This window comes from Trachurus trachurus (genome assembly GCF_905171665.1).
Source record: "Trachurus trachurus genome assembly, chromosome: 12".
Classification (NCBI taxonomy): domain Eukaryota; kingdom Metazoa; phylum Chordata; class Actinopteri; order Carangiformes; family Carangidae; genus Trachurus; species Trachurus trachurus.
In genome coordinates this window covers 10,629,240-10,914,764 of record NC_139908.1, presented here as the reverse complement: position 1 = coordinate 10,914,764, position 285,525 = coordinate 10,629,240, and the positions used below count along the sequence as shown (strand labels likewise).

The 285,525-nt window shown below is 41.9% G+C and overlaps 8 protein-coding genes across 11 annotated transcripts in view; 5 read left to right on the top strand and 3 right to left on the bottom strand.

Annotated features, from left to right (window-relative positions):
- Positions 1 to 16,663: 16,663 nt before the first annotated feature.
- Positions 16,664 to 38,167, bottom strand: LOC310994707 (uncharacterized protein). Its single transcript, XM_083983491.1, has 11 exons — positions 37,819 to 38,167; positions 33,962 to 34,140; positions 25,898 to 26,010; positions 25,689 to 25,778; positions 25,446 to 25,566; positions 24,534 to 24,673; positions 24,177 to 24,379; positions 23,589 to 23,698; positions 23,340 to 23,481; positions 20,962 to 22,522; positions 16,664 to 19,441 (listed from the first exon to the last, which is right to left on the bottom strand). The coding sequence occupies exons 1-11, from the start codon at positions 37,875 to 37,877 to the stop codon at positions 19,346 to 19,348; spliced, it is 2,814 nt and encodes a 937-aa protein (XP_083839617.1). The 5' UTR covers positions 37,878 to 38,167; the 3' UTR covers positions 16,664 to 19,345.
- A 1,942-nt stretch (positions 38,168 to 40,109) lies between these two features.
- On the bottom strand, positions 40,110 to 43,480 carry bhmt (betaine-homocysteine methyltransferase). Its single transcript, XM_083983716.1, has 8 exons — positions 43,295 to 43,480; positions 42,959 to 43,091; positions 42,744 to 42,856; positions 42,346 to 42,537; positions 41,386 to 41,533; positions 40,816 to 40,998; positions 40,496 to 40,724; positions 40,110 to 40,413 (listed from the first exon to the last, which is right to left on the bottom strand). The coding sequence occupies exons 1-8, from the start codon at positions 43,394 to 43,396 to the stop codon at positions 40,233 to 40,235; spliced, it is 1,281 nt and encodes a 426-aa protein (XP_083839842.1). The 5' UTR covers positions 43,397 to 43,480; the 3' UTR covers positions 40,110 to 40,232.
- A 4,043-nt stretch (positions 43,481 to 47,523) lies between these two features.
- On the top strand, positions 47,524 to 65,053 carry dmgdh (dimethylglycine dehydrogenase). The gene is made up of 16 exons (XM_083982909.1): positions 47,524 to 47,753; positions 48,314 to 48,482; positions 49,780 to 49,878; positions 49,978 to 50,142; positions 50,244 to 50,448; positions 55,904 to 56,152; positions 56,239 to 56,437; positions 57,503 to 57,672; positions 57,784 to 57,937; positions 59,850 to 60,015; positions 60,708 to 60,838; positions 61,914 to 62,131; positions 62,574 to 62,731; positions 62,827 to 62,886; positions 63,333 to 63,467; positions 64,203 to 65,053. The coding sequence occupies exons 1-16, from the start codon at positions 47,632 to 47,634 to the stop codon at positions 64,413 to 64,415; spliced, it is 2,613 nt and encodes an 870-aa protein (XP_083839035.1). The 5' UTR covers positions 47,524 to 47,631; the 3' UTR covers positions 64,416 to 65,053.
- A 13,057-nt stretch (positions 65,054 to 78,110) lies between these two features.
- On the top strand, positions 78,111 to 97,092 carry arsb (arylsulfatase B; the record flags this gene model as incomplete). Of its 2 annotated transcripts, XM_083984238.1 has the most annotated exons (9): positions 78,111 to 78,578; positions 79,322 to 79,508; positions 80,142 to 80,332; positions 81,458 to 81,665; positions 85,993 to 86,242; positions 87,487 to 87,557; positions 94,439 to 94,570; positions 95,418 to 95,563; positions 96,970 to 97,092. In XM_083984238.1, exons 1-9 carry the CDS (start codon positions 78,309 to 78,311, stop codon positions 97,090 to 97,092), a joined length of 1,578 nt encoding a protein of 525 aa, XP_083840364.1. In that variant the 5' UTR covers positions 78,111 to 78,308. The 2 variants fall into 2 exon arrangements, with proteins under 2 accessions (XP_083840364.1, XP_083840363.1); XM_083984237.1 differs by lacking the exon at positions 96,970 to 97,092 and having other exon boundaries at positions 95,418 to 96,514.
- Positions 97,093 to 97,157: 65 nt separating this feature from the next.
- On the top strand, positions 97,158 to 148,467 carry lhfpl2a (LHFPL tetraspan subfamily member 2a). 3 transcript variants are annotated; one of them, XM_083983436.1, is made up of 4 exons: positions 97,158 to 97,184; positions 123,409 to 123,514; positions 139,088 to 139,915; positions 147,393 to 148,467. In XM_083983436.1, exons 3-4 carry the CDS (start codon positions 139,495 to 139,497, stop codon positions 147,647 to 147,649), a joined length of 678 nt encoding a protein of 225 aa, XP_083839562.1. In that variant the 5' UTR covers positions 97,158 to 97,184; positions 123,409 to 123,514; positions 139,088 to 139,494; the 3' UTR covers positions 147,650 to 148,467. The 3 variants fall into 3 exon arrangements, with proteins under 3 accessions (XP_083839562.1, XP_083839563.1, XP_083839561.1); XM_083983437.1 differs by lacking the exon at positions 97,158 to 97,184 and adding an exon at positions 103,839 to 104,039; XM_083983435.1 differs by lacking the exons at positions 97,158 to 97,184; positions 123,409 to 123,514 and adding an exon at positions 133,787 to 133,860.
- A 7,072-nt stretch (positions 148,468 to 155,539) lies between these two features.
- LOC310994662 (secretory carrier-associated membrane protein 1-like) lies at positions 155,540 to 170,767 on the bottom strand. Its single transcript, XM_083983434.1, has 9 exons — positions 170,537 to 170,767; positions 166,161 to 166,238; positions 164,985 to 165,092; positions 164,402 to 164,513; positions 163,176 to 163,304; positions 161,059 to 161,218; positions 160,820 to 160,921; positions 160,557 to 160,674; positions 155,540 to 158,730 (listed from the first exon to the last, which is right to left on the bottom strand). The coding sequence occupies exons 1-9, from the start codon at positions 170,591 to 170,593 to the stop codon at positions 158,581 to 158,583; spliced, it is 1,014 nt and encodes a 337-aa protein (XP_083839560.1). The 5' UTR covers positions 170,594 to 170,767; the 3' UTR covers positions 155,540 to 158,580.
- Positions 170,768 to 171,882: 1,115 nt separating this feature from the next.
- ap3b1a (adaptor related protein complex 3 subunit beta 1a) lies at positions 171,883 to 229,086 on the top strand. The gene is made up of 27 exons (XM_083983433.1): positions 171,883 to 172,148; positions 179,294 to 179,369; positions 179,493 to 179,567; positions 182,998 to 183,093; positions 183,248 to 183,408; positions 184,108 to 184,174; positions 189,043 to 189,225; positions 189,998 to 190,153; positions 191,754 to 191,851; positions 192,454 to 192,508; positions 192,603 to 192,674; positions 193,177 to 193,239; positions 193,332 to 193,464; positions 194,224 to 194,333; positions 194,436 to 194,612; positions 195,325 to 195,511; positions 196,303 to 196,433; positions 199,093 to 199,231; positions 199,708 to 199,897; positions 202,252 to 202,405; positions 204,156 to 204,204; positions 205,271 to 205,374; positions 213,266 to 213,494; positions 217,304 to 217,388; positions 219,286 to 219,383; positions 220,925 to 221,063; positions 228,159 to 229,086. Exons 1-27 carry the CDS (start codon positions 172,021 to 172,023, stop codon positions 228,310 to 228,312), a joined length of 3,309 nt encoding a protein of 1,102 aa, XP_083839559.1. The 5' UTR covers positions 171,883 to 172,020; the 3' UTR covers positions 228,313 to 229,086.
- Positions 229,087 to 271,951: 42,865 nt separating this feature from the next.
- The window catches only part of tbca (tubulin cofactor a), a 14,610-nt gene continuing 1,036 nt past the window's right edge, over positions 271,952 to 285,525 (top strand). Inside the window, exons 1-3 of the mRNA XM_083983462.1 lie at positions 271,952 to 272,109; positions 278,614 to 278,719; positions 282,493 to 282,579. Coding sequence (XP_083839588.1) covers positions 272,057 to 272,109; positions 278,614 to 278,719; positions 282,493 to 282,579 — 246 coding nt within the window. The 5' untranslated portion in view covers positions 271,952 to 272,056. The remainder of the gene's footprint in view (positions 272,110 to 278,613; positions 278,720 to 282,492; positions 282,580 to 285,525) is intronic.

Below are 285,525 nucleotides of genomic sequence, written 5' to 3'. Positions count from 1 at the left end.
CAGCCGTATATAATGTATATTTTTTGGAAAGGGAACATATTTCATTATTAGTCTTTTTACTTTAGGTACCCAAGGAGCTGGATGTTGATTACATGGGGCTGGTTCAATCAGAGCCAATCTAAGAAATTATTGATTTCTGGGGGCTTTAAAAAAAAAGTGGTGCTAATCTGGTCTCACCTGTGCTCAGTAACCTGAAAGTGAAGTGCTGTGTGTGTGTTGTTTGGGCAGTGAATCAGTTTGGTCTTGGGGGCATTATGCAGGGGCCCTTGAATGATTCAGGAGGCCCCTGAAGACCTGAGACTTGCCTACATATTTATTATGTCAAAGTTGTTGTTGAGCTAGAGGTCTGGAATCTTCTTGCCATATAGCTGCAGGGTTTGAGAAACTTGAGAGACTGCAGCATTAGATGTTTCAGAAAAGCCCCCTTAAAAACAACATTGACGTTCAAGTGACCATAAGCTGTGGGAAATATGATTCTCATCTATTCAGAGTGAAGGAGTCAGCAGTGCCCCAAAACCTATAGCAAAGTTGGATTCAAACTCTTAACACAAAAGTTTTACTGGATAAACCATAACACCTTAAAATGACCCAACACAACCAGCCTGTCGTTATGTTGAATGAAGACTCATCTTCTTGTCTCATTTATTAAAAGTGGCTGGATCCAACCAGACGTCAGCAACGGCTGTGTCAGATCAGAAAACACTTTTATATTTGCCAGATTAATTTGGAAGCCACAGACAAATGTCACTTACATGCATTTTGCGAGATGTGCAGACAGATTATTACAGCTAGAAACACAAACTATGAGCATGATCACTTTTTCCCATACAGAGCCAAAGAATGTGGTCTGATATCAGCTTTTGATCAGCACCGGGGGAACATTTCAGACCTGATTTTAAACAGTCTTATTCGTGCATAAACACGCTGTTTGTCAATGTAATGAGCTTATCTGTCTCTTTTTCTTCCCATTATTTTCCAGTTACAGTACCACCTGCTGCTCCTGCAGGCCAGCGTTATCAGCAGCCTCATTTCAGCACACTCGCTCCATGCTGTGTAAATGATTTAAGCCCCCGGTTGAAAATCTTTACTATTGTCTCATTTTACCCTGCAGACAGCGCAGCAGAAGCAAAGTAATGACTGAGCCTATTCTCTCAGTATGGTGGTAACAGTAGGTGGGCTGGGAGAGGAAGACATTGACACACTCGACACACACATACACACGGCACACACTCGCAACAACATACTGTCTTCTATAAGATAGAGCCATCTTCCAACAACAGAGCTTGTGTTCATTGTTTAGGCATTTCACCTTCACTTTTCACTGTATTGAATTTAAATCTAAAACGCTTATTATGGTAATAAGGTTCTCATCCTCTTTTCCACTGGGAGCATGAAGAGTACATTTCGTTAAAACTGCCCATTTACAGTAATACACCAGGATGCCGTCTTTAGGCCGGCTTCATGATGGCAACATCAGTCTTTGACACAAACATCTGCAGCAACTATTTGATGGATTGTTACCAGATTTTGTGCTGATATTCGTGATGCCCAGAGGATGAACCACATCCACAGTTACTCTAAAGATGCTCTGAGCTCATATGATTTTATATAAAGGTCCTTTGAAAGGATTGCTATGATGTGCAGACATGCACTTTGGTCATCTACTGACTTTTCATAGAGCTCCATCATCAAGTGAAAATCCCTAACCCCTATTGACCAAATACCTGCAAAATTAATGATTAGCCTACCGGTATGTCCCTGTCTGTTATGCTCTAGCATTTTTAAAACACTGTGAATAGTATAAACAGTGCAATACTTGGACACTGAAGCTACATCCAAACTGAAGTTTTCATTTTAAAACAAAATGAAAATGTCTGATCTGGCGACCATTGGCTTTGCATAAGAAACAACCTCCACCAATCAGTACAACACACCTGAAAATGCATAAAGACATACATAGATGACCATTCATCTGCGCTGGGTATGTGCGAAACTGTGAAAATGGAAAGCATTGTCTAGTCCGCATAAATGATTAGTTGCAGTTCCTACAAACGACGGAGAGCAAAAGCAGTTTTAGGACAACATGGTCACTTGGAAAGCTTCATCCATGTTTCTTTTCGAGCAGTGAGTGTTGGCACCAGGTAAAGGGCACTATGTTATTGAAAAATTCATAATGTGATGTTTATGTACAAGCTGCAGTTTCACAGCAGGCCACAGTCGACCTTTAGACCTATTGGCAACAAACATGGATAAACTGGATTTTCTCTTCGCACATCAAACAGCTAAAGAATGCAAATTGACCTGCGGAGAGTGATTCATTTACATTTGATATCAATTGATATTACAATGAATTTTAAAGCCGTTTTACACTGTTCTTTGCATTAAGCTTCAAATATTTTAGTTGGTGATGAAATCCCTGCACAGCTAATTACATTTCCATCTGCTTCTGATATTTAATGCTAATTCGATCATGTTAGCATGCTAACAAATCTTCATGCACACACGGAGCTCAAACAGGAATTAATATTGTGCTAACTGCATATTCAGCTTATCGCTGAATATTTAAAGCTCATTAACATACTATTTCTGTCTTTTGTCCACAACACACGGTGTGACTGCAAATCTCACAGCACTCACGCTAAAGCGAGCTAATTTCAACTTTTGCAGTTTGTATTTATTGTTTTTTGTTGTGCTGAATAAAGCCCATGTAGCATCCCTTGCAGCACAGTGCATCATATGTTATATACAATTCAGTTATCAGGGCATAAAGAATGCTTTAGGACTCCCATTAACATGATTTCTATGGATGGACTCTCTCCGCTCTGCTAAGATGGCTACTGCTGCTGATAATGACACTCGAGGCTCACTCCTGGGGATAATCAGACGCACACATGCACACACACACACACACACACACACACATGCACAACACAAACCATAGTATCCTTTCACACTGGGCTCATTTACATTCTCATCAGTATGCATGAAATTTGTCACTGAACTTTAATACCCTAACTGCTGCATAATACACTTTAATGAGCATAAAAGTGAGCATGACAATTAAAACTCGCATTAATCACTAAACGCTGAGGGGTGGGGACGTTGGGATGAGATGAGAGAAGGAGGGAGGGAGAGAAGGAGGGAGGGAGGGAGGATACTGAGGACTGGGGGATAAAGAGCACTCCAGAGAGGAGGGCGGAGGGGGGAAGAGAAAAGAAATTGAAGTGAAGAGCGAAGAAAGGATGGTGCAAGTGGATGGCAAAGAAAGAAAGAAAGAAAGAAACAAGCCCACTTTTTCCTTTATTTCTCACTTTCTCCCTTTGTTCCACTTTGAAAACTGACACGATGGATTGTTCACCAGAGATTCACTACATTTTCTTTTACACCTTCCTTCCCCCCTTCACACTCTTCCTGACACACATGATGATTTTGTGAGGTTATGAATATTCAGATGAAAGAAACAGAACTCCTTTGGATTTCTCATTTCTCTGAGAAAAGGCAAACAAACAAAAAAACAACAGTGACAGGCTCAGCTGTAAATTTTATTCCCCCTCTTTTTTTTTTTCAAAATTTTGGGTTGTGTTGCATGTGATTCCAGATTTTCGGTGCCAAGATAAGCAGTGCCGGCGGGCGTGCATGAAATCTTACTATCACAACCGAGTCGTGCAGATGTCTGCTTGTGCAAACACAAATATGGAAGATCACAAACAAGTGCTCACACACAGAAACCAGGGTTGAAAAACCTACATTTACTTTAGCATTTCAGTTTCTATTTGATTGATTGAATAAACTTTATTAAAGCTGGTCGCAGCACATAAGAGGGAGGAAGAGGTTCACACAGAGGACATTCACCCCAGAACGAGTGCTTTTACTTTGACACAGTAAGAAGAGATCTGAACACCACTGCAGGAAACACATGAATACAAACACTGGTATTACACAACACAAAATAACCAACCACATTCAGACGACACACTGACCTGAGCATGAATTATATGCTGCCTACTAAAATGTTGTATAATTCATTGTGTCCTTAAAACATGTTAATTACACCAACTAGATACCAAGCTGTCCTAGAATTATGCCAGGACCTGACACATTCACATTCACACGCACACAAACTGTATCTCGGCTTCACACACGCACACACATTTACACTACTGGATTATGTTAAAGGAAGGACAAAGAGGGTCAAACACTGTAAGAAATGTGTCAACGCTGCACCAGAAATGATGATTAGATTAGTGCGCGTGTGTGTGTGTGTGTGTGTGTGAGGAGGAGGAGGAGGCATAATAAAATCTCCATCTGCATTTACATAAATCAGAGAGGCAGGTTTGTTGTCACCCAACTGAGGGGCCTGAGAGCAAGGCCCCGGGGCCCGTAGGGATTAGAAGACATGCAATTCAGGCATGTGTGTGTGTGTGTGTGTGTTTTTGCATGTGTGTATGTGTGTACACAAAAAACACATTTTTTGGTCACGGTACCCACAACTCATCATCTGTGCTGCAGACAGTCAATGTTTAAAACATATATTTTCTGGTCTCTGTTTATGTCTGTGTCTCCGTCCACCTGCTGTTATGCAGATTCCTCTCTCTCTCTCCCTCTCTCTCTTCCTCTTCTTCTTCGTCTTCTTTCTTCTCTGAAAAGAGGTTGAGAAAACATGCAAATCCAAGCCATAGCCTATGTGAAAACTAAATAAAGTATTTCAGGTTCATATCTCAGTTTATCCAACTCTATTCAACAAAGAAATACAAAAAATCATCTGGTGTTTTGAGAGTATCACACATGTCAAGTTTTCACTGGTTTATTCTGCCTGACACTGTCAAACACTGACAAAAGCTTTCCCCTTTTCCTTCTTATTTCACTTTAATATGCTGCCAAACTGATAATCGCACACACAAATTAAGTAATTACAATGTTTCACGGTGTTAAATCCTCACCTGAGTGCTGTTTGACAAAGTTTAGCTTGAAGCAGCGCAGGTGGTGATTGAAGCAGGTTTACCCTGCAGTGCAATAAACCTGTACAAACTTGTACGCTCGACTCAACTCGACTCGACACGATGCGGATACAGACACAGATACAGATACCAGCTTCTCCTACACAGTCTCGCTGCCATCAGACCCGACGTTTCAGGATTTGCTGCATTCATTCATGTGAAGTCACAGCAGCTTGTTAGCCTGTGGACACTGTGATGTTATTCTTGCCGGCTGCCAAGTTATACCTCCTGCTGGACAAACCTTCAGGAGATCCAGATGTTTGAAGAGGACCCCAGCACCTGTCCACATGTGTGATGATTGGATGCAAAAAAAAACACACAAAATAAACCACATTCATCTAAATCATGCTGCTGTAGTTCATGCAGCGAGTGCTCTTAACATCTGCTGCTCCACATGCTTTATTATAAGCACGAGGTTAACCTTATTTAACTCAAATTCTCCCCCAGTTGGTTACATTGAGATAAGGATCTGAATATTTCCTCCACATCTGGGTAAAACAGGGGCAGATGAGGAGATGGAGGTGGGGGAAGAAAAACTGACCCAGAACCTCTGGGCATGTCACAGAGCAATTTAAATTAATTTGAGACTCAAATGTGTCTCTGAGCCCATCATTTAACTCTCATCATCATTTATGTTCTTTTCAATTACACAGAAGAGTTTAAACTGTTATTAAACCGCAACCTCCTCTCTAGAAAAGTTCATTGGAAAGTTTCAAAAAGAGTTTTTCCTGATAATTTTTTTTTCTTTTAGAAAATCGTCTCGTCTCAGTGTGAAGAAAGCCCCTCCTCCCCCTGAAGATTTCACCCCGGTCCTCAGAGGCCCCTCTACACCCACCACAGCCAAAGAACAGCGTGGGCGTTTAAATGCCCCGTCTGATCTGATCCAGTGGGTTTGCAGTTGGTGAAATTGATCCCTGTGGTGGATACACTGACAGGCCTGAGGAGCCGGTGTTCAAATGAATTAGGAAGAGGAGAAGAAGACGGCGGCGAGGGCTTTCTGTTTGTTCTGCCTCTAAATAATACAGCACAATGACAGCCAGCAAACAAAAGCATTTGTGTAGTGAAGAGAGATACCAGGGATAGGATATAACACAGAGGAATGCTTAAATTACAGATGAGAATAGACGCATCCTTTTTTTTTTTTCTTGTTATGTTGTGCGTTAGACGTTGATGGGTGGGGGAAACCAGCAGGGGCGGAGACAGCGACGACTGTGACCAGTTAAAGCACTTGAAACCTGGAGCACGGGGCTGAACGTGCTCCCACATGGACACAACTTATTTTATTATTAACTTTTTTTTCTTTTTTTTGTGTTGCACTTGATTGCATTGCTTCAGGGTGAAACAAAGAAACAAAAAAACAAATGGCACGCCACGTGACTGTATCTAAATTCCCTGAATGTGATTAAACATAAATGTGTAAAGTGTCGGCGGGGAGATTTGGCCCTGAATAATTGACAACGCTGTATTATATTGCTGTAGGAATTATTCTGCCTTAAAATGCTCATTTCATGATGCATGTGTTTTTTAACATTCATGCATCTGAGGAGTAATTGAAGGGCCTGCGCGCTGCTGAATATTTCATCTCCCTCCACCTCCTTTTCCCAAATTTTCACAGGCTGAACGATGGCTTTTGCACCCAAAAAAAGAAGGGTATGAATTTTTCAGGCATTTTAAATAATTAAGACCAAAGTGTTTGGGGCGGCAAAGCCCTGATAAACTAATCTGAGACGGAGGAGAGAGGCAGAAAAGGTCTGAGAGGGACATTAGAAATTTATTATTTTATCAGCAGCTATTTATTATTAACATAGAGAGATCCCATTAGCATTCATAGACAAAGGGACTCCAGGGAGGATGCCCTGTGGATTTCAAGGTGATACATTAAAACAGAGAAGTTAAAGGAGGGGTAGGTATCCGCTCCGGCCCCTGATCCGCACGTTGGTTAGCCAACATCTTTCAGTCGGCGCCGTCACAGGGATTTCTCGGGGTGGATTTTGTGAGCGGGTTTGGCAGATTTAGGACGTGAAAATTAATCATTCTGACTTCACAAAGTCACGTACCGAATGAATGCTTGATGTAAGAGTCTCACAAGAAATGCCGTTTCAGGGACATGGATAACAACTGAGGACGCTGAGGTCAATGTTCTTTAAGGGGGTTTAGGTTTGGCAGCACCCTGCAAGAGGTTCACATTTGAATTCCAGTATGAACTGTAATTTAAAGCTGCTTTGATCCATATTTTTAAACATCATATAGCATCACGGCTCTGCGTCTGTCAGTCCACCACTTTGGTCCAGACTGAAATATCTCAGCAACTGCTGGATGATGGATTAGGGTGAAAATTTGCGCAGACGTTCGTGCTCCTCGGAGGATAACTCCAACTCCAACCAGACGTTTTCTTTAGGCTGACTTCTGTGGTTTTGGATGGATTCATGTACAATTTAGTCAACATTTATATGCCTTTTAATCATTATTGCACTATAGGAATTCTGGGCCCATTAATACTCAGGAAACTTTTGGTTTTCTATAATGTCATATGTGAAAATATAGTGTAACAGTATTGATTGAGTAAGGGACAGTGCATTTTATTCTTCAGTATAGGACAATCTTGTATATATACGGGATGATCCAGTGTAATTATCACTTTATTCATCATGTTTTTGGCAATTTCTTTGTAATGACTGTGTTATGTCTATCGGCCACACGGCCTCAGTGCTCTCTGAGGGAGACTGGGGCCAGTGTGAGGCCCATGCGTGTGGCCGAGCCCAAGGCTATGTATTGTTTTGATGTTTTGTGGCTCTGTTTTGATGCTGATATGAGTATTAGTTGGTTATATGGAGAATCATTTAGTTACAGAAAGATTCTGGGGGCTGGGGTTTTTTGGGGGGCCCTACTGGGCTGTGGACCCCTTTCTCCCCTGTGCAACGGCCCTGTCTTCAGGACCATCAACAAACAGACTGTTTATTACTACAACAATGATCACACAGCCCCACCTGATCCTCACAAACTAATATTTTGAACCCAAACCCACTTTCCAAAACTCTTGCAACGTCATTTATGCCAAACCCTAACCAGAGTTTGAGCATAGAGCTTTCAAATCATTAATTTTGTTAATTTTTCCAGCAGGGATTTTTAGTGATTCTGGTGTTCACATACACATAGCCTATGTCACATGACTCCAAATAAATGACTTGTGGATGTGTACGCATCCAACTATGGACACAAATTCACCTTGATAATCTAATAAGGTGATTAAAAACATATTACATAGTTGGATATTTGGTTAATTCCAGTTATAAACTCAAGATATAGCAATCATTTGAGCACTATTACATGACTGTTTCCCAATCAAACTTTCTAGGTTTTATATCAAGCTGAATCTAAACGCTGAAAAATGGCTAAATAACTTGTGAATCATAAACTTTTCTTGTCACATTTTGCTGCAGTGGTGAAGGTGGTGGGCTGTGTAGTATTGGATGATGTTTCAGGGCGGGGGGTGGGGGTTGTACTCATGACCTCAGTAGTTTAAAGCTGCAGCCCTGAACACTAAATGAAGCACATTCACACACCTGAAGAAGACACCTGTCAAAATGTACAAAGACAGAGTAAAGTCAAGCGTGACCAGACAGAGAGATGTGTAAGACAAAAAAAAAAATCCAATATCTGTCTGTCTGCTTGATGTAAGAGAGCACCTGCATTGATGGGTGAAGGAGCCGACCCCCCCTCCTTTGTCAAATCGCACACGAGATGAAGAGAACGGCTGAGAGAAAAAGAAAGAGAGGAAGGAAGAGTGAAACCCCCGCCCCCCCACCACCTCAACCCCCGCATGGCCTTTATGAAAATCTCCTAAATTCAATCAGGATCTGCAAGTTTCATGAGCCGGCCGTCCTCCTCCTGAATTTCTTAACATGGTGTCAAAACAATCTCGGCGGTGACATGTGACACTCTGAGCGCTGAATCAGAAAATCAGCTATTCCAGACTGAAACCGTCTTCACTCTGTTATTAATCTGTTCTTATCTCACACCCTCACAGCCTCATGCGGTAACCTCTCCCTCTCACTCCCGTGTCCAGCTCCAAAATCTCATTATACTTCATATTTGAGGGGGAAAATGTGACACCGTAGGATTGACTACTGCCGTGTGAGACTTGGAGAGAAATCCAGCAGAGAGAAAAAAAAAAAACAAGTCTAGGATGATGCCAGCAGCAGCTCTCAGAGTATGACTAACGCAGCGTGTTGCTTTGAGGTGAAAGCTAACAGTAGCATGATATAGGTGCTCACAAAGACAAATGGTGATTTCCATTATAACTCCCAAGTTGGATTTTCAGAGTTTGCAGTTGGCTACGTCATTGTAAAAAGTCACAAAACAACTTGAATGAACTTCAGTTTGCAATCCAAGATGGCTGCTTTCACACGTAAACTATCACGTAGAATGTTATTAGGTTTAGGTAAAGGTCCAGTGTGTGATGTGGCAAGGTTTATTGGCAATCTCATGAATAGGCTATATTTGTGCAAACGTATAATCATTATGAAATAAAATTTGTAGCCTTATAATTATTCTTAGCAAGGGTCTTGTTTTAGAGAGTGTCGCCATCTTGCGCCGCCATGTTTGTACGGCAGCCCGAATGGAAAATCCAAGAGGGGGGAAGGAAAGAAGAAGGAGGAGGAAAAAGCAAAGAGAGTGAGTTAGTAGTTAGTCGGTAGTGAGAGGTTTTTGAGTTATAAACCTGAAAGTTTCCAAATGTATTGTCCTTGGAGGCCACCGTCACTTTGCCGACAGGAAGGGTGAGCCTGAGCGAGCGACTGAGCATTGCAATCTAGAATCTGAATGCTCGATGTGGGGTCATCCCTATGTTCCCACAGCCCTATGTTCCCTCATTTCTAACTTTTGTCGTCACTGAAAATTAGGCCCTATGTTCCCTCAGCCCTATGTTCCCTCATTTCTAACTTTTGTTGTCACTGAAAATTAGGCCCTATTCCCACAGCCCTTTGGTCCCACCATTGGTTGGGTTTAGGCAATGAAGAAAGGAGTTGGTTAAGTTTAGTAAAAAAACCAGGTAGAGGCTAGACAGGCCAGATAGACAGAGTCCAGATAGGTAGAGAGAGTCCAGAGGGAACATAGGGCTGAGGGAACATAGGGCTGAGGGAACATAGGCACGCTCCCCTAGATGTCACGGTTTTCCCCTCCATTTTACACACTGGACCTTTAACAACGCTTTCAACAACAATATCTAGCAAAAGGGCTGCTTTTCTGACTCGTTACCAACGTGTAATGGTAACTTGGACGTGATCAACATTCTGTCAAACACACTATAGCTAACATGCTAATGAACAGAGGAATTGGCAAACTGTTAAAATCCATCCAGATCGGGATGTTAATTTTAACGGTGGTGCTAGAGAATAAGTCAAGCTTGATCACAAAAAGCTTTAAAAGGGTTCATCCTCTGGGAACCTTGAATATTTTTACATTATTTTGTTAAACCAGAGGTAAGCGATCCGGTCGTTTTTCTGACTTGTTGTCAGCCGATGGAGTTAGCAGCCCCCGCCCTCGTCATGGATCTATTGGTCCTCGTCCCTACGTCACCACATTCACGCGCATCCCTTGGCTGCACACACAGCCCTTCATGCCGTTCTCTCTCCTCATTGGATAAAGGTTGTAGGATACAAGGAAATAAAATAAAAGTTTTCTCCTTGGCTTGCAGCAGAGCAGAGTGACTGACAGACCCGTGTTTAGGACCAAACACTCTAGATAAGTGATTGCCGTCGGAAGATATAACTATATTTTTATATTAACACAAATATTCTGCTTACTTCTGCTTTAACATCCATCATACAAATACTGTAAGTGAAAATATTGACCTGCATGTTGTGTGAGCTAGAGTTAAAGAAATGGGATCAATTAAATCTTTAAATCTCTGGTGTGGTGTGAATCCTCTGGAAACCATGAGTGTTGAACTAAAAGGTCCGGTCCATCCAACAGATGCTAAAGTAGGCTATTTCAGTCTTTGTACAATTTGAATCTGAAAACACACGAGCCAGTCGAGCCGAAAACAGGATGAGGAATACTAAATCTGAATTTGGACAAAAGTAGAAGAAACTCAATTTGATAGGCAAATGTTCCTGTTACCGTGACAACGTATATATGTTCTTCACTGGATGGGATATGGACAAGATTAACTGAGGACATTGGATTTCATGAAAATCACGATTTGCAATTATAATTTTGAGGAAACACGTTCACGACACATTAAAGGATTTACTTAAGCTCTTCTCTGCATGTTCAAAGAATCCATTTTCTTGTCTTTCAAAAAAAAAAAAAAAAAAAGGTCTGAAGACTCCTTCCTTTGACCTGTGCAGAGGATGCTGGGATATACGCCTGGAGTGGTGGAGCTCCTCTGTGACCAAATGCTCATCTCCTCTCTCATCCAAAAGAACCCATTAATATTTCAAATTAATGCAAATAACCTTAAATGATGAATAATTGCCCCATATCAAAATTCAATTACTGTTAAACACTGACGAATCACTGATTGAAAATTATGAATAATTTCTTTGACAGAATAAGTCCCACAAAAAAAAAAAATGTGGCTCTTATCAAGAAGGGCTGAGCAGTAAAATGTGAGAACAAAAGGAGGATTTCACAATAAAAGCACACTGTCCTACAGACCCGTACCTTTGCATGTTAAATGTGTTTCATAGGAAGTATATTGTAGCTGGAATATTATTTGATTAAAGTTGGGAAATCTCAGTGTTGTATGTGTGTGCACCAGATATGTGACTGTATAAAAGAAACCACATGTGTTCACAAATCTGCAGATGCCAATAAGATTTGTACACGTGTAAAAATCTAAAGTATGGACCCAATAATCTGAATGTAAATGCACTTTTATGATGAGTGAAAACTGTAATAATATTGCTGCAATAATACCCCTCCAGTATGAACATTTCATCGTGGTAAATCTAATGTCTCTCGTAAGACAGAAGATCTTTTCATCGTTTTAATAGACAATTAAAACTTTTTAATGTTTTTCTCAGAAAAAAAGGGATGACTTTAAATCTAACTCAATGAAAAAAACTGTGGAACAGGTCTGTGTTGTACGGCACATTTATACATAAAGTGAGATTAATAAAATAGTCTTTCATTGTACAGACAATAGAATTAAAGAAGAATTACTTTTCCAATTTTCACAGAAAATCTGACAAAAAATATTCATTAACTAATTTTACCGTTTCCAAGTTATTCCATCTTTATCTTCCAGGATTTTTTGATTCAGAATAATATGCCTTTATGTTTGGCTCTCAAACTTCAATCATGTTATTTTTTCCTCTTCATTTTCTTATCTCATCTCGTCCATATCGTCTTGTTTGCATTCTGCATTTATGGACCAATATCAATATTTCATATTCATGGCACATTTCTTTTTCCTTATTTTTTGTACGTTTCCACATACATATTTATTTTTCATTCAAATGTGTTGCATGAATTTTTTATATTTTTTCCACGAGTGTGCATATAGAGAATGTGTGTGGGTGTGTATGAGTGTGTGTGTGGGTGGGTCAACACACCACCGGGCCACTGGAGCATATTGAATTATATTGATCCAACTCAGAAACTTTATATAAGGAAATTTGAGGAGGATATTCACAACATTGAGTTTTATATCTTCCCACTCTTTTTTTTTTTTTTTTTTTTTTTTACCATAATGTCTTCAGTCGTCTCTCTGTCACTGTGACCACAGTCAGTCGTGCAAAGAGTTGGTTACACAATGCAACTCTGTTCTCCGGTAACATAATGAACTTCCCAGCACCAGTCTGTTCTTTCCATTTGACACATGCTTGATAAATAATGCTGCACTGTGGATTACTGTGGCTTATATACAGTGTGTTGTGTGTGTTGGTAGTGTGCCTGTTGGGTTCCTGTTGATGTGCAAACTTGAAACCACGTGTGCTTTCACACCTCAGCTCACCTGGCCTCTTCATCTTCTTCTTCCTCTACTCAGAGAATAAACAGCTATAAACGATGAAAAAGGAAACAGGAAGTTCATTTACCGTCTTGATTTTATTGGACCAAACCTAAAACTGCTTAATGTTAGAAACTAGCTGCATGGTAGAATATCAAAATTGCTGTGGGGTTTTTTGAATTGTATTCAAGGCCAGGGTCCACACAGAGTTTCATCAGATTGCCCCCTCTGGATCGAAACATGAGGACATGCTGATATTATTCATCGTCCTCCACGCTGCAGTTTCTTGGAAACAGCTGATGTAACTGCTCAGTCAGTAGGTGCGTGTCATGTTTTTTTTGCCCTGTCTGTGAAAAAAGAATTCCCTCTCGGGGATATTACTCACTCAGCACAGTTAACCACAAGGCTGGACCTGCGGTGCAGGAGCACACGTGATGCGACAGCGCCATCTTCAGGTGGAGTCTGTGCAAAAGAAAAAAGGTTCATGATTTGGGTTTTTATCACAATGATAGGAGCTGCTCAGCAAGAATCAGAAGTTATTGTTATGTGGTGATGACAAAGAAAGTGAAGATTTTGTTATTGTTTAAGATTTATATACTGAATTAAAGGGAGACAGAAATAGAGAGGTATATGAAAAAATATGTTTATTTTTCATATTTGGGCTGATAAACAGAGCGATATCACATAGTTTGATTTCACTTTTATACCAAGAAACACCTGGGCAAAAGGTACCAATGCTATATTGATAATTTTCATAGTTTAAAGCAGCAGGTCATTATTTATGAGGGGAATACAATTAATACATTCACATACAAGATGACATTTAATGATAGTTAAATGTCTGTTGTGTGGATTGTCTGAATTGATCTATAATGTGATGGACCTACCTTAGTCCTCACTCTTATGTCACACTGGCTGCAGGTGAGAATTAATATTTTGACTTTATTACCTGCAGGACTGTTTATGACCACATGGTGGCGTCAAAGTGGCAATGTGGTGTTGAGTTGCATAGTGGTCACACTTTTTTTTGGCAGCGCCAGGTCACGTAATGTGGTGGAAGTTGTATTTAAAACTTTACTCAAGTAAAAGCACAGTAAATAGTAAAGTTAAAGTAGCAGCAGAACAATGTATTGGCTGCCCATGTACTTGGTTGCAAGTAAACGTTGCTGCACATAAGTTAGGGTGCAGATGTTTTATGAATGAAATGCACTCAATTCTATTCTATGAGACTATTTGAATGTTAATACAGATGTTACTGCATATCATGAGTGGCATCCTATCAATATGTCTGCTTTTACTCAATATACAGTTTGTTTGATTGGTTTTCAACCCAGGGGTCGGGACCCCAGCAAAGGGTCGCATGACAAAGGTCATGAGATGATAGATGGAGAAAGGAAACAAGAAAATCTGCTAAAAAGTTTTAATTTAAATTTAACCTATTCATCTGAAACACAGGCGACTTCTGGTAAATATTAACATAGTAATTACAGGAAGTTCAAAGGTTCGTTTAAGTCGCTGCCATTTCTATCCCCCTCTGATTTTTTACCTTCAGTCGTGTCCAATCTCTGTTGTTGGCTGAAGCTGAACTCTTCTGTCTGTAGCTTTTATGAACCAACTCCCAGAGCAGTCATTTGTTTTTAGAGCCGCTTCCTCCCTCCCCCCTCCATCTCTCCTTTTCTCACAAGCCGTCTTCCTCTCTTTCTCTTTCTTAATGCAGCATCAGATTCCTCGCGTGAGAACGTCGTATTGGGTCCGGTTGATTGTGATATTGGGTTACTTTATTTTTCCTGGTGTTTAATCCCTCATTCAGACGGACCAGTCAGCCTTTTCTTCAGGGACAGATAGGATTTCAGAGCTGGACTGAAGCGCTCTGTTTAAGAAAACAGCCAAAAAAATACAGGTCTTAAGAATTATTTTCCAAAAGCAAAATAATAGTTTAGCATTGCATTAGGTGATTGCTCACTTGGACAGGATGGTTTTGTTGAGGGAAAAACCTGCTAAGCGCAACACAATCTGAGGACTCAAACAGGATGCATTAACCTCTGTGTTGACAAGGACCGGGTTTGTTGAGGCTTCAGGCCACAAGAGAACAAGGGAGGGAAGGAAATTCCCTCTATTATTAATCAACTTTGATTTGGAAAGTAATCAATAGTCAACATCCTCAATAAGCACGGTGCTGTCATATAAAAGAAATGCTAAAGAATCAGCCATCAGGGCCACCAAAGAAGTTAGGAGCAACACTGATGAATAGCAGTGGTACCGGACTCAGGCCCCTAGGAGCCCAATGCGTCGTCAGGGGCCCCACATGCAAAATGACCACAAAGGGACACAAAATAATTATGATAAGGTGCAAAATTATCTAAAAAAGATGACAAAAAAAGAGAGCACTGTTGCAAAATGACCACAGAGAGATGCAAAATAATCACAAGCAGACCCGACATGCACAAAGAGAGCCACAAAATGATCATGAAGAGATGCAAAATAATCAGAGACACAAAACACGACCACATGCATCGCGACCACGGAGCCGTGGAGCGATCGCAGATGACACAAAATGTCCTGGGAGACTCAGAACAACCACAGAGAGACATAAGATGTCCTTAAAAAAGAGAGACACACACAAAATGAGCAAGGAGGAGACACAAAACAACCACAGACACACAAAACAATACAAACCACAACAAAGACGCACTCATTCTCATCATAATCCTCATTTCTCATAACTCCTAGTATCAAAATATTAAACTATTGCGATATTTTTTTTGAATAACTCAAACTTAGAAAAAGTATAGCAGAACATCCATCACAATTACTTGCGCTGAAAACTCCCAGAGTATAAAAGTAGCTCTTGTTAAAGTTGCACTCCATCAAGTTTAGACACAAAAATCATGTAGAGGCGAGCCAGAGAAAACAGCTGTGTAAGCACTGCTCTCCTATGACACTGTTGGACTCAAAACGGACAGTTGTTAGTGTTACTTTAAAAAGGGCCCCTGAGCCCCTTGGGACCCCGGGCCTGTGCAGAACAAGAACAACAGGAAAAACACCTGTTAATCCAAAACCCTGGGAGTGTTTGTTCATTATTCCAATGAGGTTAGGTTAGCCCGAGCGCTAACACACGTAAACACTTTCCATTCTAATTCAAAAGCCTCTGTTTTTCTTTTTGTTTTTTCTTGGATAGACTTTACGTCCAATTAAAGACTCGAGTCCTGCACAGACTCAGAGACTCTGAGGAGGGCCGAGGGGGAATATGCTGTGTAAGGCCAGACAGAGGAGGAGGGAGGAGGAGGAGGAGGGGGAGGAGGAGGAGGTTACGTAACGGCTTGTGGGAACACATATCTCAGAGGAGCGTTGATGTGGGAGCAGGAAGGCTGGAACAAAAACATTAAATGTGCCATCATGCCCGCAGATAACAATACAAGTCGGCACCGGAGCCGCTCGGTCCTTATTGGCTTTAACCTGATACCTGTTCACGTCTGAGGTCGGCAGATGACCCAGTTTGAAAACAAGCACACACTGTCCTCACACAAACCCCTCCAGGGGCAACAACAACTCATGTGGGAAATAATGCATAAGACCAACTGACGGGGATACAACTCTTTAATGGCAAAAAAAAAAAAAAAAAAAAATTAAATAAATTAGACTTGTCCCCAGTGGTTATATTTTTGCACAGGGGGGGGGATACAAAGCAGCTACAGAGGCAGAATAACATGGCAGTAAGTAAGTAATGTCCTACAGGTACAAATGCATAAATGTGCATGTTCTTACTTAATCAATGTGATGAACAAGAAACAAACAAAGCTCTTCTTTGATACAGCTGAGATGTATATGTGACAGTATACAGTAGGTTTTACAGGTCTCTCCCACATTAGGAATATAATGCTGCCATTACTCTTTCCAACATTATCATGCCACGAGTCCAACATATTGTGCAAAATCTAAGAGCTTTGCAAGGATAATAGTTTGCTCTTATATTTAACTATGATTTAGCATTTGGAAGCAGTGAACTAACAATTAATAAATGGTTTATAGGACACTATGATGTAGTTGTGAGCAGATATTAGGACACAGAAATAATAGCTCTACTGTGAAGCATCTGTAACAGTTTGTGTTACATTCAAACACAGATGTAATTATTTATTTTTTAACATTAAATAAGTTATTTTTTGTTTAGCATGCCTTTTCAAGGTCAATAATGAACAGTAAAACTTAACATGTACAAAATATATATAGATATATAACTATTATATTATTATATTTATCATATAGGTACATATATAACATATTGCTTTATCAATCATTCAGTAAAACACAGAAACAACACGTACAAATGATTCACTGGAAACATTATTGTTGCTGACAAATGCATTGAAAATTAATGCTTACATCTGTATACCTGCCTCCAACTAAGTCCCAATTACTTAAAAGAATGTTTAAGTAATAAATTGTTATTGGCTGATATACCCTGATGAGATTTTTTCAAACTCTCCAATATTGATTTTTGAGCAGCCCCAAGAATCTGGTATCAGTTTGCCAATGAAATACACGTTGTAGTTTTGTTCATGTGCATATTGTAATATTGTTAAAGGTCCCATTATTGTCTTTTTTTCAATATAAATCAGGGCTAGGTTTTATAGTAATACTGTGAAAATATCAAAGCTTCAGTCCACAGAGAAATGCACATAGGAAACTGGGCCTTAAAACAAGCCGTCAGGACTTCCTGTAACTTTGTGATGTCACAAAGCAGTCCCTCATCCAAAAATATATCTTCATATATATCAAAACGCAGGCTAAGAGCCAAATGTGGGACCTTTAAATACAATTACAGCCATTTTATACTGTATAAAAGTATACAACAAAACCTTCATGGCAAGACTTACAGTTGGAGATCCGCTTACAACCACATCATAGTGTGTTAAAAACCTTTTATTTAATATTTATATACTTCTAGCAAACGCCAAATGGGTGGAAAAAGTTAAGTGTTACCGTTGGGATTTAAGTGTTTTGAAGTGAAATGTATTTTACAGTATTTTAACACTGCATTGTGTGCGTTTATATAATACAAAAAAAAGGAAAAAATAATTGTAGTTCATTTAAAGTAATTGGACACCTGCCAGATAATTGGCAGGTGTGAATGGTAACTGTGACTTTAAAAATGGTCACAATATGTCTCCAACAAAGCTGCGTCAGTGTCGGGAAACGATGTCATCGTTTGAGTAAAATCTAAATAAGCTGCTTTTACTATATAATCAAACGTTAGAGGGATCTTTGATTTTAAAGCCAAAGAAGCAACGAGTGATTTTTACACAAATACATAGAGAGACATCTTAAGTCGTTGGCTCGCTTCATAATGTTTTCATAAAGATGGTAGCTTTTGAAAAGTTATCTAATATATACCATTCAGTATAAAAGCTCCTTAGCTGCCTTTAATGAACACCATTTCCCATAAGCCCTGGACCTTTGTGAGCTAAACATCACGAGACGTTTAGAAGAGTCAGTTCAGACACATCTGTAACACGGCGCTCCTGCCCCCCGGAGATTACGATCATATAAAACTTATCAGCGAACAACAGCACTGATGTTTGGAAACAAACACAAAGCTGAAAAGGTGATTCACAGTGACTTTAAGTGTTTTTGTTGACTGGACCTCAGAATGGGGCTTCACAGTTAGAGCGAGAAAATACAACGTGACTGGGGAAATAATTTAGTATAGCCTACGTCTGGAACCTCAAGGAAACGGGGCTGATTTAAGTAAAGGCAACGGCTGTAGTATTCTTTGTTTAAAGTTTGTTTCAGTCTCTTGAAACCAACTGTTTTGTGGAGCTGATTCATCTTGAAACTCCAGGAACATGATTCATTTCCTCGGGAAGGACAAATGAAAGAAACTCTGAATGATGGGCACGATGATACGACTTCAACTCTTCAACCACACTCATAAAAAAAAGACTGCATATAAACTGGATATACATGGATATTCACAGGAAGCAGATGTTAAGATATGATCTGCGATGTTACAGTAGGCTCCGGTCCAGATTTCTTCTGTTCTCTACAGAAACATCCACTTTGTGTTAAACCCCGTTGTTTCCTGCTTCCTCTCCGCTGACAGGACACTTCAGCTGTCGGTTACTTTCCATATACTGAATATATGTAAAAAGATCATTAAATAAAGTCGTTTGATAAATATTTCATGAGTCAAAACCTCAATAAAAAAGAAAAGAAGTTTGAAATGTGAAGGTCCAAGGTTTCACTACATTGGTGAAATAATAATCACCTCTTATTTTGTCTGTAGGAATGAGCTCACAAGTGCTTTCTGAGTCACGGATGACCTCACACACACACACACACACACACACACACTGATCAGTCCAGTCAATGTGTGTGTGCGGTGCTGAAGCAATTATGGTGCCGTGTTCCGGGAAAGGTTGATGCTCCCAGTAGGACGGGCCGGGAAGGCGAACGGGTCGATGGCGCCGTTCAGGGGAATTTTAGGAATCTGTGGAATAAGAAGTCGGAGGAGAGGCTGTGATTAGTTAATTAAAACCTTGAGCTGCTCCAGACCAGCCCCGTTTATCACTGTGGTCAAGTTAAAGCCACAACCACACAGACATTAAATAAAAATGATGAATCAGCTTTATTTTTTCCTATCATCTAGTGTTTCAATCAATCAGACACAGTAAATTGGTGTCTGAAAATGTGCTGAGTTATTGAAATTTTGCAGAAACTCCCAATAAAAATATGCAAAGAACATCATATTGCAATTGTGACTTCAGTCATGTGCTCATGTTAGTTTGTTATTCAAAAAATGCTAAAAATGCTAAAAAAAAAAAACCTTTATCAAAAGAAAAAAATTGCAGCCCCTATTTCACTTTTTACCCTCTAACAGACCGATTTAAAATGCTTCAGGTGCTATTTGAAAGTTTTTGCTATGCTATAGCTAACATTAGCATTAGCAGCTGTTCTAGAGAAGATGTTGCAAGTTCATCATCAAACTTCATTCCTTCATTCCAAGGACAAAGAAGAAAGTAGAAAGCGCCAATGTTTACTTTTGGTTCACTTCTACTTCTATCACTTCTAATTTTAGCGCTAACTAGCTCGCCACAAGTCCAGCTAGAATCATTCAGTGCATTTGACTTGAGTATCCCGGTTATGATCATATTTGGGATACTGCAGTGCGTTTACATGAACAAAGAGAAACCTGGTTATTCATATCCCTGTTTACACGATAAATGCCACTCTCCCGGTTTCTGACACTTGCTGCGCCTGTGCAGATAGTTGCAGCTGTCAGAGACTGGGATAAGGCGTTTACATGCCACAGTATCCCGTTTTCTTTAAGAGTTCTCCTGGTAGCAAAACCGGGTTTCTCAAAACTGGAATACTGTCATATCCTGGTTTCTGAAATCGGGATATGATGTTCACATGCACAAACACAAAAACGGGATACTCAAAAATCCGCTGACTGTCTCCATACTGATCTTTTGTCTCGTAAATGCAACATGTCTGATCTTCTCCTCCTTGGGAGTTAAACTAATTAATCTCTCTTCGTCATTTTCCTTGTACAGTCTTTCTTTCGATCAAAGGACCAGATGTTTTCTAACAGCTGCTCATCTTTTGCACTCATGATTACATCCAGGGAGTTTCGTTCTCATCCCAACTATCAGTCCTTCAACAGTGTCGCCGCTGAAAATGAAGGAGTTGTGAAGTTAAGACAAGTCATTTTAGGACTGTTGAAGTAAAAAGTGTCTGTGTGTGTTTGCTGGATATACTGAGGTGGAGGAGAAGCTCTTCAAAACACGACAGGAACCACCCGGGGCCTTCACGATGTGTTTTCCAAGAGGAATCATAACCATCTGGACAAATAGCTGGGAAACACTCAGACCAGTGATCTTGAAATCTGAGCCAGACCCCCAGTTAATGAATACATTTTCAATTGTTTTTCTTCCCTCCCCCCCTCTCTCTTTTCCTTCCCTCACAATAAACCTGATTGTTTCTCACAGCAAAGCTCGATCATCTCACCTGAGCGTTGCCGTTCCAGCAGAAGAACGAAGACTGCAACGACGTCGAGTTTTCTGCGGGAAACTCCGACGGTCGAAACGTTCCCACGTCGGCGCCTGCATCTGTGCACGCGGCCATGTGTGTGTTGGAGCTGGACATCGGCCCCTGGTTGATGACGCCCGGATGGGACAGGGTGAAGGTCGGAGCGTTTCTGGAGGCCCCGGCGCCATGTGCGCTGGGTCCCGTGGAGCACGCGGGCCCCAGGAGAGGCCCGTTGTGTCTGGTCGGAACGGGAGGAACGGCGTTCGGCATGTGACCTTCTCTGTTTTCATACATGCAGCTGCCAGATAATCGCTGTGTTTGCGGGTGGAACGGCTGAGCTGCTGAGTTCACGCTGCCTGGCGTGTGTGAGGAATGTGAAAGTGTGTGATGGTGAAAACTTTGTGGCAGCTGCTGTTGCTGTCGTTGTCGTCGTTGTTGTTGTTGTTGCCGTTGCCACACTGGAGGGCCTCGAGGCTGTGGCCCCACGAAAGTCTGCTGTGAACCAGCGTGGTTTTGAGAATATTGCGCACTTTGGTTCATTAGCTCCAACCCAGATTGATGGCGGGTGTGAATATTGTCGCCGTTGTGTGTCGATGGAAGCCAAGGCTGATGTGTCACGCAGGATTGTGTTGAAAGCTCGTTACCACAGTGGTGACTGCCCTGGAGAGTCTTACGACACTGCGTGGGTGTTAGCGTGCTCGTCAACCTGTGAGAAACAACTTCAGCGGCACCTTTCAGCCCGGTCGGATTACCAACATCAACAAGAATATTTCCCAACTGAGCCTCGTCTCCAAATCCACTCTGGCTTGTTGTCGTTTCTGCTACTGGCTGCCACCGTGGCTCGCTAGTATTTGAAAACCCTGGATGCCCGCCTTGAGCGGATAAACTCCCAGAAACATGTCGTCCAGTCTGATCTGAAGTCTGGACCACAAACGCCCCGGTCTCTCTCCTCAGAGCCTCCTCCACATACGAGAACACATCATTAGCCAGGCTGCTATTCAGCTCCCTCTCTACATCCTCCCTCTCTTTATTCATCCTGACCAGGGTGTGTTCCCAGTCCCTCAGCTCCGTCTCCTCCACCTCCAGACCCTCTATCCCTCCGTCACTGAAATCCCCCAAAATCTGCTCCAAGGACTCGATCATGGCGTCTGATGTGAAGTCCGTTGTGACCGGGCTCTTCTGTGAAGTCTGCATCTGACCCGGCACACTGAGCAGAGCGTGGCTGTCCAGAAAAGCTTGCTCCAAGGCCGGCTGGAGTTGTTCACAATCGCCGGCGTCCTCCGTCTCGGAGAAGATGGGGAGCTGCGGGCTGGGCTTCTCCGACTGGGTGTAAATGGAGTGGTCCAGCCGGCTAAGGCATCCCAGGAGCGAGGCGGGGTCCAGGGGTTTCTCCGTTGTGGGCTCGGCGGGGCCCGGTGGGCCGGCGCCAGGGGGCCCAGGGAAGGAGAGAGAGACGTCGTACAGGACGCCTTCACCGGTGGCGAGGTTGAAGGGCAGCTGCTGCCTCCTCTGCCGCAAGTGTTCCCCGCCTTCTTCATTTCTACCAAACAACAGCAGAAATGTTTACAATTAAAAACAATTACTCCAAAAGTAACTCTTAAAAAAATCAGCACAATGTCTTGTAATAGAAAAAAACTTGGCAAATTTAAGAAATCAAAGTTCATGGCTGCATTTTCTCAGCAACAGTAAGATTTGCACTGCTTTAGCTAACAAGCTAATTAAGCTAACATTGGGTTGCTCACCTAGCATTGATTAAAAACATTTTGTCTGCCTAAAATGAGTCTTTAATGATGACTACATACATGCTGATGTGTCAAAACACACTGAGGCTAAAGCTACAAAAATTAGCTGACACAGATCCACTGTAAATATCCCAAAGAGATGCTAAAACTCCGATAGCATCCAGGAAGGTTTTCACTAGATAATGGATGTGCTGGTTATAAACTACAACACATTATGCCTGTTCACACACAAAGGTGGTTTTATGTGACTTATTTTTTACTGAATTGTTGTTTTTTTACAGCTGGGCAGAGCGTACTGTTAATGCTAACACTGGGTTAGTTTATTTATGTTTTTACCTCTACTGTCTGCTTCACAATAAAAGTGTTCGCCTGGCAAAATATGGGCTGGCTTTTATTGTGAAGCAGCTCTCTAGGGGCATACAGTTTGTCTGGCTATACTGTAAACACACACACACACACACAACGGTTGCTCATCATCTGCTGTGTCTCTGACAAAGCAGTGTGTTTGCTGTTGCTGCTGTGAATATGGCATTGCCGTGGTAACCCCAGGGTGTTGACAAAACAACCCGGCCTGAGATGTTAAATGAAGATAAAGACGGCCCGTCGGACGCTTACGTGAGGGCTTTCTGGCGGGCGATGATGAAGTCCGGCCTCCCTCCCTTGAAGACGATCCTGGCCGAGGCCTGGACCCACAGCCAGTGTCCGGTCTTAGTCAACAGCCTGAAGAAGGAGAAGCCGCTGTCTCCGGTTTTAATCACTGAGGAGCGAGAGAGAGAGCAGGAGAAGATGAGACTGATGATAATAATACACCAGAGGCAAAAAAAAAAAAAAAAAACTGAAGAAGATGCTGAGAGAGTAACTCACTCCTCAGGTGGTTGTCGGCGCAGTACATCATGTCGGCAGCGTGGATGAACTGATAACCAGACCCTGTTGTGACCAGCTCCACCTCGGTATAACCCAAAACCAGCTTCCCTCTGAAAAGACAAAAATACACAAAGGACAGATTGTTAGAGGAAGAAAAAGTGGACTGGAGGGGGATAATATCAGTTTTTGAGGGAAACTTTGAAGAAAAAATTATGACATTACAAAAATACATTTCTGTTATATTAGGACTTTTCCCCCCACATAATTTTATTATCTATTCATATTACTTTTTTCCTTAAAATATTATATATATTTTTTTTGAAATACTACACTTTTCTTGAAATAATATGACTTTATTCTCATAATATTAAAAAAATCTTTTCTTGAAATATTATGACTTTATTCCTATAATATGACTATTCTTGTAATATTCTTTTTTTTTCCTCTTGGAATATTATGACTTTATTCTCATTTTTTTCCCCATAATTTGGTTCCATCATACATTTGATCTAATAAAATATAAATATTAAAACCAAAATGTTGGAAGTTGCATTTTTCCTTTTTTTATATTGGAAATAAAAGTCCTACCTGGTGTCTATGCCCACAGGAGCAAAGTCCAATCTGTGTTTGGTCTGGAAGATGAGGGTCTTGGTGCGGATCTCCATGACCGAAGGAGCCTGCACGGGCGTGGCGATGGCGAACAGAGCGAGCTGAGGAGGAGCCGCAGCCCCATCAGCCCCGGTGTTTCCCTGTAAATGCAGGTACTTCAGACGCCCATTGAAGTTCAGAGCCTGGAGTGGAGCAGAGACAGTAAAGTTACAGGTTAGGTTTTTGGTTTTTTTGGTATGTATAATTACCACAAATACTAAAAAGTCTGCCTAAAGTGCAGTCGTCTCTCAGTCGCTGCTAACACTGCTGTGGACATAAGTGCATCAAACATGTTACCAGGAATCCAGATGTGTTGTCCTGGAGGCAGCGCAGGCGACAGCAGAAGCTTCTTTCCAGGAAGGACGAGTTTTCTGGAGGGATGTACTGAGGCAGGAGGCTCTGAGAGCTGCTCAGAGATTTACCGCCAGACTGCCCATCTGCAGACAGACAGCGTCCAATTTAAACCAAATCTAACACTGTCTGCAAGATTTCCTACACAGACACACGACTACATCATATAAAAAGGTCTAATCAAAGAGTAAAACCACCAGCTACTGACATTTTTAACTGATTTCTGATTATTTTCTCAATAATAAAAATCATAATAATCAATCATTTATTTATATAGCATCTTTAATAGCACCAACCAGTTGCAAATATACTGTATGCTACTAAACAATATACACAGAACACCAGTATAAATAAAAACAATTGAAAAAAGAAGAAACATACAATAAAATAATACAATAACAGCTAAAAAAACTCATAACAGTCACTACGCATTTTATTTTCTACACACAGTTACACATATCGCACATTCTTTACTTTGCACTAAAATCAACACTGCCAATTAGTTGTATATACTTTTGTACATTACATTTTATTTTATTTGCTATTGTTATTTTGCTATTTTATTATGTATAGTTTGTTCTTTATAGTCTTATACTATATGTTATCGCCACCGTGTGTAATGCTGCTGCTGCACTGTAATTTCCCAGCTTGGAATCATTATAGTCTATCTATCTATCTATCATCTATCTATCTATCTATCTATCTATCTATCTATCTATCTATCTATCTATCTATCTATCTATCTATCTATCTATCTATCTATCTATCTATCTATCTATCTATCTATCTATCTAAAAGGACGATTAAAAAACAACATTTGAAGGTAGAGATTGATCAGTTTTATTGATGAGTGTTTACCCTCTGCTCTGACGTGTGTGTTGGTCTCACTGTGGTCGAAGGCGAAGTGGAGCTGACACTTGAACATCTCTCTGTCGTCCATGTGAACCAGATCAAACACGCTCTGGTGGACGACGTCCGACTGGAGACACAGAGAGAGGAGGAAGAAGAAGAGGAGAAGGAGGAGGAGTTTGTTGAACTTTTTCTAATAAACACAGTGAACACAGAAACGTCTTAACGCTGTGTTTAGTGTCAGAGTTTCACCTGATGGAAGCCCAGGAAGTCCTGGATGGTCGGGGACGTGTAGAAGACGGTGCCGTCTGTTGTAACGACCAGCACGAAGCCATTAAGAGCCTGCAGACACACAGGAGGGCATAGGGAACACATGCACATGATGACTCCTACCAACACTGCTGCACACACACACACACACACACTAACACACACTCCTCCTGTTTGTCCAGTTACTGCACCTGTAGCAGGAGATCTCCCTCTGAGAAGCTGACTCCGTCCAGAGACGCCGACTGTCCGTTTCTGCCGTTTGCAGGGACGACGGGAGCGGTCCTCGCATTTTTCTGGAGCGCCGCTGCAGCAAACAAGAAGAAGAAGAAGAAGCAAACAATTCAATCAAGAGCCACTCATACACACAACACTGAGGTTCTGCACGGATTAACTAAGCATCAGTTCATCCAAATGACTAATAACATGTTTTTCTTTTTGCAAAAACCGAGCTAAAAAACAAAAAAACACTGGATTTTTCCAGTCAACACGTTACAAAAAGTGCCAATTTAAAGCCTACCAACATCATACCAGCCATAAAAAAACCTACCCTGTGGCTACGTCTGGCATGTTAACAGTCATGTTTATTAATGTGGATCGTGCCTGAGAAATAAACAGATATAAAATGAGAGACCTGTCTGTACACGCTGCTGCGCTCCGGGAAACAAGAAACTCTTCTATTCATAGTGAACAAAGGCTCCGTCAGGTATCCAACACATGCATGTGCCCTTGCTCCGTCGCCGCTAATGTTTCACTGGTTTATTTGTGGAACAGACTAAACACTGTGAGCGACGTCCTAATCGCACACAGAACATGAGAGCATGTGTTTCTTTACGCACAAACATCTGCACGGTGGAAAAAGCATTTGTGCAGGAGAAAAAAAACGTCCAGATTCAGAATCAGGTGCAAAGTGAAGCGTTTAATGTTGTATCTGCAGAAACACCGCAACTGGGAGCTGTGCAGACAATCTCAGTTTGTTCTAAAAAAGAAGTGATTTTTTTTTTAAGCTTTAGCAAAATGTGGTGTAATCTAATCTGTGATCGTTGGCGTTCAGTCAGCAAAGCAATACCTCCTTTCCTTTCCCCTACAGTAATGACTCTGTGGCACGCCAACAAACTTCCCTCACCTCCCACCTCCTCCCTCACCCTTTTTTAAAACAAACCCACTGGATCTGCCTCTCGTCTCCACCCCACAAACCCGAGGAATTTGCCCTGACGTCTCAGTCAAGAGCAGCTTTCGACAAACTCCGGCGACCGACTGAAATCCCAGAGTTTGTTATTATTTCATGCAACTGTGGCCAAACTCCGGGGGGGATCAGCGTGCTCTGATCGGTGTAAATACATCAGTGTGTCGTCGAGCGTTCAGCTCAGCACACACACACAAACCGGACACGATGTGCAACATGCGAAGAAGACATGACAGACTAAACAGATGAGACATTTCTACCGAGGTCGACTTGTCTGTTTGATGAATGGTTGAACCTGAAGACGACCTCAGTCACAGTGAACGACACTCAAACAGCTAAATTTACTTTTACAGCTGACTGTTAACTGTATGCTGATGCTGTGTAGGTACAATGTTAACAATGTCCAATATCTTCCTGAGGCTGCATCAATTCATTATTTTCATCATTAATTTACTGTTTGTTTTTCTATATCATGTCAGAAAATTTAAAGATAACATCCTCAAACAAGAATTTAATCTTTATATTTGATAGGCTGGAAGCTGATTATCTTTCTATTAGTAGATCAATTGAGTAACTCTAATAATGTTTAGTTTTCTTGTGGTTAAAGAACATTTGTCTCTCTTGTTGAGAGGAAGCATCAGTTCCCTAAAAACCCGTTACACAAAGATAAGATCGCATGACACTCAATCCATCTTCAGCACGCCGACACTAATTTGCAGAAAGCTCCAGAGAGGAGAAGATGGATGTTTTTTTTTCTGCTTGTTTGAGATGGATGTTGAGTGTAAGAGGCGACGTGGCATCGACCATCTGTTGTTGGCTCCGAGGTGTGTGGTCTCTGCGAGGGGCCCCACGGGGTAGTCACAGTGCAAATACACTCAGAGTGCACTACAACACACATATACACATTCTGTACATATACACATTATTATATACACTTTAAGCTGACCTCAGTACAGTGCTGCAAAAAGAGTGATGCATACTAGTTTAAGTGCGCAAATATAATCTGGAAATAGTACATTAAGTGTGTCCAATCAACATCTAAATTATTAAAAGATGCATTTTCATTATTATTTCTTGTACGATTAAGTGGAGGCTGCTGGATTTACAATCATCTACTTTCTTCCAGACTGATGTAAACAGCTGTTAATTGTAACATTTATGACCTGAGGACATGGACACTATCAAATTTGAAAGTCAGGAACTAAAATATAAAATCAAGACAAACTCCGTTCATGTGTCTGCTTTTGATTTTCAGCCTCTTAAAGAGACTTAAATGTGCGGAGATGAAGCAGCAGACGATGTGCTGCTGCTTCCAGGCCTCGGTATCTCTGCTGTGTTTATGACTCAGCGGCGCGCGCACAGATTTATCTCGCAGGAAAATGCAGCTGGAGGCCGGGAGTTAATGACGGCCCTGACCTCGCCGCGACCTCCCTCACCCCTCGATGCAAACACAGGAAGCAGACGTGAACAATCAGCTCCACTGCCAAAACAAGACAAACCTGCCTCTGCCTCTGCCCCCGCCACCTGCCCCTCCCCTCCCTTACTCTACCCCTCGGTGGCAGGCCAGGCGTCCTGAGATGCACAGACTCAGTTGCCGTGGTGACAAAAGTTCACCATGGTAACCCCCCACACCTGGTGATGGCGACAGCAGCAGCAGCATCACCTGGGACTCATTCAGAGCAGGAAGCAACACACAGGTTGTGCTGCTGGGTGCTGACGGGTTTGTTGACACTGCTGCAGTTTGTGTGTGCACACATAAAGCCATTATTTAGAATAAACTATGTGAAGTGATTGATGCATTCATATAAACATCACTTTAATGTTGTGGTTGGTGAACACAGGGGTCATTTCAATCACTTTGTGTAAATGAATGACATTTTTTATGCCATGAGCTCATAGCACAACATTAAGTCATACAGGTGTTGCCTGTGGATTTGCAGGCAGCAGATGAGAGGAAGTCCGTGTGGCACATCTTCATTTTACAGAGTGCTTTATGCTTCTTTCTTTTTTTATGTCTTTTTATTTATTTAGTTCACTGATTGTGTCACCTTTTTTATGAGGGGTATGAGATTAAGTTTTGAGGGTTTTTTTTTAAATGAATGAATTCTGAGTTGAATAAGATATTCCCTGCCTTCAACTTTTTTTTGTCATTTTTTTTCTTCGAAACTAAATGTATATCCCTCATCGGCAAAACCTTCAATAAAAAGAGTTTAAAAAACAAAACAATTTTATGCTTTATGCTATTTTATTATTTCACTTCTTCAGCTAGTTGTTGGAAAATGGGTGTCATAAGAGGTTTGGCCCAGTTGGGTGTTAGGGTTCTCATGCAGGTAGACAACCATCACTGATGACTTTGAAACTAAAGAAAACGTATAGATAATTGGCATGTTTTTGAAGCTAAGTTGTTGTTTTTTTTAATTTAGGTATTTACTTTGTCACGGACATCAGTGATTGTGTGTTTACTAGAAAGTGTGAGTTCAACTGAGTCTGTGTGTTCAGATTCATCCAGTCCTCTGAATACATCCTTGTACCCAGATGTTCACCAGTTTAAAGGGATAGTTCAACATTTTGGCAAATTGGTCCATTGCCATAATCCCTATAGTCATAGCAGTAGGTTCGTTACTTTTATTTGTTGGTGCAAGCTATTTTTAGAACGGCAGAGCAGAGCCGCGAGCTGCAGAGCTATGCTACGGACACAAGACAGAGTTGTTTTCGAGGCAAATGCAGAGACTGGGAATGGGCCAATTTGCCAAAATGTTGAACTATCCCTTTAACTACTCAGCACATTCATGCTCCACAGAGGATGAACTGGACGACGTCTCCCTGAACTTTTCTCCCCATGTCTGTTACAGGAATTAAAAACAGTGTTTGCAAAAGCCTTGTGGAAAAAGGAAGTAAAAGGAAGCGTCACATTTCAAAGCTATGATATCATTTGTCTGAATAAGAAATAAAGTCTTTGATATTCTTTTGTTTATCGCTCTCTCCAGGTGACACATACTGGCCGCCGCTGAAACTGTGTCATGTTTCGGAGTCAAACAAGAGATTTGTTTTCATCCCACACAACTTGAACCCAAACAAGGAACATCCCACAGCGCCAGCTCTTCCCTGTTTTTTGTTCCTGCTTCGTCACGTAAAATCTGAAATCAAAGCATCTGAACACGCTTCAATGATCAATAAGAAAAGAAAAGAAAAAAAGACATCAATGATCGCGTGAGGACCGTATCAAAGTCTGGTGTTATTCTTAAGGCTTTTGTCGGACATAAGGCCTCAACATCACTTCCACGATTCGGCCCTGAACAAACATCCTCCACAATCAGAGGAAGCTGCTGTGGGAGATTAGATGGAGAAGTCGCAGAGATTCAGGAGGCCACAGAGAGGTCTGTTCTCTAGAAACCACTCTCATCCTCTTATTGGTTTGTCCGTTAATGACTTCTATAATGGTCAAAGATCAATAAATACAAGAAAACATGGATAAAGTCAATTGTAGGTCATTGTAAGATGAGTGACGACGCAGGAATTTCAGAGCATTTCTCATTTTTAAAGTTTTGTGCTGATACAAGAGCTTGTTGCTCCACTGAGGACGGACTGGAGGAGCTCAAAGACAACAAGTGAAGATGCTTCGTTCGGTTCACGGCTGCAGGCTCGGGTTATGTAACATTAAATAAGACAACGGCGGTGTCGGTCTGGACGCACATCAAAGTGGAGAGGAGATAACGTGTTTGCGGCACGATGTGCGACAGCAGGTCTTCATCTGATTGGCCCTCAACCAGCTCGACTTCAACATTTTCACTCTCCTCGTTATCACGGACTCATCCTCCCCTCATCACCTCAGAGATCAGCTCGCTCTCTCGTTTTACGTTTCTTACACGTCTATTTTTTTATTTTTTATTGTTGGACAGTCTCGGCTCAGTCGTTGCCCGGTGAACCGAGCTGTGTGGGAAAATAAACAGCGGCAGAGTGTGAAGCTGCAGCGAGACGCTGTTCAAACGTCTCCATTCACAAACGCTCCTATCTCTCTGCACGGCCTCGTCAGGAGCCCTCATGTCGTGCGACTGTGCTTCAGAGCCTCTCTCCCTCCGCCCTCTGCAGCCCCCTTCTTCTCCATCAGCAGCAGCGATCGCAGAGATAGCAGAGCCACAAAGAGAGAGGGAAAGGGAGAGAGAGAGAAAGGAAAGGCTTCGAGAAGTCTGGTGTAAAATCTGTAACCACAGCAGCAGCAGCAGCATCAGTTTGTTAAAAATGAACCAATATGTTGGTTTATTTCAGTAAAAGTGATTTGACTTAAGTCGACATATCTTTGTGAGTGATGTCACAGCGATGGCTTATCTCAGTTTGGGCTGCTGCCATGTTCACATCATATGGGATGGATGGTAGAGATGGGACAGACGCCCAGGTCAACGACCTGCAGTAACTTTTCTTTTTTTTTAGGTGGAAAAAAAAATAGTGCAGCAGCAGAAGAAAGAGGAGTAGCTGTGTTTGCTCTGCAGATCCCAGGTCTGCGTTCTGCTTTTAAATGTTACATGTCTGATAATCGACATGTCTGCAGAAAGAAATCATGAAGGAAGCTCCTTGGTAACTTAGGTCACCCCCATGTAGAGGCCTGATAATCAATCAATTAATTAATTTCCTAGTGTATTTCCACAGTGTATAAATGCAGAGTTTGTCACATGAGGATTAAAACTGTGGTTGGTCAATAGAACAGGCTCCAGGTTTCAGGGTCACAAAGACATTGGACTTTTAACGACTCTCTTGGATTTAGATGTCAATATAAATTTCAATTAACATCTGTCCCAGCATAGCTCGATTAAGCTCTGCATGTAAACGTACTGAGTGTTGCTGACTGACATTGAGATGTTTAACCGCCGTTATAATTAGAAAATCTGTATCTAATGCGTCACGACGCAGCTGGAAGGAGACGTTCAGAAGATGTTGGATACTCAACTTATTGCAAAAACAAATGTGAGTGACTGAGCCTTTTGCGGTGGCGTCTCCCAGGCTCTGGAACAATCTTCCCTTATTTATAAAGGCCGCTGAAAACATCCAGTAATTGAAGTCATTGCGAAAGAAAGACACACCTCTTCTCCTTGGCCTTTAACTCTTCAGTTGTGTGTTTGTGTATGGAACTGGAGCATGAATGTGTATTTGTGTATATCTGAACTGTTTTAATTTGTTTGTTCAACAGAACTATGGTGTTTTTAAATATACAAATAAATTTGACTTACCGACCTAAAATTGATCAAATGTCAACATCAGCCGTCGCTGGTGGTTGGTTAATTTCAGTCTCCTGACATCACAAACTAGTTTCAGTATCAATATTAATGGCAAGGCAACACAACTTCATAACATCATCCTCTGCTCTTAGACCCTCAGGGTGAGCAACAGAGGAGGGATGATGTCATTGACCAGCTGTACACCTACAGGAGACATTTAGGTTTATTTACATTGACTGTCAAGACTTTCTGATCTTTGCTTATCTAACAAAGTAAAGAGAGAAAGTTTCCCTTGTGGGCGTTCAGGGGACAAATTGTTCATATGTTCCACTGGTTGTTGTCTGAGGCTCAGTGTGTGTTTTTCCTCCTTCATCGACTGTGTTAAACGTCTACAAACATCACTACTGATATGGATCAACAGCCACAATGACAACAAACAATACATCCTCAGTCATACCATCACCGACAATTACATAACAGTATTGCACATACGTACAGTATCCCATAACATAACACATACATATACACTTTTCATAACACATGCTAAAAGATCACCATAATAAAAGCACTATAAAAATGATTGCACAAACTTTGGCTTCAAGCAGCATTGTTAAAGGGATACTTCAACATTTTGGCAAATTGGCCCATTGCCATAATCCCTAAAGTTTTAGGAGTAGGTTCGTTACCTTTAATTGTCGGTGCAAGCTATTTTTAGAACGGCGGAGCAGAGCGGCAAGCTGCTCAGAGCTACGCTATGGAGGCTCATGGGATTTCTTGGTTTCCCTCATCAATCTCATCAAATACACAATCCAACAACTCCAAAACGCTTTCGTGGACAAGTTGTGACCTGCACATTCACCACGCTATGAGATAATAACGGAACGTTACGAGACAGAGTTGTTTTCAAGATAAATTCATGCAAAACCGCTGATGCACATTCCCATCGGAAACAGTTTTTCAGCAAGCAGTCTCTGAAGTTGCCTCTAAAACAACTCTGTTTCGTAACGTTCCGTTATTATCTCATAGCGTGGTGAATGTGCAGGTCACAACTTGTCCACCAGAGCGTTTTGGAGTTGTTGGACTATTCAATGAGTTTGATAAGGGAAACCAAGAAATCCCATTAGCCTCCGTAACGTAGCTCTGAGCAGCTCGCGGCTCTGCTCCACTGTTCTAAAAATAGCTTGCACCGACAATTACAGGTAGGAGGTCATATGCTAAATGAAGAGTATGGGAAGGGTCATTCTCTATCCTCTGGGCTTGCCTAAGAACACTTTGTTCATAAATAAACTTCAAGGTCTGACAGTAACTTTTTCCCATCACCTTCATGGCCGTGTGCACCAGACGAACAAGTTTAGTTTTTAGTGTGTTTGCTTCTTTCCTCTCAAAGAAAATCAACACAACTGTTTTCCCAGAGGTGCTCGGACTTTCAGCAAACAACGGCGGCTGCTCAGAGGAAGCGAGCGGCCCGAGCTCCACCGATCAACTGTGTGTGTGTGTGTGTGTGTGTTTGATCAGCGTCAGAATAAGGACCTACTGTTCTCCAGGCTGCCTTGTCTCATGTTGCTCTGCCCTCAGCCTCCATCTGCCCCGGGGGCTCAGCTCTCCTGTTTCCCTCCCAGCAGGGACACGATTCATTACTCACAGTGTCGAGTTCCCGCTCCGACACTCAGAGCCACAGAAATGTCTGGAGCAGAGCTGCATGTTTGCACACTTGACTCACACTGTCCCACACACACACACACATGCTGCATATACACTATCGCACACTTTCAAATTTTCCCACACATGTGACCTTTTAGTTACCACAGCTACGAGTGTGTAGGTGTGTAGGTGTGTGTGTGTTTTCATGAGACGTCACTGACCGTGGAAGTAACTCTGAACCTTGAGGTATCCCACACTGAGCCGCAGCACCGACAGCTTGTCCAGGCGACCTCGGACGTCCTCGGAGAACGGCAGCAGGCCGGTCAGGCGGTCCAGCTCCATGTTGAGACGGTCCCGGTGCCGTTTGGACGGGTTGGTCTTCGGCGGTGGAGGCTTCGCACTAAAAAAAAACACACACACAAACAAGACATGGGAGTCAGGAAGAGGATTTATTAAAAAAACACAACACACTCACTGTGCTTGACATCCTACAGAACACAGTGGAATTTCCATCTACAAGTTCAAGTGGGTGTTTTGGGTTCAAGGTGCATTTTTCACATCCTGTAAAGAGCTCGTGTGGCAGATCTGAACATCAGCGTGTGTGTGTGTGTGTGTGTGTGTGTGTGTGTGTGTGTGTGTGTGTGTGTGTGTGTGTGTGTGTGTGTGTGTGTTTGTTTGTTTGTTTGTTTGTTTGTTTGTGTGTGTGTGTGTGTGTGTGTGTGTGTGTGTGTGTGTGTGTGTGTGTGTGTGTGTGTGTGTATGTGTATTGTGTATTGTGTGTGTGTGTGTGTGTGGGGGGGGGGGGGGGGGGGGGGGTTGGCTCAGGAGACACGGGTGTCTTACTGACACACTGACTGTTACTGTTCCTGCATACGTAAGAGAAAGAAGAAAACAATCCTGTGTTGAATTTCTAAGACACAATGTCCCCAATAAACCACATCAAACGAGGAGCTGAGACTCTGGCTCATACTTTTGTTATTACACGACTGGAAGAGTCAGTGGCGTAGCAGCACAAACACACAGGATGCAGCCTCGGCCGGGCCCCCTTCCTCTTTCTGATACATCCATCCTCACACTGCTCATGGTGGTGAACTTCAGAGGAAACACACAACCAACCTGGAAATGTCATGGTGAAGCCATCATGGGAAGCTTTCACTACTTAATAAGGATTTCACAGCATCATATTTCTGGGCGGCCACTCCTATGGATGGATGTTCACGTCAAAACCTTTTTCATGATGACCACACTAGAAATGACAACTTTCCAAGAACACATTGGATGTACAGTACCAGCAATCGACAAACATTTTTTGTCACATTCAGTCTTGTGTCTTTATATCACAACCCTGTTCTTCACGGAAAAGTTTTTCAAAATAAAATGACTTCTAGTACAATAGTCCTGCTGGATTTTTATATATTTCCATTTCCGATGCAGCATATGATCTGAGATTTAACTGAAGCCCATCAGTAGCTGCAAATTGGTTTCACTTTTTTACTGCTGATCTGATATTGATGCATTTTGTTGCAGATGATAACAGTAAAGTAGTCATGTCTTATTGCATATGGGAAATGGAAATGGAAAAGTTTTCAAAATAAAACAATGACTAGTATAATAGTCTTGCTGTATTCTCATATATATTAATTTCTGATGCAGCAGATGATCTGAAATGTAACTTAAGTCCTTTCTACTGCTTGTCTGAAATCAATGCATTTTACAGCAAAGTAGCCATGCCTTATTTCATAGGGGAATATTTCTACCTCTAACCTTTGCCACTCTATTCTAAGCAGTAGGAGTATGAATGTCAAATGTAATCAGGCCTCCATGCTAACAGCAGCGACCCCTGACCCGTTGCCCTTTGCTGTGTGTCATCCTCCCTCAGCTAACCTTCATCTTTCACTGTCTCTCCACAATAAAAGTCCTAAAAAGTAAAAGAAAATAGGTGCATAGGTGTCATCTTCTTATGCTCAAACGGTTTTCCACACGCGCTGGTCCAGTCTGTAGCAACAACAATGAAAAAACTTTCAGCCTGAAGTTTAAAACACAAATCACAAGATTAGAAACGACAATAACTATTGAACATATTATAACATAACTGTGAGGACTGTGTGTCATGGCTTTCCATCAAACAATTGTGAAATCTCTCTCAAAACCACTGCTGTCAACATCATTGTGTTACTGAAGGAAACTTCAGAGGATCAGCAGAGTTATTAGGATTCATCCTCTGGGGGATTATAAACGTCTGTGTGTCATTTCATGTCAAAACCATCTGAGCGGCTGTTGAGATGTTGATGTTTCAGTCTGGACCAACGAGGAGATAGAAGATATCCGAAGTGGAACAAAACAAATCAGTCCAAATAAAGACCGAGTTACATCATTACGCTTGAGACGGCATGTGTGTCTGTTGATCTTCCACTGGTACTACAAATTACCACAACAGTAATTCCTCTCCCCAACGTGTCGGGACTTGTAAAGAAGGAGCCGAGAGCCGGCCCTCGCTGACAAAACACACAGATCCAAGACAAGAGAGGCATGGAGGGAGCGACACAGGCAGGAATGAAGGAGATTAAAGACGAGCAGAGAAGAAACAAAAGGATAAAAACTCGCAGCACCGGACCCACAAAAGTCAGCGGTTTCATTTTCAAAATGTAAAAAGTCGACTCTGGTTGGAACAAACACAGTTAAAGCAGTGTGTTTGGGAAACAGTGACAGCAAAGATGCCTGAAGGTAGTAAACAGTTAAAGTCGGCGTATCCATGACAAATCCTGGAGATAAACTGTGTTTTACAAAGCTGCAGGAAACTGATCTGCAAAGTGCAAACTATGTTGCTTACTGATCAATCAGTTTTAGCTTTTCAAGTGTGAATATCGTCTGCTTTTCTCCTTCAATCAGGAAATAATGGATGAATAGAGCAAAAGAGAGAATCAATTAAAGATTTTAGAAGTCGTTTAAAGCTGAAAAGTCCCTAAAACATCATAATTTGATGCTATTCTTCACCTTACATGACATTATACAACTGAATATTTTTGGACTGTTGTGTGGGGATGCCACTGTGGGAAAATTTTAGGCAAAATAATTCAGATTTATTCATATACTGGGGCAGCTGTGGGCCAGGATGTACTGTAGTGTGGGTGGGTGCACTAATCTGAAGGTTGGTGGTTCCTTCAGCTTTCACTCATCAAACATTTGGACAAAGTCATGCTGGGAAACCTTTGCCACATCTCTGGAGCTGAGTCAAACCTCCCCCTTATTGATCGTCACCTTCACTGTGGTATACAAGCAAAGTTTGACTTGGCTCTGGAGCCAGAAGTGTCTCAGCTGAGTCAGGTTACCTGTGCAGATTCATTGTGTGAAGTGGAAACGTGGCAACGCTGCTCTTTCACACAGTGCCAAGAGGGTGACATGTGGTGGTGGGAGACACGAAGAGCGAGACTTGATGAGTTTATGTGTGAAAGTGTGGCCTAAAGCAGCTTATTGTTGTGGTGCTGAACACTAACTGATGCAGTCAGGGGCCCAGCCTCCTCAGCACAGTGGATCTGCAGCATCAGTCACATTCACTGACTAAACTAGACAACATGGGGAGGCTGCAGAGGCTGCTGCACCATCCTCGTGACTCCCTTCAGCCATTTGATCTATGGACCAGGTGATGAGTCTGGAAAAGTGCATGTGAAAAAGTTTAATCTGCAGCTAATTTGTTTAAAATGCAAAAACTAACCCTAAAGTAAAAGGCTAATAATTGCATCTTAGTCTAACATTGAATTCCTGAACTGTTTTATCTGGTTGAGCTAAAATGATTTTCCTTTTCGGACCATTTTCTCACTATATTCAACAACACTTTTAAAATAGATATTTCATTAATAATCTGAATCTGTAAAATAAACCTTACAATTAAAGTAATGTGACGCACTTTATTAAATGCATTTAAACTGACTCTCCACAGCCACCAGTCGCCTTAACCCCGCCCCCGCAGCTCCGGCCTGTTGTTGGGCTACAATGTACACCATGTCTTTGTCCTGCAGAAGGAAAAATATTAATTACAATAATAAAAACAAAACAAACTCTTTAAAACATTTCCACTCACTTTTTCTGAACGGGCTTCCTCCTCCTCCTCACCGCGTACACTCCACCGTTTCCCTGCATGATGGCGCTGAGGTTTTAGGACAAACTTTCCTCTCACTTCTCAACAAAAACAAAAAACTTTAAAAACCAAAGAGTTTGGGATTTCTTTCTTTAAAAAACCTCCAGACAAGACACGCCCCGAGTTTTCTCCCTCTTCTTCTCCCTGTCTCTTCCAGGTTTCCTTCAGAGTTGTACTAGTTGTTTCAGCAGTTCCCTGTGGATCCAGGCGACAGGTAATAATCCAGGTGTGTGAGCTGCAGGTGAAGGTGAAGCAGCATTTTGCAGCTCGTGAGTCGCGTTGTCCTGAAGTGAAGGAAACTTTTTTCCGCGAGGGAAGTCGTGCAGCTCTCACACACACACACCGCAGCCAGTCAGTCCCCTCCCTCTGTCCGCTCCTTCAGCCAATCAGTGCCTCCGTGACATCACCGCTTCTGTCTCACGCTCTGTGATTGGTCCAGAAACCTTTGCCTTTGTTTATCTTCCTCGTTCTCTTCTATAAAACTAGTGACACGCGCACTGCAGGTGAGGATCTCTCGCATGGTTTTAATTTAGAGGAAAAACGGCATGTTAGTGTTGCGTCTTTTTTTTTTTTTTTTCTCTCGTTGTGTCTGTAAACTTTGACATGAAGCAGCCATGTCTTCAACCTTCACCCACCGGGAAAAAAAAGAAAAGAAAAATGTTACACAACCCCGCACCGCCATCTAGTGGCGGCAGTAGTTATCGCAGGTTGTTCCTCCATCACGAATAAACAGTGATGGAGGAAGCAAGTATGGATTTCACAGAATAATTGTTAAATAGCCTACGTAAACTACTAGTCAAAAGGTTTAACCCTTTTCTTTATCCTTATGCATTTATACATTGTAAATTCAAACACATCAAAACTATGAAGGAACATGTAGAAAACACGTGAAATATATGATATGTTTTAGATTTTAGATTTTTCTAAGTAGCGACCTTTTGATTTGATGACAGCTTTGCACACTCTTAATTCTGTCCTCGGCTTCATGAGGTCGTCAGATAGATAGATAGATAGATAGATAGATAGATAGATAGATAGATAGATAGATAGATATTGATTGATTGTCTTTTGTTGTCATTCAATTCAAAATAACCAGAATAAATAGGCCTAGATAAATCTAAAAGTAGAGATACTGAAAGGAAAGTGCTAAGTGCAGAATAAAAACATAGGTTGAAATAATTGGTACAAATAAAATAGAAAATATTGCACAGGAGACAAAACCAGGACAGGATCAAAGGCCGGGAATAAAGGAGGGACCAGGAGTTCAGCAGTCCGATCTTGTTGGAAAAGTATTGCAGAATCTGGTGGTTGTACACCTTGATGCTGCGGTAGCTACTTCCTGCCGGAGCTGTTGGCTTTTTTGCCTTCAATCTGCGATCCAACTCATCCCAAACCATAATTCCATGTGTTCCTTCATAGTTTTGATGTCTTCAGTATGAATCTACAATGTAGAAAGTTATTAAAACCATTGAATGGGAAGGTGTGTCCAAACTCTTGACTGGTAGCCTATGTGTGTGTGTGTGTTTTTTTTTTTTTTGTAATACTAGTGTGTTAAAAGAGAAGTCCTGCAACTTGGCGTGCCATAAATTTTAAATGTAAAGTTGACACAAAACAAACTTTAAGACAAATTTGTACATTACCTAACACACATGACAGATAGGCAGAAATAATGCATCGTCATCACTGGACCAAAAATGGACAGAGGGATGTCAACCGAGATGTTGCAAACAGGCTCCTACAACATTCCTGCACATATTGTGAAAATATTGCACAACATTCTGAAAATATGTGTGCTGTGGCTAGTTTTGCTTAGAATTTGTTCAAGACAAAACACCAAAGGTGAGTTTAAGACAATTTTTACACAATAAAAAATAGCCTCAAGTGTTTACCCAAAATAGACAAGCCCACATGTGACTGACCAATAGATGTTGCTCATGTGAAGCATTAAGAACATTTTCTTGAACATCTTTGGTTGGAAGGTAAGGAGAGGAAATAAATCCCATTGACACAGACTGGTTTTGTTCAACTGGAACTTTATTGCCACACATTATTTTCTAAGACAAGCACTATTGGAGTGTTAAAGGCATCAGGCGTGTTCACAGCTGCTCTTTTTTGAGCTTTGTAGTCACAGTAATTTCACAGGGCTCAATGGTACTGAAAGGCAATCATTGCTAGCTAAGGCTGGAAAAGCTTATTTGAAATGTGAGTAAAAATGGTCCTTAAAGAGACAGAGATAACTTCAGCATTTCGATTTTATTTTGGTATGTAAAACTGAAGGGAATGTGTGAGTTGGCCTCTCACGCCACCCCCCTCGGCTTCTTCCTTCCAGGCAGATGCATCGGAGGAGGAGGAGGAGCTCAGTTGCCTTTGTTGGCCTTGTCAAAGAGAGCCTTCAGCTGCTCCTGGGAGGTGGCCTCCTTCTGCTGCATCAGGTCAGCGTGGCCTTTGGTGATGCCCCAGGCGTCAGGTGTGGCCATGGAGGGGCAGAGAGGACGACCGGACGCTGGCTTCAGTGTCTCCCAGTAGTCACGACGGGCCCTGTGGAGGGGAAGAAGTGACATTTAGATCCAAACTGGAGACACCATGAGAGAAGTAGGTGCAGAAAAGAAAATCAATCTACCTTGCTCTGACCCAAGGCTTTGTGTGCATCTCCAGGCCACTGCCCCAGGTGCCATGCTTCTCCGAACCAGTTGGCAAGGTGCCCCTCTCGGGTGCCAGCTCCTCAGCCAGGGCACGGACGTGATAGGGTTCAAATCCACAGCAGCCTCCGATGTAACGGATCCCGACGTTGTACGCTTCACGGGCATATTTCTGCATGTCCCATCTGGTCAGGATCCTCGGCTCCAGACCTGTTGGAAGAATTTATAGATTATGACGACAACCAATTAGAGACTAAATGGTGAGAAACATTAGTTTTTCAGTGTGGGGTTGATTTCGTACCGAAGGGGAACTCTGGCAGGTCGATGAAACCCTGGCGGTTGCAGTCCGGGGTGTGGTAGGCCAAAGGCTGGCACATGTAGTGAGCCTTAAGCCCGGCCTTGTCCACTCCCTCCTTCATCATCTTGACAGTCTTCACACAGGTCTCTGGGTCAAAATGGCAGTTAATGCCCACAATATGAGCTCCTACAGGGAGAAAGGACACACAAAAAAAAGTGATTAGTTCATATTAGACCAGTAGTGCATTTCTTCACACAACCACTAGATGGCACCAAATACAAAAAAGGTACATGAAGCGCTAGGAGAAAACTATAGCACATACTTTTGATCAAATATGCAACCAGAGACGGTTTAATGAAATTGCATTATGTGAAGCGTAGGAACCAGCTTTTCCTTTGACCTCCACCTCTGAGCCTTTTTTGGGTGATGTATATGATGTTTAAACAGGGTCAGAGGTTCATGGGAACTCTGAGGAGGCCGTTTGACACATACTGACAGGCCTGGATATTATCTTTGTCTTCGATCCCTCTCATTGACATGTATACACACACACGACATCCAGATCTGCCATACCAGCTTTGACCAGTCTGACAGCACAGTCTCCAGGGCTGACGCCGTTCAGGTCTCCGTCAGGTCCAATGCACATAGTCGCAGCCACTGGCTTGCCGGTGGCCTTCAAAGCCTGGACTGCCCACTCAGCCTCTTCCACGTGCTCGAAGTACTGCAAACAAGCAGAAAAGCCCAGGTTAGAGGCAAACAGATCAACTCATTTCAACTACTTAATACTGATTTTCATTCATTGTTTTCTGGTAAAAAGGATCAGAACATTAAGACTGATGCCACCTTTTCCTGAAGCTGTTCGAAAGAATCATAACAAAAGGGTAAAATGACACATTCGAGAGCCATTATGGTACAAAGACGTTTCCAACATCTTCAGTTCGTATTGTCATTTTGCATCATCTCACTGTTTCAAAGAAATAGCCGCAGGTGCTGCCCAAATGCTGCCACGGTTGCCATGTGTGGAAACACCCTGTTCTTGCATGTTGGTTGTAATCACCTTCTGGTAGTAACCAGGAACATGCATTTGATTCTGGCAGGAGCCACTACACAGATTGTGTGCCAGATACCTGTGGTGCACTGAACAAGACAAGATGGCATCTGGCCAATGAATTTGCACCATACTAAAAAGAAACAGTGGCATCTTGCTGGGTGTGTATACTTAATGTTAATGTGCGTTACAGGAGATTTACTTTAAGACTTTGCCAATGGGTTTTAATGAAGGTACACATGTTGCCTTGGGAGGAGGCTAAAGCCAGGGAACTACTGAAATGCAGTCAACACCACGGATTAAAAGGAAAAGTAACCTGATTGCATGCAGCCACTCAGGAAGACATGGACTGATATGCATCAACAGCTATTTTTAGGTGGGTATAAAGTGACTCCACCAGCCCAGAGGTGCAGTTCCACACTGCTACAGTCAGGACCTGGTTCACGTTTGGACTTCTCAGAACATCTCGGGTGTCGATTACATACCTCTGCGATCAAGAAGTCTACGTTTTTCTGGACGAAGACCTCAAGCTGCTTCTTGAAGATGGCCTTAACGTCATCCTCACTCTTGCAGCTGAGGTAAGAGGGGGTCTGAGAGACTCCTCCGGCCACCAGAGCATCACCCTCGTTGGCCACCTCGCGGGCCAGGTCACAAGCCGCTTCGTTTATCTGCTGCCCCTGCAAGTTCACAGGAAAAACAAAAGAATTAACACACATTTTAAATGCAACAAACTCCACAAGGTGTAAGGTTGCCATGTTGAGGGCACTTGGGTTCTGTGCCAACCCTGCAACTACTACTACTAGGCTACTGCCAAGCTGCCATCCCCTCTCCATGACTGGAGCTGAGAGCTGCCAGCAGCTGCAGTCACTCAGCCTGAACTCACGGTGAAGCGCTGAGTGTTGCCTCGGTTCACCAGTTTGTCGTCACTGGCGTAGAAAGTGAACGTTTGCATGACATTGGAGCCTGCTCTCAGGAACTCCCTGTGCAGCTGCCGCACTGAAAGAAGAAAGGAGATACAAAAACCAGTCCGTTAGTTCACTTCACAGAGCTGGATTCACAGGTTCGGAGGTCATTTAAGGAGAAGAGTTGCATAACGACCTGCTTCAGGGTGCTCGGCAGCAGCTTCAGGTGTCCACGGCCCAGCCTTCACGTAGCCTCTCTTCTCCAGGGCGAAGACAAAGCCTCCGTCCCCGATCACGACCTCTCCTGCATCCAGACGCTCCAAAATCCCCTGCGTTAAGAGTTAAAGCGCGCATCAAGCAGGACAAAGACATCATGCACATAAGTCTGTTACATATATATTTCTCAGTGCTGGTAGTTGGCAGTATGCAAAACCACTTCCTTCTGCGAAAAGACAAAAAAAAAAAAAAAAGTGCGCACACGCAGCTGAAGTGTAAAAAGCTGCAGCTTCTTCTACTTGCAGCTTCTTCTTACCTTCTTTGCTCCAGCTGGTGCCATGATTGTTGCAGCAGTGACCGGCCCACTCTTCTTAGCTACAGAGTTCTTCTGAGGTCGGAAAGGGGTTTGTTCAGGCATCCATGCCGAATTTATAATCCAGGAGGGTGCGGTGGTCCTGATGTCACTCGGAGGAACCGCCTGCCTCTCACACAGCAAGTTTTTTTTTTTTTTTTTACCCCTCCTCTTCTATCACTGCACACTGCACAAGTTTGCACAAGGCTGCCTATTGTTCTTGTTAACAGCAGCAATGAAACACTCCCAGCTCCAATAATAGCTTGGACATTGGGACATTTTATTTTGGTGTTTACTTTGGATGAAACATGATGAATTTTAAATAGGTGAGAACAGAATATAATTTATCAGTGATTCATGCAGATAGGAATGTGGTTCATCAGCCATTTTGTGATATGAGCACAGGCTGCAGAGGAGAAGTTACAGATACGATAACATGGAGATTATTTTATATAAAGCTTAGAGAACCACTGTGCAGAAAATCTATCATAGAGAAGCCATTATGTTGATGGTAAAAAATAAAAGTTTCTGGGGTGAACCAGAGACACACAGACCATATAGGCAGGTTTACTCTGCAGCAGTGATGTGATATTTGTGTGTTTCATGTGATGTTCATCCAGAAACATAAAGTCACACATGCTTATTCACTTGGGAGCTTGACATTTACGGGCTGTTTATCACCAAGCATCTGCTAAAGGAGGGAAGTGGGTGTAATACTTCAACTTAGAGCCAGTTTGGAAACAAACCTGATCCAACGTGCAATTAACAGAAGTGTAAAGTTGCAACTTGTAGCCTCCTGTGAGAAAGGCCTTCATAATATTCACACATTCAGAGGTGTAGTTGAATCAATTTGAGTAATTTTAATGAGTTCAATTAATGTTTTGTTATCAGACAAACACAAACATGCTGAGTTTGCTGAGTCTTCAAACATGTTCGTTGTTCATTTAAAATACCAAAAATCAATGAAATTTACCATCACATCACAAAATGACAATAATTCATAATAATGACAGGTACTGTATCTCCTACTGCCCAGAAGACATGGCAAACAGGCTACGGGAGGAGCATTTTAATCAGATTAGTTTATGTTTGCATGGAGCTAAACTACACTAAATAGTCTTCTTGACCTCTTGACCTCCAGATTGGGAACCGATGCAGGAGAGATACTTTTTGCCATGACCACACATACGTATCACTGATTAACCTGTCCTCTCCTCACACCTTGTCATTCCAGGCCTGTCCAGCAGCTGTCCTCATAGAGTCTCCTCTCTGCCTCTACTCACCTGAACCTGCTCCTCCCTGCACACCTGACTCTCGTTGGCCCTCGTCAGCACGGTCGAACACAAATGTCCAAATGTCTTGTTGGAGAGAAAATGATGCTTGGGAAAAAGTGTTTGAGGTCATTTAGTCCTCTAAAAGTCTTGTAGATACATAACGTAATATTTTATCCCTCATCCTTTTTTCATACAAGATACTAAATGAATCATTAGAGGTCAAATCTTAAAGTTTACGCCACAGAACCGCCTGTTTTCTCTCAGTCTGGTTACCATGGTAACCCCCACCCCACCCCCAGGGTAATCAAGCCAAGATTAACACAGCACACATAGTCCAGGCAACCAGTGGTATGTTGGACTGAGACGGGACAAGAGATGGATGTTGTCCATGAAATGAAGATAACACAGTTTCTTTTTTTTTTTTTTTTTTTTTTTTTATAAATTCCTCCTTTTTTTAATTAATTTTTTTATAAATTATAGATTCCTCACGCTGTTCGGTACAAATGAAAAAGCAGAAGATGAAACACACTGATGTCTTGGATCTTTTCTCCACAGCTCTATACGTTGTGCCACTGTGACAGGACATAACGCATAGATGCCACATTTGTTGCGGATATCTCACATCAAGAGGGCTCAAATAATAATATTAACTTAGTTTATTCTCATCCAGCTCACTTGTACGGTGGTCCCAGAGTGAATAACACGCTGCACATGGAAAAAATACATCAACAAATAGATAAAACACAAACATATGAAGAAAACATCTTTATTAACTTAAAAACATATGCAAAACATTCACAAAAAAGAGAAAATAAAGCCAAATACAGAGAAGAGTTTGACTTGGTTCTCACAGAAGCTGCAGATTTTACCTTAAGTATTAGTTCCAGATAAATATTTCCAAACTGAAGAAATCCAGTCTAGAAAAATAAAACAATCAGTCACATATGTACAAAGACCATGGACCCAAATCTGTCAGTAATTCTTTGTAATTTAATAGTGATGTCACTTATCATCATATATATCGGCCATAGGGTTTCCCCTTTTTATTGATGCTATGATATATTTCATAAACCAAACTCTGTGTGGAGGAATCAGTCCTCATCTCTTTGGGCTGAACAAAACTCTTTGCAGAATGCAGTCCTCATAATAAACACATATGTAACACCTTCTCACCTTTAACCTTTGGCTCTAAAGTCTTTGCTGCAGTCGTCTGATGCAGTTCTGCACCGTCACAGTACAAACACTGCTACATAACTCACTATCAACTACGACACTGATTGGCATTGACATATGGGATATTTCATATTTGACACAAAATGACCACAGAGATGCAAAAAATGATCACAATGCACAATGTTACATGTCTACATTACCTTATTTTGATGTGAAGATGGTGCTGGGAGAGGTTTAAAGGTTAATGTGCCCCATCCTCTGGAGAATATATGTTTAGCTTAATTTCAATCAAAAACATCCAGTAATTTTTATTTAAAAAAAAAGTAAAAACATGAACCTTATGAATGGATACAGTCAGTCTCTGGGATTCATCCTCTGGGGAACATGAATATCTGTACAAAAATTCATGATCAAACATCCAATAGTGAAATTTCAAAAGAACAAACAACTATTATTGGTCTGTTACGTTGTATAGTTACTGAACTCATGTGGGCTATTTTTAAGGCACTGCATCTCTGGTCATCTGATCATCCCAAAAATCATGTGATTAATTCTGCAGATCAAATAGAAATCATATGGTCTCAGTTTCAACACAGATCTCTGTTTCCCTGCATTTCTCTGTGTTTATATAAACGTCCTATCAGGATAAATGTCCGGTTCAAACCTGTTGCAGCTGTTCCAGGTGGTCAGAGGCTCAAGGACCAATCAGAGATAAATGTTTCTGTATGGATTGGTCAAACTTCCAGGTCAATTCTCTTGATGTTTTTTTTCTTTCCTCACCTAACATGAAGCAGACACAGAAAAGAAAATTGAAATCACTCATTAGTTTATGTGTTAACTTATCAAAACTGTAAATACTACATTGAATTACATGTTATGTGTATTTTGGGTGGTATTTATTTTCATAGCCATGCAGCCATGGTTCAGTTAGGATGACAAATCAAACACTGTATGGACTGAAATTTGCAAATTTATATGTATGTTCCCCAGAAACACCTTCATTTCGACCTCTGCCATTTACAGTGAAACATTTCAACGTATTGAATGAATTACTATCAGATTTGGCTCTAATGTTCATGGTCCCTTGAGGATAAACTATAGTAACTTAGTGATCCTGTAACTTTTCATCTCAGGTCAAAATCTCAATCTCAGTTGATTTGGTTTGTAAAAAAATACCTGAAAACCTAAACACAATGCAATGCAAAATATTGCAAAGCAGAAAGCAAAATTATGCTGTGAATAATAATGTTAGTATTCAGCTCAATGTATACTGTAATGTTATGTTCAGGATGGTTTCGAATAAAAATAAAGAAAAATATACTGAAATCAATCACTGATATTTGTATTGAGGTTATGTAACCTACATTTAAAGACACTAAAATACTCAGAATAAATGTAAATAAATGTAAATGTACTTTATTTATACAGCCCTTTAAAACAAACCTTTCGGTGTACCAAAGTGCTTTACAGTGGGTCATAAAAGAGAAGAACAAAATAAAAAAACAATTAAAAAAAAACAGTGAAGGCAATAAAATGCAGCAAAAATAATAAACATCAGTCTAATCGATAAATTAATGCAACTTGATGTTCAGGGGCTGTGTGACCTACATTTGGAGCCTCTGGCACACAAAGCGTTAACTTGGCGGAGGTGGCTCTGGGTAAAGTTTCGAAGTGAGTCTGACTTGGTTGTCGACCTGTGGGCATGCCAATACGGCTGTCAGTGCAAAAGCAGGATATTTGTAACTTACACACGGCAGTGTAGGGGTCCACTGTGAGGGGGGCCGGTTATGCTTTGAGCTGCAGAATATAGTTGTTGTTATTTTAATTTTTTTGTATTTAGATATTTCCTCGACCATGTCTCGGATATTAAACCTAATCAAGGTCCAGTTGCGGAGAGATGTAGCCGCGTGTGGAGGAGCTGCGCGGCTGCCACTGAGGACCATCTGCTGCACTGCAAGAAAACAGGCTGAGGAGAGGTTGGAGAGTTCACATTTATGCAGAAAACCATTCACGTGTGACATGCAATTTTCCATTAAACACGTATTAGTGAACGTATTAATCACATACAAGGGTATAAAATAGCCACAAAAGCCCTTCAGTGCTGTATTTGTGCGCGTGAAGTTGCGCAACTGGTCGATTCATGCAGCCAAGCTCTGACAACTGTTGCACTGTTAACAGTCGGTGTGCACCACAGTTAAAATATCATGGTGACTTCTCTGGTTGCACATCAAGTTTTGACCCAATGTTAAGTGACCACTTGTTCCTTGGTTCAGACTGCAGCTGTAATTATCCACCTGCAGAGCTGCAGCCATTAGTCGATTAATTGATAAGTCACTTAACAGAAAGTGAAGTGGAAACTATTTTTTAGAGTCAAATTAACTTTACTGGTAATTTTTTATTAATAAAAATGAAAAACTATTTGCTGGTGTTACGTTTTTAAATGTTTTTCTTGCCTTTTTATTTTTGAAACATGGTGGAAAATTGAGCATAAAGTTAAAATATTCCAGTAAACTCTTTCTGTATTTCCTTTCTTCAGTGATGCATCCACAGTTTTGGGGAAGCGGTGGAAGGACACAGCCGAAACCGTCATCATCGGCGGTGGGTGTGTGGGGACCAGCTTGACCTACCACCTGGCCAAAGCTGGCATGAAGGATGTGGTGCTGCTGGAGAAGTCTGAGCTGACGGCTGGATCCACCTGGCACGCTGTACGTCCTCTAACGTCTGCATGATTCCTCAGGTTCATGAACATGGTGAACGTGAAGTTTGTAAAACAGCGAAATTAGCTTTTTCATGGAAAATCTGGTTGTCTGTGTATATTCACGTCACTGACTCAACATATCACTGCAACTAATGATAATTTCACCATCAGTTAAACTCCTGATTATTTTCTTGATCAATTGTTTGGATGCAAAATTGTCAGAACATTGTGAAAAATGTCCATCACACCCAAATTTATGGCATTAAATAGCCTTTTTGTCAGAGCAGCAATTGATTAGTCTATTGGTTATTCCCTTTATTGAATAGTTTGTTGATAAAATGTCTAAAAGAAGTTTCCAAAACAATGGACCGAATGGATGAGAATAGGATATTCATTCATACTGTATTAATTAATTATTGCCTCTTGTGTTTTTGTCGTTCAGTAGTAGCGTCATATCGATAACCAGCAGCTGTCATCTTCTAGGTTTTCAAAGCTTGCGAGGTCGTGACCCACTTTTCACTGTCCCTCATTCATTTACAGACACTTCACTGTAATTCTATAAATACATGTTTGACGTGTCAGAGGGGGAACTCACTCTTATTCAGTTACTCTCTTCTTAAGGAGAGTCTATCCCAGCATGCATTGGACGGAGGAGCAGAGTAAACACTGGGCATGTTGCCAGGTTGTCCCTATGGACATAAAATGCAAGAAGGGGTGGAAAAGAAGATAAAGTGACGAATCCATTAGAAATAATTGTACCTTTAGGTTTAATTAATGTTGTTTATAGCAGTGGATCACAACATTTTTGGAAAATCTCAAAAATACTAGACCCCATTGCACCAACAACTCAAACGTAACTGTTTTAGCTCAATGTTTTGGTTTGTGGTTCGCAATCTAAATGTTTGTTTTTTTCACTCTTGCTGTTTTTGGCTGCAGCAGCAGCTTGACCACCATTAAACTACAGACAGACACAGTTTGAGGTTACTTGGTGAACTTAGTGGAACATTTAGCTAAAAAACAATTGGGGTTTCCTTCAGGAGTTGGTAGAGACCAAAAATGGAGCTAAAAAAGAACGTTGATATTGGACTTAAATTCATCCACTGGACACAAACGTTGTCATAATATTGCACTAGATTTGCTTAAATAAGTAATTTTCTAACATGTTCAATGTATGAAAAAGGTAAATAATATGTTAGTATGTCTGCTGCCCCCAAGTGGCCAGAAATCTGTTAATGCAGCTTTAAGTTGGAGAACACCTAATTTCTCATCATCCATCATGGTTAATCGTGTGTTTTCTATTTCAGGCTGGTTTGACAACATATTACCATCCAGGCATCAACGTCAAGAAAGTCCACTATGACAGTATTAAATTATACGAGCAGCTGGAGGCTGAGACGGGACAGGTGAGGGAAGCTCGCTCGTCTTCTATCGTGCTGATGTGAAGCAGCCAGGTGTGTTTGTCGTACAGTAGGTCGCTCATGTCATGTCTTCTTCCTCTGCAGGCCGTGGGCTTTCACCAGCCGGGCAGTGTCCGTATCGCTTCGACGGCGGCTCGAGTGGACGAGATGAGGTACCAGATGACCCGCACGCACTGGCACGTGACCGAACAGTACTTCATCGGACCGGAGAAAGTCCACGAACTTTTCCCTTTGCTCAACATCGACAAGGTCTGTAAGAGCCACAGATGGGACGCTGATCAGTTGATGATGGATTATCGTGATGAGGAAGGTCATGTGCTGTTATCTGAAGGTGTTTGCATATTCTCTAGGTGTTGGCAGGTCTGTATACGCCAGGCGACGGCCACATCGACCCCTACTCCCTGACGATGGCCCTGGCCGCCGGGGCTCGTATGTACGGCGCCCAGATCTACAACCCTGCCCCGGTCACCGCCCTCACCCCAACCGCCGACGGCAAGTGGGACGTCCAGACTCCTCACGGAACGATCCGTGCCAATCGCATCGTCAACGCTTCAGGTTTGTGTTTTGTACTCGTATCCGGGCTCAAACCAGAGACAACATTCATGTTTTTTTTTTTTTGAGAAACATGGAGATGGATCATCTGAGTGTCCGCCACACTTTGGTTTTTATCTCAACAGCTGCTCAGATATCAGGAACCTCACTTCCTGCTGTTTGAAATCAGCAAACAGATTAAGCAGTGTCACAATAATGAAAAAATGAGCAGATGTTGATCATGTTGTTAATAATGATGATAAGTTACAATAGATCTGCCACAATATTTAAATACTTTCTGCCACAGAAATACTCAACAATAAGACACCACATCAAAACAGAGATGGAACTTACTAACCTAATACAGAAATTGGGGAAGGGAGAGAAAATAATAATAGTAGGCCTACTGGGATATACAGTAGCCTATATACTTTTTTTTTTCTTTCTTTTTTAGAAAAGTTAACATGGGAAATCCAATACTTTCACCAAGGCCATTGTCAAACAAAATACACCAGACTTCAGAGGTAAATAACTCAAATTCACAGTAAATCAATAGATCGACCCTTGATCTAACTGAAAATAAATGTATGAGGAAATTGGTTAATGCCAAAAAAACACCACTTTGCACACATGCATCCCATAGTCACTGCTCTCTAAACTGTGTTATCTGCGGCCGCCAGGCCATGTGCAGCAGGAGACCTTTGCCCACGCAGCCCCACCGTTTGCAGGGTTCAGGGGGAAAAAGGAGCTTTTGGCTCGAACTGGGTCATACCAGTTCTGGGGGGATTTTGTCGGCAGTGACTCCCCCTCATCCCTGCTGCTGCTGTTGCTGCTGCTGTTGCTTGTTTATCTGGTGAAGGTCAGGAATTCACTTCAGTCTCTTTGCCCAGTTTGTCCTGCTTTGTGTTGTGTAACATGTAGCAATATATAGGTCATATTTCTCCTCATTTGTTGCCCCTCTTTTTTTGCAGCAGCAGCGCATTCATTTAGAAATGAACTGGAGGGTAAAGAGAGACAAAGTTGGATTTTAATTTCTTTTTTCAGCATGCTTTTCTGTGTGTGATTTTACCTAAAACAAGCTGGAAAGTCCCAAGTTTGAGGCGTTTAAAGTTGTTTCAGTTGCTTATTCAGTTGAGTTATTGTTGGGGAAATACTGATATAAATATCAGTTTAATCAGTTTAATTATGTGTTTTAATAAAAAGTCTTGCAGAAATCCAGATGCACAGTTAAAATAGTGCACAAACAGTCTCTACACCGCAAAAACTTCATCCCTGAGTGTGTCCTAGTTCACATAGAAACATCGTCCTGCAGGTCACATCAGGTTTGCAGAACAAATCGTCTGCAGCTCTTTCACATCCGCCAACTCTGTATTTTCTCCCTAAATTTGCACATACTGTTCTCTGGTTGGAGCCAGTTACTGTATCTCGTAGGACTCGACTGGCCCTTTGCCCTCACACTGTCTGTCTGTCTGACAGCCAATCCAAGTAGGCCAGCAGTTCACATTTCATCCAATCTTGAGGCAGCAGCTCCTGCACAACTCCTCCTGACAGACGGTCTTTCAGCTTTCTCTCCTTTTTTTAAACATCAAACTAACGTTCATGAGTTTGCAGATTAGCTGGACCTGGTGGAGTTGTAATTTCAGTATAATCACACCCGTGTGTCTGCTTGTTTGCATGCATTCTTGTCCCACAGTGAGCTAAATTCACACATAAGTGGTCAAATATACCAATTTCCAGTCTTGGCATTATGTGTTTTTAAATGTAGAAGTAACTCGGAGTCACTGCGATTCTCCTTTCTGATATGCAACAACAGATGCTTTATGGGCTGCACACGTAACCCCAAGGGTGAAGCAGCTAGTTTAAGATTTCATTCTTAAACGCACCACATAGCGACGCGACACAGACAACTCCCAATAAACAACGGCAACCTCAGTCTTTTTTCAATGCATTGTGCTCCCATATCGCTGCAAACCCAGAACCACAGGCAGCTGTTTTCTCCAGCTTACATAACACCATCAATCTTTTTTCTTTCTGTCTTACGTTCGTTGCATATTTTTTCTTCTGCTGCAGCCGCCCCCATGGAGCCTCGTCCAGAACCACCTCTTTTCCTTTTTCTTTTTTGATAGCCAACAAGTTTCCCTCCCCCACATCTTATTTACACGACTTCTGCTTCACAGTTTCAACTCAAACTCTGGGGTCATCTGGATGCGCCCCCGTCCTCCCGACCAGAGAGCCTAGATAAAGGTCAAAGGTCACGTTCCTTAGAATGTGACCTCCCCTCCAAAGGATCAGTTTCAATGTCTCATCTGTGTAATTCAAGGAGGAAGGTCGTAATTTAACCATTGTATAAACAGTAGCCCGCCCTTTATTCTGCAAAAAACAGATCTATTTTATTGATAATATACCTCAGCCCAGTGGTTCCCACTGTTTCTGTCTGATGCACCCGACAGTTTTAGGTCACAAAACATTGTAACACCACAAGAAAGAGCAGAAACTTTATCTTTCAACCATTTTATCCATCATTTATCCATTCATTTTGACTGTTTAATCAATTAATTCTGATAGTTTACCCATCACTTATTGCTTTTTAAATCCTTATCCAGTTTAGTTACCTATTTGAGCTCTTTATTTATTACTATCAGTGATTTTAAGTTAAGTTTTGGACCTTTACTTTTAACTATTTTAATTGTCAATTCATTACTTTTTAACAATTCAGACTATTTGCGCATCATATTCAGCTGACTATTTCAACTTCTGCTTTCTTTCTAACAAGTTTTAACTATATCTGTAACTATATATTTTTTAAATGGAGCTTTTTTAACATCTCTCCATGCACCCTGATGACCTGCAGAACTACCCTCCCCCCTCTTCCCCCCAGGGTACAGTTATAATAAATGCTGGGAATCTGCTGTTTCAGCCTGTGAGCATCTGAACACATTTTGAACTGATTATTCTAAGTTTAGATCCGTAAACATCGGGGCGGCTGACATGGACATGGCAGAGCTTCACAGGTTGTTTTTATTTTGTCGGGGCATGTTGACTCCATCCATCACTGCACTATTCCTGTGTGACCCCGTGAATCGGCCCAGTGTGCAGCCACCTGGTAAACAGGCTCCTGCCTAAACTGCCTGGGACCTTTATCAAGATGTTGCTTTAATGCAAACCCCCCCACCCTTCACCATGGGATAAGGCTCATGTGCAGAACATGAATAGATGCTGCGTTTTAATGAGCAGCAGACCTGGCAAGCAATTACAAAGTGACATAATTTAATTATAATTAAACTCTGAAAATGAAGATGAATTTGTAGAGAGTTTGTTAATGAGACTAAGTGTTGCGACACAGAGCTGAAGATAGCAGCAGAGGTGAACAGGTCTCAGAGCTCCAGCTGGCTCTGGTCTCAGCAGTTGAGTCTGCACAAGGTCCACATTGATTTTTTTTTTTTTTTTTTTTTTTGTTAAGTTCACATGTCCCGCTTAGACACTCAAAACACAGGATATTTGTTTTGTGGCTGTTACTTTATGAACCAGGTCGTGTTTTAAGTCAGGGGACAAACTTTTCTAAACGCTTCTCTTAAGACTCCAAAATAAATTGAATCTAAATAAAACAGACTAAAGATAAAAACATAAATTACATTACTCCGACCAGGACGTTCAGTCTGAGGATTCATTTAAAACAAACAAACAAAATATTGGTGCATATTTCAGTCAGCTGACTTTTATTCCAGCCTGATATAAGATAGTCTGATCTTTGATGTATTTCACTAAAGCTCTATGCTGCAACAACATGAGGGAAATTCCAGTAAGTGCACAATTGTCGTCGTTGCATAATGATGGCTACACAACTGAACAATCCTGAGGGCAACAACTGTGAAACTGTATGACACACACACGGACAGCTGTGCATCTTTTTGGACACAACTTTGGCACAATGTTTTGAAACTGCCGAAGATGCTGTGACGGTAAAATCCAGATCCACTTGTTCATCTAGTTAAATAACTGAACATTTACCCGCACTTATTCTCTTGTGCTGTCTAAAAACGAAGGTGTTGTTGGTACTGGTTGGCACCCTGAAGGTATTTGTTCTTTTTCTGACATGATGCTGCATGTGCCCCGCCCTGCACGATTGTTGGTGATCCAATAAAACCCTGCACATTTAATTGTTTTCAAGAACCTCCTCAATAACCCCTGATCGCATCAGGCCTCGCACATAATTTTAATTCAGTTTGCTCTTGTTTTGAATCTCAGAGATTTCATGCCTCCATCCCAGGGCAATGGAGGGGAATTAAATCTTGATTCCTTGATGAAATTAACAACACACTCTTCAGCTAAGTGTCTTTCCATAAACAGACTTCCTATTACTCTGGATAATCCCCAAACCTTTTTTTCCCTCTGTAATTTAGGTGAAATTGCCTTTTTAATCACTTTAAAGTAGATAATTCAGGCTTATTTGGACCCAGTTGAAAGTGTAGCTAATAAACTAAAAGCTATTGCTGGACATTAAAGTCTTACATTCAAATGAATGCATAAATCAGCAGCACTAGTACTACAAAGTACTTGCACACTTGAAAATCTTATTTACAGGTGCATCAGAGTTCAAGTGCAGGATTTTTCTGGGCGGTGTCACACGTCTAGTTACCTGTGTTTCAGTCCTTGTGTGTTTGCAATGATAGGCTATGTCTATTGTCTATGAGTGTAGTCGAGGTTGAGAGAGTGTGTGATCATGGCCTGTGAAGGAAGCAGCTGTAGCTCAAGCCTTGCAGCTGGTTGTCCATTAATCATCCACATGCGATGTGAGGACACTGACTGAAGTCCAGACCTTTCCAGATGAGTGTGGGTGTGTGTTTGTTTGTATGTGAACGATTGAGGCACTGTAAAGCTTTTTGTCCCTTTTCTATATTAAGTGGAAACAGTGGATTCACTTTACCTAACAAATGGTAGAAGAGGGGCGTAGCAGGAGGTGACTCCTCACTCAACAATCGATTTCATTCATCGAACATTCATGTGTCCACAAGGAGAAATAAACAGTGTGTTTTTCACCCAATAAAACACAGAGATCGTGATGTAACAGTCCTGCAACGTTTCCAAAAAGCTGTGACCAATGGAGGCAAAGCAGCTGTAAAGGATTGACACTTTGTGAACCCTGCTTAAGTGTACTTTCTTGATGAAAAAATCAATACCACTAGAGCCACAGCTGGAGGTTACTATCTTAGCTTAGCTTGACTGGAAACAGTGGAAAACAGCTAGCTTGGCTTTGTCTAAAGATAAAGGTCTACCTATATCTTGTTTATTTAATTTTGCATTTTGGTTTTTGATGGAAAAATAAAGCAATAGAGCTGTCGAGGTGTCTGTTCCCTTTGCAGCAGGGCCAGGCTAGCTGTTTCCCTCTGGTTCCAGTATTTATGCTAAGCGAAGCTAAATAATTGCCTCCTATAGCTCCAGCTGGAACCACATTTTTAACGCCATCTGTGTTCGTTTCCAGGTTTCTGGGCCAGGGAAGTGGGCCAGATGATCGGGTTCGATCACCCGACCATCCCGGTGCATCACCAGTACGTTGTCACAGCGACAGTCCCAGAGGTGAAGGCCCTGAAGAAGGAGCTGGCCGTCATCAGGGACCTGGAGGGCTCTTACTACCTGCGTCAGGAGAGAGACGGTCTGCTGTTTGGCCCGTACGAAAAGATGGAGAAGATGGTGCTGCAGGACTCCTGGGTCAGAGACGGAGTCCCTCCAGGTCTGTCCGCCGCAGCCGGTGAAGCTTTGTTGACACGTTAAAAACATCTCCTGTTTGGTGACACTTTGTGGTTTTTTTTGCTGCAGGTTTCGGGAAGGAGCTGTTTGAGTCGGACCTGGACAGGATAATGGAGCACGTTGAGATGGCCATGGAGATGGTGCCGGTGCTGAAGAAGGCCGACATCATCAACATCGTGTCAGGACCAATCACATACACCCCCGACCTGCTGCCCATGGTGGGACCACACCACGGAGTTCGCAACTACTGGGCTGCCATCGGCTTTGGGTATGTGTGGAGGAGGAACAGTGGTTGGATAGTTCAGTCCTCTAACCAAGAAGGTTTAATATAATTTCTAGTCATTTGATTTGAGACATTTAAGACTTTTATCCGTTTAAACACACTTTTCCCCCGTCACTCTCTTCATCCCGCTCCACAGCTGCAACTAATTATCCGGGAGCTAATTCAGCATCTTGTTCACTAAAACACTGTTCACAGTCTGGGTTATGTTTGAGGAGAGAGAGAGAGTAAAACTTCACATTGTGCAGGACAATTTAATTAGCCATCATCAACCCTGTAATAACGGCGCTGCATTAGCTGACCTTTTTATAAAGGAGTGCATGTCTTTGAAGTTTCACTCGTGCCTCTTGTCAAATTTCTACTTGAGATGTTTGGGCAAAGGTTTAAACTGTTTTGTCAGGAGATGCAGTGTGTGTGTGTTTCTGCAGATGCATGGTAAGATATATCATTTAAAGGGATAGTTTAACATTTTTGCACCATTGCCATAATCCTTATAGTTTTAGGAGTAGGTTTATTACCTTTAATTGTCAGTGCAAGCTATTTTTAGAACGGCGGAGCAGAGCCGCAAGCTGCTCAGAGCTACACTACGGGGGCTCATGGGATTTCTTGGTTTCCCTCATCAAACTCAATGAGGGAAACCAACTGCCTTGAAAACAACTCTGTCTCGTAACGTTCTGTTATTATCTCATAGTGTGGTGAATGTGCAGGTCACAACTTGTCCACCAGAGCGTTTTGGAGTTGTTGGATTGTGTATTTGATAAGTTTGATGAGGGAAACCAAGAAATCCCATTAGCCTCCGTAACGTAGCTCTGAGCAGCTCGTGGCTCTGCTCTGCCGTTCTAAAAATAGCTTGCACCGACAATTAAAGGTAAAACCTATTCCTAAAACTAGGGATTATGGCAATGGGCCAATTTGCCAAAATTGTGAACTATCCCTTTAAACAATGCAAAAATGTTGCATTTTAGTTTTTGTCTCACTTTGATCAATAAAACTTGACATTAGCAATAGTTATTTGATTGTCTAATATTCACAGCCTGGACTTTCTGTGTTCAGGTACGGAGTGATCCACGCCGGTGGTATCGGTAAGTTCCTGAGTGACTGGATTGTGAACGGGGAACCTCCTTACGACCTGATCGAATGTGACCCCAACCGCTACAGCAAGTGGACAGACGTGCCTTTCATGTGCGCCAAAGCCAGAGAGTCCTATGGCTTCAACAATGTGGGTAAGAAAAACATTAAGGCGATCATTCAAACATTCATCAGGCAAACACTCCTCTTTTTTTTTACTGCAATTAAACTTTGCTGTCTCTCCGTTACTTGGTCGGTCTCGGCAGTCGGTTACCCCAAGGAGGAGCGATTCGCCGGCCGCCCAACCATCCGAACCAGCGGTGTGTACGAGCTCCTGAAGGACAAGGCATCCATGGGCTTTCACGCCGGCTGGGAACAACCTCACTGGTTCTACAAACCTGGAGATGACACTGAATACAAGTAAGACTTCCTCATGATCAGTGGTGATTGATAGAGAGGGTTATTCTCAATAGCATTTAAAAGAAGTGCTGAGCAGACCATAATGAGCCGTTTATTATGTCACTGTCACTGGCAAGATGCCGACTATAACTACAGTATCCTTGACCATAACAATAGTCATTATTTCCATAAGTCATCACTTCAACAAAATATTCCCTGCTTTAAATTTTACAGCCAAATGTCGTCGCCGTCCTCTAATTAGCCACATCGTAGCTACATTCCTGCACTAGATCCTCCACACAGCACCACATCCGCCATCCCATTTTAAAACACCCTGTCATCACTGTGGTAAAGGGAGGGAGCAGCTATGATGCTCTCTGTGCAGGTCAACAGTTAAACTCTTTGTAATGCAATGCAAAAGCATACATTCAAATATACTAAACCCTGGTTTTCTGCGTGAGAGGAACCTGCATGTGTGTGAATAGGATAAATATTGGAGGACACAGTGTTCCCGGTGGAGATGGGAGGAACAGACTCCTCTCCAGCTTCTTTCAGCTCCACATCATCATCATCGTCGTCGTCATCCAATGGTCTGAAAGGCCACTCTGAAAGAACAGGACAGCTGCTAATGTTCAGCCACACATGTACACAAGTGAATAACTCCACAAGACTCTGGCTTCACCACAGTCTCTTAAGTATGCACCATGACCTAAGAAAAAACAACAAATGCACAGTCACAGATGCTTGGGAGAATGTGTCGAGTGTTTGGACTCGCTCCAAACCTTCATAAAGTGTAGAAACCAGCTGACGCTCCCAGTAGCTGCATAGTTGGCTCATATCTGCGACACAGAGACATTTTTGCCTCACAGTCACAATCTGGTTATGCTGCAAACTTCCCCCAATTTCCACTAGAGTGTATTTATAGGCACGCTTGCGGTGCAACTGGAGGGACGGCAGGGTCAGTCGGTTCACAGAGTTTCTACAGATTTAAATATCTCAACAACTTTGAGATGGACTGACACAACACTGGATATTAAAATTCAGGATCCACAGAGGATGAATCCTAATTAAACCCAGCAGGGTGACGTTTTTGTTGTTCCATCAAGTATCTCAACAACTATTTGACGGATTGGCATTAAATTTGATTGACAAATATTCATGATCCCCTGAGGATGAATTGTCATAATACTGGTGATTCTTTAGTTTTTCATCTGGCACCATGCACCTGTAAAACTGATGACATTAATCAGCACTAATTAGCAACAACTTAAACAAAACGTGGTGAACATTACAGCTGCTACAGTAAACATCTGTATTTTACAGAACATCTGCAGATTTTGAAAAGTCTTGAAACATTAGACTTGGAAAAATTAAGAATTTGTACATATTTATGATATTTGTATCTGATAACTGATCACTGTTACACAGTTATGCAATTGTGCATTGAACTGAAATGATTGATTCATGTCTAATTGGTGAATCCATTCATCCATTTTCTGCAGCTCATCCAAGTCGGGATTGTGTTAATTATATTAATTGTACCTTCAATAATTACTGTTAAATCCCATTCAGTAGTAAATAATGTCATTACATTATCTTCCCGTATTAACATGAACTGACTGAAAGGTTTTAATGTTTTAATAATCAACTTGTTGAAGTCTGCAGAAACTCATCTGTGAGGAGATTAACCTGCTGCTGACGTTAGCAAACCTTCGCTCAAAGCACCTCTCAGTCTTCTACGCCCTCACAGAGCCAGCAGCACCTTGTTTGGTCTTAACAATACTTTTATTATTCTGTCCCTCTGATAGAACAATGTTCATCCATTATACTCATGCATCAGTTTTGCATTATACAAACCAATGAAAAAGGCTTATTAAAAAAAAAAAAGTGGCTCCTCGTTTAGATAATGGATTCGTTTTGTGGTTGAACCCAGGCCCAGTTTCCGTCGCACCAACTGGTTCGGACCGGTCGGCAGAGAGTGCAGGCTGGTGATGGAGAAAGTGGGAGTGATCGACCTGACGCCTTTTGGCAAGTTCATAGTGAAGGGGAAGGACTCGCAGAAGCTGCTGGACCGGCTCTTTGCCAACACCATGCCCAAGGTAGTAGAGCACATGTGTAGGCTACTTCCTGTTTGTAGCTGTGAATGCTGGGTAGATTTGGGATTGGTACATCATCTAACTGTTTCAGTCAGCGGGGTGAGACTATGGAACAAGTTCACTATGGAGTTGAAGCAGTGTCCAAACATGAAACAGTTTAAAATGAGGTACAAAGAGTCTATTTTTCAGAGGTACTGTACAGGGATGAGGAAGATGTTGGGCAGCACCAAGTATTATGAAGTTACTGTGCTTATTTATTTTTATCTTTTTATACTGGTCATTATCTTGTGTTGTTGTTTCGTTTCCTTTTGTATGCATGTGCGAGTGTGTTTGTGTATGTATCTGTATGTGGGCATGTGTATGTATGTATGTTTGTATGTATGTATGTATATAACTAAATTATATTCATGATTTCGTAACATAAGATATGTTTAGACAAGGATCTTAGTTAGTCATATATAAGGAGAGGGAGTGGGAGTTTATAAGTTTTACTACTTCTCACTCCTTTTCGAATATGTATTCTATATCTCATGTTTAAATGTTTTGTCTTATTCTCTTTTTTTATTATTCTATTTTCATATTCGAAATAAACACTTCAATCAATCAATCAATCAATCAATCAATCAATCAATCAATCAATCAATCAATCAATCAATCAATCAATCAATCAATCAATCAATCAACTGTGTTTCCAGGTGGGCCTCACTAATATCAGCCACATGTTGACGCCCGCTGGGAGAGTCTTCGCTGAGGTCACCATCACCCAGCTGTCACCGGGAGAGTTCCTGCTCATCACTGGCTCGGGTTCGGAGCTGCACGACCTCAGGTGACCTGCATAATCACACTCAGGTTGATCGGTCTTCACGCCGCTACATGATCCCAGCACCAAAAACAAAAGACAAGACAACATGGCTCATAATAAGTGAAGTGGTTTGAGAGAGGTAGAGTTTTTAGAGACCAAAGGCTTTTATTTTTATTGTAACAACGAGGATGTTTTACATAAAGAAACTGTTCAGCTCTTCTAGAAGACAAAACACTTCCTTCCTGCTGGGGTGAACTGAGCTGAGCGGTTTGACACAGTCCCTCAGCAACTACAAAACTGCATCCGTCTGATCTTTCTAAAGTTCGAGTATTTGTTAAATCTAAGCCACAGTCAAGGTCTGTCTTTGGTCGGACTTCTTCCCGTTATGTAAAATAAGCCTGGCAGCTACAATAAAGCCTGTTGCTCAGCTTCAGTAAACCCTGCTGTGATGACAGATTTGCCCCTGAACAGACACAGCTGTTGGATTCGGGCTGCTTGAGCCACTTCTCCTGTGTTTTTTACTGCCTCTTTCCAAAAAGATAATATCATGAGAAAGTCCAGCAGAGCTTGTAGAGATATATCCACTTACTTATTGCATTTCCAACATTTATTTACCAAATTTTAAAACATTTTAAGGTGTGCAAATCGATGATTTGAGATCACAATGTCGATATTTCAGTTTCCCTGCACATGATGCTGACGGAGAAGCTCTCGGTCGCAGTCCCACGCTGTGCTGAATAAAAACTCTCAGCCTGTTTTATATGTCAGAAATCCAAAACCCCTCAGCAGCTGTTAACACAACGCCTCTCCGTTTGCTCCAATCAGAAGGCAGCGTATTAAACCATTCATTCCCTGCTCCCTCGCTGTAACTAACGCTCCGCTGCAGCCTGACGGAGCGAGGACAGTTTTGTGCTCTGTAGTGACCTCTAGTGGCGACACAGCGGGACTACAAACGAGGAGTTCATGGAGTTCTGTGAAATCAAAAACATGAGATGTGAAATATTTCCAGACAACAAGCTGACACATGCATGTGGTTAAATGTGCAAAGATGCTGGAATGACGACGCTGAAGTAAAATATTTAAAAAAAAATGCTCTCAGGTGGATCGAGGCGGAGGTTGCAAACGGAGGATATGATGTCGACATCAGCAACGTGACAGAAGACATCGGCGTGCTGGGTATCGCCGGACCAAACTCACGCAAGGTTCTCCAGAAACTGACAGACGAGGACATGAGCGACGCCGGGTTCAAGTTTCTCCACTGCAAGTCCATCAAACTGTCCGGCATCCCTCTCCGGGCCATCAGGATCTCCTACACCGGTATCTATCCAGTTAATCAGCTCCTTAGATCAGTTAATCCATGTCAGAGAAATAGGAAACATCAGAAATGCAACAGAAGACTGCAGTCACATATGGTCCACACTGAATTACTAAATTACTCGTTCTGTGCAGCGATGTAGGTAAAAAATTAGATTAGTCACAGCTGTGTGGATGCAAAAAGTATAATTTGCTTGTAAAACCTCTGACGACTTGGTTTCTGTGATTATTTATTTCTCTAAATCATTTAATATTCATGTCTTAAGGGGTAAATTTAGAAAATAAAATCCTTTTTGGTGGAGGCAGCTCCTAAAACCTGCCTTAAAATATTATTCCTATATTCAGTTGCAAACCAAATACACAAATAATCATATGCACACAAGAGTCTGTGTAAGATATCATAGACTGATGCTGTTTATTTATGTGTGTGTGTGTGTGTGTGTAGGTGAGCTCGGTTGGGAGATGTACATCGACCAGAAGAACATGGCCGCCGTGTACCAGGCCATTATGGAGGCCGGGAAAGACGAAGGCATCGACAATTTCGGCACCTACGCCATGTCCTCCCTCAGACTGGAGAAAGGCTTTAGGGGCTGGGGAGCTGAGGTACGTACACATGCACACAAACACACATACTTGCACACACATACACACATTTACAGCATTGTGTATTGAAGACATGAACCTGTTGATCTTTACAGATGAACTGTGACACCAATCCTCTGGAGGCCGGGCTGGAGTATTTCATCAAACTGAACAAGGTAACCGTCTCATTTCAGCTGTGTCGTCACAAACTATGAAACATAATCAAAACATGGAAAACCACATCAATAGATGAGAATTTTGTCTACATTTAAAAGTTTAAAGGAGGTCTGTAGGTGAAAGTATGCTGAAGCAATAGATGTTTGAAAACATCCAATAGTTTTTCACCTCCTCCCATTCATTTTCTATGGGAAATATTTCGCAGTGTTTACTTGCATCATAGAAAATGTGCATTTTGTCAAGAAAAGTATTAGTCGAAGGTATTAGTCGAAAGTTTTTATATAATTTGCTTCGGCCCCCTTAAAGCTGAAGGAGAAGTCGTGAACAGGAGACTCCTTTTTATCAATTGTTGTTACAAACAAAATGTTAAACCTGAGATATGAGGATGCTGGTCGAGTTCTAATTACAAACAATCTGAATGTGCACTCTTTGTGTGTGTGTGCAGCCTGCAGACTTCATTGGCAAAGCAGCTCTTCAGGAGATCAAAGCCAAAGGCCTGAAGAGGAAGCTGTCCTACCTCACGCTGGACACGGACGACATCGACCCCGAGGGCAACGAGACCGTGTGGTACAACGGAAAGGTCAGCAGCAGCAGTCTCTCTGAAGCCCTCAGCTTTGACTCACCCTGTTGTGTTTGGTTATTTGAAAGGGATAGTTCAACATTTTGGCAAATTGGCCCATTGCCATAATCCCTATAGTCATAGCAGTAGGTTCGTTACCTTTAATTGTTGGTGCAAACTATCTTTTAGAATGGCAGAGCAGAGCCGTGAGCTGCTCAGAGCTATGCTACGGAGGCTAATGGGATTTCCTGGTTTCCCTCATCAAATACACAATCCAACAACTCCAAAATGCTCTGATGGACAAGTTGTGACCTGCACATTCACCACGCTATGAGATAATAATGGAACGTTACGAGACAGAGTTGTTTTAGAGGTAAATTCATGCAAAACCACTGATGGCGTTCCTGTCAGGGGCAGTTTTTTGGCAAGTAGTCTCTGAATTTACCTCTAAAACAACTCTGTCTGGTTACGTTCTGTTATTATCTCATAGCGTGGTGAATGTGCAGGTCACAACTTGTCCACCAGAGCGTTTCAGAGTTGTTGGATTGTGTATTTGATGAGTTTGATGAGGGAAACCAAGAAATTGCATTAGCCTCCGTAGCGTAGCTCTGAGCAGCTCGCCACTGTGCTCCACCGTTCTAAAAATAGCTTGCACCGACAATTAAAGGTAACGAACCTACTGCTAAAACTATAGGGATTATGTCAGTGGCCCAAAATGTTAAACTATCCCTTTAAACATCTGGCGTCTTTCATCAGGTGGTCGGCAACACCACGTCCGGAGCCTACAGCTACAGCAGCCAGCAGAGCCTGGCGTTCGCCTACCTGCCTGTGGACCTGTGCTCTGTGGGCCAGAAGGTGGAGGTGGAGCTGCTGGGGAGGAAATACCCGGCCATGGTCATCCAGGAGCCGCTAGTCCTCACCGAGCCCACGCGGACCAGGCTGCAGAAGAAGGCAAAGGGAAAAGCATAAATGTGAACTGTAACACCTCTCATCAGTTTAGTTTATCATCAGCAGCTAATGAAGAACAACCCCACTGTGAATTATAAATGAAAGGTGAAGCTGTAGCAGAAAAGAAATCATGTGCCAGGCCCCATGAACCGATGTTTGTGTTTGTGGCCACTTCAGGGGAAAAAAAAGAGGTGCGTTCTCATCACTCACGACTTCCTCCTCTTCCCGTCCTGTCCTGTCGAGGTTGAAAACAGATCCAGCCTGTGAGGATGCTCAGTGCAGCCTTAACAATGTATCTGCACCACAATGTCTTAAAGTGTTGGAACAGAGTAATTTACTTTTTTTTGTAATTCCGTGAATGGATGTTAATGGTTTGTGGGTCAATACTTGAGAATACCGGTTTGTTGTGAAGAATTAACACATTTCAGACATGAAGGGCTCAAATGAAATCAGCTTCTTAGTGTTTATTTGAAGGTCTGAGATGATATCGCTGCTTTTTCCATAACGCTCAACAGCTGTTACCAATAACCAAAAGAAACAGAATGTTTGCAAACTTGTACAAAGATTGTTTTATAAATCTGTTTTTTTTTTTACTAATGTGTAATGAAATTGGTGTACATTAATACCTTGATAATTAAAACAATGCACTCACTGCCCTGTATTGGTCGTTTGACTGTGTTCCTGCTCTTTTTCTTTGCCATACAATCTCAGACTCTAATAGAGTTTCCTTTCCTTGATATGTTTGACTCATTTTAGCTGAATCCTCACTGTAAGGGAACATTTTGGTTTTAGTCTGTTTAATCATTTTGGAAACAAAGGAATGATCATTTATCAATAAGGGTCAGCTGCTACTCTGAGTGGTAGCTGATGTCGGCAGTCACTTTGGACTGTCCTTTTAGAGACAGTGGTATGTACCTTGTTTATTTGTCATGTATTTAAGGCTCAGTCATTCTGACAGTAGGTGTTCAGCCTCTTGATACCTTTGTGGTTGGGAGATGCTGCACCCTATTCGGCCAAATAGTATGACTCTGTCTTTATTTTGATGATCATTGTTTATTATTTACTGGTTGTTCCCTTTGGTTAGACAAAGGGTTCTAATAAACTTCTAACTAGCTTGTTTGGAATAACTTTAGCTCGTTAACGCTAACGGAGTGATGGTAGGTTTGTGCATGTGTGTTAGCAGCAGCTTTTGTTTTATCAGTTGTGAAATTTCATACCAACTTCCACATAGGCTATCTGGTGTATTGGCATCCCTTTAGAAGAAGCTTTTACTGCTATGCTAATGCTAGCTTGTTTAGAGTAAAACTAGCTTGTCTGGAATAACTTAAGCTCGTTAATGCTAACAACGTGATGGTAGCAAGCTAAAGTCACCCCAGCTCAGTCTAATGTTGGCTTGTTTAAGCTAAAGCTAGCTTACTCTGCTAACATCAGCTTGTTCAGAATAACATTAGCTTGTGTAGGCTAACTCTAGCCAGTTTAGGCTAACACAAGTTGGCTTGTTGATGCTAATGCTAGCTTGTTTAGAGTAAAACTAGCTTGTTTGGAATCACTTTAGCTCGTTAACGCTAACAAAGTGATGGTAGGTTTGTTCATGTGTATTAGCTTACTGTGTTAGCAGCAGCTTTTGTTTTATCAATTGTGAAATTTCATACCAACTTCCACATCTGCTATCTGTTGTATTGACATCCCTTTAGAAGAAGCTTTTACTGCTATGCTAATGATAGCTTGTTTAGAGTAAAACTAGCTTGTTTGGAATCACTTTAGCTCATTAGCGCTAACAAAGTGATGGTAGCAAGCTTAAGTCACCCCAGCTCAGTCTAATGTTGGCTTGTTTAAGCTAAAGCTATCTTACTTGGCTAACATCAGCTTGTTCAGAATAACATTAGCTTGTGTAGGCTAACTCTAGCCAGTTTAGGCTAACACGAGTTGGCTTGTTGATGCTAATGCTAGCTTGTTTGGAGTAAAACTAGCTTGTTTGGAATAACTTTAGCTCGTTAACGCTAACGGAGTGATGGTAGGTTTGTGCATGTGTGTTAGCAGCAGCTTTTGTTTTATCAGTTGTGAAATTTCATACCAACTTCCACATAGGCTGTCTGGTGTATTGACATCCCTTTAGAAGAAGCTTTTACTGCTATGCTAATGCTAGCTTGTTTAGAGTAAAACTAGCTTGTCTGGAATAACTTAAGCTCGTTAATGCTAACAACGTGATGGTAGCAAGCTAAAGTCACCCCAGCTCAGTCTAATGTTGGCTTGTTTAAGCTAAAGCTAGCTTACTCTGCTAACATCAGCTTGTTCAGAATAACATTAGCTTGTGTAGGCTAACTCTAGCCAGTTTAGGCTAACACAAGTTGGCTTGTTGATGCTAATGCTAGCTTGTTTAGAGTAAAACTAGCTTGTTTGGAATAACTTTAGCTCGTTAACGCTAACGGAGTGATGGTAGGTTTGTGCATGTGTGTTAGCAGCAGCTTTTGTTTTATCAGTTGTGAAATTTCATACCAACTTCCACATAGGCTATCTGGTGTATTGACATCCCTTTAGAAGAAGCTTTTACTGCTATGCTAATGCTAGCTTGTTTAGAGTAAAACTAGCTTGTCTGGAATAACTTAAGCTCGTTAATGCTAACAACGTGATGGTAGCAAGCTAAAGTCACCCCAGCTCAGTCTAATGTTGGCTTGTTTAAGCTAAAGCTAGCTTACTCTGCTAACATCAGCTTGTTCAGAATAACATTAGCTTGTGTAGGCTAACTCTAGCCAGTTTAGGCTAACACAAGTTGGCTTGTTGATGCTAATGCTAGCTTGTTTAGAGTTAAACTAGCTTGTTTGGAATAACTTTAGCTCGTTAACGCTAACGGAGTGATGGTAGGTTTGTGCATGTGTGTTAGCAGCAGCTTTTGTTTTATCAGTTGTGAAATTTCATACCAACTTCCACATAGGCTATCTGGTGTATTGACATCCCTTTAGAAGAAGCTTTTACTGCTATGCTAATGCTAGCTTGTTTAGAGTAAAACTAGCTTGTCTGGAATAACTTAAGCTCGTTAATGCTAACAACGTGATGGTAGCAAGCTAAAGTCACCCCAGCTCAGTCTAATGTTGGCTTGTTTAAGCTAAAGCTAGCTTACTCTGCTAACATCAGCTTGTTCAGAATAACATTAGCTTGTGTAGGCTAACTCTAGCCAGTTTAGGCTAACACAAGTTGGCTTGTTGATGCTAATGCTAGCTTGTTTAGAGTAAAACTAGCTTGTTTGGAATCACTTTAGCTCGTTAACGCTAACAAAGTGATGGTAGGTTTGTTCATGTGTATTAGCTTACTGTGTTAGCAGCAGCTTTTGTTTTATTAGGGTCCGGGCAGCTAAGCTGCCGGGACACTATTGTATTCCGAGGAATTCTTCTTTCTTTCTTTCTTTCTTTAGGGTCCGGGCAGCTAAGCTGCCGGGACACTATTGTATTCCTAGGAATTCTTCTTCTTTAGGGTCCGGGCAGCTAAGCTGCCGGGACACTATTGTATTCCTAGGAATTCTTTCTTTCTTTCTTTCTTTCTTTCTTTCTTTCTTTCTTCCAAGGAAGTCATACTTCCCATGGGCGAAAACTCACCAAACTTTGCACAAAGGTTCAGTCCCATGCCAGATTCACTCAACTCCAAGGACATGTGCCCCCCCCTCCTAGGGGGGGCACAATAAGCGTTTAAATTTAAAAACTTTAAAAATTCCTACCAAACCAACGGTAGATGCTACAGTGTTGAAACTTCACCACAATGTAGCCTTAATACTGCTGAAACTTTTGTCCACTTAAACTTATTACAAATTATTAAGTCCATCACTCTGTTTTTTTCAATAACTGTAAAACTTTTAAAATGTATCTCCTCCCACAATTTTTGCTCAATTGACACCAAACTTGCTACAGAGCATCTCCAGACTGTCCTCCACAAAACTTGTTTCTCGGATTTTTGATTAAGCAAAAATTGAGCCTACAGTGCATGAAAACGTTTGACTGTAAACAGTACTGTAAACATATACCATCAAATTCTTGATAAATACATTTTCAATCTTCCTGAAAAAAATGAGAATATTCTGGAGTCATGGTTGATGAAGTTTGGCAAATATCAGAATTTTATCTCAAAAACCGAATTTTTGAGAACATTTTGAATTCTGCTCTCATGGAAACAACTGCAGTCAATGTGAGAGTGGAATTTTTAAACATCATATTTTCTCTTATGAAGCAAAACACTTATCATTAAAAAAAAATCACCAACATTTCCATGCTGTCAAGATGCAATTTATGTATTATCAGATTTTTGTTTAGATGACTGAATTTCTGAAATTTTGACCATTTCATCACAACAGCTGCCCGGCACTGACTCACCTGAGTGGATAAATGAAGCTACACAGCAGGTCTCACTACCAGCCAATTAGCTCAGCGAGTTAGGAGCTGGTTCTTGGTGTCAGAGATTGTGAGTTCGAGACCCAGCAAGGGAGATGATGATGATGACATATCAAAATGTGAGATGTCCTCAGCATGAAACACAAGACAATTGTCCTAATGGTGGCATCACAGCAAGCCTCTAAATTTAAAAATTCAAATAGCTTGGACTGGACCATGTGCGAAGGCTCCTAACATCTTAGACTCATAGTTGATGTTTGACAAATACATATCATTATTTTACCTCAAAAAATGATTTTTCTTTTTACTCTTATATTTTTGTCTAAATAACTGGATTTTTTATTACTTTGTGTTTGTTTTGTGGTGATGTAATTCCAGACCGAACATAGGTGGCGGTATGTTGTCCTTTAATGCTGACTGACACCCTCCATTTAAACTCAAGAAGGAGAACTGAAATCACTTCAAGCTGATCCAGCTGAGAGTATCCAGAGAGAGAACGAGAGAGAAAAATCACAGCAGAATAAAAAGAAAGATTAAACCAAGAGAGCAGTAATTTAAACTGGTAAGGATCAAATTTGTCTGTTGGCTTGTAAGAATAACCTCATACTTAGGGAGAACTGTTATTTATATTTCAACATGTATGAAGTCCAGGTAATGAAATATTAAAAATAACTTGAATACCACAAATGCAAACACTTAATGAAACAGTGCAAATTCCTTTCAAGTCTCTTTGATTTATTCAGAACAGAGTTTGTGTTTTTTCTAATTCAAACTAAGGTAGAGCAGAGAGTAGCCTACCTAATTAGAGTGATAACACCTGTGCAACAAGCAGTGTTGTGTTGTGAATGAGACCCAGTGCCTGTATCATTTTCCCTCCTCTGACATTATGTTCTGAGTCTTGAAATATTAACAAACTAAATAGATTTACTGTCTCTTGAAATTGGTTTATGTGCCTTGCCTTCTGTGTATTTTGTTTTCTAAACAGTAATTTTAAAGATGGTTATGTTATGTGCTCATCTAGTTTTTTTTTAAGTGTAGCTACGATAAATTTATACCTGACAATCAGAGGAATTGAATCCGGTTACACCTCATAAATCAGCCCACGTTGGGAAAGTGAAAAAAGGGTACACTCTAAAATGTGGGCTGACTTAATGAGTGTTACCATTAATCCTTACAATTTCAAAACACTGCTTTTCTGACTTGACTTTAACATCTTTAAATTGTGATTGTGAAGAATTCTAATGAATCAGTTGATTTCCAGTAGGCTACAGTCTGGCACATCAGGGCCAGACCACCACAGCCACCACCCACAGGGCACACATGTCATAGTGGCCCCGGACTGTTCAATAGCTACATAAAAGGTAAATGTTTTCGAAACATTGTAATGATTAAGTGATCCTTCATTTTTTGGCTGCTGTCTACATTATGTAATAGTTATGCTTATGTCAAAGTATCTCAGGAGGTTGTTAGTACTCTAATCTACTGGAACATTTTGAACAGATCTTCCTCAGGCAGTTTGTGAAGAGAGAAAGCACAGTGCTTTTAACAGAGGTGGCAGTCAAAATCAACAACACCTGTTGACTAAGAGAAACACAGCAACGCCACAAGAGAGCATCCTCACAGACATAAGTAAACAGGAAAAAAAAAACATTAGAATTGTTACATGATTTCACATCAATATTTAAAATGGTTAAATGTGAAAATATCAAATGTTTCTAATTTTTTTCCCTTGTTGGTCTTTCATTAAAGTCCCCCTCCCGCGACCCTTTTTGGTCATTCTTTCTTTCTTCTTCCAAGGAAGTCATACTTCCCATGGGCGAAAACTCACCAAACTTTGCACAAAGGTTCAGTGCCATGCCAGATTCACTCAACTCCAAGGACATGTGCCCCCCCCCTCCTAGGGGGGGCACAATAAGCGTTTAAATTTAAAAACTTTAAAAATTCCTACCAAACCAACGGTAGATGCTACAGTGTTGAAACTTCACCACAATGTAGCCTCAATACTGCTGAAACTTTTGTCCACTTAAACTCATTACAAATTATGAAGTCCATCACTCTGTTTTTTTCAATAACTGTAAAACTTTTAAAATGTATCTCCTCCCACAATTTTTGCTCAATTGACACCAAACTTGCTACAGAGCATCTCCAGACCGTCCTCCACAAAACTTGTTTCTCGGATTTTTGATTAAGCAAAAATTGAGCCTACAGTGCATGAAAACGTTTGACTGTAAACAGTACTATAAACATATACCATCAAATTCTTGATAAATACATTTTCAATCTTCCTGAAAAAAAATGAGAATATTCTGGATTCATGGTTGATGAAGTTTGGCAAATATCAGAATTTTATCTCAAAAATTGAATTTTTGAGAACATTTTGAATTCTGCTCTCATGGGAACAACTGCAGTCAATGTGAGAGTGGAATTTATAAACATCATATTTTCTCTTATGAAGCAAAACACGTATCATTAAAAACAAATCACCAATATTTCCATGCTGTCAAGATGCAATTTATGTATTATCAGATTTTTGTTTAGATGACTGAATTTCTGAAATTTTGACCATTTCATCACAACAGCTGCCCAGGCACTGACTCACCTGAGTGGATAAATGAAGCTACACAGCAGGCCTCACTACCAGCCAATTAGCTCAGTGAGTTAGGAGCTGGTTCTTGGTGTCAGAGATTGTGAGTTCGAGACCCAGCAAGGGTGATGATGACGATGACAGATTAAAATGTCACATGTCCTCAAGCTGTTTTGCTGTCTAAATGCAATTTATGTATTAACAGATTTTTGTTTAGATAATAGAATTTCTGACTTTTCGAAATCTGCCTTGACAACAGCTGCCCGGGCACTGACTCACCTGAGTGGATAAATGAAGCTACACAGCAGGTCTCACTACCAGCCAATTAGCTCAGCGAGTTAGGAGCTGGTTCTTGGTGTCAGAGGTTGTGAGTTCGAGACCCAGCAAGGGTGATGATGATGATGATGATGATGATGATGATGATGACAGATCAAAATGTCAGTTGTCCTCAACATGTAACACAAGACAATTGTCCTAATGGTGGCATCACAGCAAGCCTCTAAGTTTAAAAATCCAAATAGCTTGGACTGGACCATGTGCGAAGGCTCCTAACATCTTAGACTCATAGTAGATGTTTGACAAATACATATCATTATTTTACCTCAAAAACTGATTTTTCTTTTTACTGAGGTTTCAAATCTGCCTACACGACAGTGAATGGCTTACTCAATTTGTGAAGCCACTGTTGCACTGCCACTTATCAATTAGCTCAGTGCGATAGACATCGGTCTTTGGTTCTAGAGGTTGTGGGTTCAATCCTCAAATGATGCAAATTGGATATTATAAGGTCAACTGTCTTGTCTTCCTATTCTCCTGTTTGTTGCTCAGAACTGCCTAAATATGCCCAAAAGTAGCCCGGATCCGACCCATCGCTGCGCAGCAGCTATAATCAATTGTGAAATTTCATACCAATTTCCACATCTGCTATCTGTTGTATTGACATCCCTTTAGAAGAAGCTTTTACTGCTATGCTAATGATAGCTTGTTTAGAGTAAAACTAGCTTGTTTGGAATCACTTTAGCTCATTAGCGCTAACAAAGTGATGGTAGCAAGCTAAAGTCACCCCAGCTCAGTCTAATGTTGGCTTGTTTAAGCTAAAGCTATCTTACTTGGCTAACATCAGCTTGTTCAGAATAACATTAGCTTGTGTAGGCTAACTCTAGCCAGTTTAGGCTAACACGAGTTGGCTTGTTGATGCTAATGCTAGCTTGTTTAGAGTAAAACTAGCTTGTTTGGAATAACTTTAGCTCGTTAACGCTAACGGAGTGATGGTAGGTTTGTGCATGTGTGTTAGCAGCAGCTTTTGTTTTATCAGTTGTGAAATTTCATACCAACTTCCACATAGGCTATCTGGTGTATTGACATCCCTTTAGAAGAAGCTTTTACTGCTATGCTAATGCTAGCTTGTTTAGAGTAAAACTAGCTTGTCTGGAATAACTTTAGCTTGCTACCATCACGTTGTTAGCATTAACGAGCTTAAGTCACCCCAGCTCAGTCTAATGTTGGCTTGTTTAAGCTAAAGCTAGCTTACTCTGCTAACATCAGCTTGTTCAGAATGACATTAGCTTGTGTAGGCTAACTCTAGCCAGTTTAGGCTAACACAAGTTGGCTTGTTGATGCTAATGCTAGCTTGTTTAGAGTAAAACTAGCTTGTTTGGAATCACTTTAGCTCGTTAACGCTAACAAAGTGATGGTAGGTTTGTTCATGTGTATTAGCTTACTGTGTTAGCAGCAGCTTTTGTTTTATCAATTGTGAAATTTCATACCAACTTCCACATCTGCTATAGGCTATCTGTTGTATTGACATCCCTTTAGAAGAAGCTTTTACTGCTATGCTAATGATAGCTTGTTTAGAGTAAAACTAGCTTGTTTGGAATCACTTTAGCTCATTAGCGCTAACAAAGTGATGGTAGCTAGCTAAAGTCACCCCAGCTCAGTCTAATGTTGGCTTGTTTAAGCTAAAGCTATCTTACTTGGCTAACATCAGCTTGTTCAGAATAACATTAGCTTGTGTAGGCTAACTCTAGCCAGTTTAGGCTAACACGAGTTGGCTTGTTGATGCTAATGCTAGCTTGTTTAGAGTAAAACTAGCTTGTTTGGAATAACTTTAGCTCGTTAACGCTAACGGAGTGATGGTAGGTTTGTGCATGTGTGTTAGCAGCAGCTTTTGTTTTATCAGTTGTGAAATTTCATACCAACTTCCACATAGGCTATCTGGTGTATTGACATCCCTTTAGAAGAAGCTTTTACTGCTATGCTAATGCTAGCTTGTTTAGAGTAAAACTAGCTTGTCTGGAATAACTTTAGCTTGCTACCATCACGTTGTTAGCATTAACGAGCTTAAGTCACCCCAGCTCAGTCTAATGTTGGCTTGTTTAAGCTAAAGCTAGCTTACTCTGCTAACATCAGCTTGTTCAGAATGACATTAGCTTGTGTAGGCTAACTCTAGCCAGTTTAGGCTAACACAAGTTGGCTTGTTGATGCTAATGCTAGCTTGTTTAGAGTAAAACTAGCTTGTTTGGAATCACTTTAGCTCGTTAACGCTAACAAAGTGATGGTAGGTTTGTTCATGTGTATTAGCTTACTGTGTTAGCAGCAGCTTTTGTTTTATCAATTGTGAAATTTCATACCAACTTCCACATCTGCTATAGGCTATCTGTTGTATTGACATCCCTTTAGAAGAAGCTTTTACTGCTATGCTAATGATAGCTTGTTTAGAGTAAAACTAGCTTGTTTGGAATCACTTTAGCTTATTAGCGCTAACAAAGTGATGGTAGCTAGCTATAGTCACCCCAGCTCAGTCTAATGTTGGCTTGTTTAAGCTAAAGCTATCTTACTTGGCTAACATCAGCTTGTTCAGAATAACATTAGCTTGTGTAGGCTAACTCTAGCCAGTTTAGGCTAACACGAGTTGGCTTGTTGATGCTAATGCTAGCTTGTTTAGAGTAAAACTAGCTTGTTTGGAATAACTTTAGCTCGTTAACGCTAACGGAGTGATGGTAGGTTTGTGCATGTGTGTTAGCAGCAGCTTTTGTTTTATCAGTTGTGAAATTTCATACCAACTTCCACATAGGCTATCTGGTGTATTGACATCCCTTTAGAAGAAGCTTTTACTGCTATGCTAATGCTAGCTTGTTTAGAGTAAAACTAGCTTGTCAGGAATAACTTAAGCTCGTTAATGCTAACAACGTGATGGTAGCAAGCTAAAGTCACCCCAGCTCAGTCTAATGTTGGCTTGTTTAAGCTAAAGCTAGCTTACTCTGCTAACATCAGCTTGTTCAGAATGACATTAGCTTGTGTAGGCTAACTCTAGCCAGTTTAGGCTAACACAAGTTGGCTTGTTGATGCTAATGCTAGCTTGTTTAGAGTAAAACTAGCTTGTTTGGAATCACTTTAGCTCGTTAACGCTAACAAAGTGATGGTAGGTTTGTTCATGTGTATTAGCTTACTGTGTTAGCAGCAGCTTTTGTTTTATCAATTGTGAAATTTCATACCGACTTCCACATCTGCTATCTGTTGTATTGACATCCCTTTAGAAGAAGCTTTTACTGCTATGCTAATGATAGCTTGTTTAGAGTAAAACTAGCTTGTTTGGAATCACTTTAGCTCATTAGCGCTAACAAAGTGATGGTAGCAAGCTAAAGTCACCCCAGCTCAGTCTAATGTTGGCTTGTTTAAGCTAAAGCTATCTTACTTGGCTAACATCAGCTTGTTCAGAATAACATTAGCTTGTGTAGGCTAACTCTAGCCAGTTTAGGCTAACACAAGTTGGCTTGTTGATGCTAATGCTAGCTTGTTTAGAGTAAAACTAGCTTGTTTGGAATCACTTTAGCTCGTTAACGCTAACAAAGTGATGGTAGGTTTGTTCATGTGTATTAGCTTACTGTGTTAGCAGCAGCTTTTGTTTTATCAATTGTGAAATTTCATACCAACTTCCACATCTGCTATAGGCTATCTGTTGTATTGACATCCCTTTAGAAGAAGCTTTTACTGCTATGCTAATGATAGCTTGTTTAGAGTAAAACTAGCTTGTTTGGAATCACTTTAGCTCATTAGCGCTAACAAAGTGATGGTAGCTAGCTAAAGTCACCCCAGCTCAGTCTAATGTTGGCTTGTTTAAGCTAAAGCTATCTTACTTGGCTAACATCAGCTTGTTCAGAATAACATTAGCTTGTGTAGGCTAACTCTAGCCAGTTTAGGCTAACACGAGTTGGCTTGTTGATGCTAATGCTAGCTTGTTTAGAGTAAAACTAGCTTGTTTGGAATAACTTTAGCTCGTTAACGCTAACGGAGTGATGGTAGGTTTGTGCATGTGTGTTAGCAGCAGCTTTTGTTTTATCAGTTGTGAAATTTCATACCAACTTCCACATAGGCTATCTGGTGTATTGACATCCCTTTAGAAGAAGCTTTTACTGCTATGCTAATGCTAGCTTGTTTAGAGTAAAACTAGCTTGTCTGGAATAACTTTAGCTTGCTACCATCACGTTGTTAGCATTAACGAGCTTAAGTCACCCCAGCTCAGTCTAATGTTGGCTTGTTTAAGCTAAAGCTAGCTTACTCTGCTAACATCAGCTTGTTCAGAATGACATTAGCTTGTGTAGGCTAACTCTAGCCAGTTTAGGCTAACACAAGTTGGCTTGTTGATGCTAATGCTAGCTTGTTTAGAGTAAAACTAGCTTGTTTGGAATCACTTTAGCTCGTTAACGCTAACAAAGTGATGGTAGGTTTGTTCATGTGTATTAGCTTACTGTGTTAGCAGCAGCTTTTGTTTTATCAATTGTGAAATTTCATACCAACTTCCACATCTGCTATAGGCTATCTGTTGTATTGACATCCCTTTAGAAGAAGCTTTTACTGCTATGCTAATGATAGCTTGTTTAGAGTAAAACTAGCTTGTTTGGAATCACTTTAGCTTATTAGCGCTAACAAAGTGATGGTAGCTAGCTATAGTCACCCCAGCTCAGTCTAATGTTGGCTTGTTTAAGCTAAAGCTATCTTACTTGGCTAACATCAGCTTGTTCAGAATAACATTAGCTTGTGTAGGCTAACTCTAGCCAGTTTAGGCTAACACGAGTTGGCTTGTTGATGCTAATGCTAGCTTGTTTAGAGTAAAACTAGCTTGTTTGGAATAACTTTAGCTCGTTAACGCTAACGGAGTGATGGTAGGTTTGTGCATGTGTGTTAGCAGCAGCTTTTGTTTTATCAGTTGTGAAATTTCATACCAACTTCCACATAGGCTATCTGGTGTATTGACATCCCTTTAGAAGAAGCTTTTACTGCTATGCTAATGCTAGCTTGTTTAGAGTAAAACTAGCTTGTCAGGAATAACTTAAGCTCGTTAATGCTAACAACGTGATGGTAGCAAGCTAAAGTCACCCCAGCTCAGTCTAATGTTGGCTTGTTTAAGCTAAAGCTAGCTTACTCTGCTAACATCAGCTTGTTCAGAATGACATTAGCTTGTGTAGGCTAACTCTAGCCAGTTTAGGCTAACACAAGTTGGCTTGTTGATGCTAATGCTAGCTTGTTTAGAGTAAAACTAGCTTGTTTGGAATCACTTTAGCTCGTTAACGCTAACAAAGTGATGGTAGGTTTGTTCATGTGTATTAGCTTACTGTGTTAGCAGCAGCTTTTGTTTTATCAATTGTGAAATTTCATACCGACTTCCACATCTGCTATCTGTTGTATTGACATCCCTTTAGAAGAAGCTTTTACTGCTATGCTAATGATAGCTTGTTTAGAGTAAAACTAGCTTGTTTGGAATCACTTTAGCTCATTAGCGCTAACAAAGTGATGGTAGCAAGCTAAAGTCACCCCAGCTCAGTCTAATGTTGGCTTGTTTAAGCTAAAGCTATCTTACTTGGCTAACATCAGCTTGTTCAGAATAACATTAGCTTGTGTAGGCTAACTCTAGCCAGTTTAGGCTAACACGAGTTGGCTTGTTGATGCTAATGCTAGCTTGTTTAGAGTAAAACTAGCTTGTTTGGAATAACTTTAGCTCGTTAACGCTAACGGAGTGATGGTAGGTTTGTGCATGTGTGTTAGCAGCAGCTTTTGTTTTATCAGTTGTGAAATTTCATACCAACTTCCACATCCCTCATTATTTATTACCTTGGAATAAATAACCCACAGCTAATTATTGGCTGTTCATTTCTAACCAACGTTTAGAGAGGATATAGATCATATTACACAATAAAAACGAGCTCATAAAAAACTGACTTTATGTAGCTACTTTATGTATAGTATACACAGTGATTTGTTGTGTCTGTCTCACTCTTGGGTTTGATTGTAGACCTGGTAACTTAGCTTTTTGTTCAGTCAGCTAGCTGCCTCTAACTTATCTCAATCTGTGTTTGTCCAAAAACCAAAGAAAATTCTTGCTCAATTTAAAGCTGTGTTTTTCAAAGACATAAAAAACATCAGCAACAACAACAAAAATACAAACAAGATAATACAATTTACAACAAATCCCCCAATCCATAGAAGAAAGACAAACTAAAGCCACAAAACAAACAAATAAACGACAAACTATATGCAAAACACAACAAACAAGTAAATAGGTCTACTCCGTCCAAATCAATAAATAAATGATTAAATCAATCAAACAAATGAACAAATACCTACACTAACCTGATAACTTTGACCAGACTGGGCTTCCGTACACTCACGTGATTGGTGGTTTTTCCAGTCCTCTGATTGGCTGCTGCAGCTGAGGCAGTGTTTTCAATTTGCGGAACAGGGAAGTGGCTGATGGTGCAACATATGACTTCAGTTTCGACTTTTATTTGAATTACTGATAAAAACAACACCACCAACAACAATACAAACACCGACCTCCTCCAGCCGAGACGCCCGGTGACCTGCAGCGCTGCCCGGCTTCCTCTCAGCCATGGCCCGCTCTCTGTGACTGGAGCCTGTCGGTCGGACTGAAGCGGATGTTTACATGAGGAACTAACGATGGCAGCGGACGGACTCTTGCTGCTGCAGGTTGTTGTTGTCGTTAATGTTGTGTTGTTTCCCGGCGGCGGTGTGTCAGCCGCTCGGCAGCCACACATCGTCTTCATCCTGGCCGATGACTTCGGCTGGGACGATGTGGGATACCACGGCTCCGAGATCAGGACCCCGAACCTGGACAAGATGTCAGCCGGAGGAGTCCGCCTGGAGAACTACTACGTGCAGCCGCTGTGCACCCCGTCCAGGAACCAGCTCCTGACCGGCAGGTACCAGGTGAGCAGCCTGCAGCCTAGTTCAGTTATTACAAGTCCCACAATTGATTCAAAAGTGACTTATTCCCAAACAAAAGCACATAATAAAGACTAACAAAACTATCCTAAAGCATTGCAATCTGCATTAGATGATAATAACATCACCCTACAACTATGACTTACTGCAAATGTAACTTAAATGTTTTATATTTTTGCACAATTAATGTATAATGCATTTGCAGAAATAAAACTTCCAGGAAGTGAACAGGATATTTGTTTTCCACCAAAGCATGATGATGTCAGAGTTTCGTATTTACCTTTGAGGTGACTATACAAAGGAATCACAAACATAGCCAGACACAAAACAAACTGTATGTATAAGAAGTTTTCTATAATCAGACTGTTAGAGAAAAAGTGTAGCACATTATAATAATCAGCAGCATCATGAGGTGAGGAGAAGCTTTTGTAAATTATGCATGAAAGGTGTAAAAATTAGCTGTTTTGAGGATTTATTATTTCAATTTGATAACTGCAGTTGAAAGATAAAGCTCATAATGAGGAAGTTATCCTGTTGTAGACTTTCGGGAAGAACTTGAACTTTCCAGGGTGGAAATAAAATCAAATATGGACTCTAACGGAGGACAGAGTCGCACCACATCAGGAAGTTTTATTTTGAAACTTCTCCCTCTGTCGTCACTGTTGCCACAGAGCCTGTTAGTTTCCTCTTTGTATACATTGTTTATCCTTTAACCCTTTCCCCCACAGATTCACACGGGCATGCAGCACCAGATCATCTGGCCCTGTCAGCCGTACTGCGTGCCCCTGGACGAGAAGCTGCTGCCCCAGCTGATGAAGGAGGCTGGCTACGCCACGCACATGGTGGGCAAGTGGCACCTGGGCATGTACAAGAAGGACTGTCTGCCCACACGCCGCGGCTTTGACACATACTTTGGTTTGTATTTGGTTGAATAATAAACATCCACTTTAGTTTTTACTGTATTTAATTATACATGGAATATTTCTTCATTTATGTAAAATTGTATCTTCTAACAAATGACAAACAGGGATCAGATTTGTTATAAAGCTTTACACAAAGTTAGTATACAGAAGAAATAACACTTATAGTATACAATTCTGCATTATAATAACTAACCCAGTCATTTATGTTTTCCTCTATAGAGGCCTGAGACCTTTTGATCAATATTGTTACAGTCATATAGAAATTCAAGCCATCTACATTATTAACAGCGAGTCTCTTATCTCACTTATTATTTATTTATTTATTTTACTTTAGTACCTGTTTTTAACAATTTTATCTTAAACTGATAATCAGAATAGATAAATAAAAACAAATTATTTTTATCCCAACAATGCAGTTGCAGGGGAACTTTTTGGTAATTTATATTATTTCTTTTATAGGTGCCATATTTTTCTGGATAATTTTCATGAATTTCCTCATAATATCTCAAAAATGTGCTTGTATTTAAGAGACATGGAAAAGTTGTTTGCTTTGTCAATTTCTAGTATTTTGCAAAAAAAGTAGGACATTCTGTGATTGGTAAGTGTATTTTCTGTCTGTGTTCAGGCTACCTGATGGGCAGCGAGGATTATTACACTCACGTGCGCTGCAGCCCCATCACCGCCCTGAACGCGACTCGCTGTGCGTTGGACCTGAGGGAGGGAGAGGAGGTCGCCACCGCCTACACAGGAGCCTATTCAACAGAGCTGTTCAGCCAGAGGGCCGTCAGTGTCATCGAGAAACACAACCCAGACAAGGTCTCTCACACACACACACACACACACACACACATACACATACGCATGCATTCACTATGCACAGCTCTAATAAATCTAATAAAGATCCAGCAAACCGTAGTGAAGACCTAGAAATGGAAGACAACAAGTTACTTGTGCACCACTTGAAAGCAACACACTAGTACTACACAGTATGTACATACTTTTTTTCATGGGATACTGTTTATACTGTTAGTAAACAAGAAACATGTTGTACAAGCAGGAAATGACAGAATGTGAATGGCAGAGTGAATACTAAGCAAAAGGGAAATTATATGATTGACAAGAAAGAAAACTGTTGATTGACAGCAGAACTCTAGCTGCTCCTGCACCTTTGAGTTTATCTGCATGTGTCAATCTCGCAATAATCCGTCCAGCAGTCTGATGTTAATTTAAACAGACAAATAAATGGCCAAATATGGAAATTCATAATTTGTTTTATAAAATAAAAAGCTCTCTGTCATCGGAATAATTAAAGGCTTTTGGCTTTGTTGACTCTATAAACACAAGATGTTTTATTATTAAACCTTTATTTAAAAAAAAACAAGAGGCAATCGAGCCTTTGCGGTCGCCGCTCCTAAACTTTGGAACAACTTACCATTCCCCATTAGAACAGCTCCAAATTTAGAACATTTTAAATCCCTACTGAAAACCCACCTCTTCTCCCTGGCTTTTAACCCCTGACTGATTGTTTTATCATTACAGTTTTTATTGTTTCCTATATTTTACGCTTGTATGTTTATTTTATTGTGCTTTTATCTGATGTTTAAACTGTAATTGTAATTGTTTTAATTGTAAAACACCTTGGTTCAAGGTGCTATATAAATAAACCTGACCTTGACCTTGACCTTGACCTTTATTTAACCAGATAAGACCCATTGAGATTGAGATCTCATTTGCAAGGGCGACCTGGCCGAGAGTTCAGCAACACACATCACCATCATTTATTACAGTACAAAAGACAAATTATAAGCAGAAAATTAGAATAAACAATGAATTACAAAAGACAATGGATTCTCCTTGTCCATTATTTAATAAGGAATGGGATCATTTGTTTGTTTAAGTGTATAATAATAACTCACACATGTCGTCCTCTTCGTCTTTCAGCCGCTCTTCCTCTACGTGGCGCTGCAGGCCGTCCACGCGCCGCTGCAGGTGCCAGAGCGCTACACGGCCCCTTACAGCTTCATCAAAGACCACCACCGCAGGCTCTACGCCGGCATGGTGTCGGCCATGGACGAGGCGGTGGGAAACATCAGCCTGGCCTTGCAGCAGCGGGGGCTCTGGGACAACACGGTGCTCGTGTTTTCAACAGGTTTGAAACACACTGCATGTCATTAAGCAAATAAACATCTACAGTATCATATTTTTCTGATTCGTTATAAACACCTTGTTTGTCAAAGGAAGAATCTGTGCTGTAATGTAGTGGATAACACTCAGCTGAGGTTAAAGGTCAAAAGGTCAGACCAGGCCAATGGGTGGTTTACACAGCCTTTGTTTCACTGGAAGCCGACAAAGAGAGATCAGGTTTTACACACAGATAGGATAATCAGGTGAACAGCTCAGGGAATGCTAATATGTTTTCCACAGCTTTTATTTTTCCAGTGGATTCTTTCATAGTCTGCCAGAGTGGAAACCAAATCAGTGGATGCTAAGTAAAGAGCAATTACATTTTATGTTTGCAGACAGAAAAACACATGTTGTGTGAGCAGAGCATCAAAGCCAGTTGTTTTTTTGTGTTGTTTTTTTAGAGGGTTAAGGGGAGTTCAGGTGACAGCTTAGTGGCAGCTTTATTGGATTAATGCAGCAGAGGGTTAGATAACACATTTTACTGCACAATATAATCAAGAACGATAAAGAGATATAACAGATGTTCTGGCATCAGAGGGAGCAGGAATCTGATTGATCACTCGTGGTTCCCCTTGAAGATCCAGAGTCAGAAGGTGAGAGAGGTCGTCTTAGTATCACGGACAGGCCAGCTGAGTGTAAACCAAGGGAACCTGGACCAAAACCAAGTGACACATAGTGCAACATAGTCAGGGGACAGAAGCACAAAGAGAAACAAAATGACCTCAGAAAAACACAAGATGACCTCAAAGAGACTCAAAATGACGTCCAGAGACACAAAATGACGTTACAGAGGAACAAAATGATCTTAAAGAAGAATGAAATGACCACAAGGAGACTCAAAATGACCTAAAAAACATTAAAAATTATCTCAAAGAACTGCCAATGACGCTAAGGAGACAAACAGTATTCATAAAAAGACACAAAAGGTATCAAAAAACTAGAGCTGCAAAAATTAATCGAACAATAATCGACGACATTTTGATAATCGAACAACCGGTTTGAGTAGTTTTTTTAATGGAAAAAAGTCCAAATTCTCTGATTTCACCTTCCTAAATGTGAATATTTCTGGTTTCTTTGTTCCTTTATGACAATAAACTGAGTATCTCTTTGGTTTGTGGACAAAACAAGAGATTTAAGGACGTCATCTTGTGGTTTGGGAAACGCTGATTGACATTTTTCAACATTTTTTAACATTTTATTGACAATAATTGTCAACAATTGACAACAACTATTCGATTAATCGTTTACATAATCGACAGATTAATCGATAATGAAAATAATCGTTAGTTGCAGCCTTAAAAAAACAGGCCACAGTCACGACACAGCGAGTGGCCATACATTGACATTGTTGTTCTTTTAGATCAGTTAAAGTTGCCTATTCCATATGTGTTTATTACAGTGAATAAACAGTGTAACTTAATCTAACGGTATATAGGCTAGTGTCATCACCAAGAACCAGAGAGCTTTACTGAAATGATGATTCTCCACATACAGTATTCAGTGCAGACGGCCACTGTAATACTCCATCTCTCCACTAGGTGGCAGTGTTTTCTTGTATTTGCTGCAGCAGAGGATTTTGTTTAGTCTCAGGATGTGGAGGTTTACAGAGAGAAGGTAGACTGGAGTTGGCTCACATCTTCACCTAGACCACTGGAGTCTCGGTTCTGTTGAATGTTGAAAAAAAAAAACTCATCTTATAAACCTTCGGTGGAGAACATAATAAGGCCGGGACGAGGCTTTAAAACCGCCATCTAAACAACATGTGCCTACTTGCTGGTTTCCACATGTGGAACCTCTAATGAATTGCATCTGAAGTAGGTAACTCCTTTGAGGGTTATTTTTAGTGGGGGTTTTTTTTGGGGGGAGGGGGTTTTAAAAGGGGTAATTAGAAGACAGGAACAATGCTGTGAAAGTAAAGTGAGAGGTTTTTTATGCCTGTGGTGGGCTGCGGTAGGTTGCCTGTTTCATTGTTCTTGCACACATTTTGGTTGGAGGATCGAGCCAGCCATGTGCTGCGCAGACACCGACTCTGCTGATTCGACGACGCTGAAGCAGAAAGACTCACCGTGCTGCTTCTGTGTGGATGTTATGTAATCTGTGGTGGTGTGAGAGGAATATATAGTTGATAAATGAATATTCAATATGAGGCCAATCAGTGGGGTTATTATTAGCTATTATTCCTGCTTTTTATAACTAGGATATTAATGTTGACCCATATGTGTCAGGATTAACAGGAAGGAAATGAGCCCTGAAGTTGTTCCTATATGACGACACTTTCTGCAAACTGGCTGCCTCACTGGGGCTTTACTGTAAAATAGATAGACAGGGGGAGAGTGTGCAGGGGTTGGTGTGGGGGTGGGAGGGGTGGGAGAGGTGGGGGCCAGAGAGGAGAGTATACTGGCCTACATAGAGCCAAGGAAGGCAGCTTGAAAAGGCATTAAGGAGCAGACGGGTCTTTTCCAGAACAGTTCGGGAATCGGCACAGACTACTTCCTGGACTTGCATGACACTCCGGTGCTGAAAGGGGAGACCTGGCTGGATGTGATTGGTCAAGTGTGTTTGTACTGGACCGACCGGCTGACTGACTGGGATGATGACAGTCGACCTAACTGCCTGTGTGTGTGTGTGTGTGTGTGTGTGTGAGCACTTGTGTAATGGTTGGACGTTGTGCAGGAGTATTTGTCCATCGGGGGAACAAATGGATGAACATTAGCTGGATTTGAGTCTGGCTACACTCTAGACGATATGTAAGTCTTAACTCATTTTAAAAACGTGGGAGAAGATACAACTGTAATCCTCCAAACACACACACACACACACACACACATACAGTATTAGACGATTCAGACCACACTTGCCATTTGTAGAAACAGGAGATCTCACAGAGACTTGTGGGATCATAATGATGTCAGAAGAAAAACAAATATGACGCTGCAATGTTCTTCCGTCCCTGCTGTTTTCCATGTCGACACCATTACGATGTGTTTTTGCTTTAAACTTTATTACATCAGTTGTGTTGTTGCCATAATTTCAACCAGCTACCCTTATTTTTGTGTGTTCAACTTGGCTTCAATGAGCCGCCATGTTTGTTGAGGTGAAGAAGTTCACCACATCCAATTGGTGACACCTCCTGGAGAGGCTCGCTCTCATTGGCTGTTGGGGATATATATACATAAATGATCATGTTTGATATTAAAGCAGAAGTGAGTGATCCGGTCGTTTTCGCTAATGCTGCGTTCCAGGCAGGCTTTTGAAATCGTAAATTACAGCTTCAAGTCACAACTTACGACTTTGTAGCGTTCCAGGCAACCCACTCGTGTTTTTCCGACCTGTTTTACCGGTGAAAGTCACTATAACGGCCACTCGTAACTTCCGACCGGTGAACTCGTACCAGATCGAACTGGTACCACTTCACGGTCGGAAAAATACGAGTTTCCTTGAACGCACCATAACAGTCCTCGTCGCTACGTCACCACATTCACGGCGTTCCTTGGCTGCACACACAGCCCTGCATGCCGTTCTCTCTCCTCATTGGATAAAAACTGTAGGATACGATAAATGTTTTCTCTTCGGCTCAGAGCAGAGCAGAGGGACTGAGAGACCCGTGTTTCAGTCCAAACACTCTATGTAAGTGATTGCTGTCGGAAGATATAACTATTTAAGACTTATATTAACACAAATATATCACTCACTTCTGCTTTAATGATTGAAAATCAGGGAGGCTTCGACTTCTATCGACACACTTGAGGATTATTTAGACTAATAATCAATTGGCACGAACCTTGATCGTTGTCACAACATCTTCTTAACAACTGTTTGGTTGGTTGCCATCATGACCTTTAATACAAGTGTTCATGGTCCCCAAAGGATCAATTGTAATGACTTTTGCTGATCCTCCACTTTTTTAAGTGTAGTTACATAAATATTAGCCTAAGTATGTGAATTGGACCAAATTTAGTGCAGACGTTCATTGTTCCCAGAGGAAAAGCCCTAATGACTGCGGTCAGCCGTTGACTTTTATTAATAAAAGCTACCAAGAGGATCTTTCCAGCTTTTGGATAGTTAGTTTGCCAACGGTTTTTCATGATCTCAGAGTTTTGCTGTGGTGGGTAGCTACTTCAGATTCTTCCATTAATTGAGTTACTTGAGTGTTTTTACAGTTTATTCTCTTAAGTGCTTTGTTCTGTGTGGAGCGACTGTGGTTGTTGACTCCTCCGACCTCTCAATCTTAACATTTACTTTAATCTAAAACCCCCTGATCCGTCTCTGTCCCCCTCTGCTTGTCGGACTAGATAACGGAGGTCAGACGCTGGCCGGCGGCAGCAACTGGCCGCTGCGAGGGAGGAAGTGGTCGCTGTGGGAGGGTGGGGTCCGCGGGGTCGGATTCGTCGCCAGCCCGCTCCTCAAACGGCCCGGAATCGTGAACCGCGAACTGATCCACATCTCCGATTGGCTGCCGACGCTGGTTGGCCTGGCAGCGGCAGGAGGGAGCACCAACACCACAAAGCCCCTGGACGGATTCAACGTCTGGAACACAATCAGGTGAGGTTTTTTTTTTTTTTTCTTCACAGATCTGAGGCTTTTGAACTTCCAGCTGAGAGCGGCGGTTCTTGGGTGGCGGGTCGGCCTGTGGCCTGCGTTTACTGCGTGAGCGATACCAGCCCTCGAGTTTGACAGCCTGCCCTCTCTTTGTGCCTCTTTCCGATCCTCTTCCTCCTCCCCACACACACACACACACACACACACACACACACGCTCCTCGCTCCAGCTCCCTCTGCCTTGTCTCCCTCACCCGGCGTCTTTTTCTTGTAGGAGCTCCTGCTCCTTCAATAAGCCCTTTGTTACTGTGGCAATGAGAGCTCAAAGAGAAGGAAATTCCATCAGTCATTCTCACACAAATCAGTGGTCCCTCCATCCCTCTTGCTCCCCCACCACCCACCCCACCCCTCCACCCCCCTCTCATCTCTTCTTCATCCTCCACCTCTTTGCCTCTCACAGTTATCAAAGCCTGCTTTTGGATCGGCTAATTAGTTTTGCTGCAAATCCTTTTATGTTGCAAACATTCCCGGGATGTTGTAATTATCCTATTTGTGATTTATTGAACCACGTGCGGCTGAATTTCTTGTGTTTTGGTTCGATCCAGTCAGTTTTCCAGGTCGTCGCTGCAGCTGTCAGTGAGTCCGGTTTGACTGACACATTATATTTGTAAACTAAATGTGGACACAATGAAGGAGGTGAAATTGAGGGCTACAGCAGAGCCCCAGCAGAAAATCAAGGCTTAGCCCTGGACCACAAACTACTACTCACAGCCTCCACTTGACTCCATTGGCTGACGCAAATCAGCTGACCGCCGGCTGCTGGCGTTGCCGTGTGAGCGACGCAACAACACTGGGCACAAACTGCTGTTTGTTTGCACTTATACGGTTTCATTTTGTGTTTAATTGGGCCCTCCCGTTGCAGAAAAGCAGCGGCCTGACAGCTCGGGCTTGGTTGGAAATAAAAATGAAACCAGAACAGTAGGCAGCGAGAGAGAGTGAGAGTTATTTTAGTTGTGTTATCAGACACTGTGGTCGCAGAGAGCAGTGCGTTTTCTCTGTGGTGGAGTGTGGTCAGAGCACATGACCGCCTGGTGAACACCGGCCAGCTGGTTCACATTTACAGATCCCAGTGGATTTTACAGTGCATGAGTCACACACATCGTGGTGGTGTGCATGCACGGCGTGTGTGTGTGTGTATGTTGGTTGTGTATCCATGTATTTAAGGGTAACATTGCTTTTATGTTACAGCAAAGGGTTCGCCTCACCCAGAGTGGAGCTGCTGCACAACATCGACCCTCTGTACTATGACATCGCCCCATGTAAGTTCACGTTTACACCACACACAATGAATCATCTAACGATTATTGCATCTCATTTCTCTTAATTAGTCAGATAATTGTTCAGGCTCACCACAAAAACCAGAATGAGCTAGGTTTTCCAACCGATAATCAGGTTAAAGTGATATTAAACTGTTAAAAAAAAACAAAAAAACAACTCCAGAAGCTGCAGCGAGAGAATATTTGGCATTTTTGCTTGAAAAAAGACGACACGTCTCGGCTCTGCTCATAAGATCAAGAGCTAAGAACCTCCTCTTTGCACAAAGATGAAACCCCCTTCGACTGCCCTGTGTTGTTTTGAGTGTGTATTTATGTAGAGTGTATACGCTCTCATCCAGAACCCGGTGAGGAGAGGATTTTGACGTGGATTTTGAAATACGAGCTTGTGAAATACAAACATTGGCTGACCCGAGCTGCAGAGATCCCATCGCTTCACTGTTAAACATATTCCGAGCTGTGAACCCTGCCAATAAGTCTGAGATCATTTCACTTCTTTTATGTAAATCAACTTGCTCTTGGAAAACCTAGTTTGCGGTTTTGATACGCGTCTTGTGTTTCTTGTGTTTCAAAACTGCAAACGAAACTGCAAACTCATCCCCAGATCCCACCAAAAGTGTCACTTGTTCAGAGAAACTGTAAATTCGAAGTCCAGATATGAGGTTAGGGAGCTTCTCTCTCGGTCCAGACCAAAATATCATAACAACTGACGGGATGGATTGCCATGAAATTTTCATGATCTCTAATGGATGAATCCCAGTGACTGTGCTGATGCTCAGACTTTTCCTGCAGCCACAATCATATCACATTTATCATCATTTTCATAACCTTAAACATTTACTCAACGGCAGGATTTAATTAGTGAAATGTCATAACTGTTATTCGATGAAGAGGCATCCAAAAGTCATTGACTCTGCAAGGGGGATCTAGTCTTTAACTGGTTGTACAGACAATCTTGGTCTCCAGAGAATGAATCCCAATAACTTTTGTTATTCTCAGAAGTTTCCTGTGGCCAAAAACAGGTTACAATTTCCATCATATCTTGAGAAATATCTCAAAATGTGCTCGAAACATTCTCACCACATCTTATGAGGGATAATCATGTTCCCCAGAGGATGAATTCCAATAATTTTGGCAATCCCCAAAACTGAACTATAGGCACATCCGAAAGCCATTGACTCTGCAAGAGTGGACTGGAGGGGATGAATCAGTTCAATTCAGTAACATCATATATTGAGAAATATCTCAACATGCATGGTGCATTCCCATCACATGTTATAGGGGATATTCATGTTCCCCAGAGGATGAATCCTAATAATTTTGGCAATCCCCAAAAGTGAATTGTCTCTGCTGGTATTGGATGTAGCGGCATCCAAAAGTCTTTGACTCTGCAAGAGTGATCTATATTTTGACTGGTTGTACAGACATTCTTGGTCTCCAGAGGATGAATCTCAGTAACATTTGTTCTTCTCAGACATTTCTTGTGACCACAAACAGGTTGCAATTTTCATAATTTCTTGAGAAATATCTCAAAATGTACTTGATGCATTCCCAGCACATGTTATGAGGGACATTCACGTTCCCCAGAGGATGAATCCTAATAATTTTGGCAATCCTCAAAAGTGAACTATTGGATTATAGACACATCCAAAAGTCATTGACTCTGCAAGAGTGATGTTATATTTACTCTAAATGCGTTGGCGTGAAATGTTGTACTGACATTCATGGTTCCCAGAGGATGAGACTCAGTGTCTATATGTCCTCTTGACCGTAGACTATACGTTCTTTTTAATTATGTGTTGACCTCTCCCCGGGTTGCGACCCACTAGTTTAAATCCCATCCATCTACCCATTATCTATGTATAGATGGACGCTGGGCGCTGCAGCCTCCCAGCTCACACTGGGGGCAAGAGGAGGCGTACACACACTGGGAAGGTCAGCAATCTGTCACACAGGGTTGGAAAAAAATATAGTCAGACATAAAAGCAATTTAAAGTCACCAGTTAACCTAAGCTGCATGTGTCTGGAGACCGTGGGAGGAAACCTGCGCAGCCACGTGCAATCTCCTGGACGGTTTTAAAACCCTCTGAGCCATAATTTCATCTGCAAAGTGAAGGCAACAATTTGATAAAGGATGTTGAGGCGATGGAAACCTTGTGTTACCTCTCCTCCTCCTCCTTCTCGGTGCTTTATGGGATGTGTGTTCCCTCTCTCTCTCTTTCTCTCTTTTCCCAACGAGGGCCAACAAGTATGAAGGCTTCATTGTTTGAGCCGGTATTCACAAACACCAGACATCGTGAATCCAATTGACGCAAGTTAAAACAGACTGGGGCCTAAGAATAGCATGTTATGTAACATTTGACTAAACTCACATTAGCTTATTAGAAATCCTCATTATGTTTATTATGTGTGCTTGAAATTTGTGAGTGTAGTGATTGTGTTAGTGGCTGATCTCACATGGTGTCTAGACTCTCACCAGTGGAAGTCCAATTAAAACCACATTTCATCAATATTAACTGCCTCAAATTAAAATGACACTTCTTCCACTTATTGATCAATGAAAGTTTTTTTTGTTTGTTTGTGCATTTTAGTTTTGCCCTTGTGGCCTCTGAATCTCCTAATGTGTTGTTCTGTTTTCTTCTGAGGAGCGCCGATAGCACAAGGTTGATAATGTAATCAGTCACTGTTGAAACTGTAATCAGTCGACAGTGTTGAAATCGGAGATCGTTGACGTTCGAGGGCAGTGTGTGTGTGTGTGTGTGTCCAGTTTAAACGCTGTGATTGCAGGGAGGTTTCCAGGAAATGGGTCTTGTGACTGCCTTTTCTTTTTTTTTTTTGCTTTAAGACACAGTGAGGTCTCATTCTTGTCTAAACCACTTCATATTAGGTGAACCAAACCACCATCTGCCACCATCTCTGAGGAGGTGCCTGGGATTCTGGTCTTAAAAACAAAACAAAAAAACCCCCACTATTTCTGACCCTGTGGAGGATGCTGCACCTTGTGCGTTCAAAAATAGCGGAGGTATAGGAGGAGTACATTTTTCTACTTGAAATGTTTCACAGATGTACCGCAATCGGCACGTGATGGGTCCTCGAGAGAGCAGATGTTGTAGCTTTTGATCCGCCATAAAGGTCCTGTCAAGGCCTCTCACACACACACATACTGTACATACACCCTTTTACATTTATCTAAAGGCAAGTTGCAAAGTTGTCACATAGGGACAATGAGTGAGACGGAAATGATAGGAAAGAGCACAGATGAGATCCAGCAAAGGGCCTAAGTGAGTCAGATTGGGGGGTAATCACAGAGCTTTAACCGTTTACACTCTACAATAGATTTCAGTTCTTACCCGTCCAGGCTATAAGTTACTCTGGAGTTTAAAACGAAGCTGGCAGTTTGAGGCGTTATATGCATGGATGCAAACAGCGCGCCGAAAAGCGAAACTCGCTTTTTTCATGACCAATTAGGTGACTTGTGTGAATCGTTCAGATCCGAAGAGTTTTTGTTTTTGGGAGGGGGGGGGGGTCTCAGCGTCTCAGCTCGGGTCAGTAAAATGTTTTTCTAACAGGCTGACAGTGACAATCACGTGAAACTGAGGCGAACTCATTCATGGTTGTCTCTGATTATACTGATAACAGCCGACCTCCAATGTAGACGCGCGACATGCGCGCTCATTAAAGCGGCGCGTATCTGCGTACATCGGTGCGACAGCGACGCCGCTTTTCCCCCCGTGCATGTGGAGCTGTGCGCCGCGGACATGCACGGTTCCCTACGTTGCTGTGTCAGGCAGGTGTCTCCCACGGAGCTCTGCCCCGTTTCAGAGGTGAAGGAAGCCCTAAGTGGAAAGACGTCACCTCCGCGATGTAGAATGTGTTCAATTAAAGTGAAACTAACACATTATATAGGCCTAGCTATATGTCCATTACACACTGAATGAAACATCACATGTCTTTATTTATTCAGTTTATTTTAATAGTAATAATTATGACTAACATTCAGTGAAGACCTAAAAATCAGTAGGCTATCTCCAAAATGGAAATATTGCAAAGGTTTTTTTTTTTTTTAAGCATTTTTAATATAGAAATGTTGACCTTCTGAAAACTATGTCTATCTACAGTATATGCACTCAATACTTGGTTGGGGTTCAACTACTGGAAATTGCCTTTCCGTGATATTGTAATGTACTTATTTGTTAATGGTGAGCACCCCCCCCCCCGGGAAATTCCTCTCTTTTTTGGTCCTGACCCGTTTGCATCCCTGTATATGAACCATCACAGCTGTTTATGTTTCATTTTAACTTTGAGTTTATCATTCAGGCTGTTGGTTGAGAGTTGTGTGTAAAACAACACGGTAAAGAAATCGATACAGTCATTACTGCTGTGATGTTTGATATAATTGTAGGGCTCAAGTTCAATACATACATATGAACGTGAACTTGACCATTTATGTATATTGACATGAAACTATCAGACAGTGATTTTGTCCGACAGCCAAACAAGAGGCTTGGTCAGGGAAGTCCATGTCTGATTGGTCTGATCAGATTGTAAAACCGAAATGATGAGCTGAAAGACGCTAAAACAAACAGAGGAACTTCTGAGTCAGGTCTCCTATGGGTTCATCTTTACTAGAAATGTTTTTTATCTTAAAATGAACTAAAAATGAAAATGAAATTAGATGAATGCAAGGTTACTTTCTCTTTCTTTTAACGTCTTAACAAGTAACCAAGACCCACTGGGGGAAAAAATCCACACATTTTTGATGAATAAGTCTGTGGAAAGTCCAGTCACCGATTTATCGTATCTCTGAGACCCGTCTGTTTATCCAGCTCCGACCGGCGGTCCTCAGGCTCCTGCTCGGCGTTCGCTGCTGCCGGTCATTACCATGTAAATCACTGGGACGGTAAGACGACCCGGCGAGGAACAACACGGCCGCTTTACAAGCCTTCACCCCTCTCACCGTGTTTTATGTTTGAATCCCAATTGTCGGCCGCTGCAGTGACAACCGGCCTCCTTTAGTGCATTCCTCTCCTCTTCCTTTCTTCCCCTCTTTCACTATTAACCCGGCCGCTCTTTGGAAACTCGCTCTCCATGTTCCTTCTCTGGGTTTCTCTCTTATTTAGCTCATCAAAAGACAACCCCCCGTCCCCCCTCTCTCTCTTTTTCTTTTTTTAAATACATAGCCTAGTCTTTCCTTTCAAGTTGCTTTTCAAAACCCCTCCTCTTTGCTGAGAAGAGGGATCCGAACTGAAATGGGTCACAGAGGGGGCCCTGAAGTTCTCACTTGTTGAGTAAGAAAGAGAGAGAAAGAGAAAGAGAAAGATACCCTGGACTTGGCCCAAACCTTAAATCACCCCCAAATTTCCCCTCCGCACTCCCCTGCTCTCCTTCTAGCAATTTCTCTGCTCTCTCTCTCTCTCAGGGTCTCTTCCCACTGTTCCCCCCTCGTCCTCCTCCTCCTCCTCCTCCCTCCTGTTTGAGGATCCTCCTGCTGTGGTGTCCAGATGAGCAGGGCAGGAGGAGGAGGAGGAGGAAGAGGAGAAGAGGACGTAAAGAAATGGACGGCGCTTCTCTCGGGGATTGAAGCCCCCTTCGCCTTAAAGAACCGAATAAATCAAACCCTGATGTTTCCAAAACCCGACTCATTTGTTATCCCACCTGCTTACATAACAGTGTGAACACCTGAATCTGGCGCCATGTCAGCAGCAGCAGCGACCCCCCACCCCACCCCACTCCACCACGGCTGCATCATCTTATGTAAGGATTTTGGGTTCTGCAGCCTGATGCATGTGAGAGCGATTAAGATACCCACATGTCATTTGTGCAATCATCAGCGACGAATTCAATGTCGCAGCTTTTGTCATGTGGTTGGCAAAAAAAAGGGGAGAAAAAAAAGAAAACCCTGGGATGGGAAATGTTTTAATTCTTTCGTCATGTCGCGTCGCTGCGGAGGAATCAACTCTATAAAACCAGCTCCGATGGGGAACGTCTATATGCGAAGAATGTGTTAAGGGGAAATACTTTTTGTTTTTGACAGCGTCAGGAGGCCGAAATCACTTCTCAAATCTGTCTAATCAGGACCATATTGTCGGGGTCAACCGCGGCGTGAACCCCTCTCAATACTCTCAAGGCCAAACGTAGACATGTGTGCTGCTGCTCAACTTCTGGGAGACATTTTCCTTTCCGTAAGAGCAGAAATAGCTCATGGCAGGAGGCTGCAGAGATTTCTGGACACCATCAGAACAAGGATGAATTATTTACTCTCGCCTTGTGCAACTGGTAGAATCAGGCCAATTGGTAACTGTGACCCTTGTTCCTCCTTTTTTTTTTTTTGCTTTACTGTCTTCAAGTCTGCCCCAAGTGCTGCAATGGGCAAATTATTCATTGTGCTTGGCAGACACCGAAGACTGGTGCTGAGTCGACCACATTACCGCTGTATTTGTCACATTCTTCCCAAACCCCCAAAGTACCATGTGTTTTAGGAAATTCATATGTAAAACAATTTCTGATCTTAAAAAAGGAGGAGGATTGTTTTTGGATGTGTTTTGTTTTCAGCAATTTTTCAAACCACTTAATTCCAGCTGTTTCTCTGCTGATTTGGCAGCGCAAAAATGAAGTCTTTCTTTACTGATGTATTTATTTTCACTTGACACCGACTGTAATTTCCAGGTATGTGCCGAGATGCGGTGCCAGTCTACCAACTGGTATCATTTACACAGGGGCGGCGGCGTTCTGTACCCAGCGGTAGTCTAATATCATCTTGATCAGCTATTTCTCCTTTTTTTTGTGTGTGTTTTTTTTTTTTTTTTTTAAACATGGATGACCTCCACCGTCCGTCCACCGGCTCCGTCCCGTGCTCTCCTCCGCAGGCCCTGGCAGGGAGCGCCAGTTAACTTTGGCTCAGGTGGTCAACGGAGACTCCTGGGCCAAGTCCGGCTTCAATGTGTCCATTCACGCCGCCATCCGATCCTCCAACTGGAAGCTGCTGACTGGCTACCCAGGTCAGTATCTTCTGTCGCCCCATAATGACATGTTTAGTCTGAAGGGGGGGGAAGTGGAGAATGAAGCACATGTATGCACAGACAGACACACCGACTTCTTATCTCTGCTAATCAGCCGTGGAAGGAGGTTAAGTAGGAGAAGTAAAGCACCTTTTATCCGCTGAAGTGAAAGGACTTAAAGTATCAAAGGAGACGAGGTGAATCTCAGAGGTTGCGAGATGATTAATGAGAGAAGAAAGAAGGAAAATAAAGCTCTGATGCCCGATCTGTAGTTGACTTTTTTTTTTTTTTTCTTTTTGGTGAAATATTTTTAGTTTTGAAACTTCAGGCCTCAATCATTTTTTTGTTTTAACTAAACCATCTGAGAAGTTTAGAGGAGGAAATGTCTCCGAGCTGCAGCTGCAACAATTCATCGATCAATCAGCAGCTATTTTCATAATCAAAGCCAAAATACCAAACGTTTGTTCGTCCCAGTTTCTCAGATGTGAAGATTTGCTGCTTTTCTTTATGTTACTGGAGAAATAATAAAATATATTTTGGGGTTTTGGACTGTTGGTCGGTCCAAACCGGTATTTTCAAGACGTCACTACACTACTATGACTAAAACTCATTAAAAGCTTGTTTTTAAAGTTATTTTAGGGGGATTTTTTTTTTTGCCTTAATTACACAGGAAAGCTGGAAAGAGGAATGATATCATGCCAAGGGTCACAGGTTAGACTAAGCTCAAATGGTGCATGCTGCACCACATGAAAAGTGTTTTTCAGAGTAAAAGTATAAAAAAAAAAGCATAAAGTAACATAAAATGCAAATACTCACTGTCCACTGTCCTTCATCTCCTCTCCTCCAGGATGTGACGTCTGGTTCCCGCGGCCCGGCCACAACGGCTCCGAGTCGAGTCCCTCCGGTCGGGATCCACTAAAGTCTGTGATGCTGTTTAATATAGCGAAGGATCCGGAGGAGAGGGTGGAGTTGTCTGCTCAGTTCCCCAAGATGGTGGATTATCTCCTCAGCCGGCTCCGTCACCACCAGAAAAACGCCTTGCCCATAAACTTTCCGGACGAGGACCCCAAATGTGACCCGAGCCCCACGGGAGCCTGGGGACCCTGGGCTTAGACGGACGTTACAGCACTTTGTTTACTGCAGGAATATCCTCTGCAGAGGAAAATCAGATTTTCGAAACATTTTTGTTTTAGTCTTTGATGATTTAATTTAATGCCGCTCAATCTAAAAGACATCTTATTCCATCAACCAATAACGTCAAGCCTCTAAATCAAATCACGCAGGTTTTTAAAGGAACATATTTCAGTCGCTCTTTTTTATCAGCAGCCAAAGCCGAGACTCAGCGGGACTTGTCATTCACAGACCGACTGACGGGCTGATCTGATCTCTGTGTCCCAGGACTATGGCGATTGCGTAAAACGGTGTTTAGCTACACATGCTGCTGATTTGTAAAGACCACGTCCCTGCTGCTTCAGGTATTTGCACTTCGCTTATCTGCTGTTGAGAAGCTGCAGGCGTCAAAAAGCTGGACAGAGATATCGGGCTGTTTGACCAGAGCAACACACTTCACCCACCGAACTGAAGTGGAGATGTTTTTATAGAGGAGACAGGAAAACTTGCACATTTTTAAATTCAAAGCTGCACTCATCAATATTTTTTATTTTGACAATCGCATAAGTATTAGTGCCATTGTAAGTAAGGGTTTAGTTTGAGGTAAAAACAGATATTCTCAGACAAATTTGGAAGAAAAAACCTTGAAAATTTGTGAGTTTTTAATGTCTGAGAACATCTGAACTTTTTAGTGACCAGCTTATTAAAAACACAACTTGAAATGAAAACTAACATCAGAAGTGGCCAAAAATGCATATCATATCTAAAATGTTAATATATGCTTTTAATGAACTGTGCTCTATTGTTTGCAAACCACTGTTTGTATGTGCAGAAACGTTGATGCTTATTGTTTTGTTCCAGAAAACAAAAGCTACTGAATAAAGAGCTTAAGATGCTCTAGATACATTTTAACAGCTAGTGCTCGTTTCTCTCATTGTTGCCTTAAAGTTAATAATGATGACTTGGTGCTAAATTAGTTGAGAGTGTATTTCTGAGGCTGAAAATGCGAGGAATTTCTTGCGGACTTGAGGCATCTCTTATGTCATGGCTTCAGAAATAACTCCCACATGCCACTCATTCATGGATGTACTGTTCTCATGGATTTGATGAAGTTATTTAAGGTCACGTTTCCTCTGTGCTGCTGACTTTGTTTCATGCATCGAGGTCAAACCAGGACAGAGAAACGAGTATATTAGGCGGTAAAACCCCCCAAAAATCAGTTACCTTCAAATGGATCATTTACATATTTGGAGTCTGAGTGGGAAAAACTAATTTCCTTAATACATACACCCTGTTTGACATCTGACCCCTTGGTGTTTGACCTCCCACTGGCAGCAGCATGCGGACTACCACAGGAAATGCTCCCTGCAGAGAGTGGGCGGCCCCGGCCTAATGTGGGCTCTGACCCTTAACCCGCCTCTGTGAATTGATTGGCAGCTGAGCAACACAAACACAACGGCTGGTTACAGAGGAGAGGTGGAGCTGCAGAGTTTAACATCAGCAGGTCAGTTATGTCACTGTGGGTTTGACTCCTGTATGGATGATTTTGTGTTAAAAGACATTATGTTATTGGGCCCTTTGTACCTTTATTACAGCAGCAGTTGCTACTTTTAGATGTACAGTTATAGCTCAGCCAGGCCATTCAATTGTCTGTCCGTGTCCCAGTGCATAAGCAGTATGTTTTATTGGCCAAATTGTGCTGGACTCCATTTGGCTTGTTAGCATTGTGCAGAGCACCTCGGCTATTTTGTGTCCAATCAAAGTAAACACTGCAGGCGTAACACATTATATAGGTGTGTTAGTTTGACCTTGAGAAATTCAATTAAGCACAATTTCAGTCGGACAAACATGTTCAGATGTATCTCAAAAGTTCAACACAACATCAGCTGTTGAGGGATGGAGAGACATGACGAATAATTTGGCACAAAAAAAACACAAATTGTACTTTTTATTCATGTCACGCATTTAATCATGAGCTTTAGAGGTTTTATTCTTAGCTAACAGCCAAATTCTAACACTTGTTTCCTAAATTGTTGAACTTAACCTTTAGAAATGTTTGAAAACTATCAATCAAACAATCAACTGAAGAGAAAGTGCTAATGAGCACTGTGACAAATTAATCCATTTCCTTCATCAGTGGAGGATTTTTGCTCAGTAGCAGCTAATATTTGGGGGGAAAAATGAAGTAAATGGACCTTTAGTGAGGATTATTTTGTGTCCAAGGCCCAGATTGAACTCTGATGCTTAATTGATGAGATGGAGATTTTTAGGCTGTGTTCACCTGAATTATTTATTCAGTCCCTGTTGTAACCATATGGTCGGCCCAAGGCGACTGCACGGTGCCAGTTATTTGCTTAAATTTTAAAAACCTAATCTTGGCCTTTTGTAACTTATTCTGTTGTTTTAAGGATATTTGGTTTCTAATTTCACCCAGAGTGACTGTATGAACTCATACAAGTGTATATGTGCTTTATATAAAACAAAAAAGACTATTTTCTACCAGAGTGGCTGTTAAATGGAATTTAAACTGGGATTTTGGTAATGGATGATGACCAGTGCACCGCATGATTACTTTATGTTTCTGAGAAAACACTTCCAACTCTGCTGAGGCTATAAATTTGTCGCTCGCTTGTACTGTTAGTTTACTCTGCAATCAAAACTCTGCACTTCGGGATGATGGGATTGCACATTTAATTAGACGCTGCCAACGCTTGGCATTCACCTAAAACCGAGGCCTGCGAGTTTCTCAGCTGCAGAGCTGCAGACCGCGTTTACACTTCTCATACTCGGGGTTGTGGTGAAGTGAACTAGCCTCCCCCTCCTCCTCCTCCTCCTCCTCCTCCTCCTCCCTGACAAATTATTCCATCTCCTCCTCCTCCTCCTCCTCCTCTACTCTCTCTGTCATTATGAGCCGTGGTGTCACGACTCCTCTTCTCCTTGTACTTTTTCAAAGGTGGTTTTTGGTGTGTTTTTCACACTTAATCCCGACCGCCCTGTGAAGTCTGCCTCACAGTGACAAACACACTCTTCTTCTCTCTGCTGAATCAACACAGCGGCTTCACCGTCGCTCTGACGTCGCCCCGACCCTCTCGCTCTGTTTTCTCAGCTGTGGAGAAGCAGCAGCGTGAGCCTCCAGAGAGATATGACAGTGTGAAGATATGACAACATGTCACCAGGCTGCAGGGCTCGTCTGCTACAAGTTAAAAACTCTGGGCTTCAGTTTAAGATTAAAAATAGAAAAGCTGTCATTTAAGAACTTAAGTATAAAAGCTATTTGTCAAACTTCTTTTGACATTAAGAGTCTCTTAAAAGTCGGAGAGCTGCAGAGGTCTGTGAAGATGGTTAAGAATAGATCCTTGATGGCTGCGATCTGCTTCTGTTCTCATCTGATGATGATAAAAATACCACAACATTAGCTCCAGCTGTATAATTCAGTTATTTCAATCTTATGATTTGCATTTGACAGGACGTAACACAAACTATATTTTCTTTCTCACACATTTCATCTTTACTGGTACGTTATAAATACACAAGATCGCACATGCTCAATAGTCTGGATCTGTGTCAGGAACTAAAGATGATTTAATCCAGACTTCAACATAACCTGACCCAGTATCCAACTCATGCAATTACCTCATCACCCCACTGTCAGGCCAGTAGCCTCACTTTGCCAGCTATTTTCTACAAATGTGAAATGGCATGTTATTCACCATGCACATTGTGAAAAGAGGTCAAATGTAAACAGATGTGCCCATTTTTAATTATTGTTGCATGACATGATTTGAGGTAAGAATAGGCTTCCTTAACTTCAGCATTTTAAGGGCTGGAGGATTGGAGGCTACGCCGGGGCTAGCTTGTTAGCAACTTAACTTTAATAGAAGGTAATAAGAAAACATTTATATTGCTTCATATCTATGGAGACTGGTGAGTTAAAGAGTGATATGGTTTAATAAATGCCTTAACTTGTTACATGGGAATGGAGGCTCTTTGCTTTCCATTTATGTGTCACTTAATTGCATCTCTTAGCTGAAAAACAACTTGCAAGATCCGGGTGTCCGAGCTCTCTTCTCTGCATACTGCAACACAAACGCGCCCCGTAACCCATCTCTTGTTTATGACAGATTAAACTACACAAATAGGCTATACACGTTGTAACATTGTATATGATATGTACTGTATCTACCACTCTATTGATTGATTTCTCGCCAGCTTCGTTGTAAACAAATGCACATGGCCAGGATGAGGGTTAGCAAAACAGCGGAAAAGCGTTCCTCTTTAAGAAATTAAGTTTGATGATGTAGGATGTCATCATCATCAAACTTCATTAGCATTGTTAGCATTAATAGCGGATGAACAGCTGCTAATGCTAACGATGGCTGTGTTGCAAAAACGTGCATATACGTATCACCTTTAATTTCCTTTTTTAAATTATTCCTGGAGATATTAAGCTTTAAAATGAAATTTGATACAGATATTTTATAGAGATAGGAGGTAGAGGAGAGGAGAAGGTTCTTCTGTCTAACAGTATTTTTTATGTTTGATAAATTCGGCCCACATGTTTTGACGGTGAGCACATGTGGGACACAGAGGCCGATGCCACCCTTGATTTTCCTCTCGGCTACGTCCACAAGGAGAGACTGAAGGTCTCTGCCGGTGAAGTGGGACAGGAATTCCAAACACGATTGTGTCTGAGCGTCTGCGTCTGCGCTGCTTGTGAAAACAGATTAAAATCATACTGACCAGTGCAGCCAGGAATGTGTTGAACCTTGAGCCTGAAGGGGGGGAAATCCGACAGCTCATCACACCTAACAAAAAAAAAAAGAAAAGTCCCTCATGGTGCAGGGAGAGACCACCACAGAGCATGACGTGATTAAAAAAGAAAAAAAAGAAAAGAAAAGTGGTGCAGATGACTTGAACAAAGCTGAGGAAGCTGTCTGAATAACAAAACAATGACGCTATAACAGAGGTGGAAGGAGTAAAAGTTCACGAGAATTAACAGTAAAATGTTATTAAATGATCAAAAGTACAAAAATACTCATAAGTAGAACGAATTTTCACCTGTACATGCAAGCAGCCTTTTCATGATAGCTCATCAATGTGGAGCTTGAACTGTTTTATTGGGTTAAGAGAATTACATAGGCCTGCAACAAATCCTCCTTTATTGAGGTTTTAATGTTCAATTTGTGTTGAAACAGTTTCAGAGAGATGTTGATTCAACTATAATATAATTTAAAACACCTGTGACTGTTTTATACCTAGTTGTCTCTCTAAAGATGAATTAATTATTGAGTATCTGTATTGATAGCCTATCCCACTTGATACTTGGTGGACGGTCGGTGGCACCAAATCATCTTTATTGATCGCTATTGGTTTCCTTCAGTGCAGAATCTAAAGGAAAATGTGTCCTGCAGGGTTTGCACAGATTTTTGGTGAATTTGTGTTTGTGTGTTTCTTTTAAATGTGTCCTAACACTGCATGCGTGGTAACCTTGTATCTCTGAATTTTCATTTTTCAAAAGGAAATGAAAACAAAGACATGAACACTGATGAATTCAATCACTCTAGATCTAGTGAGTCATTTTTATTTATATACGTAACTTCAACACCAACTCAACAGAAATTCAAAAAGAACTTACGGCACTTCTCAAATCAACCAGAGGAGGTTGAGACTTTCTCTTTCTAATGAGCCCCATCAACACTTTCATCCTGTCTCTACAATATCAATGTATAAATAAAGTTGTGTTTCTGTAAATAAAACATGCTCGCTTAAGTACACGACCACCAGAGATTTAAAGTCAGATCTCAAATGCATCATCTATGACCTCTGTAGCTCAAACTCGGTTTATTAGAGTAATCAGCCACGTATTAGAGGTAACTGGAGAATTTCTTCTGCACACTATTGTTCTTTCAGTCTGACCATCAACCCAAAGGTCACCGGGAGTAACAATGATCCCAGGAACTGGGTGGATAACATCAGGGCTGTTATTATTGTCAATAACTGCGGAGTTGTTTAGCCAGAAACTCCCCGACCAAGTCATGAGACTCCCCTTGTGTTTTCACTCCATTCAAGTCTCATTTGACTGACCAAGGAGCACAAATAAGAGGGCACCGAGGTCCTGGCACCAGTTGTTCGCCTCCCAGTCACAACACTCTCAAAATAGTCCATTCACGCTCGCTCAACTGTCGTGCAAACCGTACACGAACATACAAAAAGTTGTTGTTCGGCACTTGTTTCTGCACCTCCGCCTCACGCTGTCCTCTGCAAACCAGGCGCCATGTATTTCAATGGAGTTTAGGTTACAATAGAAGACTTCAGTTCAGACTGGGAATTGGGGAGATGGTGCATGCACAGACCCATGGACACATGTCTGGAAATAATGCTAAGTATGGCTTAGTTTCTGCTGTGCATAGCATATAGACAAACGTGTTGGACCTGAATAGACTGAGTCTTCAGTATGTGAGCAATCTGCAGCGGGTCTGTGGCTCAGCTGTTAACCCCCCCAAGGAAAAGGTTAAGACTCAGATCCAGAGAGAATTAGACGTGTAGGGAGCTCAAATGATCATGTAACACTCGACTTTTAACACTCGAGTGTGGTAGCCATACATACTGCTTGGCACCAGCTGCAGAATTTGCAGTGGTTGTGTTTTTTTTGTTTTTGTTATTACATAGTGATATATGAGTGAGGAACATGACCAAAGCTTCAGTGCAGTACGAGACCTTTATAGACAAAGCTTAAGGAGATCAGGTGAATTTGCAGGAGGAGCTTTAAGAAGAGATGATATGAGTTGATGAAGATAGAGAGGGTAACATCTGGTGGCTGGTTGCACCATCGAGGAACCAGAGTCTAGACTGAGTGACGGTCTGTGATTGGCAGCGATGCTAATGCCAGACGGTGCTGCACAAACAAATACAGCAGCTGAGAAGGGTCAAACTTCATCAACATTTTTCAGTTCTTGTGTGCATCAGGCTTGAATTACTTGACTGTTTATCTTTGGACAGTCTTAGAACCTCATCCCATTTCTGCCCTTTAGCCCCCCCCTCTCCTGTAGCCCCACCCCTCAGTGTCATGGCTGCACAAGCAACAGGAGAGTCACATTATCTGAAATTGAACTTAAATCCAGCAGCAGCAATTTGTTTTTCACTGTTTGTTTCTGATATTAGTGCAGATAATGATGTATTACGGCGTCATAGTGGTAATTGCCACCCTGTTGCAGGGTCATTTAAAGCTCTTTGTTTACCCTAATCCATATTAAAGGTGCTATTCAAACAAAGTGAAACCCCCGGTTGTCTTGTGTGAAATGCCACTGTGGAGGTCCAGAAGTTTCTCAAATGTGTGACACGATGTATTCATTCTTGAATTTATGCTTTTTCTTTTTCTTTTGTCTTTAATCTTTCTCAATTTTTTTTCTGCTTGACGATGAGATCTCTGAATGAATCTCTAATTAGAAAAGTCCCAGCTCTCCACTTCAGCTACACCCAATTAAACGCTTCTGAAATCAAACAAATTCCCATGATGTTCACATGGGAACCGTTCAGTTTGAGAAATACAGCCTTTCAAAGGCTTTTAATTTTTTTTTACGCCAACTCAAAATGGGCATTGCATTTCCAATACTCAGCTCTTTTGGTGAAGTTAGAGTGTTAAAATACTGAAGGTTTGAGGATAAACAAACATATTATTGAGCATGAGGTTTTAATTTGGATGCATGTGCCAAAGTGGAGCAGCTTAATCCATCCTATCATAATGCCTTATGTCTGAGAAGTTATGTCAGAGTAACTACTGCCTCCAGATGTTGGGTAACTGACTGTGTTATTGATTATGCAGATGTGTGACGCAGCAGCACAAACTGTATTGAACTTTATTTTTAATTCACCTTCTGCTCACCCACGTGCTATCTGAGCACACATAAAAGTGTCATTAAATAAATAATTTAGTCTCGTGCGTGCAGCAGGGGCAGCCCAGTGATTGGTGGGTGGGGGAGGGAGCTACCGGAGCGCAGTCACTCCCATCCCAACAGTAGTTAGGCTACGTCTGGGCGGAGGAGGAGGAGGAGGAGGAGGAGGAGGGGACGGAGCCAGCAGCCTGCAGCCGGAGCCGAAGCCGGAGTCAAAGCCAGAGCCAGCCATTCATTCTTCTGCGGTCCCGGGGAAAACGTGGAGGATGAAGAAGAGACAGTGAGGAGGGAGGAAGAAAAACCAAAGTCCGGATCGAGTCCGACAGCTTCAGCCTCAACCGCACAGAGCTCCGAGAGAAGACGCAGGAAGATCCGGCTGAAAAAAGAAGAACAAGAAGAAGGAGGAAAAAGAAAACTTTGTGGATTTCAGAGGCGTCGCTTCTAAATCGCACAGCCAGCATTTACACGTAAGTAGCTGCGGCTCCACAACGACACTGAAAGAAATCACCTCCTCTCTCTGTCTAAAGCTGTTACTGTACAGATTTCCCGACTGTGTGCTGATCTGCGCTGCAGAAACTTTCACTCGGAGTTTGAGACTGACTTTCATCCACTTTTCTCTTGAGTTGTGGGGTTTTTCTCCCGGTGCTCTGAGGGGGGAAAACTCGTGGCAGGGAAGCCGAGTAGACTGATGCTCTGCCTGGGCAAAGCAGCACACTGTGACCCCTTATGTGTTAGCAGCACTCATAAGTGCAGCGTTTTAAACCTAATTCCTCCTTAAAAGCAAGTTAAATTCATATGCATGGTGACTTAAATTCAATGCACGTGGTGTAAGTTGGACTCATGTAACCATCAGTCAATACAACATGATAGGAGGAAAAAAGCTGCAGATTTTCACATGTTTAAAGGCTTATAAATGAGTAATTAATACTAGAAACAGTTTAATCTTCACTAAGCATCAGTTGTAGTCTTTATTTCTGTACAAAATCCAACCCACCTTCTTTCTTTTATATATCTATTTTCTTACACCATGTGTAATAAGTCATTTTAAAGTGGAAAAGTTACTCGTATCAAACATTAAATCTCTTATATTGTCTCTTAATTGGCAGATAAAGGTGAAAAATGTGCAACCAAGTTTCCCACAGCTCAGTTTAGTGTTTTCACATGTGTTCTTATGCACAGCTAAAGCTCCAACACCTTGTTTGCTATCACATAAAGTGGCAGTAATTCTCACAGTTGACGAGGTGTTGTTTTGTATTTTTTCCCTCATGACTCATTTAACATTTTCTCCCAAGTTAAATTTTCCATAAAGACGCCTCATTAACCCCCGAACACCTGCTGATTTCTTTGCACAGGTCAGTCGACACGTTGAAGTTTCTGAGGTCTCTGTGGTCGTGACAAAAAAAAAGAAGGGGCGACACGACACAGATTCTTGTCTTTGTTTTTTCGTGTTGTGGTTCAGCAGTAAACCTGAGAACTGGTCTCACCTGTAAACCACTGTTTGTGTGTATGTGTGTGTGTGAAAGAGAAAGGTCTCCTGAGGGCAAACACCTTTTTCTATGTGAAGCCTTTGGACCACTGTGTAACCAGAGTCAGGGTCAGTGTGGTGTATTTTTGCATGAGGAAAGCCCTACTTTGCTTCCCCCCCCCCCCCCCCCCCCCCCCCACTCCCCTCCTCCTAACAATCAGTGATTTATTATTTTTTCCACGCGTGATTCTCTTTATTGCTGCAGATTTCATAGAAAGTGTTCGCGAGAAAGAGAGAGAGATGCTCAACGTTGTTCCAAACCTCAGTCACTGATTCATTGTGGTAGGAAACATCAGAGCCATACGATCTGTCTTTTTCCACGTGGATTCAGCTCCCGTTTTTCTGGTGCATTAACACTATACATGTCGCTATAGCTTCAGTCTGAATGTGCTAAAGTGTTGTCGACCAGCGTATTGTTGTCACTTAATTACCAGCTGTGGAGCAGCAGCAGCAGCAGCAGCAGCCACTGTGTGGTCTCGGTTATGAGTCTATATTCTGTAATTAGCTTGAGCCAATTTTGTAATTTCTCTGTTTTCCTTTTTTTTTTTTAAAGGGCACGCAACTGAGCTTCAGATGTTTAATGATGCTTATGTCATCACCGGGTGAGTGGCTGGGGATTAAAGATGGCGGTCGGGCTCGGTTCTTGGTGGAGTCCACTGTCAAAGGGTTTGCCAGTGGTTTGAGCTAATGTGCCAGTGCACGTGGTCCCTCAGGGCTCCGTGTTTGGCCCATTTAAGAAAAAAAAAAAGGGTTCATTCATTACGACCCTGCAGAGCGCTCCTCTTCCTCCGTTCAGGCCACAAGAAACGCAAAAGACTCTCTCTCCCTTGGCAGCCGGGCAGCGCAGATGCTTTGGAAAACTGCTTTAATGTCTCCCTAAACAGAATGGTAAACTTTCAAAGCATGGAAAAAATATTACCAGCCTCCCCCAACTTTTTTGCAGCCCGGTGGAAGCTGATGCAGCTGGCGATAGCTTTTAAAAAATAAAATAAAACAAAAGTTTCTTAGCTGCTGCTGCTGCTGCTGCTAACCCGTTCATGCTGACCACATCATCTGCCTTTTCGTGCTTTCTCCGGGCTTTGATGGGGCTGCGCTTTTGTCATTAATCCAGGATCCAGTTTATGGGATCGGTCAGTGTATTTCTCCTGGAGTGAGCGCTGTTTTCAGTGGACGATTTGATCTACATCTTCTCTCCGTGCGTTCGGATCCTAAATAAACACTCGCTTTTTATGAGTCTGTGAGCGTAAATATCGCTGAGTGGTCGTCTGCTGATGGAAATCAGACCTGGGCACTATCAGTGTGCGTCTGAAACCGGAGCCGGGTCCGTAGTGTCACCATGACCGGAGTGTGAAATCCACTAATTGAACTGCTGCTCCCGTGTCAGAGGTTAAACCCGACGACTCCGGCCGGCTGCGACCAACATCTGGAATACAGTTTGTTACAGCGAAAGCCCCCACTGTGGATTTCCTCTGTTGTAGATGGCCCTGATAACAAGACTGGTTTATTTGCACCATATTTCTTCAGACTACTGTAACTGTTGCACTTGTACACGAAGCAGCAACATCTGTTTTTGACCATCAGTGTTTTTTTTTTTCCTCCTCTACCTTCTTCCTCTTCTCTGGCATTATTCCGGCCCCACAGTGTTTCTTTTGTCTCTCTGTGAGTGTGGTCAATAAAAACCTTCAACAGGAGCATCCAGGAAGTTCTCTAATGAAACCAACACATCAATTTTTTTTGTTTTTTTTGAAGGAATACGCGTCTAGTTGCACTAAAGATTGTTTATTTGGCCATAAAATTGACGTAATGCGAGGAAGGACAGTCTTAAAATTCAGACAAATCTTAACTGGGTCACATTACGTTATAAGGTTTTTCCGTTCCAAGCTTCTAAAAGCAGAGTTTCTGAGTGAATTAAAAGCAGCCGTGTGTCCGAGCTGGTTCTCGTTTATGAAGCTGCTGATCTGGAGAGGGCTTATTGTTCATGAACGCTTTCCTTTTTGTTTGTATGAATCAGGGATGTCACTTTAAAGAAAGAACAAAAAAATGATGTTCAAATAACTCGAAGCTAACCCGTAATTAGGTCAGATGAATTCAAACCCAGCCCCACGTAGCCAGCTGCGTCCTCTGAAACGACATTGTTGAATTCATGTTGTTTCGTTTATTTGCGGTGCCTCCGCTGCCTCTACATCAGAGTCGGAGTCAGCAAACAGTCTTAAAACTCTTTATCCGCAATTATTCATCCGCAAAGCTTCCACACTAGTTTTCTTAATGTTCCATCAGCAAAGAAAACAGCAGTAGCCTAGCGCAGCAGTCAGCTGACGGTGCACGAAGCATTTAACCCTCGTCACTGCTGCTAATCTGAACAGATCATTACAGACTTTACAACTCTTTCAATCAAAAGATAAAAGTTTCAATGGAAAGTGACAACATCTGGGGAGCTTTGTGGAGCATATATTGTGATTAATTGAAGGATTTCTGTTGCAGAGAGACAGGAAGTTGAGACTGAAGAGAAAAAGTTACATAACATGGGGTAGGACTCAGAACCTGGACCACTGCTGTAAAGATGGTTCATTAGGTCAGCCAGTCCTTTGTATTTACCAATAAATAACGGATTACGACTGATTTAATGTTTAACAAAGCTTTAAATGTCTGTTTGTTAAAGATTAATCCGGCTGTAATGAGGCTGTTTCTCTTCTGCTGCTTCACTCTGACATCTGCTCTCAACCACAGCTGCAGATCTTCATCATGTTAGTGTCTGAGACTGAGGCCTAACCCAACGGTTAGGGACGGACATTCAAGTACGAAATGAGACACAACTAGTAAACCATTATACGACATCATCTGAATCATAATTCATTGATATCGGGCACCAGTTAAATATGTAAAAACATGACACCCGCGCAAATCAGCAACAATGATGTGATGTTGCTGGAGATCTTTTATGAAAACTTTATTATGAAGGACAGGGTCGTGATATACGGGAACAAGATTGAATTTAGCATAAATGGTATGTATTCTGGTGTATTCTGGGAAAACTGTCACAACCCTGTGTTTGTAGTGTGGTAATGGAAAAACGTTGTTTAAAGGGCTGTTACAACAGAATCAGGATGCTCCTACCCCTGATGTGAAGGTGTAGAAATGAGATCAGACCTTCAGCTCCGGTTGTTACTGAACCACCTCCACCTCAGCTCTTCACGTGTTGCATCAGCTTCTGGGACCAACTTCAGATGTTTCATGTTGCGTCTCGAAGTTAAAGGGATAGTTCAACATTTTGGCAAATTGGCCCATTGCCATAATCCCTATAGTCATAGCAGTAGGTTCGTTACCTTTAATTGTCGGTGCAAGCTATTTTTAGAACGGAGGCTAATAGGATTTCTTGGTTTCCCTCATCAAACTCATCAAATACACAATCCAACAACTCCAAAACACTCTTGTGGACAAAATGTGACCTGCACATTCACCACGCTATGAGATAATAACAGAACGTTACGAGACAGAGTTGTTTTTGAGGCAAATGCAGAGACTGCTTGCCCAAAAACTGCCCCTGACGGGAACGTGCATCAGCGGTTTTGTATGAATTTACTTAGAAAACAAGCTATTTTTAGATCAGCGGAGCAGAGCGGCAAGCTTCTCAGAGCTACGCTACGGAGGCTAAAGGGATTTCTTGGTTTCCCTCATCAAACTCATCAAATACACAATCCAACAACTCCAAAACGCTCTGGTGGACAAGTTGTGACCTAAAGTTGATCGAGGCCTGAGCTGCGTCACCTCCATGTGAAATGTGACAACGTCCAGCAGCCTTTACACACACCCTCACCCTGACCTTTCCCATGTGACCTCCTGGTTCTGGTCTCCTCTGCAAGTCTCCGATTCGATTGATACACTATACACAGCTAAAACCTTCTTGGTCTCTCTCTGCCCCCCCCCCCCCCCCCCTCCCTCCCACCCTGCCCCTCCATGCCACAGTGTGGGGTAGTCATGCACGCTGATTAGATTAGGCAGCGCTGGAGCTAATCACCCCTCACTCCTCTCTCCTGCTATTCTTCACTTGCCTGCTGCATTTTAACTGCAGCTTTCTCCGTCCTGGGGGCCAACTCCCCCCACCCCCCCACCCCCCTCCACTCCATTCCACTCCCACCCTGTGCCTCCCAGGGATGAGCCCTCTCCTGGGGAGGGGAGGGGGGGGGTTACATCTCTCTCCAGCAGCTCTCCATCCTGCTCTGTACTCAGAAACCCCAGCAGGGTGGGGTCCTGGGGCAGTAACAAAGCCCTCGGCCCACACTTGCCCCCTCTGTCAATAGAGGCCTGACTGTCGGCCTGTGTGGAACGTAACCCCCCCCTCCCCAGCCCCCCTCCCCGAGGAAGAAAGAGATGTCCAGAGGGAGTGAATGACTTGTGGAGGGCCAGGAGAGGAGAGGAGAGGAGAGGAGAGGAGTGGGGGGTCAGGACCCTCCTGTCGGGTGAAATGAGGAGAAAGAATCTGCAGCGGGTTTTGTTCCTTTGTGGCGAGCTTTAGTTTTTTTTGGTGGGGTGGAGGGGGTGAAGGGGGGGGGGGTCAGTCTCGGGGGAATGCGCGGCAGACAGACGGACGGAGGGCTCTGCAGCTGCATGGCCTCCAGCGCTTCATCTCGTCCCTCAGCAACTACAGGCTCATTAAACTCTGACGGTCGTGTCCAACTCTGGAGTCCAGGTCTCGGGGACATCTCCTGTTTACCTCCCTGCCCATCCGCCCCCCCCCCCTTCCCCTTCTCCCCCCTCCCCTCTTTTACTCTTTTACTGGCAAACATTACATCAGACATGTTTGAATATTGATTGAGTTGGAAGTGGAGTCGCTCAGGGACTTAGACCCCCCCTCACACACACACACAGCTGTATGTTAATGATGAAAGGTTACGACCCGCCACAATAGGCCGTCTGTGTGTGTAACGTGCGATAAGGCGGTATCATATGCTCAGTTTTGGCTGAGGTCATGGAACAGGCTTTAAGCTATATGAGTGAGATTGCATTGTGTTTGTGTCGCAGCTGAAACTCATAATTCGCTTTTGCATTCCACTTCATATCAGAGAGAGAGAAAACAATGACTACAAAGAGACGGAGACCGGGGATTTATCACCAGGGGCTGCAACTAATTATTATATCCTCCATTAATCAGTATGTTTATTTATATATTCACCACTCAGGAGAATGCTCACTAATTGGCGTGTCATATCTTGTTTGTTGAAGCTGTGCACACTCGTAAATGTGGAAATTAGACGCTCAGAGAGACACCAAGTGTGGGTTGATACACGGTGACATAAAACTGAGTAAAACAGTGACTTCTCATGTTAAATAAAGGGATAGTTCAACATTTTGGCAAATTGGCCCATTGCCATAAACCCTATAGTCTTAGCTAGTAGGTTCATTATCTTTAATTGTTGGTGCAAGCTATTTTTAGAACGGTGGAGCAGAGCTGTGAGCTGCTCAGAGCTATGCTACGGAGGCTCATGGGAGTTTCCAACAACTCCAAAACGCTCTGGTGGACAAGTTGTGACCTGCACATTCACCACGCTATGAGATAATAACAGAACGTTACGAGACGGAGTTGTTTTAGAGGTAAATGCAGAGACTGCTTGCTGAAAAACTGTCCCTGAAGGCAACACGCATCAACAGTTTTGCATGTATTTACCTCGAAAACAACTCGGTCTCGTAACGTTCTGTTATTATCTCATAGCGTGGGGAATGTGCAGGTCACAACTTGTCCACCAGAGAGTTTTGGAGTTGTTGGATTTGGTGAGTTTGATGAGGGAAACCAAGAAATCCCAGCAGCAGCTTACGGCTCTGCTCCGCTGATCTAAAAATAGCTTGCACCGACAATTAAAGGTAACACACCTACTCCTAAAACTATAGGGATTATGGCAATGGGCCAATTTGCCAAAATGTTGAACTATCCCTTCAAAGAAAGTGGAAGCAGTATTTTATATTGCAACTTGGGAAAACTGGATTTGTAGTTAGATAACATAAGGTTAATGTAATTTATGTTCCTCTATATATCTGTTACATATTGTAGCAGCTGATTCCCCATCTAGTGCCACCTGATCTAAAATCAATCAACCCACCAAGTCCCGTCTATTCCGTGGGAACGTTCGATCATCTTGTTCCATTCAGTCAGAAAAATCCCAGTCTGGCTCCGGTCACACTGGTCAAACTGAACCATTTCAGTTTCCCTTTCCCTTTCCCTCTGTTCTCGTGCAGCAGAGAAACCCTCCAGCTGCTCCAGAGTCCAGAGTCCCAGATTACTCACCACCAGAGATGTGATTCCCCATGTTTGGGTTTTGGTTTCACCAGCACCATGGAAACCCTATTTTGGTTTGGACTGGCAGAGCGTCACCGGTCATTATCACCGCTGCAGCGCAGTAACCCGGAGCTGCCGCGGGACCGGCAGCCATAAGGCTCTCTCTGTCTTTGTCCACTTCCTGCATGGGCAGATCTAGTCTTAATAAAGGTGACTCACTCTAAATATAAGGCAGCAGGTCACTTTGCTTTGACTTTGTCCCGACTGTACTCGCACTAAATGACCGTTTGCCTTCCTGTCGCTTTTCCGCTCGCACATGTTACATCTGCAGCTTGTGCTGACAGCCGGCGGTCAAAGAGGTTTTCAGATCCTTTTATTTAAAGAAAACGACCAACACCACACCCTAAAAATAAACCGCTGCAGTGAAAGTGAAAGGTTTGAATTGGAAATTTTACTGAAGTTAAATTATTATAATCTGGAAAATTGACTTTTAGTATTAATGCAGAACAAATGTCCCCTGTGACAGTTTAAGTTTATGATGTTATGTGTGTTGTAACTTTAGATTATTAGTCATTCAAGTTCAACAGTGTGATTATTGATGATGTCATTGTAGATCAATGTCCTTGATCAATGTTTTTTCATGATCTAGCTGCACTGTTAAAGATAAAGTTGAGTCAAATAGATTCACTTGAAAGTAACATATAATAATGGGAATAGAGGTGAAAGCTGAGAGTTAGATCTGGATAAAATCTAAGTTTAGGCTTTTGTTAACACAACCCAGTTTGGCTCCTGAGCTTATAGACCAGGGGTGTCAAACGTGCAGCCCGAGGGCCAAAACTGGCCCGGCAGGGGGTCCAATCTGGCCCTCAGAATGAATTTGCCATGTGAAGAGGCAGAAGAGGCATAATATTGTTGAAATTGCACATGTATTTTTATCAAGAAATTTCAGATTGTTCATAATATGTTTTGTAAAAGAATAGTTCTTTAACTGTAAACGTCTTATAATACAATATTATTTTTATTTATAGCTTATCATGCTATTATTTTTACTGGTCCAGCCCACTTGAGATCCAATTGTGCTGTTTGTGGCCCCTGAACTAAAATGAGTTTGACACCCCTGTTGTAGATGATCAAGCAAATTAGTGGCTGATATATCTATACATACCGGTATATTTTAGGGGCCATATTGCCATTTTAGGGGCGGAGTTTATTGTTGACTGAACATCTCCATTAATCTTCAGTGTGAAAGTCCGGGGTCACTGAGGTGGATTGACCAGGTGAGGGTGACTGCTCAGCTAAGACATACTGGGATAATGTTTCACCACCTGTGGGACCACACGGGGTCCGGCTACTACGACCCAGCCCCCCACCCCCTTTCAAAAAGAAAAAAAGCTCCAGACGAGCTGATTCTAACGCGGGTTAATTGAATTTATCCGGCGTTTACCAGGTTGGTTTTCCTTAAAACCCACAGCCTTGTCAACAGATGCATCCTGTTTGGAGCTGATCTCAGGTCTGATCAGCACTGATGTGGCTCCGCTAAAAGTAAACACAGACACAGTTTCAGGTTCAGCTCAAAGACATCCAGCTCTCTCTTTCTCTCTCTCTCTCTTCTAACTCGCTGTCTGAAGTGAGTTTGTTTGTTCTGAGGAAGCATCTTTGCAGCAACAGTTCACTGCGGTCGTGAAGCTTCTCCTCCCGCAATCAGACTGTTTATATTTTCATGCAAAACTGAGAGCTACTGTTTCATATATTTTTTTCCCCTGCTCCATCTCCTCCCCCTCTTCTTATTGACCTTTGCTTTGACTCGTCCCAAATCCTTTTGTTGAACGTGCATACTTGCTTTGGAGAAGAGAAGGAGTAAAAAAAAAAAAAAAAGAATGCAGGGAATGAGGCATTTCTTTGTTTGCTGTTGTCATTTGGGGGCGGCCCTCCACAGCTAAGTGGTATTTGCCATCTGAAAACAGCAGGGATTACGCCGTCACTCACCGCGTGGAGAGAGGGAGAGGGAGAGGGAGAGTAAACACAGGCACGAGAAAAGTGAATCATGGAGAGCGGTAATAATAGTGGAGGGAGACAGGAAACAGACATGAAGGAAAACAAGTTTCAGAGAGAAAGAAAGAGGGAGAGAGAGATGAAAAGAGGGAAGGAGAGCAAAGAGCAGACAACTTCAGACAGAGAGGAAGAAAAGAAAAGAGAAAAGGTGAAGCTTTTTGTTTCACAATTAAGTGAAGCCGCCCTGGGTCAGACATCTGTGATCCATCTCCCAGGGGCAGAAGTCTGGAGATGACTTCGCTCTCCCCCTCCCCCTGGTTTCTCCCCTACCATCTCCACCAGCTCACGTCTCCATGGCGGCTCCTCCTCCTCCTCCTCCCCCTCCTCTGACCTTCATCTGTCACTTTACCCAGGAGAGCTGCAGTCAACACAGATAACTGAAGAAATATAAGAAGATAATCTCCGTACTGAAGTGGATTTGGAAACAGTTTTGTTTTTCTCTTTGCACTTTTGCGAAGTTGAAGTTTCCCCACATTGAGATTTCCCCACCACTGATACAAAACAAAAATCCAGTGTGAATCGCACACTTGGTCATTTGATGTGTTTAGATTTGAATGGTAGCGTCATTAAAAACAATCTAATGAGGTTTTTAGCTGCCCTTAAAACTCAGATATACCTTCCTAGTTGATTAAAACACTTAATTTAGAAGTTGAACATGATGAAGTAAGCCGACTGCTGACTGCATGGAGCTACTGAGGCTAATGAGACAAATCTGGACATGACGTCCTGTCTTTATTAGGGAGTATGAAGCTTTTCCTAAACCATTAATAGACATGGGAAAACCTTTTCAAGCATGTCTGATGTCATTTTATAACTTTAAATGTGTGACTGTGTCTTTTAGTCTGGTCCCTTGTCTCTCCTCCCTCTTCCCAAAGTAAAACTCACAGCTTTGACTTTGTAGAGTTGTAGCCTATACAAGGTTAATACGTCCACCACGACCGAGTTATTGTTACTTATAGAAGAAACATTTAGCTGTAACGTTCTGGTTGAATTACAATGCACTTGAATCAATATTGGCACTGACGCAAATCCATCGGTTCATCAGACTGTTAAACATTAACCATTTTCTAGTTGCTTAAACAGTCATAAAAGTAAGAGCATGAAGAGTAAAACTTAACATTTATGCTCTGTTCTGCTCTGAAGGGGCACAAAACACACTTTCTCATAGTAAGTGGTCAGCTTGTAAGTGTGTAACGCTGAAAACACCTGACTCTGACTGTTGACATTGCTCAGTTCAGACAGTTTAATAGCAGGCGCACACTTAAACCAGATTATGTAAACACTTAGACGATCTTATCGGCTCCTCACCGGTGGTTGTGCGCCCATTTAAAGAAGCCGTTATGCGCCCGTTAACTTGCACAACCATTATCAGATTCCTGCGAGCCAACGGCCTGTGACGCTGAATGGGAATCTCCCATCACGACAGGTTCAGAGAGGAGAGAGACGACGCCTCCCTGTTCTCTACTACGACACGACGATGCCATTTGAATTTGAACATGAGCGCCTAATACAGGGAGGATAATGTGTGTGTGGCCCGTTAACGTCTGTCATCACGTCTGGAGGAGACTTGGCCTGCGTCCAGTCCAGAGAAATAACCCTCCTGTCCACATCAGAGAGCTTTTAATACACCTGTCTTTTATCATAGAGAGAGAGCGCAGTGATGACATCACCACCTCCCATTAAACAGAGCAGCACACACACCAGCTAAAAGTCAGTTAAAGGTCGTTATTATTTTAATCCCGTTTTCCTTTTTTGACTCTGTATGTGTTTTTTTTTCTCCTTTTTCTTCTTAAAGGGATAGTTCACTCAAAATTGAAATTTCACTCATTATCTACTCACCCTCATGTCGACTAAGGGCTGGGAGAAATTTCAGAGTCCTCCGTGCCTTCTTGGAGTTACAGCGGGGCTCAGCGCAGCACTGCATGTCCATATGACGTTAGCAAACGGGGCTACAAACAAGCTTAAAACATATACTTATTTAATTTTTTTCGGAACAATTTCTCATGTTGGGGCTTCAATATAAGAAGGACATTACAGACGAGCACTATGGAGGTATTTGGATGTTTTTTGGTGTGCCTTTTTGGACGAAGAAAAGTGAACTCAGTTCGCTACCGTCATATGGACATGCAGTGCTGCGCTGACCCCCCCTGTAACTCAGAGAAGGCACGGAGGACTCTGAAACTTCTCCCAACCCTTAGTCGACATGAGGGTGAGTAGATAAATTTCAATTTTGAGTGAACTATTCCTTTAATAAGGATCATGAAGAGCGACCCTCTGCAGCCATCTGTTGTGTTTCACATTGAGCTAACAGACTAATCACTGCAAGGTGATGTCATCCTGTGTGCGGTCTGTGGTTTACAGGCACAGACACACACATACATGTACACATGCATGCACATTGCAGGCACACATACACAAAAGAGGAAATTGGATAGAGTGTGGATAATCTTTGCATTAGTGCAGAGTGTGTAATCAGCGTCAGCCTGAGGGAGTAAAACACACCTTGTGTTTTTACTTTACAGCCCCAGTTCCTTTTTAATGGTCCTGCTTGTGCTGCGGTGTTAAGTGTTTTTATGTGGGAGGAGAAACAGGGTGTGTGTGTGTCTGTGTCGGAGGAATTAGGAGCAAACTGAGGAGATGGAGTGTGACATCATCCAAAAAAGCAGGATAAAGTCACACGGGATCAATTTTCATGTGCCAGGGTAAAAAACCGTTATAGGCTATTTCTCTGTGTCTGTGTTTGAATCATCTGCCGTAACGGACGGACGTTAATGGAGTTCAACACCTACAGTTGTAACCGCATGTGACTTCCTCAGCCAAGCAGCGCATCATTAACCAATCAAATCAGATTGTGTGGTTTTTTTAAAAGGAAAAACGACCAGCACATTCATTCTTTATTGTGTGTAGGCTTTAACGTCCAGCCTGGAAAGTTTACACACTCCAGTAACCCCCTCCCGGCCCGGCCAACGTTCCCATTAGGTTTGCCAAAAACATCAGTTAGTCTTCATCATCAAAGCCTTTTCTCTTCTAACGTTAAAACTGGAAACTGTTTAAAGTGTGTGAGCCAAACAGCCAAACAGGATTACGTAGGAATCATCTGTCGTTTTGATTTACAGTACTCAGACAGAGCAATACTTATTTATTTATGTCTCCTGCTGCATGGATCATCAGCTGGTGAGGGTGCCAGGATCACTTCGCTTTAGCTTCAACCTTATGTTCGGTATGAATCCATCAAGTTAATATTTATCTCAAGCTGTCTGATTCCAGGTCTGTCATCTGGGCTTGGGCCTCCACGATGCTCATGTTTTGGCTCTAAAACCCTCAGCAAGCTCTTCTTTCATAGTTTTCTTGACATCATTTTTTAAAAAGTCGCTCAGATTTCGTCTCACATCCTGTTTAAAGTTTCTTGATTAGCCACATCAACTTCTCCTGCTGCTTCGTCGTTGGCACCGTTTCCTGGATTGTGTTCATTTTCTCATCCACCTCATGACTCCTTATGACTAATTTCCTTCCTTTCATACATAAGTTGAACTGACTTTTAATGTTGTTTAACTTTACCAGTAGGTACCATCAGGTCCATCTTGCTGTAGAGCCACAGAAAACCCCATCATAGTGATATTTAGGACATATTTTCACAAATAAGTGCTGGGTGACAGCATTTGTAAACATCTCATATCATCTACATTTGCATAATTAGCTTGTTGTCGTCTTTGCAGGTGTCAGAAATTGAACGTTTGCAGCCAGAGATGAGAAATCTGCTTTGGTTTACTTCTATTTAAAGTTATTGCTGCATTGTTTATAAAGGTTTCAGTGGTAAATCTGACATCTGGCAGCAAAAGGATGTTGGGCTCAGTGAACAGTCTGCCGGACACACACTGTCTTGGTCGGTCGATGCATTGTTTCAGTCGGCAGGCCGAAGCGGAAGCTGCACAGGCTACAGAAACCCGACGGTTTTTCCTCTTCTCTTTGAAGAGCTCCTGGCAGGGCTTTCAAAGCCCCTCTGTCTCAACGCTGGCTCCTAAATATAATGTGTGGTGAATGTAATCCAGCTGCCCAGCTGAGCGGGAACAGACAGCGCTTATTATTCTCAACAACAATAATTGCTTTTATTTATCCTTTTCATGTTTTGCTCTCTTTTGTTGTTGTTGTGCATTCCTGACATTTCACGTGACAAAGTGGAGATCTCGTCGTAGCGTACTGTACGAGCCGCCGAGCTGAACAGTAGTGAAAAAATATTAGCTCTGTTGTATGATACTGAATCCACTGTGCTGCCACTGAGCGGTTTCTGTGGTGCTGATGCAGCAACAGTTTGCTAGTCCTGTAAAAATGTTCCAGTGACACAGACTAAACACACACACACACACACACACACACACACACACACACACACACACACACACACACACACACACACACACACACACACACACACACACACACACACACACACACACACACACAGGCTGCTGAGTGCAATGATGAAGTCATTGTTGGTCAAGTCTGTTTTGTATTGTAGAATAGACAGCAGCTGTAATGGCCATTCAGTCCCAGCCTTAAGATTAGAGAGTGTGGGGGGGGGGGGGGGGGGGGGGGGGGGGGGGGGGGGGGGGGGGGGGCTTTTATATAACCCAGTTTACACTGACAAAGTGTATTGTGTTTCTGTGCGCTCCAGAAACAGATGTTCCCACATGGTTAACAACTGTAAATCCAGTTTTTACTGCTCACCGTACTTTAGATAAACATGTTGTATTTGACCTTTTACATCAGACAGGTGAGGTGCACTTTCCACCGTCTCTCTTTCTTTGCAGCAGCTCCAGCGCTCTTTAAATATTTGGTCTATGAACAACACGGCGCAGCAGTGCAGCGATGATGATGAGCCGCGTGAGGAAACCGCCAGCGCCTGCCTCCGTCGGTTAGCACCTGTGCTGTGGATGTTCGCCTGAGGGCCGTGCGCGGCTCCTGAGCTGGTTGTTTTAACGAGAGTGCTTTTTGTTCAGTCTCACATGCCTCTCATTACTGCTCACAAGAGTAAGGAGGAGGATGGAGAGAGCATTGGAGAAATGAACACAAAACACATGGAGATGCTTCTGATTCATCTTCTTCTTCTATTTCTTTGCTGCCAGATACAATATCACCGCTTGATGTTTCACAGCCTTTGATAGATGCAACCTTTGATTTGGGTTAAGCAGCGTTGCCAGCCTTGGCCTCTGCATGTGCAGCCACAAAACACTTAAAAGTAGTTTCAAGTAGCCTCTCGTTTTTTTTTTTTTTTGCTTCTCCTCATAATGTCTCTGTTAAACATGAAGCTGCAGCCAGGAGCTGGTTATGAAGGCCAGAGGTAGAGGAAACAGCTCAATATGTAAGTTTATATGATTTGAACTTTATTGTTTCTCCAGATTCATTTACTTTTGATTGACTGTCTATTAATTGATTTTTTTTTTTTTTCACGTCTGGACCATAGACTGTAAAAAGAAGGTCTGGACCCATCAGCCCATTGTAGCTAATACAATTAGTATTAGGCTTGAAGTGTTGTGAGTTCAGCACATCAAACTTTTTTTTTTTTTTTACTCATCAATAGCTGCTTCCAGAGGTGGAAATAATTAACCTGTTGTTTTTTCCCCTGTTCTTATCACCTCTTATCTTATTTTCTTCCACTTATAGGCCTATTAGCAAGCTGACAGGCTAGCACAGAGCAAAGACGTAGGCCTATCTCTCCTTTAGGATGTATATTATGTTATATTATATTATATTATATATTTTTAACCTTTTGTAGGCTAACTCATGTGTTTAACACCACCACAGCTCAAGCTCTTGCTGGTAAGTATGCTGTTAAAGCTAATGAGGGGGCTAGCTAATAGCAACAGAGACGTAGCCTACAAACTGCTACTTTAAGTATTACAACTTGTTGCCTATAATAAAAAAAAAGTTAAACATGTTACATATAGCCTCATGTGAAATCACAATTTAATATTTTGACATTTGTTATATATGAAACAAAAAAAGCTACAACATGTCAATGAGGTTTAACAGTATGCTAGGCTAACTGCGTTCCCCTGTTTGTTTCTGGTCTTCATACTAAGCTAAGCTAAGCTAACTGCGTTTTTGGCTGTAGCGTCGGATATACAGTAAGTGTTTATTGATCTTCTTCGTCTTGACTCTGGGCAGGAAAGCACATAAGCGTAGTTCCTACTCCTTTCAATGTTAACAACCCCAACCCACACACTTCCCCTCCATCCAGCGCCCCTGTTCTCAAAGCCCTTAAATACTATAAGAAAGACCCTTTTGTGGTGGGGCCTGGCAGCAGTGAATGTACCAACAGGCATCTCCCCCCTCCTCAATATCCCCTCATAATAGCCTGCCCCCAGCTGTGGAAAGGTTCAACAGCTGAGCTTCAAACACCAGCATCCAACACTGGCCCTAACTAAGAGGTATTCCCAACTTTAATGCATGTTAGGGGCTTTTTTCCCCCCCTCATTGGCATCGCTTTAAGGTGCCAGAATAGTAGCTGGATTGTGATGCTTGAGGGAAATCCCCCTCAGCTGTGGCAAGTTGTGGACCCACTTCTGTAATTGGAAATTGCTCAAACAGAATTTACACTGCCGAAGGGTTTAAGTGAGGACAAAACATGTTTTTTCGTTCTTAAAACCACAAATATCTTCTTATGGATCAATATTTTAAATAAAGCAGTAGATAATTTACAACAAGGGACCTTTTAAAACAAACTCCTGTCCTTATCTAATGGGAAAAAAGGCAGGTGAGATGCCTACAAGTCTGTATACTTAATTAGACTGTCAAAATATGAGGGTTTAGTATTAATAAGCAGCAATCTTGGTTTATTTTTTAGTGTGAAAATGTAATTCAGTGAAGGTGCCTTGATTCAGAGGCCTGCTGCTGTATGGGTGGTATGTTGTTTATTAGCATATGGAAGCAGTAAAGCTGCTCTGGGAATTGTATTAGTTCAAGATTATACTCGAGTTTTTGTGGCAAAATGCTGCTTGTTTTCCCACTGTTCATAAACTCGATGCCAGTGTTGATTGTACCTTATTTGATTATGTTCAATTTCCTTATCAGACTTTCGCGTCACGTAAAAACAAACACAGACCTCCAGGCTCCCCCTTTTTGTCCACACCTGCTGCCGTAGGCCGGATCAGGTTCAGAGTGATGTAAGAGTTTGGACTGAGCGGGTTTCAGTTGTTTGGTCGTTTATTGTTTGTGAGGAAGGATGGATAGATGGATGTTTTTTGTGTTTTGCTTCAGGAGGAGGTGGAGGTTTTACTGTGCTGAAGTAGAGTCCACATGTTCAACCCTCCTCATTTATTAACTCTGTCCTGACTCATTTTTTCTTCTTCCTGTGAGACTAAATGACAATTACTGCAGTTGGAGAAAGTGTAGAAGCCAAAATACAAACAATGCAGTTCACAAAATATCAGCCATAATTTATCATTCAACCTTCAACTTTCAGATAACTTTATGTAGCTATAGGAACTTGTGTAAATGTTTGTTATTAACAATAATCGTGCTCACCCACCCAGGATAATGGTCAGTGAAGCTGTAAAAGAAAGACGTAATAGATAAAAAGCTGATAAAATGTCCAGTAAAATAAAATAAAAAAGTAGTTTTAAAATGAGAAGATCAACTGTTTAAAAGTCTGACAGATTTGGGCGTGTGTATTGTATAGTGGCGTTAATCAATATGCAAATATCAGCTTAACAAACAGCTGATTCTTCTTCATGCAGGACGTGCAGTCATTGTTGCACTGCTGCAGGTCATAAAGTGAGATTCTCAAGGTATCAAAAACACCACAAAACAATGACTTTAACGGAAAATATTTGGATTTGATAGGATTTATGTTGTCAGTAGTCCTGCAGGCATCTCACAGTTGTGTTTTTGACTTTGATGAAGTGTAATAGTGTGAAAAAAAAACCCATCGTGAAACCAGAAAATAGAGAATTTAAATGTCTTCCTTATGGTTTCTGATTTGCTTAAAATAAACTGCAGGATAAGTGATTTATAAAGCAGATGTTGAAAGTGCTGTGCTGCGTTCACGTCATGTAGATTAAAACCGTAACGTGTGAGAAGCCGCGTGGGAAAAAAAAACCTTACACATCATGTTGGAATAACGGCTTCACACACATGCACCATCGTCATCAAAATGAATCCAGCATTGAATCCACCTTTTTTTTTCTTTCTTTTTTTTTTCTTTTTTTACAGTTGCCTTTAGAGTCACAAAGAGGAGCAATAACAACAGACCATGTAAGACAGGGTTGTGAATGAAAGATTTGATAAGGGATTTGTCGACCTCGCAGCTCAACTAATCTGTTTATTTTAGCAAAGTTGGAGCCGGAACTGAAATGGAAACGGCTTGTGAAGTTCATCCTTACGTGTGTGTGTGTGTGTGTGTGTGTGTGTGTGTGTGTGTGTGTGTGTGTGTGTGTGTGTGTGTGTGTGTGTGTGTGTGTGTGTGTGTGTGTGTGTGTGTGTGTGTGTGTGTGTGTGTGTGTGTGTGTGTCCCTGAGGCCACTGTAGTGATCACCCAATGATAGATTTAGTGCATCGTCCGTCACATGTCAGTCATATATCTAACACCGAGCTCCGCCTTCAGCTTCCTGTGGAGATAAACTCCAAACCTCCATCTACTCTGCTCCATTAATCCCACTGTGCTGCTGCTGCTGCTGCTGCGTTGTGTCGTCTTTACTGTTTCCTCCAAAACTTCTCCAATCCTGTTAATGTGGCGCCTATTGATTGTCAGGTTATTGATCTGACAGTTAACTAATCTAAGAGTCAGCCATTAGTTAATTATCACATCCTGACGTATAGCATGAGGACGGCAGAGCGCTGACAGCAGGAGGAGGTTTGATCAGTGTCAATGCTCCTATTGAGTTTAACTATTGATCAGTTCTTGTTGTCTTGCCTCATACTATATTGATACTGTGGTGATTTAGTATTAGTTATAGTAATCTTTTCTCCTGTGTTTATTCTTTATTATCACTTGTTCAATTTGGATAAAGTTGGGATCCCAAAGTCAGTCCTCATACAGCCATAGCCTATGTATTTTCTATATAAAGTATGAGTATATTGTTCATTTTAGTACAATTTTATAATCCCTTTCTATTATGAAAACAATAAAACCCATTTGAAACGGTAAATGTATTTAGTGTTAGCCTATGTTTTATATTTTATTTATTTATTTGTTCTGTGAACATCTGGAATCGGTTAACAACATTTACTCGACTTAAATCTAAATTTCATTTTCAAACTCCATAAGTATCTCATTAAATATGCATAAAACATGCACAGTTTAAGCTTAGACAAGCCAACATTATATTAATTAGTCTTAAATCTCAGAGCTGAGTCACAAGATTCAAGGCGTCAAAAAGAGCTGTTGAGGAGACGACGATGACTCATGTTGCACTTTCACTTCATTGTTGTGTCAATATGAGACTTTGAAATTGAGCGTGTGTTGTGTTTTGTATAAATCACCGAGCTAACAGTCAGACTTTTATTTTGACATCAGCAGCTCAGCTCTGTGTCCTCGGAGTTAAATGAAGACGTGGGAAACTTGCACTTTTCACACCGAGCTTATGACTTATCCCACTTAGCAGCTCGGTTTGGATTACATAACACGCATACAATGTGTTTTGTTGTGCGCTAAAACATTATGCAACCTTGCCACAGGGACCCACATCATGTCAAATGAGGGATGCAGACATCAGCGTCTGTCTTTTTCCCCCCACTCTCTCTCTCTCCCTTTTTTTTTTCTTTTTTATGGCCATGTGAAACAGTTTAAAAGTTTCTCCAGGTGCACGTCGCTGCTCCGTCTCAGGTTTAGACGGAAAATACCAACGAGAACGATGCTCATTTTTGTCGGGGAGCCAAACGCTGCTGACTTGAACTCCTGACTGAACTGCTGCTCCTCCTCTGGAGACATGGTATGGTTTTGTGATTTGGACTCATCATCATCTCCGCGTTGTTTCTGCTACTGTCGCTGCAGGTTTGTGGAGGAGGAGCGAGGAGGAGACACTCTTCTTTCTCTCCATCTGGATACAACCGGAGATAATTCGCCGCTGCGTTCGCCAAGAGATTCCACTGCACAAGAGGTTGGTGGTGCTGTCACTTCGGCATAACATTTTGTGTATTTGTCCTCTGATGTTATCTCTTCTGGTCCAGCACAAAGCTTTTTCCCCAGGAGATGTGTGTGTGTGTCTCTCTCTTTGGAGTTGTGCAGACACAAAACAAAACAAAACAAAACAGAGCAGAAACAAACACAAAACACGGTTTCCTGCTTTTCTTGCTATGATATTATTGGGGTTCCTGGCACCTGCCTGTTACTAATGGAAACACAAGCTGTTCCCACGGCGCCCATTGTTCCAGGCAGGTGGTGTCTGACTGTTATCAATCAGCTTCTTGTTATGAGCAATTTCTTCCTACATCTAGTTGCGGAGCTGGAAACAGCTTTTGGTTTATATGGTTGTCAGGTGTCTGTGTTTTGTGTTTTGACTTTGTGCTCATTTCACAAGTTCACACATGTAGCTACAGTTGTGGGGTTTGTACTTGGACCTCAGGCCCCGATCCGGCCCAGATCCGTACACATATCAGAGAGGAACGTGTTGCCCAAGTATTCGTCAGTTCTGGGTTGGATAGTTTAATTTACAGGTCGCTAATTATGTGATAATGTCAAGAAATAGGCAAGAAATTACAATTAATTGCATAGTAATGGCAAGAAATAGCCTAGAAATAACGACCAATTTCATAGTAATGTCATGTTTTTCATGAAGGCAAAAGATTACACATACTTTTCATGCTTTGAATATTTTGGGAAAGGCCAGAATTTTTCTCCACCAAGTCCTTGCAATTGACCTTTATTTCTATTTCTAGACATTATGACGCAATTAATTGTCATTTCTTGGCCATTTCTTGACATTATCAAGTGATTAGCGGCCTGTAAATTGAAGGGTTACCTTTTATTCGCCTCCTCATCATCGTGTTGTATTTTCATTATCTGTCACGCCGACTCTTTAAAATCAGTTCTGTATATTTATCTGGGTGAAGTAGGAAGTTGGGGGGGTGGGAGAGAGAGGGGCATGTTTTTCCAATATGGAGGAAAACAATGGAGAGGGAGACACTGAGCGGAGACCACCTGTGAAGGTCATTTCAAAGTGGAAAACCCCCCCTAAGATAATAAACAGAGTCATCGTTTGTCATTTTGCTCCTGAAATAGGGAGACTTCATGTCAACTTCCTGTTATCTCATACTTTTGTTTTCGCCTGGACCTCCGTTGTCCTCCATTGTGAGTGGGTTTCTTTTTCTTTCTTTTTTTTTAAAACGCTTTTATTTTTTAATGAGGAAGTTGGATAAAGAGCTGATTAATGTTCCTTTGTGTGTGTCTGTTATCTGAGGACGTCTCTGCTCATATGAGACGTGACAGCTCCCACACACCCCGCTGTGTCGCCTCTAATTCGGACAGATTTGTCCCATTGTGTCCGCTCTGGTGTCCATATCTGCAGTGTTGTGGTTTTTTGTGAGACTCTCCAACACTCGTCTCTTTGTCCGCAAGTGAAAGCACTTACACGTCTCACTTTACCCCCCCCTCACCCTCCACCCCCCCCAGAAACCGGCCTGACAATAGCAACACGCTTCTTCTTCTTCTTCTTCATTTCTCAGCTTCCCACCTCTCCTCCTCTCTCTCTCTCTTTCTCCCCTCGTTTGTCTCCGTCCCTCGTCTCCTCGCCCTCCTACACATGCCGTTAACGTGTTTTGCCAAGAGCCCGAGGAGCGAGGAGCGAGGATGGAATCACTTGATACTTTTATTATCCGAAACTCAAGAGAAAGAGGGAGAGAGAGAGTGGTGTGTGGTGCCAACGTTCCTCGGTCGGTGCTTACTTTTGATTTTGAGCAGAGTATCAGGTTAAGCTCCGAGTGCCCACAACAGCCCTGCATGGCTCTGCACCCCCCACCCAAAAAAAAAAAACTCCCCCCCCCCCAGGGGCGATTGGATAAAGCAGCTAGAGAGGTCTCAGCTTGCAGGAATAGGAGGAGAGGATGAAGAGGGAGGAGGGGGGTTTGTTTTGTGTTATAGTGGGAAACTCGGTTGGGAGCAGCAGGTCAGCGCCACAGGGAAGTTGGGATTAAACTGCACTCATCCACAAGCACAAAACACGGTGAGAACAATGGCTGCAGACCCCGAAGAAGGAGAGGAAGAGGAAGAAGAAGAAGGAGAAAGAGAAGAGGAAGAAGAAGGAGAAGAAGGAGAAGGATATGTCCCTATTTATGTCCCTATGTATTTGTGGTGTGTGAGATGGGGGAATGTATGTAAATGAATGTAATTTGCACTTCTCGAGGCTGCCTGTACTCTATCTATCTATCTATCTATCTATCTATCTATCTATCTATCTATCTATCTATCTATCTATCTATCTATCTATCTATCTATCTATCTATCTATCTATCTATCTATCTATCTATCTATCTATCTATCTATCTATCTATCTGGGATAAGGCCGAATACCATCCACTGAGCTCGGCTCAGATCCGATCATTGGAGCGACTGGTTTCCTGAGTCTGGTCTAGGAAACAGAAGCATTGAGATTTTTGAGGTGGAAGGACTTTTTCTCCTGCGATCTCCCACCCCACACCCCCCACCGCCCCACTTTGCCTTTATGGACCCCCGGGGCAGTTTGCAGGGCTAAGGTGGGGCTGGAAATAGTTAGGCATAATGGAGACAGTGTTAGGCCTCAGGGCCCCCAAAACTCTGCAGCGCTGGGAAATGGAGCAGAAGTGCTGGGGGGCTCCTCAGGGCTCCTGAGCCCCCACTGCTCCATCAGCGGTCAGAGGAAATAGGTGTGAAGAATGTAGCCCCTAATTTCTTAAAGTGATATTTCATCTTTTTTTTTTTTTTTTTTTTTTTTTTTAGCACTTAACGTTGATTAATTGAAGAAAAACCACTTCTCTGACAGCGGACTGACCAGAACCTGAACTCTTTAAATGTACTTAATCAATCAATGAACCAATCAAAAGACCCTTTTTTATGATCAGGTGCAATTAATCAATGTTTTTCAAGTATTTTTAAAATAATGAATGCATAAACTGAATATTTTGAGGTTGACATTTTTCATTGCTGCATGTTTTATGGAGCAAACAACGAGGGAGTCTGGGTCATAAATCTCTTCGACACTGAAGCAGCTACTGGTCCAGATCAGGAGGATCCTCTTTGTGCCGCCTCTGTCTGCAGCTATCAGACGATTAACTCGATATTCGTCCTAGTTTTTTTTTACTTTCTCTGCGTCAGGTTACCTGATTACAGGGCAGCAACACGTGTTGGCTGATATCGATTTCAGCTCCACCCACACATCGTCCTGTTTCCTGATCCACATTCTTCAGTCCAGCATGGCTGTTGTGTGTCTAGTTGGATTTTTTTCCCCCCCAGTCTGGAGCTTAAAGGAATAGTTCAACATTTTGGCAAATTGGCCCATTACCATAATCTCTATAGTTTTAGGAATAGGTTTGTTACCTTTAATTGTCGGTGCAAGCTATGGAGGCTAATAAGATTTCTTGGTTTCCCTCATCAAACTCATCAAATACACAATCCAACAACTCCAAAACGCTCTCATGGACAAGTTGTGACCTGCACATTTACCATGCTATGAGATAATAACAGAACGTTACGAGACAGAGTTGTTTTAGAGGCAAATGCAGAGACTGCTTGCCAAAAAACTGCCCCTGACGGGAACGTGCATCAGCGGTATGAATTTACTTAGAAAACAACTCGGTCTCGTGACGTTCTGTTATTATCTCATAGTGTGGTGAATGTGCAGGTCACAACTTGTCCACGAAAGTGTTTTGGAGTTGCTGGATTGTGTATTTGGTGAGTTTGATGAGAGAAACCAAGAAATCCCATTAGCCTCCGTAGCGTAGCTCTGAGCAGCTCACGGCTCTGTTCCGCCGTTCTAAAAATAGCTTGCACCGACAAATAAAGGTAACGAACCTACTGCTATGACTATAGGGATTATGGCAATGGGCCAATTTGCCAAAATGTTGAACTGTCCCTTTAACGTCACATACACATCGTTTTGTTTTCCATCTATCTCTAATATACAGCATGCACTGTTTTGAAAACTGTCCTGCCGATGCGTTCAGGGACGCTCAGACCTCACAGAGTGAGTTCCCAAACAACTTGTTTCTGTGATGAAAGACATGAACTGTTTTGGCCGCTGGTGTTGTGTTTGCAAATTCGTGCAACAGCAGGTTTTTTTTGTTTTTTTTTGTTTTTTTCCGTGTCCACACAACAAACAAACAGTGGAGACTGTTGCTCTGTTGTTATCCTCGTATTGTGATGGATCTTATCTCTGCTGCTGTGTTGCTGCTCTTTAATCCTCGGCCCAAACAACAGCACAGCGCTGATATCTAACAGCTCCGAGATGCCATACAGATGGAGTCACACACACACACACAGCACACACAGCGGATTTTCACAAGATGGCTATCCGGTGAACCCCGCCACCCCGCCACCCCCCACCTCTGTCTGTGTCGGTCCAGTTGGCCACCCACTTTGAAGCCGAGGCTGTGATATGTCAGATGGTCTTTGTTTTCCATCACCCTCTTAACCCCGGTGGTGTGATCCCGCCGTGCGAGGAGTGTTATGGTCAACAGCAGAAAGACGAGGGATTGTTGACCTCCGCAGCTGAAGAACTAGGCCGTCTGTCCCCGCTGGCAGCAGCTAGCAGCAGCGACTCGGCCTCCACCACCTCACCACTCAAACCAGACTGACACGCAGATTGTATAAACAGATGTTTCCAGTGGTGGTGGTGGTGGGGGGGAAACGGTTGACCGCTCACACTGAGATCAAATAGAGGTGTGCATGTTTGGTGCGCCCAGGTCCACATGTGTGCATGTGTACACTGCTATGCTGTGTTTTTATTATGTATTTAGACTAAAAAAAAAAAGACCCCGGGGATCGGTGGGACTGTTTTCTTTCTTTTTCTCCACAGTTCAGTTCAGTCAGAGGTGTTGTAAGTCCTCGTTGCGTTGCATTTCGCGGCTGATATGTTAGCTCCCGCACCTCTTGCAGGTGTGCTCCCCGCTGACCACCAGCTCTGGGATCCGTTCCACGCCGAGGCCTCTACAACATTTATCCCTTCCTCCCCTCCGTCTCCCTTTCCCACGCTCCCGTCTCGCTTCCACCCGGAGCTCAGTGTTGGGATTTCCTCACCTTCCAACACATCCGTGTGTTTACGCTCCAGCAGCGCTACCCCCCCCGCAAAGTTCATAAATTAGCCAATATGCAAGAGAGAGAGATAACACTCCCTCCCTCCCTCGCTCCCAAAGACGTGGTGAACTGCAGCTCCTCTGTCGACAGGAGCGTAATGGATAAAAATGATGTGGCGTGACCTCACCGGGAGAAATTTATCCGTCTCTTGACCTCAGCTGTCGTATTTAATGAATGGATCGGTGTCAGATATATATGAATACGATTTTTTGGAGCTTGTCAGCAGTTTGTATAGGGAAACTCAGGTTTTGTTATCGCCGCAGGAATAGAAACATTTCAAGCAACACGCACGCTGAACCCAGAAAATATATGGTGCTCCCTTACTCGGTCGGTGCAGGGCCCTTTCCCCCTGAGCGCAGCGCACCATGTTAAACATCTGTCTCCATGTGCCGTTGATGTGCCGTGCACACATCAAACCCGTGGCCTTGAAGTGGCCAGATGGTCGGAGCTGCTCCCTCTGTGGCATTCAGGCTTCTCTGATTGCACGAAGAGAGAGGCAAATGTACAGCAGTGGAGTGAAGTGAAGTCCCACCCCCCACCCCCCCTCCCTCAGCATCCCATTTGTCACTGCAGATCTGCTTTTAGACTTGCTCGGATTATGTGCTTCTCTGAGATGCCTGACATATTTGAAGAGATAAAAATGGGAAAGGGCCGATGGCACTGCGTCCATGTGCTTCCATCAGGTATCAGATCTTCTCCTCTTCTGGACACCGACAGTGTTTATCTAGTAATCTGCATCTGATCGCACCACATGGCGAGCTGCTGTCATCGTCATTTTCCCCCCCAACTGGAAAACTCTATCGCATCTCTGTCCATATGTCGCCCTCTCCTCCCCGGCGTCTCCTCCTCGAAGTGGATGGACGCTTGGAGGGATACAGCACGCGCAGGCCTACGCAGCTCGGATTGAAAACACGTGGAGATAAAAAACCTCATTGAGATATCTGAGGCACGTCCGGGAATCATGTGTCGACACGAGCCAAAATAAACCGTCCCCTAAAATCAGTTCCTTCCTGATTCCCTAATAATCAAAGTAGGACTTTGGCACACCTGAGCCCTGGATCCAGGTCACAGGTGCACGGATAGAAAAACCTTTACAAGATAAAGAGCATTAACTCGAACAGGGCTCTGTTCTCTTTTATAGATGCTGATTGTGTGCTTCCTCTTCCTCACTGTGTGTCATCGCTTCGGTTTTATCTGAATCCTGTAAACGATGAGACACGCATTCTTTATTTGTTTAAGACGTATCCTAAAGGGATGTTTTTTAAATGTTTAATGACGGACAAATGCTTCTTGTTGCAGCAGTCGTAGTTAATGAACCTCAGTCCTGATTTCTTAAAGCTTTACATCTCTTAAAAAGGCTGGGTGCCAACAAGTGTATAAATGAAACTAAGGAGGTTGTTGTGGATGGAGACGAACATAAAAAAAAACAACCTGTCTTCACAGCCTTGTTGTCTTTATGCTTGTGCTTTTGCAAACTGTTAGAGGATAAACTTTTGCAGAAGAGGTCGAGCTAATTCAAAAGTACAAGTTGAAGTTTAGTGGTGATGACACTGAAGTCATGTGACTGTGTTGTAGTTGGTTTAAAGTCTAACATTAGCTTTTTACATCTGGGAATTAAAGGAATAGTTCACCAAAAAATGAAATTCAGTCATTATTGACTCACCCTCATGCTGATGAATACTCCAGAGTAGTTTTTTATTCCTCAAAGTGCATCTGGAGACCCGGGAGTAGGGTTCGTAGTCCAACGAAAACTTTGTATGAGAAAAATAGGGCACGACACAAAAATGTCCATAAAACTACCATTTAATATTCCTCCACACTGCTCGTCCACTGCAATCCAAGTGTCCTGAAGGGATATAGTCCAGAGTTTTCTAAAAAACTAGGAATAAGGAATAAAAAACTACTCATAGTATTCATCATCATGAGGGTGAGTCACTAATGACTGAATTTCATTTTTTGGTGAACTATTCCTTTAATTTGCCTTAAAAAATCACAAATATCGTGTTGCTTAGTGAAGATTATCCTGTTGAACAAGATATTTTCCTATTTGCTTTTTCTTGAGATAATGAGGCTGATGTCAACATCTGGACTGGCCTATACAACAACACATCATCCCTGTAGTGTGAGTCTCCATGTGGTGGAAACAGGATCAGACTTCACTCAGGGTTCAGGGCCTTTAGGTGAAAATATCTTTGAGTGTTTGTTATTATTGAAAACAGGCTCCTCTTCCTCCTTTGTTTGAGCTGTTTGTTATCTGACTGTTATCAGCTGTCGACCTGCTCTGCTTCACACTCATCCTCTGTCTTCAGATCTACAAGATCCTATTGATCAGAGTGTGACAGGAAGAGATGAACGAGCAGCGGCGGCGGCTTCCACCTACAATCTATATGACTGATGATGACACTGCCTGCCGTGGCGTGCGTCTGGTTGCGTACACACATGTGTGTGCGGATGTGCTGCGGAGGATCTTCTCTCTCCTCCTCTGTCGTCTCTGATCCTCCCTTTGATGTGGGGGTCTGGGCTGTGTCGGGGGCTCCTGAGGCTGCCAGGAGAGAGAGAGAGAGAGAAAAAAAAATCTCCTCGCAGCATCTTCGGCCTCGGCCTCGGCTCGGCAGCTCCGGCCAACTTTCCATTAGTCTGTAAGAGGATATGTAGCCGGTCTGTGTCGGACCTGGATCTGCATCTGTCCAGAATCGGAAACATGATACGTGAGAACGAGAGGTCGGCTTCTGATAGAGCCGAGAACATGAAGGATAGTTTCTGGTTGTTATCTCCTCAGACTGTCCACCGTCACACACACGTTGGGCTTCATGGTTCTCTGAACTGGCTCTGATGGGTTTTATATCCATTTAAGATACTTTATGGTTTATTTTATGGCTCTTTTGTGATAAAAACACCTTGATTTTTTTATAATGTGGAATATTATTGTCTTGTTTGTCATGCATATCGTTTTATCCTTGCAGACTCTGATCAGTCTGTTCACCTGAACTGTGGCAGGCGTGGCAGGATTTTGTCAAGTTGTGTACATGTGGTTTTCGGAGGGTGGTGTCTTTTCTTTTAGGCTTTGATAAACCTAAAACCACTGGATCAGGAGGACGAGGAATGTGTGTGTTTGTCTGCTGCAAATATTAACATGTCGATTTCAACTCGTCAGCTAAAATGTGGACTTATTCTCATCTTTTCTTCTCTCATATTTAACGGCTGTAAACTGCTGAGAGAGAAAGGTTTGATAGGAATAACAACTTTTTGCTGAGCGTTTAAGGAAAATTTGGTTATTTTGTCTTAAAAACAGCATTTCTGTCGTATTCCAGACGTTTAAATGAGCCTTTAAACTTGTCTATTAACATGTTCCCATCCAATTCACTGCAACGGGAAGACGATGAGTCACCAGCGTTTGTAAGAAAATGGGTCAAAGGAGAAGTTTTATTAGGTCTGGAATATGTTTCTCTGTGTCTGAAAGGATCTATTTTTGAACCGTTATGGCCTCATACTTCCATTCAAACTGATAAGGAAGGCCTCTTCCTCTGGCTCTCCACGCTGCGTTCAAGTGCCTGGCTGGCTGGCTGGCTGGCTGACCTATCGGCTGCTCCGCCTGTTTTGAGTCGGCCCCTTTTTCCGTCTTCATATGGAAGTCATTTGTGAGCGAACGCGAGTGAGACAAACGCTGTAGCTGACTGCAGTGTTGGCTGAACGCACCCAGTGCTGCTGTAAGCAATCTGCCGGGACACTTGGCTTCCCATCAGCCACAAAGGTTATCCATTAGTCAGACAGTCAGTGAACCATCTGCTCCATCAGCCAGTTAACTAGGCAGCTATCTGGTGTTGTTGTTGACTGAGCTATGGGCTGTAACAGGATCTGTGTGTGTTGTGATTCATGTGTTGGGCAGCGACCAGATGAGCTCTCTGTGTGTTAACATTAAATAAACTTAACGTACAGACTAAATAATAACATAAGTGTAGGGAATGTGAGGTTAATCTGTGTTTCCTCTACGTTCACTTTAAAGTGTCCATGTGTGTTTATTTAAAATAAAACAGAGTACAAGCAGATGCACAATAGGAGTGCATGTGTACAGTAACTTCATTTTAAATGCACAAAATGACTTCAGCAGGACATGGTATTGTCAGTTTTGTTAATTTGAAAAGATGTTTGGATATAAACTTGTGCTTATCCTGCAGAAGAAATATGTGAAACAACAGTAAAGTTCAGGGGTGTGGTCAACAGATGCTGCAAGTGGCTTTTTATTTGCAGCAGATGACGAAACCTTGGTCTGGCTATTCATTTTTCTATAAACATTTTTTTTCTGTTTGTCTTTCTACACTAATATTTAATATTTTTACATGCTCCATTGCACATTTGCCCAAAGGTTAGAAATAGAGCATCTTTTTTTTTATCCATGTAGCCTATATAAATCACAATTTGATAAGAAATTAGCCTTTCCATGTTGTGATTTCTAAACTATTTATTAATTTGATTTATGCAAATGTCGTGATTTGGGTCATTTTGTCCCTTGACTTTGTTGTAGTGAAGTTCTTCTTTTTCTACTCTTTTTGGAAGTTACCAAACACCTTCATTATCTCCACCTAGTGGACTGGAGGAGGTGTCAACGCTGACTTAAATGCATTCAGATTTGAGAAGTGGCTGACAGACACATAAACAGTATCAATCAATAGTTTGGACAAGTTCTTTATGTGGCAAAGTGTAGATAAGGCCTTAGGTATGTTTTAACAGATTGTCCTGTGTGAACTTCAGGTTCTTTTGTTTTTTCTTTTGCTCATTTTTAGGCTGATAGTAAGATGTTGGCGTTGGCTGATTGAAAGAGTGCAGAGAGCAACAAAAACAGAGCGAGAAGGTGCGAGAAACTGAGACTGAGAGAGAGAGAGAGAGAGAGGAACCCTCTGCAGCTCCAGCTCTTGTTATTTTAACCCAGATTCAGCACTGAAATATGGCCACCATGTGGACCCTCTCAAGAAGTGTGGCTCCAGTTGTCGGGGGGGAGCGGAGGGGGAGGGAGCCCCGGCCAATCGGAGGAGGCCGTGGCCGTCCGGGAGGAGGGACGTGGGGAGGGTCCGGGAGTCAGAGTCTGAAACAGAGGCATTAAAGTGTGTGAGCAGAGGAGGAGAGGCAGGGCAGAGCAGCCACATCTCCAGGAGAGCTGGACTATCCACAGGCCAATGGAGACAGGTTGGACTATTGTCTTATATCGCCGCTTAATTGTCATGCTTTTACTTCCTGTTTGACCTTCCGAGGTGACACCTTTCTTTTCGCGCTTAAGTCGTTTGAGCTGTTCCCCGGCGGCTGCTGTAATGTGGGATCTAAATATTATGCTTAAGGTCTGAATCACAGCCGCTCTGTCGCGTCAGGATGCTGAGCAGATGTGCAGAGGTGTTAGGAAAGACTGGCTGCTTTTACTGTGGAAAACCTGACTATACACACTCCTTTGTCATTATTGACGGCTATTATTACAACTCAAGTCTGCAATTTTTCCTTAAATAATCCCTAAATTGTCCTCTGAAGCCGACAGAGGAGCTTTGAAAAAAGACAACACTTTGAAAGAGACGGATGCTGTGCCCTTTTTGTTGCAGGCGATTGACTTACATGGTCGTCACTGACCCGGTGGTTGTAGCTCTAGTTGTAGGTTTTCTTCCATGTGGTTTATCTTAATCTCAGAGCTGTTATTAGACAAGGAAGTGTGCCTGGACTGGTATTTGAGGTCCTCCGTGACCAATCATCTCCTGCATTCCCTCTCTGTAGCTGCAGGGGATTCTCATTCAAACGGATCCTCTCAGATTATAAAGACTCCTTTTGTTTTAAAATTGCTTTGGCTGTTGGGTCATTTAAGGGTAAAAAAAAAAAAAAAGGAGGAGGGCATCTATAAGGAAGTTTTGATGTGTCATTTGTTAATATTAAACAGAGGGTTAATGGTTGTAGTGAAGTTTTTATCTGATGTCTTGATGTCCTCTCTCTCAGGATGCAGACTTTCCATAAACTTCCTAATCCAGCTCTAAACAAAATACTCTCCATGGCGACGCGTGACCACTCATGGCATGTCCATAGATATGTAGATTGTTTCCTGTCGGCGGCAGCGTGCAAAGGCGTTTCCTGCTGTTTTGTTGTTCTGATAAGAGAAAGGCTGACTTGTCACTTTGAACAGGAGTCGTGCACTTAAAGCTTTTTAAACTACAATAGCTGCACGGTTACTGGCTATGGGGATGACAGCACCTGACTGTTGACTGCCCCCCCCCTCCTCTAGTTTTGGCTGAGGCTGAAATATATGTGATTATTTGGTAACACTTTATTTTAAGGGGTCCTTGTTCCTGTGTATCTACCTAATTAATTACAGTGTAATTACCTATGTAACCGTATGTAATAACATGTACTTACATTGTAAATACATAGTGTATTTTAGTGTACTTACAGGTCCTTGTTACACTTGTAATAGAATGCTTGTGCAAAGAGAGAGGCCACTTTGGCATTTCTTATTACAAGTGTAACAAGGACCTGTAAGTACACTAAAATACACTATGTATTTACAATGTAAGTACATGTTATTACAAACGGTTACATAGGTAATTACACTGTAATTAATTAGGTAGATACACAGGAACAAGGACCCCTTAAAATAAAGTGTTACCGATTATTTGATGGTTGTCATGTTCTCCAGAGGGTAAATCTGGATTTCCTGTATTGCTCTATGAGGTTGACCTTTTTCAGTTTTGATTTACAGGTCAACTCTTTACAGAACTGGATGCCATGTGGTCACTTTCATGTACATTCATGGTGCCCAGAGGATGAATCCTACAGATGTTGGTGATTCCCTGGGTTTTCCTATAGTGAATAATGAGGCAGATGTTTGTGGTGGTTTTGATTGACATGCCATGTGATAACTGTTGGATGTGTTTTAGTGTATATAGCACGGACAGATTCATGGTACCCAGAGGATAAATCTTCAAGATGTTGTTGATGATTCCTCAGCTTTCCGTGTCATGCATTATGAAGTTGAGCTTTTCTGTTTTAAGTGACATATTATAGGACATATTGCCATGAAATTTAGTACAGACATTCATGGTGTCCAGAGGATACAATACAATAAAACTTCATTGTCCACCATCATGGAAAATTGCCCTCAGCTCACCGTAAGAGAAATACATATTAGCTACATTAAGAACACAGTTAAATACTCTGTTAAAAACAGTTAGAACACAATTGAACATAAAATAAATAAATAGGGAGAAGAAAAAAAAAGTTGAGAGCAGTTCATTGCCAGTGCTGAATTGAGAAGGTGGGTAGCGTTCGAAATGAACTATTTTCTGAAAGCTCCCTTAGCCAGTGGGACTATAACCAGATGGATTATAATCAGTTTGGCGATCCGCTAACCTTTCCTTTGGTGTTCATCCATTGAAATATCTCAACATCTATTGGCACAGACACTCATGGCACCAGGAGGATGGAGCCCAAACAATGTTCACAATCTCTTTCTTGTGTAAAATCTCTCTTATTGCAAAAGGCTGTGCTCCCCTCAGGATGAATCCTAACGACTGGGTGGTGGTGGTGGTGATGATGCCTTCACTGTCCGTCCTGCACCAGGTTGTTTCAGAGTTTGTTTTCCACCCTGTTGTGTGGACAATGTGTCAGCTGGCAGGAGGGAGTGTGGTAAAAGTGTGTGCGCTCACAGGGATTAGTGTTTGGGGGTCAATGGGGATGGGTGGGTGCAATCTGAAGGCCGTAAACTTTTTTCTGTGTATGTAAACCGAGACTCAAATAATCCGCACCCCTCACCCCCCACCCTCTGGTTACTCAGGGAGCATAAACGACATCATAAATCCAACCTGGGGCCTTATGGACGACCATGCTTCTCTCTATCTTGGGAAACTTGTGTTTTTCGTGATGATAACCGCTCAGATGTGTTCGTCCGGGAGCGGCACAGCGAGCAGACATCTGGACATGGATATGTTGTGACAAATACCAGGTGCATTAATAGAAGCAGACTTGTCCAGGCATGTTTTTTTTTTAAGACCTAATAACCTACATCCAAGGTTCAGCTTCAGACAAACTCAAGAGCCACTGGGGTCGTTGCTGTTCAAACCAACAAGGGGCAACTGACTGTGATGATGCAAACCTAACCTTAGTTACTGCAAAAGCAAAAACGAGGTCCAAAGGTTAAGTGTCCAGGTCCTTCAAAGCTTCGATCCTCCTCACCAGGTGGTTCGAATCGTTTCGGCTACAACAATATTCCTGTCAGGGAGGAATTAGTCCCTCTCGCAACTGGCCGGCAAATGTTTGACCTTAAAAACTTCAGACTGCCCGTGTGCCTCGTGCCTGAAAAGCCGTTTGTCTTAACTCCTAACGTCAGACATCAGTCATGTCATAGGACCTCTGGGACTCACCCCCTCCTCCCCTCCTCCTCCCTCCTTAAACGTCAACACAACAGTCACACAAGTGTGTGTGTGTGTGTGTGTGTGTGTGTGTGTGTGTGTGTGTGTGTGTGTGTGTGTGTGTGTGTGTGTGTGTGTGTGTGTGTGTGTGTGTGTGTGTGTGTGTGTGTGTGTGTGTGAGGGGGTGGGAAGAGTTTTTCAAAAAGCTGCATTAAAAGAAAGTTGGTCTGCATCTGTTGAGGGTGAGGCAATGAGCTTGTGATTCATAAAATTAATTTTGGGCCAAATCCACAGAGGCGGCTGTCTGTGCCTGGTCTTATGATCTCATCTGTTTTACACAGTCCAAACATACTGTACGTTAGCTTACGCACACACACACACATATACACACATTTACACACATACACACACACCACCCTGTGAGAGAGACCACAGATCTGGGTCATTTTCTCCGCTGGAAGAGAAGAAGGAGGGAAAAAAAGAAAGAGAACTGTTGTTGATTTCTCAACAGGATGACAAAGATCAAAGTTTGTGTAACGCTCTTACTCACACACTGAGTCTTAACTCTCCGGGATCCGACCACAGAGGGGACGACTGTGCCCCCCTCCCCTTCTCCTCCTCTTCTTCTCCTCTCTGGAAGGGCGCACCGGGGGCCGAGTGATGGAAACCTCGCGGTGCGGGCGGCACACGTGTCAACAGCGGCCCCCGGCTCCCTCTGCTCCTCTGCCAAACGCTGCCAAACGCTGGCGCGGAGCAACGACTCGCAGACTCCCGAGAGACGGCGGCGAAACCGGAGCAGAACAAAAAGACTCAAAGAAAAGAAACAACTGTCAGCGTTGGCACACGGCTGAATTTATAACATGAGCACAAAGGAGCTTGTTTGCATCTTTTAATCTCCCCCAGCTTCTGTGTCTTTAACACTCGCTCTGCTCAGGTTTAATGTTAACGGCCCTCAGAGATAAAATCTGTTTAATCTCTAAAGGGTTGAATACAGGAGTCTCCATTCATAATCACACTGTTACTTATTAAGATTTTCTGCTTCCAGCTTCTCCATTTTGATGTTTTTTAGAGTTTTCTCTGTTCTTTTGTTGGGAACTGAACACATTTGTGTGTTTTGGACTCTTAGTTGGATGAAAAATCCTATTTGAAGACGTCTGGGGAGTTAAAAAGATAATTTTTTTTATTATCTTCTGACATTTCATTGTCATAAACTGGACTTTTTTATGAGCGGATACCGTCTACAGCTTCCTGGTTGTGGTGTCACTGTGTGCGGCGTGAGGCGGCCGGGGCAGCGGGGCAGCGGGGGTTTGTTGTCACTGAGGTTATCAGTGGTCATGTGACAGCCGGACAGCCGTTGTGTTATCAACTGTCGACTGACCTCAGGTCAGCTGTGTGGGCTGCTTGATGAGAGGCCTCAGGCTTGTTTTTCTCTCTGTCTACATCCGTTTCTCATTCTGCTGTTTCCACATCTAAGTTAACCCTCCCATCTCTACACACACACACACACACACACACACACACACACACACACACACACACACACACACACACACACACACTCACACACACACACACACACACACACACACACACACACCCAACGGCTGACGTGCACGTAAACTTTCTGTTTCGCTCTTTTGTATTTTTACAACCTCAGTCATGACGTCCCCTCGGGACCAGAGAGTTCAGCGAGCATCCTGATCACAAATCTTTAAACATAAACACAGTGAAAACAGAGGAGGCCCACTTCAAACGAACACAACCCATCACAACTCATTAGACCCCCCCCCCCCCCATCCCCCTAACCCCCCTCCTCTCTCTTAATCCCACACCCCCACTAAAAATCCACACCAGGAGCCTCCCTTCCTCAGCTGTCTGCTCCTCCTCCTCCACACGTCTGCCTCTGAAAAAACAAAAAAACAAAAAGAAAATCTTCTTCTTGTACGAGCAATTACATTCTACACATGTAATTAAAAACAAAAAAACCCTGACCCTGTTCTTCTTCTTCTTTTCTCCCTCTGTGTTTTATCTCGTAGGTGTGTCTGATGTGACGCCAGCGGGCTGGCTCAGGGAACGCAACTTCAATACAATGTAGACACCAAAACACCGGTGGAGAACCAGAGTCAGAGCACCGAGCCGACAGAAGGAGGGTGAGCTCAAAGGAGCTGGAAGAAGAAGAGGAGGAAGAAGAAGAAGAACAGCTGTGGCCGAGCAACGAGCAGCTGGAGATAAGAAGCACAAGGAGCCGACTGTGAATCATTGACCTGAACCCTGTGTGTGTACAGCAGCACCAGCGTCACCTTCTCCTTCTCCACTCGCTCTCACACCTCCGCTGGAGAAGGATCGCCTCAGCCTCAGCCTCAGCCTCAGCCCAAAGATCCATAACCACCGTTTGACCTCTCAGCCAATCAGCACAGAGGATCGCCTCCAGCCGCCCGTCAGCATGTGCCATGTGATCGTCACCTGCCGCTCCATGCTGTGGACTCTGCTGAGCATCGTGGCCGCGTTCGGGGAGCTCATCGCCTTCATGAGCACTGACTGGCTGGTGGGGTTCCCGCGCACGCCGGACGCCGTCTTCGGCCCCCATGGGGCCACCGCGGCCGGAGAGGCCTACAGGCCCACGTTGGGCATCTACGGCCGCTGTATAAAACTGCCCCACCTGCAGCGCGGGGTGCTGTGCGGGCCGTACGCGATACACTTTGGGGAGATTGCCAGCGGGTTCTGGCAGGCGACCTCTATCTTCCTGGCGGCGGGGATCCTGCTGCTGTGCGCCGTGGCGTTCATCTCCGTCTTCACCATGTGCTTCCAGAGCATCATGAAGAAGAGCATCTTCAATGTGTGTGGACTGCTGCAAGGGATCGCAGGTGAGACTCAGAACAGATTTGAAGTGTTTTTGCAGCGTTGTTTATTATCTCATGACCCGGGTGAATCAGTCAAAGAATGTAATTAAGTTGTCAAAGCACTGGCACAGTTTCCTATCAAGAGGTTTTATAGGGTGTAATACACTTTAATTTGTCTGAGAACAACATGACGTACAATACTGGACACAGGACAGGACGTTCAGGTTCAGGTCTTGGCAGCTTCGGCCTCTAATCTGGAGGAATTTTATTTAAATATAATCTACATTCTTCTTTAATTGCACATCAGCGTATATGTTTGGATGCACTATGTCGTTTCTGTCAGTGAACACTTCAGTCTAATCTTAAAATCTAAAAAAAAATTGATTTGCTGTTTTCAACTTTGGGAAACTGACAGCCTGCTATTGAAGCCCAGATCTCAATCTCAGTTAAATCACCATAAGTAGTTAGTTAGTTAATTTTATTGATACAAATAATTCAAATCATAACATTTGCGTTCAAACAATATACAACAAAAACCCATAAACACACACACAAAAGAAGAAAACTACCCTCCTATCTCCCATCTGGTTTTATCAGTGTTGACGCAGAGAGAGCCGAGCTGTGTGGAGTCATGTCCGTGTTTTGCACCGGTGTCCTTTGTGCGAGGGCACAAGAGCAAATGTTCCTCATTTTGTGTTAATGTGAAACCACCAGCTGCTTTATTCCTTGATATTTTATTCCCACTAGTGTTGCATGTGAACCGTCTCCTCCAGTTTGGGCTTCAGATATGAATTTGCTCCAAGTCTGTGAGGACAGACAGAGGAGCCTTAACCCCAACCAGGTCATAACAGCCTCAGTGTTTCTGTTTACTCCTGTGGCATCGCATCATTTCTCAAGGTAAATGAAAAGTTTTGCTCTGAGCTCAACACATTCATTACGAGCGCCACAACTCCCACTGGCCTGAATTATGTGTTTGATTCTCGTGGAGCCTCGATTGAACTTTTTACCCGAGCGGTTTAGCAGTCAGCAGTTTAGCAGACATGGCACCATCGGGCGGCTGCCACCCAAATATTTACCGTCTGCTGCGCAGTATGGTGAAGTTTTTTTTTTTCCTGACGCCCGATTGGTCCGTCGAGTCGCCGCGCGCCGTGCGCCGTATCTGGGTCTATGTGTGAAGGGTGTGTGTGTCCTCCCGCGTCGATGTGTGTCTGTCTGAGGCCAGATCTCGAGCCGCCTTGACTCACTGTGGTGAACTATGGAAGGGAGGAGGCCATGAGATCATGCCGCTCTTTTTTTTCTTCTTCTTCTTCTTCTTCTGGCAGACTGGAGCTCATACTCTGCAGCTCTCTGGGGTTATATGACTGTTCCTCCCCCACGGTTGTTTATTTGGTGCAGGCCCAAACAGAGAAAGGTGGGCGTGCAGTGGTGACGGACGAGTCAAACTGTACAACCCAGGCCTGCTGACCTGAGACCAGTCCACTCGACAAGCTCCAAACAGCTTCAGAGGAAGTTTTTCTTCATATTTTGTTACTTTTTCTTCATCTGCCCTGAATGTAGCTGCATTAGTGATACAAAGGATGGAGCAATATGACGATTTCTACTATTAAATGATATAAAATACAGTAGTTTTGACTGCACCGCTCACACAGAGGGAAGTGTTGCTGTAAAACTGTGTCAATCAACCGGACTCCTTGAAGGTTATAATGGATTTGTGTGATTTTTGCATCAATATGGTGAAGATTTATTGGTTATATGAACTCAACTCATTGTCTGGATTTGTCAAATTCAGATGTTTCTTGTTAGTTCACATGTTTACAGTTTTCAAAACAACTTTCAAGATACAGTTTTTACTGTTTGTGACAGTTCACACAGGGGTCAGACTACCACATGACCCTGAACGCATCACTATATTACAGTCCCTTCACTTATCAGTAGAACAATTTACCTTAATGCTCCTGTTAAACCAGGATCGGCGGATTTTATTGGTTTGGATTGAGTTCAAAGGTCAGTCGCTGCTTTGTTATTAGCTAATGTGTTACAGTTTTAAGTTTCTATTTACATAATCTGTTATATGTCTTTATCGCCAACAGCCACAAATGTTTAGATATCGATTAAGTTCAAAGGTCGAGATCACGCGACCCATAATCATCTGTCCACTTCCTGTCCACTGGAGCTTTATTATGCTACATGAAGTTGGATAAAAATGGCGAGGAAATGTTTTTTCTCTGTCGCAGTAGCTCCTGTATATATCCGTCAGAGGCTCTGTTGCTGTGTTACATCACATTAAAACCCTGCTGTTTACCACCTTTATGAGGAACTGGGAGCCTGGAGACATGAGTAACGCGACGCTCCGCTGAGTCTTCTCATTGTGGAGAGGATGAGGATGTAGGAAGGGGAAGAGGAAAGGGGGCGAGGGAAAGAGAGAGGGAGAGGAGCGGGGGATCTTCAAACATCCAAGGAGGCAGGAGGTTGATAACCTTTTACTCATTTCAACCACGGGAAGAGATAAGACCCAGAATCCAGCTGTGTCGCTTATAGTCGCCCACTCGGTTTGAGTACGAGGGGGCTTCAACTTTTTTTTTTTTTCCGTGAGGCCTCTGTGAATGATATCACTTCTCGCTGATATCCACCACCACCAGAAACTACCACACCGACTCTCTCTCTCTCTCTCTCTCTCTCTCGTACTCCTCCTAATCATTATTTCCACAGCGCCTGCCGACCGGCCGACCCCTCCGGTAATGAGAAAACTGGAGCCAGACGGCAGATGTTTGGGGAAGTGATTGACCTCAGATGGGAAGATTGTGATGCCGTTGCCAGCGATGGTCACGTCATTGCACTGGAGTACCTCCAAACCCCGTTAACCTAATCTTCACTTACACTGATGTCACTTTTTTTTTTACTTCAGACTCCCTCGTCCCCTATGACACACTTTCTGACAACGCCGGTCAGTCCAGTCGAAGCTCAGGTGTTTTTCTCTTTTAAAATGGCTTAAACAGAACAGACCCTTCTGCTAAAGGGCCAGTCCGGTTTTAGGGCCCCGTAACACTTGGTATTCACGAGTTCAACTACCTAGTCTGCACACTTTTTTGACTTTGTCGCTCATTCGACAAAGAGAGGATTAGAGACAAGACGGCAAACAAGAGTCGGCCCGTAAAGCTGTCTCTAATTCTTGTGCGTTTATTAGCTGCTGTAAACTTTCCCCTTCGGTGAGTCATGGGTTTAACTGTTCGACTGTGACTCAGCTCCACGCAGGAACAGAAGGGAAAAACAAAACAATACCTTACAGGAATTTACGCAGCTCCGTCACTGTCCGCTGATGATGACTCAGGCCGCGCACGAGATATCACAATGTACGTATGTGTTATTATGTAAGAAAAGGGAAACTGATAAGAGATTGGATTCCTGTGGATTTATTAACTTGTTCTGGAAATCTGAGTTTGCAGTAGAGGTGTGGCTGGTTCAGAAGGACAAATATTTATAGTAGGAAGGAAGGAAGCCTGTGTTATTTATTATACATTTATAGATCTGTTCACTTACAATTGTAACAATTTATAACCAATAGATCACAAAAAAGGTCGTCATCATGACGATAAACGACCTGTCAACGGCCTACAGTCACATTTACACCACATGTGTCTGACCACTTTAGATTTTATAGATTGTATGTAGTGTTTTGTTGTTTTATTGAGATATTTAGTGAGATATGATGTCACTGAATTTGTGAAAATTTGGTACCGTCGAATGAAAAGTCCAAATTCAGTATGATCATCATCATCATCATCATCCTCAGGGAACCAGGGCAACCAATCAAAAATCAGTCACAACGAAAGAAGCTTAAAAAGAAGTAGGTGCACGTGTGTTCATATGGATTTTATATGTTAGACAATTGAATTTATTAATTTTTTTATTTCTACCTTTATTTTACCAGGCAGATTGCTTGAGATAAAAACAAAATCTCTTTTCCAAGCAAGGCCTGGCCAAGAAGGCAGCAAACAAGATACACATACACACAAAGAAGAAGGGACAGACATGAGAGAGAGAGAAAAGAGAGAAAAAATAAATGAATAAATAAATGTCCTACAGTCCGGCAGGAGTATGAAGGATTAGACTCATTAATTAATGTCATGAACCATTTGTTTTTATCAGAGTAAGTGTCGACTGCGTTGTTGTGACATCACAAAGTTACAGGAAGTCCTGTTGGCTCATTTTAAGGCTCACTTTCTGGACACAGTCTGTGTGCATTTCCCTGCAGACCGAGGCTTTGATACTTTTACCAGTGTTTAATACAGAGCCGAGACCGGTTTTATAATCAAATATAACACATGGACTACGTCTAGTCTACCTTTGTTCAGAACAGGGACACTTTAAAAACGCTTTCAAACAGAGAGAAAAGCTTCGTCTTCATGTGGTTTTCTGGGGGAGGATGAACGACGTGGTTGTGTTTTTTCCTGGAAAGGAGAGAGGAGGCCAGATTTCTAAGAGCTGAGAGCAGACCTGCTGTGTTGTCTTACAAGGTGGAGCAGAGGTTAGAAAGGAGGGGGAGGAGGTGGGGGAGGGAAAGGGAAAGGGGGGGAGGAGGGGGTTGATTGGTGGCAGGGAGGCGGCCATCAGAAATAGATTGATGGCGGGGAATTGACAGTTTGGAAGTTAACAGAGACAAGAGCCAGTGCAGAGGGAATAGTGAGGCTGGAAGGGTGGAGTGCAGCGGGATATTAGGTTAGGAGGTCCGAGGTCTCAGGGAAGGATTGCGTATGTATGTGTGTGTGTGTGTGTGTGTGTGGAGGGGTAGGAGGCGGTGGGGTGGTGGGGTGGAAAGGGGGGTCTTAGGAGGGGTGGGGTTGGGAATTAAAACCATACCTTCAATCCATCACTGAAGCCGGTCTGGACGTCAGGGCAATGCAGCAACATGTGGAAAGAATTTATGACCTAGTTTTCATTTCCTTGTTTAATACGATATTGGGCGCTTTAAGAGCAAGAGAATGGGAGGAGGAAGAAAGGAAGCAGAGAGAGGGAAAGAGAGAGAGATTAGAAGAGAATGAAAGGAGGGAAAGAGAAAGAGAAAGAGGGAGAGAGAGTTTCACCTCCACACTTGTTTTTGTGAAGGAAAGCAGCGAGAGAGCCGCCGGTCGAAGCAGAAGCAGCAGCAGCAGAGTCAGACTGAAGTTCTCATTCCTGGCCTGGTTCATTTATTATCTGTAATTTTATTATTGTAAATGTTTCCTGCTGAGCTGTGATTGGTGGCAGGCCCCTCGTCTGGCCAGCTGACTGATCCACTACCACGGGAGGAAGTGCAGAGCAGAAGAAACAATGCAAACAGGCCATCATTTCACTTCTCCCGCCAAAAAAAAAAAGAAATATTTCACAAAGTCTTTTTTCAAATGTGATTTTACAAAAGTATTTTTCCTGCTGTGATCAGATCATTAGTTGATACTTTTGGCTAAGACGCCGACTGACTCACAATGAGATGACTTTAGCATGCTTTAGGTTTTAATTGGTCGATCCATCCATCAGTTTGCTCCCTCTCACACATGGAGGCCCCCCGTCCCCCGCCAGTCCTCCCATATGACCACAAATGACTACAAATGAGGTGACTGACTGTTGCATGACTTTGTGCTTCATTTGCTTCGCTTCATATTTTTTGTATGTCTCTTGTTGTTATTTTGAATCTCTGTGTTTTTTTTTTTGTATCAGTTTGTTAGGGCTGCCCCCAAATAGTCGACCTACAGTTTGTAGTTGTTTTGAGTCTGTGTGGTTCTTTTGCAGCGGTTTTTGGTTGTTTTTTGTCTCTTTGTGGTTGTTTTGAGTCTCTGTGGTTGTTTTATGTCTCTTTGTGGGTTTTTGTTGCATCAGTTTGTGGTTGTTTTGAGTCTCTGTGGTTGTTTTGCATTGGTTTTCGGTTGTTTCGAGTCTCCTTGTGGTTGTTTTGCATCGGTTTGTGGTTGTTTTGTGTTCCTGTGGTCTTTTTGCATCGGGTTATGGTTGTTTTTTGTCTCTTTGTGGTTGTTTTGCAACAGTTTGTGGTGGTTTTGTGTCCCTGTGGTCTTTTTGCATCGGATTTTGGTAGTTTTTTTGTCTCTTTGTGGTTGTTTTGCATCGGTTTGTGGTTGTTTTGAGTCTCTTTGTCGTTGTTTTTTGTCTCTTTGTGGTTGTTCTGCATTAGTTTGTGGTTGTTTTGAGTCTCTTTGTGGTTGTTTTTTGTCTCTTTGTGGTTGTTCTGCATCAGTTTGTGGTTGTTCTGCATTAGTTTGTGGTTGTTTTGAGTCTCTTTGTGGTTCTTTTTTGTCTCTTTGTGGTTGTTCTGCATCAGTTTGTGGTTGTTTTGAGTCTCTTTGTGGTTATTTTGCCACATTTTTTGCTTGTTTCGAGCCTCAGGGATAATCCTGTGTGTCTATATAAACTTGTGCACACAAAAAATATTAAGAAATTGGTCTGTACTCTGTGGACTTGTTCGGTAATTCATCCATGAATCCTGCTCACGTCAATTGATTTATTAGATTACTAATAATTCTTGTCATGGGAGCTACAAAAATGTCATATAAATATCAATTGAAAAAATACATATCTCCAATAAATGTAGCTCTTATTGTCATTGAATTACATTTAACATGTTCTTAATGTGGCAGCAGAAACCTCATGAAATAAAGAGGGTTGTTTTTAGACCTGTGAGAGCATTGTGTGTCAGAAATAGTATTGAAGTGTTGAAGTGAAGTCAGCGCGGCAGCAGAAGTGGGTCACAGTAACACAGGAAGTGACCCCGTCCTTCCACCAAGACACAGGACGCCGGAGGGTCGGCCGGGGACTGGGGTAAGGCGGGAAAGACCTTCGGCTACCTTTTCCTGTTGTTCTCCTCGCTCCGTTGCTGACCTGACAGTGTGTGCCAAGACTCAGGCTTGCTGACCGGGGGGCAACTCACCGAGGGGGGGGCGGGGTGGTGGTGGAGGTCTCGCTGCGGTTATCATTTCAGACGGTCATCAGGAAATCGTTTCTGTGTGGCTGCAGCGTTTTTGGTTCATCCTGATGGGGATGCATGCTTTGAATGCCAGGATGGCACTCGGGCAGGAAATGTTTTGTGCGGTGGTCACACAGCGGATTTGCTGCAGTCATCATTAACAGAGTCCATATGAACATGAAGCAGGTTTTTCTGCTGAAGGACGGTGACAGTTCATTCTTTCAAAACAATCAGTTCTGCCTCAAACTACGGGAAAAGACTGCGTGTGGTCAAAAAAATCCCACATGGTGCTTTTATACTTTTTAAAATTTCCAATATGTTTGACCAACAACAAAAAAAAAAAACTCTGAACGCCAGCTGTTGAACGCTCCAGGAAAAGACTTTAAAGTGTGTGTTTAATAAAAAACTTTCTCCTGTGAGACTTTTTCCAATGTGAAGAAGAAACGTCCAGCCTCGTTAGTTTGTTATGTAACCTCTCATATTTTGAGGTTTAATGAACTCTCTTCTATTCTGATAAATTCTCCATGTTTCCTCTCTCTCTCTCTCTGGCAGGTCTGTTTCTGATCCTGGGTCTGATGCTGTATCCCGCTGGCTGGGGTTCAGACAAGGTCCAGCTGTACTGCGGCCCGGACGCGGCTCCGTACCGGGCCGGGCTCTGCTCCATGGGCTGGGCCTTCTACACGGCCATGGGCGGCACCGTGCTCACCTTCATCTGCGCCGTCTTCTCCGCGCAGGCCGAGATCGCCACCTCCAGCGACAAGGTCCAGGAGGAGATCGAGGAGGGGAAGAGCCTGATCTGCCTCCTCTGAGGGGCTCAGATACTTTAGCACCGCGGGGTAAAGGAGGAAGGAGAGGAAGACAAGAGACAACTGCTCTTCTGCCTTTTTTCCCCCCTCACAAGTCCGGCTTGTGAAACGGAGACCCCCTGCATTGTTTACCACTAAAACTGACTCTTATTTTGTATGTTTGTGTGTTCACGTGGGAGAAATCTACAAGTGCCATGTCTTTTTTTTCCTCAGTGTGTGTCTTTTTGTCTTTCTGCCACTAGAGGTGCTGTTGTCTTGTTATTGTATTCGTGTGTAGCCCGTGCGGCGCGGCCTCGTCTGCCGCCGCCGCATGAACCTGTAAATACGTGTGATTATATATATTTTGTACATAGTTACGATCAGAGAATGATGGTCAGCTTTGATCCAGGCTGAGCTGATGAACTCACTCTTGCCTTAAAGTTTAAAAAAAAGAAAAAAAAGAACAAAAACAAAACAAAAAATGTTTAAAAAACACTGGTGTTTCTGTAGCGCCAGATCACGACCAGTAGAACCTGGATCTGTTTGCCACGTTTGAGTTTTTCGCTCAACAAGGGAACCACTACACAGTCAGAATAAACTACTCACAGAATAATAAAAAGAAAAAGGCCTTCGGCTCAGAGCGGATTGGATGTCCTATAAAGCTTTACAGAATGTACTGTCATATGAATGAATCGTGTGTTTTTTGCAGACCCTTGAAATGTATCGATGAAACACAGACTGCAAGAGGAACGAGCGGAAATGCTGTTCGTGCTTTTATTTTGCAAAAGGAAGCTGAAGTGAAGTGAGCTCAATCCTGTAGCAGCCTAAACTGAGAGATGACCTGTGAGGAAGAGGAGGAGGAGGAGGAGGAGGAGGAGGAGGAGGAGGAGGAGGAGGAGGAGGAGGAGGAGGAGGAGGAGGAGGAGGAGGAGGCGGCGGCTCACGGACATCCAGGAATCTGTGCACAAAGAACCTGGACTGAGGGTTGAGGACACATAATAAAAATGAAGAAGTATTGCTGTTACTAGTGACGTCTGGTTTCAGGGAGTGTGTGGAGTCATAGATAGTGTCCTATCTGTTCTCATTTGTTTCTGCCAAACGAATAAAGAGAAGGGAAAAAATGAGCAGGTTTGGTTTCAGTTTGTTGTAACCATGAAAATTTTCACTGTGGGGAGAGAGAAGGAGGAGGAGGAGGAGGAGGAGGAGGAGGAGGAGGAGATGCAGCAAGTGGAGCAGCCGCTGCTCAGTTTGGTGCTGAGACCTCGGTTTGGCCCTCGAGGTGGGGGTGGCTGTGTTTTCCAGCCAGCGGGTGATCAGTTTTTCCACTGATGCAGAACTGAACTCTGCGTGTGCGTCTCTGTGTGTGTGTGTTTGTGCCTCATATTCAGAGAGTATTTCCATTTTTAATACCACTTCATACTCCCACCACTCCGCTGCAGCTGTCAGCGTGGACGGATTAGGGACTCGACAGGAGCCGGAGATCAGACGTGAAAAGAAGAAGGGGGCTCACGCCACCCAAACCCAGAGCCCACAGAGGGAGAGAGATGCCAAACAGGTCCTGGTGGTGAACAACTGTGTTCTTGCTACGCACAATCTTAAATTAACCCAGTCTGTGCTGTGCGTAGGAATATGGTAGTGCAGCGGTTCACAAAATATAGTTCCACAAGAGCATACTTTTCAAAAATAAAGCGGCACACTTGAACTGATTTTAGCTGTTTTTTCTGTGGGCTGTACCTCACACAACCTCATGTCACTATCACCATAAATAAATAACACTTTGACTCTTAGGTTAGGAGCAACTAGACCAGTGTTTTTCAACCTTGGGGTTGAGACCCCATGTGGGGTCGCCTGAAATGTCTAGTAATTGATGAAAAAAATTATTGATGAAAATATATATTTTAAACTAATTATTATTCTTTTTTAAATTATGATTATAAACACCACACACAATCTTAAACAGCTGTATTCTATACTTTCACTTTCTCAAATATAAATCGATTTCAAATTAAATGCAGCTTATCTGAGCTGGGGCATGTTGATTGAGGGCCACAATGGCTTGTGATGTCAAAATGGGGTCACAAGCCAAAAAAAGTTAGGAACCACTGAACTAGACTGAATGTTGAAGTATTTGAACATGTTAATGCAAACTACTACTTTTGCCAATTCACATTTCATTTTAATTACCTGTGAATGTGATTAAATATCTTAAATCAGTTGACAGCCCTAAGTTAAAACTGTCCACTTGAAGCAGTGACAGTAAAACCACAGGGACTAATTTCCTGCAGAATAAGAACTTATATTTTACTGATAAAACTTGCATAATATGTCAGACTTTTAATGCAGTAGTTTTACTTGTAATGAAGTATTTTTACATTGTTGTATATTAGTACTATTATAGAAGTAAAGGATTGGACAGAAAACGTTCAGATAAACAACCAGACATTTCTCCCATGTCGTCTTCTGTTTGTTCTCTTTCTCCCCAGAAACAAAAAGCCAGTATTGTGCACTACCTGTGTGTATCTGTGTGTTAGTGTGAGTGTGTGTGTCTGTGTGTGTGCAATTACAAAATGACAACTCCCTCCCTCCCCAGATGTTCCTCCCTCCATGTGGACTACAGAGAAGCCTCTGGCACAACCCTGTGGCCTCCTTCCACCACCAGTGCACTCAAACTAAACACAGAGACTTGATGACTTCCAGATTAGGCACATGATGACAAATCGTGCAAATCTGAAATTCAGGCCTGTTTCACCGCCTCGGGCTTTTATAGAGGGTTTTTTTTTGTGCCTTCTCATTTTCAGAGAAGTCGGAGTCCAGAGAGGACGAAGAAACCTCTGAGTTTTTGTTTCCTGTCACACCTGGAAGAACAAAGTGTGTGTGTTGTGGTTCTAATTCTAATTTAGTTTATTTGATAGGGACAATGCAGGTTAACATAGTTTCACCTCCACTCGTTACAAACAAGTCAATGTGACTGATGTTCTGCATACAGAGATTATAGCTAATGCTAGTTTCCAACTCCCGTCCCTAGTTGGGCTTTTAGTAGAAAAAAGAAGGTAAGAAGAAAGACATCAAAATTACATAACAACACTATAAAATGTACAATACATCTAAAATCATACCAAGTCATGACACATTAAACATGCATACAGTTCTGATTTTGTTTCTGCCAGACTTTAACCTTTGTATTAAAAATCCTAATGTCTCGGGTTAGTTGTATTTCAAACATTGTACTGTAGATTCATCATATATATAAGAATCTTAAATCTTGCAGTGTGGTGTTTGTTTGCATGTTTCAAACGCGTCGTAGTGCCTCAGCTGATGGGACATGATCATGTGACAGCTGTTAGCAGACAGGAGGGGGGACCATGTCACCGAGGCCGAGGACGGCTGCTGTTCTCACACACTCCTGAAATGCATGAGTGGTGTTAAAAGAGGAGAAGCCCTCAAGTGTGTGAGGGGTTGTTATTTCTCCTCTGTGCCCCTTCCTGTTGGCAGCGAGCTGCCTCTGCCGCGAGCTTCCTCCTCTGTGAGAGAGCTGCTCTGCTTTATTTCACACACGATTGTTTGAACAGAGACCAAAGGACTCGGCACCTGGTCCCTTAACAGTCTCAGTGTGTGTGTGTGTGTGTGTGTGTGTGTGTGTGTGTGTGTGTGTGTGTGTGTGTGTGTGTTTTACACAGCGTTTTTAACAGGCCTATTATTGCCACTGCTGCTATGAATAGTGTTAAAACAAGTGGGTCCAGGCCTGGAGCTGACAGCAGCTTTACCTCCTCACTTCATCAGGAACACCTGCTCATTTAATCACAATTATATAATCAGCCAATCGCGTGCAGGTACAGGTCAGAAATTATCTCTGTCATACGGTGGCTCAGAGAGGTCAATTCACCAGTTCAACTCATTGTAATTCACGACAGCACGTGCAGGTAGACAAAACAATATCAGGAAACATCTTTATCAAATTGACGACAGACCTTTTGCCTGAGGAAACTACCCACAGTTCATAGTGTTGCAACATTAAAGGAGACATATTATGCCCCTTTTCCACAAATTAAAATAGTTCCCAGGTGTCTTAAAGACATATCTGTGACATGCTGTGGTCAAAATACCCCAAGGATCAAACATCACAGCCCTTTTCATCCGCTCAAAACAACCCCGTTCAGAACGGCTGGTTTCAGTGCCTGTCCCTTTAAATGCAAATGAGCCACTGCTTGCCCCGCCCCTTCTACTGGTCCCAGGTAGGGGTGGTATTAGGTCAATCTGGGGAGCCTGAAAATTACAGATATTTTTGTCAATTCTCACATTTTGGGGGCTGGAAGGCAAGACAAACACCCTATACTGTATGTTAAAGAGCCTTCAAAAAGTGATATTTCCATAATATGTCCCCTTTAAACATGGGGTTATACCATGGTGAGAAGTGGTAAGTAAAGAAAAAACAGTGAACAAATGAGCATCAAGGGAGCAAAAACCAAACATTAATGTTATGAAAAACAGGAGTTTCCATAACAACATGGACTCACAACAGCAGGTCAGTGGTGTCAGTCTGAGCTGTGTCTGGTTGTTTGTCCTGGGAAGATAAAAAAAAAAAAAAAAATCAAAATCTGAAAAGCTTTAATCAAATCGGACACAAACAGGAGGCGAATGAAAAATATCAAATGAAGCTCTGGCATCTTCATGGTCCCACGATGTGACACAGTTTTGGGTCTTTGCAGCTTCTCACACTCACACACTCATCAGGTGATGTCAGTTAAAGCCTGAGAGAGAGGACTCAGGGTTCAGACCAGGGCTGGACTGGCCATCGGGCATACCGGGCAATGCCCGGTGGGCCGTTGACCCAATGTGGGCCGGCCTGGCCGGTCCGCTGTGTTTTTTTTTTTTTTTTTTCTAAATTCTTTCCAATTGGGCCAGGCTACAGAGGGCTAGCCGTGTGTGCCAGCATCGACACATATTATTGGTCTATTGTTTGTCATTGTCAATCAATCATGGGCTGACAGGCTCAGAGAGCCCTGACAGTGCTGTCAATCACTACACGAACCAGGGTGGGGCGGGACCTCAATGGGCCGGTGGACGGGCTGCTGCTGCTGCTGCTGAGCCAGTGTAGTGAACGTCTTCAAAGCTGTTCCCTAACTATGTATTTAGTGTAAGAAACGCCCGGGTGGCGCTGAGAAACAGCGATTAAAAAGCCGGAGTCTCTGGAGGTGGAGGCTGCTAAATTGACGGATCTTTAGTGCTGGGGATCACCACCGCCACCCCCCCCCCCCCCCCCCCACCCCCCAGCAGCCACAGGTGCTGCTGCGCCGGGAGACGAGCGAGGAGGACCCGACGATGATGAGCGAGTGGAGGCAGACATGGTAAGTAACATTAGCCTGGGGCTGGCTACACTTCTGAGACATGTCCAAAACAAAGTAAAAAACGTTTTTACATTGAATGTGATAACTGCATAGGCTGCTGGTGAATGCAGCTGCAGCTGCAGCTGCAGCTAACGTAGCTCCTCAGGGATTAAAGCCGTTATTTTTCTAACTTTGATAAATGAACATGTGATAACATATTAGCCCAGAGTGGAAGGGCTGTGACTGTTGGTAGTTGTGGTTGGTTTTGTTTAAATATGCCGAATTGTGATATTATGGGTTATTATTGTTCAGATGATTTAGCTAAGCTAGCTAACAGCTGCTAACGTCAGCAGTCTCTTGTTGCCGTAGCAACAGTAAACATTCACGTGAAAGCTGGGATAACTAATTTTAGCACAAAATACAAGTAAACCTATAGGAAATAATAGTTTAACAATATTTACCATTAAGTTTATCGTAATCTTTCAATTCATTTATAGTTTACTGAGTAATAGGTATAATTTGTGTGTAAATGTGTTACTTTTACTGTAGGCTACTTCTCTAATGGCTGTGCTGTCTTGAGCATGTTCAGGTTACAAAGATCTGACTTTTTTGCATTGGAAAGCACTAAAGTGTCCTAATGAAAACACGACAAAGCCATTTGACCATCTTGTTCATAAATGATGGTGACAGGACTTTTTGTTTATGATACACACACTTTCATTGATACGAATACTTGGTTTTGAGCATGTGACATGCTTTTGCAGGTTAAAAGGTTTTGCAGTTTGCACAAAAAGTATACTTGGCTACATATACTTGTCAGTACACAAATGCTGAAGTTCTGTTTGCTGTTTCTTGCAGGTCACAAATTTGGTGAGGAGTGGAGCTGGCTGGCTGCGGACGAGGAAGTAGGGCAATACATACTTGTGCACATACACATAAGAGAATGCATATATTCAGACCTGTAATTCTTAGACTTTTTTTTCAATTCTCTATGGTTTCATAATGACTGAGTCACCTTTAATACAAATGAGTTCCAGCTCTAATGCTGCTACTGTCTGTAATATGTTTCTATTTAGATTATTTGTCAGGATATTTTGTTATTATTGTCCCTGTTTGTCCTTATCTCCCCGTCTCTCTTTGCCCCCCCCCCCCCCTCCCCTTCACCCAATTGAGGTAGCGCCCACCTCTAGTCATGACATAATTTCTGTTGTGATTTGACACTTATGAATAAAGATTTATTGATTGATCAATTTTAGTCCTTGAGTTCATATGTTTTATTTGTTAACTGCTATCAAGGAATATGACTCTCCTTTGTCTTGTGTCTGTTATGCTTGCTGCAAATCCAATTTCCCTCGGGATATGAATAAAACTGAACTCCTTTGTAGTATACGTTAGAGAAGACGCCGCAAGATTTGTGGACTTCTACGCTGTGTCCGCTGATCAGTAGCCTAATGGGCCGGTCTGGGCAGAAAATGCCCGGGCTGAATTTTTGTCCCAGTCCAGCCCTGGTTCAGACCCAGTGACTCAGACTGTGACGTGATTGTTTGAATGTTTGTGAAGCTGCTGCTGCTCTCCTCTGAGTTTTAACACACTGTGGAGCAGCTTGAAACTGACCCACAATCATGTACGTATGTCGTAAGATAATTCAATTTGTACAGTAAATGTTCTACACATCTGTGCAGATGTTTCTTCCTCAACAAAAATGACACAATTCAAAACAGTTTGTAATGTTTTATAGCTTTTGCGTATAGTGCTTTCGTGTGTGTCAACAATGTCCAATATAGATTTATCACATCTCTATCATCATCATCATCATATAATCCTCGAGTCATTACACTTAACGACTTTCTCATTTCCAGTTTTCCAAAAGCTCATTTCAATGTTTTCAGTGTTTTCATTCTGTTGTTGATCTGTAGTTTTCCAAATATAATAACCGACTACATAAATGGATTAAATGTGTGACACAGCTGCAGCAGGTGAACCTCGTGTTGTTGGACAGACACTGACCTCGTGTGGTTTTCAGCTGCTGCTACAGTTAGTAAAGCGTGCTAGTTATTATTATTATAGGCCTAAATATTCACTGTATTTGTGGTGAAATATTTGTCTACTAACTTTTAACATTAAAACCAAAGAAAAATGAAGGCTAGATAATAAAATAATAATAATTTAAAAAAATCTAACAAAATATATCATACAAAAAGAATTCATTAAAGTCAGCAGAACTCAGAACAGATGAATGTGCAGCTGAATTTTTCTGGTTAATGACATGAACACATCAACTCACACACACATGCTGCTCATCTGGCTTAAACACAAACACATTGGTAAAATGTATTTGATGTTTTGTTGAGTTTTTATTGCACGATAATTAAAGCTTTGTGGATCTCACCCCAATTTATTCTCCCATATATAACAACACATTCTCAAACTAATGAAAAAATTAGGAGCTTCAAAAACTAAATTATAAAATGAAAACAAAAAGTCAAAATGAAATAAAACTATTGAAAAATCCCCAAACTATTACGACCTCACTGCTGGGGATGTTCAGACGTGAGACAAATGAATGAGTAACACTGAAAACACGTACAGAAGAAGAATTTTATTCAGTGTTAATACAATAAATATACAAAACTCAAACTACTCAACATGCGACTGGAGGTGAAACCAGAGTGCATCATCAAATTATACTGAAATTCAGAGCGAACCGCCGACCACCTGTAAATCATACAAAAAAAAAAACATACAATCACCCCTCCCCGTCAGTATAGTTCATTAAAATGCAGTCGTTAAGAAGTTTAATTTCATTCTCATTGTTTCTACCACATGCCATGTTAATTAGAAAGCACAGCTTAAAGCCACGGTCCATCCACAGGACGTCACATACACTTCACGTTGCGCTGCAGTTTTACGCCTTTCTCACATTTATCATGGATTTTTCAGTTTTTTCCAAGCAAGTCAAAAAAAAAAAAAAAAAAAAAGAAAGAAAACATAACAGCAGAAATCTGTCTAAGGAATAATCTCATGTAGCTCTGTACATACAGAATAAAACGTACTCGTCCTAATGAAGCCAGTGTGAAATAAAGAAAAGAGCATGTTGCAGGAAGCTTCAACTGATTTAAAAGTAGAAAAAAAAGTCTCCTCCATGACTCTGCCCTGCACAGATTTAAGACTTAAAGGCCCCAGTTCCCCTCTGTTCACACTCCTACATGTCACACACACGCACACTCACAAAAGGCTTAACTGGCTTCAACATGACACACAAACAACAAACAGACACATTCAAAAAATCAGCTTTGCAGCAACACAAACAGTGTACAGTGTTTAGAAAAAAGAGACATTCACTTCAAAACATGTGGGACATAAATGAGACAGAGAATGACCCCCCCTTCCCTCCCCCCAAAAATCTTCATCATCATCTTCATCATCATTATCCTCTGATCTGATTGTTCAGTGATCGTCAACCCACTTTTTTCATATAATGAACAAACAAGCAGTCATCAGAACATCACGTCCACATTACTGGCCTTTTTTTAAATTTTTTATTGTCTTTTTAAAATATTTTCTTATTGCAATATATTCATTTACATCACATATAGTATTTAAATCCAGGGGCCAGTCTTGTCTGTGTCTTAAGTTTTATTTTTATTTTTGTACAATCTGATATAATTTGTCTTTAACCTCGTCATGCAAGTGAAGAGTACATCCTGAGTACAACTGAGGTAAATCTCCAGGACAGGAGACGAGTTTCGACTTTCCTCTTCAGAGCTGTATATAAACATGCAGCTGTGAGTATGGATGGATGTATGTATGTATGTACAGAGTGGTGGATCAGATGGATGCAGAGACTACGCTGAGTTCAGCTGGTGCACGTCACACACGTCTGGGTTGTTATTATGATTATTATAACACTAATGAGCTGGGGACTAGAGGCGTCGTTATCAACATCCGCAGTCAAGAGTCTAATGACTGGAGTTAAAGTGCAACTTGGTGAGATTTCTGAACAATGGATATGTAAATCATCGTAGGCAAAAAGGATTTCAAGCCAAAAAAAAAAAAAAGATTCTTGAGAAGTGATTTCCACCCAAAATAAAAAATAAAGATTTAAATATCAAACACTCCTCCTAAAAGCTTGTTGTTGTTGTTTTGAATTTTGCATCTTAAATAAGTTCCACCATTGATTATTTATTTTTCATAGTGGAAAAAAAGAATTGAAAGAAACTTTTAACTCCACCTGTGCTGCAGTATAAATGTTCAAACTGATTCTTCAGTGGCTACTGTTTTCTCAGTCTCAACGACTGGATCTAAATATACACCGCCTTGCATTCTGGGAAAATTGTGAAGTGCATTTCTCACCATCATCTGACGCAGTAATAGAGATTTACTGCCTCGTGGTTGTGTATCTCTGTCATTCAGCCGAGTGGCAGGAAAGATGATGACAGATGAATAATGGCTGGTGAAGTTGACCTTTCACCTTTTGGATATAAAATGTCATCATTTAATTTTCTTCTTTTGACATGTGAGTGAAATTTTTTGAATTTGTGAGGAAAAAAATCAGTTTAACCACAAATCCATATGAACATTTGTGCCAAATTTGAAAAAATCTCCTCAAGGCATTATAAAAATATGGCTTTTACAAGAATGGAATGGACGGACATTATAAATAACTGATTAATCATCATCTGATATCAATTATTATCCCTACAGATTACAGAAAGGAGTGTCTGATATTTAGCAGATTAGATTATGGGTGAAGCGTCACTTCAAGGATCAAGACTACACATTCTCTAAAACCCAATTTCTGAGGAAAGCAAACACTAGAAGGCAAAGCAGTGAACTGGAATGCACAGCATTCATCTTCAACAATACGACGTCCCTCCACTGGGGGGCAGCAGTGTTTAGTTACGCACTCATGGAAAAACAAGCAAAACGAAGCTCAGGTTTCTGCTGCATGTGCATTCAGGACAGGTCAACTAGAGCGCATGAAATGACTTCCACTTGTCCAGCAAATAAATTAATCTTAAAAACAGGAAGTAGTTTGATTAGGTCGATAAATTAAAAGAAAGGCTCAAACACACAGGAACGTCTCAGGACGGCTGGAGGTGGGAAAACGCCCCTCGTACTTGGTTCAGCTACGTTACACGGGGACCTCGAGACGGCGCCGACGTTTAAGACAGGCACACAAATATTAATTTAGTTGGCTACACACACACACACACACACACAAACATATACACACAAAAATAAAGTAGATCAACGCTGGTCGAGTGGTGGGAGTGCAGCGTTAGATGAGGGGTTCCCAGAGTCAGAGATGACAGTTGTACAGTAAATGTTGCCGGGGCAGGAAGGAGCGGGACAGCAGGACGGAGCCGTGACCCTGTTTGAGGATCTCAGATCGGAGGTGCAATGTAATGTAATGACCGTTACATAAACCATGTCCACATTGTCAGAGGGCTGGGTGGAGGTGGGTGAAGGGGAGGGGGAGGGGGAGAGGGAGGGCTGTGTGTGTTCAAACAGGGCACTTGGCTCAGTGGAGGCTGGGTGCTGCACTTGTGAGTAGTGATGGAGGAAGAGGAGGAGGAGGAGGAGGAGGAGGAGGGGTGGACGGAGAGATGGACGAGCTCTCTGGGCCGATCAGATCTGCTCCTTGAAGGATCCTTGCGCGGCCCTGGTGGCGGCGCCAGCGGCGGCCGTCTGGACCGTCTTGTTGGACATGACGCCCGTGGCGAACTCCTGCTGGGCCTTCTCGAAGCTGGCGTCGGTGGTGCGGTACATCGCGTGGACCTGAGGAGGAGGAGGAGAAGGAGAGATGGTTTAAAGGGATAGTTCAACATTCATGAAATAATAACGGTTCAAGAGTTGTTTTCGAGGTAAATTGATGCAAAACTGCTGATGCGCGTTCCCGTCGGGGGCAGTTTCTCGGCAAGCAGTCTCTGCGTTTGCCTCTAAAACAACTCAGTCTCGTAACGTTCTGTTATTATCTCATAGCGTGGTGAATGTGCAGGTCACAACTTGTCCACCAGAGCGTTTTAGAGTTGTTGGATTGTGTATTTGATGAGTTTGATGAGGCAAACCAAGAAATCCCATTAGCCTCCGTAGCGTAGCTCTGAGCAGCTTGCAGCTCTGCTCTGCTGTTCTAAAAATAGCTTGCACCGACAATTAAAGGTTCATGAGGCAAGAAATGCACATGCGTTTTAAGTTTTTTACTGCTAATGGGCGATGAAGCGTTCAAAACCAAAAAGAATGAGCCCACTCGCGTATCTCTCCGTTGCCTTGAACAGGCTGTGTGCTGCATAATGCGCTGCAATTCTGGGTCCGAATTTCCCGCGCTGTCCGCGGATGTGACGTCAAATGACGCTGCATGCGCGTCCTCGACAGCTTCGGCTTTCCTCCGCTTGCGCCCAGCGGTCGGCGGATGTCTTGCAGCCTGAACAGTCATGTGAGCAGCGAGTAGAGAAATAACGTCACTTTTTAAAATTTTAATATTTTTTCATGCGAGAAAGTGACAATTTAGAGTCCCAATCTGTTGTCAGTTTATCCAAATAACGTCTGTAAGTACTAGATTTGCTCCGACATTTTTCGGAGGAGTGCAGAGCCACACACACGCAGCAGCAGCAGCGGCTCGTCACAGAGGCTGCAGCCGGGGAGCTGAGCTCATCGGCCGGGCAAACTTTGTCCTCCTTACAGGGAAGAAAACGAGCCGAGTAACTTCCCCACAGGTTTTTAGACGTTTTCTGCCGGCTGGTTGAATTGTTTTTAGGAGATAAATGCATTAGTGCATTAGTTCATTTGAATGAAAAGTGGAGCTTCAGGTGTGTGTGTGAGCAGCGCAGCCTTGGGGCTCGATCTGTACCTACAAAAATCACCATATTTAGGCTACTTCAATAAATAAATAAATAGTTTTACAATGAGCCGATTGATTCATCCGTGGTCAGTTTATCCAAACAACGCCTGTAAGGAAATTCTCCGACGTGTTGGGAGGAGCAGAGCCATTAGAGCAGCCGAGCGGCAGCAGCGGCTCACAGAGGCGGCGGCGGCGGCCGGTGCTGACCTGATGCCTGGGCGGTCAACCTCCCAGTGTTGCGGTAAATTGAGTACTGTACAATGAGCGCGGCATGGCGCATTTACTGTTTATTAACAGCCAGGCGGTGTGTGTGTGTGTGTGTGTGTGTGTGTGTGTGTGTGTGCGTGTGTGCATGCGTGCGTGCGTCGTGAGACAGCAGGTAGAGGGGCTGACTGGCAGAGATGAGAGATAGTGAAAGCTGCGGCGGACCCAAACGAAACGGTGGCGGCTGATTAATGGAAAACACTGGTATAGTAACGTTGTGCCGTTTCCAATTCAGCCACAGTGTCACTGTCACAGCATCAGCTGCACTGCTGTGGAGAGTTGATGCGCGCTCCCGCACCAGCTTGGCTGACGGCTGCAGTAACCCTGACGGCCGCTAGGGCCGTTGTATCGCTAGTGAGTTTTATTCCTCGATCTTGCCTCAAGCTCCTTTAAAGGTAACAAACCTACTCCTAAAACTATAGGGATTATGGCAATTGGCCAATTTGTTAAAATGTCGAACTATCCGTTTAAGGCTGAACAACGGTCTAGGCTCAGCTTGTACCTTCTTGAACATGATGAGGGACATGACAGCCAGTGAGGTGAAGAGAGCAGCGATGAGGATCATGATGATGCCCACTGGGATGCTGGTGTTGAGGCCTGTCAGAGCTGAGATCCACCCGCTACGGACAAGAAAGACAAGCATTAAAGCCAAATTTACAAATTCTGTATTATTTATGGTCGACAAATCTGAATTAAAAATATTAAAAAATGAATACAAAATGTATGAAAACTGACCAAATATGCCTAAAACGTTTATTTTCTCACCTGGCGCCCCACCCAGTGATGCCAATAGACTGCATGACGTAGATGCCAAACTGACTGATGTACACGAAGAAGAATATGAAAAATCTGAATGAGCTGTCACTCCTGCAGGGAGATTAAAAACGAGATATGAGCAACACGGTGATGGGAGCGTACAAGCATTTGTATTTACAGCCGATGGATTATAAATTTAATGCCGTCTTTTGCACCTTCATTAATGATAATGCGTTTGCGTCATTTACCTAAACGCTCCGTAAAGTGGTCTGTACCAACAGACGAACGAGCAGGGGGTGAAGAGCAGGAGCCAGAGGATGGAAAGGCCGAAGTCCACCCCGCGCTGGGCATCCACACAGAACCAGGCCATGCAGCCGATCATGTTGGCCAGCAGCGTCCCAGCGTGAACTGAAGGAGAAATAACAGTAGAAATATCTGGATGGAGGCCGGAGGAGGAAACACACTGATGCTTAATATTTCAACATGCAACACTGGTGCTGGACTGAGAACATAACGCACACACTTAATTATTAATCTCTACCATTTGTTCATGGGGTCCTAATGGCGACTGTGTGGTGGAAGAAAAGTCTGTGAAACTATGAAAGCGTATTAAAAAAAGAAAAAAAAGAGCAGGAACACACTGCTGAGGAAAAAACTGGATATACTCTGACATTATGAAGTTAACAAAAGGAAATCAAGGAAGGAAACACGTCTCTCTTGTGGAACGGCACCATTTACAGTAATGTTTCCTCAAAGTCTGGATGCTTACAGTGATCTGATCGTTCCATGATAAAATATCAAGAATTCCCTTGTTGCTAAACCCACTTGAAAAGTAGAATTTGATAAGATCTCCCACTGCAGACATAATGCAAAACAAGCAGAGTGTAGAGGGTTACTTCCTTCCAAGTGTTTTCTTTGCAAATTTCTGATTATTTTTCATAAATTTGTGACTTTATGGAGTCAGAGACAATGTGAATATGAGTTTAATTTTCTCAAATGTGCTGTGAGCCACAATACAATGCTGTCATAGTGAAACTGAGTGGATTTTACATGACAGTGTGAAATATGACAGTAGCCTGCTGGTTGACACAGCAAGCAGCAGCTGAGCGGGGGTGGTAAGAGAGACACTTGACTGCAGCTCAGGATCTGTCTCTACTTGAGCTTGGAAAATATCCAGCTTGACTGAAACTCTTCACTTGTATCAGAGTCGATCTGTGAACAAAAACGAGCGGACTGAAACAAAGGAGGAAGGATCAGCGGCCGCTCTCTGTGAGTCTGAACCAGCCTTTAACAATCACCTGACCGTGCCACTTCATCGGGCCACATGACTGCAGCACGTGTCCGCGTCATGTGGCTCCTGAATTCCACTGGAGCCCTTTCACTCTCTGAATCACACACACACAAGTTATCATTTCTGAATTGATTTCCTCTGCTGAGAAATCACAGTCAGATAGCATCCGCCCTTTACTGGATATGAAAGGATGCTCCCATGTGCTTGAGTTTTTTATTTCTGATTTGTATTATCAGAACAGACACGTCCTGTACATTTCAGCCTTATATGATTATATTTACCCAGTAGAGCAGAGGGGGGGTGGGGACATCCTTATAGCTGTACTGTCTATACTGACATACTGTCCTGTGATTTAGATAGGCAGGGAAAACCATGCATCACTGTGGACGAGCTTTGAAGCTGCAGAGGAAGGAAGAGCAGCAGCAGTAGATCCCCTCACATCTCAATTTATCAAAAATAAATAATGATTCTGTGTTTTATAAGGACAAATGTGGCAAATTAGATTTAATTAGTGGACTAATTTTGTTTAAGAGTTTTGTCATGAGGCTACAAACATCAGTACCTGCAGGTTTACACAGGTTTTCACAGGCAGTGACACATAATATTGACTAAAATCAGGACTTTTATTGAATTTAATAAAAAATTAAGAGTTTTAAAAAAAGACTGTGTCTCTTAATTTTCCCATCTTCCTTAAGCAGAAAGAGTTTAAATTTGGCAGAAAGGTGTGAAGCGCGACTGTAAATATGAACGTGTTGACAGCTGAGTATGAGAATCCAAGACAAATACTCACTATTACCACATTATGTAACTACCGCTCGTTAAAAGTCAAGCTTCTCTAAGTTACGAGGCCACGTTCAAGTCTGGAAAAATAAAAGCTCGACCTGGCAGCTGCCACCGTGACAACAACAGTTGTAAAAACTTGACCCGTGAATATTAAAAACCACCGTGAAGTATTTTTCTGTCTGTTGAGCCTCTCTTCTGACTGATCCTGCAGAGTGGGATGGTGTTTTTCAATACAGGCCTGTGCAGTTCTTTTCTATATTATATTTTAAAGGAATAAACCCTAGGACTCACACATCCAGAGGTAGTACATGATCTTGACCGTCTTCTGAAACTCTACAGGAATATCCACAGTGATGTCGTGGTAGAAACATGGACCCACGGGCAACTTCTCTGGGAGGGGAGGCCAGTTGTTTTTCCTGCCTGAAACGGGAAAAATAGGAAAAATTAGTGAATGTGAAGCATTAAAAGCAATTATGAGTTCATGTTTTATACGTGAGTCTGTCCACTAATCGCCCATCACCAGAATAAGTCAGCCAGAGTTCAGCTATATCATGACGGACGGAGGGAGGAATCAGTTTATACCGACCAGCTGCACGTGAAGATGTGTTTTACAGCCATACATGTACAGTACAATGAATGCATTCTCTGATTTCCTGCACACCGCATCATTTAATGTGACAGAAGAGACGCTGTTCAATGCAGTCGATGTGTTTGAAAATAGAAACCTTAAGCTGCCTCTGTGGAGGATCGACACGGATTTGAAGGAATCGTTCCCAATTTGAGAAATCGGCTTATTTTGCTTTCATGCTTGAGAATTAGGCGACAAGATGGATTTTCATGTTTGTTGAATAAAGTCGGATGTAATGAGCTCGGTTTGGCGCAAATCCCTGAGACCTTTAAATCGGACTAATTAATTCAACATCATTACAACCAATGGCATTACTTGGCCTGGTTCAGTGACTCCATGGCAGTGTCGCTGTTTGCAAGGTTGGCAAGTGGCAGCCGTGTCAGAACAGTAGGTGTAGTTAGCGACTTTTGTTTGTTTATGTTGTTTGTTAGCTTGTAACTGTCAGTGGCTCACACAGTGTTAGTGGTTGTACTACTGTAATGCAAACACGGATCACTGCAGCTCGAAGATAAACATACCCAATCATTGTGTGTGTACTGATTATTTATCCTATAATGTGTCCTGTATTATTTAAAAAATATGAATGTTATATGAATGTTAACAAGGTCTAGCACCTGAATTTCAATGGATGGAGTCTCTAAACTAAACTAAATCAATCATCTCCAGCTATATTTTTAGCCTGGTACCGGTATTTATTATCTATCTCCTCATCTCAACTCCTTTACATTCAGATCACGTGTCATCAAGTGTGTGCGTCATCAAAAACGTGACAGAAGAAAACGTTCTGATCCCAACAGAAGACAACTTGGTTATGTTTCCAGTGGATTGAGACGGAGTATAAATCTGTGTTGTGACAGTCGTGCTCTGCAGCTGAACGCTGGCGCCTGACCTCCTGAAGCACTGAGCGACTGCATCTCTCTCTCCCGGCGGTCCAGCTCCGCTGCCTTCCTCTCCAGCTCATCCTGTCGCTTCAGGAGCTCGGCAGCTGCTCGTGTCTGCTCCTACACACACACACACACACGGAAAGAAATTATGTCAAAACACAAGTGTGTGTGTGTGCGTGTTGCGTGTCAAACTGTTTGGCTGACTATTTTTTTCCAGCTTGTTGGGAAATCTCTCGTTTCTACTTTCGGCGTGAATCCAAATCTCAACAGGAGGAGAGACATCACAACATGTTCTCAGGAGTGCGTCTGCGAATGAGATGCAGCATCACAAGTTGTTTCCTCTGCGGCCCAGTCACAGACACACACAGCTTCCTGCTGGGCCGCTTCTCGGGCCGCACACTCAGCGTGAAACCAGCTGTGCGCGTGCATCTTCTGCCTTCAGTGCACCGTCAAAATCTCTCACTTAAAACATTAGAGCCACATGCACACAAGACAATAGCACAGCATGGTTTTACAATGTAAACAATGCATTCCCCAGTAGTGTGTGTGGTGTGAGTGTGAGGAGAATCCAGCTGTGGTCAGCTGTACCTGAGCCTGAGGCTGTGAGTAGGCTGGAGGCTCCTCTGTGGGTTTCATGATGGCGGGTTGTGTGTTGATATGAGGTCCAGCAGCCTTGGGGGCCATCCCTGCAGGTGTCTGTGGAGAAAACACATGTACAATACAGTCAAGTCCTGTTATCTTACAGCTGACAGAGTGTGATGCTGAAAAAACAAACAAACACTGCGTACAGTTCATTAATAGCCCGATAAAATGTATGAAACACAAAAAAAGAGGAAGTTAGTTTTCTCAAAATGGCCAGCGTCTCTTACAAAGATAGATTGTTTGAGGGGATAAATAACTCTGCTTCTCTAAACAATGTTGTGAGATTTGAACAATTAGAAGATAATATATTCTTCAACCAGTGAATAAGAATTTAAAGGGAGCGTTTTTGTGTTGTTGTGTTGAACTGTCCCTTTAATTAAAGCTCAGTTTGTGAATATTTGTAATTCAGATCTTGAACCTGCTCCTTTCATAGAGAAAAAGGAGAGACTAAACCAAAGTTGCAGAGGCACAAACATGTAGGCTATTTCTTTGGTATAAAAAAGGAAATGTAAAGGAGGCATCTGTGGCAGAGCGGGTCGTCTACTAATCAGTGGTCCGATCCCTGCTTTCTCCTATCCGTGTGTCAAAGAGTCCTTGGGCCACTGAGTCGGCATCGGTGTGAAAATAAGGCCAGAAAAGTGTCATATGAGTGCAGAGACCAGAGCAACTGTGTGTCAGCAGCTGCTGCACCGATATGATCTTAAAATACTTTGCACAGAGCGAATCCAGAGACCTGGAGCTTTCAGACAAGGTACAACTCAAGTCTGGGTCTGGTGCTGAAGAAAAGAGCTGAACAAGGTCTCCTGGGGCCAAAGTGGATGGAGGTTAATTTTCTATTTCCAGCGTAGTTAATAAATAATTTGACGATAATGTAAACAGGAGCTTGGCTGTTTGAATTATAACCAGTTCCTCTGTCTGAGAGAATATGTAGGAATGAAAGGGTATAAACACCGCCCTTAGGGATTTGTCTCATTTCCCATTTAACACAATGTTTAATTAAATAGCTATCCCACTGATACTACATCATGTGGAGGTCAGATTGGTTTGGAAACTGAGTAAATCCTCTGAATCCTGTAAACTATTTGACATATGAGCTCACTGGTTAATGAGTAAAGCACTCACTGGTTTGGCATCTGTGAAGGGATTGTACTCCTCCAGCCCGGGAGGAGCCGCCTGTCTTACTTGGGTCACTGATGGATCCTGAGAAAACAGAATTAAAAAAATTTAAAAAAAGATGTCACATGAGAACATGAAGGAGAAAAAGCAGCAAACGATTTGACAATGAGAACACCACGATCTCTCCACGTTTCTATATCTCTATCTATCTGTTTCACCGAAGACACCAGTGAAAATTTCTTACGGTAAAAGAAAAATAGCTCATGAGAGTGCAACAACCCTCCATTATTCTGCCAGATCAAGGCCACACAGCCCCCTTTATTCAAAAACGCAACAGGCCTATAATTCAATAGTGGCAAAGACGGGATGATTCCAATAATTTTCACGGGAAGACGTCTATAAATACCCACGGAGGGGAAGGTGGTGGTGGAGGAGAAGGAGGAGGAGGAGGAGGAGGAGGAGGAGGAAAGAGGGGGAGCTGAGATGCTTCTGGCTGCTAATGAAAGACATAAAAAAGGGAAACTTTGTATTTTTCTAGAGTGCTGGGTTTTAACCACATTCTTGATTTGCGAGACGAGCACATTAACACGACCTCGTCCAAAAAGAACCAGAGTTCACACATGGGGTTTTTCTGCGTGAACAGAGTGAAATTAAATTACACAGAACGTCGAGGTGGGATTAAACCACAGTAAAGACCACTACTTCAGTACTGTACTTATATATTTTTAACTATTTGACTACTGCACTTCTACTTCACTACATTACAGAGGGAAATATTACAATTTTGCTGCATATTTAATCCATAAATACAACAACTAGTTCATTTGTAGATTAAAATCTTGCATAAAAAACATAAAGAATATAGAATATAAAAATACATCGCTGTCCAAGACTAGTTAAAGCTTCACAACACTTCTTCCATGTTAATGTCTCACATCTTATTCAAATACAGCACTCCACACCACAATAGTGCATTTCTACAGGTGGAATTAAACCACAGTAAAGACCTTTACTTCAGCACTACACTTAGGCTATATATTTTCACATATTTGACTACTGTACTTCTACTTCACTACGTTACTTAGGGAACTATTACAATTTTGCTGCATATTTATTCCAAAAAACCAATAATTAGTTAGTTTTTAAATTAAAATCTTGCACAAAAGGAATATAGAATCTAAAACTGCACTACTGCCCAAGACTAGTTAAAGCTTCACAACACTTCTTCCATGTTAATGTTTCACATCTTATTCAAACACAACACTCCACACCACAATAGTACATTTCTACACTTTGTACTTGAAATCTATTTAGCTGCTTAATATTTAGTACTCACTTTAATGCAGAACTCGCTGTGCTGTACTGAAATTACAGATAAGAGAAACAGCACTGCACTATCTGTACACACTGCTGAGTGTCTGTAACACTAGAGTACACCTACAGTAATGTTTACTTATTCAACGGCTGTGTAACAGATCAAACTTTAAAAGTACAGAGTTTAGTATCTTCTGCTCCTATTTGCACGTTAAATGCCTTGTTGTTCCCGTCGGCAGCAGTTAACCTACATTTTAATAACTGTCTCTTTTAATAATAATCTTCTTACCATCAGCTGATGTCAGTCAGGAACTAGTTTCATTCAAATAGCGGCTCAGCATTAACATCCAGTCTGTGTTTTCCTTGTGCAGTCTCCAGTACGATCCTCTCACTGACTCTCTGACTCTTAAATTTCTAGGAGAATCTCCTCCTCTGCCACACACACATGCACACGCACACTTGCACATATACATATGCACGCAGGCTGCAACTTGTCACCAGACCGGGGTCATAAATATTTCAGGCTTTGTCGTGTTTAAAGTTTAATGTCGGCCTCTTGCACGGCCAAACAAACACATGCATATTCACCGAGTGCACAGAGTTTTTCCTCTTGAAATCTGTAGTCTCTCATCGCCGTGCACCTGTTGCACGTCTGCCCGTGTGAAAACAATGTCATGCTTATGGATTTCTGTCACCTAACAAGGCACACACTAGTGAACTTACAACAATAAAACAATAAATAAAAACAGGCTCTGTTATGCACAAATCTCACAATCTGATCACACTGACTGGATCCTTCAGCACTTAAAAGTTAAAGGTGCAACATGCAAACACATAATCATACAAAGATGAATCAAATGTGACATCAAAGCTGTTTTTCATGAACTGAAACAGGAGCCTAAATTCTAATCTCTGTAATTAGCTCACATCCGAAAGAAATAGGCCAAAAACAGAGCGAACACTTTGATGCATCATGACTGGGAGTGATGAAATTCAGCAGGAGAGGCGCCTGCCTGCGAGGATCATCGCTCCACATATGTCACCAGGACGGCACCATATGATTTCATGAACTATTGACGATAGCTCAGAGAAGGGAAGAAAGCTCCATCTCTCCTCGGGCAAAACAAAAGTGTGGGCCAACGATGGGGAGAAAAATGTCAGAACAGCAGGGGGTTCACTCGTCGTGTCAGTATGTTAATGGGGACCCCATGAATTATTGAGACTCTGAGCATCTGTACAGTCGCACTCTGCCGTCAGCATCTTTCACCATCACACATTCTGACGGGAAGACGCCGGTGAGAGTTTATGGAAAAAATGTAAACTTCTTAAATGAGAGATATTGATCAATACGGCCATGTTCTCTGTGGCATTTTTACAAGTAACCAATTGGTTGTTTACCTGACTATTCATCTAAAATGTCAGATGTGTCTTATTTGTATAATATCTGATGACATAATTATCATTTCTGACTAGTCTGCCAATTATGTTATTGATTTATTAACTGGTTAGTCCATACAATATCAGAAAGGTGCTTCAGGAAAAACTTTAAATGAGAAATTGACAATTAAAATGGTTGTCCATTCATTTTTATTTCTGATGACTAATCGATAGATCAGCTCACTAATCAGTTTTGACGGCACAAACCAAGTTACTTATCTGAGACATGGTTGCAGCTCACAGTTCATTTCAATATTTATTCAATGTACTTTTTTTTTCTATTCATCTTTAACCTGTTATAAAAACACATCTCAAATCCCAAATATATCAATATCATTTGTCCTGTTCGTCCTGAGGTAGAGAGGGAGAGAGTGATGCAGGTGTAGTGAAGGAGGCTGAGGGCGGAGGACACCGAGGGGTTGAAAGAGCACATGATCAAATAGAGGCTTTCATCATGACAACACACTGTGAAGACAAGACAGTCCACAGCTGGACGCCTAAAAGCCAACCGCTCAATACAAGCATGACAGCAACAAAATGGACAACCACAACATCTTCTGCCCTCATCTACTTCTCTTTTCTGAATCACACGATGACAGTTTAGATGTTTTGATAGAAATTTATAGGATTAACTCCCTCCATATCATTATTTCTCATTTATTATATTAAAAAAAAAGTTAATTATGAGGGTTTCATCTAATTCCAAGGTTGTGCTAAATTATCTGTTATAATTATCCAGTATATTACAGTACAGAACTCAAATGAGCATGAAAACAGGAACAACAGTGGGGCAGCACTTTATCTACTTTAACACAAACTGTACATGTTCCCCTTAGAGACCTATTAAGGGGAAGGATGTTCAGATAGAACCAGTCATAGAAGATATGTTCACAGTATTTTCTCTGTGTTTCAGCCCTAGTTAAGCAAAATAATTTCTGATAAATAATATTAGTAAAACAAACAAAAAAAGGTGTTGAAACAGTTAAAAAAATAAAAAAAAGTCCCCTATCTGACTGATTTATCATTATGTATAACATCATTATAATGTGATATTAGTTTTGGTAGATTGGGGATTAGTTGGGGGGTTATAAATGAATAATCACTTAATCTATAATTGAATCATCTTGGCAGTAAAATGTCAGTAAGTGGTTGTAAAAGGTGCTTGTTACCTTTTACCGTTTTAGTAACCAAACACTCCTTCAAAAAGGGTCACAAGATGAATTTGAAGTTCTGCCAAGGTTTAATTTAATGTGAGGGATGAATCAGCCCAGTTTGTTCTGGGTGTTTACATTAAACTCACCCTCTGAATATGGGTGACGACGACATAGTTTCATTAAAGCACAGAGCAACAACAGCCAGGTTTACCTGCAGTCTGTATCAGAGACACACCTGAGAGGCTGTAGCACAACACTGCCTCTGTTATGTCACTCCAAAGTGCTCCGATATTAAGTGACAGTCTATTTAAAGCCTGGCAGCACGTGATTTAACGTGTCTTATCTTCAAGTTACATTATCATATAAGTCTAATACAGATTATTCAGACTTTCTTGGCTGGGTAACGTGTTGTTATTAATATGAAATAACGCAGCAGCTAACGCTAACGTGGCTACCTCCTTAGCTAGCTGTCCTTACCTGAAACGGGTTGCTGAAGTCCGGGTCCGCGAACGGGTTGCTGTCGAAATCCGACATTGTGTTTTATTTTGAGTCTCTTGCCTCAATGTGTCACAGAGCTGGTGTTTTAAAGGTAAAGTTTAAGCTGGTCGCTTCAGGAAAAACACCGTGTCACTGACACGGTCGGAGGTGAAGTCAAGTGTGGACTGACTAGTCCAGGCAGAGATACACGGTCCAGAGACGTTATCACCGCGAGGGATTGGTCACCAGCAACGGATCGAACGTGAATCAACCAGGCGGAAGTACATAGACGTCACGTCCTGGTTTAAAAAACAAAAGTATCGACAGGGGCAGGTTCACGGTTCACCCACCCAGAGATCCTACTAGTCTAGATTTGTTGATAACTTTGGGCCTGAAGCCACTTTTCCCCCCTCAAGTTCATGGAAGATAAATGTGTTGACTGCTCATTGTGTGAAAAGTTTACAGAGACCTGTTAAATGACTCTTTCTCTCTTTATCGGGGTATCTGCTCTGCTATGTTATGCAAAATGTTCTTGATTTGCCTGTATGTAATTAGTAATTGATAGATCACTTTGTCCATGTGTTTGTTTGTTGTTCTTTGTCCGCTGAATAGTCAACAAAGGGGTGGGTGGTGGCAGAGACGTTCTAATATGAGCCTAGAAGGGCTTTGGTGGTGGGTGGGGTCCTCTAGTAAAGTAAACCCACACTTGAGTTGACTGTAACTGTAATCAACATCAAGACTTCCTATGTATTTAGTGAAAAGGGGTAAAAGGTAAACAACACAGTTCAGTGGATTGATAACGAGCCTTATGCTATGTGACAAAATATAACATTTCAGCCACATAATTTTATTTTCGTTTTTAGATAGATAGATAGATAGATAGATAGATAGATAGATAGATAGATAGATAGATAGATAGATAGATAGATAGATAGATAGATAGATAGATAGATAGACTTTATCAAAGACACATCCCAACGAGTAAAAGATAATCACCTACAGGATAGAATATACAACAAACAACCAAGCAAAATGTAATAATTGTAGCGTGTATCAAAAATACTACGCAAAAATACTTAGGATGAGTAGCATACGCAATTTTATGTTCACCTTTCTTCCCTTCTGTGAGAACAGTAGTAACGTTGTTACCTTGGCAACAGAACGGCTCGGGGCGTTCCGTTGTCATAGATATATAAATTCTAGACAAGGCAGTTAACATACATCCATGAACGTTCTTTTCTATGTATCGCAGATCTACAGCCGTCTGCCGCTGGAGCGCTGTCATGTGACACCAACTTGTCCAACTCACACTTCCGCTACTGCGTGTAAAAAAAAAAAAAAAAAAGTTGGGTGAAATCTCGGAGACAGTTTGGCTGGCTCTGTTTGCACGTTAGTACGCTTTTTAAACTAAACTCTCCCGAGTCGACGTTCATGCAGAGTTTGTAGCTCGACGGAGGAGCAGAGAACAGGTTAGTTTATCCAGCATGTCGACCATTGCCTTGTACAACGACCAGGGAGGAGCGGAGGCTGCGGTGGAAGCGGGGCAGGAGAGCACCCCGACCACCGCCAACTCCGGGGCTGCCTTCGGACTGTTCAGCACTGACTTTAAAAAGTAAGTTGTGTTTTTTTTTGTCCCATAGCACAGCCACGGTGGTTCGTGTGTGTGGCCAACTTTATGTTGCAGCAAATAACTCCCAAATAAGAGGCCGGGCGGCAGCAAAAGCGGACATCAACAAGCAGCATCAACAAACCAGGCAGCGATGGCGAATGACTGCTAGCTGTTTGCCCCTGCTGCAGCTAATGTCAAACTGTAACAAATATCAAACATTTCCTCATTTAAACGACTTATTGGGTAATATTTCTCACTTGCTTTATTGTTGTACCGTTGCCCGCTGGGTATTAGTGTCTTTACACGTCGAAATAACCCGGGATAAACTTTGATTGACCCCTTATTTATTTTTTATTAATTTGTTGTTGTTGTAAATTTGCATACAGTTATTAATTCTTAATGCACCCGGAAATCAACCAGTAGGCTACTAGAGGGATGAGCAATTGGTTGGCACCAGCCAAACAAGAATGATATCAACTCAAATGTGAATACCCTACCTGTTGATTCAACATAGTTTCTTTTTATGATAAATCAGAAATTGTTTGGCATTGACTAGGCTATTCAAGAAAGCAAACATTCAGAGAACAATGGTGGAAATGTTTCATTGTATTTTAAGAAAAGAATTGCTGTAGCCTATATGTCAGACATACTGATAATGAAAGTAACCGCCTGCAACATTACACTCTATTATGAAGAAATAGCCTATACCACCATGCAAAAGCTTTGCTGTATGGTAATTGCTTGACAAGCTGAAGTAGTCAAGTTTCCATTAAATCAAACACTGGAGTTATTTTATATTAATGTGTTTTGTTTGCTTTCATTTAAAAGCTTGGAAAAGAATGCACAATTAACTTTTTTTTATTAATATTCGCTCTGATTTTGCCATTTTATATAACAACTTCTGATGAATCGATTGTAAAATTAGCTCTGACAGTTCACATTTTGTCATGGTGCAGTGATGATAAAAACTTAATTTGCAACAATAGGCACGTTTTACATAGTTCAAAGGAAACAGCATCAAGAATGATCTAACTTAATTAAAACAGCACAGACTGATTCCTTCTTCCAGATCAGCTGCAGTTGACAAATCTTTAACCAGGTCAGTGAGTCTTTAATCAGAGTGCTTCATAGAAAGTGTACAGTCGTGGTTTTCTCCAGAGAGTCAGCAGAAATGACACTCAGGCTTCAGACTGCATACCTTCCACATTCCTTTATAGTATTAAAATGGAGAACAGCTTTTGAGCGCATGCTGCATGAGTGAGCCAACTACTACAGGGTCTCACACTCGGTACAACACTGGGTTTTTTAAAGAGCAGAGTTTTTGTGTAAGCAAACCGTTAAACAAGGATATAAGGAGGATGTTGACAGTGATCATACATATAGAGTAATGATTTACATCTCAGCCTGCAGGTGGGTTGGACTGTACTACTTATTGCACCACAAAACCTTTCTGGCTGTCACACTTGTCATTATCCAGCTTTTATGCCATAGGTTAAATGTTTGTTTGCTGTTAGATTATAATGGGAGGTGTGCTGCTTTAACTTATTTTCCCGTGAACAAGGTAAAGCAGTGACCTTAATACATCAACGCTCGCCTATCTTCAATATGAAATTACAATTTTGAATGAGATTTAGGTCCTGTAAACTAGTTTGTTATTTGAGATTTGTGCAGAATAGTGCTGTGGATGTTGATCATCCTGCTTGTAGCCAATAGTCTTGTATTGGTGGTAAAATATTGATTGGTTCATTTGTATTCAAATCATTTGTAGATTCTGCCCTGATTCTTCAGAGCTTCTTTTGTTGCGAAACCAGCAATTTAGTTATTCACACACACACACAGAATTGTCTAGTTGTAGAAACTTGTTCCTCTTTATAGTAACAGGCTGTTCGGTCACAGAGACACAGATCAGATGTTGATTCAGAAAAGCAGTAAGACATTGAAGTAGCTGCAACTAATAATGAATGAATGGTCTTCAATTTACTGAGTTAAGATAAAGACACAGAAAATCTACATGTTCAAGAGGCAAAAAACAGCATTCTTTTTTGTTTCTGCATGAACATTGACCGAAATATTATAAATCTATTTAAAAAAATCATTTGCTGATAATTTTTCTGTCTAATGGCCGATTATTTCAGCTTTCCAAAATTTAGAGGTTGATTGAAACCTCCTGTTTTATATGATTGGCCAAGCCTTAATAACACAACGTCTGTGCATAGATAGATAAGAAAAGAATTATCTGTACTTGTATTTACATATTGAAAGTTAGAGCCACTAGAATTGGTCAAGGCTTCAGACCTTTTGGACCCTAAAGGATTATTGGTTCTTTTCCAGGAGAAGCAGCCATAGTGAATAAGTATGTTCTTATATATCATGTTGTAAAAGCCGTTCATAATCAACATGTCAGAGTTATAAAACTTCAGCTTCACTGTGAACATGTTTTGGTCATGTGTTTTGGTGTTTCATGTCAGAAAGCTGACACTAGAGGGCAGCCAATCATCAGTGTAACCACGCAGCTTTCTAATTCAGTGTCAAAAATCTGTTATGCATTTTAGCTGCTTTTGGTTTAACACTCTTGTTGTGGATGAGAGGACACGCACAGTGCACCACTCCAGCTTCAAGCAAACCTTTTAAGGCCATGACATTTAAAGAACAACTTTCATTTGTTAAGTACAGTGTTTAAATTTTGCTTAGTGTGCTAAAGGGAACCTCTAAGCTGCCTCACATGACCACCTACTCACTAGGTCATATGTTTGCCGACCTCCAGGCCTGAGCTGCGAGACATGAATGATGCACATAATCCACAATACCTTGAGTTATACATCATGCTTATTTGTTAATTAAAATTAAGCCCCATGCTTGTTTCAGTAGTTGATAAGATATTGAGAGTGTTGTTCAGCTGAAGTTGAATAAAGCCGTGCTTTTGTTATTCGAAATAGCTGAATGTTTGTCACATGTTAACATTCCTGTAATGTTCTGTCGTCTTAAAGGCCTCCTCTTACTGACTGAGAGCTCTATGCCAAGGCCCAAGCGAGGCTGGGAAACATGTGACTATTTGATTATCTGTGACTAAAGAGATATTTCACTGTGCCTGAGAGGTCCGGTTGTATGGATTCACCGTATCAACACTTTTACCTGAGCTGCAGTACGGGATGGTGTTTATTTTTAACTTATATCTTTCTAAATAGAACATTAACTGTAAGTGCTGCAAAAGACTGAATGAAGAGGAGATGACACTGATTAATTTAGCTGGATTGTGCCATTTTCAGAGTCGAGCTTTGCTATCAGGTGTGTGTGGAGTGTTGGATACGGCAAAGCATTGAATTAGGCCTAATAGTTAGATTTCATCACAGTTTGAGTGTACTTACAGTTTTTCCGACTGCTCACCACTACTCCACACTGTGCCACTTTTTGTACCGTCTCAGATCTTCCCATTGGCAAACTGTTAGCAAGGTCGTTTCAAATATTTTAACAAGAACTTGTTTATGTTCCCAGGCCTCTTGGCATCCTCGACCACCAAACCAGATCCCGGGCTGGTGGCCCTGTTCTCTCCCCTGTTATTTAGGATAATTTACTAACACAGTGTTAGTGAGTGATTACTCTTCTGACATGAACAAACATACACCCTTTAACCGCAGTATTTTTTATTTGGTTGTTGTTACGTCTCGGAAAAAGTCAGATTTATAGTGTAAGTTTGCTCTGCTGTGACCTTGCGCTTTGTCTTTTCTCACACAGTAAATGTTGTCATAAGTTTATCAAACGTCAGCTTGTTTCAAGGTCAAAAGTGAACTCTCAGTGTGTTTGACTGAAATCTCAAGAGAGGCTGCTTAATATCTCTAATGTTGAGATTAATTTGTCTGAGACACAGATGGTAATTTTGCACCAAACTGGAAGTGAGATGTTATTTTCACCACACACAGTATATGATGCACTGGTAAAAATGAATGCATAGCTCTGTTTTGAAAAATCTCTATTTAGAAAGCGAGTTAACCACATTAACCAGCGGTTCATTGAGTTACTCTGGTTTATCTGCAGCTCTCCAAACGTATTAAATGGTGAACCATGGGAATTTGAACAGTCAGCTTTGACTTTCACTCAGGCACATCTTACTGTGCATAAAACCACTCCCTGTAACCCTGTGGTGCTTTGACTGTATTGTTTCTTCTTTGGCAATGATCTGCAAATGAACACCAGTGCCACGGCTCTGAAACACATGGATACAGTATTTAACTCAAGAAAAAAAGAGAAAATATGGAATTTGGTTTTTCTGCATTTTCTGTAGAGGCTCGTCTTTATCAACCTGATAAAAACCAGCTGTAAAATTCATCTTCTGTCTCTGGCTGTACATGCACTCACTTACAAAATACAGTAAGATCCAAAGTAAGAGCTGGCTAGTGTAGCTCCCAGCCACATGGAGGCAGTAGTCTCTGCCGTCTGCAGTCCATCTATCCTTCACACCACTCTTGAATTTAAGAGTTGATGAACAAAAATACTGTGAAAAGCACAAGATCCGACCGGTTTGTCCTCCCAAATTACAGCGAAATGCAAATCTGCAATAATGATGTTCCACCCTCACGTATGACAAAGGTGTTAAAGTAGATGGATGCACATTTATGATAGATGTTAATTAGGAAACAGCCATTAAATGCATATCACATAATCATTCTCAGCAGAGATGTACAGGTCTAAATTGGCATTAGGCAGCAAACTATGACAGCAATCAAACTTTATAAGTTTTTGATCAAATCTTCAGTTGCTTGTAACATAAATCTTTTAACAGTGTAACTTTGGACACAGCTGGATAAAAATAGAAATTAGTTTTGTTTCGATTGCCAATAACACACAAAGACATTGACTGTTAAATACATCTGCCAGCTTGTGAAAGCGATTGGATCAGCCGCCCTCGCAATCCTTGTCTTTGAACGTTCACATGTTCAAGGGTATTTCCTGACATTCATCTTGGTGCCGTTATCTTTGATGGAGGCCTGTCCTGTTGGCCTTGCCTGCCTCACTTGGCAGCAGCAGTTTGTGCTCTTAGTCGGCGTCAAGCTAAAGTGGATTATTACAGCACAGTGGAGGTGATGAAAAGTAGCTCAGTGTTTACTCACCAGTGCAGATAAGGCCCTCCTTTTTCCCCTAGAGGGAAGTGACCACGGTCACATGCAGGCAGAGCCACACTCCAGAAGCCAGAAGGGCAGGTGAGATAGGCTGGTTTCTATAGGAAAATGCACACGTATGTTGGAGTTGATATGACTGACCGTGGCCGGTAGTTTCAGGAAAGGGAGTATGGACTTCTGCAGACGGAGAAAGAGGAGAGAGCGGACGCTAACCTCAAGTGTAGGGATAACTTGCCATTAGCGAGCTGGCGGGGCATCTTGTGACTCTTTCTGCCCAAGAGAAGAGGAAGAGAGCAGTGAATGACAGGCACGAAGCCAGTGGAGCCTGTGCTGTTTTTCCCCCTGTTCCTAACTTTGACAGTTATGAGCCACAAGGAGACGAGGACACAACTGTAAATAAAGTCAAGAGAACAGGACACACAGCCTGAGGGAAAGTAATTACTGCAGCTCAGTTTCACTCCTGAGCTGCTGCAAGCAGTCGGGCTTTGTGAACTGGATTTTGGTTGTTTTTTTTCCGGGACGCTGGATACTGGAAGAGGACTGGTTATTTATTGAAAGTGTTTTTGGACAGCCGGTATGGACGCGGGTTTCTCTTTGCGCTCGGAGGCAGTGGGAGCGATGAGGACAGCCCTGGTGTCTGCTGAGAACTTACAGCTCACTCTGAAGACTGAGCTGAGTCAGGAAGAACAAGCTCTCACACACTCCAACAGTAGCCCAAAGGAGGCACACAAAGCCGGGTACTGTTGTACGATCACACACACACACACCTCTCTGGAGAGCTGTGGCTTTTACTTCTTAATTAATCGTAGTTATAAGTCACATTGTTGTTAGCCTCGGCTGGGTGGATACTAAAGTTAGCAGCAGTTAGTCTTTCAAAATAAAACATCAGTGAAAATGGCAATGCATTAAAATACTGTTTTGGAGCAATTATTTCCTAATTTTTTAGCACTTTGCATCTATTTAACTTACATAAGGAATGCTAATTTAATCTCATTATCAGTTGTTGGTGTATATGTTGACCTATAAGTGTTGAACTAAGTACATCCAACACAACAAAGCCAACATCCCAATTAGTTTGTCAACCATAGGGAATTGGCAAGTTGAGTTTCCAAGTGTAAAATGTCCTGAACAATCAAATGTTTGCATAACATTATGTCTAACATGCAGAAAATGATTATTGGCTGATACATTGCTGTCATTTTTTAAAACATACAAAAACATGCATGTTGTTTATTTGAATTGCATGAATGGTAAATACAATATATTCTTATTTGAAATATAAACATACTATAGCCATTTAACTTAGCAATATGTCCGTCTAGGATTAATAGATTTCCAATGACAGTTATTGGAATTGAGACAAATGGTTGTTTAAACATCTCCAGGTAGTGTATGCTAGTTGCTCTGCAGGGCTCCATTCAGATACTATAACAGTGTTTTGAGAAAGATGCTAACAGTGACAGCGAATAGCATGCAAACACACCTTCATAAAATTTCTGTTAAAATCCGCACTGTTGTGATATTTTATTCTGCACCAGACTCAACCAAGGTAAACATAACACTGGTTGCATTGATTGCATCGCTGGTTGCACTGGTTGCATCAGCTGCATTTGGGAGTTTTGTTTGTTTCCCATCCGAACATTACATTTCTCAGTGTTTTTGCTCCTGTGTGGAACAACCAACCTGCTGTGTCTTTTTTTACAATGACAATGTGTCTTAGCGTTAGTCAAGGATTGAGCATTGTCATCATGTGAGCGCTGATTGGTTTTAGTGGACATTGTGGATGTTGTGATGGTGAAGATAACATCCCTGTTGTTTGGTCAGGTGCTCTGTCAGCGTCCTACCTGACTCCTATAGAGCCACAGGAGCTAATGTGACCGTGCCTGCTGTAATCTGTGAACAGATGTGGTAAACATGGAGCGTTCACAGCACCTTTGGTCAAGCTCTAACCTCTGAAACTGATTAGTCAAGTCCCCCTCAGAAAGTCGAATGTTGACCTTAATAAACAACAACAACCACACTTTTTGTCCTCAGGAATGAAGACCTTAAAGAGATGTTGGAGAGCAACAAGGAGTCGCTCAAACTGGAGGCCATGAAAAGGGTCGTTGGCGTAAGTGCATCATGTGAATTCACACATTGCACAAATTGCAAAGCATGTCATTTCATATTAGCTGTGTTGATTTTAATATCAGTTAAAAGATTTGTTGGATATTGTCTTTTGATTCATTTTCAGCTGATCGCCAAAGGGAAAAATGCCTCAGAGCTGTTTCCTGCAGTCGTGAAGAACGTCGCGAGTAAGAACATCGAGGTATGACTGTTAATCACTGTTAAGAAATGTATATCACGGGAAAGCATCATCTCTCCTATTACTACACGGCTATGATTCATTTAATTCTCGTGCAACAGAGCACGTGGCGTCTGAGCACAACGTCACAGAGGGAACTTCTTCACACAGAACAATAGTCGACTCATGTGGGTTTAATTCAGTGAGAACTTTTCCTTAATTTAGTTTGTGTTTATTTGTTTAGCTAAATTATTATTCCTCATTGTTGTCATTATATTGACAGGTTTTTTTTGTGGGAAAAACTTTGATGTGTTTCACTGGACAAAAATGTTTGATTTAATTAATCATAGTTATTATGTAATTCTTAAAGAGAGAAAGATGAAAATGAGTGTAATGTGGAAATGTGGTACGATCTATACATCTGCTGCTTGAAAAATCCAAACTATCCATAGAAATACAAGTCTGGGTTCCTTTATCCAAGTTTTTTGGTTTAAAAAATAAGAAATACATGTAGATTTAAAGGTTGAATATGGAGAATGCTTATTAAAAGCTATATTTTTTCAAAAATAATACACCCACGGGGCGTTTAGAGGGGTGCAGAATACAAATATTGCTTTTCTATTAAAAATTATAATAAATCTGTATTAAATAATCTAAGAAATTTTGACAGGTTCGACAATGACTTCCTGTTTACATCGTACCAGTAGCCGCATTGGGGGTCACTTCTCCACTGTTTTGCTAAGCCTCCTCCCGGTCGTGTGCGTTTGTTTTCAACGAAGCCGTTTATAATCAATTGGTGGATCAATGGATTATCATATGCATGTTACGATGTGTTTAATGAAGTTTACGGGGGACGTTTGTGATGCAGACTCGCTGTGCCACCGAGACCAGAGCTTTGCAGGTCTGGTTTTCAGCCTCACTGTGGATGGATGGAGCCTCCACTCTCCCTTTAACAAGTTACAGGTCATTTATCTAACATCACAATTAGTCTGAAGATGTTTAATGGTGGTAAAATGAAACATAAAGTAAATATCCTGCATAGTTCTTCTCCTCTGTGCTACTCTGATCAGAGCGGTGTCCCTATCAACGGTGTGTTACACTGGAATTATTTTTTTCAATTCCTATCTCTGATCAATAGACGGTGGTATTCTGCTCATTCTCCACATTCAACCTTTAAGGTTAACATAGTCTCGGGACTGTCGGTGATTAATGAAATGCACAATTTAACACTTTCCTCCTGTGTGTGTGCAGACATTATATTTCTTGCCTTGACCACGACCAGCCCATATGGGAGGAGAAGGAGATATACTTCCTTTATATAGGAAGACAGTTTTTCTATATCTACTTTGCTTTTGTCACAGTTTTGGACAAGGATTAACAACCAATCTCTTATTCTGTTGTGAGGAGACTTAAAATGTCTGTTTAAAGTAGTTCAGATGTTGTTTATTTTGCAGCCGCAAATTTAGTCTTGTTCATTTTCATCAGAAGATTATTTATTGTTTTTGTCACCTTTAACCCGAGCCATTTTTTAAAAAGATTTTATGAGTATATTTTTTGGGCTTTTAATGCCTTTAATCGATAGCACAGTGGAGAGAGAGACAGGAAATGGGGAGGCAGAGAGGGGGAATGACCTCCTGGATCTGGGATTACACTTTTCCTTTTTCAGCCAATAGCACAACTAGTTTTATTATTGCAAATCATAAGTTGGTACAGCAGCAGCAGCAGCAGCAGCAGCAGCATGAAGACACAGTAAGTTAGCATGGGCCTGCGCTAATCCTCCACTAAGTCATGTAATATCTGAGCCAGTCCTGACAGACTGAACTATTTGAGCGAATGACCATAAACACTAAGCAGCAGCTCGAGAGGGGTTCCCATGCCCAGAGACTGTGAATATTGATTAGCAGCCGCGGAATAATCAGGTAGCGTGAGGTGCAGCATGTGAGCGGGGGGCCCTGAAGCCGGGCGCTGTGTGCAAGGCATGCAGCCGAAAGCAGCTCGTGGCAGGGTAGGGGAGCAGGTGGGTGGATGTAATTGGCAGAAGAGAGCCCACAGTCACGTCTCCTGTCTCCCACCTCACACACACCAGCTGCTAAGGTAGTGTGAGGTCTCGGACTGTGTTTTCTCTTCCCCTCTCGCTCGGCTTCTTTTCCTAGCTCCTGCACATCTCTCGACTCGACACACCTCCAGTATGTCTCGCTAAAAACGGCCTCTTACCCTCGTTCCCACCCTCATCCTCCCTTTTCTTTTTTCTTTCTCCTCGTCACCGAGAGCTGCCATCGATCACCACTAGATAGAAAACAGCACAAGAGCATGCAGGTTATTGACAGTGTTGCGTGATTTAATAGCGGTGCTCTTTATTTTCTTTTAATCATCGCTGCACTTCATTTTAACACCACACATCATACGTGAATTGATATTGATACGTGTGATGTTTTCAGAGCATATTCAAGTAGAAAAATGAGTAAGGTCTCGTGTGATGCAGAGCAATTTTCACTTGTAGAGCCCATAATCGTCTACTGCCTGGTTCAAAATGAAACCAGGCGAATACTTTGTGGTCGTAGAAACCAGAACCTTGAGGGCAGATGGGTTGTGTCTCCTTTTTTATAGTGAGTAATGCCATTAATTCCAGCGGTAATGACCAGAACGATGATTGAGAACTGTGGCGCACTGCTGCAGGTCAATACTCGCTGCTTTAGAAAGCACGGTGCTGATTACTGGGTAAAGCTCTCGGTGATTGTACCTAAACTGTAACCTTACCCCTGACCTCGACCTTTAAATCAAGCTCTTATATTAAATTATAAACACCTCCTCAAGTAAATCATCAGTTTTCATCACCACCCTCTTCTTCCAGTTACTTCATCTATATAAATCCACGGCCTGCTCGGTCCAGCTCTTGTTTTATCCTCCTCTCTCTCCTTTCTGAATAGCCGATGTGAATCAGCAGAGGACCAACCTTTGGTCTCCACTCACACTCGTTCAGAAAGCAGGACAAATATTATCTCAGGCCTTCCTGCGTGAAAAGAAGAGGAGGCGTGGAAGCCAGAACTCAAGACAGGGGGGGTGCAAATAATTCAATGGCAATTTTGCAAAGGAACAGAAATACATCACCTCGCTGTCTGCCTGAAACAACACTGGGCTGAGTCTGCAGCCAGTGATACCAAGACAGGAAAACTTTATATATCAACTTTTTTTTTTTCTTACAGCCTTAGAATAATAAACTCAAAGTTACCACAGAAAGAAAAGCTCTCTTTGTTGCTTCGTACGTCATTGTTCGTTTTATCCTCTTTATAGCTCTTATTGGATATAAAAACACACAGCACATCCTCTCACATAAACGTGTATGTTTTCGCACACAGCTGGTTTTCTAGATTGCCTTTCCTCACGTGCTGAGTTAATACCTCAACACTGCAGCTGTTTCAATTTGTTGCTGTTGCTGTTTAATTGTCCTTCGCAGCTTAAGAAGCTTGTGTATGTCTACCTGGTGCGGTACGCAGAGGAGCAGCAGGATCTGGCTTTACTATCCATCAGCACCTTCCAACGGGCCCTGAAGGTAACACTCCTACTTTATGGTTAAGACGCTTTATTCTTTAATATTAATACATTTGTGCATGCACATCTGTATGCACATCCATAGGTGTTTTGATTATTAATAGAAAACATTCCTTCACACCCTGACACACTGTGGTTTCGTCTGTTTGCTGCAGGACCCAAACCAGTTCATCCGGGCCAGTGCGCTGAGGGTTCTGTCCAGTATCCGAGTCTCCATCATCGTCCCCATCATGATGCTGGCCATCAAGGAGGCCGCAGCCGACCTGTCCCCGTACGTCAGGAAGACGTCGGCCCACGCCATCCAGAAGCTCTACAGGTACCGTGCCTGCGCTCATTAGCTTCACAGTTAATACAGTGAATGTTGGGTAATGTTGACTTTAAGGATTTTCCCTTTGTGTTATCAGCTGAATCTTTGCATGAGTCAAAGAGTGAATGAATCCCTGAAATATGCAAAAATTGAACCAGAAACAGATCAGCTGCTTGTTTTACTTCTCATTTTACCTGGCTTGTGTTTGTTATCTTCTTAATTCAAAGTTTTCCCTGTAAAACTGTGAAATCTAAAACTATCCAAACCAAAGCCAATGAGGTTGTACTCAAATATCCAACTAACAGCCCAGAAATATTGAGTCTGCAGTCAGAGGTGACAAAGAAAAGCAGCAAATCATCACATTTCAGAAGATTCAATATGTAAATGTTTTGAATTTTTGATTGAAAAAGGACCAGATCAGGTTGTTATTGAAATGATGATTATTGCAAACTGTCTGTTGTATGAGGAGCAGCGAGCGAGTGATCACACAGCTTCAATCAGAGAATAAAAAGATGCTCATAGATAGTTGATCTAATTCATTGTAAGCACCCACACTTATCTGTATTCAGAGTGCACAGAGGGGACATGATTTAATTTGTAAGTCCATCAAGTTTCCATATTATGTGAATAATTGCCATTCCTTAGTTGACACATAGTTATTTCAAAGCTCTCTCCCTCTCTTTTTCTCTCGCTCCCTGTTGTCTTCAGCCTGGATCCAGAGCAGAAGGAGCAGCTGATTGAAGTGATAGAGAAACTATTGAAAGACAAAAGCACGGTAAGTACAGGCTGAGCAGTGAGTGTCGTACAGTCTTGTTTCCCTGTGTTGAGAGACGGTGCAGACCACTGGAGGGCGCCCCAGTCAAGCGGTTCTCCTCCTCAGCTCTCCATCCCACAGCTCATTCGGCAATGCCATGGTTTGTTAACACCCACTTAAACCCACACATCTTCAGATGCTCCTTGTTAAGTGTCCATTTGGAAGGAATTTTCGCACTGATGCTAGTGTCAGTTTAATTTTCTCAAAGGCCAACTTCTTTCTCTTTTTTTCCAAAATGGAGCGTAAATGAGCTGGATTCTCAAATTCTGTGTTTAGGCCAGCCACCGACACAATGCAGGCAAAGCCCATTAGAAGTCAGCAGGCAACGCATTAATTTGAGGAGGTCACAGTGAATACTAAGGGTGTTTAAATGCCAATTTCAAATATGTAGACGTTGGCTACAGAATGCAGAGTGTGTCGGGGTTCGTTCGTGCAAGTCATGCACAGTTTGCCGTAATTATGTATTCACGGCGTATACCTATCATTATACAAACAAAACAAAGCGGCTTAGGCCAAGGGGGGGATGGAAAGCCCAGTACCAGATGCATAGCATATTTAGCCCCAGACGCTAACGAAGACAGATGACTTCTCCCCGTTGGAGCCCACATCGTGAGTCTGGGGACAGAGAGAGAGGGCACTATCATCACACAGACGCACAGGCACTATCAGCTGGTGATGAATGGCGAAAAAACCCAAACATAGTGGATACTTAATCGCTATCAAGCGATGCATTTTTATGACACTAGGATGGGAGCATTTAGAGCAGTGGACAGTCCTCTTGTCAGTTTACTGCAATGCCGTGGGAGGATGTCTCCGAGTTGAATCGGTGCTACTGAAGGGGAAAATGTAGCTTGATGTAAAGGGCCACTCTGCAGAGTTTACACATAAATCTCAGTTTACTTGTCATTAGCAGTATCACTCAGCCCGATACAACAGTATAATGTCTTCTGTAGCTCTGGCAGGAATTGTGTGGATGTCATCAGGGTTATCTCAGCTACGCATTTGTAAGCAGAAAATCACGTGGGATCGGTGAGGTTTGAGGTCGGCAGGGATAAAAACAATGCTGGTTGCATCATGGGAAATATAGGATTCAGTGTTTTTGATACTAGACCTGGAGGTAGGATATCTCAGTCTCTCTTTTCTTTTTTTCCATCTTTTATAGAAGTGCAAAATTATATCTGTGGAGTGCCTTTAATAATACTGTAATAACAATATGCATGAATTGAATAAAATGACATTGTGAGGCAGCTAATGAAATTATTTCTGTAAGCACCATTTGGCTATTTGTTTTCTAAACTGCCTGTTCTCCCAGCATGCACTAGGCAAGACACAGAACAGATGCAGGATTATATGCCACATAAATAAAAATGCAAATTACACTAAAAATTGTGTGCATGCTCGATTACAGACTAGGTTTAATGCACTACCCAAAGGTATTTCGGCTATTACAAGTCAAAATATCAAAATGTTTCTTAATTGTAGATGTTTTGGTAAAACTAATGTTATAAATAATTAAGTGTCCAACATGTGCAGTCCCACATCCATGATAGCTACTTTAATATATCAGAATATCTTTGGAGGAGCTGTTTCGCCACTTACTTTGCCTTTTCTCACTTAAAAACAAGGCGACCAATGCCGTTCTGCTCTATGCGATGTTAATCGATCAATTTAACTGCAAATCAGCGAATTCATTTGGCTAAATGCTCTTTAGCTGATGTCACGATGCTGCCTGTTAACGCAGGAAACATTTGGTTATTGTCCCGGTGCTGAGGCGTCGTCCAGGCCCTCCTGACATTTACCTTTTACAGATGTGCCTGTTTGGTTAAATGGCTGTGACACACGGGGGGCTGCTTATAGGCAGGATGGTTTAAAGAGAAAATGGGAAGGCCTGATGACAGAGACAACATAGGAGTTTGTGCAGCTGTTTTACCGTGATGGATCTATTATCCAGCCATTACAAGATAAATGATCGATCCCTCCCATGCTACCCCCTCCCACCCGCCCCATCCTGCACCTTCTGCAAAATTGAAATGAGAACAGAAAGGAGGGGCAGGGGGCGAAGGAGGGAGGGGGGGCACTATGATTAGGGGCTAGGTGAGACGCCCATTAATTTAAGAGTAAAAGGAGGGGAGAGGGAAGAGAGCAGGAGAGGAGCAAGCGCGGGGAGGATAGGCCGACCCCACGCCGGGCCATCAATCAAAAAGGCGCACGTTGTCTCTGGCGTGATGACCCAGCACTCTCTGCCTCTCTGGCACCCTAATTAGAATTCATAGCAAAATAGATGCAAGGAAACGGTTTGGGCCCTTCATAATTTTATAGGAAATTTATTGTTATTAGAAGAACCATTTGCTTAGTGTGATTTTTCCATTACCGGCTTGTCACGCAGGGTAGATAATATGGTCGAGGGTGGCGGAGGAGGAGGGGGAGGAGGGAGGAGGAGGTGTATGAACTCCATAGATTGGGGTGTCAGTTTTGTTGATGGTGCATGTAGTTTACCTTGGAGCTGTGTCTAATGGGGGAAGTTGGTAGAGAATGCACAAAGCCTTTGCAGCAGGATCCACATGCTCAGAAATAGTGCTGCCTGTAATAGCCTTAGAGACAGGAGGAGGCCCGGGGAGGACGCATGGCGAGGACGACACCCCCCCTCCCCCCATGGCAAAAATGCACACCCGTTCACACTAAACGTATATAACTGACTACTATTAGAGACCTGCTGTGCTTTAATCCGCCGTGCAGATACTCTAACGTAGATACAAGCCTTTATTACTCGGTTTACACAATTTTATTTATTTATACTGTTGATAAAGACGATATGAAGACAAAATAACAATGCATATCATCACTGTGTGGCTGCTGTGAGTGGTTTAGCTTAGCTCCCTCATCGTATTTAGTGGATTATTCCAGAGTAATGGGGATGTTGTTGTTGGAAAAAGAGATGCTGCTCTTGAATTTTCATAATGTAATTTTTCGATGCGCTGAGCTGAGCACAACAAACCGAATCCCGTTCACTTCCTCTGTATTAGGACGGTCGTAGAGACCAAACCAAAACCAAAACAAACCCTGCAGACAGTTATCATTATGATTGATCAGGTTTAATTGATAATGAAGGGGAACATTTTCCGCTGTCACATCTAACTTGAATGCAGTTATTTTCCAGGATGTTAATTTACCTTTTTGTATATACTGTAACTATTATATATAACTCTATTTCACTTCCAATAGGACAGTCTCCTTAAGGCCACACCGCCTTTCCCACAGCACACACTCACAGTTCAGTCGGTTTCCACATATTTACAGAAACTCCAGAAAGTTGATTTTCCGGAGATGGATCGCGCGGTTCTTTCACTAAAAAACATTATTTGTCCTGCCGGAGCCGAGTCAAATGGATAAAGTCGTGAAAGCACACTCATCATTAGATGCAGCTTTAGCAACTATAGAAAGAGTGTGACATCTGTACTCATTGTCACGTACTGTAAATATCATCACAGTGATGTGCAGGAAGCAGAGGAGACATATGAAGAGGGATGGCACTGTAGATAACTGCACATGTTCATTCAGGTGATGTAAACCTGTTATCAGTTGTCACTAGTTACCCCCCTAGTTACCATTTTATTAGGTACACTTTGCTTAAACTGATGCAGACTAAAAAATCCTCCATGAAGAGATAATGTTCAATTTGTTTTGTTTTAAAGAGAGATTATTATCCTGAGGATGCAGTTTGTGGTGCTGTTGTGAGTTTTGGAGGTTGCACTCACCAATATTTAGATTTTTAATGATATTTACTTCATGTTCAGCCCTAGTTTTTGCAAGATTCACAAATAAACCTACAACCAAGGGTATAGTACGCCTGGTAATGTTGCCATTAAGCTATTTCCTGTAACATGTACCTGTACGTACATGGTATTTCTGCTCGTGGGTCACTCAGTGAATACAGCTTCATACATCAAAATGTAGTCGCCTGCTCCTGCAGCGACTCATTCATCAGTATCAGTAATGTTTCTGCCAGGAGGCCAATCATCGGTCGGATTTAAGACCCTGATTTCTTAGAGAATCCACAGACAGGAGCCGCACACGTACACACCTCATGCACACAGAAACGCACACACAATCAATGCAGGCTCATGACAATGCTGATGGGTAAATGCACCGGGTTCCCACAGGGCCACCGGGGGCCAGAAGGCTTTAATTGGGAAGACCAGATTCTGCTCCCTTTCTCTTCTTCTTCACCCTTGCCTGCCCGTGATAATGCTGTTTGCATATTAATACGCCGCCTTGTCACTCACTCAGTCTCGCAGTCAGCCGGCGAGCCAGCAGGCAGTTTGGGTGGTAGGGGGGCATGCAACAGCCAAATGGGTTTTTTCCTCCCACCAATGAAATATAGTTGATTATTGGCTCTCTCTCAGCTGCGGCTCCCTCCTCGTGCTCCTTTCCCCGTGAATTGAACATAAAATTAGGTTTGTACCTGAGCAAAGATGTAATTTATGGGGAAGATTGCGAGAAACACTTATTGATGGGTTTCCTTCGCAGGGCTGTTCAAAACTTTAAGAGCAAACATTTTCCTTCTAATTATCAGGTAACTACTTAGACACTGAACTGTGTATATTGTCATCAGAGTAGTAAATTAACATTGTTTTTTTCCCAAGTGCAGTAATTTTGATCAGCGTCATATCTTTTAAGTGGTTTATTTCCCTAGAGTCTATATATTACAGCTTGTTTAACACTTAAAGTCTTTTTTTCAATTTGTAAACTGCTGCACTTTCTTATAGCTTCTAGAAATATATAAAAAAAGCAGCATTTCCCTCACGCCCTCTTCTTCTCTCCATGTGTAGCTGGTGGCCGGCAGCGTGGTGATGGCCTTCGAAGAAGTGTGTCCAGATCGCATCGACCTGATCCACAAGAACTACAGGAAGCTGTGTAACCTGCTGGTGGACGTGGAGGAGTGGGGCCAGGTGGTCATCATCTCCATGCTGACTCGCTACGCCAGGACACAGTTCGTCAGCCCCTGGAAGGAGGTGAGCCACTCAGGACCCAAAAAAAAAAACCATCAGGAATCCAAATCCATACTGTGGCAAATTCACCAAATATATTTATTTATTGATTCATTTACTTTCAGCTCCGTAAGCATCCTTGATAGTCAGCAGACGTGGTAGCAACCCCCTGCTCATCCTAACTACCTTGTTAGTTTCCTGCAAATGCAGGATGCATCGTGTCCTGTGCTCATGTGCACGGCAGGAAGAGATACACCTGCCGCCGAGTGTCTTTGAATATCAACAAGAACTCTCGATAATCAAACACTTACTCCTGGGTCACAATCATGAATATATCCTGTCACTGTGATTCTTGTTTTATCAGCGTGTCTGTCTGATCTTAAGCGATAAGTGTGGTGATACTTCATCATTTTCCTTTTTGTCAGCAGTTTGGAAATGAACAGTGTGCATCCAAAAGCCAGATAGGTGTTGATTCTCTGAGGAATAGAAATCAACACTTGTCCAAAAACAAGTGATTATTTGAGTAATATTTCATATAAACTATAAATTAGTGTACTTTAAAATGTCAGAATCTAGTATTTTGCTATATAACTATACATTCCTGATGCATATTATAGGTTTAGCTCAACAGGTAGAAGGTAGATCACCTCTGAGACTAAATACAGCAGCAGAGCAGTCTCACCTGGTAATAATCAGTTTAAAACCATGATGCTATGTGTTTCATACTCAGGAGGATGTTTGAGGCTGTATAGTTTAATGCATTAGTGTGATGCGTTGTGTTGTTTGTGTGTTTCAGGGCGCCATGTTTGACGAGAACAACGAGAAGACGTTCTATGACTCTGACTCCGAGGAGAAGAAGGACCAGACGGAGGCCAGGCCGTACATCATGGATCCAGATCACAGGCTGCTGCTGAGGAACACCAAACCTCTGCTGCAGAGCAGGAACACTGCCGTGAGTCACACAACTGACTTAAAGGGATAGTTCAACATTTTGGCAAATCGGCCCATTGCCATAATTTCTATAGTCATAGCAGTAGGTTCGTTACCTTTAATTGTCGGTGCAGGCTATTTTTAGAACGGCGGAACAGAGCTGCGAGCTGCTCAGAGCTACGCTACGGAGGCTCATGGGATTTCTTGGTTTCCCTCATCAAACTCATCAAATACATAATCCAACAACTCCAAAACGCTCTCGTGGACAAGTTGTGACCTGCACATTCACCACCACGAGATAATAACAGAACGTCACGAGATGGAGTTGTTTTCGAGGTAAATCCATGCAAAACCGCTGATGCGCATTCCCGTCAGGGGCAGTAACGTTCCGTAATTATCTCATAGCGTGGTGAATGTGCAGGTCACAACTTGTCCACGAGAGCGTTTTGGAGTTTTTGGATTGTGTATTTGATGAGTTTGATGAGGGAAACCAAGAAATCCCATGAGCCTCCGTAGCGTAGCTCTGAGCAGCTCACGGCTCTGCCCCGCCGTTCTAAAAATAGCTTGCACCGACAATTAAAGGTAACAACGGACCTACTCCTAAAACTACATAGATTATGGCAATGGGCCAATTGACCAAAATGTTGAGCTATCCCTTTAACACTAGTAATCCTCAAACCATTAAGAGTAGAGAGAACACACTCCTGGATAAAGAGTGCAGCTTTTTAACCTGTTGAGAGATATTAACATTGGGTAAATGTAGGTTTTTTTTAAGGGTGGCCTCTGCTTATGTCTCAGTGTATCCTGTGGAATAAAACAGCTAGTGCTGCTATAGACATACACAGGCTGTCAAATGAATCCCCCATCAATAATACAGCCCAAGATGTATTTTCTTACACAAATAGAACATGCACACCTGGACACATACTGTAACTCAAAGACACAGGGATACATACACACATCGCCCCCCCAAGATTGAAGAAGAAAAAAAAAAAATATATATATATATATATACTGTATATATATATATATATATATATGAAAAAGCCTTGTGAGTACAGATCTCCATCACCCAAGAGTCTCAAGGTCTCTGTCGCTGTGTGGCAGCGGGAGGAAAAATGCTCCCAAATGAAAGTGTTGATTAAAATGTGACACGCTGGTTCTTTACTTGCGACAACACAGTGACATCCTCCATCTTCATAGACGCCTGAACCTTTCCATTCTGCCTGCAACGATGGACACACGTCCTGTGGCTATTTAAAGCGCAGCTGAAAAATTACCTTTATAGAGTCATGTCATGAGTGCCTTTGTGGAGCCAGAAGGAAATGCATGTGAGCGAATGTGTTTTATTTTAGCCGGAGTTGACAGATGGCAACATACTGTAGGTGGTGTAATAAAAATAATAAAGTGACTCAAAGTATAAAAAAAAGTGCTATTGAAAGTGTTTAAAGAAGATAACATCAAGTTAGAGTAACATACAGAGTTAGAAATTCTGGAGAGTGGTTTAAAATTAAAACAAATGTCCAAGAATAACAAGCAAGAACATTTAAATATTTAAAGAAGGCACAGTAAAGTACGCAAATCTTTTATCTTTTCTCACTGAATTGTTTTTTTTCTCTCAGGTGGTGATGTCTGTCGCTCAGCTCTACTGGCATCTGGCCCCTAAACATGAAGTCAACATTGTCACCAAGTCACTGGTTCGACTCCTAAGGAGCCACAGGTAACGCTTGTGTTGCATAAAGTGAGATGTGCATGTGTTGTTCTATTATAAAGCAGCTCTAGGTTCTATATTAATACTGTGAAAGTATCAAAGCCTCAGTCCACAGAGAAATACACACAGCCTGTATTCAGAAACTGAGCCTTAAAACCAGCCGTCAGGACTTCTGTCACTTTGTGATGTCACAACAGATCAGTCCCATGGTCCTAATGGAGCCATTATCCTATCTTGAAGGATTTGATTTTTTTTTTAGTGTTTGTACCTGTATCTGCTATATTTTTGTTAGAGAACTTAGAAAACAGTTAAACAATCATAGGAGAGTCTCAGAGGCTCCTATCTCTCTGCTGATTGGCTACTGACCAGTTGTTACTAGATATCCAGAGAGAAGCCTGAGATGTGAAAGTTTTGATAGTTTTCTGAGTTTCTGTTTTTGCTTCTTAAAACAACAAATACATCTTTTTGTCAATCAAAACTTAAAAAAAAACAAAAAAAAAACACAGGAAACATGTAAAAAAGTTGGACCTTGAATCTACTCCTTTGAGCTGTATCTCTTTTGTCGAGGCTGTTGATGTCTGATTATGTCATCTTGTTTGTCCTTTCCAAAGAGAGGTGCAGTACATTGTGCTTCAGAACATCGCCACCATGTCCATTCAGAGAAAAGTAAGTCTGTCCTTGTTTTTATTTTTAGAGCAGTGAAGGTGTCGTGCAGCGATGCAGCGATGAGTAATAACATGAATTCTCTTCTTTGAAACAGGGGATGTTTGAGCCCTTCATGAAGAGTTTCTATGTTAGATCTACAGACGCCACACACATCAAAACACTGAAGGTAACCACTAGTTTACTTTGTGCATTATGCACATTAATGTCCCATAATATCAGCTCAGATATGGGTCAGGAATAGTGGTTCAGGAATAATTACATCATCCTGTGTAGTACTTGTTAGATATTTAAGATTGTTAATGTTGTGAATCCTTGCAGAAATGACATTGTTCTCCGTGTCTTTGTGTAACCTCACCGTTGAGACACTAAGTGCTTTTGTGACCATCTAAATAAAGATTCAACTAAAAAAATGACATCAAAGTTACACAGGTCAAAAGTTTTAGATTTTTGTTACTTTCCGAGACGACGCTTTTTGGTTTTATATTATTTCTACAACTACAAACTCTCCGACTCTCTGCAGGTTTACAAAGGTTAATATGCAACATCAGGCTTAGAAATAATTTCTCAACATCATTTTGCAAGATCTCATTGACCTTTACCACTCGAGCCTGTTCCACATCCACCTCAGTAAACACTGAAAACAAATCTTCCACCTGATTCATTTGCAGCTGGAGATCCTGACCAACCTCGCAAATGAAGCCAACATCTCCACTATTCTGAGAGAATTTCAGGTTTGTGTGTTTTGATTTCTAGCGAGAACTCAGCAGTCAATGAGTAGTTTGCATTGTGAGGATTTGGAAATAAACTTCTCTTCTCGTTTCAGACCTACGTCAAGAGTCAGGACAAGGCTTTCGCTGCAGCCACGATTCAGGCCATCGGCAGGTGTGCAACCAACATCTCCGAGGTGACAGACACCTGTCTAAATGGTCTGGTGTTGCTCCTCTCCAACAGAGACGGTAACCTTTTTTTGTGTGCACCTGTCATCTGCACTCTAAGTGTTAAAGGGATAGTTCAACATTTTGGCAAATTGGCCCATTGCCATAATCGATATAGTCATAGCAGTAGGTTCGTTACCTTTATTTGTCGGTGTAAGCTATTTTTAGAACGGCGGAGCGAAGCAGCAGGCTGCTCAGAGCTACGCTATGGAGGCTAATGGAATTTCTTGGTTTCCCTCATCAAACTCATCAAATACACAATCCCAAAACTCCAAAATGCTTTCGTGGACAAGTTGTGACCTGCACATTCACCACGCTATGAGATAATAATGGAACGTTACGAAACGGAGCCGTTTTCGAGGTAAATACAGAGTCTGCTTGCTGAAAAACTGTCCCTGAAGGCAACGCGCATCAGCGGTTTTGCATGAATTTACCTCTAAAACAACTCTGTCTGGTAACGTTCCGTTATTATCTCATAGCGTGGTGATTGTGCAGCTCACAACTTGTCCACGACAGTGTTTTGGAGTTGTTGGGTTGTGTATTTGATGAGTTTGATGAGGGAAACCAAGAAATTCCCTTAGCCTCCATAGCGTAGCTCTGAGCAGCCTGCTGCTTCGCTCCGCCGTTCTAAAAATAGCTTACACTAACAATTAAAGGTAACGAACCTACTGCTATGACTATAGCGATTATGGCAATGGGCCAATTTGCCAAAATGTTGAACTATCCCTTTAAGTCTTGTGTATTTTCTGTGTCATGAGAGCTTTTGTTTTGTCTCTACAGAGACCGTTGTGGCCGAGAGCGTTGTGGTGATTAAGAAGCTGCTTCAGACTCAGCCCACCGAGCACAGCGAGATCATCAAACACATGGCCAAGCTCTTCGACAACATCACAGTACGCGTCACCATTTGTCTTATTATGTAGTTTAATAGTGGAAGTTATGAAAGGAACAAATTAATAACACGCTCTTTTCTTCTTTCTTTTCTGAATTCACAGGTGCCCATGGCCCGAGCCAGCATCCTGTGGCTGATGGGCGAGTACTGTGAGAGGGTGCCGAAGATCGCACCCGATGTTCTTCGCAAGATGGCAAAGACGTTCACGGCGGAGGAGGACATCGTCAAGCTGCAGACGGTCAACCTGGCCGCCAAACTCTACCTGATCAACTCTAAACAGGTAACGAAGAAAATACGACGAAAAACAGCAGAGACACTGTTGCTGTGTACAAAATAAATCAGCTCATTGTGATGTGTGAAACAAAACGTAGAACTAAAACTTTTGGATAACATATTTATCTAGTTGTAAGTGAGCACTTCAGCAGCTCGGAGCCAAATGCCTGGTTTAAATACGGAGCTGTGAATGAGACGTCTTTAATGACACGTCTTTAATGTAATGGTGCATCTCCCAGCGCAGCTCAGTGTCTACAGGACCATTCAGTTAGATGGGCCGACTTTAGCCTCTGAGGGTTAGGGTTTATGAGGCCAAACATCCCCCCACCCCTCCTCCTCCTTCCCCTCCTCAAACGAGCACATCATTAAACCTGTAGCTCCAGGTAATGTGTTGGAAAGGAGGGAGCGAGACTAAAAAGTCAGTGTAGTGGCGCCGCAGCAGTAAGTTTTATTTGTTTTACTCCCTAACGTATGTTGTTGCAAGAGCTCCACTTATCTAGACTGACAGAGAGAGAAAATATGGAAATGTGCTTATGGTTATATTCAAATTTTAAGTGATTTGTAAAGGAATAGTTTGACATTTTGGGAACAATGTTGTTTTATTGTCTCTCTTCATCACATGACTGGGATGGGAGAGGGAAAAAGTCACCTTATGTCACTTTTTATATGCTAATCTAATATGGATATTATTCACTTATGCATGGTTTCCCCTCCTCCAGACCAAGCTGCTGACCCAGTACATCCTCAACCTCGGTAAATACGACCAGAACTACGACATCAGAGACCGGACTCGCTTCATACGACAGCTGATAGTCCCCAACGAGAAGAGCGGAGCCCTCAACAAGTACGCTCGACGCATCCTCCTGGCCCCCAAACCTGCTCCGGTGCTGGAGTCTGCCTTCAAAGGTAGTTTTAAACATTTACAACATCAACCCCTTTCATCCTTGTTTTAAAACATTAAACATCCTAATAATATATCCCCTTCCTCTCCTGTGTCTGTCTGGTGGTTCACCTCAGCCTCATCGCTGAATACATATTAGCTGAACCTCTATTTCACTATCAAGCGGCTCCATTTCCACTGCTATGCAAAGTTGATTCAGGCGGTGGTTTTATTATTCTGGTGTGTCTGTCTCTCTGAAGGGCAGTTAGGTCAGACCCCTTTACCTTGGGCTAATGAGATGGGTAAATTATTGAGCTAATGCTAACCATTTTCAGACACTGAGAGGGGGGAAAAAATCTCTCATTTAGCTGTCTCTTCTCTCTCTCTCTCCCTCCCTGACAAAAGGGACAGAAACGGCCTCCTGCAACATTAAAATTCAGAAGCGGTTTGCACCTACTGGATGTTTATGGAAAGCGTTAACCACCCCTGTCATTCTTAATATTCACGACTGAAGTCTTTTTTCTTTTTTTTTCTCCTCTTTTCTGTTAGCAAAGCACAGTTTTTAGAGCAAACCTCCCAAGGCACAGACACTGATTATCTTCCTGTGTCGACCACTGAGGAGGGAGAGGAGGGAATGTGTATTAAATACATGGAGAAGATGCCTGGATCTTATATTAAAGCTTTGTATACAGTGATATTTATAAACTGAGGCTACTGCCATTTAATGAAACTTTTTTTTTTCATCTTTTTTATTTATTTAGCTTCACTTTGATACAGATCTGATATTTTATTTTATTTCTCTTTCTCCTCCTGTCAGATCGAGACCGTTACCAGCTGGGAACTCTCTCCCACAGCCTCAACACTAAAGCCAGTGGATACCAGGAGCTGTCGGACTGGCCGGCCGTCGCTCCTGACCAGTCTGTGAGGAACGTGGAGGTCATTGAGCCAGTAAGAAATCACACACTTCTTATAAGACCTGGTATAAACATTTGCCCCTTGATCACAAGTGGACAGCTCTAAGTTCAGGTGTAAACACAATGAGGATGTATTTTAGATCCACACTCTCACTCACACATATAAAAGGAGCACAATTCAGCTGGCATCCTCTACCACAGACTAATTCATCTGAACACAGTTTCATAATAAGCTGAAAAGATTTACATCACCCATGCAATGATATTAATGCAAAAGACTAATAACATTGGCATAAGACAAGTCAGACCAGTTTATTTGCATACAAAGCGAAGAAGAGAGGCCTGGTCCCCAGTGGCCAATGGAAACACATTTTCACACTAGTTGTGAACTCACACCATGTCTGTCTTAATTTCACCTCATACGTGTCATATTCAAACACAAAACTGCTTCAGTGGTTAACTATCTGATAATAATGAATAATAATGAGCAATTTGTTGTTCTGCGAACATTAAAGGGATAGTTCACCCTAGAATGATATTTCGCTCATTATCTACTCACCCTCATGTTGACTAAGGGCTGGAAGAATTATCAGAGTCCACCGTCCCTTCTCTTAGTTACATGGGGTCTCGGCGTAGCAGTGAATTTCAATGCAACGGTTGCAAAGGGACACCGGAGCTCTTCGTAAAAAAACACACACAAAAAAACATCCAAATACCTCCATGATGCTCGTATGTAATGTCCGTCTTGTGCTGAAGCCCCAAATTGCGTAATTGTCCCGAAAAAAATTAAATAAGTCTATATTTTAAGCTTGTTTGTAGCGGAAGCTTCTCGTCTTCTTCTTCTTCTCCTCTTCCTGGTCCGTCCAAATATCGCGTGATTCGCAGTAACCGCACTGACGCCGGCGCAAATCACGCGATATTTGGACGGACCAGGAAGAGCGAAATATCATTCTAGGGTGAACTATCCCTTTAATAAGACGACGATTGTGCGTTTTTCTTCTTGTTTTGACATTAACACATTTAAAACTGTGGCTGTTATTAGATATTTACATTGAGATATGATTTTACCAGATACAATATAGAAACTGCACATTGAAATGGTGCTGATTGCACTGAAGCTCTAATTACGATGCCTTTTCTTTTCATTATCGTTTACACATTTTAGATAATGGCTCAACTGAGAGATGAGCAAATATTTAACGATTCAAAGGGCAAAGTGCTTAAAGTTGAAAAAAAAAACCCCAATATATTAGGTAATGAACGTCACCTCAAATGACTCGTTAATAACTGTGCATCAACATAACATCAAGGGTCATGACTGTGGAAGCTCCTGAGCACTTACTCAGCATTACCAACCAAATGAAGTGGCAGCTGAAATAGAAGCAGACAGTAACAATGATGAGTGGTATATTTCCATCAGAGTCTTATCTAACTGTCCTCCCAGAGGGTGTTAACACCAACCAGGGTGACCCTTCTCTAAATATAACGTCCTCTTTAATACACTAGAGATGGAAAGGCTCAGAAAGTGGCTGTTTGCATATTAAACCCAATTTTTTAATAATTTCTGCAGGAAAAATCTCCGTACTTCCAAAGCTTGATGTGTCTTTTTTCGTCTGTGGCATGGAGCTCTGTTGTTGTCCAAAAGCTATTTAAGAACACATCAGTGAAGCCACACTGTTGGCTGACATGTTCCTTCATTACCATGGACACACACGCACACACATACACACTTCACTTTGTTTTCAGTCTGTCTCACATACACTGTCCTGCTGCCACAAATACTCAGTAGAAAAGCAAATGTGAATCTATATGCAGCTGGAAATACTTTCCTGACCGATGCAGCATTTCTATCTTCTTTCAAAAGAAACATTCACTCAAAAAACCACAGCGCTTGAATTACTGATCATTGTTGTTTGATATTTGGGGGAAATATCAAACATATATATGGATATTGCATGATAATATTTCGATTAACTGTGCCATAATGGTGCTATAAGTTTCATAGATTGTAAAAAGGAGCTTCTTAGTTTAATAAGAATGAGAGTTGAAGTTGCAGCAGTAGCACCTTTGCTTCACTGATCACTCTGATTTCACCAATTCAATATGTCCAATAACGTGCCACCACACACGTATTTAGTGTTTGAAAAATACTTATTATTTTTCCGCCACGTGAAATCTAACAGCACTATTTGATAATCAACACTCTCACTGAGTGATTTATATGTTTGTTTGTTTGTTTTTCCATATAAATGGTTTTTGTTGTGAGCTCATACACACCTCAGCTCAAACACAACAACTTTCTTGTGCCTTGTTATAAGTTAAGAAACAAAAAAATTACACAAATTAAAAGGCTTTTGTTTTTCTGTGACTGATACTATTGATCCTATTATTTTCTCTCAGAGCCGGCTGAAGCTTTATTGTTGTTACTTTATGGCAGCTAATGGGGATCCTAATAAAACAATAAACAACAATAAGAGGGAACACAAACAGTTGTGTCAACAAGAGTTTATTCCTTGTTTAAGTATAATGCAGATTTAACAGCTAACTGTTGTTGTTAAAGACTCTTCAAACACTGGATGCGTAACTTCGAACTGGCTCCATAAGTTGGTTGATTTGTTTTCTTCGCAGACAATTCATCAATTAATCTTAAATGTTGTTATTTCACCTCTCCTCCCCCCACCTCATCTGTTCAGGTGAAAGAGTGGGCGCCAATACTGGGGAAGGCCAAAAAAACCAAGTCTGATGACAAGTTCTACTCAGACGATGAAGATGAGAAAGAAGAGGAAGGCTCTGAAAGCAGCGGCAGCGAAGACAGCAGCAGCAGCAGTGAAGGTTTGTGTCCCATAGTTTTTAGTTTTAGTCTATTTAAATGTTATTTTCCACCATGTAATTCAGTTCATTGTAATGCATATTACTCCTCCTTAACGAAAACAACCTAAACCATTTTGACTCTAATTCTAATAAGAGACAAAACTTTTATTTTTACTTAATGCAGATATTAGGCCATTGAGTAAAAGAAATAAGAAACATAAATGTTCAAGCATTTTTTTTCACCTAGTAAAGTGGCATCTCCTCTTTTAATTGGCATTTGTTTCTATACCTGCTTGGTCCTTGTCATGTATAGTGGTAATGTGATTACATATCACATTAGATCACATGCTTATAGATCACACTTGTTTGCAGTTTTAAAGTTCAATACAGACTGTAAATACACTGAGTTGGTACCACTGAAAATATGTAGATCAAAACAGCTGAATTTCCTGAAAATATTAGGGAGATCTTTAATGTTAATATGAACGTCTGTCCAGATTCGGGAAGCGAGAGTGAGGAGGAAAGCAGTGAAGAGTCAGAAAAGACCTCCACTGATTCTGGGAAGAGTTCGAGTGGATCTGAAGAGAGCTCCAGTGAATCTGAAGCAGAGCAGAAGAAGAAGAAAAAGACCAAGACGGCGCAGCAGCAGAAGAAGAAGAACAAGCCGACTGCCACTGCTGCTGACAGGTATTGTAAATCCCTCCAGTCTGTTAGACTCTTGAAAGCATCATTTTTCTTCCCTGTGAATTTGGCGAGTCCAGATGTTTCCTGTTTCCTTCTCCTTTTCTCTCTCTGCCGCAGCTAATTAGACAGGTGTGTGTCTGCGAGGAGCGCCGGACTCGGTGTAGGCAACAACAAATGCGATCAGTGCTTTGCTGCATCAATAAGCTCGACCTCCATCTGTTCAAAAACTTCAGCCATTTTTATAATCTATATGACAGCCCACCTGCCGGCGCGCTGCCTCCTTCTGTTCACTTTGATCCTTTCTTCTCTAGAACCCACAAACATTTTCACTGCATCCACTTCAGACCTGCATGGATTTATTTAAACTGAAAAACACAAACTCAAAGTTTTTCTCAGTCACTTTCTCACATAAAATAAAATAAAAAAAATGGACTTCAACCAGGACAAGAAATAGTTATAGGGATAGTTAAATCTAGGGATAGTTAAAGTAAATTGGCCCATTGCCATAATCCATACAGTTTTAGGAGTAGGTTCGTTTAATTGGCAGTGCAAGCTATTTTTAGAACGGTGGAGCAGAGCCGTGAGCTGCTCAGAGCTAGAGGTAAATGCAGAGACGCGCATCAGCAGTTTTGCATGAATTAACCTCTAAAACAACTCTGTCTCGTAATGTTCTGTTATTATCTCATAGCGTGGTGAATGTGCAGGTCACAACTTGTCCATGAGAGCGTTTTGGAGTTTTTGGATTGTGTATTTGATGAGTTTGATGAGGGAAACCAAGAAATCCCATGAGCCTCCGTAGCGTACGTAGCTCTGAGCAGCTCGTGGCTCTGCTCCGCCGTTCTAAAAATAGCTTGCACTGACAATTAAAGGTAATGAACCTACTCTATGACTATAGGGATTATGGCAAATGGGCCAACTTGCCAAAATGTTGAACTATCCCTTTAATACAGCTAAAACAATAAGATGCACACTTGGACAAACACATGAGGTTTATTCCATACTGTATGTTCAGGCCTGTGCTTTTATTTACAATTTTGGAAATAATTAATAACCATCAAAAGTATAAGTTCAACACAGAAAAGGTCTGTTTGAACGAAATCTGAAATCATATCTACAACCAAATATCTGATCCATATCTGTGTTTGGCTCTGACACACACACACCTATTCTCGTTCACTGTATACACACTTCCTCTTTCCACTGTCTCTCTCTCTCTCTCTCTCTCTCTCTCTCTCTCTCTCTCTCTCTCTCTCTCTCTCTCTCTCTCTCTCTCTCTCTCTCTCTCTCTCACACTCACACACACACACACACACACACACACACACACACACACACACACACACACACACACACCGAGGCGGAGCTGCTAGAATATCGTTAGTGTGAGTTCCATTAACAAGCTAATCAAGGAGAATTTTCCTCCAGTAGCGTAACCCACATTTACATGGCTAATGGATAATGACTTTTGATTGGTCATTTAGCAGCCTGGTGTTACCAATGAATGAGATTTAAGTCATTACTGCTGAATATGCTCACGCACACTCTCTTACACACTGGCAAATTTACTTTCTTATGCACTCTACTTCATTTGCTCACGGACACACAAACTCACACAGCGCGTACCTGACTCTGCTGTGTGACAGGCCGCCGGCTGACCCTGTTCTCTCCATTAGAGAGTATAATTAGAGCAACTCACCCCAGTGCTCAAACACACACAAACATGCACACACACACATACACACAGTAATTAGAGCAGTTCACCCCAGCGCTTCCACAACAAACACAGCATAATGCCCTCATTATGGCCCAGTCATTTCAGGCAGGGGCCTAATCAGGCCCACAGTGATTTATATCACTTTTTCCTGTTCGCAGCAAATGAAATCTGTAGGCCAAATTAATACTGGCTTTTCATCATCGCCCAAGTTAAAAAGCCAGTTACCGTCACAATTCCCCTCATTAATTTAACGGCTGAAAATCCCAGGCAGGCGGAGTAAACACTCATTATCGGGACAAATTGAAGAGGGACAGAGCGAGTGAAAGAGAGAGGAGAAAGATGGGAAAAATCTTTTTGAGCGAATGCAACATTGAATTAACTTCACAAACAAAAACAGATTGATCTTTGTTTGTTGTGAGTGCACCGTGGCTCAGGCTGTCGAAGGAAAGAAATAGCACCAAGTTTGCTTTGACCAGTGGTTCCTGTAAAATTCGTCAAATGATATAAATGGAAGCGGAACACGTTTTATGTAAATGTCGTGGTGAAACTAATATTTAAAAAGCAAAATAAATGGACTGTACTGTGTTTTTATTCACATGTATTTAATTAAATGTATTAATCCCAGTCTCCTGCTGTGTTTCAGTGACTCTGATGAAAACGGTAACGGACCTGTGGCCCACGCCAGCAGCTCGTCGTCTGAAAGCTCCTCTGCCTCGGAGACAGACTCCGAAGACGACTCAGACTCAGACCCCCCCGCGGTACAGAAGAAGAAGAGTGACGTCAAGTCCAAACCCAAGGTGACATTATAATTATGTAGGAGTTTAAACGGGAATTAGGATGAACAGATGGTTTGACTGAGCAGCAGAAATGTTTCTAACTTTGAAAATCCACGTGTGACAAGGTGAAAAGCAGGTTGGATGTTGTCTCCTGCCTGTGACTTATAGATCAGAACATCCTTTTAAAATAAACTTTGAACATAAAGAAAACAACCCCACTTTAAGAAGAGTGTGTGTGTGTATGTGGTCTTGTGGGAGTTGTATTTGTAAGTTTGTTTTGATGTCTGGCTTGATTAGAGAGTGGAGCGTAATAACACTCAAGCACAATGCATAATTACATATATTGAACAATAAAACAAGCAAATATACTGTATCTCTATGTGCATTAGATTGGAAGTGGTAGAACAGAAGTTATTCCTCATGACATGACATTACATCATGCTGTTAGACAAATAGAGAAGATAAGTATGAAAGAAAAGGCATAAAAATGGATGAAATGGATTCAAAACAAACATTTGTTTTAATACGAATGCTGAAAGAGTCTCTATATCTTTATGCTGGTAATTTCAGCTTCTACATAGAAAAAAACTAAACTGAGACTGACAGCTCTTATAGACCTTTGTAGCTATGACAACAGACTTCATGCATTTATTAGTTCATTATCTGGTACTAAAAAAAACCAAAAGGTGTTGCTTGGGATTTACTAGTACTTAACTAAAGCTATGGAAACACATACATTCAGGGTACAGTGGTGTGTAGTGTAGGTTGTGTTGTATCATGTTTGCACCAGTGCAGGATGTGATCCTTGTAAAAAAAAGCAAAAAAAAAACAGGATCATGGAGTCGTTGTTCCTCAGGTCCACGTTTGGTGGCAGCAGCTTCAAAATCACAATTCATCCTGTGTGGGATATAATTTTGCCTCCTTTATTTCTTTTTTTTCTTTCTTTCATTTCTTTCTTTCTTGCCTCCGTTTCACCCCTCGCCCTCTTTTTCTTACCTGTTCTGCTCATCACATTATTTCTTGCCCTCCCTTTTCCTTTTCTGCACTATGAAATTCTCATTTCATACAGTTTGTCATTTGGGCATGGCCTATGAATTATGCATCTTTCTTTCCCTCTCTCTCTCTCTCTCTCTCCCTCTCTCTCTCTGTCTCTTGCTCTTTCAGACCTCCATTTACTAACAAGGTTTCCGTCTCTATTACCGCCACCAAGCATCAATCAGAGAAGATCTGATAAGATACGGCCTCTAACTTTATTGTTTGTTTTCACTCTCATTCCTCACTCCCTCGTCGTCAGTCCTGTTGCTGCTGTTGTTTCTGTTGTTTTGTTTTTCCCCCTCCTCCTCTCCCATCGTATGCAGAGTGGGATTTTATGGTTCTTTATGTGATGTGAGTGGAGCCGCGGTTGGTTAGGAGGGTGTGGAGAAAGGGTGATAAAAGCGCTCGTATGTTTAAATGTATTTTTATTGGGGGCCTGTTGCGGTGTGTGTGTGTGAGTTATAGAGGCGTGTGTTGCAATTCCCACAAGTCAAACACCTGACAAGCCCCCGGGCTCAGTCGCACAAGGTGGCGTACATCGCTTGTTGTGACACGACACTGTGCATGACCAGTAGTTTAAAAAAAAATTTCACATGTAAAATTTCACATGTAAAAAAGAGCAGCTGCGTTTGGGATGCTGAGAGACAGGAAATTGTAGAAGAAAACTGAGACGTTTTCTAGACTCGGTTTTTATTTCTGTCACGTCTCATCATGTTGTTGTGTTTGTTTTTTTCAGGTGGAGGTAAAGTCCAAGAAGGAAGTCTCTCTACTGGATCTAGATGACTGTGAGTTTAGCTGCACTTTGACACTGTAAATTACACATTTTTACAACATTTATCAAAATAAACAAGTTGTAATTTTAAACCTAAGGTAATAATTCTTTGTGGTTTTGCCACTGGAAGCAACTGGTTCCCATCATGCACTTGTCATTTACCTGCTGTTCCTATAAAGATAGTCAATTATTTGAGCATTTTCAGCACCACTCAGCTCTGGTCTTCGTTATCATCATCAATTAGAAACTTGTATCATCTAATAATAATGATAATCAATACCTCCATATGAAGAGAGCCAAACCACAACTTCTGTGCCTCTTTCTGTTTCTGATAAACTGCACGTCTAAATAAGATCACATGCTTCATTAAACAAAAAAAATACCCAGTGAATTCAAAACAGCTTTGATCTAATGGCGGCTTGATTAAAGAGATTTATGCCTCACGGTCAAATATTTGTAAGACGTTGATAATTTTTTTAAGCAGCAATAATAACAACAGTACTTTGTTTTCAGCCAGGTGTAAATCTAGTCAAGTCAATTCTATTTATACAGCACCGTTTTACAACAAGGTTATCTCAAAAACCTTCTCTTAATAACAGTGTTTACTAATCTCCTGTGTTTTTATGCAGCACAGACACAGTACATATGTTTGTATTTATGAATGAGATATTTAGAATTAGATATGACCTACGATACAAACCCAAGGCAGTTTCACAAATCTTGTTTATTCTTTAATGAATTAAATTAACGCTGAAAATATTGAACCTTATAATAAAAGTCTGCCCCTTCAGAGAAGTTTCCCAGCCCATCTTTATAAGGTGATAATGTGCTCGTCGTTGTGTTTTCAGCTTTTTTTTTTTTTTGCAAAATTAAAATAAATAAATAAATCAAGAAAGAAGGAACAAAAAAAATAGTTTAAACAGATTTAAAGCTGCTGACGTAGGATTTGATCATTCTTGTCTCTGGTGCCCACTAGTGGCAGCGTCACAGCACCTCTCCTCTCACAGTCGCTGTCGCCCTCTTTTTCTTCTTCTTCTTCTTTTTTTGAGTTGTTGTTCTTTTCATCTTGGTTCCTCCAGTTTCCTCTGCACCCACGAACACGCCAAAGTCCGTCGTCCTGTCTTCCAGCCTGCTGTCCGACCTGGAGGGCCTGTCTCTCTCCAACGTCTCCACCGCCATGCAGGTTAGTACATATACCACTTGCGTGCGTGCATGCTTGTCTGTGTGTGTGTGTCTGCATTAGAAACACACACACACACACACACGGGGGATGACATTTCCTTCGTCAACGTGTGTCGAGAGTCAATTGTTCCTCTCTGCCTGACACTGACAGAACAGGCAGAGCAGTATATGAGATGGTGAAATGAGCCTCTCTCCCTGGTGGAACATTTCTAGCTCCCGACGCCAACTATTGACCTTTTCTGCCTTCTTATATTTATAGCCAGTCAGGACGCTGCAACCGCTCTGCCTGTTTCCTGTATCTCTTATAGTCTGTCTTTCTCACCCCTCGTCGCTGTCTTTTGCTCTTCCACACCCTTGAACTCTATTTCTGTGTCTCATCTATAAGTCCACCCACTCTCTCTCTCCCTCTCTCTCTCTTATCTCTCTCTCCTCCTCTCTGTCACCTTCCATCTCTCTCTGTCAGATGTTGCGTCCCTTGTGTCTCCGTGTTGTGTATATCTGATGGTTGACCTTTCCTAGTGTGACGGCTCCTTTCTCTCCTCACTTGTGTGAGCTGCTCTGCACGTTCGGTGTATTTTATATCTTGTCTCGTCTTCACTCCCCCCTTCCCTCCCTCCTCTCCCCCCCAGGGAGGGAAATGTCCAGACCATTCTTTCTGCTGTTGCTGTATCTATTTTGTGTGTTTCCCTGTCTGTGGTCTGTGGAGCCGCCGCTAACGCTGCTGTTGTTAAATCAGAAGAATCGTAATGAGAATATCGTCACTCTGGTGCTTTTATTTTGAAATTTAAGTGTTTTCCTGTCGCTGAATTAAACAGAAAATATAAATTTGCTTTATTAAGCATTAATTTGAAGATTATTCATTAATGTCAGAAAACTTAACCGACTATAAATTACTTATTCTTTCCTGAGATCTTTTCAAAACTCAAAGATTTTCTATTTACATTGAAGGCATCAAACAATTATTTAGCTCACAGTCGCTCTTTGACTTGTCTAAAAATATCTAACTGTGCTTGTACTGGGAGTAATGATCTTTTTTTTTTTTTTTTAGATCTGACTTTTCAATCTTTATGTTTCAAGTCAAGTTTGTTGGTTTAAAAAAAAAAATTGACTTAAAGACGACGGCAAAAGCCAAAGAACGAAAATATGCACTCATTTATTAATTAGAACCTTTAACAGTCAAGCAGCATCGCCCTTGTCAGAGAAATATCAAATAATAGAGCAGTGTATAATAAACGAAGCATAGAACATTTTATCGTTCATTAGTTGTAATCAAGGAAAAAGTTAGAAATAATTCAGAGTATGATATTGATTGACTTGACTTTTGTGTTGCGTTCTGTGTCGTCCTAATCATGTTAATTCAGCACAGAGATGTTCATTTCTTGTTCTTTGTCTTTTTAGTTCGTCAAGCCGATTGATTTTATCCATGTGGTGCAAACAACTCATTGATCTCTGAGGGCTTTTTCTTTTCTGAACAATATACAGTGGTGGCCAAAATGATGAGAACACATTAAAAAGGTTTCAGTTGTTTTTGTTTGAATGGCCATTAATCATCATTTTGCTCTATAAACCATAGAATAGAGCCATTACAAGAAGATTTAGGTCATTTTCCTTACAAAAAAAAAAACAAGCGAGACCTGTTTCACTGCCAATGTCGCACAATCATGTTCCTTCACAGAAGAAGACAAATTATTCACAAAGTCTGGACCTCAACCCCATCAAGCAAATTTGGGGTGAGTTGGAAAATAAACTAGACAGATCTATTATACATTCAAAGGAAACAATTGGCTTGAGTAGCAGAAGACATGATGGAATAACATTAGTGTTGAAGTTCTCAGGAGATATATTGACATTATGTCAGAGAAATGGTGGACATACCAAATATTAAAGTTAGAATTTGATAAAAAAAAAACGGTATAGGACTCACTTCATCTGATTGTTCTCAATGCAACCATTTGCATAGTAGATATTAACAATATAGTAGTAGTGGTTTGATGTTTTGCAAAATACAGAGAGTTGGATGAGGAGATTGAAACCACTCTCTGTTGTCTGAATGGTTAATATGAAGCTACAGCAGCAGCCAGTGAACTAATCTCAGCATTAGGCTGGAGCAACAACATCCATCTATCAGCAGCGGAAGAGTTTCGGAGAAAGGAGTGGGTAAAAATTCAACAGGCTAAATGAATGTTAATGTTAAAAACAACTTAGAGTTTTTCGTTAAAGATGCTTTAAAAGTGACTGAGTCGGCTGTTTATTACAGTTTATGTGGCTGCATGTAAATGAGCGTTAAAGCCGAGTGTGAGCAGCTTCTCCTGCTTTCCCCCCGGTGGCGAGTTACTCTACATTCTCAGTCTGTCCGTCAGTCCTCCTTGCCCGCCCGCCCGCTCGCCTGCCAGTCAGCGTGATTGACAGCTGCTCTCAGGCCAGCGTTTATGCAGCGCAGGCCCTGCTAGTCCCTCTCTCCTCCTCAGGTGAAGGCCGGGGAGTAATAGAGAATAGAAATGCAGATTAGAAACAGGGAACTTTTTGCACATCAACATCTGATTGAGAGTCAGTTCTATGCATAAATACATGATGGGCATCGGGATTCATAGACAAGGGTAAATAACCTCACCTTTATTCACACGGGCCCCTCCCCTGTGCGTGCACACACTTACATACCAGCTCTCCCTCCACACACACACACACATATATGCACTTAAACGTACACACACACACACACTGGCCCCAGTGTCATTTCTATTTCTCAGCAATCTGCCCACAGAGGCAGCGAGTCTGTCTCAGCTGAGCGCTCTGGCCCTTTTAGAGAATTACTGCATGGTTATCAAAGGCATTTAGATTAACCCTGGTCACTGTCTTTGACCCACCTCCTCTTCTGTCTCCTCCTCCTCCTCCCCAGTTTCTGCATGCTACCGCTCTCTCTAATAACATTTTGACATTAGGATCTCTCACAAATGCCTCTTAAATCCCAGCCCCCCCTCCCTCCCAGCCCGCACCCCAAACCTCTTCCGACCGCTGTCCGTGTGTGCGTCGGGGTGGCTGAGGCTGATAACTTTTCATTCATAATTAGCAGTCAGCGAATGGGGCTGCGTTGGGGGGAAATTGAACTGTCAGCGGCGGGGCGCAGGGTGTTTGACCCCATCACGCCCAGAGGGGGCCATCATAATTTGTTCATTTGGTGTCCATCAGGCGGGCGCCAGCTCGCCCCCTCCCTCCGCCTCCCTCGTCTTCCCTCCTCACCCCTCTGACCTCCCCCGTAGTGGGCGCTCTGGGTTCACGTCTAATTATGAATCAGCAGAAGGACCCCGAGCACCACGAATATAGCAGCCCCTGGCCTGCAAACCTCCCGCTGCCACTCAAACCGTGCACATCGGCCTCTTAAACAGGAATAAATGCCCACATGGAAACATGCAGCGCTGCTGTGGCCTCCGCAGCCGCTGGAAGCATTTTGTGTTTTAATGCAGCTGTTGCAGCATTTCTCTCTTATTAACTGGCTTCAGTAACTTTGTGAGTGTGTGTCCTTCACTTTAAGTCAATATTAAGTTGATATAAATCTTTCAAAGTCTCTAATAAGTGATCATTTGTGCATTTTTTTTTCTATAAAATTCAAATAAGGTAAAATGACACATGACAGCTTTAGATTCGATCAGTTCAATTAACGTGTACTACAACACGGTGACAGGTTTTTTGACTTGTCTTAAGATGACAAGATGTTTTTGTTCTTAATGACAGTGTATTAGAGTATGGAAATGTATAGTTGTAGAAAGAGGAGGTGAAAGTGTGGTTTATCATTTACCAGGAAAGTTTAACTGATTTTATGAACAATAAGGATAACAAATGCAGACATATGTAAGTTTTTATGAGCTGGTGGTCCTTTAACTGTCCTGATGTCTGAAATTGCATATTTTATCTACTGTTTGCATTTAGTTAGCTGAGATAAGTGATCAGGTGATCGGTTTCCAATGATGAGATCCTCTATCATCCATTATTGTTTTTTGGTGAAAAGAAGCTCCAGGTTTTCAATCTTCTCTGATAGTAACTTGAATGTCCTTGGGTTACAAACAGTGAGATATTGAGCATTTTTCCCTTTTTTAACATTGTATAGACCAAATGACTGATTGAATACTTGAAAAAACAACAATATTCAATCAGCAGATACTTTGATAAAGACAATAATAGTTGGTTTCAGCTCCATTCCCACTGAACGTTTTGCTAATACAAAGAAACTGTTGGCAGTTTGATAACAACACTTGCAGAGCTACGTGAAGGACACTACTGTTTCTGAATAACAGTCCTCTATTATTGCTAATATGCTTTAATGGAAATTTTCAAAATTAATCATTTCAGAATACCTAATTTACTGACAAATTAGCGTAAATGAACTAACCTCTGTCTATATGCACTGGAGAGACTTCTTGTTACATTGAAGTAGTTTTAGACGGCTGTAGTAACATTTATTTAATTCAATTTGCTGTCAAGGTCTTTTGTGACGCCCCTCAATTAATTGTCATCTTCTGACTGAAGGGAACAATTAAGGCCCTAAAGTCAAACACATGTCCCTCACCTTAATCCTCACAACTCTTGCAGAACATAATGAAATCCTGTCTCTGGCGTTGGAGGCACAAGGCGCCTCAGAAACAGAAATGGATTTTCAATATATGCCCATACATCTCTGCGCTCCCCGCACCCCCTTTTCTGTTTTAAATTGGCCCTCTTATGCACACGGCACAAGGCTGCCTGGCTCCTCCGGTTTAAGGCACCCCCCCCCCCCTTTTTTTTTTTTTTTTTTTTGAATATGTCAGCGGGATTTTCAGGTCATTTGCCAGAGAGGATGCTGGGAGCGTGGCGTCCGGGCTCTGAAGGTGACTGGTGTCTGTGTCATCCATCACAGGAGCTTCCTTTAAGTTGATGCATAATAGAGCCTCTCAATCAACTTCCTACCCTCATTGTCACCTCCCCTCCTTCCTGTCCAGGGCGGAGAACGGGAGCCAAAGCCAAAGGAAGGAGAAAGAAAAAAAAAAAAGAAAGAAAGGGAGACTGACAGAGAAGTCAAGGTTACATCCCTCTTCTTCTCTTATTTACTCTTGAGGTGTTATGGGCTTGCGCTGCGAAACAGGACAACAATGGATGGAAGGGCGAAGGGGCTTTGTGTGGGCACCGGTGTCAGGCTCTAACTGTCCACTGTGTCAAATTGGTGATAATAAGCAGTTTGAAGCCCCCGTCCTGTCTCTGTGTCTCCAGTATGTGGGTGGTGGGGTGGGGGTGGGGGGATATACGAAAGCGACAAGACAGGACCTTGAAGCAGGATGTGTCTGTCAGGGAGGTAAATCTCCGTTGTGATGGGGTGGCAAACATTACGGCCAAGCTTTATCGACACCGACTGCTCTGACACATTCAAAAGTGGCTCAATAAATTTGCAGGCGCGCCGGTGGCGTGACGGGCACCCGTGAGGGCGCGGCGGCGTTACAGCGCAGCAACAAATGTTTGTTTGACCTCCTTTTTTTTAAGGGCACGAGAGACACTGCTGTGGTCTGACAGGGAGTTTATTCAGTGTGTCTGTTGATAAAGGCGCCTGTGATGATTTAATCCAACAGAACACGTCCTTTATCGTGTTACATGCAGCTAAAATTACAAATCTAGATAAACAAGCGAGGTGCAGTTTGGAAAACGAGGACTTTATTGCTAAGTTGCATTGTGTGAAATGTAGGATCAAGTTTGTCTGATTGAAAATATCTGTTAAAAACATGTCTTGCATCACTACGACTGCTGCTGATGCACGTTTTTGTAACACCGGTGAGTATTTATGGCGGCAGGTCACTGTGTGTACGAGATCAACTCAGAATAAACTACAGTTCCCACATTAATTGGACACTCAGTGTGAGACTGTGGCTTGTTAATGGGTTTTTATTAGTGTTTGGACGACAGTGGAGATCAATGGTAGAGCGACAGGCAGGTTTATTTGTAGAGCCCAGCGGAAATTCAAAATATATCTACATTAATCACAGAATAAAGCACAGGTATATTTTCTTTATGTTTTTTTCTTCTTTTCTTTTTTTTTTTTTTTTTTTACAAACAATGCAGTTTAACATAGTTCCAATACAAAGCGTGACACAGATTAGTTTATAGCTGCTTCCTAGTTGGGCTTCCACATGTATAATGTAGTAGTAGTGCGAATGATAGTAATACAAAAAAAAGATAATATTTCCAATATTAGAGCCGTTAACCTGAGTAGCCATCCAAGAATGATATTAATAAGAAAGATTTAATGATTAGGCCAGTTGAATAAGAAGTAAACAGGGTAAAAGAAGAGTCAGATCCAGATGTTTCCGTGTAAACAGCCTCAGCTCTGTTGAAACGGTTTCATGCTTTATGATAAAAACTCACAGTTTTGCCGAGTGTTTGATTTCAGCTCAACAGTTTTCACCGTTTGAAAAGTGTGCACAGTGAAACTCGTCTCCGGTAGTATGTCAAACCAATTCTTCATCCTCACACACACACACACACACACACACACTGAGCCCATGACAAGTTGTGAGGACGCCTCGCACATTTCTCACCCGACTCACAGGGGCGATACACTCGGCTCGGCGTACAACTGACACCACTCAACGCTGCGATCATGCCTGCGCGTTTTCCACTTGCATATCACATCCTTCGTCATATTCAATTAGCTTAATTAGCTTGCACAGTCTGTTGTTTACAGGCTCTGTTTTTTTTTTCCACCACTGCTTCTTGTTGTTCCTTCATACAGACCTACATGATGTTTCCCACTCGTTTTCTCCCTCCGCTCTTCTCCTCCTGTCACTTCTTTCAGAGTTAGACTCAGTTTTAGGTGGAAAAATGCTGTCGTCTGTGTGTCGGTGTGCGAGCGCCTGCAGGTGCTAAGTGTTTTAGAGGGTGTGAACAGCTTGTAAACATCCTGATGTTTTTAACTAATCAGTGCTGTCACTCAACTTCCCGTCAAACTTTTGTGATGATCGTTATTTATCTTGTGTGGATTTACAGTCACGTGTGTGCGAATATTCACGTATTTGACAGTTGTGTGTGTGTGTGTATATAGATATATATATATAGTGAGTTGTGTTTCATTGTGTGGCCCGAGCCAGTCTCCTTAACAAGAGCTGACAGGTGCCACCGTCAAGTGGGGAAAAAAATAAAATAAAAAACCTGAATGCCACCAAGTGTGAACAAGGTTTGTCTAAGTAACGAGATGTTAATTTTTAGAAGAAAAAAAAAAAACACTATCACCTCCTCCTCCTCCTCCTCCTCCTCCTCCTGCTGCTTTCTTCTCTACATCTCTCAAAGGTAATGCAATTTCCTGTCTCTGAAAAGGTAAAAGCCCCTTTAAAAAGGCTGGCGACTGGCAGGTTTTTACCCAGCAGCCACTTGTGTTTCTATTCATTAGAGGTTGTTTTTATTCAGCCGGGTTTGACTGAGCATCCAGCCCATTTCCATCTAACTGGGCTGATTTAGGACATTTCTTAAATGGGCTCCTCTTTACCCCACAGAGTTAATGAAGGGGAGGAGGGGTAGTGGTGGTGGTTTATCAGCCAACCCTCGGTCCCACTCCACACTGAAGTGCTGCATCCTGGCTGCTGATTGGCCGCGGTGAATTGCATGAATATAGAGATGGAAGGACCGGAGATTCTTGTATTAATCTGTCCTCTTGTGTGGATGCATTTGCTCCGTAATGCACGAGGCGTCTCTGGATGTTGTGTTGTGTTGTGTTGAGATGACGAGCACTTTGAGTTTCTGCAGCCATGTTCTGCATGTGTCGTTTCTCTTCTCCTGCTCCCTGCTCCCCATCAACCCAGTCCATCCTGCAGGTTATACAGTAGCTCTGATAATCAAGAAGACGTGTGATATATTGTTCTTTCTTTCCTGTGTCCCTCCAGGTCACCACTCCGTCTTTCGGCCCCGTCAAAACCTACGAGCTGCTCCACCACATGACGGGCAAAGGGCTCTCGGCCAAGTACCATTTCCCCCGGCAGCCGTGTCTGTACGAGCCCAGCATGGTGGCGGTGCAGGTCATCCTGGCCAACGGCTCAGACCACGCGCTGGAGGAGATCCACATAGGAGACCGAAACCCTGCTAGTCTCAACATCCACTGCTTCAACACCATCGGTGAGTACGAGAGTCACACGTGTAAATCACTGCACTGCCCCTCAGGTCATAAGAAGTGTCCAAAAGCCTCTGTCACAATATTTTATCTCTTTAAATTAAGTTAATTATCAAATAATACCTCTGAAAATCTAACATTGCTAACACTGAAATCATGCAGCATCACCAGGAAAACATTAAGATGTCAACAAACCTCATGAAGTCAAGTGTTACTCTTTGGTATTTTCTGCATAGCAAAAACCCTGATGCATCTAATTCCCTTATAGTATGACCTCCATTGTTGTTGTTAAAGAGATAGTTCAACATTTTGGCAAATTGGCCTTTGCCATAAACCCTATAGTTTTAGCAGTAGGTTCGTTACCTTTAATTGTCAGTGCAAGCTATTTTTAGAACGGCAGAGCAGAGCCGCGAGCTGCTCAGAGCTAGCTACAGAGGCTAATGGGATTTCTTGGTTTCCTTCATCAAACTCATCAAATACACAATCCTACAACTCCTAAACACTCTGGTGGGAGCCTTAAGTGTATAAATTTGCTACTGAAAACAGTCCCCAAATAAATCCTCTATTTACACATGTTTGAATAATGTTCACTAAAAAATCCATTGATTTAGGAGATGATTTTTAAGCTTTTTAAAACAATTTCTCCAATGCCTTTGTTGTCATTGCAGTGTAAAACCAAACTAAGTGTGTTACAGGACACATCACACTCCGTATGAATCAATATCAAAACAAAAAGTAGATTAAAGTAGATGTTCAAGAGTTATTTATTTATTCAATTTCTGTTATGCATTTCCAATGGAAAAACAAAGTTATAGTTTTTTGTTTCATTTTCCAGTCCCTCGGGACAACCTGCAGTTTTAGACACACCATTAAAAAGTTCAGTATGTGGCACTCTTTTTAGTATGTGAAATCCTACTATTACTAACTTGTTACAGCTCCTGGTGGATGAGTGAATCAAACCCTGGTGTGAACTCTGTTTTTTTTTTTTTCCTTCTCTTTAAGAGCCACATTTATTTCAATGTTCACAATGGCTTCTTAGGAGCTTTTGAATCTCCACCAATACTACGACTGTTTTCTCAGACAGATGTTAAATGATCATTATGTTATCAAAAACCTATAAGCCTGATTGCTATCAGCTCAAGCTAATGGCTCCATCCCATTCCCCACAACCTGAAAACAACAGCCGATATCACTTCAGCTAATCCCCCCCCCTCCCCCCACGATCGATCAGCACCAACAAACAAACACTATCTCCATATTTCTTGTCACGCTACTGTATGATTGTTACACTCAGTATAATATGAGACTGGGAACGACGCTGTCTTAAGAGTTTTCTATTTCATGCACGCACACAAACATATATACTGTATACACACACACACACACAGGGAGCTGGTGTGCGGTGGAGCACGTTAAAACTGTCAATTGCAGGGGATTGATTGGGCATTGAAGGAACTCAAGCAGCCAAACTGTGGGTAATTTGGATCGATTGAGCCCCAGCTACTGTGAGCGTGTGGCTGGAGCTGGTTTGGATGAATACAGACAAAGCTTTGTGTTGTGTTGTGGTGTGTTTTGTGCATGTGTGTGTGTTAGATGATGGACAAGACATCACAGGGTTTGTGCTTACGGCACGATGCACGTACAAACTTCCCATTGCTGCTCATCTCCACATGAACGTCTCGTAAACCGGCGATTTAACACTTTAAAATGAAGCAGTGTTTCTGATTTGATCACTGTTGACGTCGCTGAAGTCCTGTGTTTATTGTACAATTTGTACATAAAGTGATCCTGATGCTGATGTCCCCTGAAATCAATTAACTAATTAACTCATTTGTACTAACTACAAACCAACACGTTCCTCTGCCTTTAATACTTTTCACCAAAGCACAAAAACACGATCAGCTCTGTGAGTTTTATGTAGCTTTAGGGACAATTGATGTTTTTTTTGCAGCATGATGTGTCTGTCTGCATCATCATATTAATAATAATGGTCAGATGTGATCAGAGATCTGGGAACATGAAGTCTGACAGAGAAAGAAACTATTATGTATCACAGTTTACGTTTTGTTTCACATTTTGACTCAATGTACTCACAGTAACTCTGCACACACACTTAAGGATTATTACAGGAAATGTATTGAAGTAGAATAACCTAGATAAACTTTTATTGTTTAGCTCACAAATTGCTTGATTGTATTTTGTGTCCTAAGAGAGACTGGTGCTGTTTCCCCAAATATCTTAAACTACTTCTATTAACCAAGTTGTAATAAAAACCACATCACGTAACTTGACATTGCTTTCAAATGAATTATGAATGACTCACGGCAGTGCAGAAGAACTTGCTACATGAAATGGAGTTAATACCAGCTTTCTTATAATTTGCTTTCCTAATCTACTATATCAAATGTTAAAGGGATAGTTCAACATTTTGGCAAATTGGCCTATTGCCATAATCCCTATAGTTTTAGGAGTAGGTTTGTTACCTTTAATTGTCGGTGCAAGCTATTTGCTCGGCTGAGCCGCGAGCTGCTCAGTGCTACGCTACTGAAGCTCATGGGATTTCTTGGTTTCCCTCATCAAACTCATCAAATACACAATCCAACAACTCCTAAACACTCTGGTGAACAAGTTGTGACCTGCACATTCACCACGCTATGAGATAATAACAGAACGTTACGAGACAGAGTTGTTTTAGAGGTAAATTCATGCAAAACTGCAAAAAAAAGTTTTTCGGCAAGCAGTCTCTGCATTTGCCTCGAAAACAACTCTCTCTGAGTCTGAGGAGGGAAACCAAGAAATCCCATTAGCCTCCGCAGCGTAGCTCTGAGCAGCTCGCAGCTCTGCGGCAATGGGCCAATGTGCCAAAATGTTGAACTATCCCTTTAAACTAGTCAAAGGAAGATAAATGTCACAAAGACCTCAGCTTTATTTTCTTTAATCCCCACACACTGATGCATGTTGTTATAATTCATTCATGACTTCTGACGGCATTTGTACAGTAATATTTCTATCGCGGTGCAGTTTCTATTGACAGTGAGGACCAGGGGAAGGGGTTTAAAGCAGCAGGACTGTGTGTGTGTGTGTGTGTGTGTGTTAGAGCGGCTGTGAAGACTGGATTAGCAGTGAGTTCATGATGGCTCTGTTTTCGGAGAGTTTCCTCTGGAGCCTCTGCTCTGCTCTGCTCCGGCTGTGGAAAGAGTTATACAGTGAAATAGCCCTGCTCCACGGAGAGAGAAACACAGGCCGACTGGGGAAGCGTGGAGGATGTTTCTGTCTGTCTGTGTTCTTCTCATCCTTAACCTCCCTCCTCCTCCTCCTCCTCCTCCCTCACCTCCTCCCCCCTCCTCCTGCCTTCAGCTGTCCAGACTTCTCTCTTCAGCATTTTTTGGCTTTACTTAACTCTCTCTTTCCAACTTGCGTCTCGCGGCCCACTCTGTCGATCTCCCTTACCCCATCTCTCTTGATGCTGATGCGCTCTTTGACAAGCCTGTTGTTTTGGAAATATGCTAGTCCTTCATGTGTTGTGTTTTTTGTTTTTTTTCTTCTCCTCTTCTTCTTCTTTTTTTTTCTTTCCCGAGGCTAGAGAGGTGTGGGGAATGAGATTGAAGGATAGATTTCTCACACACGGTGGCCTTGCTTTGTGAAGTAGAAAACACAAGTGGTGTGGATGCCTGTCTGTTCCACTCTGCTGCTGCCCTCCCTCCTCCTCCTCCTCTCCCTTTGCTCCATCCCTCCACACATTGCACACTGTGCCCTTGTCACTCACTCTTCCTTTTCTCCTCTCGTCTTTCCCTCCCCTCTTTTCCATTTTCAGAGTGGCTGGAGCCAGAGGCCTCGGTGACGGTTTCCATGGGTATTGACTTCAGCGACTCGACGCAAGCAGCCAACTTCCAGTTGTGGTAAGACAAGCTGACATCCACTCATATCAAGTCAGGTGTGTTATTTCTCCCCCCAGACTCTCCCTTCAACATCTTTCTCACTTCTTTCTCCTGCTACTGATCCAGATTCAGCATCACATCTTCCTTTATGTTCTCGTTCTCTTTAGTTCATTTGCATCTTCTCTTATTTGCGTACGGTATGTGTACATTATGTTCACGGGGTCTTCTTCTTGTGAGCAGAATATTTTAGGAACACTTCGAGGAAATTTCTTCAGATCTGGCACATGTGTCCTCTTGGATTTGGAGATGATCAGGACTGATTTTGGTTTAGTTTAGTTTATTATTATGGATCCTCATTAGTCACTGCCTCAGCAGCGACTATTCTTCCTGCGGTCCTACGTTACAATACAGAATTAAAAAAAATATACAGTATATATGCTCAATCTGAAAACATACAGTATATACACATATACAAATATTACATATATGTTCAAATATTTAGGACATTTAAGACAATTATTCAGATTTATCCTGTAGCAAGCAACAACTACAAATAACACTTAGGCTGTGTCCTGTGGTGATTAAAGGTCAAGGTCACTGGGACATCATGAAACACAGTTTCAGCCTCTTGAATGTGGCATCTGAGGAAATGTGTATAGAATTTGGCACTAAGAGCCCATCCACACGAATACAGATTTAATGAATCCGTAATTCCGCATACGTTTTCTATCGCTTCGGGCTGAGTTTCGTCCAGATGGAAACAATGTTTTTTGGGGCGTGAAAATGTAATTTTTTGTAAACGGGTCCCAGAGTGGGACACCCCAAATGTCATACCACCCACCGCTCTCACCTGTAGCCTGAGCCACTCCGCTAGACGTTACAGTCTATGGACGTAACGTAACGACAACTGTCGGTCCCTTGGACACAGCGGCTGAATCACATCCGTTAAATCGTCATCGATCGTCATATTTTGCACCGACACGACTCCCAGTTATCATCGACTTCTTGGAGTTTGAATACAGCGGGGAAGCTTTCTGTCTCCTTCTCTGTTTTTGGTGTTCATGTGTTTTCAGTGGATCCGTGTGTACGCAGATATTTCTTGAAACGAGACAAACAAGAAAAAGATTGTTTTGGGTGAAGCTCAGTTTTCGTGTGGACAAGGCCGAACATTCACCTGGACTCAAGTGATTGGTTCATTGATTGGTTTTTGGAGGTCATCGGTCAAAGTTCAAGGTCATGCAATACTTCAGGAACTCTTCTGAAAACTTCCAATACACTGTGACTTCACAAATATATATATTTTAGGACATAACTCACTCATAATGACACAGTTAAGCACAGATATCGACACATTTTATATCTGGATCAAAGGTCAAGTCTTCGTATATTCCACGTATATAACTTGAGTCTGGATGGACGGACGGGCGCGTGGAGGCGGTAATTCTAGTTTCCTCTCTCGTCTGTTCTTGGTTAATTCTCCTTTTCCTGGCTGCTCTGTGCCAGTAACTCCCAGGTGAGACATCAGTCACAATTGATCCCGGTTCACTGGGATAACAATTATTCCTGCAGTAATCAGCCCCAGCCCAAATCAACCTGCTGAATGCCATTGGCACCGCTGCTCAGACGATCAATAACCTTATCAGAAAATCTGTTCGGGATGGGGGAATCGATCGGGCCCCAAAATGCCATTCACAGAGCGTGGTTTGCAAGGCAATCAGAAGAGAAACGTTTAATACACAAAAGTGCACAAAACACACACTATACCACGCGTGTTGCTCTCCGTTCATTCAGATTGAGTTTACGTTTGAAATACAGAGCAGAAGAACAAGTCATTTACAAGAATCCTGTTTAACCCTTTATGTTAAAATATCCTGTCAATAATTCACCGTTCCTGTACTTTTGGTTTGCTCTCCCTCAGCACCAAGGAGGACCAATTCAGTGTGTCCATCCAGGCTGCCGTAGGAGAGCTCCTAATGCCCAGCAGCATGGCGGAGCAGGACTTCTGCAAAGAGCAAGGTGGGATCAACAATCACTGACTTCATCACAAATCTTTTGAATGATGTTGAAGGTTTTTTTTTTTTTTTGTGGTGGTAAATACAATTCCTTTGAATGTGAATAAATTTTTTGTGATTTTCAGCGAATGCCAAAGAATAAGACCAACAATAGAGAGTTAAACAAAGGTGCAGATTTAAACTGAATATTGAGAAATTTGGCAAAAGCCAGTTGAATTCACACATGCAATGTGAATATTAGGAGTCGGTGGCACTAAGTGTCTAAGTCTGGTCTCATCGAACCACTGTATAAGTAGAGAGTGGTGATAACTAAACCTATTGATTCCCTCTGAGGATGTAAATCCATATAAATATGTAGTTTCATTTAGAAAAAAATGCTAAATAATTTCTTGCTGGGACAATTTTCAGATTTTCAGATCCATATCAATTCCTATTCAGTGCTACAGATTATTTCAAGCAGCTTTATACTGACGATACTTTGTAATGGGAACAGTTTGTTATTAGTTTTCGGTCTTTAGATGGGATTTGGGAACAGTAAGTAAAATGTAAAATATCATCAGACCTATTATTTAAAGGCGATAAAGTTGTTACAGATGTTGTATCATTTTTTAAAAATCTTCAAATCTCCAAAATTAGAGGGTGAGTGATTTTCTTCATTCTTCATTTTTATGAAATCAAATAAAGTCCCAGCCTGCCTCTGCCTGCTAAACATTTCCTCACCTTTTCATTAAGGCAAAATGCTTCCCTCTTACCAAGCACTTAATGGTATTCCTTCACAAAGCACACACACACACACACACACACACACACACACACACACACACACACACACACACACACACACACACACCTGTGGAGCTACGTACTGAGGCAGCCACTGAGAGCTGAGAGCAGACTCATATCTGAGCCATCAGTGTGCTCTTAAGTGCCTGCTAAATGCTGCTTCTGCTTTAATTAATCTTCATGCGCTGTGTGTGTTTGGAGCTCGGCTGAATTCAACCTGCACTCAGACAAAAAGAAAAGAAAAGAAAAGAGGGGGCGATTGAACAGAGTAGAGAACAACTTGCTTTGCTCTGGACGTCGCTCTCTCTGGGGAAGAAGCTGCTTTATACAAATTGACTGAAGGTTTTCATTATATTTCCCTCTTTTATTACCTCCTTACTTGTGCATATTTATCTCCACTCTTTCTTTCAAATCCTCGCTCATTACTGAGAGCGAACAAACTGAAGCCTCCGGGCCTCCAGCTTCGTTTTTTATTCGATTTGTTTAGTTACTATCAGTCATCAAGTGTTATTTTATCTTGTCAGCCCAGAAATATTGTTTAAACAGGACATTACTGGTCATGTTAAGATGAACAGCACACAACAGTGTAATTTGAATTACCTTTTAAGTGTGTTTATAACAATATATGCAGACCGCAGCCATGTTTTTTTTTTTTTTACTGGACTAATTCATTAAATTTAAAGGAATAACTAACTAAATTTAGCCTCTTATTTTTGTTCGTCCCTGTTTTAAATGGCAAAATGCTTTTCCCCATCCTCTCAGGTAAGCTCCTGGGCATGAATGAGACCTCGCAAACCGTCACCATGGCAACAGCAAACACCTCCAGCCAGGCCATCAACAAGCAGGTCCTGTCCGTGGCCAACGTAGGAGTGGTTTCATCCAGCCAGAGCAACTTCCACAGGTGAGGACTCGGTGGTTTGTTTGGGGGTTTTTTTTCTTCTTCTTTTTTTTTAATTTCATGAATTTGAAACGTTCTTTATGCAACAGATTTGGGATTTTACGTGTTTTCTGCGCCTCATAAGCCTAACGAACCATTTTTTTAAAATACACAGCGTCTGGGAGATGCATGGTTTTCATAGGGCAGAATTGCCAAAATACATTGGTTGACAGCGTTATTTATCCAATTTACTCTTTACTTAGCCGATATCCAACCTGATGCCGAGCGTGAGATGTTGTTTATTTCCCCTCGTCTTGACAGGCGTCGCATCTTAACGCCGGCAAGTTCGGCTCCAAAACCCGTTGATGTATTTAATCCCAAACCAGTCAAATACTTTGAGACTTGAATACAAAAAAAAAAAAATGGAGCATTTCACACTAAATGACAGGTGTTTACAATTTCCTGTCAGCCAGTGGAAAGGTGCACCCACAAGGCAATAACAAGGAGAGGAGAGATGATTTCACAGCAAATGACACAATTCACTAGAATTAGTGTTTGAGACAAAATCTTAGATCCATTAAACATTAAAAACAAACTCACTTAAAGTGCGTTTTAATTTATTTATTTGATTATTGTCCATCAATTTGCTTCCATTATTGATAACTGACTTGTTGTATGTTCTTAACGATAACCATAAAAGTTGTTTAGGGCTGTAGGAAATTTGTTCCCTGTGTGTGTGAGTGACCAGGTGAACTCTGTCTGCCATATTTTGTGTTTTTTTTTTTTTTTAACGTGGGCTTCACTTGTACGTGGGTTTCGGAGACAGAGAGAGAGTGTGTGTCGCCGCTCAGCCTCACACAGACATGCCAGGGGAATGCCCTGAGAAGCCTGGCTGTGTAATTGGTGTACACAGAGTGTGCTAATGAGCTTCCTCCTCTGTCACGCACACCCGAACACCTGATAGATAATTACACCTCCCTCTCTCCCTCTGTTTCCTGCTCTGTCTCCCTTTCACTTCATCTCTGCACCCCCATCTGTCTCTCCCTCCACCACCGCTGTCTCTCTTTCACTTCCTCTTTGTCTTTCACTCCATCCCCTCTGCTGCTGCTGCCGCTGCTGCCACTGCTGCCATCGCCACCCCGCCGTCTCCTCTCCTCTCCCTCTCTCTTTCTCTGTGTGTCCGTCTTTGGTGATAATTTCTTTTATAGATCTGGGGGGGGGGGGGAGTAGACGACGAATGCGTAGAGACAGGACGGTGAGGAAGTCAGAGGAAAAAGAAGAAGAAAAATAAATAAATAAGAAGGAGACGGTAGCACAAGGGCACAGAGAGACGAAAGAGTGAGTGGAAATCAATGTTAGCCAGTGGGAGAGGCCTGCATCCAATACGCCCATACTTCATTCAGAATAACCAATAACTCAAATGACTCCATGCTATCAATCTCTCTCTCTCCTGCTTCTGTGACGGCAACAGAGGAAAGCAGTCTCCCACTTCCAGTCTTTTTAATAATAAAGACACTCTCTTCCTCCTCCATATTGTCCCGTTGGCTCCGTCCTCAGGAGTTCCTCCACCACCGACAAAATCCTCAGTCTCTGTGTCTTCAAACTTAACCAGGGGGTTTGCAGCTTCGTCTTTGAGGAGTTAAGTTAATGCAAAAAAAAAGAACAAAAAAAAAAGCAGGATTGTTTTCATTTTTCCTCCAAATCTGTTTGTTTTTTTAATTCAGTGCAGGTTCTGGATATTGAACTCAATGTGATCATTTAATGTGATTGTTTTGTTATGATTAGAGATGCAGCAATTTGGCTCATTTCGATTCGTTCTGCTCAATTTCAAAACAAAAATCCGATCTTTTAACTTTACAGACCGCGAGGCTGTGCAGGTTTGTTCTGTCCATCATCGTGTTTAGAAACGGGTTTATTTCCTGTTTTATTCCACAAAAATTGAACACATCAGCTGTACTTGCACTATATTTCCTTCTTCCCACATCCTAACTATGGTTTAAAGTGGTAAAATTGGTGTGATTGTGTCCCAATTATTGATTAATTTTACTAATAATGTCATAAATTGGTGAGAAATGCCCATTTCATGCTCTTAGAATCCGTTTCGACATCTATGGTTTTCAGAATCTGCACCATAATATAAACGCAATAAATGCAAAAAAATAGGATAATTTGTTGGAATAATCAGATAATCCTGTGATAATTCAAACCACAAGCGTTTTTTACTGTGTGTTACTGCAGTACATACTTTGAATAACGCACATTGCACAAGAGCAGAGTAGTGAATCGATCTGATCGGATACACCCACTGAGAGCTTATCGCGCAGGTCACTCGTCGTTAAGTGTGATGTGAGAGGTGACCTCCACCCAGAGAGCCCCCAGAGTCTCTAATCTCTAATCTGGATCACACAGAGTATCTGTCCCGGGAGGAGAGAGAGAGAGAGACACACAGAGAGAGAGAGAGTGAGTCTGGGTCTATGGGATTTCAATATGAAGCCTGAGATGTGTGGAGTTCACGACACTTCAGTTCAGACTGACCTCGGGTACTTTGTGCTGCAAACTGAGCGACTGTGGCTGACGACAGGTTTCGGTTTAACAAAGCAACAGCCTGTTTTCACCCCCTCCTACCACCTACCCACCTACCCACCTACCCCTCCACCAGCAGCCTCCATGAGCTCCTCTGCATCCCTGCACTCCCTCTGTTTATCAGCAGGGTGCAGCACTGCTTTTTCCAAACAGGCGTCGGAGGGCGAGCGAGTGAGCGGAGAGGAGGAGGAGGAGGAGGAGGAGGGAAGGGGGTGTGGTGGGGGGGGCGGAATGCCACAGAAACACAGAAATTGATTGCTGGAAAGGAGGATGGCAATAAATCAAGCAGGAAAGCAAATGTAGACAACACTGTTCTTGTTTATGTCTAAACAGGCGGAATAGAATAAATGTGCTCTATTTTTCAGTCCGTTTGAAAGCAAATTTGATCGAATTTTGCATGCATTGCCAATCCGCCTGGTTAGAGCCTAATTTTCAAAAAATAAAGGGGGGGGAGGGGCCCGTGATTTATAAGCTGTGCTTTCTCTTTACTTTATACTTTGATGTAATTACATTATGTCCCTTTAAACACACTGTGAGTTTTCCTCTTTTCCTTTTCTTTTTTTTTAAGGGAATTCTTGTTTCTATTAAAAATTAAATTGGCTTTCATTTATAACCGGACTAATTAAATGTCTGGTCTCCTCAGTATGGATTCCTTTAGCAGATACTGTATTGGAGATGCACCGTGAAACTGATGTAATGTGTGTTTGGATGCAACACACACACACACACACACACACACACACACATTCCAAATGTTTATTTCGCCCTTTTTTTTTAAAAAGTCTCATCTCATCTCCTCTCCCCGTCACGTCTCCCTCTTCTTCTTCTTCTCTCTTCCTCGGCCTCTTCTCCCGCCGTCTGTTTGTCCCTCTCTTACCCTCCGTGTCCATCGAGTGGTGTGTGTGTGTGTCCGTATGGCCGAGCTCTGCATGGAGATGTGTGAAGGGTTCCTGGTTCTAATTGGGGCTAATAGCTCTGGCCATCTGCCTGGACGGAGCCACCGCTCTGCTCTGCCTCTGGCTTCGCTGACCAATCAGTTGAAGGACACACTTCCACTTGTCCACCTGGCCAAGAACCAGGATGAAACAATAGCATCCAACTGCAGCCTCCACACAGCTGCTGTCAGAGAGTCCCATTTTTTATTTTTTATTTTAAACACGATGCTGTTTTGTCTTTTTTTTGTATTCTTTTTTTATTTTCTATCTGACCGGTGGTGGAAAAGGTGTTTGGATGTTTGCAGCAGGGGGATTGTGTTTCTCGCTGTGGGTTAAGTCCTGCGTTCTTGCTGAGCCGAAAACCCTCAGCGGCCTGCATGTGTCTTCTCTGTGTGAGGGTGAATGTAAAGGTGAAGCCCACTTTGTGTTGTGCAGTGGCAGGGTGGAGGGGAGGCAGATGGCACACACACACACATGGGCTCACTGCACTGAGGAGAATCACAGATAATTGGAGAGTGATGCTTAGCCGCAGCCCTGCCGATCGATGCCAATCCGCCTGCTCTAAGTCCAGGGGTTATGCTTTGCTTTTCTTTCCATACACTGCAATTAATCCAGTGTTTAGCCCAGTATGTGAAGAGTGCAGGAGAATACCAATGACCCGTTTAAGGCGTGCGCTCGTCCTTAATCTTTCCCTTCTAGTCCTTTAAAAAAAAAAATGCACTGATGTTGTTGTGTCTCAAGACATGGATGCGATGCGGCGCCGCTCTTTGCACCTGCAACAACAGCAAAGTGAGAATATTTAAAAGCAAAGCAAAAGGAAAGGGAAATCAAACGCAATCAAAACACACTCTTGTTTTCTGTCGCCGGCTCTTTATTCCCTCCCGTGAACAAAGGCCCCGCGGCATGGCAGCGTCTCCTGAGACGAAATGAAAGCAGCCTCAGGGTAGTGTTAACTGGCTGAGTAAATGATAGATTTATATCCTAAATCCATTAGCAAAGCCACAGGGACCACATAGACACCTTAAGCTGCTGACAGTGGAGGGGGGGGGGGGGGGGGGGGGGGGGGGGGCACTTGTATGTTGAATGACACATGTAAACAGAGACAGGAAAAATACCACCTTCTTCTTCTTCTTCGTCTTCTTCTTTATTATTATTATTTTGCATATGAAGTCGGATTATTGTGTTTGTTGGTTTAAAAAGGTTCCAGCGACTCCCAGCAGAGGCCGCGTCCTGGATTTCCACAGTTGGTAATTTGGATTAATTTCCAACCCCCTGAATTATTTAAAGAAGCGAGCGAGAGCTTAGCAGCAGCAGCAGCAGCAGCAGCAGCAGAGAGAGTTGGTTTTTTTTTTTGAGAGAGAGAAATTAATCCTCTTCTTGAGCGGTTTGTGTTTCCTGCTGAAGTGGCTAATATTTTAATTAAGGCTGAGGAGGGTCTCTCTCTCCTCCCTGAGAGCTCCCTGATAAACTCCCTCCCCTCTGTTGATGGTAATTTAGCAGCTCCCCAGAGACGCACCCAGACACACTGCATCGTTTCATTGTGTATGCACGCCCCCCCCCCTCCTCCCCCTTCCTCCCCCCCCCCCCCTCCTCTCTCTTTCCACATCTTTAACGTGTGTGTGCTAATTGGTGGACGTGCTACTCGCTCCCCGCAGCGCTGCACGGCGACGCAGGGGGCTCCGTGACAGCGCCGGGTCCAACAGGCCGTTCCTCCTGAGAGAGGAGGGGGGGCGAGGTGGGGTTGGGGTGAGGGGAGGGGGCTCTTGACTGGCTTTAGTCAGGCCTAAGTGGGGCTCTTTGTGGGCTGTTTGTCAGGCCTAAGCGGGCTGCCACGGGGGGTCTTTGTTGCGGGGATGTAGTGCTAAATGGAGGCAGATGGCGGGGAGTTGGCCCCCGCGCGGCTCCTGAGGGAGCGAGTCGGGGGCCCGGCTCAGATCTGTCACCCTCAAAGAGGGTCGCGCTGGGTCGCAGCCCCTGTCTGCCTCTTGTTAGCGCTCTCAATGGGGACCATGTGCGCCCAGATTTGCCCCTGGTCTAGAGGGACGGTATCCAAGGAGACGGCCCCAGAGGGAGCTGGTGGGACGGGGCAGCCCCCCACCCCCACCCACCCCACCCTCGTCCCAAAGCTCCCACACACTCATAGACACCCAGAGTCCATAAAAAAGGGGCTAAACTGTGATTGACTGGCATGAGGGGGCGTGTCTCCCCCTAATGGCTCTTTAGTCAGTTGGGATAATAGACTGTCTGTTGCTCCGCTCTCTATATTTCCTGTCACATCATTTTCCTTCCTTGTCTCTCTCGCACTAATTCGGGGGTAATTACAAGGTGTGAGGTGTTGGAGAATTTTTCAAACGTGAGGATTTATGGGTTCAGGGGAGGAAATGTTGTTAAGCTCACACACACAGGTCTCTGACCGCGCCGACGCATTTATCTCTTTTGTTAAGCTGCTTCATGTTTGTTACACATCAGCTGTTCAGTCATGTGCTCGTCGGCCGTCGGCTGCAGTCACATTTAGATTCTTTAATGTGAATTTAAACAAAGTATTTCTGTAAAATCATTCACATTTGTCTGTTTTTTTATTGATATAAGAATAATAAACAACATAATAAATGATTAATAAATCGTTCTAATGGCAACAAGAACCTGACACACACTCAAACCTGTTTGTTTGCTTCAACTCTCGGACATGAAAGTGCAGCTTTTCACATTTCACATTCTTATTTCTGCAGATATAAAAAAACAAAACAAAAAAACAGTTCAGCCTAAACTGTGGCCGACAGGTGGATGCAAACTTGACCCATTTAGAAACTTGGATCAATGTGTTCTTGTTGCTTTTATTTGCCTTTTTATTTCTTCTTGTCTCCTTTACTTTCCACAAATTCCATAAATGGGAGCTACCCATGCAGATAACTGGGGTTTGTTTTGTTATTTTAGATTCATGACCACTATAATGTTCTGAATGGAAATGTTAAAGGGATAGTTCAACATTTTGGCAAATTGGCCCATTGCCATAATCCCTATAGTCATAGCAGTAGGTTCGTTACCTTTAATTGTCGGTGCAAGCTATTTTTAGAACGGCAGAGCAGAGCCGCGAGCTGCTCAGAGCTATGCTACGGAGGCTCATGGGATTTCTTGGTTTCCCTCATCAAACTCATCAAATACACAATCTCCAAAACGCTCTGGTCCTGCACATTCACCACTCTATGAGATAATAACAGATCGTTACGAGACAGACTTGTTTTAGAGGTAGGTAGGCAGGTCACAACTTGTCCACCAAGTGTTTTGGAGTTGTTGGATTGTGTATTTGATGAGTTTGATGAGGGAAACCAAGAAATCCCATGAGCCTCCGTAGCGTAGCTCTGAGCAGCTCGCGGCTCTGCTCCACCATTCTAAAAATAGCTTGCACTGACAATTAAAGGTAACAAACCTACTGCTATGACTATAGGGATTATGGCAATGGGCCAATTTGCCAAAATGTTGAACTATCCCTTTAAAAAAACCACAATACTACTTTTTTTTCTAGAGACTATTTCTTTTCAGGAAACTAGTTCCCAGTGTGATCTGTGCTCTTCTGACTCCCGTCTCTCTTCCTCACCTGCAGGTTTGCCGGGCGGACGGTCAGCAGCGGCGCCCTGGTCCTCGTCACCCTGGAGACGAAGGAGTCCTCCTCCGCCCTGCTCACCATCAACACAGAAAAGAGCGTCATGGCGTCCATGTTGCTCCGAGACCTCAAACAAGCCCTCGCACAAGCGTAGAGCCCCTCCTTCTCCTCCTCCTCCTCCTCCTCCTCCTCTTCATCCTCCTCCCACTCCTTCCCTCCCATCAGGTTCTTTTAGTACAGGTAAAGGAGAGCAGCACTTCACTGAGTCAGTTTTATTCCCGTTAGTTCAGGACATCTACAGTCGAGAGAGTGGAGAACTGGAGCTGAGATTGTCCTGAACCACGGGAATAACTGAGTGAAACTCTAAAATAAAGTGTTGCTCCTCCTTTAAGACACACAGAAGGCAACGTAGAAGTGACGAACCATTTTAAAAATGTGACACTGTCCTCAGCTGTTTGTTTTCGTTCCCACCTTTAAAGTCGCACCTTGAACGCAACACTCCCCACCCACATCAGGACAAAAATGTCAAAACCAACCAACTAACTGCTCGTTTACTTCAAGGTGTCGACGCTTCAGATTTCACAATATTTTTTACAATCCGTGCAAATATTTGGGAGAAATAAAATCTTCACACATGCATCAAGAGAAAATTTAAAGCATCGACATCCAGCTGTGCTTCACTGACATTTGTGCCAGAGCCGAGCAACTCTTCGGTGAACTTGAAGTGCCAATAAAAAGCAGAAGAGGAGGATTTTTCTCCACAACATTTCAACCCAAATCTAATAATGCCTTTAAATTTATAAACCCGTAGAAGCTTTTCTAACTCCACAACGTCTCTGTGCCTGATCTAGTTTTTACATTCCTGCCCCCGAATCACGTCAGTTCAAGTGCCTTCTACATGAAAATATTGTTACTTAGAACACCAAACATAGAGATTAGACTGAAATCAACAAGGTCTTTTTATCTGTATCGCTTTTGCTGAACAATAAAAAAAAAAGTGAATTTATTAAAAACAATACTTTTTTATTATTATTTCTTTGTGTGTCTAACTGGCGGAAACTTTCGCACAGGTGGATCCGGCGGCGTTGAACTTCCTCCAAACTTCTCAGTGCTGCTGCTTGTGATTTATTTTCATTTATTTAGCCGAACGTGGCCAGATCACAAAAATCGTTAGCATAATCGTGAGCTGCTGCTAATTGGCAGGCTGAGGCGCAAACCATGTACTCATGGCATCATGATTTTGATGGATCTGTCACTCGAACCAGATGACACATGTTCATCCTTCTCCTTCTCCCTCGTCTCCATCCACCTTCCAATGTGTTCTGAAGCTGTAAAACCAGCGGCTCATTGAAATATTTGACAAACCTAACATTCATTCTACAATCTACTGTACATAATAACATCAACACAAACCTCTATTTAAAGAATAGAAGCAGAGAAACTGCTGCAACTGAGCACAAGTCTGTTGAATTTACCAGATAAATAACAACAACAATACAATAAATACATAATCCACTTCACCTAATGAAGCCACGTGTTCATAATTGACCGGAGCAGATTTGTATTCTCGCAAACACAAGTCAATTCATCACAGGTAACAAACAATCCTCTGATTATATCATCAGATGAAGCAGGTCACTGTTCTGCTCTCGTAACACAACACACACTGACGTTTGAGTCATTTATTACCAGATGGATATTAAGATAAGATGCTGCAGTTCACGCCTCCTTATTTATTTATTTCACATTCACCCTGAATCAAGAACATTTCTCTCTGTCTTTCTCTTTGTGAGAAATAAATACCAGGTGGTCTTTTAATTACCTGGAGGCGTCGTTTAACAACGCATATCATCCCTCTGAAGATATTTCCAGAGTCTTCAAAAACCGTACTCACCATCTGGAATAATAACAATATTAGTTTTTTATTTATTTATTTATACTCTTTTTTTTCACATTACAACTCTTATTTCTTCATTCAAACCAAGATGGAAGCTATAATGACATATATGTTTATACAGAGAATCAATTTATTTATTTTTTTCAATTGTCAGGCACATGTGTTATTTTCTATTCTTATACAAAGTCACACATGTATATTCCTCTTCAGTTTCTTTAAATCATTTCACGCTGTCTGTGTTAAGAGCTTCTGTCACAACTGCATTCATCTTCGTCTCACATTAAAAAGATTATTTTTTTCCACATGGTGCAAAAAAAAACAAAAAAAATGTCAAAGATTCTTGAAAATACTTTTCTTTTCTTTTTTTCTTCTTTTTTACAACATTTTGATGTATATTGATTGATCGGATTCCTTATATTATGTGTCCTAAAGATATTTACAAAAGCATTCAGTTTCCTCTTTTACATAGTGATGATCTCTGGTCCTCATCGCCATCCGAAATCTTTCTAAACCAAAAATCTCCAACTCAACATCGCGTCGCCATCAGAAAACCAGAACAGATCCGAGTTGTTACACTCAATTTTTTTTTCATTGTACAACAGACAATGAAATAGTAAATGAAATTCATCCTCAACAACAACAACCAAGGTCACATCAACTACAAACACAAAGCTCTCCAGGGAAATCTTAAATCTGCCAGTGTTAGAGATTAGTCTTAATCCATTATTGTTTAATTCACAATGCAAATAGTTCATGAATGTAAAATATATATTCATAAAGAGAGAATAATATAGCAGCAACATCTTGTGATCAAACTCTTTCACATCTGTGTTCAGAGTAGTGTATGAGCAGCTCTGTGATGTAAATGTAAGTTAACACAGTGTATAAAAGGCCAAAGCTGCTGAAACTCTGCGTCTGTCCTCAGATGTCAGTGTTATTCTCAAAAATACAGATTAAAAACATCCAGATTCACTCCACCTGAGCAGACCTCTGCACTAAACTGATGGTATATTAAGGACTCTTATCAAAAGTGTGGCTGTGGACTCTTGTGTTTAAAAGTACAGGATCCAGTTTAATGCAAAGTAAAGTGCAATCGCAGCTTCACATGTTTCATCTTTATATTAATATTCTGCAGCAGGAGGAGGAGGAGGAGGAGGAGGCGTTTGAGGGAACTCGGTGAAACAGCTTCACCGCTGAGTAAAGATGCTTTTAGCCTGACGACGGTTCGGTTCTGCCGTGCTGCTCGTTGGTTGTTGTGTTGTGTTGGGGTTGGGGTTGTGCAGATGTATATACGTGACGTGCGGCGGTGTCTCGGCGCGGAGCGAGCGGGGGCCGGTGGCGTCGTGTGCTTTGCGTCTGGCTGTCTTTTCTGGCTCATAAATAGCGTCTCTCTGAGGGCTGTGGTGAACACCTGTTAGCTCATCTGTCACAGGAGCTCCACTCGCATCCATCACCTCTCCCTCTGTACTCATTCCCTCAGCCAGCTGTTCCCATTACACACACACACACAAGAGCTGTGTCAGGCCTGCCAGAAACACACACACACACACACACACACACACACACACACACACACACACACGCCTCTCTGGCTTTCTCTCTCAGCATCACACACATGCACACAAGCCACAGAGAAGATTTCCAGACATGTGTTCACAGTCTCACAAGTTACTTCACTAAAAGAGAAACACAGAAATCACTGGATTATGAAACAGGCTGTTGGTGAAGTGTGTTCGAGGCAACACACACACACACACACATTCTTTCACATATTTCAGACAGACAGAATCAGGACTCTTCAGAAAAACAGGGAGTGGGCGATAAAACAATTCCCAGGGTGCCGCGATACTTGAACGCACCGCCTCAGGCAAGTCCGTATGTGAATTTCCAGCACCATTAGATTTACAGAATCAAATCTTAACACACGGACATGAAACCTCCACTTCATTATTTTAGATATTCCTCTTGAATAAACCTACATGAATACACTTTGTTGGAGAATTATTATTTATTCTAACTCTAATTTATATAATTAAAGGTGCCACTTCGCCAAAACATGAACAAAAAAGAATAAATTAAAGCTTCCTACCTGGAGCCGACGTAACAGCAGCACCTTCACCTATTACACTGAATGTGGATCTAGAAATCTCAAGATGACTCTGTTTGTTGTACGTTCTCATTTAGGTGTTAACATCAGATTAGCAGACACGTTTTTGACTTTCATTTCATTTCGATTTATTACATTCATGGTTTACATACTTCACACGGTTGCACATATTTACATGATGTAGTACACATAATCACCATAAATGAAAACGAGCAGGATGAAGAAAAACTTAGTACCTGCCCCTTTCTATAGTTATAATTGCATTGGCTTAATATCAACACCAATGTTATACACTATTTCAAAAAAATTAAAGATGATGAAACATATAATAATAACAAGTAAACAAACAAGCAAAATAGCATTGGACAAAGCTCGTCTATTCTATCGTTTCTTTTTTTCCCTTCTTTTTCTCTTTCTCCTTCTTTTTTATAGGTGCTTTTTAAAACTGAGATAATACTTCTACCACTTTTCAGTTCCTTGCTTTGTGAATGCCATAGTTTTACACCTGCAACAGAAATACAGTAGCTTAGCCTTGCAAATGTATGTTTTTAAAAAACAAGCTTCAATCTGTTATCCTCTTCCTCCAGCTTGAACAAGTTATTTAATCTGTTCTTTGCTTTATACATTATTTTTAAGGTCTGAAGGTCTATTAGATCGGCCACTTTCAATAAACCTGCAGAAATAAAATTTAAAAAATCTTAATCCAGTTTGATCCACTCACACACCGATCTGATTCAAGGAAAGGTGTTGAAGGACAAACAGAAAAATGACAGTAGGAGCAGAGAGCCCAGTGAAGAACAGTGGGTTATCCCAGCTGTAATTATTACTGGGGCGGGGGATGTGTGGTAGAACAAAATTAGTCACATAGAGACTCCAAATTGGATTAAAATCACTGACCAGGGCAGATAATATGATAATATTATGTAAAATCACCCTTAGAGAAATAAAATCCTTCCAAATGTCCTGTTTTCACAGTGATCGTTTCCAATGAGAGCGGCTTTGGACGTGATCAAATTTCACTTAAAACCTCAAATATGAAGCAAACGGTGGTACCAAAGGAGAATTAAGTCTTAAGGATTAATCCTCTAGGGACTCAATGCACAAAATCTTGTCTTAAATCATATTGTTATTATATAAATCTCCATATATCTGATGTATCTTGATGTTATTTGGATTATACATTTGAATAAGATCACAGTGGTTTTGACTCAACAGAAATATAGTGACACTATATATTGACACTAACCTGAAACTAAAACTCTATTAGTTTGTCCGTCTTCTTGTCCTGTTTACCGGTGAATAAACTCTGAAATAAGAGCAAGCGGAGGGCGACGGTGAAGCTGCCGACAGCCCACCACTCACTTTACTCCCACCACCACCACCACCACCACCATCATGAATCTGAAAACACAATGTTCCACGTTCTCATTATTTTTAATTAATTATGAACGTAAACAGAAGAAAAGAGCAGCGAGTGGTGGTCATGTTTGAACAAACAACAGAACCATAAAAAAAACAAAAACAGTATTAATCCACTTTCCTGCAGGAACAACTTGGAGATGAATACATGTCAATTATGATCTCATATACGTTTATTGATGAACGTTAAATGTACAGAAACTCCTGTTTACAGCTGAAGTCACAATTAACAATGTACAAAACAAACTTGGCTGTGTGCACATCTTATTATAAATATTTTATTTTGTGGACCTAATATTTTATAACACATCTTGAAAGATTGGGGGATTTCCGTGAGGACAAGGATGAAGTTACGTCCATCGTTGTGTTTATATCTCAACAACGGTCCGATGCGCATTCACAAAGTCAGAGAGTTGGGATGAACTTTATTGTCCACAAATGGAAAATTTGAGTTAGTTGGTTCATATAAAATGGAATATAAACATCATAGAAGCACAAATAATCTAATAAAGAATCCCCAAAATCAAGAGGAAACATCTAACTATGCTTCATACAATGTGACACAACATAACAATGACATCGGTGAGTAAAAATGCAACAATAAAAAGCTTTTGGAGGCCGAAACAAGCAATAACTTCAAGTGTTTTGATATTTTATACCGACATACGTGATCCTCACGGGATGAACCCTCTGACCTTTCATCATTAACCATCATCAGGTTCAATTCTCATTTGTCTTATGACCAAATTCCTGCAATAAAACAATATTATTTTGTGTTAAATAGCGTATATTAGGCAGGTGAACCTGGCAGCTTCTCCCATTGGCCACTCAAACAACCTCCACCAACACCACCTTTTGCTCCATCATTGTTACCAAAATAGATATCAGGGTCATTATTCAGGAGCCACAACTTTATTTATTAACTTTATTTGTGACACTATGTTTCTCTCTAATTATACAACAAATTCTTGCCAGACCTCAGCACATCTCCGTCCTCCTTGTTTTGGTTGCACTGCTGCAGATGAGGCTTATATATGTGAGACCTTGAATTTCAAAGTAATACTGAAATAATGTAATAATATTTTATATTGATCTGCTTAATTACACTATGTTTTTATCATGTAGCTGCTGATATGATCTTGTTTGATCAGATATTGAGCCAGAATATAAAAAAACAAACTGCAAACTCAGGCGCAGGCTCAAACTGCACCTATTGGCCACGCCCACTTAGTAAACAGGAAGTGTAAACATACCATCAGTGCTCCCTGAAATGAGGTGTTGTTTATTTATGATATTGGATAATAATTTTCTTTTTTTTTTCTTTTCTTTTTTTACATTTTAGGAAAGATTGTTTCATTGATGGATTCACAAAGGTGTGTGTTTGCCTGTGTGTATATGTGTGTGTGTGTGTGATCCATCTCCCAGTGTTGGCACCTGCTATAATGGGCTCTGGGGAGGGAGGGGGAGAGGGGTGGGGGGGTCTGCTGCTTCTCTTCCGCTTCAACGTCGTGTGCAGTGACAGCTTGATTTCACTTCCTCTCTGGGCTGCAGCTCAGCGACATGATGTCGGCCTCTGTTTGAAGGAAGTAGCTTCAGGTGGATGGAGAGAAGGAGGAGGAGGAGGTTATAGAGGATAGAAGTCAAGAAGAAAAGATTTATTTATATATAATATAGCACCTTTAGCCAAGACGCTTTACGAATACAAACAAATACAATTAAATACATTAGATAAAAGCACAATATAATAAACATGAAATATAAGAAACAATAAGAACTGTCATGATAAAACAATCAGTCAGGAGTGTTAAAAGGATTTTACATTTTAGTTAATATAAGTGCTGCTGAAATGGAGATTTCTAGCTCAGAGTCTGAGGAAAAAAGGAAAAACTCATTTTGAGAAAACGGCCTTGTACTGTAAAATTCCATAGATTGTTGTAAATCATACTTTTATGATTGGTTGCGGATACGGAGGAAATGACAACTTTCGGAGCATACATAATTGTTCAGGAGAGAGAGAGCTTTACAATGATACCTGACATGACAGGTACAGCAAAGTATGTCACAGTAGCATGTTAACTTTTGGTGAATTTGGGAGAAATCTACTGACAATAGAAGACAAAATAACCACCTTAATGTGGATTTTCTACCATTTCTTTTGACTTTTCTGAAAGAATACATGTAAAGGAAGAAAAATAGCTCAATCGGAAGAAGCTTGAGCTGACCACGGATGAAATTTGTTTTCCAAATTTAAAACTATCAAGGTGCACTCCCAGACTTTTCACTGAAGGGAGCAGGGAGGAGTCTGAGATCAGCCCCTCGTTCCTCTGTCAGGCTGTAGAGACGCTGACGCTGCATCGTTGTTAACTCCTTTATTAGTGAGAATTTTATTCTGTCACAACAGTGATATTAGATTCACTTCTGATGACACGTGTTTAATCGTGTTTAATCACCGTTCCTGCTTTATCATGGCGGTGGAGGTCGTCACAGTCCGACAGAGAACCGTCATGGCGGCTCAGGATGGAGGCCGATGCAGCTGTTGTTGTTGTTGTGATACACGTGTTTGTCATCTCTGTTGTTTGGTTCAGTGTGTAAACAGACTTAATGTTAATGCAGCAGCACTCAACAGTTTTTTTCCCAAATTACACACACAAGATTTTGTTTCGTAACAACTTTTTTCTTCTCACTTTTTTGTTTTTTCTCGCCTTATGTCTCCCATTTCCTCCCATGACTGATGCTGTGGTTGTCATGACGACTCTGACACATTAGTTTTTAATCTAAAACACTAACTAACTGTTGGCTGAGAGTCGTGGTGCAGCAGCTGTGGTGTGTAGAATATTACACATCTGTAATAACTCCTAATAGTTTAATTTGTGGAGCACTGTTTTAAGTAATGACAACAAAGTCTTTACAGAACAGCTACATATAAAAACAGATTTTAGAATAAGTTGCAACAGATTTAAAACAATAATTAATGTGTATGATGTACACTACAGTAACTGACTATATATACTTTTATTTTTTACTTTTTTTGTGTATATAATTTAGTTTTCTACATACAAATCAAATCAATTCAACTTTATAAGTATAAGCAAATGATAAAAACAATCAATAATGTGAGGCTTTTACAATACTATAACACACACACTACATTGATAATAATCTACAGGTGTTCAGTAAATGCCCACACATACATATCTAGATTGATAATCAATCAAACATTGAAACATATTGTAACACTTTATAATAAGTACACACTATTAAGCATTAATAAATACAGAATTCTTAAGTTATAAAGCATGATACTCATTAGTTTATAAATTCAGTGAGAGCTTAACCCTAAGACATTTTAAACTGTATTTATAAACTAATGAGAATTCATGTGTTATAAATGATGAATTCAGTATTTAATGCTTAACTAAAACCTAATAGCATGTACTTATTGTAAAGTGTTACCAAACATCTAATAACTGAAACCAGTTCATTGATTTTAAAGGTTAGTAAAAGACTGTAGAGTTGTATGATTTGTGTGAACTGACCCTTTGATCTGTTTGAACAGAGAGAGGAAACTAGAATCCATCACAACATCTGCAGCGACACCGACTTCACACTCGAACCGACTGTTTCAGCGACGTGTAGAGTCGACGGTAACTTCTCATTTCACAAGTCAGTTAATCCTCTGGCAACACAAAACCATGTTATGCACTTTATAGTTACAACCAAGACCTGGTGATGATGATGATGATGACGATCGGAGAACAAATGACATCTGAGGAAGAAGGAGAAGTAGAACAAGAAAAAAAAACATACAACAAACTGTGTCATTTCCTCACAAATACAATTTCTTCCCCAAAAAAACAATCAGTGTGTGACTCCAGCAGACCCAGGGGAACAGTAATTGTGGTGATTATGCTTAAATTGATGCTTCACAGCTATTCCTGTGTCTCCTGTATTGTAATTAGATTTTTTTTTCTTTCTTTTTTTTTTTCTTTTTTCCTCGACTGAAGTTTCTTTTAAATGCTTCTTTGGAGCATGGAGACTAATGACTACATGTTTCCCCACTGAAATGTTCAATCAGCGGCTCATTAGGGGAGGGAGGGGGGGTATATGAGGGGGGGGGGCACAGACACATTCAGCTTCTCTGCTGATTTGATTTTTCACTTTCCTTTTTGGTGTCCCACATTTATCAATCTGCGGTCCAGAGGAGACGGGGAGGGCCAGGTTACACAGACACGCTTTGATTTTATACATAGTGGATGTTTCTCTGCCGAAATTAGAATTAAATCAATAATTATCTTCTTTTATATATACATGTGTATATATAGATGTGAATTTAACTTTATGAACGTCATATTCTTTAGTAACAATGGCTGAGTGCTCTGTGGCTCTGCAGGTTTGCACACTGATCTATTTTCTTTCTTTTTCTTTTCTTTTTTTTGTTAATGCTGTCACTCAAAGAGCAAGGAAAAACTAATCATTGCAAATTCTTTGAAAGGCTGCAGCTTTCATGACATTGTTTACCTTCCATTTTTGTGGCCCCCTTTTTTTTTTTTTTTAAGAAAAGAAGCACGGCTCTTCTACCAGGCTCCGTCTTCCAGGTGCATTTAACAATTGACTCATGCTTATGCTGCTTATTCTGCTGCTGCTGCTGCTGCCGGTGTCGTCGTTGTGAAAGCATGCACAAAAGGAAAAGCACGCAGAAAGAGCATTTATGGTCAGTCGACATGAAGAAGAAGAAAGAAAAAAAAACCCTCACCAGCCTTTAATTAGCGTTTGATTGCACTTTAAAACCACTCAAGTGCATTAAAAAGTGATCACACAGTCAAAATGGAGATTGGCTTCATTAATAGTGACTAGGAGGTAAAAAGCTGCAGTGTGTGTGTGTGTGGATTCACACAGAGGTAAACACATTTTGCCCTCACTCAGCTACACACACACACACACACACACAGTGCTGTGATTTATTTGTGATACAGATGCAGAGCTGTTGACAGGTTAAAACGAGTTAATATAAGTTAATAAGTTAAAAGGGGTGAGGGGAAGGTGAGTGCTGTTAAAGTGCTCCGCTGTCCTATTCGCCACCAATTTGCCCCCCATAAAGGAGCCTCCTGCACTAACAACAGACTCCATCCAGCCGACATAGTGGCGTATTAGCGGGTGGAGAGAAGACACATAAACCACAGTGATTCACGCACACAACAAAAGCCTCCGCACAAAAGTCTCCAGACGACGCTCCTAATGAAGACCTGTATGTGACAATAAAGCGCGGCGAGCAGCAGCAGATCTGAGTGCTGCTTGCCTGCAAAACACTTTGCATCTGCATCATCTTCCATCCTCTCAATGATTTTCTAAAAGCCAGAGTGCTTCAGTCTGTGTGTGTTTGTGTGTGTTTTGAATGAATGCACTCTTCATTCAAGAAATTGACTTTGCATTTAGAAAACAGATTCTGCCTTTTTTCATGATTTGCAGACGCAACACAGTCGTTGTAGTTTCTGCTGATTTGATCTTGTTGTGTTGTGTTTTGTTTTGGCAGCAGCAGCAGGTTTCTGTCCTGAAGCTTCTTGATTCTTGAATGATTCGTGGTAATTACAGCTGCAGCCGTTAGTGAGTCGACAGGACTTTAGCAACCTGCAACTATTTTTATGAGAGTTTCATCCATTATTTTCACTTTTAAGCAAAAAAAAAAAAAACGCTTTTCTTTGTCTGCAGTACATTCAATATTTTGGTGGTTTCGAACTCAAAAATGAAACATGTCACCTGAAATTTTGTGCACAATTTCCTCATGTTAATGTCAAACAAACAACAGATAGAGTGGAAATAATGAAAATAAGTATAGGCTTGAACTTAAACTACTGATGCTTCCAGCTTTCTCATATTCACAGCTGTCAGTCTCGTGTTCTCCCTCAACCCAGATGTGCTCTGCTGGATTCACATCTGGTGACTGAGGAGGCCACTGAAACCAGGCAAGTTCACAATAAGATGATAATGATAAACTGTATTTACTGTATGTATAGTACTTTAAAACAGTTGCAATGTACTTTACAATTAAGATTTGAAACGACTTAAAAATGGATACTGACTCAGTCTTGTTCCCTCAGGCAGACGACCAAGGACGTCAACAGTTCAGAAGGGGTCAAAAGGTCAGAGATGCTCTACACTCTGTATGACAGTGCAGCAAAGTTATAAGTTCATTCCCATGGATTTTGATCTACAATATTATCACAGCAGGGAAATCATCTGATCAAAGCTGAAACACTTCTCTGTGCAGATTTCATCATGTTCAGGCTCATAGTGTGAAATGTGGTTGCAAACATCTGCAGATTTACATAAAAGAACCAGAAAAATGTCCTCAATACAGTTTAAGTTTTAATACTCGTGTATTTTATGAGTTTGTCGTGTTTTTCTACGTAAAATTGACTCAGATATATGTGTAAGTAGACATAGTGGATATAAGAAAACCTGTAAGCCCAGTAAATGTTGGATTGATGTGATCAAATCAGCATCACCTTCAGCTCTGAGTAGAGTTACAAGCTGCAGCTCCACCTGTTTTTATCAGTGGAAGATGAGACTGATCAGTGGTATCAGGTTGTTAGTTGAAGACTTTGTGTCAGTGGTTTCACTTGGACCATGCAGAGCTCATCGGTCAGTGAATGCATCACCTCTGTTGTGTCCCCTCTGCTGCAGACAGGGACTAAGGCCGTCATAAGTATCCTCCTCCTCCTCCTCCTCCCTCTCTTCCTCAAATGTTACAACAGTCTCCAAAACTCTTCCTCTCCTCCCTCTGTGCCGCTCTGCTGCGCTGCGTCATGACGCACCGCTCCCTCATCTGAATGCTAATTCACTATTTAAAAATCCTCCCTCTCTCACAGAGGAGGAGGAGGAGGAGGTCGGACTGGATGAATTTGCTAGAAATCACAGATGTAGAGAGCATCAAACCTGGCCTCTCTCCTTTCTCCCCACAGCTCTGAAGGCCGCTTAATTAACCCCCGGGCCGGCCGGTGGGTGGGTGAGTGGGAGTGGGCAGGTTTCCTGGCAGCGCGCGGCCCCAGACCAGACCAGACCCCTGCATGTGCGCTCAGATTTAAATGCGCATCTCATTTCCACGGTGCTGAACACGCACAGGCCGCAGCGGCTCTTTAGCGGAGAGAGAAAAGAAATAGTTGGGGAGAGAGAAAGGGCGGTGTTGCAACCCCAATTCTCCTCCTAAATCCAGCATCTAATCCCCTGAGAGAGAGATGGCCTTTGAGGGGGGCCGGGGTCGATCCCGAGTCACTTTTTTTGTGTGGTTAAATGCTTTGGAAAGATCCTTTTGTTTGCGCCACGCACGCAGCGGCGATCTTCTGAGGCCGCTCAAATAGAGAGTGACTGGCCTTTAATTGGAGTGGTCCGCGAGCAGTTGTCATATGGAAATATTTGAATAGAGATCGTGTGCAGCACTTCACCCAAATCCACTGGCGGCGCTGAGGGGTCCGCGCTGAGACCCGGGGATTAGATAAATGGACTCAATCAGCCAATTAACACTTTAGCCGGCCCCGGGAAACATGCTGGTTAACATTTGAAAAGGAGTTTAAGGCTTGATCCACTTGTGCAGCCACCTTTTTTGTCACAGTGGTTAATAACAGATGTGTCATAATACAGTGGGATTACACGAGAGGAGGAGGAGGAGGTGGCAGGATAATCTTGTTAGGTTAAGATTACGCTGTTTGAGTTTTGGCCTCAACGCGCTGCTGATGAAGAACAAGAGAATATTTGGAGAAGTGTCACTTGTTCCATTTAGTTTCATTTCTCATTGGAGATGATTTGGTATCAGCTCGCGGGGCTGACAAGGTTACACGCTGCATTTGTTTGAGTTTGGCATCTCTAATCATGGCGCTTCCAATTGTGTGATTTATGTTCGGCGTCCAAATGCGGGCCTATGATTAGGGGCCTGGTGGCGAGTGCAGTTTGGATGCGTGTGTGTGGTTTTGTAGGCGAACAGGGGGAGTAAATGGGCGTTTTATTTATCACCGGTGCCACAGCCCCCCGGAGCGGAAGAGCGCCCTCCCAAATTGAAATATAGCGGAGTTTACTCTCCTGATTAGGGCTCTCTCTCCGCCGCGCGCGCAGCCCAAGGCTATCATCAAACTGAGAACAGCGGCGCGCTGACACCTAATTGCGTCTGGATTAATGTGGGCCCGGACTGACAGCGAAGCCTCCTCTCTCCTCTGCAGAGACCCGAGGATCTGAGGGAAAGTTTAGCAGCTTTTACATCAAACACAGCAGCAGATTTATTTGCATGTATAAAGGAATAATGTTGGTGCAGCAACACCAGCAACACCAGCAACACAATCACATGTTAATAGGGCTGTAGATGTTTCATGGGATAAGACTGAATGCCATAAATGCACTATTACAATATCAAAATGTTTAAAAAAGGCAGTTTTCCCCTGAACTACAAAATAAATACAATATTTATATTATTATAAGGTCATATAATCACTGGATGCATCCTATAGGTCAACTGTCAACACACAAATCAAAATAAAAGTCAACCATTTGACCACCAATTGACCATTTTCAGGTTCACAAACACTTTAAAATCCTGTTTGTTAATATAACGATGATAACATCAATAATTAACTTTGCCATGATGTGAATTGTGTACAGGAAAGTTATCCAAATGACCAAATATATCAATCAGAATGTAAATACAACATGAACTATATTACAATATTTAGTTTATTATAAAGTTATATCATCATTGCATGCATCCTATACTGTAGGTCAACCGTCAACACCATGTAAAAAACAACAACACAAATCAAAATAAAAGTCAGCCAATCATAATCTATAAATCCAAAAGTGAATGTAAAAATGGTGAAATTACAGATTTTAAAAGGGAAACATTGTTTTGAGGTCTGTAAGCAAACTGTTTTTACAGGCTGTTAATTTCTGAAAATACAACTGTATTATCAACTGTGAGCAGGTCAGAACCCACAGGTTAGAAATGACATATAAAACTCTACTACTGATCAATGTGAGCCCAAAACCCAATGTGATATTGATGAAAATACATTAATTGAAAACTATTGTGCATTCAGAGAGATTTAGTAAAAACACAAAGTTCTTAAACTGAACAAAAGTAGGCACAAAGATGATGCATCAATCACTGAGAGGACAGAAAGCAGCAGAGATACAGGAGTTAATAATGACAGTAGTGATAGTAACATATACCAATCCAGCATGGTGACATTGGCTCACTGAAGGTGTCAGGTGGTGAAGGTTGTTCATTTCCTGAGGATTCGTTTGTCACATAAATATGTTTGACCCAAATAATCCTCAAACAGATCAGAGGTCAGGGTGTTTCTTAACCAGGAGACAAATACTTATGATGTAAGAAAAGAAAGAAAGAAAAATGCTCATCTCACACCCACAAAATGATAACAAAGTGAAACCAAGAAAAGAGTCAAATCCTCACACTGGAACATGTTTTACTTTTTGACTTGATCATCAAACTCATCAAATGCACAATCCAACAACTCCAGTAAATTCATGCAAAACTACTGATGCGCATTCTCATCGGGGCAGTTTTGTCTCTGCATTTACCTCTAAAACAACTCTGTCTCGTAACGTTCTGTTATTATCTCATAGCGTGGTGAATGTGCAGGTCACAACCACCAGAGCGTTTGGAGTTGTTGGATTGTGTATTTGATGAGTTTGATGAGGGAAACCAAGAGATAGCCTCCGTAGCGTAGCTCTGAGCAGCTCGCGGCTCTGCTCCGCTGTTCTAAAAATAGCTTGCACCGACAAAATATCATATTTTAGTAATTTTTTGCTCCAGAGTGAGTTTTTGCTGCAGCAGAATGATGATTCAGACTCAGAGCAAACGACAGTGTTAATGTTAATGAAGATGGACGAACACGTCACCTGGTGCACCAGTGACTCACTCACATGGAGCCAGAACCAGATCTCCATCATGGGAGACAGACATGTAACCAACTACAGTCACAACAAGAATGTATACTGTGTATATATAACAAAGTAAGAGTGAGTTGACAGATCAATCAAATCTGACAGATCTTGCAACCAGTGTAATCATGTCTCTGGGTGATGCGCAGCAATCAGAGATGTTACAGATAGAAGATGTTACTGTCTTATATCTGCAACTGTGTGTTTCACAGGCAAGTTGCAAGAGATAGAAAGTCCGAAAAAAGCAAAGAGAGTGAGAAAACAGAAAAACTGCAGTTTCCACATGTGGGAAATTCAGCAAAATAAGCAACTGAGCTCCTTAAAACATCAATAGTGCCAGTTTTATTGTTGTTTCTGTTATATATACAAGAGACATTAATGACACCAAATATAGTTCATGCCATTAGAAAAAGAAAGAAAATACCAAGGCCTTAATGCAATAAAGGCATTTTAATATTTTCATTCAAGATGAGTGACTTGGTATTTTCTCTCTTTTTCTACTGACCCGGCCCTTCACCAAAGAGCACCATCTTAACAAAAGAAACCCATAGTTCCAGGCAGCACACTTTACATTCTGATTGATGTATTTGGTCATTTGGATAACTTTCCTGTACCCAATTAACATCTTGGCAAAGTTTATTACTGACGCTATCATTGTTATATTAACAAACAGGATTTTAAAGTGTTTGTGAATCTCTAAATGGCCTCAACAAACATATTTTAAAAAACAACAACAAACAACAATAAAACAAACAGTATCTCTCTGTTCCCCAGAGGAATCAGGCTCTAGATGCTCAGACAACATGTTGAAATCAACTCACTGTTGGTTCTGTTTTGTTTTTCTCATGTTTCAGTAACCCAGTGAGCTCCAGCCTCTTTCTCTCCTTCCCTGAGCACCAGAGGCTCATGGGAAGTTAAACTCCCATTACCTGTAAATACGAAAGGTAAAGTTGTGTTATGAAAAAAAGTGACCCCGCATCTCCTCCCCCTCCTCCCTGGAGGAGCAAGAACCTGTTAACCTGAACGAATGTGTGTGTATGTATGCTTGCGTGTGTGTGTGAAGCACCGCCCGCCCGGCCGGCCCCGGCCCTGGAGGCGCTCACCTGAGCGTTACCGTACAAAGCCTCCATAAAGCAGCGGCAGGCTGTGACCTTTGCTATAATTCATCACGGGGCGCGGTGACAGCGGGGCCCTTCACAGGCCGATAATTTGATTACTATAACATCTGTAACATCAATAATGTCCGATGAGATTGTTTTGCGCAACCAAACATGCAGAGGCCATAAAGGATTGTTGGAGAGAGAGAGAGAGAGAGAGAGAGAGAGAAGGAGAAGGAGAAGGAGGGAGGTGACATGACATTTAACCGCGCGTGCAGTCAGCGTCAGGCTCGCGATGATGATGACGAGGATGGTGATGATGATGATGATGATGGTGTGAGTTATAGAGGCTATACACGTGTTGGAATCACCTTTACGCACAGGTTGAAATGACGCACGGGATCAGTGGCCTCATTACGCACGTACACGTCCGAGCTCCTGTAGAGGCGTGCGCGTGAGAAAATAGAGGGAGAGGAGAGAGAGAGAACGAGAGAGATAGATTGTGGGATATAAATGTTTTGCTTAACCAGAGGAAACACTGTGCCCGCTAACCGATCGTCGAATCCATTAAGCTAATTTATTAAATGCAATTTGCCGTGTGTCATTGAGCTGAGTAATGCCGGGAGAGCCGAGCACGCGGGCCGACAAAGGGCCATTGGGCGGGACAGCGGGGACACGCGGCCCTGACACGCGGAATTAGAGGAGGAATTAAGAGACTCATTGAAGAGGAGGGTCCAGGATAAACAGACAGAGGAACCAGCGGCCTCCTGCTCTCTCTCTCTCTCTCCTCCCTCCCTGCAGCTCTGCTCCCTCTGCTTCTCCTCTCAAGGTGCTTTGATTATTGAATTTCCATGTTCAATAAAGCTTCCACACTTAGCGAGCCCCGTTCAGCTTTGATTCGCGCGCGGTATATCCCCACCGGCGCGCACGCATGATTAGCACTTTTCTCTGGAAGCTTAATGCGCCTGAGGTTGTTTTCCCCACGCAGCCACCATTAAATCATCTTCCACTGCGTGTAGTGTAGTGTAGTGTGCGTGTGTGTGTTTTGCAATCCTCTTTGTTCTGCTCTGCAGGTTCCTTCACTCTGCAGGAGAACCACCCCACTACCCCTCTCCATCTCGCCCCCTTCTGTTCCCACCATGAGGCGTTTAAGGACCCCTGTAACACAACACCCCTGTAACATCCTTAATTCCTCCTCCTCCAAACGCGCACCTGTAATCTAAACAAAAAAACCTGATGTTTCATCATTTTCACCATCACTGCTCATTGTAACCAATGTAAAAAGGGGGAAAAAAAGAGAGGAGGAGAAGAAAGAGAGAAACTCCCAATTCCCATACAGAAGAAGAAGAAGAAGAAGGGGGAGAAAAAAAGATCCCACGCGCCATGGTTATTAGCTCGGGTAATTTATTTTGTGTATGTCAGAAAACAAGAAGACCAGAAAAAAAGAATATATAGGCTTTCTTTTCCATTACCAAACATTACAACCTTATTTCCATCACTGCGCCGTTCAGTAATTTGCGGAGAAAAAAGCCAACAGAGTCTGGCGGCATTCTCGCTGCGTGTGTTTAAACCCATTACTTTGCCTTTTAATCAAACGGCGCGCTGGTGTCAAAACGCACTATTTTCTCCATGCATCTCCCCCTCCTCACCCCCCCGCCCTGGTTCCAGTTCACCGGGTGACCTTGAAAATGTTTGCTCTCCTGAACGTCTCCCCTCTCCTCTCCCTCCCTGCAGCTTTTCATCCACCAACATCACCCTCCTCCTCCTCCTCCTCCTCCTCCTCCTTTTGGCTGATCCTGGAGAAAGACGCGCTCCTCGGCTCCCAGTCCCAGTCCCACAGCTCATAGCTGCACCAACAGGGCCACGGTGATGATGACGGGTGTGCGGGTGGAGGGGAGATGACCTCATGACAGGCGAGAACCACCACCAATATCAACAAAAAAAAATCAATTACACTTCCTGAATGGCTTCCTCTTCTTCTTCCTCCTCCTCCTCCTCCTCATCTTCTGCTTTACCATGATGGATCACATTAATTTATGTCATTTAGATTCATATCAACTTAAAAATGTAGTTTGGTTTGTCCTCAGCTGATCATCCGTGCTAATACAGAGGAATCAAACCGCCTATCACTGCCAGTAGATGAAGAAGAGGAGGAGGAGGAAAATAAGGTATTTACAGCAAATTACGCAGCAGGGTGTTGTTGTGTAAATCCTGATTAGGCCAAAAGAACCAGGCCTAAATTAATATTAGTGCGTAATTGTGTTACTGTCACCGCATCATGGCTCAGATGATAATAGACTACTGCTTCAATTACACCGCTGATCAACTGGTTTAACCCCGCAGGTGCAAAGGTGACGTAGCTGGCCCTATACCTGTGTATGTATGTGTGAAAAAGAAAGAGAGAGAGAGGAGGAGGAGAGATGGAGGAGAGGATAAAGAGGGAGGGTGGGTATGTGAGTGTGAATGTAACAACACTGGGCCTCTATGATTTATCGCGATGGGAACGCAGCTCCAGTTTTTTGGTGCCTGGCCTGTCCTAACGCATTTCGCTCCAGCCATCAGCTATGATTAAACACCTGCTGTTGCGGGGGGAACAAAGCGCACTAATCCAATATGTATTTCTGACATCTTAAATATCACCCAATCCCCCTGACATCACGGGCCGCTTTTTCCGCGGGATGGAATTCTAAAACATATTTTTCTAATTTATGGACGGACTATAAATCAAAATTAAGCCGGCGGACAACGAAATATACATCAGTGGGATAAAAAAAAAAAAGAAAAGAAAAGAAAGAAACGGGAAATAAAAGAAAGAAAGAAAAAACTGAGGATGAAGGAGGCTCTCAGTGCCTCCTCGCGCCCTTGTGACAGATGCCTCGAGGCTGTATGCACGTGCTTCAAAATAATAATAATATAATATAAAAAAAAAAGAAAAAAGATCCTGGTTCTGATTCTGTCGTTTCCACTGTTTATCGCGGTGCTTTGTTGGAACAACAACAATAACAACAAACTGCTGCACCTGCTCTGCACTAAACAGCCTGTGTGTGTGTGTGTGTGTGTGTGTGTGTGTGTGTGTGTGTGTGTGTGTGTGTGTGTGTGTGTGTGTTTTCCAGCCATTTGAAAAGCCCTCAAATGTTCATTTAGCTCTACAAATCGAATCAGCACTAGTGATAAGTCGTTCATTCGCGCCTTTTAAACGTGCTCTCAGTCGATTAGACACAATTTAAAAGCTAAACCGGACAGGGACCTGTGGGCCTGAACCCCCCACCCCCCCCACACCCCCCACCCTTATTGCTCTCTGATTTACACCCGGTTCTGACTAGTGCAGCCTATATCACCTAGGGGGGACCGGGGATGGTTGTAACACTTTTTGTCTCAGCTCCCACAACTTGCAGAGTGTTCATGGTACTGTAGGGCTCTCAAATTTTGACACAGAGTACCCTCATTTATCCTCTACAAATAGCAATGCCCTAAACTTCTCAAAGTATATCAGTGCCACTGTTACAACCTACCCCACTACCAGGGTAAATTGTAACAGTGAGATTAAAAACTAATAACTGAGACCAAACCAAAAAGACATGCATGTAAGTTTATTGTGCATGTTCCATCTTCCTATGGTTCAGTATGAACAAAAATAATTAATCACTGACGGCTAAATGAAGAACAGTGACAATGTGGATCCTAACATTAGAAAGCCCTGACCTCCTGTTGAAAGGTTTCCATTCATACATGTTCAGCATTCACTGGTATTATCAGAATATGTTCTTAAAGACATTTAAGACACAGCCATGCAAATCCACATGCAATGTCAGGGAGTGAGTGGGGTACACATGATATTGATCACATTAATGTTATCCCTTATTGGTGAAAGTGATGCTGTTACAACCATCCCTTTGTTACAACCATCCCCGGTCTCCCCTATACAGTACACACCACCACCACCGCGCACGTGCACCGTGGGGACCTGCATGGCGGCTCCTGATGTTGCTGCACCTGCACCATAGGCCCCTCACCTCTTAAAGTTTCAGGTGTTTTTATGCAGAATAAGAATCATTAAATGCAACATGTCCCTGCACTGTATTTATTCTACAAAAGCAGGTTTTCTATTATAGAAGATGTGAAGTTTCAGTTAAGTTCAAGTTGTTTCTATATAAAGCCTACTACTACTACAACTTACACATCAAAGTATCTCTAATAATAATCCAACAGATCATTGTCAGCTTTTGAATGCTGCTTCTTCCTTATGTCGCTACATGATAATAAACTGATCAAATGTGCAGAAATGAGAATGAATCATTAACTCATCCGTTTGTTTGACATTGAGATTATTGTTGTAGGTCCATACTGTCACTTCTCTGACAGAACGGCTTCTTGTCATATTAACTTTAGGTGCTTGTTTGGCATTCTGGTGTCTCTCTGCTGATTATAAAGCAGCAGTGGCAGAAGAATCCAGATGTTTCACTTATTAGGTTATAATATGTATATATATATTCTTTTTATAGTTCAAGTGCTGCTGTCACGGCTCCACAGAGCCCATGGTGGTTTTATTCTTTGTCTGACCGACATATAAAACACAGAAATATTCAGTTTCAGGATAATTATTTCTCACTTGTCTGCACATAATGGCACTGTTACATCTAACTGAAGTGCAACCAACGCAGTGCACACAGGACTTCTGGCTAATTTTCTTATTCTCCTTGTCCACAGTCTGATTTTTAGGGAAATGATGCACACAATAAACACAAAACCAAACAAGCAGATTGATGATAATGAAAGAGAAAGAGAATTAAAGACATCAACTGAAGTAACAACTGAGAGCAAACAAGAGGAAAAGAAACATAAAATATACTAAAACAAAAACTTAGTATTTGCAGATTTGTTTAGGCCTGATAACTTTGTAGTTTTACCTTTAGTATTGATAATTTTGGGGTCATTTGATCTGATTGTAACGTGTATTATTTATATATTACAGCAAAAAGCAGCAAATCCTCCTGTGATGATCAACAATTACTACGTTTCCATGTTTGTCATTTCATTATTATATTATAAACCAGGTAAACAGGTGTTGTTCTACAGTTTCACTACTTCCTGCTTCCTCTGTGTGTGTGTGTGTGTTTCGTGTTTAGGGAAAGATAAGTTTCTCCAGCTTCTTCAAAGTTGCTGCAGTGTTTTAGGAACCACCACCACAAACCTCCATCTCTCCCCTCCACCTTCAGGCCACTGTCCCCCTCCCCCCCCTCCTCACACCTCCACCCCTGCTGTGACGCTCATTGTATGTGACTCCTCAATTTCGCTGCTTCCCCGCATTTACAGCACATTTCTGCCGCTGTATTACGGCGCTATGAACTCTCTGGACAACCGGTGTTTGCACCAGGTAATGGATTGTTTTTTTTTTCATCCCCTGGACCCTCAGTGCTGATGTTGCTGAGAAGCCATTTCTAACACAGAACCCCCCCAACCCAACCCCCCAACACCACAATACACCACCATCAAACCACCACCACTACTACCACCTCCCTCCCCAGCAAAAGAGCAAACATTATTCTATTTGTTCATTTTCTTGCAGCAGGATTTCGCGCCCTTTGCACTGTCCTAAGTGGCATTGCGTATAGAAATTAGTCCCACTGCAGTGTTGATTCCATCACAACAATGATCCATTACAGGATAACTGAAAAAACTAACCCACATAATTGTTTATAGTGGCCTTAATTAATGCACTAATGACTGCATTTCACGCCTCCTAATGAAAATAAAGTATATTTTCAAGCATATAAAGTTTGTGGCCAATAGGGCGGGTAATTGTCATAATGTCTTCTTATTGATATTTATGTAAATAAGCAAGTTTCTTTTTAATCACGGCCGTTTGAATCAGGTTAAAAAAATGTGCTGGATTCATTACTACAAAACGCATGTGGAGGAATCGATGCAGCAGTAATTTTTTTTTTTTTAGGGAGCATGGACAGCGCGCTAAAAAGCTGCAGGACGTATCGGGCCAATTTGCATCTAAAACGACTCTGTCAAACATGTTTTGGTAATGCGTTTATGAGTGTTACTCAGGCATTAGTGCTGTGGGTAAAGTGCGATATTAAGGTGGATTATTTTCCACCTCCTGCTACAACACACACACACACACAGACACACACACACTGCTGCAGTTAAACAGCCTGGACTGCTGCAAGTGTTGCTAAGTAGCTGCTCTAAAGTGGCCCTATATATAAAGTTAAGGACTCTAACACTGACAAAGAGGACGATAGAGCTCAACATAATGAGATGAAATGAAGACTTTTTAAAAGATGATAGTGTTGTTGAGTAAAAACACAGCAGGCGATGTTTTCCCTGCCCCCCTAAAGGCATTCTGGGAAAAAAAACAGGTGGCAGCAATTAAGGAGAAGAGTGAAAAATGCATCCGTTCCTCTCTATTCAGCAACTTTTATGTCAGACAGGCACAATTTAACGGCGGCGACGCGACGTCAGTGTCCAGAAAATGAAAGCTCGCTTTAATGATCGTTTTCATCTCCCTGACAAATTGGTCGGTAGCTCAGTATCTTTTTACCTAAACGTGGCGTCTTCCATGGCGGCTGCCTGCCACTCATGTCTCCTGGGAGGCAGACTATTGTTTTTCATTTTTCACTAACGTTGCGTCTTTCTTTCTTTCTTTCTTTGTTTCTTTGTTTCTTTTTTCTTTTTTTTTACTCCTCATGAAGCTGCTTAAAGCAGAAGTGAGTGATATATTTGTGTTAATATAAGTCTTAAATAGTTATATCTTCCGACAGCAATCACTTACATAGAGTGTTTGGTCTGAAACACGGGTCTGTCAGTCACTCTGCTCTGCTCTGAGCCGAAGAGAAAACATTTATCGTATCCTACAGTTTTTATCCAATGAGGAGAGAGAACGGCATGCAGGGCTGTGTGTGCAGCCAAGGAACGCCGTGAATGTGGCGACGTAGGGACGAGGACTGTTATGGTGCGTTCAAGGAAACTCGTATTTTTCCGACCGTGAAGTCGTACCAGTTCGATCTGGTACGAGTTCACCGGTCGGAAGTTACGAGTGGCCGTTATAGTGACTTTCACCGGTAAAACAGGTCGGAAAAACACGAGTGGGTTGCCTGAAACGCTACAAAGTCGTAAGTTGTGACTTGAAGCTGTAATTTACGATTTCAAAAGCCTGCCTGGAACGCAGCATTAGCGAAAACGACCGGACCACTTACTTCTGCTTTAATGCTGATTTAACTGAAGTCTTCAGTCTCATCTCCGGTGTTTCCACAGCAGTCCATTCTTGTGTTAATGGTGTGAAGGAACACATGAGACAAAAAATGATGATATAAATGCATTCATACTAAATATGGCATTCAATTCATATTTAAATAAAGATTTGACACATTGACCTCACCCAGGCCATGTTTATCACATCAACTAACCACAACTGTAAAATACTTACACATTAGCTACTGCATTAGTAATAGAAATTATATAACATATTACAGTTTTATGCATTATTTTGAGCACTTTATCCTTCTAATACTCAAATATTTTAATTTACCAATGCTGGAGAACATTTATTCTGTAGCACTGTCACTGTGCTTCTGTAACAGATGAAAAATACACATCTGGACATAGTGTTGATTTTAATCCAGACAAACAGTCAAGTCAAGTATTTGTGATCTACACTGCAACATGTTAAACTTAAAATATTATTAGATTTTACACATTAAAACCACGATTAACAGTCTAGTAGAAGGAGCTTCACCTTAACCAGTTACACCATTTAAATGCTGCTTACACATCTAATAATGTAATAACAGGCCCCTCTATATAACAAGTGCTTTTATTTTGGTTTTAAAGGCAATGCACACTTATTTTGTGTAGCACACAAAGATTTTAAGTATATTTCACTGATAATACGTCTAATACTTTAATTTATTTAATGTGCATGTGCACATATGTGGGTATAATGGAGTTATTTTCCACCTGTGCTGCAGCTCCACTTAAACACATTTACTTTTCCACATGTTATGATGCATAAAGTCCAGTTTTTAAACCAGTGCACCACATGTGCACCATTATGTAACATCACCCCCCCCCACACACACACCTTAAATCACACACGCACACACACACACACACACATATACATGTATATACATCCACACATAAATGCATAGGTGAATTTGTGTGCAAGAGAAATGAGGAGTGCGTAGGGAGATGATTTTTCATTTTGTGTTTCGCTCCAGCTCTGCCCACCCCCCCCCCCCCCCCCTCCACTCCCCCTCAACCCCCTTTCTACCGAGGATCCAATCAATCTGCCAGCTATTAAGTTTGTTAATTGATAATGCATACTAATTAGGCTGTGCGCAGTTACTTTGGAGACTCTGAGGAGGTAATTGTAGGCACAAGTCCAAATGGAGTTTAAAACAGTCTGTGCCAGGTAAAAATTCATTAGGCGGATAGATTGGAGGAGACGAGGAGAGGGAGGAGGTGCGGAGCAGAACAGGTGGAGGGGGGGAGGGGAGGTGGTGGTGGGAGCGAGGATGGGGGGGTCAATGCTAATGCCAGTCTATGGAGAAATTTCCCACTGTGATCCAATCATTGTTTCTTTTTCTTTGCGGCTTTTTTCCACTTTACGGAGGGAATTTGTTGTTGTTCTGTGTTGTGAAACTTCTCCACTCGGCTGCTGCGAGGTCAAGAGCTGCAGCTTCTCTATTCTGCTTTGAGTGGGACTTATTTGATCTTGCAAATATGTGTAATATGTATCCTTCCTTTCTACCTCCATCATCATCATCATCATCATCATCACCGCTCCTTCACTCTGTTGCCCTGTGGCGTGTGTGATTGACATAATGAGAGCCATCTCCTTGGATCTCTGTCTGCCATCACGGCTGCTAATTGAGATGGTTGTGGTGTGTTTACTGCCCCTCTCCCTCATCCTCCTTCCTCACCCCCTCTCCTCCTTCTCCCCCCCCCCCCCTCCCCCTTTTTCGGTGTCAGCCTGACGACCCTTTGAACTGTCTGTCAGTCTCCTCCACAAATGAATGTGTCCCTCACGGTGAGAGGCATGTCTGGGGATCATGTCAGAAGCGTGTTTTACAGCTCGCCTCAGTGTCTTGGTCGCTGAGACGGAGTGACAGAGATACAGTGCGCACGACTGGAAACAGATTTGACTTCCAAGTGTCTTCAAATCATCCCAGAGATTGCAGATGGGAATTGTGTGTGTGGGAGTGGAAACAAGTGGACAAGTGGACGTTCGTTGGCTTGTCACCGTCCGTTTAACTGGATTGAAATATTTCCAGCGGTCTCTTTATATAGGCTACACTTTTCCAGTGGTTTTTTTTCCTGTCATACTCTTGTCTTTGTTTTTTTGTTTTTTTCATTGTTTTTGTAGCTGACAAAGTGAATTAGCCGTCGTGTTGCTGTAATATGAAAAAGCGGGACAATTTCTACCATGTGAAACTCAATGAAGAGAGACTGTAAACTCTACAAATTGCTTTGATGTCCCGCTGTTGTCACATTATTTATCCAGCAATATCCTCCGCTTTAGATATCGCCAGGCTGCCCCCTCTCCCTCCTTCCCTCCCTCCCTCCTCTTCCTTTTTGTTGAATTAATAATAATTTATAGTGAGAGATTTCACTTGCAATGTGAGCCTATCCTTCACTCCTCCTCCTCCTCCTTCTCCTCTTCCTCCTCCTGCTGCTGCTGCTGCTGCTGCCGTGGTCACTTGTTAAATAATCTCTCTCTCCTGGTCTCACTCTCTGTCTCTCAGTTTTGTTTGTTTCCCCCTGCTCGCCTCGTGGGACACCCACAGACAGACAGCCTTGCCAGATTCATTTTCTGATCAAAGCTGTTTGATTTGGTCAATTTTGCCACATTGGAGACGTTCTCTATTACTGAGATAAATAGCCTCGGGCTAACTGTCAACGAAAACTTGTAAGCTAATAAATTATTCCAATTTCTTCCAGCTGGATTTCTCTTGGGAGTCAGCCTCTAGGAAATACACTTTTTGATTAGTAAATTTCTGCCCGCTCCTATGTGTGTGTGTGTGTGTGTGTGTGTGTCTTGTGTGTGTGCGTTTGTGTGTGTCTGGACATTCGGATGTGTCGTTTTTGATTAGCAGGCAGCCTGCTGGAGTGGAAGGCGGCAGAGGGGGCTGTCAGTAGAAGGAGGCCTCTAATGCATTATGCATTGACAAGGCTTTGGATCCTGCCACCTCGGCTGGCACGCCGGGGGGAGAGGAGGCTGAGTGGAGCAGCTCACCTGAGGGGCCTCGCTCTGCTCTCCCCCCTCCTCCTCCCTCCCCCCTGCTCCCTTTACCTCCGTCCTCCTCGTCCACTACGCTCCTGAGAGAGAGAGGAGGGGGAAACTTTGACAGAAGCCATGCAGCGGCCCCTCGGACTCATCCACCCTCACTGCAAAAACTCCAAATCTGTCCAAGAATATTTGTCTTATTTCTTGTCAAAATGTCTCATTTCTAGTCAAAACTAATCTCTTTCCACTTAAAATAAGACCCATCAACTTAAAAATGCACTTGTTTTTAGATCATTTTCACTTGTTTCAAACAAACTTTCACTTGAAATAAGTAGAAAAATCTGCCAGTGAAAGCAAGTTTTTTGTGCTCGTAATAAGAAAGAAAAACTGGCTCCTCTATCAGATTTTTCTACTCATTTCAAGTGAAAATATGCTTGCTACTTTTTATGTGATGAGTCTTATTTTAAGTATAATGAGATTTTTTTTAACTAGAAATTACATTTTGACTAATAATAAGACAAATATTCTTGGTAAAAGTTTACGTTTTTTTGCAGTGCTCCCCCTCCTCCTCCTCGTCCCAGGTGAGCTCACTCTCTCTCTCTCTGTGTGACTGACACACACACAAACATGCACGCTCCAGACAAATACACACACACACCTCGACTTCTTTTTTTTTCTTCTGTTTTTTTGCTCTTGGCCTGGAAATGGGCCGATGGGCAGAGAAAGTGTGTCATCAGCAGAAACGGACAGAGTGAGAGGACATGACTGATAGGCTGGAGGGGAAAATTGATCGGCTCCACGTCTCCCAGCCAGGCGGTCGGTCTGTCCTCCTCCCATCCCATCGCTCCGTCCCTCCTCCTCTTCCATCCTCCTCCTCCTCTATCCTCCTCCTCCTCCTCCTCCTCCTCTCCCCTGGCCTGTCTCTCCACTCAACTAGCCCTTGGTGACTCAATAAGGCTCAGCATGCTCCACGTCTCCAGCTCCTGCTCTGCTGGGTTTTAGGCCGGAGCAGATAAATAGGTGTGCGTGTGCGTACGAGCACCAAAGCCACACACACCATTCATCAACCTACCAAAACTGTCCCTAGATGATTACCTCTTCCAAGCTTCCCCAAAACCAGGGGGAGGGAGATAGAAGGAGGGGCGGAGGGGGGGGGGGAGATGGTAAATGAAACTTTTGAGGGGTCAGTGGTTTTGTACTTTGGCTATTCATCTTCTCTCTCACCTCGCCGAACGGCAGGAGTGCTGCTGGGTAATTACCTCTCAGCGTGCCGCACTGCTTCATTATGTCCTGCAACTCCAATCCACTGAAACATTTGTAATTTAGTCTGGGAAGCTTCGCACAGGCCGTGCTGAGAGGAAGATGGTTGTGTGTATATACGCTTTTGTGTGTGTGTGTGTGTGTGTTGGCCTCGGAGGGTAATATGTGTATGCATATTATTGGTTGGGATCATTTCTATCTCTACCAAGCCCCATTTAGGAAATGAATCGAAATTTAATTCATCAGTTGCAGAGATTGCCCATTATTTTCAATGAGTATTGTTTTTCAAATCAGGGATTGGATTTGGATTCGCTCGCCCCCGGTCGGACGCAGCGAGAGTACACGATGCATACACAGAAAATAATACGCTTTCTGCTCAGCGCTGTCTGTGCTCTGACACATGCTCAGCTCTGCAAACGAAATTGACCAAAGCCTCGACACGCCGTCTTCATGCTCGGCTTCAGCAGAACAGTAGCTATAAAAACGACAACGTCTCCCCAAGCAAGTTCCACGTCTTTCCCCACCGACGTGACCTTTATCTAATCTCAAACCCTCGGCCGCTGACGTCACACTAAAATGGAGTCTAACCCTCACTTTTTCTTCTTTTTTTTTTGTCATACCTGTGACAACACACTCATAACATCCAAACCCCCCCCCCCTACACCTCACCATGGGGACCGCCGTCCAGGCTCGGTCCCTCAGATGTGGACTCAGACGACAGGACGGATGGATGAACAGGCTCTTTTTGTTTTGACAGAGCCGCTGGGACCGAGGTTACAGTCCCCGGCAAGATGTGTTTTCTGATCTTCATGGAGGCTCAGACAGAAAACACAGTGCTGTCACTCAAAGGCCTGTGTGTGTGTGTTGGTGTGTGTGTGTGTGTGTGACACGTGTGTTACCGCTCACTTAACACACCTCAAAGCCCAACAACACTGCAGATCCGACACATGCACAGATGAAACAAAACCTGTCAGTTCTTAAACACTCACTAATGAGTATTAATCCTTTTTGCAGCTGTTTAATTCTTCAAAGGATAATAATGATATAATAGTTGTAATAATGATAATAAACTTTATATATAACATCTTTCTTAACAAAATGAATCGATAGACAAGATGAGATAAAACAAATAAAGATAGTAAAATCAAAGACTTTACTGCATGAATGTGCCCAACAGAGAATAAAAGAAAATGTAAAATAGGTGCAGCAACTAGTTGACCTTGATAAACTTCATGTTATTCTGTTTTATTTTAATTATAAATGAATAAAAAGAACAAAAACATACGAGAAGACTTAATTAAACCTCAGAACTTCCCCAAAATACCTCTCAGGATTAAATAGTGCGTATGTAGGGGACTATTTCCAGTGGCGTATTAATCCACATTTGGTGGGGAGGGGGGGGTGAGTCACTGTATAATGACCGTGTCCATCTTCATGGTGATGATCAACATGTGACATCATCAGTGCAGTGTTGTTCATAGACAGTTTAGTGGGTCGTTTGTTGGTCTTTACTGCAGTTTGTGTTTGTGATGATGAAGCAGCAACAGTTTGTGTTTGTCTGTCTCAGAGAAATGTGGTGTTTCAGCTTTTTACTAAATACATTATTCATAGTTTCCCTTTCTCATGAGATTTGTTGACTTCACCAGCCTCATAATAAACAAACTGGAGCTTGTTTAATTGATTTATATCTTTATATCGCTCGGGGTTTGACTTTGGGTAGTTAAATGCTGTTGTAAGAAAAGTATCCCAGTGTTGTTTTACTTTCTAGTTAATAAATCCAGTCAGGTTTTATTTTTCTGTTTGATTAATTATCTGGTCTGAGTTTTTTCTCAGTTTTAGAAGAATCAGCATCAGTGTTGGCCAATAGGAACTGATGTGAAGTGACTTTTTTTTGCATCTTCAGACTGTCGAGGTTTATTATAGAAATACCGTCCTTGCATTGGTTGATCCACTAGAGAGAAACAATAATGTTGTTCATTCAGTTTGTGGTTTAATCTCATTTCTATAGGTTTGAACCACACAACACTGTAGGAAAACAAAGTCTGCCATCATTCATTAGATAATTATTTACTTATTTTTTCACTTTTTCTAGTTATTTTTATTTCTTTTATTACATTCTCCACTTGTTTCCTGCAGAGCTGCAGCAAGGACATTTTGAATAATAAAAGTTATTTATTAAACAGTAAAATGTCGAGCCTCCATTACAGATTTGTCACAAGTGTTTGAACTATATTTCAGGAACCATTGCAAAAAAAAAAGAAAAGTGGACTATCAGCTGATTGATCGGTTATCAGGAACAAATTTTACTCCCTAATATTGATATCGGACCCAAATCAGTCGGGCTCCAATTGTCACTTAGCAAAAAGGTTTTCGCATGTAGCCTATGTGTTTAGAGGACAAGAAGTTTGAATAGGGAAAACTCGAGGCTCCAGTGACTCGCTATCGGAAAAGTGAACCTAGTTAGCATGCTAACTTTAGCCCCTTGACCCCTGACTGTCTCCACTGGGATCAGTGATCACTGTCATAATCTCATCCCTACAACTAGTCCACGTTCACCTCGTCCTCTCACCTTCTCCCTCCATCCACTCCTTCAAATCTCTGCAGGTTGATTCCTCTTTTCCTCTTCTTCTCGTCGTCATCGTCGTTGTCTTGTGACGGCGGCGGCTAACGAAGCAGCTCACACACACACACGTCCCTATTAGACACTGTTGGCCTCTAATCCGCTAATCAGAAAACTCATTTTTCCCTTTATCCATGAACTCCCATGAGCACACACACACACACACACACACACTTATAACACTCACTTAGACACACACACACACACAATGCTTGTTCACTTGCATGTTTACTCACAGACACACAAAAGTCTTCCTGTAAGAGGTGGGGCCTTACTGTAGAGGTAGAAGAACCACACACACACATACACACACACACCTTCTTCCTCCCTCCTCCTCACCCCCCCCCCCCCCCCCAGTGGAGAGGAGAGGAGTGTAGGGAGGGCAGGAGCAGCCAGCTGGGTTGTAGGAGTAATAAAGAAGGAGAATCAATAGGGCATGCAATGGAGCCAAGGTGCTGCCATTCATCACGCCGCCTCCCTGACTCCCATCATTCATCATGCTCAATGAGGCAGCAAATAGGAAAATGACTATTTGTATCAAACACATCTGCACTCATCCACCAAGGTATTTTATTCCCATTAACTCTCAGAGTAAAATACGCACAGGGTTGTTGTTTTTTTTTCTTCTCCTCCTCCTTCCACTGATTTTTGTGTGTTTGAGTGTGTGTCGTCTTTGTGTTGCTCGTGTCTCTCTGTTTGCACAGAGCACTGGTGAAAGATTTCTCGGGCAAAGAACATATTTATTGTGGAGTTAGCGTTTTTTTCTTTTTTTTTTTCTTTTTTGGGCCTTCCTACTTTCTTTTTTTTCATTTTTTCCTGCAAGCAAATATTTTTTATGACTCCAACCACACCCACGTCACCCTCTCCTCCTCTCAGGTCTCACACCCTCCTCCTCCTCCTCCTCCTCCTCCCTCATCATCCTTTATGTGCTGTCATTGGCGGGTTTTCATGGATGTCTTCATTCTTGAACAGCGACTACAAACGCAGGCGGTTTCTATTTGCCTTTTGGGTTTACAGTCCTGTAATAAATCTCCGCGCTTGACTCTAAGTGTGGGTTGTATTATTCCACCAGCGGCTTATTCACGCCTTTGCTCTATAAATTACCCGTGCCAGGTAAGATGGAGGTGCAGCTCCGGCTGCTAAAGGCTGGGATGGGATGCAAATGTCGAGGACTATCATCATTATAGTGTAATACCCCATGAAATGGCGGGATCATTACAGTCTATGGCAGAATCATTATTGTCTATGAGCTTTATGAGCTTCGAGAGGGGAAATGTGCAGAGAGAAGAGCGGCTGTATGGGAAAATAGGCCGGTGTGCTTGTGTGTGTGCACATACGTACGCTCACACTCACGCTCGTGCCTCCTCTTCAAGGCTCTGTGATCCGGCCCCTCAACCTTTACATTAAACTAGTGCTGTTTGTTTTGAGGCTGCTCCCCCGGTGGCAACCCCATCACATCATTATGGGCCTACAATTTTAATTGGATCTGTCAAATTCTAATTAATGTGGATGATCCTCAAATCACAAAACATAAACAAACAGATTCTCATTAAGATGAAAATAATACAATCTGAGGTTTTTTCTTCTTCTCCATATCAGCACAGGATGCTGAGGAGTGGTGGAGGACGGCACATCAACACACTCACACTCTGCAGGATTCACAGCAGTCGATTTGTTTCACTTTAAAGCTGATTTAAAGACGATGTGATACTTCTCTTGTGTCCTTAAACTTTTACAACAAAGCGCTCGTCCTCACACAATCACAAATCAAACAGCAGCTGCAGCACCACATTATCATTGTGGCTGCTGGACAAACAGGTAAAAACACAAGCTGTACTTGTAAATCAAATCCAACAGAGGTAGCAACTTGCAACTTTCTGAACTCCTCTTCAAATACATGAAATCAACTATATTTGCACTTTGCACTTAATACTATCAGACCATACTACGAAAAAAGAACAACAAATTCAAGTTATATAAATAAAATATAGAGATAATAATAATGACAACAATCTCAGATCATCTTAATATCAATAAACAACGCTACGTTTATTTAAACAGATGAGCAAAGTTAATGTTGATTGTGTTGTTTAAAAGAAATACAAATAATCTACACTGTGCACCAGGACTAGTCACAAATCCTGTGAAAAGAAGCAGATCCAACAACCTCTCACTATATAATCTGACTAAATGTGTGTTTTTTTTTGTTTTTTTTAATTGTCACATATACTGTATATAAATTTTCTAGATACAGTAGGCTACAATCTGGGCACTGCACTTTTTAATAAACTTTACTCAAACTGGAGGAAATGCTGAATTTGCTTGGCACTATTTTCATTGGCGGATTAATACAGATGTCATCCTAAAGCAGCACAATCTTAAATGTTACTTTAAAATCTCCATTGTAAGGAGGGAACCTGTTGTTGACGTGGAGCTGTTTTGCAGTATAGCAGGAACTGAATCGTTCTTTTTCGGGAGTATTATTGATTATATTATGAAGCTTGATTGACTTGAATGAAAAAGAACAATTCCAATCGAAACAATAGCTCTAATTGTGCAGGAAGAGTAAAACTAGACATCAACAAATATCTGCACTTAGTGCACAAATTAGAGGGAAGCCCTGAATTACCTGCTCTTAACCAGCATGTATTAAGCTTATTAAAGGTGTGAAATGAAATGGTGTCTTTTAAATGAATCTAAACGGCCGTCTGTCTGCAGTTGTTCCAGTTCTTCTTCTTATTATCTCTGCTTTATGACAAACAACTAAAGAAGTAATCAGCAATCAGCCAACAGCTCTCACTGTAACCTCTCAGCTCAAATGAGCCTTAAACGGCGTCTGAGCATCTCCCACTCTTTTTGTTTCCTTAACCCTGCAGACAAAACTTTAATTCTCACTCTGCTGCGAACATAAAGTTTCATTAGAAGAAAAAAAACCTTTGCATTTTTCCCCTCTTCCTCCTCCTCCTCCTCTTCTACTTCTTCTTCTTCTCCCTCTCTCTTCCAAATCTCCTCCATTTGGCGGGCTGCCTTCCTTGTGCCCCTCTGCTCCTCCTCCTCCTCCTCCTCCTCCTCCTCCTGCTGGGGGGTGGAGGGTGGGTTTGGGGGTCCCCTCGGGGAGCAGCCAGCAAAGTCACAGACTGCAGGAACAGACCTTTCAAATTCATAAAATTCATAGGATTTTTCACAAATGAATGAACACAATTTTCTACCAATTTCCTCATTATGCAAATATGCAAAATATCGCATTTAGGCCAATTAGGGCTCCACACAGTTCCAAATTTAACCATTTAGGCCATAATTGCAGAAACTATCAAATAATTACCGCCACTAATTGTGAATATTTGTGACAGATACAACAAATTCTCACACAAATTACATTTTTATTCAAGGAGCCACCGAAAGCCACTGCAACTTTTCTTTTTTTTTCTCTGGCAAAAAGTCTAATTTAACTTACATAATAAAGCGAATTGAGTGCTTGTTATCAAATTTGAACAATTCATAAGGCTGTAATGTGGAATGATGAAGTAAATTGGTCCGAGATCCAGACAATATTTTACTGATCTCCTTCGCTGGCGTTTCTATTTGTGGGTTGAGGGTGTGTGGTGTCTCCCACTATTACTGTAGGTGTCACCGGGTGATAGAAGCTGATAAAAGGTGATGGGCTCTCATCACCACGTCTCACTCCTTCTTGCCATGAAGCTGATTTCTTTCTGTTAAAATGAGCCGTTTAATAACAATATAATAAAACATTTATGTGACAAAGCCTTTCTTTCTTTTTTCTTTTTTCTTTTTCTTCCCTTTCTCTCCTTCTATGTCTGATAATAATAAACTGCAGGGAGAGTTAGAGAGAGAGAGAGAGAGGCCTGGTGCTGCATTCAGGGAAGGTCATCTTTGGACACGGACATCTATTCTAAACCCCCTAATACTAGACACAGGCATTTATAACTGTCTTGCTGGGTGACCCGTTAGCGGATTATGGATGTCCCCCCTCGGGCAGTGATTTGTTTAATCCGTGGAAATGGTCCTGGTGCTATGTAAACAAGCCAAGTGCGGAATGAAGGCGGCCATCCAAGCGTGGCGGGGAGGCCCTATTTGTCAGGGGCCCTTGATAAAATATACGGGGGGCTCTGGCGTTGAGGATGTGATGTCTTCATTTTTACACAGAGGAGCAAAAAAAGAAAAAGAAAAAAGGCTATTTCAGCAAATTTAAACCCACGAGAGTGATTTCTTTCTTTTTTTTAATCTCATTTTAAGAGAAATTAAGTTGTACTCAGCAGTCAGCAGATGGCATGGAAGTATTTTCACGTTAATTGCCTTGGTTAGAATGTTTTTAGATTAAACCCAGCTAAGATAATTACTTAACAATCAAAGAGCAAATTGAATGATTTTCTGTTTGTATTTTCTAAATAGCGCAGACAAAAATGAGTTTATTTGCTTTATTTATTCCAGTATTTTCTTTTTTTAAATATTGTTATTTCTTCCAAAAATGTATTTTTTATCACTGAAATTTCTTATTGTTTTGATCAAGATGTTAAAGGAATAGTTCAACATTTTGAAGATTATTTGTTTTGCTGTCTCCTAGAAGTCACATTTAGAGCAAATGGGTTAGGATGAAATGATGGATTTTGACTGGATTACATTTTTTAATAATGTCAATGAGGAAATATTGTAGATTTTTTTTACGCATTCGCCAAAATATGTTGATACGTGTTTGTTTTCCACCAAAATATCTGATGTTGCAGCACAATATCCATTTGTAGTGATTACAAGGTGATTAATCTCTTAACGGTTCAGTTCAGACTCAACAGCTCTGACAGGGAACAATCCTGCAAATTTCATAATGACTTTGAGATGCAGCCTGTTTATCTGTATTCAACCAAAAACTTTATACAACCGTAATTTCCAGAATAAAATCTATACGACGAGCTAAATTGTATTTTAGCTTAGCATTAAGGTTGGAAACAGCTGGCCTGATGAAGCCAATATGGCAGCATCTAAAAACTGCAGTTCCTCAAATAGCCACTCGAGGCTGCTTCTAAAAGTGAGTAAAACCCCCATAGACACCTATTTGAAAATATCCACATATATAGTAAAAATAAATATAGTTTATACTTTCCGTCATGACAAATGTTGTCACACCCATTTAAATTTCATTAAATTTAAAATTTAAAATTGTGCATAATTTAGTCCATGTCAGCTCCACACTGGCTCTGCCTCTTTGCCCCATATTATTTGGATGAACTGGGAATTAGGTGTCGCTGCCAAGATGTTGATGGTGCAGCATCCCACTCTGAGCTTCACAAACGTCTCTTTAGAAACCTGCAGAGGCGACGTCCATCTTTATTTACAGCCGCTGAAGCTCATGAATTAACATGTCACATCTCTGTTGTTTACAGAAACTAAAAAATGAGGCAATATGGACAGAACCAGGCTAGGTGAAGCTAATCTCTCTTTTGTTCTACATTAGAGCGGCTAAATGTATTTCCTAAAACATCAAAACTATCCCTTTAAATCCACATTAACAACTGCAGGTTGATCAAATTGTGGCCTTTAATGGAAGTCTTTTATAAAACACTAAAAATCATATCCCTATATTTACATTAATATCCAGCACCCTGCACCCCCCATTCAATGTCATGTTAGACATAATGACATCTGTGTTTATTCCTCAAAAAGTCATTGTTTTATGGCCCCATCATCCTTAACACACACACACTCTCACACACACACGCGGCTGCAGCGTTTCACCCTCATGGAGAATGATTTTGGGAGTGAATAGAGATGAAGGAGGGGATATTAAGTCACTCTATATAACATCCAGGACACAATGCCGCAGTGATTGATGGGGGACAAAGTGGGAACAGCAGGACAGGGGAGGGAGAGAGGGAGAGAGGGAGGGAAGGATGGAGGGATGGACGGATGGAGAGGAAGGGGGGGGGGGTCCTTGGAGACAGCGGTGGTGGGGAGTAAATATGGACGAGAGAGAGAAAAAAGGAGAAGAGGTGAACAGAGAAAAACACATTTTGGGGGGAGTTTGGAGTCTATTTGTATGAGTAATCAGCCGCCCATCTTCCACCTAACACACACACACACTCCTCCCTCTCCCTCTCTCTCTCTCTCTCTCACTCTCTCTCTGTCAGCCGTGTTTACTCACTGATTTTCTCAACAAGACAGCCATTGACACTGGATGGATGGGGCTAATCCGACACAGAGAGGAACAGCTCTGCCGGGGTTACAGGTCTGAGATGGAGCGCCCTCGACACACTCCCCTCACCTAATCTTCCGGCAAATATTTATCACTATCAATTTGGCCTGACTCCGTGACATTAAAATACCACGTATAGATAACCTCTCGCTGGAGAATCGATCGGACGGGGGGCTGCTGCTGCTGCTGCTGCTGCTTCTGCCTGCCTGTCGGGCTCAGCCCCCCCTCCCCACCCCATCCCATCCCACCCTCCACCCCTGTCCAGCTCTGCTGCCTCCCCTGTGTGGCAGACCGCAGGATCAGATGGAGAAGGTCACTTTAGTGGCACAAAAACACCTGATACCAAACAGGTCATCCGTGCTGCTGCTGCTGCTGCTGCTGCTGCTGCTGCTGCTGTGCCCAGGCCTTATGCATTTTAATACACTGCACCCTCAAAAAAAAAACAAGGGGCGACAAGCCAGTGGTGTCCCATAGAAGAGTTCAGGGGGGCCTTAAAGGCAGCAAAAGTGACGAGGAACTGATTCATCTCACTAGACATAAAGAAAGAGTTCAATAATCAGGTCTGACTGTGTCATCACACTGTTCACAGTTACAGGACCAAAGACTTTAAATGAACCATCTGATGCTTTATATAAGAGTTCAGCTTCATTTAAAACAAACTAACTAACAAAAAAACTTCATGCTAATTTTTTTCTCTTAGTTTTAAAATCAAACTCATCAATATAGATCCAATAGATAGCAAAATATGAAAAATAACACCAACATTTTCCAATATTTGGTGATATACGCATAAACAATATATAATTTCACTATTTAAACACACAAATTGATCAGGAAATTGTAAGAAATAAATCTTGTATACAGCCCAAGTCCATAAATATTAATTATTCACAAGTTTATTATTGGTGTGAATAAAATCTATTGTTATACATAAAACATGTTCATGGATGAAGTGCCAGACTCCAGCAGCAGCCACTCAGACACAATAACACACATGTTTGACTGATTATTGATACAGTGTCGTACAGTAACCTGGAAGTCAATTTAGAAACTATTTGTTTATTTATTTAGTGAGTTATAGTTCGATCCCCATTGGTCACTGTGCTGTAACTGTGTTGCTACTCTCAGGGTCCCTTTAAAAAAAAAAACTACAATTCCATGACAACAGATTCATAAAACATGATACACAACAACCAACACCAAATTAACACTATGCGTAAAAAAGAAAGAAAAAGAAAATCAATATTCCATATAAAGTCGTTGTGGAAACAAATACAACCTTTACTATTAAAAATATATAGTTAGTGACCACCAGTCCACACATTAAGGAAACATGCTGCTGATCCTTTTACTTCCACTTTTCCACTTTTATTTCTCATTAAGTTGCTTTAATGTTGTTAAAATCATCTTATTCTACACTTCCTGACTCCATCACTTTAGATCAAATATCTCCTCTCCAGCAGCTTCTCCCAGCTGTTCACTCGACTTAACCACATCTGTCTAACAGCTTTAGGTTATAGATTTCGATTTTACCTCCACTATGTGATTATAAATATGATGCAGTGTAGATGAATCTTCAAACAGTTAAATTTGACTCGATTGCAACATTAAAATGCTGCTCACATGTTAATTTATTTTCCAATAATATCCAACAGGAACATTTTTACATTATAAATGCTTATATAATAGTATACTTTATATTGATTTCCAGTTTTATTCCAATTTACTGATACAGAAACATTGAATCAGATTTTAACAAAAACTGAAATGGAAAGTAAAAGTTAACTTTGAAAGTAATTAATAATAACTATAAACTGACATCTCTTTACCTCTCAGATTTTGCGTCCCCACATCTGGATAATTCATACTTTCTAATTAGGTCTGTGGATTAACTAACTGTGTCTGAGAGGAGCCGGCATGTTGTTGTTGTTGGTCATTTTAAATATAATTACTTAATCTGTGAGCACAACAAACAAAATTATATCCCATATAAGGATGTCTTTAAAAATATATAAACAAATTGAGGTAAAACTACCTGCCCTGCATAGAGGGTTTTTTATTATTATTTTGAGTTATTTTTATTGAACTGACCCTTTAATAAGGTTTGCGTTGGTTAAACGCAGTTGTTCTGGGTTCAGCCATAAATATCTGATAATATAATGTTATTTCACAACTTTATTACAATTCAGAGGAAATCACATAAGGTTCAGTGTGTGTGTGTGTGTGTGTGTGTGTGTGTGTGTGTGTGTCATCTGCACTATATGAGAATATACCAGCTGATTTCCTCTCCTCCTCCCCCCTCCCTCCCTCTCTCCCTCCTCTTCCTCTCGCCTCGCGCTAATTGACCACCAGCGTTCATACACACATTTCTCACTAATTTCACATTTGCTATTCCAGCAGTGGCCGAGGAGGCACGTCTCGAGGAAAAGCTACCACTACATCTCTGCCCTCGCTGCTGCACACGGTCCATCACCCCCCCACCTCCCGGTTATAAATTAGCTGTTTTGTTTGATAATCAAATCCCTACGATTCAGCCTATACTATACAGTCCCCTCTCTCTCTCTCTTTGATATACACACATATTACGCACACATTACACCATTTCTGATGGGGGGAAATTGCCAAAGTGAATTGATATTGTCTGATTTTTAAGGATTAGGCCACAACTATAATAGTGCACAAACACACACACACTCACATTCAAGTGCATGCATGCTCTTATAGGCTACACACGCTCGCGCATATAGCCTATATAAAGACCACAGCACGTGCACGTGGAGGCAAGGCGGCGCGTTAGAAAACTCCAAAGTCATCCAGTTTGCTCTAATCATTACAATTAGTCGTGAATTATCACCGGACTCTGACAGACGTTCCTTGTAACTCTCTTTTATTTCCACCCCGCGCTAATCAGCGGCTCTCATTACAAACGCTGATTAAACTGCAAATTACCCAGCAGCGGCCCCGTCCGCGCCTACCAGCGCCTCGCTCAATATCAATTAAGTAGAGCAGCCCGTCTGTAGTCTCACGGCGCTTCCAAATGCTTGATAGTGCCACTTATTAGTTTGGAAAACTCGGAAAATACCAATAATCAACGGCCATGAAGCTGCAGGGAGAAAGAGCTCAGGGTTTTCCCGCCTCTCAGATGCAATCAGTCGGTGCTGCAGGATTTCTCTGCTGCTGCTGCTCCATGCACGCAGGCCCTGCAGACACCTCCATCATGCTTTATCTTTATTCATGTCTGCATACTGCTGCTGCTCTGAAAAATACATATTGGACCAGCGCATGTGTTTGGCATTGGAGTAATATATATTTGAAATAATGACTTGCATTAATGCGTGCCAAATCTGAGATCTAACATCATTAGATTGTTCCGCTGCAGACTGAATGAACTGGTTTGCACCCTCTTAAATTAACCTATTTAGTCTTGGTTTAATATAAATTAATAGCAACTCATTAAAGTTATTAAAAGAGAATCCTACTGCTGCATGTTTCTACAATTGAGGAAAAACAGTGATTGGAGGAGGAAGAGTTTAGATTATTGGCTGCAGTAAAAAATAAGGATAAAATTCTCCATTATAATGAGCACTGCATTGAAAATGTGACCTAAGTAAAATATTCCCATGAAGTGTGGGTTAGGCTATTATATATTTTACTACTAATGCATTTGCACAATGTTTCAGCAGCATTTTAATGTTAATGTTGTTTGATAGTTTAACAATTAACTTATTACTGGTTGGTATAGCTACAGAGCTGAAAAAGTAACTGCACATATTTAATGGGCAGTTTTATTTTATACAGAGTTTATTTCAGTTTATTATTAGCAAACAAGAGCGTGACGCTTGGACAATAGTAAAAAAATAGACGAGTTGTTAATTGAAGCGTTGCACTTGCTCCATTTGTAAGATTGTATAAGGCTTATTATCACAAATGAATGGAAACAACAAAGACAATGATGTATATGGTCTGTATCAATGTAAAGTAGAAAATGGACCAAAGACAGTGGATCTAGCATTTTAGTTATTTATTCTCCATGTATTTACATGTAATCAACTCTCTAAAAAAAATGCACATAGGCTATACACGTATGTTACATACTGCTATAATAACATCTTTTAATGTCTTTTCACCTTGTAAGTTTCCACGTCATCAAACCTGCACTGTGTCATGGAGTCTTATATAGGCTATATTATAACAATATTGTGCTCTATATTAAATTTAATGTGGATTGAATACAGTTTTGTATTTTCCAGTATTACAGCAGATGCATCATATCTGCCAGGCTTTAATAATGTAATGTCTGATTCTGGCGGTGGAATGACATACTTGCATGTTATATATCCTTAAAAAATTATATTAAATTTGTTTAGATTTGTGTAAATGATATTTTAATTTGAGGCTTGATGGCTGCTCTTAACGCCATTTGACCCTGTTCTTAAATCAAAGTGTACATATGGTCATATTTGTTTTTTCACCTCCCCGTAAACTCTGATTATGAATTGAGCAAACACCATTAGATTGAATTCTTTTCTCTCATTTTACATCCTTATGTCTGACAACGACAAGATATTTTTCATTTTGACACATGACAAAACATGACAACATGCAACATGAGTATACCACCAGTCAAGAATAGGATTAATTATACAACTAAATACAAAGAGGAGGATTTAGAGAAGCTATGTTTTGAATGGTGTTCACTCACTGCACTGAGAAAAAGGTGCAAATTTCCCCCTTCTGTTACACATTTGACAACGGCTCCGCTCATCAGTTGTGAGGCTCATGTTGTTATGATCAGTTGTGATGAGCAATTAAGACCATTAGGTTTTGTTTTTAACATAGTTAGTAATATATTGTTAGGGGGGAAAAACAGTTAGGCCTACATGTGCAGAAAATGTAGTTGAGGAAACTGCATAAACTTTTAATGGCAGTGTGGCAGGCTGAGGACTCCATTGTAATGATATATATCTATATATACATATATATTTGACACAATCAGCCTTGAAGAACACTATGAAATTGATTCTTTTTTCACAGATCACACAAATCAATATCAGATGCACAAAGATTCAAATGATATTGAATGTGCTGTCTTTGTGACACAGCTTTATAAGCCATGTCAATTGTTTAGCTTAAGTGATAAACTGTGTGGATGAAGAAATTGGCTTATTCTGAGTCTCATAAAACCTTAACTCACAACAAAAGGTGTCAGGCATTTTTCTGTATGGAGTTTGATGCCTGCTGAAACTAAATGTGAAAAGCCAAGTTAATGTAAAAACAACAACAAAAACAAATACACCAACCTATTTATCTGTGTTGCATTTAGATATCACAGTGAACAAGATGCACAAACCAAACTAGAAGAGGTAGGTTGTGACAATACGTGTCCACTCAAAGTGCACTCCAAAAGGCAGGCATATGATTTTTGAATATCGGCCTTTATATAATACATTTGTGCAAAGGCAAAACTCCAACTGTCATTATGTGAGCACTGGTCGGAAAAGGGCCAACATATGTACATAAAGACAGGAGACATTTAATGCCCTTACACAGATAGATCAATAAATGCAAAACTATTAAAGCAGAAGTGAGTGATATATTTGTGTTAATATAAGTCTTAAATAGTTATATCTTCCGACAGCAATCACTTACATAGAGTGTTTGGTCTGAAACACGGGTCTGTCAGTCACTCTGCTCTGCTCTGAGCCGAAGAGAAAACATTTATCGTATCCTACAGTTTTTATCCAATGAGGAGAGAGAACGGCATGCAGGGCTGTGTGTGCAGCCAAGGAACGCCGTGAATGTGGTGACGTAGCGACGAGGACTGTTATGGTGCGTTCAAGGAAACTCGTATTTTTCCGACCGTGAAGTGGTACCAGTTCGATCTGGTACGAGTTCACCGGTCGGAAGTTACGAGTGGCCGTTATAGTGACTTTCACCGGTAAAACAGGTCGGAAAAACACGAGTGGGTTGCCTGGAACGCTACAAAGTCGTAAGTTGTGACTTGAAGCTGTAATTTACGATTTCAAAAGCCTGCCTGGAACGCAGCATTAGCGAAAACGACCGGACCACTCACTTCTGCTTTAACTTCCATTGGACACTGATTCATGTCTATAATGAGATACACTGTTCTACATAGAGTACAATTTTGATATGTGAGGAAACATGAGACGTATGGATGTTAGTAGATATTAAAGACCCAAAACATCCAGTTAAAGAGGAACTATACAGGATTTTTAGCTTATATGCTTCATTTTTACCTTAATTATACCGTTTTGGAGTAATTGTGATGGTTTAATAAATGACATGTAACTTGTTACGAGGGTGGAGGCTCTGTGCCTTCCAGGTATAGGGTCTCTTGGCTGTTAAACAACTTTGCAATATCAGCGCCACCTTCCTCGCGCCCCACAACCTGTAATCTCTTGTTTATGACAGATAAGATTACACAAATATACACGTCATAACATTGTATACTGTATGATAGGCCTAGCCCATATATAACGTTATGCACATGGCCAGGAGAAGGGTTAGCAAAACAGCAGAAAAGCGACCAGACTTATAGTAGGAGCATAGTACTACTTTAAACCTACAGGCAGTTGAACCTGTGGTTTAGCCTATGATGCACCTGTACCATTATAAATGCAGAGGACTTAGCCTTTAAAATATGATTCACTTTTACAGTTTAAACTACACCTGACCTGTAAAATCCATGTAATTCTGCTGCATAATGATCATTTTTATTTTTGAATTTTAAGTAGGCCTATTTACAGTATAGGCGCTATAAGTATTTTTGTTGACACTGCTTTTTCCACAGCACCAATTTTTTTTTTTTTCACATTTACGTTCTGTTTTACTATAGCCTACTACTCTACCTCTGTTGAACATTTTTATTGGGCAGATTTAATGAAATGTGACAAGATGAGGGACCAGAGGAGCTGAACCTGTCACTCTGATCCAAACGCTCGATAATCAACTTACAGCGGATCGATGTATCTGCGAGCAGCTTGTCATCCCTGACTTCCATCAGCGCACACCACAGCAGCTTTCATACATTTAACCAGCTACACGCTACAACCGAGAAATACCACACACACAGAGTCTACTAACAGCCATGGCAGACCCAAGAATACGGCAAATCAAGATTAAAACCGGCATCGTTAAGAGGTACGTTTGTTTTATTGTTGTTTTAGCATGTCTGAAAAGGCTACAGACAGTTAAGATAACGGTAGCGAGCTAATTAGCTTAGCCGAACGGGAGAGCGGGCCTGGCATGAAACCAGGCCGAGTACGTGAGGCTGTTAGCCCGGCGAGGCTGTAACTACGCTGCGGTGCTTTTGTCGGGGCCTGGTGTTGATGGATGAGAGAGATGGTGGAAGCTTTCTTTTTCTCCCTTTAACAAACAGCTACACATCAGTGTTAATGCACAGAACTTAATGAAAGCGATGAATAAATAATACGACTGAATAAATACATTTGTGAAGCTGTAACCGTCGCTTTTAACGGTTGCTAAGCTAAGTAGCTAACACACAGCAGCACACAGAAACAAGCTGCATTGTTGCATTGTTGTCTCGTCTGAGGGGAAACGCCTGCTGCTGCATTGTTGCTGTCACTGATACTGATGGGATAGGTCACCTTTACCCAGGAACAGGCACCTGCTCATTATCGACATATCATTTTCATTTAAAAAACTGCCCAAAATATGAAACGAAGCATCACTAGCTACAGGGATGCTAACACTAAATGCTGACATATTTTAGCTAATCTCGATAAACACTGGTTTAACACTACAGTTTTAACAAAGCCCTGTGTGTTTTGTTGTTTTGTATTTGTGTCTTTGTTGCTGTTGTTGTTTTTATCTCTAAATAGCAAATATTTACCACACAAGTCTGGTGATTTGTGGTGATGTTGGGAATATCTGCACAGTCATAACTGGGGAGAGGAGACCTCATGATGTCTTGTTGGATTATAGTTATGGCCCAGGAGGCAGGTGGTCACGTGGGTTTGTGTTGTAGCAAGAGGGTAACCGCAATTTAAAAGGACAAAACACTTAAAACAGGATATAGACATAGACAGGAATCAAGCTCACTGATTGTGGTTTACATGAGACAATACATGCTCCATAAAAATACCAGAGTAGCTAACACAAAACTGTAAAACACATAAGAGCATGACACAGGGAGCAATGAATAAGTTAAAAACAAGATAGATGTAATAAAAAATAGATACAATAAATTAAAATACATAAATAATGAGCTAAAGCTAATAAAAGGAGTAGCCTAATAACTTATTGAAAAGACAAACAGCAGCAGGGACGAAACTGTTTCTGTAGCTTGTGGTCTTTGACCTCGGGACCGAAACGATAAAATGCTTATGCGGATTCATAAAATCCATATTTGTGTGGACGGCCTCTTAGTCTTGGCCCTGATGGCATGTGCTGAAACTTATTTGCAAGGGGATGGGAGGCATCAGCGGGGATGCCTCGTGTACAATAATGTGGCGTGGGTATGGGTATGAGGCCCACAATGTCACAGTCTGCCACTAAGGACAGTGAAATGGCAGTATACAGTGGAAGGGAGATGTTTATTTTTTGAATAATCTCATGAAAAAGTGTAATTTATGATTTAAATCCATGCATAGTGCAGTGAATAGGAAGAAACAAAACAAAGTCAGTATTTGTTTTTTCCAGCAGCTGCAGAATGATTAGGCTGGCGGAACTCACTCAGTCAGGTGACATTTATGGACTACAGTAGTGTAGTTTACTGGCAAACCTGGCAACACCAGTACAACAGCAGCCTCACTGTAGATACTGAAGGACTGCAACTAACAATAGCTTTCATTATGAATTAATCTTCCAATACTTTTTGAAACTCTATCTAGAATATATTTATTGTTCATTTTACTTTTTTTTTTTTTTTTTTTTTTTTAAAGCTGAAACCTCTCATGTTGAATTGAAAATTAAACAAGTTTATTAAGTAGATTTGATATTGATTTTCTGGTCAACAGCTTAAATTGGCTTTTGCTCTCTCTTTGCATGAGATTATCTTTACTATCTTCTATCCAGTACTTAACCTTAAAGCAGAAGTAAGTGATATATTTGTGTTAATATAAGTCTTAAATAGTTATATCTTCCGACAGCAATCACTTACATAGAGTGTTTGGACCGAAACACGGGTCTGTCAGTCACTGCTCTGCTCTGAGCCGAGGAGAAAACCTTTCTCGTATCCTACAGTTTTTATCCAATGAGGAGAGAGAACGGCATGCAGGGCTGTGTGTGCAGCCGTGAATGTGGTGACGTAGGGACGAGGACTGTTATGGTGCGTTCAAGGAAACTCGTAACTCGTGTTTTTCCGACCTGTGAAGTCATACCAGTTAGATCTGGTACGAGTTCATGGGTCAGAAGTTACGAGTGGCCGTTATAGTGACTTTCACAGGTAAAACAGGTCGGAAAAACACGAGTGGGTTGCCTGGAACGCTACAAAATCGTAAGTTGTGACTTGAAGCTGTAATTTACGGTTTCAAAAGCCTGCCTGGAACGCAGCATTAGCCAAAACGACTGGACCACTTACTTCTGCTTTAACCTTACGGCTTAGTTCATTTTTCTAACCAAAGCTCGTTATTTACTTGGATCTGGATCACTGTGCTGACTACATCTTTGGGAACCATTGCAAGTTATCACTGTTTTATATTAGATTCATTGTTGTCGTGTGTTTGTGTTCTGATTCCCTCAAATCTTTTGAGTTTTGGACGTCACTTTAGCCTTTGACAATTTCTGAGAATTTCTTCCTCTGTTTTGAAAAGTCGTCTCTTGCCACTTCTTTCCAAGTTCAGTTCAGTTTTAGGTCCGTCCATACTCTTTCACTTTCGTCCAGCAGGTGACCGATATCGCTGGTGAATTCACCGTCTCAATTTTTAGTCTTTTTGGCAGAACACAAAAGAATAACAACAAAGTGATGATCCAAAAAACCTGCACCTTGGTTTGTACATTACATCTCGATAGATTTCACACAGGCGTTGTGATGAAGTGACTTTTTCAGCTCATCATCCAGTTGAAAGCAGCGGCCTATAAAACGAAACTGGCATCCATTGAATTTGTACCATGGTCAGATTTACCATGCTGGAGTATGAGATATTTTTGGGTATTATGAGGTGTGGTGAAGACAGTGATGGGCCTGAGTGTATCTCTCGTCGATCACACACACACAGACCTCTTTAATTCCCTCCTGTCGATGGCGTTTGTGTAATGTGTTATTGATTTGTGTTTTGATGAGGGTCAGATTACTAACAGGCTCCCTGAGGCGGCGGCGGCAGCGGCGATGATGATGGAGGCTGCTGGCTGGGTTTCCCCATAGAGGAGAGTTTCAGTATGAGAGTTGACAACAGGGCAAGTAGTAGCAGCAGCAGCAGCACAAGTAACTGTACTCATGTTTTTGAGTTTACTCTTTGAACATATTACATCTCACCCCATCTTAGACCACAAGTCGCCATAACATGGATCCTCCTTAATCAAGCTGTTAGCTTTAAACGTACCGGCTGTCATTGGTTTCTGTCTCTTCATAATCTCCTGTGTGTCCCTCCCGCCCATTCGCCCTCTTTTCTCTTTTCTGTCCTCTCTCCTCTCTCCTTCCTCAGTCCCTCCTCCTCTTCTTATATATTGGAGTTTAGAGGAAACCTGCCGGCTCTTTTAGCCGGGCCTATTTCCAGTGGCTTTTGCACATTCCAGTCAGTGCCTTTCTGCCCTAGCGAGGCGGATGCCCTTAATAAAATGACAACAGTAATTTGCCTTTGTCATTCCGGTCCCAGCACAGACTACATCGTGGCTCAAAAATACAGTGCTAGAGGAGGCAGCGGCCCCCGAATGAATGTGTGTGTGTGTGTGTCGACTGAGTCTAATTCCCTTTTTTTTTCTATTTTCCAGAGAGCTGCCTTTTCCATTAAGCCTGAGGTGGCAGGTCTATTTAAAACCAGCCACGACCCCACCCCTCATTCACACGGCGCTCCAAGTCTGGGAGAAATAAGAAATTAACATCAGGACTGGAAAGGGGAGGAATGGACATTTTGTTATTAGACTGTCCTTCAGTTTTATTCAAATTATTCCAGCCTTCCCTCCTTCCTTCTTTTCCTTCCTCCATCTTTCTCTCTCGTTGCCACCTTCTTCTCCTCTAAAGCAGGTGACATCACTCATTCTGCATCAAGCGCGAGAGAGTGGGAGGAGGCGCGGAGCCGCCATCGCATACGGTGCCTGTTTAAAAGCGTCTTGATAGAACTGTATTAGAATGAGCAGTAATTGATGTAAAATATGACAGAGTGCTGTTGGCTTCCTTGGCTAAGCAAGGAGCAGCGCAACACGGAGGGAAGGGGTCTCCAGTAATGTGACTGATTAATGAAGGATCACTCACTTATGCACACACAGCTGATTTTATGAAAAATGAAATTTGTGTTGTCATCCCGACAAGCAGGGCGCAGCCGGAAAAAGACTATTAGTTGGGAATCATTATCAATAGCGATATTTTCAAACTCCATTATGCCAATCAGGGTCGGAATCTGTTTAATAGATTTTGTTCCATTTGGCCCGTAATTGATAAATAATCAAAATTTATCAATGTACTCAAGCCCATTTTCACTAACAATCAAGGAAAAGAGGCCCATTTACCACCTGACTTGGTCCAAATTAGGGACTAAATTGATGATCAATTAATCTCTAAAAAGGAGTAGTAGTGTGTGTGGGTGTATGTGTGTGCGTGTTGGAAGCAATAGAGAAGCATGCTGATAAGGTGCGAACGGGAAAGGCTGGTGAAGTTAACAGCAGCAGCTTTTGTGTTTGGCTGCCATAATTTGAATTTAGAGAGAGAAATGTATTATTAATGAATTCATCCAGAGCTTATTTTGTTTCACAGTAGGAATGATGAAGAAAAATGTCATTTATTAAGTGACATCCATCAAACTTGTGCAGTTAAACAAATCATCATCAGTGTGGCAGTTGTCTGATGTTGGATGGTTTATAAGGAGAACAAATTAAATTTCATCAATAGGAGGCAGAGATGTGGGTATTTTCACATGTGAGATAAGAAAAGTTCATAATACATATAAAAAAGATCGTCTTATATATATTGATGATCGTATATATGAAATGTGTCTTTAAATGTCATTGTCAATCATTTGAGAAAGGTGTCGAGCAGAAACGTCATGAATTGTAATATTTTTACACAAGTTTAAGACTCATAAAGGCAAAATGAAAGGGCTTTTGTTGAATATATTTCCAGTTAATAGTTTTTAGACAGCAGGTAAATCAGTGTTAGGTTTGGTATTTCAGGTTATTGGTGCTGATCCAGGTCAACAATCCAGATTCGCTTCTGTGGTTTGTGCATCTAGTCTTGCGCTGAACAAGAAGAGTGAGCTGATAGCACAGCAGATGTTTAGCAGTTGGGTAACTCAACATGTTCATGTTGTGAGGAGATTTTGACTCTCAAAACACAAAAAAGCAACTTGTACTGTGTGTAAAATCAGTGTAATGTTGCGTATATCAGAATCTGTATCTTTGTTGGCAGGTATGTTGGATAGAAACTGGAAAAAAAAAGGTTTTTGGAAACGTTACTCATGGACTTTATTCATTCAACCATAACTAAAAATGGTATTATTAGACAAAAATAGTCCATTAAACATAAATCTAGTCGCTTACAAATATAATATCCACATACAATATCAACTCTGTACAGTGTATCCTGTGATATTACTGGTTCCTCACCACTAAGAGTGACTCAGCTGATTTGTCTCTTGGCGATTAAAATGACTCTGATGAGGTTTTATGCTAAATAATCCAACAACAGTGTGTGATTGATAAAACAGAGAATTAGCAGTTGGATCTGCAGCTCTGCTTTACAGAGTTTGATGGAGAGTTTCAGCTCATTGTATACAGTATATCTGGACCATAACTTCACTTTGAATACGCTATAGGGCTGTCATGTTCAGCAGCTGCAGGCCAGGCAGATGTTTTATGGACAAACATCTGTAAAACCAGCAGACAGACTACAGCAGCTAAGGAACAAGGTGGAGCTTGTATCAGCTGAAGATCCAGATATTTCCCTCAGGAGGACACAAAAACCACTCTGAATTAATAACAATGTTGCACAGTTACTGTAATGTTTTCCAATTTTTTTTATTTTTATTTATGCCATTAAATTTAGAAGAACAGCAGCACAACAGCTTAACGTCACAGTGAGTGTTACAAATCTCAAATCAAGTTACAAATGAGTCAGATTTGGCCTCAGAGCGTAACCACGAGGCTGATCTCCACTTGGATACCGGCGCTGTTATACAGTATATGTGTGTGTGACGCCCCTGCAGCAGCAGCAGCAGCAGCAGCGAGGAGGAGGAATGATGCGTTCGCTGCCTGTTACTGAGGTGTGTATCTTACCATCCTGCGGGAGATGATCTCACTGTGTCCCCTCAGTCAGAGGGAACGTGGGGAGGGAATGAGGATGGATGGCCTCGTCTGTAAAGAGGTGACCATCGCGGCTGGCCCACCTTTTTTCACGGCTCAGCCTATGTGTGTGTGTATCTAGGAGCTGGCTGCGCATTTGTGCGTGTGGTGGCGTGTGTTTGATGGAACAACAACTGTGTCACTATAACCTGTAACTATACAAACTCTTCCTTCCTGTTCTCTCTCTCGCAGGCTGGGCAAGGAGAAGGTCGCCTACATCACCGAGGCCAAGACGCAGGAGGAGAAGATCGAGCGCATGAAAGCCGAGGCGGGGGATGAATATGTCATCAAGAAACAGGCACGTGGGCCGTCTCGCTTTTCCTAGATACTGCACAATAGGGGTTGGAGAAAAAATCGATTCACATAAGTATCGCAATATTTTTTTTGACGATATTTAAATCGATTTTTTTTTTCAAAAGTCGATTTTTTAAAATGTATTTATTGAATTTAAAGGCTCCTTCAGTATTTGTGTGCAGATAAATGTAAAAATGTAGCAGTTTACCTCCGTCTATATCTCATTTTGTCAGAAAGGTTTCAGAAACCAGTTTTTTCTATACTCTTTTATTTTTGCCTCTTTTATGCAGTCCAGGCTTTTAAAAAGAGAGTAAACATATATATTGCTGCTGAATTAATCTTAAAAACTGCAACTTACATGTGATGTGTATTTTTGGGGGAAATATGGCTCCTGGAATAGTCTGTAGACAATCATAATCATTCAACTGTTTCACTGGTGTTAAAAATGCAGACTAAAAATCGAGAAAATCGACAATATCGTAGAATCGCAATTTGAATCGAATCGGCTTCCAAAAAATCGTAGAAGAATCGAATCGGGAGAAAAGCATATCGTCCCAGCCCTACTGCACAACAATTAACGCGTCCTTTTTTAAAAAATAGTTTGTTAACTTTGCATCATCCATTTAGCACCAACTGTTGGGCTGGCTCCTCCTGCTTTGTGCTCTCCCGCAGTTAGGAAGCGAATTGTATCTTGATGACTTGAGTAGCCCCTCATTCATGTAATGAGGTCAGTCCACAGCGATAATGAAGAATTAGTTTTTGAGAGGAGAATCATTAGTGATTTTGTAATGTGCTTGATGCAGATGTAATTATATCATGTTACTTTAGAGGAGTTTGATAATTACTGACACATGCTGGTTATTTAGTGTCCCCAACAGATCACTGGCCCATATCCTGCTCTCTCCTTTCTCTCTCTGTGTGCCTGCAAGCCCCCCATCATCTGTCTGATCGCTGGAGAAAGCAGCTTTTACTGTGAAAATCTGTCTCCTTAGCTCTTATTTACTTGTGTGTGGCCACTTCTTTGCTTCTTTTAGCTCTCTCTATATATTTTTTTTTAAATGACATTTTAAATTTAGCCGAGGAGTTGAAATGTGAGATGATAGCATGAGGACTTAAGGATAGGATCATCAATTAACACAGACACATACACCGGTTCAGTTCATTACACAGGGATTCAAGCCAAAAAAAAAAAAAAAAAGGTGAAATGAAGAGGAATGTTAAATAAAAGACATTAATCAGTGTCTGTTTCCTGAGAATAACAGTCCTAGTTGTACGGTATTTTTAGCCGTGATCGTTCTGTGGCTGAAATGTCTCAACAACTATTGGATTAAAGGGATAGTTCAACATTTTGTAGTAGTTCATAGTTCAACAAATTGGCCTATTGCCATACTCCCTATAGTCATAGCAGTAGGTTCATTACCTTTAATTATCGGTGCATGTTGTTTTGAGATCTGCGGGGCAGAGACGTGAGCTGCTCAGTGAATACAATGGAGGTGAATGGTACAGGTCCCCTGTCCCTCATCAAACTCATCAAATACACAATCCAACAACTCCAAAACGCTCTGGTGGACAAGTTGGGACCTGTACATTCACCACTCTATGAAATAATCATCTATAGTTATCATGAAGCAAATACTCAGAACTGCTTGCGCTTTTGAAATCACTCCGCCCAGCAGCCGTGTCTGGAATGTAGTTCCGGTTTTGCATTTGCCTCAAAAACAACTCTGTCTCGTAACATTACATTATTATCTCATAGCGTGGTGAATCTGCAGGTCACAACTTGTCCACCAAAGCGTTTTGGAGTTGTTGGATTGTGCATTTGATGAGAGACAGGGGACCTGTACCATTCACCTCCATTGTGTTCACTGAGCAGCTCACGTCTCTGCCCCGCAGATCTCAAAACAACATGCACCGATAATTAAAGGCAATGAACCTACTCCTATATGGCAATAGGCCAATTTGCCAAAATGTTGAACTACCCCTTTACATTTTCTACATTTTACATCCACTACAAGTAGTGTTTCAGACTGATGTAGTTGTAGCACCTACACCATCTTGAAATGAGCGCTGGTCAGGTGCATTGATATCTTGAGGCAGCAATGAGTTGTTGTGCAGCTGAACCAAAAAAAACAACAACTTGGTGTTTATTCTATTTTATTTTATTGTCCAAAGTAAAATGGCCAAAGTGACATGGACACGCCTTAAACGTCCTTGTGCCATCAGGCGTGTTGGCATTTCCAAAGAGACATGATAGAGATGCACCTGTTCCCACCAGGATTAATTTTCATGTTGTTTAATGTAATTTAAACATCTAAAAAAGGAGGATTTTCACTTGTAGGTGTAAAGATCTCCAGAATGCAGACATCACATCCACATCAAACATCTCCAAAGAGACAAACAAAACAAAACACCCCCTCATCCACATCAAACATCTCCAAAGAGACAGAAACAAAACAAAACAAAACACCCCCTGCGTATCCCAGAAAACACTTGAGTTTATGGACAGTAGTAAAATTCATGGGCATGTTCTTCCACTGGGCCTCGTGTTAATTTGGATCTCTCCTCCTCTGCTGCTGCTGCTGCTGCACCGCCACCACCACCACATCTGATTATATATCTAACTGGTAACATTAAAATTCAGCGCGTGTTTTGTTTTGTTTGTTCATTCGCGGAGAGAGGCGGCTTCGGTGGGGGCTGAGCAGCAGCAGGCTTGGCTGGTGTTAAATGGGGAGATTTGGGGGAGGCCAGATGGATTATGGTTGGAGATGAGAGGTCTGAGGCAGGATGGATTAGAGGTTTTTATTTTAATGGAATCAATACGCTGTAAGTGTCATCCTTATCCAGCCGCTGATGGGATCATTCCACCGCACACCGGGGAGGGCGCCATGACTTTTTCTCTCTTGTTTCAGCAACTCCTCCTGCTTATAGTCTGGCTCACCTTGTCACATCTACATGGCAACCAAGTCGACTAGTTGTCTCTCGGCGTGTCAGTTTAGTCTGCCACCAGCAGCAGCAGCAGCAGCAGCAGCAGCGTGTGCACGAGTTCATCTGAGCGCCCTCTGTTAGTGCGCACAGCCGTGTAATGTACATGTGCGACGTGTCGGTGTTTTGACTTTTCCAGCTCGACAAAGAGAAAGAGAGGGAGGGGAGGGAGGAGAAAGAGAGAGGGCGCCAGGTGAGGAAGCATCTGTCATGAGTGAGTGTGTCTGACAGCGTTAGACCAACTCCTCTCTGCTCTTTAGGGCGCCGGCCCGCGGGGAGGGTGGGATGGGGATGGTGGGGGTGGCGGGATTCGCACATTATCCGCGGCTGTGAAAGTTCCCCCCTCCAGGCTATAACACAGTTTCACTCCAGGCGTAGTAATACCTGTTTACGCCTGATCACAGCGCCCTCGGCTCAGGGTTTTTTTCATCCATTCAGGTGTGTGCAGTCAGATGAGAGGTGGTCCCCCGCTGCCCAACTCCCCTGCCCGATCGATAACTCAATAACATTTTTCATAACCGCCGCCTTGTTGGGAGGAGATGTTAACCACGGCCGAGTGTGTACGGCACGCGGGACACCCCCACAGCACGGTGTTGTCAGGAACAAGGGCTTCGGCGAATGAATATTCCTGTGTCTGGCTGTTCAAATTAACGCTCTGAAGTTGGAAAAGAAACTCATGTTCAATAATGTGTTGATTTTTTGTGAAAGCAGCGGGTAATGAAAAGCGATAACAGTTGCAGGGGCGAGGGTATTCTTTTTAATAAAGATGCTGATGTGGTCTCCGTGTGGTTTCAGATGGAAGTGTTGCAGGAGTCCAGAATGATGATCCCAGACTGCCACCGCCGCCTGGCCATCGCACACGCAGATCTGCAGCAGTTACTAGTAAGTGTAAGCGCTCCCATTAAGTGGAAGTGTAAATACTGTTTTTCATCTCGCAACAGGACAAAAACATGAACTGATGAAAACTCTGCGTCCGTTTATTCTGTTGCTGTCACTCTCACTAATTCGTGGGCCTTGTTGAAAAGCTGCATGGTGTAATTGTATTATTGACAAACGGAGGCAAAAAACAACTCTTTCTCAAAAGTACACTCTGAACTTCAGCTTGTGTTGCACACAGAAGTGTCTTCTTCTCTCACATCAGGAGATGGAAGTCGTTCATTTGAATGGTTATAAATAGACGGACAGTAAAGACAATTAACTGCCTTCATTTTAAGGATATACTGTATTTGTCTCTGTAAAGATCTAATAACAGATTTTGGTCACTAGGGACAGGAAATGATCAAAACAAACAGCTAGATTCATGCTCCACCCAGGAAGTCGGAGTACAGAGCTGGGAGTGATGTCACATCCTTGTTAAGGGGGTCGGAAAAGCAACAGTTTTTGTTATCTTTTGTCATAGTTAGCATTGTTAGCTACGACAATAGATACCACATTATGTGAGCTTGTTAAAACAACATGTTTACTGGTAGAAGTTGCACAAAACTATAGGAACAATAAATTTAAAGACACAAAAAAGAGACTTATCGGCTTAGAAACAGTGTAAATTCCACTGTTGATGTGCGGAGCAGCCATCTTGGATTGTGAGCGACTTTTTATGGGTATCATCATTAATCCACTTCCTACATCTGCTGCTGATTGCGCTGTGTGTTGAAGGGAGAACTGATGCTGAATCATGTTTAATTGTGGCGTAAATCCAAAACAATGAGTCAAAAGAGGCTAAAATTCTCCGTAAAGCTGCGTTTAGCTACTGTTGTTGCTACCTCATTATTACTGCAGGTGTTTGCTAATCCACTGTGATTATTGATCACTTCTTAACACCTATATAAAATAGAAAAAAAACTTTTAATACGTGATGTTTAACTTCCAAAAACTTTTTATTTTTTTATTAAAACTACTTAAACTATTCACATCAGTTGGTACCAGACACTAATTCCATCCGTTCTTCCCTGTCACTGTGTTAACCATAGAGGTGGTTTCTGTTTTTATTTGGCAGCTGTTCAAAGTATCTGACAGCTGGACTTCGGCTTTCTCCGAAATCCACTGGAGCTGAATGCAGTGGTGTTGTTGATGCTCAACAAGACTGAACACCTGTCTTTGCATTTTGATTCCTTCACTGAATATTGTTAATAATAAGTTTGTTTGGTGAAGAATGAAGACATCTCGGGGTTTTTATGTCACACGGATTTCACCTGATATTTAAGAATCCAGCTTCTAATCAAAGTTAATAACAATTTAACACAATCACCAAGGAAGTCTGACACACTAAAACTGCACTAATTAACCCTCAAACCTATAAATCACAGACCGCTGTGAGGTTTTCATCCATTCATGAGCCACGCCCTGTCTGGAGGGGGCGGGGCTTTGCTGCAGCTGCAGAAGCTGAAGTGAAAACAACACTGAAGATTATATTACATTTATGGAATAACAATAAAATGAATAGCTGATATTATTCATGCACAGTGCAGTGAATATAAAATACCGGTGCCTCTCAATAAATTAGAATATCATGGAAAAGTCAATTTCCTGTAGTTCAAGTCAAATAGCTCCAACTAAATATTGAGAGCATAGAGATGGACATACTTTTTCAGAGGGCCGACATTTCCATATTAAAAAATTATTTTTTTGAGGTACTGAATTTTAGGTGTTCATTAAAGGGATAGTTCAACATTTTGGCAAATTGGCCCATTGCCATAATCCCTATATAGTTTTAGGAGTAGGTTTGTTACCTTTAATTGTCGTTGCAAGCTATTTTTAGATCGGCGGAGCAGAGCCGCGAGCTGCTCAGAGCTACGCTACGGAGGCTGTTTTCGAGGTGTATTCATGCAAAACCGCTGATGCGCGTTCCTGTTGATGGGCAGTTTTTCTGCAAGTAGTCTCTGCATTTGCCTCAAAGACATAGCGTGGTGAATGTGCAGGAACTTGTCCATGAGAGCGTTTTGGAGTTGTTGGATTGTGTATTTGATGAGTTTGATGAGGGAAACCAAGAAATCCCATTAGCCTCGAGTAGCGTAGCTCTGAGCAGCTCACGGCTCTGCTCCGCTGTTCTAAAAATAGCTTGCACCGACAATTAAAGGTAATGAACCTACTCCTAGGACTATAGGGATTATGGCAATGGGCGAATTTGCCAAAATGTTGAACTATCCCTTTAAATGTAAGCCATAATCATAACAATAAGATAAATTAAATAAAGACATGATATGTTTCATGTTCATATGACAACAAACTTCCATTCATACTCCCTATTGCTCAATGATACACTGTGATAAGGCTTTAGAATAGTAGCTGTGCTGTATACACTCATTATATTACAATTAACAACCAATCAGATTGCCGGATTCCACCTTTGCTTTTTATAAAATGTATTAGCTTCACTTTTTGAATTGAATTACTGACATTGATAAAACTTGTCCATGATATTCTTATTCATTGAGATGCACCTATACAGTGTATTATTTTGGAAGTTTTTCTGTCAATTCGGAGCGTTTCAGCCTGGTCGGCAATGTTTGTCAGAGCTGGATGCTAGTTAGAGGAAAGCTAAAGCTAACCTGCAATTAGCAACACGACCCCTCCCTCCCTCTCTATCACTCATCAGCACTTCTTTTTATTCCTTTAGACTGACATGCACATATGCACATGCTCATCACAGTTCATTAGCAGCTATGTCTCTGCATCGACCACCAACAGGAACACACACACATACAGTACGCACTTATATAGTCACATGATCCAGCCCATATTTTGCTGCTAAATTTAGCTCCTGACTGAAGTTTTGTGATGACAACACAAAGTGAAGCAGGTTTGTTGAAATATTTATATATATTTTTTTGA

What these genes read in the sequence shown, in the direction of transcription:
- bhmt (XM_083983716.1), bottom strand. Translation starts at nt 43,396, where the DNA reads ATGCCTGAACAAACCCCTTTCCGACCTCAGAAGAACTCTGTAGCTAAG. An exon ending in TGCCGAGCACCCTGAAGCAG is followed by an intron (nt 42,857 to 42,958) that starts GTCGTTATGCAA and finishes TTCTTCTTTCAG; the next exon opens with TGCGGCAGCTGCACAGGGAG. An exon ending in CCTGCCAGAGTTCCCCTTCG is followed by an intron (nt 40,725 to 40,815) that starts GTACGAAATCAA and finishes TTCTTCCAACAG; the next exon opens with GTCTGGAGCCGAGGATCCTG.
- dmgdh (XM_083982909.1), top strand. Translation starts at nt 47,632, where the DNA reads ATGTCTCGGATATTAAACCTAATCAAGGTCCAGTTGCGGAGAGATGTA. An exon ending in GGAGATGACACTGAATACAA is followed by an intron (nt 57,938 to 59,849) that starts GTAAGACTTCCT and finishes GGTTGAACCCAG; the next exon opens with GCCCAGTTTCCGTCGCACCA. An exon ending in TCGGAGCTGCACGACCTCAG is followed by an intron (nt 60,839 to 61,913) that starts GTGACCTGCATA and finishes AAATGCTCTCAG; the next exon opens with GTGGATCGAGGCGGAGGTTG.
- ap3b1a (XM_083983433.1), top strand. Translation starts at nt 172,021, where the DNA reads ATGTCGACCATTGCCTTGTACAACGACCAGGGAGGAGCGGAGGCTGCG. An exon ending in TCGTCAGCCCCTGGAAGGAG is followed by an intron (nt 189,226 to 189,997) that starts GTGAGCCACTCA and finishes TGTGTGTTTCAG; the next exon opens with GGCGCCATGTTTGACGAGAA. An exon ending in ACGTCTCCACCGCCATGCAG is followed by an intron (nt 205,375 to 213,265) that starts GTTAGTACATAT and finishes GTGTCCCTCCAG; the next exon opens with GTCACCACTCCGTCTTTCGG.
- LOC310994662 (XM_083983434.1), bottom strand. Translation starts at nt 170,593, where the DNA reads ATGTCGGATTTCGACAGCAACCCGTTCGCGGACCCGGACTTCAGCAAC. An exon ending in ACTTCAGCAACCCGTTTCAG is followed by an intron (nt 166,239 to 170,536) that starts GTAAGGACAGCT and finishes CTGTTTTCTCAG; the next exon opens with GATCCATCAGTGACCCAAGT. An exon ending in ATCACTGGGTGGGGCGCCAG is followed by an intron (nt 160,675 to 160,819) that starts GTGAGAAAATAA and finishes TCTTGTCCGTAG; the next exon opens with CGGGTGGATCTCAGCTCTGA.
- LOC310994707 (XM_083983491.1), bottom strand. Translation starts at nt 37,877, where the DNA reads ATGCAGGGAAACGGTGGAGTGTACGCGGTGAGGAGGAGGAGGAAGCCC. An exon ending in GGTTCAGAGTTACTTCCACG is followed by an intron (nt 26,011 to 33,961) that starts GTCAGTGACGTC and finishes TGTTTGCTGCAG; the next exon opens with CGGCGCTCCAGAAAAATGCG. An exon ending in CGCCGACAACCACCTGAGGA is followed by an intron (nt 23,482 to 23,588) that starts GTGAGTTACTCT and finishes CTCGCTCCTCAG; the next exon opens with TGATTAAAACCGGAGACAGC.
- lhfpl2a (XM_083983436.1), top strand. Translation starts at nt 139,495, where the DNA reads ATGTGCCATGTGATCGTCACCTGCCGCTCCATGCTGTGGACTCTGCTG. An exon ending in ACTGCTGCAAGGGATCGCAG is followed by an intron (nt 139,916 to 147,392) that starts GTGAGACTCAGA and finishes TCTCTCTGGCAG; the next exon opens with GTCTGTTTCTGATCCTGGGT.